The sequence below is a fragment of the Ostrinia nubilalis genome, chromosome 22, assembly GCF_963855985.1.
Source record: "Ostrinia nubilalis chromosome 22, ilOstNubi1.1, whole genome shotgun sequence".
NCBI classification, from domain to species: Eukaryota; Metazoa; Arthropoda; class Insecta; order Lepidoptera; family Crambidae; genus Ostrinia; species Ostrinia nubilalis.
This window is the reverse complement of record NC_087109.1, coordinates 2,229,335-2,469,050: the sequence shown is the minus strand read 5'-3', so window position 1 is coordinate 2,469,050 and position 239,716 is coordinate 2,229,335. Positions and strand designations below refer to the sequence as shown.

The 239,716-nt window shown below is 37.6% G+C and overlaps 1 protein-coding gene across 1 annotated transcript; it reads left to right on the top strand.

The window, feature by feature from the left end:
• The first annotated feature begins 3,443 nt into the window (after window positions 1-3,443).
• Window positions 3,444-184,506, top strand: LOC135082873 (orexin/Hypocretin receptor type 1-like). Its single transcript, XM_063977637.1, has 8 exons — window positions 3,444-3,738; window positions 127,536-128,287; window positions 147,363-147,510; window positions 162,333-162,474; window positions 165,593-165,714; window positions 167,018-167,171; window positions 170,772-170,884; window positions 183,799-184,506. The coding sequence occupies exons 2-8, from the start codon at window positions 127,655-127,657 to the stop codon at window positions 184,134-184,136; spliced, it is 1,650 nt and encodes a 549-aa protein (XP_063833707.1). The 5' UTR covers window positions 3,444-3,738; window positions 127,536-127,654; the 3' UTR covers window positions 184,137-184,506.
• Window positions 184,507-239,716: the final 55,210 nt, after the last annotated feature.

Genomic DNA, 239,716 nt, shown 5'->3' with positions numbered 1-239,716 from the left:
AAAAGCGTATTTTTAAAGAGATGCAAACTCATTCTTTGACTTATCTAAATTTATGGTAATTAAAAGACGGCAAGTGTGTGTTACATCGTGTGTTGAGAGTTCCGTACTTTTTAGTATTGCGAAATAAAAAATCATTTTTATTATGGGCTTTTAACCTTTAACCGACGACGTGCGGTCTCACAGACCGCTCCGGTTTTTGAAATTTCTGGATTGCAATGTTCTACTTACTCCCGTGTCCCGAGCATCTCAGTACCTTCGAGTTTAGTTGCCCAAACGCCATTACAGGTAGTGGTTACATTGATGAGGGCAGTTTTAATAAGATAATTCGATTTAAAGTTCAACAGCGGTCTGTGGGACCGCACGTCGCAGACTACGTGACTTTTTTGTACCATACTAAGACTTGCGTTTTTGTTTTAGACGACTCATTTTTCGTAAAAATGATGGATCCTGGGCCACCAAAACCTAGGAAAAGACATTTCCTAATGTTATATTGATATTAGGACATACAATTTTGTAAAAGATGGTAGTCTGTAAAAAAATACCACGAAACGGGTGGTAAAGCAAACAGTGACCTGTATTCTAGGCTCTGATATGCCAAATCAGCCTGATTTCATTGCACCAGCTGCAAAAAAGACGCACATTTTAGTCCACCTAAATTGAAAACGAAATTATCTTACAGGTGTTACCTATGCATACCGAAAATGCTTGACATGCGGTAAAAAAAATGTCCTGATTTTGCCTAATGTTTACCCTACGTCAAAATTTTTTTTGTGCATGTAATGTACGTGTCATTTATTTTTATTTTATTCATTACGTTCACTAAATTTAGGAAGGAGTATAGTTTTTCTTCTTTTGATTAAAATTTACAAGTTATATAGGTATTATTGAACTCTAGTGTAATTTCAATGAAAATAAGGGTCAAAAAAGTTTTAGCCATATTTAAATAAATAATATACATTGATTCTTCACAAATTATACGTATCTTTATTTGTAATACTATAATGTTCTCAAAAAATATAAAATCAGTATACTTTTATACAAAAGATGATTACTTTTTGAGTAAACGGTATAGCGGTCCCACAGACCGCACGTCGCAGACGGCGTGACAAAAAAATCACGTCGTCGGTTAAAGGTTAATATATCGCTGGTAGGGCCCAAAAGATAAGGAGACATGTAAAGTTCCCCCTAAGGGCTACTTTTTTTTTAGCCTCTCCGGCTTCGAGGGAACCCCCAATCCCCTCCTCCAGTTGTTTTTTATAGAGGTTTTCTCCTCGCGACCCTGGTACAACAGGACCCCCAGCCCGCTGTAGCGGGTTACGGTCTGCTCCATGCCGCTGCTCAGTCAGCTCTGCTGATCAGAGAAGTACCGAGAGCGGCCCTCCAAAGAATGGGCCCGGATAAACGCCCCGCCGGCCGCCTGTGGGGGTTTTTAAAGATGTCCCCTGTATCGTGGTCCGAGCAAAAGCCTCGACGGCCCCCGGCCCACTCAATTGTGGGTTACGGGTTGCCCGACAGGCCCGCCGAGTTGACGAGACCTGCCGCGCAGGTGAGAAGTTAGCCGCCCGGGTGAACAGACCACGCGGACGTTGCCCAGGGTGCACCACGAGGAGGTCCCTCACCATCGCACCACATATTTTGTCTCCCTAGTGTAGACCGCATCCTCCATTTGCCTCTCATTCTACTCTAATGAGTAGATGTCATGCAGTCGAGACTAAATACCATGATTTAAGTTTTCGTTTTTCCAAAACTTGTACGGAACCCTAGATAGGGTTTCGCCTGTCTTAATTTATCATTTCTGAAATACACTCCGGCAGAAAATAAAAACTATTAGCGTTCAGTTAAACAAATAGCTTGAATATTCCAGGGCATGCCTTTGAATAAATTAACTTTGCATAAATAATGCGATGGCAAGATTTAATTTTGGTCAAGTGACGTCATTACTAGTTTTGTTGTAAAATAGAACCTATTGTGACTACACAAGATCCTTTACTTGATAAGCTAGGTACTTAGCAACCTTATCAAGCCGTGAAAAGAAATTTTTGTGTCATTCCAAAATTAGTACCCATTTTTGATACCCACTAAGTTTAAATGACGACGAAATGAAGGGAGACGGCGTATGTGACTGCACTAGACAGTATGCAATCATCATCATCATCATCTCAGCCATAGGACGTCCACTGCTGAACATAGGCCTACCCCAATGCTTTCCATGTTGCCCGGTTGGTAGCGGCCGGCGTCCAGCGCCTTCCTGCTACCTTTATGATGTCGTCGGTCCACCTTGTGGGTGGACATCCCGACGTGAAGAAGACAGTATGCAAACAGTATAATAATAACTCAAGAGATGGCGGGAGATCGTGCGGAGAGTTGTATCCGCCTCTACAACCGATGTGAACTACCTTTAGGACACCCTAAGACCATCGATTTTTCGTCGGCCGATAGTTTAGTCGGACAGTTGATCAGTATGGGCATGTATGGAAGTGCGCACATTACACCGAAATGATTTGGCCAATTCTTCCTACAAATTAAAATCGGGCCCAACTATCGGCCAACTAAAAATCGGTAGTCTGCACCTAGTCCTTACCGCTCTAAATAGGCTGAGTTGCACCACCTAACTTTGACCGTAACTATGACGATAACCGGTACTTTTTGTATGGAGTTGGACAGATTCTTGACGTTTGTCAAGGTTAAAGTAAGATAGTGCAACCCAGCCTTAGAGTTCAAATTCTAATCTTGCTCAGATGGTCCATGAATATTATAGAGTAACATTCGTGAATGGTTTAATTTCAAAATCACTTTTCGGGGCTCTCCATGCAAAAAACGAAAAGTTACGCGATTTTGGATTTTCACTGTCACCTTTGTTATTTTCTAAGGTTCGATTCCCGATTGGATTTTTTTCCTAATGAGCTCGTATAGAGATTGCCTCTAGCAAAAAGTGCCTTTACTTGTATTTTGTATGTAAACATGAGAACTTGTTTTCTAGCTCATATTATTTATTTTATAGTCTGCTCATTATATCCGCTACGGTTCTGTCACGTTTCTTTTCACGCTACTTAAGATTTTATTACCAATACATACTTTCAATGATAATCAGTAATTAGGTTTCACGTTTTAGACTTTTGAATAATTTCTTTTATACTTCAAGTATCAGTAAGTAGGTAATTAAACTTCACAATTCTGTGTAATTATTATCTTAAAATATTTTTTTGCTAAGACACAGTACCTTTTAGTGTACATTTACGTATTTAAGTAAAAAAACATAATTCAAAAATGTAAAAACATTCTAATCAAAACTCCTTTTACCTATTTCGATATTATTTCAAAACGTTCTGATTTCAAAACTGTGATAAAACATTTGAAATGCAGGCAAAGGAATCCACGCTGATAAATCTTATTCAGTATCGCACGTACGCTTCGCTCGGCGCGGCGAGCGCGGACTTAGTCGAACTACGTACACCGTCGCGGCGGCAAGTGTGCGTTGTATGCCTCGCGCGTTGTCGTTCGAATTTCGAAAAAGTAGGAAAAAGTTAACAAAACTGGCCAGTGATTCATTTTTAAATCTGTGTTTTGGTGAAATTTATTCTTAATTTGAATTTTAGAATACTTTGACGTGTGTTTATTTTGAAATTAGATTAGTGGCGGGAAAAACATCGAGTGTAAAAGTTGAAAAAAGTTTTTACTGTGAGTGAATTTTTGAAAAAAGTTGTTGGTTTGAAACTGTTGTTTCTTGTGAATTCTAATGTAAGTATACTTTATTTTACGTTCATAGCGAATCGATTTGTACGGGCTTTATTTACGGAACAAAACAGTACTTACGGCGCACAAATTTATACTGTTTCATAAGTGTTTGATAACATTTTGTTCTTGAAATATATTTTGGTAGGTAACTTGATTTTAAGAAGTGAACATTTTAATCACAAAAAATTAAATCCAAATAAATAAATATTTTAGTCATTATAAAAATAGGCCTAAAACTTATTTTTACATAAAAAAAAATGTAACCAAAATTACTGTAAAGATTTTCCTCATCATAATTTAATTTACATAGCACATCAACCGATGGCATCTAAAAACCAAACAAAGACTTTTTAGTTTAAAAAAAAATGTATACGTAATTCAAAATTTCAAAAAGTTTTTTTTTAATCTAGCCAGTGCGCTGCGCGGATTGTGCGTAGTTATCAAGTTAATGTTCTTTTGTTCTTATTTTCACATAAGAATTTCGAAAAAGAAACAGAAAAAAGTTTTTATTCAAACATGCAGCTGTCAATTTTACAAAGGTAAAGATTTTAAAAACAAGCGTAGTACTCACTTAAACCAACTTTATACTCACGTAAAGTTCTTCAAAGAAAGACTTTCGCACCTTCTTCGGGAAAGATGTGGACGGAATAAAACATGACTTTACAGCAGTTTTGTATAAAAGAAATGTGTTAAATTTTACACGCTTTAAATTACTGAAAATAAAGAAAAGAAATCATCAGAAATACTGGCTGTCCACACAGTTTTTCTTTATAGTTAAAATAAATCTTACAAAACAATAAAATCATACTTTATAGTTAAAATAAATCTTACAAAACAATAAAATTATCTTTTTATACCATAACAATTTTAATTGGTAAACGTGCTGAAGTTTTTCACTGCGTTTATGTCTTGAAAATTAATATTATAACGGAAGTTATTTCAAACAAAACAATAATTTTTAGTTTTAAAATGCTGAACATCATCAATTCATCATCACCAACCGGGCGTTGTGGAAATTATTGGGGGAGGCCTATGTTCAGCAGTGGACGTCCTATGGCTGAAATGAAGTTGATGAAAGAGTTATAAAGCCTGGAAAAGCATACGATTTTTATTTAGGTATTTGGTGTTTCGTAATGAAATAGTAGTGGCTCTGATTTCATAATATTTATAAAACTTGACCTCACGAACAACTTTTAATAAGATATCAAAACTTTAATGCTAATAAAATTGTAGTTATTGTATTGTCTGTAGTTTAATCTAAGATAGATACTTTTGATCTTCTTTTCTCAATTACATTTTTGACGTTAGGTAGGTATTACGCAACCACTCGAAACGACAAAAATCATAACTTCGTGACTCACTTCAGTAAGCACTGAAATTACTAAAAGTTGAATCTGAATAATTCGCTCACCTGCTTAGAAAACATCAATTTATAGTTAGCTTGGATGTAAATCTGCTGTTTAATTAGGATTATACTTGAAGAAACATTAGAATCCAAATCTTAAGTTCGCGCACGAAAATCTTGGGATTAATTAATTACCTACCTATATAAAATTTGTTAATTTCTCATATAAATGACACTTACCATCAGGTGAGATACAGGCCAAGAGCTTCCTCGTTGTGGATAAAAAAATGTTCTATAAAATTGCTGATATTTTTTCACGTATAAGAAAAATAATAATTTAAAACAATTACATAGTTCCCTTGGTAAGTAGGTATGTGCCTTTTGAACTGGCAAGAAATTCTAAAAAAAAACTAGATCAATCGTTGTAGAATTTCACAAAAAAGTGTTATTTTATTTCTTTCGTATGCTATTCAAATTCTATTGCTTCAACGACCATCTAATTTATGAAAATACGTTTGAAAAAAAAAACTTCAGTCAACTGAGAGAAAAAATAATTTCGCTCTAAAAACAACGGCATAAAATAATAATTTACACAACTCCGATGGAAATTATGCAAAGTGACGTCACAAGTCTTATCGCATTTCGAAACAATATTTATTTGTGAGCTTGCAAAACATAAATATAACAATTTTCTATCTATTAATTGATATTTATTGTCCGTGGTGCATAATCTTTTCTTATAGGTTTTAAACCTTTGTTTGTCACCCGTCATCCGCTTTGCAATGGAGGGAAGTCGAACCTTAATTTCGAACTCCTCCTATGTTCTTCTGATTAATTTCGTTGCGGGTCCAATGACAGTTCAACTTTCCCCCGGGACAAACTTGACCTTCATTGGTTGGGTTTTTATGGCGGTCAAGCTGTAGATCCTGGCTACACAGGAGTTGCCGTGGTGGGAACGAGAGGTGGGAATATCTATTATGTACCTTCCATTATAAACAGTCGGCAGCATTTTTTGATGCAAATTCGCCCTAATCATAACTACGTAAGATGACACATTATTTTCCTGATGAGCTCCCTAAACCAATGGTACGGTCAGCGTCAAATAATTCGTGACTCCCAAAGTAGCCAATAAGTTCGAAACACGTCTTTGTTACAATGGAATAAGGTTGTGTTACTATTGGGCCACTTTTGGTGTCACGAACTATTTGACGCTGACTGTATCTACCTAAATCGAACGCTATTTGCCAATGGAACTTCTTAGCAAAATATAAAATATACGGTTTTTTTGTTCGGACAAAAAATCTCAGCAGCCTAAACTACCTGTCTCCTTACAGCCCACCAAAATAAAGCAAAATTCCCTGTTTATCGGGTATTTACCAACAAATCTAGAACACGAAGGAAATTGTAAACAACAAACCGTAAGCGGATTCAGTTGTGTGTTCAAAATCTACTACTAATGGCGATCACAGTGAACTGTATTTTCACGTGCCTAACTGTATAGAGAAATGAAAACAGCCTACTCACTGTATTAAACGTCATTAAAGGGAATAATGACCTAGTGACCTAATAAGTATTTCACCATCTTATCATCATCATTTAGTCCTCATTGCAGGAATTCACTTACCGCCGCTACCATCCGGGTAACATGGACAGCATTGGGGGAGGCCTATGTCCAGCAGTGGACGTCCTATGGCTGAGATGATGATGATGATGATGGCAGGAACTCAACCATCTCTCTCCCTCTCTAATTTACCAGAGTCAAATGGAGAAATCATAATCATCAAAAGCAGGAAGGTGTGGAATGCAGACCGCTACCAACCGATCAATCTAGAATCATTGAGGATGGCTTACGTTCAGCAGTGAACGTCCTGTGGCTTTATGATGATGATGAAATGGAGAAATTGACATAAACTTCCCATGCTGGCCAAGACAGGTTACGGAGGTCAGATGATAGAACTTTCTAATAATGATAACCAAATTTGAAAGTCAAACAAATTCTAGAAAAACTGGCTGTTACTACCTTTATTGAGTTAAGGTGTTTTGTCATAAAGTCATGATGTCATACATGATATCGCGCCCTGCATTCCCAAACAACTGTACGCAGGAAGATTTAAAGAAGGCTACTGACAACGCCACTCTTGTGGCGGAGTTTTGGGCTGACACTGTGTAGGTTTGTTGTCGACACGAACGACACGCTCACTAGTGAGCGCGTTTAAAAATGTATGAAAATTTTAGTTTTTGAACGTTTCCCGCTAGGGGCGCTGTACAATCCGTCATACATTAAATGTCATTTTTTGACGCGCTCACTAGTCCGCGCGTTTGATGAAAACTCACACTCAGCCCTCAGATCATAAAGGACTTACAGAACGGACTGGGGATCGACATTTGAGCCAACCGCTCTCGTTTTGCTTGTAAGAGGCTTATTCTTGCATTGTGTGTAGAGGCTTACGCTATCTGAAAATAAGCTGTATTTACCGATATTTTGGTGTTGCTCAGATTGAGTTCCGAATTATATTCTACTAGCTATCCGCCCGCGTCTTCGCCCGCGTGAAATTTTGTCTGTGACAGAAAAACTTCATCGCGCGCGTCCCTGTTTCAAAAACCGGTAAAAAACTATCTTATATCCTTTCCCGGGACTCAAACTATTTCTATGGCAAATTCATCAAAGCTTCAGTGGTGGACACAGACAGACAGAGTTACTTTCGCATTTACAATGTTAGTATAGATTACAGATTCTTCCTGAGTTTTCACACGAGTGAATAATCAGTCTGCGGCTGTGGCGAGTTTATTTAGCAATTTGATAGCTTTCAAATTTTGAAACCACAAATCTTGGAGAACCTGAGCCTGAGTTATTTTGTAATTACATCAGCTGCCAATTTTAAGCCAATTTAAATTTAAGTGCTTTGGAGAGTCGCCAAAAAAATAGATAGACAATTTTTCAATCATCAATAAATCATAATAGTTTTTTTTTATCCACAACGAGGAAGCTCTTGGCCTGATGGTAAGTGATGATCAGGCCAAAGGTGGAAGCGAGTTTCACCCGGAATCCTTAACCACGGAGGTGAACTGGCTATCTTACCTCTAACTTGACCTTCATTGGTTGGGTTTTTGTGGCGGTCAAGTTGTAGATCCTGGCTACACAGGATTTGCAGTGGTGGGAGCGAGAGGTGGGAATAGTCCTGTATCTTACCTCTAACTGCCGGAACACAGTTACCAAATAATTACCAAAGAATATATCTTTTTTTTTTCAAGTCTTTTTTCCATATTAAATCTTTATATTTATTAAAAAAACGTGAATATCTCTTCTATGATAGTGGAAATCACACAACCATAATAAATGCTGTATAAAGGAATTTTCTAAGAAGTGATCAAAAAGCCATTATACAATCCTGGAATTCGCAGCAATCTTGCAATGCATTCAACGGGACCCTTCGAGTGGAAAAAACTAATAATAAAGTGGTTAAGTGCGAGTCGGACTTAACCACTTTATTATTCGTCAATAAAGGGTTCAGTACCAGTTTCAGGCTATTGTCTAAAAACCTTCAACTCACTCGTTTGCCAACTCTCTGTAGGGCACTACATAGGTACTGAAAATTGTCATAGGTTTTCGATCTTATCTATAATATTATATAACCTATGTCTATAAAAATGAAAGGTCACTGATTGACTGACTCACTCATCATGAAATCTCAGAAACTATAAGTGCTAGGAGTTTCAAATTCTGCATAGGGATACCTTTTAGAACGTAGGTGCTCACTAAGACAAGATTTTACAAAATTCAACCCCTAAGGGGGTAAAAGGGGATCCACGCGTACGAAGTCGCGGGCGGCCGCTAGTAATATTGTAAAAGGAAAGATTTGATTGATTGTATTGAATAGGCTCCAAAACTATTTGAAAAATTCTTTCACCATTAGTATCCTAAATGTATGAACACTCAGGCGGTACGATGTTCGCCGGGTCAGCTAGGGATTAATAAATAAGTGGCCCAAGGGACAGAGCCCTGTAAGTAAAGGGTTAAAGATATGAACCATCTGGAGACTTTTATTAGCCTCACACTCCGTTATTTTTGGTTGCTGCTAAATTATGACTGAAACGGTGGATTGCTTCATGAATGCTTTAAAATATGGCATGCTTGGAATTGAAATTACATTTATGACAGACATATGACATAGCCCGACGGAATAGCAAGCTGAAGTGGCAATGGGCATGGTACATAGTACGCAGAACTAACAGCCGATGGGCAGCAAGGTTCTGAAGTAGAGGCCACGTACCGTAAAACGCAGCGTCTACCCACAAGGTGGACCGACGACCTCAAGGTAGCAGGAAGGCGCTGAATGCAGGCATCTACCAACAGAACTGACAGCCGATAGGGAAGCAAGGTTCTGGAGTAGAGGCCACGTACCGTAAAACGCAGCGTCTACCCACAAGGTGGACCGACGACCTCAATGTAGCAGGAAGGCGCTGAATGCAGGCATCTACCAACAGAACTGACAGCCGATAGGGAAGCAAGGTTCTGAAGTAGAGGCCACGTACCGTAAAACGCAGCGTCTACCCACAAGGTGGACCGACGACCTCAAGGTAGCAGGAAGGCGCTGAATGCAGGCCGCTACCAAATGAGCAATGTGGAATTCATTGGGGGAGGTCTATGTTCAGTGACGTCCACTGCTGGACAAAGGCCTCCCCCAAGGATTTCCATAACGATCGGTCCTGGGCTGCCCGCATCCAGGTACTTCCCGCGACCTCCACCAGATCGTCGGTTCACCAAGTTTGTGGCCTGCCCACAATCTTTCAATTTATTGTGATTGTTACCTGAAAATAATTGGATGTCAATCAACCACGTACCTATTTATTTACTTTGATGACATTAACAATGTTTACGTACATTTGAAACCAAGCTATTGGTTTTCTGTTGTTTCAGTCATAATTGCCTGTTAACGGATTCCATAGGAACTTGATACCGTACAATAACAAACTGAATAATACCTACCATAATACAACATAGAATAGTAGTACCATCCTACTAATATTATAAATGCGAAAGTTTGTGTGGATGTCTGGATGTATGTTACTCTTTCACGCAAAAACTACTGAACGGAATTTGATGAAACTTTACAGTATTATTGTTTACAACCCAGATTAACATATCTAAATATATAAAAGGAGAAACTGACTGACTGACATATCAACGCACAGCCTAAACGGCTAAACGTAGACACTTGAAATTTGGAAGGGACGTAGCTTAGGTACCGTAGAGGTGCACTAAGAAAGGAATTCCCGAAATTCCCACGGGAACGGGCCCCTAAGGGGGTAAAACGGGATCCACGCGTACGAAGTCGCGGGCGGCCGCTAGTAGGCTATCATTTATGCCGATCTGTGACACTAAATTTCACGCGGGTGAAGCCGCGGGCAATAAGTAATACTTCCAAGTTAAATAAAAACTTCAGTGTGCTTAGTTATACGAGTTTACACCAAAGGTCTTCACTAGTGAGCGCGTTAAAAATTTAAATGAAATTTTAGTACTTGAACGTTTTCGCTAGGGGCGCTGTACAATCCGTCATACATTATTGTCACTCTTTTACGTGCTCATTAGTGAGTACGTTCGATGTACTTATTATACTTATTACTCGATGTTATTATTTATTATTATTTATTTATTTCAGATTGCAAAGCGCCCCTAGCGGCTACTTCCAAGAACTAAAGTCTTCATAGATCAAAAATCAAATCAAAATCAAAAATGTTTTATTCGTTAACAAACCAACTTTTACAAAAATTGTGGTGACAAACCTAGTAAGTAAAAGTATACCTGTATCAGGTAGTCACCGCCCATTCAGACAGTGCTAGTTTTGGGTAAGTTTAACAAACAAAAAAAAAAGAACAAAATGGTTATTAAGAAGGTATAGAAAATTAGAAAATATGGTGTGTGTGTGTGTGTGTGTGTGTGTGTGTGTGTGTGTGTTTGTGTGTGTGTATAGATTTGTTTGACGTACTCGCTAGCGAGCACACTTATCGTAAACTCATGGTAAGCAAACAGTGTGCTTACTACGAGTTTACATCAAACGTCAACGAGCGACTGCGTAAAAAATTACATGAAATGTATGATTTTAAAGTGCCCTAGCGGATACTTTCAAGATCTGTAATCTTCATAGAATTTTTTGACGTACTCGCTATGGACGACGTTCAATGCAAATTCGCACTAAGTGCATTTCGATTCATTAAATTTAAGAAAAGCTACTTTTTTAGGTTTTCGATGTCGTTCGATGAAGAGAAGATTTTGCATTGACAGACAACAGACGAACTAACGTTATTAGGAGAGATGACAGGATGACTGTGATTCATTTACTTTAAATTTAGATTTTATAACTATTAATATCTTATTATAACTTTTAACAGTTAAGTGTTAATCTCTAACCGGCCCTACTTATCCTTTTTATCTAAGTATAGTAGTTATCTCATGAAAACACGTGTAAATTAAATTATTTAGTGCGATGGCCAAGTCAATAATTTATGTAAAACGTTAAAGATTTCCTGGCCTGGACTTGGTATTACATGGATCTCACAACTTTTTACCGTAAAACAACTGAGTTGCGAGACTTGGTTTTTTTGACAAGTATTGTTTTTGATGGGTCGATACTACTGGAATGGACAGAGAAATTATCAATAATAGGAATTCTAAAATAACTTCGTAGTTAAACAGTAGCTTACACACTCACACACACAATACCTATTATTTTGCTTTTTGATGTCTTTTATGCCGCCAAAGTTGATGTGTCTTTTATACGACCAAAAACAATTTTGTAAATCTGATATCGTTCATTCACGATAATTTTATTTTGATTTAGTATTTTGACTTATATTAATTACTCACTAAAGGTACGACATCGATACTTACAAATACGATTTATAATACGACAAATAAAAATGTTGATAAAACTAATTTTCTAAACTGTACAGAGTCAAAGAACAATAACAATATTATTCTAATAAACCTTAACTAGCACTTTACTTGCGTGTTTATTACTAAACCTTAAATATTGCTTAATTACAGTCGTTTCCACGCGAATAATTACTAACAAGTGATTTATAACTTGTCAGTTTTCATGCGTTCAAAATTAAATTTACAACTGAAGTTTCAGCATTACTGCCCATTATTAAGCCGCAGATATTGCATGAAACGTGCATGAGTTGGGAACGACTAAATCGTACATCTATACTAAATCGTATATTTATGTATAGGTTCTATTCATAAATCGAAATGAATTTTAATTTCTGCCACGAGTCTGGGTGTTACTATGTTAGATAATTATGTATAGTATTAAAAAAGTATATAAGTAGTATATCCGTTAGCTAGCACCCATAACACAAGCATATAGCGCTGTGTGAAATTGTCCAAAGATTTATTATTATTTACATACAAAAATCTCAAAGCATTGTATTTCAATATTACTGTTTATTTTATAGTAAAGCATTTGATTTCTGTATTCTAATTTAAGCTGCTATTTACGAGTATGCTACCAAAATATGGTTCCTGAGGGAAACTTGCATGGAACGCTTTCCTGCGACCAACTGACTTCCAGAAGGAAATGCAGTTATTTGTAGACGTGTGCATTTGGTTGTATTGTGATATTCCTAGAATTTTGTCCTTTGACTTTAGTAAATTGATGTCAGCACGTATCTTAGCGAAAAGCGAAAGGTCACTGACTGACTCACTCTACATGAAATCTCAGAAACTACCAGTGCAAGAAGTTTCAAATTGTGCATGGAGATTCCTTTTAGAACGCAGGTGCTCATGCTAAGACATGTCAAATCTACTAATATTATAAATGTGAAAGTTTGCAAAGATGTCATAGATGTTTGTTACTCTTTCACGTAAAAACTTCTAAACGGATTTTGATGAAACTTTACCGTGATACTGTTTATACATCACAATAAATTAGGATGGGTATTCCATAATTTATTCAGATCTGTGACAAACTGAATTTCACGCGGCTGAAGAAAATGCACAAAACGCAAGTAGTTTGTAGCTTAAAGTGACTAAAGTTAGTGTATAAAGAAACAACGACGTAACTAAATGTTAACAAAGCTTTAATAAGCCAAGAAAGCTTTGTTCTGAAGTCTTTGTGAAAATGAATAAAAAAAACAATACTCCTTTATCTTTCGGGTTGAAAGAGCCTTAACATTTTGCAAGTTCATCACTATTTTGGCGTAGGTAAACGACCGAACTGATCGATAGTACCAATCTGAGATACATAAAGCAGTTCAATACTCTCTAGGACTATATCAGCACATAGTCAAAGAGATTGTGTGCCGATGCGTGAATGCGTACGCTTTGACAAGCTCAAACAGTTGAGAACTTGAGACTCCTGGTCTCAAATTTTGCATGGGGGTTCCTTTTAGAACGTAGGTGCCTCGGCCACATCAAACAGAGAACGGGCAGCAGCGCTCTCTGAAAACACATAAATCTTTTAAACTGCGATCTCCAACCCGCCTGCCAAGCGTGGGGATTATGGCAAAACCCTCAACTATAGTGGAGGAGGCTCATAGTCCAGCAGTGGGCTGCTTACAGGGCTGTTGATGATGACGGCCGACCTGCGTCCGAAGTCTCTCATTTATGTATTAATCGATAGACCAATTCGAGATACTTCAAACAGTTCAATACTACCTAGGAGTAGATAGTCAAAGGGCGAGATTGTGTAGCGACGCGTAAATGAGTACGCTTTGACAAGCTCAAACATGTGAATTGCGACCACATAGCCACAGTCGGGTAAGAAATAATGTGCTATTAAATGCGATTATTTACCTGGTGATATAAAGGCCGAAAACAACCGTGCGATGTGGAAGTCATTGGGGAGGCCTATGTTCAGCAGTGGACGTCCTATGGCTGAAATGATGATGATGATGAATTAAAAGAAATGTATAAGCTGAAGAGTAAGTTTGTTTACTTGAACGTGCCAATCTCAGGAACTACTGGTCCGATTTGAAAAATTATTTTGTGTTGGATAGCCTATTTATCGAGGAAAGCTTTAGGCTATAACATCACCCTACAGCCAATTGGGCGGAGCATTAAAGAAAAATGTTTCAAAAACGGGAAATATTATTTTCACGCGTACGAAGTTCACGCTCAGCTAGTTCTATTTATTAAAAGCGATGCTTTAAAACCCTGTTTACAAAAGTTAAAACCAGACTTATTTCGGCTTCGCTAAACCATAGCCTTAACCCTATTTAAATATTATAAGTCAAGTGTTCTCAAACTAGCCCAACAATCGTTTTGAAACTAAATTCAATCTTAGTCTCGACCAAGTTTGATAAACAAGCTGGTATCCGTGACAACACTTAAGCTGAGTTCAGGATACAATGGAGAACTAAACTTAGGTCCGTTAAGTGCCAGTCCGACTGGTTCGCAAAAGGTTCCGTAAATTTTTATAAATAAATATAGTAAGGTTGGTTATGGTATGGCTATGGTTCGGGAAGTTTCGCGATATTCTCACGTCCGAAATACCGCAGTATTTCAAAACAAAAGTCTTTGACCAGTGTGGGTTGCCAGTGATGGTATACGGATCTGAGACGTGGTCGCTTACTATGGGCCTCATAAGAGGGCTCAAGGTCACCCAAAGGGCGATGGAGCGTGCTATGCTCGTAGTTTCCCTGCGTGATCGAAGGCCTGCGGGCAGGCCTCACACTAGGTGGACTGACGATCTGGTGAAGGTCGCGGGAGGTGCCTGGATGCGAGTAACGCAGGACCGGTCTTTGTGGAAATCCTTGGGGGTGGCCTTTGTCCAGCAGTGGACGTCTTTCAGCTGAAACGAACGAACGAAATATAGTAAACTAGCGGGCGCCCGGCGTCCGTTTCACCGCCATAGGGGTGGAGTTTCACAAAATCCGTTCTTGGTGGAAGGCTACACCCTATAAGAAACTTACCTGCCAAATTTAGTTCATAGGTATTTACATAGTTTCTGAGATTTTGTGATTAATCAGGGAATGGTATTTCGCTGAAAAAAAAATGAGCTGGTACTTACATACATGTAATGATTAAAAGAAAAAAAAGCAAGAGAAAAAGAAATAAAAATACATCTAGTTTGCTGACAGACGGAAACATTAATAATAGGGTCCCGGTAACCCTTTTTGCCTACCCTTAGGGAACCCTAAAATGTAAATCTAGTTTCAACGAGCGAGCAGAATATGAAATGTAAATTGTGCCGTGATAGTTTACGGCTATTGTTGTTAGGGTTACCACGGTTGTTTTTAACTGAAAATAGGGGTTTTCTAATCCAGTGATTGATGGTGTGTGGTCCAGTAACCCCCAGAGATCAATCGGGATGTTTCCTGGGTAAAAAAGCAAGAGTCTGTTAGTCCGTCGGTCAACTTATCAAAAAATACTCGCTAAGTATTTCTTACTTTTCCAAACTAATGAAAATCGAAAAAGATCGCAAGGTTCAAAAGACCTCTTCTTGACCGTGACGTCATGCGTGCTTAAAATTGTGGCACTTTGTGTCGTCACACGGAACTTCAACGCATCATAACTTCGTAACTATTGTTTGATTGCCAAATAAAATTACTTGTACGTTTCCAATATTTTTTGATAATTTAATTGACTGACTAAAATTGTTTTTTTGCGATCTCCGAGAAGTCAACTGAATCAATTCAAACTGCTGACGAATAAATATTTATTAGTTACTAGCTTGATATGGCCTCACCCGTGTAAATCTCTGTTACAGAATGATACTGAAACCTTCGTATAAATTATCAGATCTTTTTTTGGTGAAAACCACATGAAAATTTTATTCGTCCACCTAGTTTTTGATTTTATTGCGAACAGACAGACACGGCGGAGGACTCTATTTTATGTAGTGATTTATTACGTTTTCTGTTTGTAGCCTAAACATTGTGTTTCTTATGTATGTTCTTGCAACTCACGAAGGCGAGTGAGCTTTACTTGTGTATGTAGGTACATGTACTACATGCACATTACAATAGTGTAATGTCTATCAAAACTTTTGAAAAACGAACAGTACCGAGCCACTACACATGTAAGCTCGCTTTCGTGAATAAGGGCTATCGTTTTTATACTTAACAGTTGGCACCCCTGGCGATTGACAGGACCTTACTCTACAGTGGCGCCGTCTTGATGAGTGCAAATACGATAGTCCTCCTACAACTTTAGCGCTCACAAGTTGGCGCCACTGTCTTCGCTACTAGCAAGTGACAGGACCTTACTCTACAGTGGCGCTAACTGGTGAGCGCTAAAACGATAGCCCTCATTGCAACAACTAGGTAGGTATAAGTTTTATTACCAACGTCCACTAGTTTTCAATGAGTATCAAGCGTCCATCCATCCTCAAAAACTTACTCGTCTATAATATCACTATACATTTTCTATCTGGCAACCCTGTCACCAGCCATATTAAATTTCAAACGCTATATATCTCACAGGGTCATGCCACATATTTTGATAAATGGCAAGACTTGTCAACTCTCCGTAAAAACGGCAATTTCTTATTTTACAGGATGCCCGTTGAAGTTTATTGTTGTCGTGTGAATAATGACGGTAGCTGAATAAAATTTATGTAGCTTGTAAGTTGTGTCATGATGTCAATGTCAAATTTTCTGGAAAGTCAGTTACATTTCCACGGATCGTTTATATTAGGTAACTAGCGGCCGCCCGCGACTTCGTACACGTGGATCCCGTTTTACCCCCGTAGGGGTTGAATTTTGCAAAATCCCGTCTTAGTGAGCACCTACGTTCTAAAAGAAACTCCCATGCAAAATTTAAGACTTCTAGCACTTGTAGCTTCTGAGATTTCGTGATGAGTCAGTGAGTCAGTCAATCAGTGACCTTTCGCTTTTATGGATATAGCATCACGCTAAGCCCATGCCTTTTCTCAACCATAATAAAAAAATATTTTAACAACTAAATCTTTGTTGGAGTGTAAAAATAATTGTTTGAAGAATACAAATTCTTTGCCTTCAAGTTTCTACAAACTTACGTAATGAAGTGGAAATTCGAGACGACAGTCGTAAGAAATTTGGAAGATAACTTTTAGTAATATTTTATTATATTCTATTACAATTCGGGCCTGTTTAATACCAGACATAATAATTTGTCATGTTTCGAGCCCTTCGTAAAGAAGAGGTTTTAACCATTAAATTAATGTTTTCGTACTTTGTATTTATAATAATATCATTAAATTGAAGCTACAGTGATTTGGTAGATAATAAAAAAAATATGTGTGTGTAGTTACCTACTGTCTTCTCACGGACATTGCCCGCGGGCGGCGTGACCGGAGCATTCTGGGACTGGGTAGTCAATGCGAAAAAACGCTCAACGGTTGGAATGTGCAGGTGTCAAAATGTCCATACGGACCGGCTGTTAGTGTGGCAAAAAGTATGAACGTCGAAATGAGCAATGGTTAAAATGATCTGAAGTTAAAATGTCTTCGGGTTTATTTGAACAAGCGTCTTATTGTATAATAGCTAACGTGAACACGTGTTTAAATGCATCAAGGTAAAAATGTCCAAAAAAACTTTATTGACTAGACTACAAGAACATTGATCATTTTGACATTTAATTTTATTAATTTATTCATGAGCACAATATATCAGTTGATCATTTTATCTATCACACCTTTTGTTGTACTTGTATTTTGTGATGTGTACCTACCATTTGTCACTAAACCATTGTAACCATGGTAACAATGTACATTTTGGCACTGGGGCTTTTTGACGTTCATACTTTCTGCCACACTAACAACCGGTCCGTATGGACATTTTGACACCTGCACATTCCAACCGTTGAGCGTTTTTTCGCATTGACTACCCACTCCCTGAATGGACCGGAGGGAGCGGCGAGCGTTCGGCGAACGAACGAGCAATGTTCGGTTCGCGAGCGAACATCGAAGGAGACGATCCTGACGCACTCTCTTCAACGAAACGGTCTCGATAATATTGTAAATTTATACCGAATAGACAATTAATTTCATACAGTCCACTATTTTCATTTATAAACTTCCACTACACACACTATCGAAGTAACACCTACCTATAGCATTTCGTTTTACTTACAGGATGAAATTTAAATCATTATCCTTTTAATAGAAGACTACGCATGATCATATTAATTTGGGAAATATATACTTTGTCAGTATCATGAGTAGAGTCTAGAGTCTTATTTCAAAAGAATACCAACGATTTAAACATCCTGTATATTAAGTGGTCTAAACCTAGATATCCAGAATATCTGTAAAAAACAGTTGACTGTAAAAACCAGGATTTTTTCGTGGGAACAAGCCCTATAGAGTGAAATGATGTTGATGATGATCCCCAAGGGGCCAGCTGTTGCAAACTTTGGGAACCACTGTAAGGAAACGCTGATAATATGGTTCATCATCCATCATCATCATCATTTCAGCCACAGGACGTCCACTGCTGAACATAGGTCTCCCCCAATGATTTCCACAATGGCCGGTTGATGGCGGCCTGCATCCAACGCTAATAATATGGTTGCGCTCTAATAATAACTCAATTATGGACACCAATATCAAGACCTCCCCATTGATCTACAATTCTACATTATGTTGGTGCATTAGCATGATAAAAGCTTTATTATGCTGTTCGCCTTCGTTTTGAATACTAAACGCCTATTTATTAATAGTTATAAGAAGTATAATAGAGTCATTTAGACTATAACAGGTAGAGTTTTAGGTTTTAGTTTATGTGAACTTTTTTCTCTTCTCTTTTACTGAAAACATTGTAAAAAGTAAAAAAAAAATCTTAAATAAACAAATCAAACTCATTTGTACCTAAATAGATACGTTTTTGTCAGAGCACTTAGCCTAGGCGCAGACCAACAACTTTTAGTCGGCAGATAGGTTGGCCCGATTCTATTTTGTATGGAGAATTGGCCGATCCCAAATCGATGTAATGTGCGCATTTCTTTCCAAATGCCCATACTGATTAATATCCCGACCCAACTATCGGTCAACTAAAAGTCGAAGGTCTGCGCCTAGGTTACACATTGGAAAACCTTGCCTTACCACCATCACTTCGGGACAACTAGTGCTGAAATGGGAAGAAGTGGCAAAATGCCCCTGCGTACTAAAATGGCACCAACTGAAAATCAGTGTCTTGGCAGACTGGCCAAGACGATACTGAGTGGGTGTCCTTTTTGATAACATTTTTTTTCTTTCTCCATTTGATGTAATTTTTGTAATTTATTTCAATGATGCGAATGTATTTATGTTGTCAAATAAAGATTTTTCTTTCTTTCAAAATAATAAACAAAGAACGAAAGAATAATATTGCACACCGTTACGTGACCACGTTTGCTCACAAAAAGAAAATCCAATTCTAGAACGTAATACGCCTATTTCACGGCAAGAATAAAAAATAAATAACTATTCATTCCCTCAAATAGGTGAGATATCGCACAACAAATGGCGTGTAAAACATTATTACCAGAATAGTGTGAAATAATACCGTTATTAGGGTTGGTTTCCCATGAGGGCGGTTTATCTTCGAGCTCACGAATGAATGCTAAATGAACATGTCTTGCTAGATTTAGGTCTCTGGTTGGAAGAACCATTTGTTTTGACCGGCTTCTGACTTGAGATTTTCAGCTTGGGTATACAGGGTGGAAACGAATAAGTAATCTCACTTGATTATTTCTTAACTATACAATATATCAATAAACTAGTTACTGATCCTGAAAGTGCTTCATGGGCTCTATCAAACGGTATTAATAATAGGTTACAGAATAAACTGGATCTATCCGAAATTCCAATCTTCATTAAGAGTTTATTATTAAATAAAAAAAATTACACTTCTAATATTGTGTGTCTGGCATACATTTAGTATGGAAAATGGGAACATTGAATTTTCAGATAGATCCAGTTTATTCTGTAACCTATTATTGGTACCGTTGGAAAGAGCTCATGAAGCACTTTTAGGATCAGTAACCAGTTTTTCAATATCTTGTATAGTTTAGAAATAATCGAGTGAGATCACTTAACGTTTCCATCTTGTATTTTTTTTTTGCTATTTAGCTATGAAGTTATAATCTAAAGTTAATAAGTAGAGGGAAGTCGAACCTTAACTTCGAATGCCTCCTATATTCTTCTGATTGATTTCGTTCGGTTCAATGATAGTTTAACTTTCCGCCGGAACAAACTTGACCTTCACTGGTTGTGTTTTTATTGGCGGACAAGCTGTAGATCTTGGCTACACAGGAATTGCAGCCGTGGGAACGAGAGGTGGGAATAGTCCCGTACCTAAATTTAATGCTCGAGTAGAGAATGAGCAAAGCTCAAACTAAAATCTCAAATTCAGAAACTGGGCGTAAGTGAGATAAATCTTACTTCTTTGTGGTCTAGTGGTGAAGAAGATCTCTTTCAAATACTAAAGGTCACTTTAGGTACACAAGTAAATCCAATAGACTGCGTGATATTTTATAGACAAAGGGAAAAACATAGAAAAGGTTTTAGCCTGGTTTTAAAAAGGAAAAACGTGTGCAATGAAGTCTTACTGTGACAGATTGAAAAAGGGATGTTTCCTGGGTTAAGAAAAAACAAAAGTTTGAATTAGTCCGTCAAAAAATACTCGACACGTATTTTTTACATTTTCAAACTAATGAAAATTGAAAGAGATAAAGCGCCTCAAAGTTCAATAGAAGAGGCCCGTGACGTCAAGGCGTGCTTAAAAGTGTAGCACTTTGTGACGTCACGCGGAACTTCAACGTATCATAACTACGTACCTAATTACTTGTTTAATTGACAAATAAAAATATTACGTGTTCAATATTTTTTGATAATGTAATTGACGGACTAAAAAGTTTTTTTTTAGCACGCAAAACCGCGTGCCAAATACTGTATTTTTTCGCTTACCCTCGGGCTCCACCCTAAACCGATTCTACCGTCAGATATTCGTTCGTTTCGCATTTATCTTGAGATATAACTGTTTATTGCCTTAGATTATTTCCCGCCGTTAACATGCCGCGATAAAGAACGTATGAAGGCTTTATTGTGCCTTTGATTTATAGGGGCCATGGTGGAATGGGGTATAAAGCAGGCATGAGGCAGGGTTAACTGACCAAGTTGTAGAGAAAATTTAAACTTTTGTTGAGGTTATTGTAGGAAAATTAGGAGAATTATTAGAGTTTTTCTTCTCAAAACTATATTATGTAGGTATCAAAATATACACTAAAAGGTACTGCATAAAATTCCAAGATTTTTTTATTTTATTCAGAACAACAAACAATTACATAGTTATTGAAAATGTGTACAAGTAATTTACAAACTTAAAAACTATTTATTAAAAAATACAATAATAAAGTTCTTAACTTGATGTGCCATTGGGCTTAAAAAATAATAATAAAATAATTTGAGAGTAAGCTCTGTAAACTTTATTTTATGATGGTATTAAACTAACTCTAATTATTAATTACGACACTGTCTTGTCTTTGTACATTACATAAAATTAATTATGTTATGAACATTTTGGTTAGTTTTTTTGTAAATATTCCATTAAAAATAAGCACTATTGACTTCTGAACATCAAAAATACATATTATTCAGGAACACTTTTAACCGGCTGAAAACCGACTCCGTTAAAGTAAACAGAAGAAAATGACATGCTTTTAAGGAAGCTAAGTGTGTGAGCAGAGCTAAGTGGGGGCGGGCCTGCATTTTACACATGACCGCCTGTCTATTCCACTGGATCTCAAACTTTTAGAGTAGGCGCACACCGTTGATTTTTCGTCGGCCGATAGTTTAGTCAGGCAGTTGATCAGTATGGGCATGTATAGGAGTGCGCACACTACGCCGATTCGATTTGGCCGATTCTTCATACAATTTAAAATCGGGCACAACTATCGGCCAACTAAAAATCAACGGTGTGCGCCTACTATTAGTTTGGCAATATTTACCCAGTAAAGTACTAAGTAAATTGAAAGACTGGGTTGATTAAGACGAATCTAACGACACCTCTTACGCTAAAATCAGCCAAGCCGTTTAGGCTGTAGGGCATGCCAAAGAAATAATATACATACATACACTTGAAAAACATAACCCTCCTTCTGGCGCATATTCAAGTTCTGAATTTGATTATTGATGAATAATAAAATAAATCCTACTAGCTCGATTGATGGTTTCATTTAATTTATTTAAACCAGGTTACCTATAATAATATTTTTTCGTTAATTTATGAAAATATCAAATTAGCCCGTGATCCTGAATCCTGATACATAAAGTTAGCCTATTAATTTAACACAGGTACGACTGTACTCAGTGTTGCACTATCAAAATATGCAATTGACGCGCCTCTATGCCAGGGTTTTTATGTTCCTGGTCAGGCTATACCTAGGTTAGGTATTACAAAAGATAGAGCCACCAAACTTAGTAAATAAAGATGAACTAAAATGTCTGTCCTTTTTAACGAGTAGGTATCTATTTGCTTCAAAAACAGTCATATTGCATAACCAAGGAATGCAGTCACAATTTGTTAATTACTTATACCCCTTAGTCACATACGAGGTGAAAGCTGTTTGTTTTCTGAATAAAACAAGACAATAATTGACACCTACCCGTATTTATTACTGTGCATAGTTACAATTTTGTGTTAAATAAGGTATCTTATCTTCTTTTGAGATTATTGTGATCCTGCAAAAAATAACGGGTTTCAATTAACAGTTTGACAATCGCTGATGGTTCTAACGTTTCAGATTTATGTGCTGTCGTTTTAGACGTCGTCGGAAGCATCATTTTTCAAAATAGCACAAAAAAACTATCGCTACAGATAGATGTAGGAACGTTACGAGTATGGTAACTAGAAATTTTAACTTCATGGTAATATTAGCCTTCCATTGCATTATTTGGAGACTATGCCTATACTGAGACTGAGTTGAACCACCTAACTTTAACGGTAACTATAACGATAACCGGTGCTTTTTGTATGGAGTTTGACAGATTTTTGACGTTTGTCAAAGTTAAAGTAAGATGGTGCAACCCAGCCTAAATAAGTTAACAGTTTTAGCATGTTACAAACTTAGATTAATAAAGCTTAGATGTATAGTCTTTATACAAACGATTCGTCAAAAGTGAGGCTAAAATCTTATGTCATTATTGTCAAATCTTACGTCATTACTGTCAAATCTTACGTCATTACTGTAAAAACGTTGTTAAAAAAGTTTAAAATAAGGCGATTTTTCAAAGTGAGATATTTTTATGCACATTTATCGTAACAAAATATTATTATTTTGTTTTTAAAAAATGATTAAATAAGACATTTATTTAAAAGAAAAAGTTTCCTCACTTTTCGTGCGCTTACTATCTATGTAGGCTTTATTAAATGGTTACAACCAGTTCCACATCACGCTGCCACAAAATTACATTTAACTTTGATTAGGTATGACCCATATTTCATAGACCAGCACATAATCATCCCCAAGAAATACAGACCTTATTAATAATCAGAAGATAAGACGAACGTTATTAATTTACTAATTAACGAGCTTATACTTCGTTTGTTTATCTTAATTAATCTAGCTTCCAGATATTAATGAGCAATGAGCATCTCATTGTTACGAACCCCTTTGTCAGCGAACATTCAAGGACTTACTAATTGTAAGTCATACAGATTGTCCCAAAATTAGCACGTCACACTGATACAAAAAAGTTTGTAATTATGAAACTTTTCTTTGGCTTTTTGATGTTTTTAGGCCCATCTGCCTCCCACATCAGAATAACATAACTCTTACTGAAATTACTGGAAAACTCGTGATCCAAGGAACGCGGGTTCGATCCCACCGCCGCTTGACTATTATGGTGAACCCACTCGAACACAAGCATATTTAGGAGGTTATACAAAATACTAATAATCCCGTTAACCTCTCGTGGGTTTTTATTAGAAAGAAAGAAAGAAAGATACATTTATTACAATGGACATCACACAAATACAGGCAATTAAGTACATAGACATGACAGTGGCACATAATAATGGAAGAAGAAAAAATAAAAACAAGAGTAAACTGAGCAGTGCCACCCATTCACCAACAAGATGCCCACTGCAACGGGATATTATAATTTGCTAATATTTAAAAAAAAAACACCAGCCTCCCTAGACAACACCCTGTCACGTTATGCCACTTGTCTAGGGCCTACCCAATATAGGTACCTAACGACTGTAAATATAAAAGTGTCTATATAATAATGGCGTTTTTTCACACTTCGAGTGGTTTTTTCTATTATAAAATTACTACTAATTCCATTGAGTTGTGAACCCATATAGCGACTAGCGTTCTCCGAATCTTGAGTTACCCAGTCCGACAACATCACCGTTGAACTATTGTCGTCTCAAACTTAACCAGTAAATGCCAAGTTTGTCCTCAGAACTCACAGTGAAGTCTATAGGCACAGATAGCCTATATCCACCACTAGTGAACTGCATCAAAGTGTCGAAGTTCGAACTTAATAACCAATAAGGTGTCAATTTAAGTTTAACCCTTTACCTACGGGCCCTTGGAAACCCAAAGTCGCCTCTCAATACGGGGTATTTTAACCTATAAAATTGTTTGCTCCACTTTACATCAAGATATTTTAAAAAGTATGAGACTTACGGTATTGAAATTTAGAATATTATATTCTGCAACTAATGTAGTTTCATAATTACAAGCGCATTTTACACTTAATTTGCAATTTTATTGTTTTTTTGTCGTAAACCGTGATTTAGTATTGGCTTTGCCAAAATAACAATAGATGCCACCCGTATTGAGAAGTGACTTTTGACTTGGCATTTGGCAACTATAGGTGCCTCCCGTAGGTAAGAGGTTAACCGAGATATCTAACGTCCACCGAAGTTTAGTTATTAACATAACATGTTATCAGTCGCTTGGACATGTAAGTTCGATTTATCGAACTTGTCGAACTTCGATGGCTGAAGTAAGATAGAGTCGCATCAACCATAGAGTAGGAAAGCGCAGTTGGTCACAAATTTAAATCATAAGTGCCACCAGTGGTCAAAATTGAATAAAAATCTTTTTGACTTATAGCGGCCAACCGCGACTTCGTACGCGTGGATCCCGCTTTACCCCCTTAGGGGTGGAGTTTCGTAAAATCCTTTCTTAGCGGATGCCTACGTCATAACATCTATTCATAATTTCAGCCCGATCAGTGGTTTGGGCTGTGCGTTGATAGATCACTATGTCAGTCAGTCACCTTTGAGTTATGTATAATTATTTAGATTTAGATTTTTGATTTTGAACCAACATATTTAGTTCATACGAGCACAATCCGATCGAGTTAATTGCGCACCTGGCAGCCGTGACGTCACATAGACATGACTCTGGTCAGGCCTGGCTCACTCCGCGCGGTACATCCGATAATTACCTACAGCGAAGCGCCCCGCCGGCGGGTATTATATCAGTCGAGTGTCATGCGCGCGCCCGTCAGGACGCTGGCGTGCGTTGTAGTATGATTATAATTCTATGATCGAAGTATTATTTAAAAATGGACATAAAGAGAAAGAAATATTGTGCGGTGTTCGGGTGTTTAAATTAGAAAAGAAATCTACCGGATTTATCTTTTTTTTTCGCTTCCCAAAGATGCTGAAAGGTATGTTGGCCATGTAGGTAATCAATAACTCTTAGGATAGTATAGGAACCTAACCTACTATGACTACTGCTCAGAATGCGTTCGTTCGTTTCAGCCAAATGACGTCCACTGCTGGACAAAGGCCTCTCCCAAGGTTTTCCTTAATGAATGCATACTTACCTACATACGTACCTCATTACAAATAAGTAGATTAATTATTTTTTCACTAGACAGCAACCCTAACAGCGTAAGAAGAGTTCAGAGGCACGCGATAGAAAGAGACAAAACTTGTAGGTGAATAAAATTGTAGGTACGTAGTGCTGTGCGAGCTGAATTCCACTGTATCGCGTCGTAGCAAGACTCGCATTTATTTAAATCGTCTTGCGGAGTAATCCTTCTGTACCTGTACTATTACTTATTCTGTGCTCTGGTACGGACGGGGCGAATGCGAGGAGGTGTGCGGGTGAGTGCGAGGGAGAGTCGCTTTCCAGCTAGGTGCGCAGTCAGCTCGATTGGGTTGTACACCTGTATTGGTAGTTTATAATAATATGTAGTTGACTTTGCAGACTATGAATTTTGCGTATAAGATTCATCATCATCATCATCATCATCTCACTCAGCCATTCCTATGGTGGACGTCCTCGTCCACTGCTGAACATAGGCCTCCCCCAACGTTTTCCATGTTGCCCGGTTGGTAGCGGCCTGATTCCAGCGCCTTCCTACAACCTGTATGATGTCGTCGGTCCACCTTGTGGGTGGACGTCACACGCTGCGTTTTCCGGTACGCGGCCTCCACTCCAGAACCTTGCTGCCCCATATAAGATGCGTATAAGATTAATAAACACAAAATATTAGTAGTAGATTTAAGTGAACTTTTACTGAAACTTATGATTAAAAGTGAGAGAAGGCGGTGTAATTTTTTTCTACTGGCTTAGTACAATATAATAGCACGTATCTATTACAAATACATAAGGTAGGTACTTTGAAATGCCATCGTCCGTACTACTGTACCTACTTCGGTTGTGGTTTGACAATGGGTTAATCCAAGATGGCGTCGTTGCAGCCGACATACCACTTTGTTACTTGATAGTTGCAATTTGTATTTCAACGAAACTTATCCCAGCTTAACAGGAATTTAGCTCATTATCATTCTGGAGTAAATGAGGCGCAAAATTAAATGCTTGGGTCCAGCGTTAAGTAATTGAGATACCTCTATTTATTATACCTACACTTATTTTCTCTTCTGAGAGAAGTTTAGTTTACTTTACAGGATACTTCCAAGGGCTCTTTTAGACTTCTTAAAGTCTGACGTTATTAACACCATCGTCATTTCATTGGTTTCCGCTGTAGGCATAGAGATATAGAGAGATTCCAACTAATGCGCTGAGTTCGAAACTCAGTGTCGCATTAGAAATTCACACACAAAGTAATCAATGTGCTCATTATCTACCAGTACTCAACGTTCGAATAATCTTTAGTACTACGCAAGCAATGTAAACTGTTTACATTATGACGACGCAGTTGTAATCATTGCTGTCACGAACAATGTGTTCTGTTTTTGGGCATATTGCTGCGACACCGGCCCCGCCCCCTTTTTAACCGACTTCAAAAAAGGAGGAGGTTATATGTTCGACTGTATGTATGTTTTTTTTTTTTCTATGTATGTTCACCGATTACTCCGTCAATTGTGGACCGATTTTCAAAATTCTTTTTTTGTTCGATAGGGTACACTTCTGAGGTGGTCCCATTGTCACCAAGTCAGGATCTGTTGATGGGATCCTAGGGAAATCGAGGGCAACCCTCAAATTTTATAGGCACGTATATCGTTTTTCAAACTTTTTCTTAATTTATTCAAGTATTTGCTCCTGGAAATCATCATCTCATATTGATGAGCTGATGATAGAAGGTACAACTCCCTAATGCTTGGGAGTTGGAGGATAATTCTTTTAATTTTATAGATAACTATAGTTTCTAAATTTATTCAAGTGTTTGCATCAGATAGTCATCATCTCATCATGATGAACTGGTCATGGTAGGTACAACTCCTTAACGCTTAGGAGTTGGAGGATAATTTTTTAAATATTATAGGTACAATTAGACCCACAGTGGTATTATTTCATGTTTTTACGGTGCTGACGGTTTAAGGTCTTTTAAGGTTGCCGATATGATAACCTGTATTTTGTAGGGAATATTATTTTACACTTGACATGAAGAATATAGTCTCAATGTACTGCCTACCTTCAGTGGTAACATCAAGGTAATAATTAGTTAGCTAAAAAGCAAGAAATAAGTTAATTTTTATTAAAAAAAATAAAACCGACTCCAAAAAACTAACACTAAAAAGTAGAAAAATAATTACCTACTAATTACTTATTTATTAGGACGAATTAATATTTATGTTATACCATGATTGATACTTTTGGAGTCGGTGCAGGCAAACTTCACACGTTTCATAATCTTGGCACAGACTCCAGAAGTATCAATCATGGTATAACATAAATATTAATTCGTCCTAATAAATAAGTAATTAGTAGGTAATTATTTTTCTACTTTTTAGTGTTAGTTTTTCACATCTCCCTTTAGCTTCTGTGATCTGTGGCTGTAGGAAACCATCTGGCCAACGTAGACCAAACAGGTTGGAGAGGCCTGATGTTCAATGAAAAAAATATCGTTTAGTTACATTTCAGTATTCCCACATAAAGTTGTCTCTCTAAGCGAATCTAAACGTGGTCGCTAGCTCCTCTACGTACGTAAATGCTAAAAAGTCATGATATTATTTCATCCCTGAAATAATTTACTGCTGAAGAAAAAATAATCGGTAATTCCTATACAAACAGGCAGATGGTGTAATTATTATGGAGACCCATAAAAAGCTATGGCCTAGTAAGTCAAAGCATAGTAAAATTTGACTCAGTATGTTAGCTTCTAACAAAAAAAAATACTTAGCCGAGGAACGCGGGTTCCATTCCGCCGCCGGACTATCGTGATGACTTGTAAAACAAGCATATTTAGCTTAGAACGAGGGGCTTTAAAAAAATCAGGACAATGAAAATGTCTCATGTTTTTCAATTTCTACGTTTTAAAGTTCAGATAGATTTAGTGGTTGGCACGAAGTACGTTATTATTCTTTAGTATGGCTCTGTAGCTCAGTAGTTAGAATTTACTGTTGATAATTTAAAAGAATGAATAATGTAGATCGTATTATTAACTTTTTTTTTTGTGTATTAAGTACCTAATAAGACTGCTACGCAGTTTATGAATAGCGAAAACAAGTTTGACAAAGTTTGTTCATTGATTAGAAGTTACGAGTATTTCTTATTCTTGTTAAATGTGAAGGCAATTTAGTTATTTTGTCAATATCATAAAATTGTGTATACCAAGTAAAATTTTACTGTGACACAAGTTGAAGCCAAAAATACTTGCGAATTTTGCAGAAACAGAACAAATTGAGTACAATAAAATGTCGTGCTTTTTTCGACGCACTTGTAAAAACGTTTCTTTCTCAATGGTCAGAAATAATACTGCTTATAAAAGGAATATTTTTAGCCGGTATTCGAAAATGATAGAAATATAAAGTTTTAAATAAGCAAAAGTTAAATGAAGTGGTTTGTTTGTCTATTTTTCTAGTCTATTTTTTCTGGTGAAAGTAATTCAAAGTTTTTCTCTAAGTAAAAATTATCTGTATCTGAGAGAGCGATTTTGCACTAAACCCGATTTGAATCCGTCAAAATACGGATCTAGGAAACTAACTAGAGAAATTAGATGAGGGAAATTTTATCTAGTGCGTAAAACATACATAGCTCTTAGGTCTTCCAGCCACGAGTGAATAGGCGAAAGTCACGCCATCTTAAATTGCATAGCTGTATCCTCCGAGTGAGACTGGATTATTATTCGCACCGCTGCAACTCCTGTGCAGTCAGGATCTACAGATTGACCGCCAACAAAAACCCAACCAGTGAAGGTCAAGTTTGTCCCGGGGAAAGTTAAATTGTCATTGGAGTGAGACTGGTAGTAATATTAAAAGGAAGCCCAAAAGATGCCTTTTGACATTCTGTTCTATCTACTATAATATCTATATTTATAGGTACTATTAGAGGCCGGTAGATACTCATAAATAAAACACTGAATACTTAGCTTTCACATTTGAATGCCTTATTTTTAAATACAATTCATCACTTAGCACAAACGCCCGGGGAGTCGTTCCCGCGCGTCCCTGTATTCTAACGTTTGCTCGTGTGACATTGACATAATGTCAATGTCACTATGACAACAGCTCATTGGCTATAACAATAACGTTATTTTAACGTTATAGATTTTTCACAATTAACAATACCTATCTATGTTGTACCAGGTGTAAGCGCCTTGTCACCCTCTCTAGTCGTATTTTGGAAGCACTCGAATTCCATTTGCATACGCATTTGCGATAATCGTAAAGGGATCTGTTGAAGATTTGTGCAATTGCGTATGCGAATAGGAATTCGCACGATTCAAACATACATAACTCTGGGTAATGACTCTACCAAACTATTTGACTATACGGTTTAGGGTTGGTTTTTCAATCATTAGTTAACTTTTAACTGAAGAATGTCAATATGCCAAACTTATTCTTCTGTTTAAAACACTATTATATTATTATTATTTACTATTTTATTTTTAGTGAATTTTGTGATTGCTGGCGGCGTTAAATATTGTGGCACGCGTGCCATTGGTTTGCCACCCCTGAAAAGTTATCCGACGATTGAAAAATTAGCCCTTACCTGGGTGAATATCAACAAACTCGTTTTTTTGCCTAATTCCGGTGGCGAATTTTAATTTCCACTTTCCAAAACTTTTTTGTGGCAGAAATAATAGTAAATAACTTGTATTATTCAATGATATGGTAGAGATCAAAATATTATTAATACTTCTCGAGATATGTTAATTTGAAATTATCAAGAGCCACCGAAATTGTATTTGAGCCACCGGAATTAAGAATCAATGCACCAAAATTTATTTATACAGCGGATATCGGAATGTTATGGATGATTGTCTCAAATTACTTATTTATTTGTAATTAATTAAGTATTATTATCCAGTAAAGATGTTTATAATTAAAAACAATATTCAGGTCTATGTTGTGACCCTAAAAAAGCATCAGATCTTCCCATATGAGTCGTAAGAGCCGACTAAGCAATCAAAATACTGGAGGGTGGGCTGCAGCATCTTTCCAGGTATTATACTACCATACTGGAACTACCAACCAGCCTGCTAAGCATGGTGATAACGGCAAAATCCCTCCATAGAGAACAAATCCAAAACTTTTTGGCTCTAGCCGCCAACAGCCCCGTTATTATAGACTCATCACAAAGACATCATACATGACCCTCAAACCCAGAAACCAAGTCTAGTCCCGGGAGGGCGACCAACTGCCCCAGGTTGGTGTTAGGTTTATCTTCTATAAGTAAAAATATTGGTCCAGGCTAGCCAAGTTTTCATGATGGTATCATACCAATCCTACACTCAGAATTACGCAACTAATTATTCGCTAAAGACCATGCGAACTGGAGATTAAGTATGAAGATATTTCTAGATCTATACCAGCTACTGAACTAACACATTACATATTTGTGACAGGGTAATTTAACGGAAAACTATGCGAACCTAGCGACAATGAGCTAAATGAAAGTAGTACAATTAAGAAACGGAGGACTAAATCCAGCCAGCCTCATAGAGAGAAGGCCTAGCAATGTAAAAGCCAGAACTGTAAAAGCGTACTGAGCTGCACCCTAATAGTACTGCAAAAATCAAAATGTAGTAATCATTTTTAGACGAACAGGAAATTTAATCACATGTGCATTCTCCGATCACCACACAGCTTATGACCGCAGTCTGTGGAGGAACACTATCTGCGGTCGCGATCCTCATCAGTGAAGGACCGAGGAAGAAGAAGAAGTGATCACCGAAATAGAAGAATGCCGAATAAAAGATGCTCAAAAGATGTTGACTGATGAAGCCTAAGCCACGACCAGTGCCAATCCAGCTCCAAAACCCCACGAATTTTCAACTCGAGTGGCAGAATAGATTGCAACCTACGAGACTAGGGAAATTTTAGCTGTTTCAGAACTATTCTCATCTATTTTTAAGATTCTGCTTAGTATCGATGTATAAATAGCTATCCAAGTCCTCATGCTGATACAAAGTGTATTATAGAGACGATTTTTTGTAATAAATCGAAAGTATGTATTTGCGAGGACCAAATTGAATATACCAACATGAATAACGAGGATAGCAGAACCATTTTGGTAAATGCCTAATCTGCTAGGGGAGATTAAGAAGCACTACTAGTAATTAGGCTGAAGATCGAGATTATTCCGACACTTTAGCGAAGATATCCTAGAATGCCCTATTAAAAACAACAAGGTATGTACCAGGAGATAATGAAATCACAACTGAGCTTATGAAATCAGATGGAATGCTAGTACTAAAGTTCCCTTAAATACCACTATGTTTATTGGCCGATAAACCAAAAAATAAGACATGGTGGTGGTGGTAGAGACTGGAATGGAATGGACGTTGGCGATGGTCCAGAGTCAGGTGAGGCCTCCTGCTTCGGGCTTTACCGCTTTTTCCTGAAACATGACACTCTCGCTATCCAACATCCAGTCTCCCAGACAACCTCATTTTCGAAAAGACGTTCGTAATACTACGTACATATTTAATGCTGCGTTAAATTATGCAGAAGACTGAGGACTATAATCAGTCATTATTATTGGCCTTTTTGTACCTTCTTCGATTCGGTCAAGACCTGGGCTGTGCTACAGTCTCTTTAATGGCGTCAAATTGACTGTCGATACATGCAACTTCTGAAGTATTTGTATGAAAACTTCATCATATCAGCCCTCCCCCAAGATCAGAACTCGAAACTTATCTGATTGCTGCGAGGGTTCAGAGTTGGAGACACCATAATCTCTTAAAGTCTTCACTACCTCCCACTTAGAGGTTTTCAAGCTTCAGAGCTAGACCGAGCTCAGTATCAAGATACGGCGAGTACATCACACAACTTCGATTAACTGACGATATTGTAGATATGACTGAGTACCTAGGTCTACTAAGGTAGTAGACCTAGGTACAATGCTCCAGAGCCAATAAGACCAATTCTTGCAATAGATTCGCCACCGGAGCCACCGAAATTGCGCCACCGGAATTAAAAAACTGTAACAAAATTCAAATTATAAAGAAAACTATAATTCTGATCAATAATTTCTGTATGCAGATACAACAAAATACCAAACTTTAATCATGTTAAAGAATCGTTTAGCATCTAAGTAAGTAGCTTTCAATCATACACTTGTCACCGAAATTGATACATTTTGTATTCCTGTGCCGCTGATACAAACATTTACGGGTCTGCTGGAAAAACAATACCACAAGTCGCAAGTCTTTATAGCCCGATCAGGAGGACACAGCTGAGTGATGCAGGGAAGAAGAACTCTACGTCTCTCAAAGCTTCTTTGGAGAAGTAAGAGAGTGTCGAAATTGAGCCACTGTAATTGCTTTTTTTCGTGAGACAGTTTTGAAAGGCTATTTAAAACTCTTAAAATATCAAATATCACATTTATTTCATATCATTTGGAAGTATTATTTAATGTATTTTATGGCTATACTATTCTTAAATTACTAGAATCCCCGAGAAAGAAGGAATAACACAATTTATGAGTAGAAATAGAGTTAGGACGCGCCACCGCTATTAGATTTTGGGTCTTTGAAAATTTTTTAGCACATAAAATAACTAGCTATTGTCCTGAAGACTTTGCTATCGTGTAAAACGCTGTTTAAACTATACATATACAGAAAAAAAATCATCGCTCTAGTTACATTTCTCCCATCGATTCTCAGCTCCGCCGCGTAAAAAACGTGTTTGGGATATTCACCCACCTAAGTAAAAACAAAAAAGATGATACAGTAACGACACTTTATTACTTAAATATTATATCGTATAATGTACCTTGATTTTTTTAAAATACATGAGGTGTTGAGTAGGTACACTTAATTTTTTAAGCAGATAGGAGTGTTTTTTGGTTACAATTCATGTATTTTTGTCCAGCGTAACTAACTTTTAACCACCATAATAATAACTACTAAAAGCGCCCTTTTAAACTTTTAACTAGCTGATTACGAGTAGAACTCACTTGAGACTCAAAAAGTTTAGCAATCAAATTATGTTGTGGTAAACAATCTAATTGCTAGAACGTTTGGAAAGCCGTAATTATAGAGTGATCGAAACAGAGCGATAGCAAAACATATTATTATACACAACAAGCTCCCCCGACAATCTCCGTAGGTACCTACCGAAAATAAAATCTTAACTCTATTATAGCCTAAGTACATCAGATATAATTTGAGATTCTTGGTGAAAGAATTTTTCGAATCGGTGCAGCAGTTTCGGAACTTTTTCAATACAAATAAACAATCAAAATTAGTGAACTCATAGATTAGTGAACGAGCAAACAAAGTCTTGATTCTATTGCTCAAATGAAACAATGTCATCATCATCACTATCACAGCCACATGACGTCCACTGCTGAACATAGGCCTCAATGACTTCCACATCGCACGGTTGGTAGTGGCCTGCATCCAGCGCCTTCTTGCTACCTTAATCAGGTCGTCGGTCCACCTTGTGGGCGGACGTCCCACTCTGCGTTTTCCGGTAAACAATGTATTCTTCAGGAATTTATTCCGCAGAAGAACCAAAGTGACCGACATTATCTGGCAGAATTGCTAAAATCAAGTGGCAGTGGGCGGGGTACATAGCTCGTAGAGACGATGGCCGTTGGGGCAGAATAGTTCTTGATTGGCGACCACGGGCCGGAAGACGTAGCGTGGGCAGGCCTCCCACTAGGTGGACGATCTGGTGAAGGTTGCGGGAAGAGCCTGGATGCGGGCAGCGCAGGAACGGTTGATGGAAATCCTTGGGGGAGGCCTTTGTCCAGCAGTGGACGTCATTTGGCTGACGGACGAACGATTCTTCAGGAACAATATCGAAATTCTTAAAAAACAATAGGGATGATGATTGGGTAATGAAATCGAAATTCTATTTAGTCCGTCAGACAGATAATAAAAAAAATTTGGACACATATTTTTAATTTTTTGTCATAATCGAATAATTGCAGTATTATATTGAGTTGAAATGTCGCGTGACTCACTTTTGAGTAAAAAATCTACTCAAGCGTGACGTAACGCGCCATTTCAACTCGATGGTGCACTGTTATTATCTAATTATGAAAGAAAATAAATTACATGAGTCTAATATTTTCTAATTATCTGTCTGACGGACAAATAATTGAAATTTTGTCATCTAGCCTATTGACGTCCTCATGAAAAGCTTTGCGTGTGGACCCCCATTATGCTAAATACTCCAGACAGTCAACAAAAAGCAACGAGAATAGAATACCAAGGTCAGACATTATCGTAGCGACTACGGATGGATGCGCCGCCTCTCGTTACGAATGAAGCCTCTTTGACGTAATGTTTAATATTATTTGTCTAAAATTACATTTTCGTGAACACAAATAATAATTGATGTGACGGGAAGCTACTGTAAGGGTGTACGCACAGTAGAAGTTGATCGCTTCGCTATTTTTTCAAATACTTTTACGCTATTTTTTACAGGTATTTGACCGCAATCGCACCTGGTGATAAGTGAGATGCAGTCTAGGATGGTACATATCTGCCCTGTAAGTGCCTATTCACTCTCGCCTTGAAAAGGCCTGGATTATAGTGTTCAGGCCTGCAGTTTGCATTATAAAAGAGTCATATCTCTACATCCTTATTAGTTTTAAGTTTAACTACCACTTGACCTTCACTGGTTGGGTTTTTATTGGCGGACAAGCTGTAGATCCTGGCTACACAGGAGTTGCAGCGGTGGGACCGAGAGGTGGGAATAGTCCCGTATCGTTAATGACAGAAATTATTTGTTGGTTGATAAGAAAAAAATATGTTACCACTTTTGTTGGACTCTTTGGACTATTATTACCACTTTTTTGTTGCACTTTGGACTCAGTGGTTCAGTTGGTTTTTGCTTTTGCTAATGCTTTAGTTAGTTCTTTAAATTATTTATTTAGAATTTACATGCTTTAGAGGTTACTGATATTATTAGTATTAAACTTAAGGTTCGGTTGAACAGGGTCAGATTCCGATTGCGGCTTTTAAAGTCAGTCATCAAATACGATAGACATTATTTTACTTACTTCATCCTCAGTTGCACAACCTTAGCTTTAACCGTAACCGTAACTTTAACCGGTATTTTAGTTTGCTATAGCTAAAGTAAGATGGTGCTAAGTCACATAAGTTATAAACAAACACCTCACATACGATGCTTGCATATGTGAAGCAGCAAATCGAACGCACAGCGTTGAATAGAGCTCTGTAATTGGTTCGTGTGTGACCCTGTGCGTTCACGCGCACTGTGAGACCTCATAGTAATCTAAATATATTACAACTCAAAGGTGACTGACTGACTGACATAGTGATCTATCAACGCACAGCCCAAACCACTGGACGGATCGGGCTGAAATTTGGCACGCAGGTTGATGTTATGACGTAGGCATCCGTTAAGAAAGGATTTTACGAAACTCCACCTCTAAGGGGTTAAAACGGGATCCACGCGTACGAAGTCGCGGGCGGCTGCTAGTGTTTGTATATTATGTGTAAATCGCCTCGCTCTCATAACAGCAAAGCCTATTTCAAAGGTCTTAAAGGTCTCATGTTAAAGGGCCTCAGAAACAATTAAAGGCCGAAAGCAATTAGAAGCTTACCCTTATATCAAATTTAGTCTTGCAAGAAAGGATTTTTTCCTGGCGGCTTGGTGACTGGAATTGAACCGCCACCGGTGCAGACGGAGAAGATGGTGAGTTGTCTGCACGTGAAAAAGAGGTTGTCCGGCTTGCAGAAATTTATAAAAGTTACCGTTCCTTGTATGAAATTAAAAAAATGTAAATAAAACAGCTCCCTCCCAATTGACACAATTTATTTTTATCTCGTATGCTCGTATATAGTTAACAATTACGATATTATAATAACTACTGTAATAGTGCCAATCTCAAGGGATTCAGGGTCGTTAGTTAGGTTCGGTTTGGTGAATATTATTGCCACTACAAATTTCTTAAAACTCAGCCTAAATATTAAAAGACTCTAATAGTTAAGATAACTGCACGATGTCAGGTCGGAAAGACTCCTACTTGAAGGATGGAAAAGTGGGTACCTTGGAAGCCATGCGGTTATAAGCCGTTACCCTGAACGTTCCTCTCTCTTCCGGGGTCCAACGAGTCTCGCACACTTTTAAGCTCCAAGCAGCGTCCTCCACGGCCTCAAGCGCGCAGTGCCAGATGAAGCTCTTGCATCTCTTCGACAGGTAAGCGTTCAAACTCTTGCAGAGACAGAGGTTTGATGACAAGGAGGAAATGCGAAGAGATCAGCAGTTTAGTAAGGACAAATATTTCATACGAAATGAAGAGAAATTAAAATATATGAAATATCAAAATGTAAAATATGAAATTGTAAAATTGTTTAAACTACAAAATCCCGCATGAAAACTGTTCGCTAATTTGAAATTCACTCGCAGTCTTCAGCAACCCACCCTCATCCGAACAGGATTTAGGGAATTTCTCATGTGTGAATATTTTTAAATTATATTAATAAATTATCGTGGATGCATTCCGCATCACACGATTTGAAACATAGGGGATTACATCCCCGAAAATAATAAAATTGCGGTTGCGCACGATCGACCAAAATTCCAAGTGATTTGACAGCTCAACTGACAGTCCTAGTCATAGACATCGCGATACGTTTCGTTTCGCCGCTTGAAAAAGTAAATACTGTACTAATAAAACCATGATGAAAACAATTTCCAGAACACTGAAAATATTCTATTTGAAAAATAGAATAATCAATATAAAAACACTGGGAAATGTTTCATCAAAATATATTTCAATTAACTGAGCAAAAAGCGCCATCTATTGCAAATTAGTTCTGAATCACGCCAATAGATGTCGCTAGTGGTATCCAAAATCAGAATATCGAGAAAGAAAATCAATTTGTGAAAAACAGCCAAAACTGCAACGCTACAGTCTCTAAGCGCATTTTACTGGCACTTTGGAGTTTGGACTAAATTCCAGGACATTTACTATCTTAATTATTATACGTCAGCCTATAGATCCTTTACAAAATAGACTGAATTCATGACTGTTAATTTTGAACCCTTATTAAGAGAGGACAGTCAAGAGTGAATCTACAATTTAAGAATCCAAAGTATTGAGACTCGAGTAATTACTGGCGGATCTATTCTTAAAATAGTCTCGATGATTGCTTACTTTTAATCATATTTCAATAACGTCGACGGACTAGAGACAATGTTTAATTACATAATACTAAAGGTCGTAGCAGACTATCAACGAGTCTCGCCTTTTTTTTTTAGGTGGTAAAAATGCATTGAGTTGCATACCCGCCGCTGTGGTAAGGCGACGGGTTATGTGGGGCTCTCCCCTCCAGAAGGAGGAGGAAGGAAGAAGAGGGGCCTACCCACTAAAAATCCACCAATCTCCGTCTTATTGAGCAGAGGCAGGAGCCGGTGTAGCTGAGCCTTATCCCGACCTATCCAACCAATGCTCATGTAGTCCGCTTAAGTGTGCAGACTCCGTCTTTACCACATCCTTCTTTTAACAGTGGCGGCTTGCTGATCCGCCACCGACCACTCGGAGAATCAACGAGTCTCGCCTGTCTCAAGCTGTCATCGCCTTTCGCGCGCTGTCAACCCAATGTGTCAACCTTGCGCGCGAGTCACGTGTGCGTTGCAGTATGGAGTTTCATACAAAGAAAACTGACCGCTTCGAGTTGTTACGGTTACGGTTACGATCCTATTGCAGTGGCGCGGTGCGTAGCGGAGTAGTGGAAATAATGAAATCTGACTGATTAGCAAGCTGAACTGGCAATGGGCAGGGCACATAGTACGCAGAACTGACGGCCGATGGGACAGAAAGGTTCTGGAATGGAGGCCGGGTACCGGAAAACGCAGCGTGGGACGTCCACATACAAGGTGGACCGACGACATCGTAAAGGTAGCAGGGAAGCGCTGGACGCAGGCCGCTACCAATCGATCAACATGGAAAGCATTGGGGGAGGCCTATGTTCAGCAGTGGACGTCCTGTGGCTGAGATGATGATGATGATGATGATGATGACTGATTATTCCAAACACTGCTCCGTTCCGCTTGGCTTCGCTTTGGTAGAAACCTGGCCTTACGTCTGATGTAATCAATCATAATAAGACTCCCCAAAAACTAACTTTATTTAGTTGACCTCTAGTTTAGACGGCTTCTAATTGTACGAGGAATCGGCAGATACCATATCGGTGTCATTTGCGTAGTTCCATACCTACTCATACGCAGTGGCGTAGCTAGGTAACCAAGGTCCCTGGGGCAAATGAAAAAATGGGGCCCCACTGCAATCTAAACTAGGGTTGGGTTTTATCAAATTTATTGACAATAAGCTTACTTACTTACACTTGATACAGCATTTTTTTTAACCGTTCTCTTCTCTTCTCTTCACAATAAAACGCACATCGATGATTAATAAAACGCATTAAACGCACGCTATCCTTACAACACTGCCAACCCACAGAAAGAATTTAGTCCAATTCCCTAAGTATAACTTTCGAATTTCTCTCTATTTATTTTGAAAATGGGAGAAAATTTTAAAAGTTCAGTTCAATTGAGATTTTCTGATAAGGATTCGGGGGCCCCCTAAGCTTGAGGGCCCCGGGGCGCTGCCCCACCTTGCCCCTGCTCATACGTCATGTTTATTGATTAACAGTCCGACAAAAGTAAGGGTTGCCAAAAATACTGAAAAGTTATTTATTCATTTATAATTTTTTTTTTTGGTTGTTGCTTACATAAAAATAGTGACTTCCGAACTAAGTGTTATTAACCTTATACCTTAGCTTATTATCTATTTTATTTTTATTCTGTACTAGCTTTCCGCCCGCGGCTTCGCCCGCGTGGAATTTTGTCTGTCACAGAAAAACTTTATCGCGCGCGTCCCTGTTTCAAAAACCGGGATAAAAACTATCCTATGTTCTTTCCCGGGTCTCAAACTATCTCTATGCCAAATTTCATCAAAATCAGTTGCGAGGTTTAAGCGGGAAAGCGTAACAGACAGACAGACAGACAGACAGACAGACAGACAGACAGACAGAGTTACTTTCGCATTTATAATATTAGTTGGGATATTCGTACATTATGTATATTCCGTACGGAGATGACTGTATGAAAGTGCGCGCATGACACCGATTTGGTATCGGCCGATTCTTCATACAAATTAGAATCGGGTACAACTATCGGCCAACTAAAAATCGGTGGTCTGCGCCTAGCTTTATACATACATCAGTATCATCAGTAGGTAGCATTCTGTAGTGACGAGCACGAAGTCTTCATAAGTCGCAAGTCGGTCGCAAGTTCAAGATCGGCCGTTTGGTGTAGTGGCACAGAATAATAATAAGTACGTAGTGGTTCAGAATGGACTACTATTGATAGTATTATTAATTTATTACCGTGCTACTATGCCGAGAGGTCCCGTGTTCGTTTCCCGGGCGGGCAGAAATTGATTTTTTTTATTTTAATTTCTGTGACGAGTCTGGGTGTTTTCTATGTTGTTTTTAATATCCGTTGTCTAGTACCAATAGTACAAGCTTTGCTCAGTTTGGGGCTAGCTGCGCAGTGTAAAATGTCCAAGGTATTAAAAAAAGAAAAAAAGTGTTATCCTTAAAAAATCTATTCCCACTTACCATTCGATTTCTTTAAGCCGGGACAGACTAAAGATTTTCCCGGGACAAGGAACAGCACTATGCCGACATCCGGCTACCCACCGGTAATCCTGTGGGAGATATTGATATTACTTGGGTGCTTCTTTACACAGGTAGTGGGAAATTATTAGCCACTATATTCTGGATCTTATTCTGCTTTTACACAGGTAGTGGGAAATTATTTACCACCATATCTTGAAGCTCATTTTCTTTGTTGGACGTCTAATAAGGTATTTATTAGAAAACAACGCTTTAAGATTTTGTTTTTGTATTCAATCAAGTTTTTTTTATTTAAAAAAAATAATAAATGTATTAGTAATTTGTGTTTCTCCGGTTAACCCCTCGTAGCGAGCTAAATATGTTTGTATTACGAGTGGTAACACCACAATATTATAATGATTTTCCGCTTCATTCTGTAATACAGATGATCTAAAATAAGACCAAAAAGCAGAAGTCTATAAAGAGGTTTCTGAATAAGTAAACAAACAAAAAGTAAGAACATGGCTCTGTTATTAATTATGTAATGAAAACAAATCAACAATGTTGTTTTTTTTTTCTTTCAGACGTTGTCAATTTACTATATTAATTGGGAATTGCGTTGTGTAAATAAAATCAGTCCAGCGCGGCGTGAGAAATTTAGGTCAAATCCTCTATTTTCTTCTGGTAAATTAAAGAAGGATTTCCTCTTGCAATGGCCATAAAAATTACCTGATCATGATGATGAGCTTAGAGCTAGTAGTATGAATGAGAAAATCGAGTTATTGGACTTTGTGGTAAGAGGAGGGAGCTTAGGTTTGTTCGTTCGTTCGTTTCAGCCGAAAGACAAAGGCAAAAAATTTTTTTTCTCAAAACCTATCGAGTACCTAACCTATGTATGTATGCTATTTAACTAAAAAAATACAATAAAATAATTATTGGATAAACAAAAAACCCAACTGCGTAATTTCCATCATTTTTGTGTAAGATGGTTGTATTTTCTTCACAATAAATTAATTACTTGCAACTTGAGTTTCGCTGTATGGACCTCAATATTATGCATCCAGTACCGTCAAATTATAGGACACGAACCTACTACCTTTCGCTTGCCGAGTACCTAACTGCTCTCCAACCTACCTGTAAAAATTGTCGAGTGTATCATTATGGTGTGACCCAGCGTCTTTTAGCAATCAATCAATGTCGTTTTTAAGCGAAAAATCGTGTTTTAAAAAGATTTCGCATTATAAACGTAAAACTCTCAAAATAATGTATTATTTTGATTGATGTCTTAAGGTACGCAAATCTGTTATTTTGTTTTATGGAGGGAAATAACAAAGGCAAAGTATATTTTTTGTATTCGGACGTTGTGACTTATTTATTTAGGTACTAGCTTTCCGCCCGCGGCTTCGCCCGCGTGGAATATTGTCAGTGGCAGAAAAACTTTATCGCGCGCGTCCCTGTTTCAAAACCCGGGATAAAAACTATCCTATGTCTGTATGTATATCCCGGAACTCAAACTATCTCTATGCCAAATTTATTCAAAATCAGTTTAGTGGTTTAGGCGTGAAAGCGACACAGACAGATAGACAGAGTTACTTTCGCATTTATAATATTAGTAGGGATAATGATAATGGTAATGAACTTTTGTATTCGGACGTTTGTGACTTATTTATTTTTTTAGGTATTTCAAATAAGCGCTACTTATATCCAAGCTTTACTCAACATTTTGTTAGGACATTTTGTTAATAACAATTATGTATACTCTCAAGTAAATTTTTTGTGTGTTTTTTCAGGTAAGCCATCAGTTGCTGAATTTCTAGAAGTGTACGTATAATAAGTAATAGGTTTTTTATCTTCTTTCAACATATTTTTATGAAACACTGTAGCTCTTACTCTAAATAAAACAAAAAATATAAGTTTACAAACGTAAATAATTATATAATAAGTAGGTAATAACGAAATTATCAAAAAGTGTCACAGTATAAAAAACGAAGTTCATTATGATAGCAATTTTATTAGTTGTCTATCGCCCGTAGTCACAAACATTACTATGAGACCTCACAGTGCGCGTGCACTCACAGGGTGACACACGAACCAATCACAGAGCTCTATTCAACGCTGTGCGTTCGATTTGCTGCTTCACATAAGCAAGCATCGTTTGTGAATACAAGCCCTCAGATGTTTATAAATTTAAACGAATAATGTTGAAAGAAATTTTGTGTCTTTCTCATTACATTTCGTAATACTTAAAACCACTTAGAACAAAGCCTACGTGTATTGGCGCGTGTATAATTAAGCCCTTGTGCCTAATTAAAAGTTACAAACGCTTTAAATTACATACCTACTCGTACCTATGACCCGTACCATTATGTACTCTACTCTAAGACATTTGCTTTGCAGTACCTATAGTATACTTTCCAAATGAAAAGGACTAGAAAAATATATTAATTACATTACTTCTAGTTTCAAAGAAAGCTGATAAAATTTGTTATAAAAGGTTTATTTTAATCCTCTAACTTCTAAAGTTTAGAAAAAAAATCAAATATGTAGTTACTTAATTTTTCAGGCTAGTTGTACGATAAATTGTTATTTGTTGCTACGAGCTTCATCCAGAGATATTTCTTAGTAAAATAAAATAATAATAAGGCCTTTCTAAGACCAGAGAGAATAGGCACTTCCAGGGTAGGTATGTATCATCCTAGACTGCGTCTCACGTAACATCAAGAGCGATTGCGGACAAATACCTGATTTGTTTTGCATAAAAAATAAAACATACTGTATGTATCTACACTGTGCCCCAATAATCTGGTTTTCCCGTGCCTTAGCTATGCTCGAACGAGCTTAAAGTCAATCAAGCTTAAAAGCTCACGAAGCTTAGACGGTGTTTTTGAGTCCCGAGGGATGGAATTTGGATGTTACTTTATACTTTATAATATCGGGAAACTTCTATTCTGTCATAAAGATGTAACCAAATATAATTTATTTTCTAAACTTTTTATCTGAATTTAAATAATCCACACTCTGCTCTGCTTAGTAGTTTACTGGACTAATTTGAAAACTTTAGAGCTCTACATTATTTCAGATGAACATAGGCGGTACGAAGTTCGCCGGGTCAGGTAGTCAAATTATAAAGGCGATGTAGGTGAGATAGTCCAAAAGTGTTGGCGTCTGACTGGCCGTTTCTAGATCCAAGGAACGCGGGTTCGATGCCTTTCAACCGGTGGACTATTAAGGTGAACCCACTCGTACGTAACACAAGCATGAAGGGTTAACGGGATTTTTAGTAAGTGATTGGTGCAATACATTTTTTTTTTTAAATAACAGGTATCATCAGTGTGTATACAAGATGTTTTTTTAATCATCGTGTAAAACCCAAAGTAGCCAAAAAGTTCGCAACACGTCTTTGTTACAATGAGGGCTATCGTTTTAACGCTCACCAGTTAGCGCCACTGTAGAGTAAGGTCCTGTCACTTGCTAGTAGCGAAGACAGTGGCGCCAACTTGTGAGCGCTAAAGTGGTAGGAGGACTATCGTATTTGCACTCATCAAGATGACGCCACTGTAGAGTAAGGTCCTGTCAATCGCCAGGGGTGCCAACTGTTAAGTATAAAAACGATAGCCCTCATTGGAATAAGGTTGTGTTATCAACTTTTTGGTCACTTTGTGTTCGTTCGTTCGTTTCAGCCGAAAGACGTCCACTGCTGGACAAAGACCTCCCCCAAGGATTTCCACAAAGACCGGTCCTGCGCCGCTTGCATCCAGGTACTTCCCGCGACCTTCACCAGATCGTCGGTCCACCTAGTGGGAGGCCTGCCCACGCTACGCCTTCCAGCTCGTGGTCGCCACTCAAGAACTTTCCTGCCCCAGCGGCCATCAGCTCTTCGAGCTATGTGCCCCGCCCACTGCCACTTGATTTTAGCGATTCTGCGTCACTTTGTGTGTCACAAACTATTTGGCGCTGACTGTACCTATAGTACAAGACGTTTAGTTTAGTTTGGGACTAGATGGTGCAGTTTAAAATGTTAGTTTATTAGTAATCTTCAAGACATTAAGGCAAATTGCAAGAAAAATACCATAGGGATTACCAGAAAATGTATCTCTACCAACAGTTAAGTAAATGTGAGTATGTATAGATCCGTATCATAAAGCTCGGAATGTTTTTGTTTTATTCCAATCATGCCCGGCTCTCATAACAGGAAAACCGGTTCTTGTTACCAGCCCTTCCGGGTCAAAACTGTATCCGGTGCAAATGAGCAAAAGCTTCGCGTGGACTTCCGGGAGGCCGACGGAAGTTCACACGAGCTCTTTTTAGCAATAATATTAATATTTTTTCAAAGAAAGGCTTTTAATTAAATTCGTTTTGAAACCCACGCGTGATTATTAAAATTCATGGAAGTCACAGAAACGTTATTTTTTTCGGTTTACAAGTTTCCACGAATGCGAAAATATTGTTATTTTTCTGTGAGTTTTGGAGAATGCTAATTTATTTGACATTTAACATAAATAAGAGAGAATTTAAAACTTTTTTCGTGCGTTTCAGCCACATGACGTCCACTAATGGACAAAGACCTCCCCCAAGGCTTTTTAACATCAATGGTATCTGGGGGCACGGCAGTGCCCCCACCAAGTCGAGCAAAAAAGCGGCACGGCCGTACCATCCTTTTCTCGAAGCAATTCAGGCCATTTTCGACCGCCTGTAACTTCGTTGTGGATAAAACTGGAAGGCTGAATTTTCATTAGCTATGCAGGCATTGTAAAGACACGGTATATTTAAAATTTCATTCAATTTGAACTAGTAGTTTAAGAATTATAACGGGTCAAAGTTACTTAATTTTGTCACTCACTGACTGACTCACTGACTGACTCACCGATCATCAAAATTCTAAGGCACTTCTAGCAGACCTAGAAGCTTCAAATTTGGAATATAAGTAGTGTTTGGTGTATGAATCAAGGAAAAACTAAAATATTTGGGGGCACGGTAGTGCAACCGCCAAGTCGAGTAAAAGTTTTCAATTTCGGTCCAGTTTTGTAGATACATAACTGCTGTCTACAAAATACAAAAAGAAATGAGATTTGGGGGCACGGTAGTGCAACCGCCAAGTCGAGTAAAATTTTTCAATTTCGGTCCAGTTTTCTAGATACATAACTGCTGTCTACAAAATACAAAAAGAAATGAGATTTGGGGGCACGGTAGTGCAACCGCCAAGTCGAGTAAAATTTTTCAATTTCGGTCCAGTTTTCTAGATACATAACTGCTGTCTACAAAATACAAAAAGAAATGAGATCCCATCAAAAACAATACTTGTCAAAAAAACCAAGTCTCGCAACTCAGTTGTTCTACGGTAAAAAGTTGTGAGATCCATGTAATACCAAGTCCAGGCCAGGAAATCTTTAACGTTTTACATAAATTATTGACTTGGCCATCGCATGAAAACACGTGTAAATTAAATTATTTAGTGCGATGGCCAAGTCAATATATTTATGTAAAACGTTAAAGATTTCCTGGCCTGGACTTGGTATTACATGGATCTCACAACTTTTTACCGTAGAACAACTGAGTTGCGAGACTTGGTTTTTTTGACAAGTATTGTTTTTGATGGGATTTAATATTCTTGAATTCTCACTATATGAACTGGGCACAGGCCAAATCAAAAATCACAAAATATTCAAAATAAATAAAAACCAAACAACTTAGCACAAATTTTAATTGTCAATACATACAGTTAAAATACTATTAGGTACTAAGGGTAGCTATCCAGCTAGAAATTATAGCCAGTATCATTATCTCAGAATACAGAACAAACCATCACCGATACCTTTACTTTTTAAGGTTTTGAGAAAGTATCTACTTCATATTTTAAATTCACACATTTTTTCTTTAAAATAACATTCAGTTTTGACTTTATCTGTTTTTGCAACGCATGTTGTAAAACTCACAAACACTGGATCATGAATAAGTGAACAATACCTCACAATAGACTCGAGTGCGATCTATTTCGCTTTCTCTTAACCTCCAGCACACATTACCATTGATATGATCTTGACGCAAATCTACTCGTATACTTATAATAAATCTGTAGAGAGGTCAATTCTGTACATGAAATATATTTTCAAAATAACTATCAGGGGTGATTAGTGATCGATACTGATGCCAAAAATGCAATCAGTAAAATTTTTGTCTGTCTGTCTGTCTGTCTGTCTGTCTGTATGTTCCTTATAGAAACAAAAACTACTTGACGGATTTTAACGAAACTTGGTACAATTATTCTTCGTACTCCTGGGCAGGTTATAGGATACTTAGGAATTCCCACGGGCACGGGAATTAGCGGGAAAATCCTTTTGTATTAAAAATTTTAACTGCTTAAGTTAGACGCTTAAAATTAGGCATGCAGGTACCTTAGTAAACTCAAAGCTTAGTTACAACAGGATATTGCAAAATTCCCACGGGAACGGGAGTTAGCGGGAAAAAACTTTTGTATGAAAAAATCTAAACCGCGTAAGATAGATGAAGGGGGTAAACGGGATCCACGCGTACGAAGTCGCGGGCGGCCGCTAGTATATCATAAGTGTATTGAGATTATGTCGGTCTTCAAAGGGCTTTACTGTTACGAAATCGAGTTAAAAGAGAATACATTATCTTAACAAACAATAAAGCGCTCGGAATAGCGCTATATGAGTTGTATTAAACAATAAACGATGAGAATGGTGCTATAGAAGCTGTATTGTAGCGTTAACAACACTATTAAGGGCCACAATAACACTTAATGTAGACTCTAATACAGTTACATCTCTAGATTAGGCCCCAAATAGAGCTAACCCTTTAGAATAACTCAGAATAATTTCCATACAATTAAAGCCTAAATAAAACACCCAATAGCTATATATCAGACGCTAGAGAAAACGTAGAGTTGTCGTAACAATAATAATTACCGCAATAAATCTGCTAGACTGAGTTATTGATAGCGCCACAGTAGCTGTTATGACTCTTGAAATGCCGTTGTAAATCAATGAATTTGTCTTACTACTACTACCTATACTATTGTATCGTCGATAATCTGCCAAAACTTTGTATAAGTACCTACTTAAATGTATAGCTAGCGTACAATATAAACATTCGATTCAAAATACTTAACGCTCGTTTTACTATCTTCTTCCTGCTAATCGCTAAAAGATAGGCCCCTTAATTGATATTTATTATTGTCCGTGGTGCACAATCTTTTTTTAGATGTTTAAAACCTCTTTTTTGCAATGGAGGAAAGTCGAACCTTAATTTCGAACTCCTCCTATGTTCTTCTGATTAATTTCGTTGCGGGTCCAATGACAGTTTAACTTTCCCCCGGGACAAACTTGACCTTTATTGGTTGGGTTTTTATGGCGGTCAAGCTGTAGATCCTGGCTACACAGGAGTTGCAGTGGTGGGAACGAGAGGTGGGTATTTTATCTTCTTCCTAATTATATTAATACTAGGTGCAAGTTTGTAAGGAACTTTGGATGTAGGTACAATTGGATGGATCGATGTTTGTAACTCGTACACGAAAAAAGTAGTAACAGTATCATGAACGTAGGCTAGGTACATTAAAACATTTTTACTTATAGCATATTTGAATAATAATGTATGTAACTATGTATATTGTATAGTGATAATGATGTAGGTCTTTGGTCAAAGTCAGTGAATATAACGCGGGCAAAGCCACATCAAAATGCATATTATAATGTTATTCATATAGTCAAAATCTTTGCAATGTTAATATTGTAGGTCGACAGGTACAAACCCATAACTCAAGTCCAAAAAGATTAAGCTTAATAGCTTTACTAATTTCCCTTACCATAAAATGTGATTAATAATAATTCCTATCTTGAAAGCCGTATAAAAATTCCATAGGCCAGGCGCTGGAGAAAACATTTACAACTTTTGAAATCTGAAATTATGTAAACTTATGAATCACTTGTCTTATTGATTTTTTAATATTTTTCGAACAAAATGTAGCTTTGGTCTAGTTGGGTTTATCGTTTGTTTTCATATTTTTTTACTTTTTCCAAAGGAGAACAGATATTTACTCGTTACAGCTGCATTATATTACTTGTGCTGTAAGTCAAAAATATTTTAAGTTCTCGAAGATTACACTTTGTTACTTCAATAGTGACATCATAATGATGACACTTGTAACACTTTTCTAGCTACATCAATTAATTTCATAGGCGTTACTTCATTCCAGTTTCAAAACAATATCTCATAGTTACGCCAAGCTTATTCGGTGTATACCTTATCCGTTAATAATGGATTTAGTTCCGCAGCGCCCCGCCTACAATCAAATTGCGTTCGCATGTTAAGCCTTATTAGACGTCACGACAGCTTAATTAATCACACTGACCTGAAACTTCAGTAAGCTCCTGAGTAACCCGAAGTTCTTCGTGTGCAATTAATATGAGTTGTCTATGGATATAATAGTTTAATAACTATTCTATTTTGCGGTCAATTGTGTGTTTTGGTTACTTACCTGTCGTATAAGCTAACTTCGTACGCGTGAATCCCGTTTTACCCCCTTAGGGGTGGAGTTTCGTAAAATCCTTTCTTAGCGGATGCCTACGTCATAACATCTACCTGCATGCCTTTCAGCCCGATCCGTCCAGTGGTTTGGGCTGTACGTTAATAGATCACTATGTCAGTCAGTCAGTCAGTCACAACAACGACCACGGGCCGGAAGACGTAGTGTGGGCAGGCCCCCCACTAGGTGGACTGACGATTGTTAGCGGAAGGTGCCTGGATGGTCTGCTGACTGGTCGTTGTGGAAATCCTTGGGGAGGCCTTTGTCGCTTGTTATGGGTTTATTCCGTCACTTCTCAGCACCAGTTGATATGTTATCCTGAAGAGCATGGGGATATGACTTACTTGACTTAAGGTCCTATGTCCCCTAGATGGGGCAGAGGGCGTCCACAACAGTCCTCCATCGCGTTCGGTCTTGAGCTTCGCGCGTGATCTCGCTCCAGGTCTTGCCGATTTTTTTGCATGGGGATAATGGCAAGCATTATTTGGGACGTGTATAGGTGCCCTGAAAAGGGGCTACATATTAAAGAATTTTAATTTGTGCGTGCGCGTTTGTTTATGTATACTTACGAGCAAAAGTATGGAATCACCCCCTTGTGTTTTGTACCGAGCGATCTTAAGAACTGAATGACCATGTATGTATCTGTGGTATCAATTTAAAGTTTATAATATTGCCTTTAAACGGTACCATTTTTATTTGCCTTCTATTAGTCATTTAGCTTTTGTGATCGCTTAAAACAAATAGGGTGATTTTTGCTCGCGAGTAAAGAAAACACGTACGCATACGCACCGAGTAAAACCGCGCCATCAAAGCGGCAGCACAAGTTGTTTCACGCGGCGCGTATAAACAGTGCAAAGGCGCGACGACGGCGCGGCGGCGGCGCGGTAGCGGCGTCGTGTGCAGGAGCGCTAAGAATGGCAAAAAATACATTTTTCTCTTCAGGTTATAAAGCAACTTTTACTAAATTAACTCTCATCTAAAGTTGCTGGGATGCTGTAAGACGCTCTCGGCATTAATTCGTTGTAACCTTGAACTGTAACTGTAACACTTTAGCGCAAATAATGAAAATTGTATCTTATCTGGCACATACTTATTTCTTACCATCTTGTGTTTACTGCTTTTTTCAGAAACAGAAATCCTCTAGAACACGTCTGATATTTTTCTTTCAAACCCTTTAATATTCGTGACAGGTTGATTTAGCAGAGTAAAATAGATTAAGGACTCTTTCAATGTCAATGACTAAATACCTACTTGAATAGGGAAAACGTCTTCTCTCTCCACGCGATATTAAATCCCCTATTTCACACACAAGTTTTTATACATTCCAGTTCAATATACCAAAAAATATCAAATTGGTTAAGTTAACAGACATCACAGACGAATTAACATTAGTATTTTACTGGACTTATAGGTCAAAATTTGAGAAACAGACGAAGATGGGAGGAGTTTCACTTCTTGACTAAAGAATACGGGTATGCATGTTTTATCAGCATTATTCATTAACTTACAGTAGCTGTAAATTGTGCCAGTTTATTGTACAGACAATTTTACTGGTGACAGAAAAAATATAATAATAATAAATCAGTCTGCTTGTGACCACGGCTGCAGCATAGCAGCCGAAACGTCAAGCCGTGAGTACATAATGTAACTCATTAATAAACGTCGCGTTAAGACCCGTGTCTTACTATTTTAATAGAAAAAATAGTCTTGAATTTTCGAAATGTAAGAGCTGCCTAACGAAAATATATTATCAATTTGTATAACCTCTAAACGATAGTACTGAATACAAACGGTACACACTTCGCAAATGGGTTCGCGCATTAACCCAAACGCGTCCCCATTGTGATAGGTATGGATGGCCCTTAACCATTACTTAGAGTTAGGCTTAATCTAGCTAATACTGCGGTTGGACCTGAATTAGATTCTACGCATACAGGATGTCCCAAAATAGACAAGCAACTAACGCAAACTTAACGCTAAACAAAGAAAAAATAAAACTTATTGATTACACAAAAATAAAAGCGTGTCAGCGAGGCAAAGAGGTGAGGATGCTGGCTGCATAGCAATACTAAGGGCTATATTTCACCGGGACACCATGGCGGCGCAACCAGTCGCCGGCTACCAACAAAATGTATACAGCTCTATAGAAGGTTACTCACCTGGTGTCCGTTTGGTTGCGCAAAGCTGTATACATTTTGTTGGTAGCGGCGACTGGTTGCGCCGCCATGGTGTCCCGGTGAAATATAGCCCTAAGTCATTGTGCAAGGAAAGAGCCAGCATTAAAATTACCCGAAATTTTTTTAGTAGAAGTAATGGTCCGAAACAGTAATTTTGCATTGGGTCCCCCAGGGTCCGAAGGTCTCGACACCAAAAGGCGCAAATATGTAATCATTAGCAAGTGAATCATTTTGCGAGGCACGATATCCGAACGGTGAAGGCGTCGGACTGGGCGATCCGACATCCGAGGAACGCGGTTCGAACCCCGCTGCCGCTCGACTATGTGGTGAGCCCACTCGTAACACAAGCTTATTTAGCTTAGTACGAGGGGACTATAAATTACTAATATTCTTAAAAAAAAAAGAAGAAAAAAACAGCGTATAGGTCGCGCAACGAGAGTTGAGATCATCAAGTTAAGCAAAAAATTGTATCCGTGTGCGCTGCCTGCGCTGACGACTTTCGTAGTCGAACTTACAAGTGCTTTCTGTGTTGCTTGTGGACATTTAACAAGAGCGTGGTAGCTAGTGTATTCGATATTTGAACGATTGAGTTATTTATTTTCTGTATTTTTAATATTACGTGTTCGCCTCAACTTTCATGCTGTAGGCAGACTGAAACTGATACAATTTTGTAGCAAAACCGCATCAATTCTGATTCAATTACAAGTCTATAAAAGTCACAATTGATGTGCCGGCGTCTGTGCGTTCTATGCATGATTTGCGTCATATAAGTCGAAAAAAATACGTAAGTAAATTTTATTTTTTCAACTGCTATGACGTTCTCAGCTAAAACTACCTTCGTAAATAACTAAAATTAATGAGTTTTCTTTATGAATATGAAAATTTATTAATGTTTTTGCATTCGTTTTCATAATGGTTACACACGCACGAGTTTAAAAAATAATGAAATACACCGTAAAACTGGTGGAATTGCAAAAAAGCCATGAATGAATACACTCATTTAATGAATTCCTTTATGAGGGTTATTTATTTAGATAGCTAAAGGGATGCTCTATCTTATAAATCCCTCTCACTCCTTTCTGAGACACCCTGTATACGAGTACACATTATCACCAACGCGCCTGTGACAAAGGTTATGCGGGACAGGCGGCTGGGCTTTTGTTATTATTATCATCTGCCCAACTTGCTTCCAGGTCTGTGGAGTGCTGATTATTTTACTGGATGTTTTCCTTACAGAGATATCTTTATAGTGAAGAGAAAATTATCTATTAGGGCACACATGTTAAGCTTCAACCACACGAACGCGTGCAGATCGCTATCGCCGCCGGCGCGATCATAGGCCAATGACAGGTCGCGTGACCGATGACAGTTCACGCCTTTTCACCTGTCTGTCTTTTAACAATAGCAATTGGCGACTTTCCTATAGCTGAGATGATGATGAATTCATCATCATCATCATCATCATCTCAGCCAATTATTGGCGACTTTGTGACTGTACCGATCAGCTTCGCGATTTCATGACTTCATAACGTTAGGACGCGGTATCGAAATCACGCGTTTTGGCGACTGCTGTAGCCGCGTTTAACGTTTTTAAAGTGTGTGTGTTGTGCGGTGAATGTGTGGTCGCTGCATTCAGCTTCAGCTAAAAAGTAGCATGTGTATTGTGTACTGTGTCTCTTACGGAAAATAAGCTTATGTAGAGTCGTGTGATTCCAGCACAGTATAATTTCCGTGGATGTCGTAAAAAGGAACCTAAGGACAATATACGACTATCAGTCCTTCCCAAGTGTCTGGCCAACGTGGGAAGTGTAGATCAAATCCTCTATTAGCCTCTAGTAATTTAGAGAGGGTCGTGCTCTGAGACTAAATAATTTAATGATGATGAATCAGTAAGGGATATTTGTATATGTTATAGTCAAACCTCGAAGTTCCGGCACTCCTAGGTTTGACTAGTCAATCCTCAGGTCTGACTATAAGTCTTAGTCAAAGCCCAAACATTTCGGCCTTTGACTAAATAATGTTAGTCAAACCTAGGAGTAACTAATTTGGTCAGGCAAAGGTCGAAACTCAATTTAATGAAATCGGGGTTTGACTAGTCAAACCTCAATTAAGACTTTAAACTAAACTATACCTCATTCTGATCTCGAACTTATGCATAGGCGTTACGGTCGGTTATGACGTGCACGCGCAGCTATCTCTTTAGGTGAAGGTACGAGTAACTAAACTTATTTACTGAGGTTGTTTGTCAGTGTTTCTAGATCGATCTTGAAATTACTAATTTGTAGGGTTCTGTTATCTTAAATTAAAGGATAAAGAGTTAAAACGGGACCCTATTACTATGACTTCGCTAAAGGTTGTCTGTCACCAGCCTCGTATCTCATGAATCATTCTCAAAATATTTAGTTTTTTATTCACTTTAAAAGTAAATAATTCAATAAAATACTTAAATACTTAAGGGGGGTTCCCATACAGCAAACGGGACTTGTTGCAGTTTTCTACTCGATATTAAAACGTAAACAGGTGAACCATTGAAATGTTCACATAATATTTAGTTGCATATCTATTTGAAAAATAAATCATAAAATTAAAATAAAATAAATTTTATTGGATATAAAAAAACAACTCCCAACTCCCATACAACAACAGAGTCTCACGGAACCCTTCGTGAGCGAATCCGACTCGCACTTGGCCGGTTTTCTATTTGCCGTCTACTTTTGTCCGAGTCTGCTAGTCGTTTCTAGGATTGACTAGGCAAAGCCCGAAACAGATTATTTTAGTTTCGACGTTTGACTGAACCGTTTAGGCACTTCTAGGTTTGACTTAGTCAAAGGCCGAAATAAGAATTCACTTCGGGGTTTGCCTGAAGGCCTTGGTCAAACCTAGGATAGACCAGTCATTCCGCGAAGAGACTGCATATCGACCTTTGACTATGACATATATAACCCTGTGTTTGGTAGAGAATAAGGAAAGATACGAGAACTTACATAACAGTTTATGCTAATAATTTTAAATTCTAATTCTAGTGACGATTCACTACACTAAAGGTAGTGCAGTTGCCATAAAGTAAGGTCTTTAACCGTAACTTTAACCATAATCAATGTTTTTTGTATGGAGTTCGACAAAGTTTTAACTTTTGATAAAAGTTGTGGTAAGATTATGTAACCCAGCTGATGTTTCTTAGGCCCGATTCGACTAAACTTTTATCCGAGAATAACTCCTGGTATAACTGGCACATTGACAGTTCCAGTATGGGAAATATGTCAAAACTGACGATTTATTCTGAGATTAATATAATTTACTCTTGTTTGGACGAATCCACCCTTAAAACAAAGTGCAGTTTCAATTTTATAAAAGAACTGGAATTATGTTAATTTGAAAATTATAAATAACTTGAAAAAATTCCCAGTTCAATTCCCGCCTTAGGCAGTTCGATTTTTTCAAGTTATTTTATAATTTTCAAATTAGTTTGAGATGCGACTCTTAACGCTAAAAATTAGCCAAGTGTAAGGTTCCGTAGTTGTCCATCGTTAACACAATTATACACTCAACATCAAATAAATCGCACCTTCCGTGACGCGAACTTAACGCGAACGAAAGCCCAATTATTCTTAAAGAAAAATACCTACATTTAATTTCTTAATAAATGATAAACTTAAACTATAAATTAATGTGACTTGAATTTATTTTTAATTTTTTTTAGAGTGGGGGGGACGCCCTACTAGAACAAAAATTGGCAGATTCTCAAATGGATAAATAAATAGTCTTAGAAACCCCTAAGACATTTTAAAAGACCTACCCAACAATACCCCACACGATGGGGCAGAAGATGAAAAAAAATTCATCCCCACTTTACATGTAGGGGACCTACCCAAAAAAAATTTTTTGCAAAATTTTATTTTACCATTTTGTCGGCGAGCTTAATACCTCATACATACCTACATACCTCCACAAAATTACAGCTCTCTAGTGCAAACAGTTTCCAAGCCTCGTGCAAACAGTGTCCTCGGACAGACAGACAGACAGACATATCGAAATTATAAGGGTTCCTTGTCAGGACTACGGAACCATAAAAATGGGCAATTCTAAGCACTTGACTTTTTTGCGTACTTGCTACGCTACAATAACATGACTGTCTACAATAAGTAGCAGTAGTTCATTTTACCAATATGAATTACTTTACGAGTAAAATTAGAGACAAGGTAATGGTAAGTTCTATTTTGTTTTGAGTACCTATAGTTTAAGTAATAACTAATGGAACATAGTAATTACACATATGAATTCACATAAAATGTTAGTATCTAAGTACCATCATTTTCGTAACAGCTTTCAAAATAGATCAATGCAATCAATCATTAACTTCTTACTGTACAGTACAGACGTGTCGTGTATTTTAACGATGAGGCCATACATAAAAAGAATACCTCTAAACTATATTGACGAAGAAGTTTTAAAAATATTTCAGCCTCTTCATGCTTTGCAAAACTTATATTTGTTACCAAAATTTAGAATCAGTGACAATTTTGTGACTCCAAATAGTAAAATTGCAAAAGTACTGTTCGCTGCTTGTTCGATCACAACCATTTCATTTTACATAACTGCAGTTCTACAAAAAGTTTCTAACTACAAGATCCATATAACTTTTGGACATATACTAGATTTAATATTAACCATTATTGGTATAACCATCAGTTTCAAAGAAAATGTCTTAAACTCCCCTAAAAATGTGCAGTTGATGGTCAAAACTTACAGAATTTCAGCTAATTGGCAATCATATTATTGTGGTGGTTTGAAAAAAGTAAAAATATTCAACTGGATTTATACATCTATCGTGGCGTTACTTCATGTGATTATAATAATCAGTGCGCATGACAAAATCGGGATATTCGGCATATTTATAATGAATTCATTGGATTTAAATATAGTGTATCCAACTATAATTATAAAAACATTAAGATACAATTTGGAGTTGTATTCCAAAACAATGTCAGTAACTGGACTGCGACCTTACTGGGCAAAATATAGGCATAAGAGATACGTGGATATTATGGAAACCATCGAAATGATTAAAGAAGGATTCAAGAAGCAGGTGAAACTACTTATTTAAATACTTACTCCTTGTGGTGGGTTCATCACAAACTGTCCTGCGGCGATGGGTTACCATTACCTACATCGGGGAGCGTTGGTGGTTGTATTGGCCGTTATATTGATGATGACGATTATAACGATGATAATATGATGATGATGATGATAGTGAAAATTATGATGAAGCACTTTCATTTTGTAACTTTATTTTTAGGTCCTGGTGTATGTTGTTTCGGCCTTATTGCAATCATTGTTCTACGTCAACCGGGGAGCAGCCTTATATAACTTGAGTATAACTAATATGGACGACGTAAGTCGCAATCTTGATAAAGTAAAAAAAAATCACTATCAGTGCTAAGTCCAAGTCGATGATATGTCTCCATCATAAAACAGAAAAGGGAAGTGTTGAATAGTCCCGTTTATCTGTAAAAGTTCGACCAAACCAATGGGTGCAGTCGGCGTGCACGATGGCGGTAGCGATGGTGATTAGAGTTAAATGCATTGATCGATCGCAGACTCAACGGGTTGGTTTGGCCGAACCTTAAGTTTGTCAAAGCCTTTGCAAATTATTTCCGTGTCAACATTAACGTACATTTAAACCTCTGGCCAGATCGGTCTATCAAGCTTTTAATTATTTTTATTATTACTTTTATTACTACATACAAAACATTTTTTACAGTTACCACCAGATGTCGAGTCAGTTTTTATAATAATTGTTTTAACATCAATATGGATGTTAAAAAATATAATATTAATAACAGTTCTTTGTATAGAATGTGAGAATCTGTACATAGCAATCGAAAAAGTCCAGGTGGTTTCAGTGATGAATACTATTTCAGGAGTTTCAAGTACGTATTTAACATCATAATCATCATCAGATCATTTAGTTTTCACTGTAGGAGGATAAACCTCTCATATTTTACAGAATACTTGAACGTACTTGCTTATTTTTTTATTTTAGCAAGCTGAAATGGTAATGTCAAAAAAACCAAGTCTCGCAACTCAGTTGTTCTACGGTAAAAAGTTGTGAGATCCATGTAATACCAAGTCCAGGCCAGGAAATCTTTAACGTTTTACATAAATTATTGACTTGGCCATCGCACTAAATAATTTAATTTACACGTGTTTTCATGCGATGACCAAGTCAATAATTTATGTAAAACGTTAAAGATTTCCTGGCCTGGACTTGGTATTACATGGATCTCACAACTTTTTACCGTAGAACAACTGAGTTGCGAGACTTGGTTTTTTTGACAAGTATTGTTTTTGATGGGATCTCATTTCTTTTTGTAATTTGTACACAGCAGTTATGTATCTAGAAAACTGGACCGAAATTGAAAAATTTTACTCGACTTGGCGGTTGCACTACCGTGCCCCCAAATATTTTAGTTTTTCCTTGATTCATACACCAAACACTACTTATATTCCAAATTTGAAGCTTCTTAGGTCTGCTAGAAGTGCCTTAGAGTTTTGATGATCGGTGAGTCAGTGAGTGACAAAATTAAGAAACTTTGACCCGTTATAATTCTTAAACTACTGGTTCAAATTGAATGAAATTTGAAATATACCGTGTCTTTACAATGCCTGCATGGTTACTGAAAATTCAGTCTTCTAGTTTTATCCACAACGAAGTTACAGGGGGTCGAAAATGGCCTGAATTGCTTCGAGAAAAGGATGGTACGGCCGTGCCGCTTTTTTGCTCGACTTGGTGGGGGCACTGCCGTGCCCCCAGATAGTAGAGTAAATAAAAATGAGTAGGTCATCTTCATAGAAACGCACCGAGCGCGGTTTGTATGTGAGCGCGCCAATACGTATGCGGCGCGCACGCACGCACTGACAAAATTTAGCGTAGATTAGCGGGGTGTTGCGCCGAATTTTATCAGTGTGTGCGTGCGCACCGCATACGTATTGGCGCGCTCACATACAAACTGCGCTCGGTGCGTTTCTATGAAGATTACCTACTCATTTGTATTTACTCTGGTACTAGGCAGGGCACAATGTACGCAAAACTGACGGCCGATGGGACAGAAAGGTTCTGGAGTGGAGGCCACGTACCGGAAAGCGCAGCGTAGGAGCGACCACCTTTAAAGGTAGCAGGAACACGCTGGCTGCAGACCGCTACTAACCGGCCATTATGGAAATCATTGGGGCAGGCCTATGTTCTGCAGTGGACGATGATGATGATGATGATTAAGAATAAACTTAATTTATAGTTGTAATGTCTGACTAGGCTTAATAGTGTCATCATCATCATCAACAGCCCTTTACAGTCCACTGCTGGACTATGAGCCTCCGCCACTATAGTGGAGGGTTTTGCCATGATCCCCACGCTTGGCAGGCGGGTAGGAGATCGCAGTTTAAAAGATTGATGTTATTCAGAGAGCGCTGCTGCCCGTTTTCTGTTTGATGTGTAGTCCCTAAGTCGCCTCTTACGACACCCGCGGGAAGAGTAGGGGTTGGTGACAAATGTATTCTACTCTGCCGTCACCACACGGCTTCGCTTAATAGTGTGGGATCATTGTATTCTTCTCCCTGACAAAATAAAAAAAACATCTACTACCTACTTAAACATTCTTCATGAATTGTTGGTAATGAAAACCGCATAAAAATTCGTTCAGAATTTTTTGAGTTTATCACAGACAGCATAGCAGACTTATTAACTCGGAAAGAGATTAACACCAACTATAGTCTGGTCTGTGAGCACGTAGAATTTTGTCCAATGACCCCAAGCTACCCATCCTTATCGCTCGCGCGTAATTATGTTGCTGTCGCGCTCGCACACTCACTGCGGGCGCCCGTCGCACAGTCGCGACAGCAAAATAATTACGCGCGAGCGATAAGGATGGGTAGCTTGGGGTCATTGGACAAAATTCTACGTGCTGACAGACCGGGCTTTAACAGGAGAAGCCTTTCGCGAGCTGTCATCGCAAGGCGAGCCGTTTACGTTACGGTGCGGATGAAGTGTGTGATACAGTATGGAGGTTCATCTATACTAATATTATAAATGCGAAAGTACTCTGTCTGTCTGTCTCTCTTTCACGCCAAAACCACTGAACCGATTTTGATGATATTTGGCATAGAGATAGATTGAGTCCCGGGAAAGGACATAGGATAGTTTTTATCCCGGTTTTTGAAACAGGGACGCGCGCGATAAAGTTTTTCTGTGACAGACAAAATTCCACGCGGGCGAAACCGCGGGCGGAAAGCTAGTTATGTATAAAGGATACTGACTGCCTCGAGTTGATACGGTTACGTTCCCTTTCCGGATTGATTTAATGTGCTACATCCTTTATTTTTATAAAATGTAGTGATGTATCTTCTTTTTTGTCGGCCGTTTGGTGTAGTGGTTCGAAACGGGCTACTATTCCGGAGGTAGCGGGTTCGCGCACAGTACAAACATTTGTGTGCATGAACATATTTGTTTGTATTGGACTGCATGGACCTATAAAAAAAGGCGGACGGAACTCGCGCTACAACAAAACTGTGACGCAAAATTTTGGCGTTTGTCTATTGTGTGAGTGAATTTAGGGATGCCATGTTAGCCAAAACATTTTACCCATTTATTTTAAGAAAAACATAGATCGGCAGATGGTACTTGGAAATGTAGACAGAATTATTCCGGGCCATTTTAAAAGGATGAAAGGTGACTGCGTTGAGGAAGGCGCGAAATTTTCAATGTTCAAATTTTCTTACTTTGTTTGCAAGTCAGTGTGTCAGGGTATGTACATAATGTTGATCAAAAATGATTCACGCAGTTACAAATTACGAATCTTGTGTACATTATAATCATAATCTTATGCATCATCAATATATTATTATATTATCTCTGATAGATTTTTTTTAACATACAACCTGACACTGACTTGCAATCAATGTAAGAAAATTTGAATTTCGCAGTTTCACATTTTTGGGAAGGATCAAATTTGCCTATGAAAATATATCCCAATAAAACACAATTATTATGATAAATTATTTTATTTCCATAGTATGCGTAATAAATAACTAAAAAGTCCTAAAATTATTATTAATTTCCCATATTTCGGGTAATTTTCCCACGTAAATAACTGAGAACACTGGTCTTTAACGTATTATTTTTTCGAGTGAATGACGTTTGATTTCAATTAATTTCAATATTTTAATGTCGGGAAATAAGTGATTGGATTATTATTTTGCCTGTGAAATGTGATTCCTTAATTTTTGTTTGTTCGAACAGAACGGTTTTTACACAATTTCATCACACAAGACATGTCGTATTCGTGTTGTTTTTTCGCTGCTTAAATGTGTCAACCGTGTGAAGTTTGCACTCGAAGTGGTGTATCAGGGTGTGAATGTGTGCGTGCCAGCCTGTACGTACAGGCAAGCTGGTGTATCCTAATGTCACAGTATTTTGTTGATGAGAATCCGTCCGACTTTTTTTATAGGTCCATGTTGGACTGGGTGTTTTCTATGTATAATAAGTATGTATTTACAAAAAAAAAGTATTTAAGTATGTTTATATCCGTTGTCTAGTACCCATAGTACAAGCTTTGCTTAGTTTGGAACTAGAAGCGCAGTGTAAAATGTCTAAGGATATTTATTTATTTATTATTATTATTATTTTTGTTTCTTCGACAGCCTATTATGAGAAGATCGTGAACAAACAAGTACAACATATCAACAAACGAGAGTTCAAGAAGTTCAGCGCGTGCGGCTGGTTCGATATAGATGCAACAACGCCCTTGCAGTTGATTTCATTGCACTTTCAGTATATATTTGTGATATTTCAGTTTTATTTCTTGTGAGCATTAAATGATTTAAAAATATATATTAAATTTAATTAGCAATAACTAAGTTTGCTAAATGAAAATTTGAAAACCTTTTGTCATTCTTAATTGGCCAAGTGCGTGTCGTGCCATGTGTAGGGTTCCGTAGTTGTCCGTCGTTAACACAATATATTTCAGAAGCAAGCAATTACTTCATCTAAAGTCACTTTTAATACTTTCTTCTAAGGAATTTTCACTAGTTAAGAAATTTTATAATACATGAGTTAAATGACTTTTCCTTTTCAACTAACTGATGTATCTTAACCGCTATAGTTTTCCTTGAAAGTTCATGAAAAGCAGTATCATTATGTTTTTTTCCACATTTTTAAAGCCAACAGTTTAGTTTTTAGAGGAGGGGGTGACGTTTATTAATTGTTAAAAGTTGGGATTAATTGCTATCCATCTGTTAAAGAGGACACGTGAGATCATTATTTGGTTTTATAACCATAAAAATTGGTCTAATTGATCCCAGAGGTGAGCCCAAAGTGAGGTCTATTTTCAAGTCACATTTATTGTATATCTATGTTAATCGTGTAAGTCGTTTATTAAGAAATTAAATGTGTTTTTCTTTAAGCATATTTATTGGGCTTTCAAATAACACCAATATTGTTGGGGCACCATGATTGTGTCAGTAGAAACGAGTTTTCCTGTAAAACGTAGGTTTTTGTGATGACCAGTATAGTTATAAAACACAAAAAGCAAAATGATTGTACGAGTAAAAGTTCTTTAAAAGATATTAAAAACGATATCACTCAGTTGAAATTGGCAACCTAGTCCTAAAATCCGGCCTTTGAGCTCTGACTTCGAATCACGAGTTATCTTTAAGGATTTATCAGCTGTGCTCCATCTGGAACAACGTTGTACGTCATCCAGACCGCGATTCTACTGCAGTGACGTGGACAGAGTTTAAGCCTGGAAGTGACATTTATTAACTGTGAGTAATAACGTTATTCATCCAATAGTTTTTTTCTTGATCATCAGTTGGAAAAGCTGGTTCTAAAATGTATTGTTATTTATTTAATAGAATGTCATTCAAATTAACAGAATTTCCCATTTTCATAAAGCTATTCCAATATAGCTATCAACTATCAACTACCAACTTTTTACTCAACTACTCAACCAACTGGTACTTCTAATGGTTGAACTTCATTATTGACTGAGGTTCTGGAGTGGAGGCCGCGTACCGGAAAACGCAGCGTAAGACGTCCACTCACAAGGTGGACCGACGACATCATAAAGGTAGCAGGAAAGCGCTGGACGGGTAAACATGGAAAGCATTGGGGGAGGCCTATGTTCAGCAGTGGACGTCCTATGGCTGAGATGATGATGATGATGATAATTGACTGAGGTGTAGTTTGGCCATTTGTAACCATGAGAGGTCGTATCAGCCCCATACACTTAGATGTTAATTTAATATAGATATAGTTTGAGACCCAAGAAAAAACATAGGACAATTTTATCACGGTTTTTACCAAATATATAGACCAAATTAATACGGGCAAAGTCGCAGGCAAAAGCTAGTCTTAAGTTTTTCCAAATAACTTGACACTCAAAAGTCACTTGACACGTTACCGTATTTAAGTTGTACTCATAAATTTTGTTAAGAGGCATCTTTGAGGAAAACCACCCACTTGAATGGAGGTCTGTTTTTTTAAACGACCTTCAAGGAAAAGATTATCCTTGATTTTAATAGAACAACAAGTAGAGACAGTAAACAATAATTGTTTACTGTCTCTACTTTAAAGATTAATTACAAAAACAACCAACGAAATTAGATATTTTCAAACGATTACTTTAAAGATTACTCAAGGTTTAACTAACTTAAGTTTCCAGCCTGAGAGACGTTTAGATTAGGAAGAAGTTGGATTGTTTGTTGATCTTTCACAAATTTCCTCTAAGGGAAATTGATGGTAGTTATAAAAGTAATATTTTATTTAATTACAAAACTTGTAAGTACTTATGAGTAAATCTAATAATAAAAGAACGGACACTGATTCACAAAAAACACAAAAAAGATATTTTAGATAAGATTAAATATTATTTCATTTGAAGTCAATAATAAACTGGTCAGTTAAGTAACTTTGAAAACAAGACCTATAAGTAACCGTCAATTAACACTCGTTTTTTATGAAAAAACATAATTTTGTAATTTTATAAAAAACATTTAAATTGACTGGTGTGGTGTATATCAGTGATACCCAAAGAAGTTTATATACTTTTTTAACCCGGGTCGATTACTATTTTCAAGGAGTCTATGCAAAAATAAAATAAGGTCTTTGGTTTTCAATAAGTCTTATAGATCGTTTCATCCACGAAGACGCGCCCCACCATTCTTCCGTTAATGTTTGAGTGCTATCGGTACACGCTATATCATCCATAAGTGCACACGCACACTACAATAATGCTGCTCGGATTGCTCGGATCAAACACCTCACACCCCGCGCTTCCCTCGACCAAATATTTGTGGAGCGCGTCTTCGTGAATGAAACTCTAGAATGTTATCTGAATATTATCTAGATTCGATGCCACATCCATTAACTCTAGATCTTAAGTCCAACAATCTGTCCAGTGCAATACGTAAGCGGAAGGTGGCAATTTTCATTGGGTATCTACATTTCGACCATAACCGTATCACCGAAGCTTAAAGTTCATTTTAGCGTAGCTTAATGTTGGTGGGGTCAGTGTATGCAGATTAACAGATAACGACCAATCGTTCCAATTTGAACGTATTGTTTGGGCTCTAGTTAACAGAAATAGTTCTGTACAGGGTGTTACGTAATTTCTAAAGAAGATTATTTAATGTAGAGTCCAAAACACGTCATAGTAAACATTTATAATGCAAAATCTCACTTATCACAAACAACGGACTATTCCCACCGCTGCAACTCCTGTGTAGCCAGGATCTACAGCTTGACCGACAATAAAAACCGAACCAGTGAAGGTCAAGTTAGTCCCGGGGGAAAGTTAAACTGTCATTGGACCCGCGACGAATTTAATCAAGAGAACATAAGGAGGAGTTCGAAGGTAATGTTATTACAACTACATTAAGCTGTAAACGTATATATTTTGGAATGTCATGTCAGTTCATGATCATCAACATCATTAATTCAGCCACAGGACGTCCACTGCTGAACCTAGGCCTCCCCAATGATTCCCACATCGTCCAGTTGGTAGCGGCCTGCAGCCAGCGCCTTCCTGCTACCTTTATGAGGTTATTGGTCCACCTTGTGGGTGGACGTCTCACGCTACGTTTTTCGCCACTCCAGAACCTTGCTGCCCCATTGGCCGTCAGTTCTGCGTACTATGTGCCCTGCCCATTGCCACTTCAGCTTGCTAGTCCGTCGGGCTATGTCAACGACTTTAGTTCGTTTACGTATCTCCTCATTTCTGATTCGATCTCGTAAAGAAACATCGAGACCACATAGACCTCCCTCCACATAGCACGCTGTGCAATATTGAGCTCCTTTATAAGGCTTAAAGTCACAACTAGAGCACCAATCATTTCTAACACGATTTCAACTGAAGAAAGCGCTGACTATTTTTTGTTCACCAAAACCCATCGGACCATAATTCGGACTGAAAATTAAGTATGTCTGCAAACTCCGCTTTGATTCGAATCGGAGGGCAATGCCGACTTTGTACGGTGTTGATTGACGCGAAAATGTACACATGGGTTGTACGATGACGTCATAATGTTTTAGATTAGTAAAGGACAAAAGAAGCTCGTTACAATGACTTCGTGAAGGATTTTATGTTCTGCAGAAGTTTCAAATATTTTTAAAATTTTGCACACACAAATCACTTAGCCCCTCGTACTAAGCTAAATATGCTTGTGTCGAGTGGGCTCACCGGAATAGTCGAGTGGCGGCGGAGTTCGCACCCGCGTTCTCTGGTTCACGAGTCGGCTATCGTGGCTTAACCGTGGCTGTATGGAGGTGACAAAAAAGTTTCTATCACTGTCACATACTATTTGAACTCCTCCTATGTTCTTCTGATTAATTTCGTTGCGGGTCTAATGACAGTTTAACTTTCCCCCGGGACAAACTTCACCTTCATTGGTTGGGTTTTTGTGGCGGTCACGCTGTAGATCCTGGCTACACAGGAGTTGCAGTGGTGGGAACGAGAGGTGGGAATAGTCCCGTGTTACATACCTATATTGTTATCTTCAAATGAATTTGGTATGATTTTCGGCCAATTTCTTCCATAACCCTTATCTTTTATTATCACTTTCTTCGTAAATCGACCGCCAACGTCCCTCATTTCGCAAACTTTGGCCATAGACGCGACCAACTCCATAAAACGGTGATAACTCTACCGTTTACTTATTACACAAATCCTTACTATCCCTACTTATATCATAAATGCGAAAATAACTTTGTCTGTCTGTTACTTTTTCACTTTTTTTTTTATTTGGTATAGAGATGGATAGTATTTTTTTTACTTCTTCTCAGCACCAGCCCATTATTGTCCCTAAAGTAAGGTAGCACGCTATATTTTGGACGTGAAAGCACCCTGGAAAGGGCCTGAGTACTGAAAAAAAGCTTTTTCAAGATTTTTCAAACACAGCGGCGTGTCTAGCCAAATTCAAAGAAAAAGGAACTGGCGACACTGCAGCCGTGTGTTACTTACTTGAATCATTTCGATACATTTGGCCCCGTTTTGAGTATTTAGTATTCACCCAGCCTTACTTTTCTAAAATTTGGTTTGTTGGTTAAAAACTAGCCAAGTCAAATTCTGAGCTTGTCACCTTCAGTCTCATTTCTTTTGTCAGCGAAGCGAATGAACTTTGCCAGCAAAATGACTACAACTTGACTCTTACTTCACAATTAAGTTTCTGATAGGATAAAGTATGGCTAACCGAATTCCACGCAGACAAAGCTGCAAGCAAAAGCTAGTAATCCCATAAACCCACTAAAGCCCCATTGTAACTCAGCCATGCCACGCCAACCCCAAGGGTGTAATATGGCGATGTACGAGAATGATGGCTTCAACTGAGCACTGAATACTTGATTAAGATATAACTCCTTGGGGAATTTATGCGGCGCTCAGCACCAGAATGGGAAATATAACTTTTTAACGCGCTAATATAACGGTCGGTAACCAGCACCCACTATTTTTAAAAGTGAACCTGAAACAATCACATCGCAATTATTTAGTTTTATTAGACAAAGCGAGATCCACATCACGAGAGCAAATTATAACTCTAATCATTAATGTAATACAAATTCACTATTATTAGTAACCCTCGTTTCTACTGTTACTGGCTGACTAAATGATTATGAGTTGAATCAAAAAGTTCTGTAAATTCAAAGGCAACGCGCGAAAAGTTTGTAATATTTATTTTATTTTTGCAATGTCATCATAAAAATACATCTCAATTCATAATAGTAACTTTTATTTGAAAAGTTACTCGAGATTTGCAAGAGCAATACAATACGTACTAACTACCCTGATGGAAAAAACAGTGAAAAAAGAATCAACAGAAAACGTATTTCATTACCTACCAGACTTATAGACTAATCGAATTCGAGTTCCATACATTTTTGCCTACCCATTACACCTAATACTCGTAAAGCATTCTCTCAGGAACCACATTCTTCAACCTACTACACCTTTGCCCTAGAGCATTGGTTCCCAAACTTATGAGACGCGCCCCCTTTCGATCATACAAAAAATTCCGCGCCCTCCCATCCTCCAATCAAGATTATTTATTGGTCGTATCGAGCAGTCTGGAATGTATTCTCTCAGCGGTCACAGGTTTTTTATACTTAAGTACACAGATGGCCCACGCCTAGGGTTGCCAGGCGTCCGGCTTTTTACGGTCTTGTCCGTCCTGTCCGGCTTTTGTTAGGCTTTTTATTTGGCCTGCTGCGCCAGGCGAAAGTCGAGCCACAGGGATAATATGAAGCGCACGCATCAGGATGTCATGTTCGGCAACCGATGATACGATGACAGTACTCACTCGTGAGCTATGACACTACCCACGCCCCCCTTTGAAGGTCTTTGCGCCTCCCCTGGCCTTGACTTTGGGAAACAATGTCCTAGAGTCTAGGGTTTTTTCAAAGGGTAGAGCGTCGTGACAAAATACTAAATAATAAATAAATAAATAAAATAAAAAGTATTTATTTCAGATAACAGGGATCCATAATGTTAGTAAAAACTTAGGCTATGTAAGTATCTTATTTCCGTACCGCGCGGGAATAACTTGACATGTCATTTTTGCGTACTTTTCAGGGGAGCGATTTTAAAGTTTAGAGTTCCCTGGTAAATCGGAATTAATGATAATTGATATTTTTATGATTGAAATAAGCTAATTTGATGCATATCTTTCGATTGGCGTAAGAATTTGATTAAATTATCTTCTTAATCTATTAAAAAAAAGACTTGTCAAGTTGTGTACCGACGACTTGTCAAGTTATTCACCAAAGAAAAACTAATATTTAAGGTGTAAAAATTGGATTTAAGTTAATTATTTTGAATGAAGTTAAAGTAAGAAAACAAAACATAAAAATAGAACATATTTTTATCAGTTTTGCAATGAAATAGTAGCAAATTTATTAGAAAAATCAAATATAATCGCAGATTATGATCGCTTTTGATCAGGTAATTGTATGTTTACTTAAAATTTAAAAAAAGACAAACAAAAAGAACAAAAGCCATGCTTCAGAACAAGCACAATTAATTTTAATTATTTTAAGCTTACCATTAAGCTTAAAATGATTAAAATTAGCTAGATACATTTTTGCGTAAGGTCGACACGCCCTTTCGCGTCCACCGTCCAGTTCACGTCCAAATGACGGATCACTCTAGAACGAAAGCTATTGCTATGATTCCCTGAATGTATGACACGTAAACCCACATTAAAAAAATCTTATAGCATGCTACCGTTTTGCCAAAAATAAATCCCACATGAGCAGGTGCGCGTTTCAAGGTAAGTTTTTAATATATTTAGGTATAGTTTGGGATTTACCGCAGTCTATAGGCCTTAACCATTAACCATACAATACGGATAATGATATCGGTGATTGTACTTTATTAAATGACACTTAAAATAAGGTAGATGCGAATTTACTACAATGCAATTTCCACTTTGCGTCAGAAGTGATCGCGGTCTGGTCTAACTGGGTCTAAGATATTAAAATATACAAAACAATGCATGTTTTATATCATGTAAAACGTTATTTACATGACGTATCGAACACAAAGATTTTTTTCAGTACTTGTGCCTTTTCCTGGACGCTAATACACGCTCTTAATGTAGCTTACCCTTGTGATAGCCAATTTGCGTCCACATTATCACGACTATTTTCTAAATACAGACGTTGTAAATAATATTAAAAAGCAAACTGTACCTAGAGAGGATACCAATATACCATATTGCAAATTGAGCCATACTATTGAAATTTCAAAAAATGAAATAAACTAAAATATATGAAGACCACACGGGAAAAACAATGAATGTCACCTTTTTTGTGAAACTTACTTTTTACTTTTTAATGTTAGCTTTTTAGGGAAACATTCTATTTCAAAAATCAGAATTGGGTAAAATCGTCGTGGTCAATTGTAATAGTTCAATTTGTGTTTGTTTGTCCATGGCAAGAAACGGTTATATTATGGACCATAACTTAAAACTTATTTAAACAAATCGAGTTTTAGAAGTACAGGCCAAGCATATGTTAACACAGTAATAAGTTGTTTCAATATCTCACATAAAATATTCTAAAATGAAAGAAATATAGATTTTAAAACTACCTTTAAAAACTGTTTTCTCTTAATTGTAGTTTTTTGACATTCTTTGTGTTTTTCCCGTGTGGTCTTCATATGTCTGTTTATAATTATTAAGTGTGATACCTAAATATTTTGAATACCAATTAGTAAGATTTTATTTATATTTTTTTTATTTCCATGCTGTTATTAATTATTAGTGATTTTTAATGCATTTTTTCTATATTCTATTAATATTACAAAGATAATATTAAAACTTCGAATGGTTTAGAGCAAGTTTAATACTATACTTATAAAGACTAAAGGGAGCATAATGACAACAATTTTTCGTTCAAAATGATTACAAAAATTGTATATTATTTTTATTCCTCAAATCTACCAACTCACTAAATGGACGAGATCTGGCGTATTGACACTACTTACTTTTTACCTCATCATTATTCCTAAATAATGTCATTGAAGTCAAATAGACTATAAAAATAAAATTATCCGGAACTTAAAATTGACCTTAAAGTTTATTATTCGATTTTTTACTTAAATTCTGTTGTCAAACGAAATATTAGTCTGTTATGAAAAAACATTAGTAGATAGTACCTACCTATTGACTAGACTTATCCTTCTTCTTTCAACTTGCTATTTAAACGTTAATTTGGTTTTAAACTATTGAAAATAGTAATAAAAGTAATAATTAACGCTTAAATATATTAAAAAATATTTTCAGGGGTTGGTAAGTAAAAAATATTTAAAGACGCTCGAAATCCTGACAATGTTATATTTTAACAACTGCTAATGACAAATATAAAAATATGATTATACGAAGGTAATAGCTGGATAACTCCAAATATCCAAACTCTTGACTGCGTGCATAACAAGACAACTGCACATATCATGGATGTGTTTAGTACTCAGATGGGATCATAACTTGATAACTGTTTTTGTCAAATTAAAAACGAAAATCCATAAATGTATAAGTCGAGATATTAATAAATACATGTTCTGACATACATTGATAAATCGAAATATAAATGTTTGTAAGAATAATATTAATTGGATATATCGTTATGTCAAATATTTATTGCCTAAATTAGAGATATTTACTTATGAACAAGAGCTGTATTTCAAGTATTTTTGGGTATTTCGAGTTGAGTTTTTTATACCAGTAGGGTATAAGGTAGAGGAAGCGCTTAAGCTAATAAAAAAAAAAAGTGCAGGTCGAGATGTCAAGTTATTCCCGCGCGGTACGGATTTCTAAAACAGACTTCGTCCTGCTGAGCATGTAGCCGATCAGTGGACAATCCCCACTATCAGCTCTCTCCTTCAGTACGCTGCGGCAGCTGCCGCGCACACTAAAGTAAGTGCGCCGCGGGATGAAAAAGATTAGGAACCCCTGCCCTAGAGGCTATAGCTCAGGTATTGTTTAGCACTTTAGGGCTTGCTATGGGATTATAGATCATAAATTATGATGAAACTTAAAAGGAAACTAAGGTATGCTCGAGGGTTCAGGCATTTTTACGTTGCTACTAGGCGAGATGGTAACGTTACATACAACGATTGTGCTTTACATGAAATGAAGTAATTTAGTGTGACGTATGTAATCTAAAACGTGTGACGTATGTAATAAGTGTATCTTTTTCTCTTTCTTTCTAATCTTGCTAACGCTCAAAACGTCTAATTTGAAAAATCTAATCTATACACCAAGCCTCTCTTTAATTATCAACGCGCCGCATCAGGTTGGGTGTGTGATACCACATGCACTTTAAAAGCATGTAACTCATTTGGCAGTCGCCACAGGACTGATTTAGCAACGCTGATCGAAGCAGCAACGTCATAATTATAGCTACTGAGAATTTCAAATTAAGCACTTGCATTTTTTTTAAATTATGGCGATTTTTAAAGGACTGGCGTGTGTCAGACCCCACCTGGTACAGCGAGGGTTAAGTAAGCAAAGCAAAAAAAAACTTCTAACGAAAACATAACTTTATGTGCAAGCTATAATTAGTATCTCAAAAGTATGTATCAAGGTAACGTGCATTGAGCAAATATGTGTAATACTTACTATAATTTTATACACGCGCACAACGCACTTTATCGCGAGCGAGAAATTCGTATTAGGGATGTTTCCTGGGTCAAAAAGCAAAAGTTTTAATTAGTCCGTCAGTTAACTTCTCAAAAAATACTCTACACGTATTTTTCACTTTTTCAAACTAATGAAAATTTAAAGAGATAAAGCGCGCCAAAGTTCATAAGAAGAGGCCCGTGACGTCAATGCGTGCATAAAAGTGCCGCACGTTGTGACGTCGTGCGGAACTTCAACGCACCATAACTATGTAATTATTTGTTAGATTGACAAATAAAAATATATATTGTGTCCAATATTTTTTGATATTAAACATGACGGACTAAAAAAATTTCTTTAGGAAACTAGCCTAATAGCAATCATAATTATAACAACAATGTTAACTTATTATTCTTATTTAATTTTAACGTTGTAATTAATGTAATAGCAAAAATCATTTGCTTTATTTTGTTCAGTTGTTTAAGTGCTTTTTGTCCATGTAACGCAATTCACGCCAACAGAGGCATAATTTTCAGAAAAAAAAAAATAGAAGAATATATTTATTAGTACTTTGTATTTACTCCACCGAGTAAATTTTCGCTAGTAATGCAAGTCAGGGTCTGTTTACCCAACGTGTCTTATCTGTATAATGCGGTATCATTGGCCAAAATCTCTGGAATTAATTATTTTTTGCTTCAGTAATGAGAAGCTTTATTTTTTAGGGTAAAATAAACTCTAGGATTAGGTTTTCAGGTTATACCTGTAAAAATCAATTTTTGTTACAAAATACGTATCATTAATTACCCACATTAGACACAACAGCATGATATTATATTTCACGAGTAAACAACTGAACGGAATTAGAGTAAGTTGGTTAATTAACGAATTAGTTTGACTACTTACGACTACCAGAGAAAACCATGGGCCATTTCTATCCCAACTTTGAAAAAGAGGCTACGGGCGAGACAAAGCAGAGATAAACACGTTTCCGTCATAATTCTCTACCGGAAAACGCAGCCTATGAACCACCCACAAGATACGGGACTAATCCCACTTCTTTTTCCCACCGCTGCAACTCCTGTGTAGCCAGGATCTGTAGATCCTTGACCGCCAATAAAAACCCAACCAGTGAAGGTCAAGTTTGTCCTGGGATAGACGTGAGGTGAGGTCCACAAGGTAGACAGACGACCTCATAAAGGTAGCAGGAAGGATTTCCAGGGCAATCTGGAAATCATTGGAGGTGGCCTATGCTCAGCAGTGGATGTCCTGTGGCTGAAATGATGATGAATTTCGTTTTATAGAAACCTCTCCAATCAAGTTATTTCCAAATTAGACTCAATGAAAACAATAAAATTTGTTACTCATTATACGTTATCAGTTCCTCAAGTTACCTAACAATCCTCGCAGCACGTCGGAATGTGATCGAGCACGTGCGCACGCGCGTGCTTCGCCCTTTGTGAGATTATTTGAGACCTGACGCATTGATTTAGGTATTAATTATTACAAATACGCATAATTCTGCGTGATCGAATCAGAAATGAGGAGATCCGTAGGAGAACCAGAGTGACTGACATAGCCCGCCGAATCGCTAAAATCAAGTGGCAGTGGGCAGGGCACATAGCTCGTAGAGCTGACGGCCCCCGGGGCAGGAAAGTTCTTGAGTGGCGACCACGAGCCGGAAGACGTAGCGTGGGCAGGCCTTCCACTAGGTGGACTGACGATCTGGTGAAGGTCGCGGCAGGCACCTGGATGCGAGCGGCGCAGGACGGGTCTTTGTGGAAATCTTTTTTGTTGGCAAATAAAATACACTTTACTTTTTTTTTACATACATTCTGCGAAAATGAAAACTGTCTGCCTATTCCGGCTTATGAGATACACGCCGTTGACAGACAGCGGAGGCATACTAATAGGATCACTTTTTGTGCCTTTTGGGTAAGGGACTTTAATAAAACGTAGGTAGGTAGCTACAACAAACGCTTAATAATAATGTTGTACACCATAAAACGGTATATTACATTATTTTTTGGAGAGATTTGAAGGAAGTTTAGATTCAGCAGTGATATGGACGTCCATATTATAATAACATATTTTATGACATAATTTCAAGTGTAGTAATAGAAAATCTCCCAAGTAATTCTGTTTACATAATGCACTGTTGACAGCACATTAACTTATCCCAAAATGTCAGCCAATTGAATCCGAACCTTACACTTAAGGAATAAAGTTCAAAGTTCGTAATTCGTCATAATATGACGTCATTATACTACAGGGAATTCACCTTACACTAAACCTCCATTAAACCTGTAAGTTTCAGCAAAATGATGATTGTACAAATGACAGCACATCAAGTAAGGCATCTTATATAGTTGGGATAGGGTCTAATTTGCAATAAAAATACAAATTATAGTCTTAGGGCCTGTTCCTACAGAGACGTCGTTTATTTCAGGAACTGTTTTTGCAGAATCCCGTTGAGTAGTATACGTACTATACGTTTTTTAATCATATTTTAACGTTCACACAAACATCCCGTTTGCAGTGTCCCGCAAAAAACCGATCGGTCCGAATTTGGAATTCAAATTTCCAACACATACTAGCACACGTCTGTGACCTCATAAAGGTAGCAGGAAGGCGCTGGATGCAGGCCGCCACCAACCGGCCATTGTGAAAATCGTTGGGGGAGGCCTATGTTCAACAGTGGACCTCCTATGGCTGAAATGATGATGATGATGATGATGATATCACACGACAGTCCAGTTAGGATCCTGCATTACTGAGTCCCGCAAAACTGTATTGGCGCACACTAGTATATTCTTACCACAGTGTAGTTTTATTGCTCTAGAAAGGGTTCTAATACTTTCTCTCAAATACTACTTGCACGTTGCTTGAGTAATAATTCATTGCAATACACTCACGAGGTGCCTGATAAGTCCTTGATAAGCCATTCGTTCCGCAGATAAGGTTACTTCCTTGCCATATTTATGAGATTGTGCTGCGAGTAGGAAATAGTTCAATCGGATGATGTGAATGAATACATACGAGTTTTTTTTTTTTTTTTATGTGACAGGAGGCAAACGAGCAGACGGATCACCTGATGGTAAGTGATTACCGTCGCCCATAGACACCCGCAGACCCAGGGGCGTTATAATACTAACTAACTACCTACTAACTATAGAGTACTCTATAATACTAACTGTACGCGCGACTTTGTACGCATGAAAACGACTTGTCACTTCGTTAGTTCGTTTCAACCGAACGACGTCAACTGCTGGACAAAGGCCTCGCCCAAGGATTTCCACAAAGACCGGTCCTGCGCCGCTCGCATCCAGGCGCTTCACCAGATCGTCGGTCCATCTCGTTGGGGGCCTGCCGACACTACTTCCGGCTCGTGGTCGCCACTCGAGAACTTTTCTGCCCCAGCGGTCACTTGTCACTATGAAAAAAAGTTTAGGTACGTCTTATTCTCAGACCTACTTACTATCCGTTTGCGATAAGTTTGCCGCTGGCGATATGACGTCACTCGAAGGAAAGTGTCTATAAGTATAGCAAACTATATTGAAAATATTTTTTATTTATTAATAATGATAAATTTTGTGTATTTGCGTAAAATAAGACACTAATTAATTGCGTTTAATCACTAACTAATTGCGTTTAATCGCTGTTGGGGGAGGGGACGCGCATTCCACGGACCGGCAAACTTAGCGCGAACGGGTAGTACTGAATATTCACAACCTTTCATAGGAATCGGTCAAGCCGTAACATAGGAGTTTTGTTACAAACAAGTGACATTATAACTCAAGAACGGCTAGACCGATTTTAATTATCTAAATGGTATTGTGTAATTCCTGTGCGCTACGAATAGCAGAATAACTATTATACGAGTAAATATGCAAATTTTTGGTGATGACAGGCGGTCAATTTATGACTTTTTATGATTTCATTCAATGCATTAGTGAGAAATTAATTATTGCTATTTCGTTTTCAGAATAGATGAAAAATGATGGATCTAGGGATGGGAAAGGGAAAACGAGTTCCTTAAAGTAAAAGGAATGCAAAATATTCGTCCTGTTAACTATCAAATAATTCTGAATACTTACAGTTAATTTTAGAACGAAATAAACGGAATTCTTATAGTTAGAGTTAATTTTATGCGCCAATTCGAGTCGTTTAAACTGCAGGTTAAGTCTTGTGGTTAAATGGCTACAGTTGCCGTAATTAAATTATGGTTTGAAGTACTTTCCTTTCTTTGCATTTCATCCTTTTTTCCTGGATTAAAATTTGTGTTTTACTCGTAGGTGTCTTAAAAACATTGATAACATTTAATTGAAAACTAAGTACGATTACTCAACGTGACCACGGCCGTTCTGCCAAGAGCAAAACGAATAAGAAGAAGATAAAGTACGATTTTAGGTTTAATAAAAAAATAAAAATAAAAAAAATATTTTCAGACATTAACAGTCCATATTTTGTTATTTTGTCAGTCAGTTTTGCTTTTTGAAGATTTTTAAAAGATCAAATCCACGAAAAGAAACAATCCGCAGGAATAATCTAGTATTCATATAAGTCTACTAGCGGCCGCCCCAGACTTCGTACGCGTATCCCATTTTACCCCTTAGGGGAAAGAAAGTTATAAATATGAACAAAATAAACACAAAATATTTTTGTTTTCCTACTACTGAATACGACAGAGAAAAAAGATAATACTGAAATCTTCAGCAAATACAGACAATATTTATAAACTTGAAGAATAAGCGGTGAAAATAAAGAGAAGATGGGCCAGACAAATTTATTCGCGGGTCTACCACAAACTTATTTTGAAGTAATGGCGTTTTCTCTCAGCTGTAACAAAACAGTAAATAAACACGGATTCTTGTTGTTATTTTCATTTCTGTAAACACCTTTCTTTTATTGCTGTATTTTACTTTGTTTTTTGTTTGTGTTAGGTCGTTCTTGTTCAATGATGTCCTTGCATAAAGTTTCTATCTATTGTGATCAAATATTTATGTTCAGATTAAGCACTATTTAATACATTGACGTTTATTATAATCGTAAATATTAGTTCTTATATCGTTACTTGTGTATTTTACAATTTAAGACTTAAATACCTATGGGCATTGTCTATAGATTACTCAGCTAAATAGGTACTATGACCAACTATCTTTTACAGTGCAGATACAGAACAAATTGCAATCAGTAAACCAAACGTGTGTATTTCCATATAAACTAAATATAAGTTTTAAAATCTATGAACCTACGCTATTTACCTTGATCTTTCGTCGTCTGTACCTAAACTGAAGTTTCAGATCCCCTAATAGGTACTTACTTATGAACTAAAGGCCAAAAAACTCAGCCACAAGGCCGGAAACTGTCATTTGTCTGTCACACAAATACTACTATATCCTAAATCAAACACAGCGTCAACGCAAAGCCCGTGTTTTCCCACTGTTAGTTCCAAAACACCCGATAAACCCCTTTCACACTAACCCCACTTCATTAACCAAAAACTGCTAAAGGCGAGGTAATTTGAGATGGGACACCGAATGGGCGTACCTCATTTGTAGGGTTGCCAAGTGTCCGGATTTAGCCGGACATGTTTGGCTTTTACGGACTTGTCCGGCCAAATATCCCTTACCCATGTGACATGCAATAAAATAATTTTAATTTGATTTTTTTTCTAAATTAGACCTGTGCACTGTGTTTTGTTCTTAAGGGAAATAAAATTCTATGTTATTTACATTGGATTACCTACACAGACTAAATATTTACAAATAAAAAATACGTCCTCAATCCACATGGATTGGACATCCAAATAACGTGACATGGTGCCCAAAATGCTGGCTGAATTTCAGCCAATTTTCCGCGCTGAATGGCCAAACTGATTCGTTGGCCAAGAAATGCGCCAGCTCTTTGAATTTGAGATTGAATATTCTCTTCTCGCCAGGCGAAAGTCGAGCCACAGAATTATTAAGCGCACGTATCAGGATGTTGGGCAACCGATGATGATGACTCACTCGAGCTATGACACTAGCTTGCTGCAAAGTGACACATCCGGCTTTTAGGGTAAAATGTCCGGCCAAATGGAAGCACAGAGTTCGGCATTTGTGTTTATGACATGGCAACCCTACCCAGGGCTCCATTAGGCGTATGCAAACCGGCCACAAGGGACACCCCATTGCGGGACAAAAACTTTGGGAACCGTTTGAAAGTCACAATAGGGACGTCCCAAGTTTTAGGGCTGTGGCTTCATTTGCAGCAAATTGAAATACAACCTTTGGAGGAAGTTTCACCATTGTTTTGTTTTTAGTTGGTATAACATGGACAGCGGATGCTTTGGTTTGTTGATCCTTTTTAATGGATCCTGAAATTATCTCATTTGGACGGATTTTAATAGGTCTTTTAGCTTACGAATACTTCTTTATGCTCAGCATACTCTTAAAATGTATGTAATGGTCTGTCTTTGTTTATACAATAATAATAATAATGTAATTGTATAATTTTATAATATTTAATTTTATAATTTTAATGTTTATCTAATTCTATAATTGTAATGTTTATTTAATTTTATAATTTTAATGTTTATTTAATTTTATCTTAGTTTGAAAAATAATTCTCTATTTTAATGTTATTTTTAAGTTTTTGCAACGCCTTCACTGGGCGTCACATGTACAATATTATGTTCTTGTCAACCCTTACCCATGTGACATGCAATAAATAATTTGAATTTGAATTTGAATTTGAAAATTTTAGTGAAACAAAAACAAAGGTATCTGGTTTACGGTCCATATTAGGTTGCATAAAAAATATTGTCATAATTTAAGAGTGCATAAAGTTTTTTGGCATACTCATCATTTCGCATAACGTTCATACAGAATAATTCATAAGGCATATTTTTTTTGCCATAACCACTTTTATTATAATAATATTTTAGTATATATTTTTTCTGTATACTCGTTTTTTTAATAACGATTTCTAGGCATAACATTTATTGGCATCTAAACCAATGCCATAAATATATCATTCATAATATACAAAATACCATAATTTTAACAAATATGAAATATAAAAATGTTATAAGTTAACAAATATAAATAGACAAGCAAGCATGCAAACAAGCATGCAAGCAAGCAGCAAGCATGCAATCAAACAGCAAGCATGCAAGCAAGCTGCAAGGAAGCATGTAAGCATGCATGCAAGCAAGAATGCAAACAAGCAAGCCTGCAAGCAAGCAGCAAGCAAGCAGCAAGCAAGCAGCAAGCAAGCATGCAAGCAAGCAGCAAGCAGCAAGCACGCAAACATGCAAGCAAGCAGCAAGCAAGCATGCAAGCAAGCAGCAAGGAAGCATGCATGCAAGCATGCAAGCAAGCAAGCATGCAAGCAAGCATTAGGATTGCCTTATCTCCGGCGCTGCGGGAAGTGCGGTCCTTCCGCTCTGGCGTAACATATACCCGGCATGCCATGCTCGCTTCCGCAGCTTCGGCTTGCTGGTCGCCTTCGGCGACCAGCCTCAGCCGCTCCAGCTCGCACGGCTGCCGGATATATGTTACAGCGAGCGAGGGCCGCACTCCCTCCGCGCCTCCGGCTTTTAAATTACACTCTAGTATAGGGCAGACTAGTACCACGTGGAAGAGACCACGGCCAGTCGGGATCAACATAATTTCAGACCAGGCAAGCTTAATGTTATAAAAGAAATGTGGACTGTATAATATGTGCGTTATAATAGAATAAGAGGGATTCAAGATCAAACAGAATGTAGTTTCACGAGCTTAAGTTTTCTAAGAAACAGGTCAAAAATTAAGAACAAAAATGACAATGATACAGAGAATTTAGTTTTTGCAAATCTATAGGCCGAAAGAGTTTAAAGGTGGAAGGAGGATCGTTCGCAACATCACAAATACATAATTATTTACTCTTCAATGTTGGTTGCTCTTATAGACAATATTTATGACTTTAAATGTTATAAATAATTAAATTATGTTTATAGTATTTTATTAAAAACAAACTTTATGTATATAAAAATTATGTTCTTTACATTTATGATTATTTAAATTATGGTATTGAAAATTAGAGAAAGTTATTATTATGCCTAAGAAACCATTATGCATTTAGAAAACTATGCATATCAAAGTTTATGCGAAAAAACTTTATGCAAATACTGTTATACCAAACTAAATTATGATGAAAAATGTTATGCGTCTAAGAGGGCACCCTCTGGTTTATTGTAACTTATTATTCGAAGAAAACCTTTAAACAGAGCAGAGGCACTAAGAAGGCTGAGTTGCAACACTTTAACTTTGACCGTTACGGTAAAACCTGTGTTTTTTATATTGAGTTTGACAGATTTTTGACGTTTGTCAAAGTTAAAGTAAGATGATGCAACCCAGATTATGTTTTCAAATATCCAAATTCCAAATGGCAGAATAATCAAATTTCTGCGGAGCCCACTTTTTTATTAAAACAGAGAAATGATAATATTCAAACGTAATGAATAACCCACTATCACGGGCTGGAAGACGAAGCGTCGGCAGGCCTCCTACTAGGTAGACCGACGATCTGGTAAAGGTCGCGGGAAGAGCCTGGATGCGGGCAGCGCAGGACCGTGCATTGTGGAAAGCCTTGGAGGAGGCCTTTGTCCAGCAGTTCAGTTTGTCAACTTCGTTTCAGCCAAATGACGTCATTTGGCTGAAACGAACGAATGAACGAACGAATAACCCAACATTTTGATTATTAAATTCTAATAAGGCTGAGTTGCACCATCTAACTTACCTTTAACAAACATTAAAAGTCTGTCAAACTCCATACAAAAAGCACCGATTAATGTTATTGTTACGGTTAAAATAAGGTCGTGCAACTCAGCTTAGCGTTCATAATACCGCTTAAAGTGGAAACACGCCTCCAACTCTACAGGGTGTTAGGTAAATGGGTATATGAGCCGACACTAGCCCATGTTAGCATGGGCATATAAAAATGGTATGGTGAAGTCAGAAAATTTATATCTTCATTTTAATTATTTTAATTTTCATACAAATCGGATTTTATAAAATTTATTTTGTATGAAACTAAAAAAATAAAGTGATGATATCAAATTTCTGACTTCGCCATACCATTTATATGCCCATGTTAACATGGGCTAGTGTCGGCTCATATACCCATTTACCTAACACCCTGTATAATGGCTACCACGAAACATCTGGCGATGTGAACATAACTCATCGACAGTGTAGTAACTTGTACACATACATGGTATCACAGGCAGCAGGCTACACTTCATAATAAGGCTATACAGGGTGGAATTTTGTAATGCCACCTGGAGGGAAAGTACTCTTAATATTGTAGATAGAAATAAATTCTCAAAGAAAACATTTCTTTATTTTTGAAAAGAAATAGAACTGCATTCAAAGATTTCCAAAAATTTGCTTGCCACACCCGGGAATCGAATCTGTTAAAAATTACACCCTGTAATTTTATTGCATCGATCGTTAGGGTCAAGTATAAGGATGAAATCTCTCTAACAAACTTGATAAATCAAATGAAAGGAAATCCATAAAATCTTAAATTATTTTAGTCATCTACAGAAAATTGTATGGTATGGTAGTGAATTTTCGAAAATTTTTCGAAAATCTATGAATGCAGTTCTCTTTCTTTTCAAAAATAAAGAAATGTTTTCTTTCAGTAAAATTTTCTATCTGCAGTATTAAGAGCACTTTCCCTCCAGGTGGCATTTCAAAATTCCACCCCTTTAAACATATTATAGTTACTGCCAAGACAACACTTCGTCATTTACAAACTGTAACCTACTTCAAAATCATCATCATTTCAGCCATAGGACGTCCACTGCTGAACATAGGCCTCCCCCAATGTTTCCACAATGGCCGGTTGACTTCAGAATCCGTTCGTTCGTTTCAGCCAAATGACGTCCACTGCTGGACAAAGCCTCCCCCAAGGTTTTCCACAATGAACGGTCCCGCAGGGAAAGAACGGACTTAAGAATAAATACGTAAAATAGACCTTGAATATTTTAAAATACGAGTATTTCAATGGCAAGTAATTTGAAAATTGACCGATGGAAAATAGTTTTTACATCAATTAGGATGGTCTCAAATCGACGGTCCCTACGTATAGTTCAGTATCTACCAGTTCCGTGATTTGCTGTTTTTGTTTGCAAAACCTTCAGAGCACCCAACAGTTTCGGCTCAGTTAAAAAAACATACAGTTTTTATTCAAATTGAACCTTAAAACGTCAAAAAACAAATCCCGCAACTACAAAATTAGAACGATTTCCGCAGTAAAATTGCATTAGTGGGAGTTAAGAAATTTTACGTTGGACCGCACGCCTTAATCCGCGCGCCCAGCCCCGCAACTGCCACTTTCATCCGCGCAGATCGAGTAAATTGATACGTAATTTATGAAGGAAATAGGTATTATTATGATTTCTGACCTAATTTATTTCAGTCAACATTAAACCAACGGTAAATTAATCAGTTAACTGTAGGCATAACGTAGTTGCGTTGTTTTACTCGGGAAAATTGAAGTTACTATTATAAGTAGGTGGCACTTACTTATTTTTACGTCGGAAAATTCAAGAATCTTCTAGCCGTAACTGCCACTATAAATGTTTTACTTTGGAAAAGTTTGTTTTTTGTCTATAAGTTAGTGCCAGTAACGGTGTTTTACGCTGAGAAATTGTATTTTGGCAATATTTGGTGGACACAAAAGTGAAGACAAAACAATATAAAATATGATATACAACACGACTGAAGTATCTAGGGTCATTTATTAGACTCAACGCAACCAAGTTCTTCTCCTATGCTACTTTATAATACATGATATAAGTAAAAAATCGTAAAATTTATTTTATTTATTTATTAAGCATATTAAGGCATTCAGAAATAAAGATAAGCAGGTAACACTTACAAACAAAAGTTTAAATTAACTGCATTTAGAATCTACTATTACATGATAATGCTTACATGATATTGCAAACATATACCCGTCAGAAGGATGAGATATACCCACTAAAAATACCCTGGTGCCCTGTCACTCTCTATAAGTGCTAACTTTGAGATTCCGGACAAAGATCTCCCACCTACACGGCGACAGTTGGGACGAGAGCAACTGGAAGTCAGCAGACGGTGGTGGTGGCCTATCTATGCAATGCCTTCCGTGCGGCCTCACGCCCCCGTTACGCTGGCCATTACCGAGGAAGGAAGATAGGAGGCAATCATACTGTCACCTTCCCTGGAGCGAATTAAAATGCACCCGCACTTGGTTCGTAGTCGCGCTATCGTACTGCAGCTTCTTGTGGCACCTTGTCTTCTCAGATAGATGTGCTTCATTACCACCCAACTTTTGTTACCGTCCACATAGCTTTGACTATGCTATCCCGCAAGAATATGGTGTGTCGTATGCTCCTAGCCACCGCAATACAGGTAGGGCTCGAAGGATTCGTGCCCAGTCATGGTGCGATCGCTAGAGCAACCTTAAACTTCAGCACGAGTGCGAATAAGGTTCGGCGACCCAACTTAGCCACGGCCCACGGCGAGGTGGTTTATCAACTATTAGACTACAGCACAGTCTAGCGAGTCTCACGTCAAACGGCCTCTCTGTCCTCCTATGGCGAAGCTTTCACCTCGTTCTTCACGCTGCGTTAAAGACGACGATGTAGCCCTGTAGACTTTCTGGGCCTGTTAAGGTCTTAGAAGATGGGCAACGTTACCCTTTCCTATGAGGGTGATGCCTTAGATGGGACAGAATCATGCTTTTGAGGGTACCAGTATAGATAGCGTATCTCCATAGCCTTCCGACATGAGAGTTTTCGGACCTCCAAATTAGGGAAGCAGCCATGAAAAAGCAAGCTGTCTTCCATTCGCACGGCGACGGATTGGAAAAAGTGCGAGCTGCCACTGGTTATATACATAAGGTCACCGTATTTGCGCTCACTATTTGGCGCCACTGGTGATTAACAGGATAACTCTTAGATATTTTATCTGGGCCTTAGTTTTGACAGTGGTGTGGGCGTCAAGTGAAGGTGTCAGGGATGCCTTTAAATATATGTGGTCCCTGGCCTAGGGCGACCATAATGCTGTCTGTGGCGCCCAGGCAAGCTGCCTCGCTGTGAAAGTTATTTATTTATTTATGAGGATATTTTTGTAATGATGAAACTATCTGCATGACAGATACCTTGAAATATCCATGCCTTGAAAAGGGTTCCATTTAGTACCCAGTTGTATTCAATGTTCCACAAGATCGAACTCAAAAAAGAGCCATGTGGATCTTCGTACTCGATGCCATGCTGTCAAACTTGGCCGGCACTATTGATAAAGAAAATTTACCGGTTCTACAAGTATTCTTCAGTCAAAAGACCCCTTAGATAAGGAAGAATCTTAAGGTATTGAGTGCCTCCAAAATGCAACTATCTGGGAAACGAGGCGGGACGCTGTTATGCCTCGTCGAGCAGGACTATGGGCCTAGAGTGAGAGTGTAAGATGTGGTGTCAAAGTAAGACTGATGTCAAGATGTCAGACAACTACGCCGTATCAACCGCTGATGGGATTTATTGAAAGACGTGTATTAGCTGCCGAATGCTTTATTGCACTGATTATAAAAATGTTAGAACTACCAAAGTCCCAAATGTAGGTCAGGCGTAGCTGGCCAAAGTGCATGAATAAAATGCAAGTTAACAATAAATTTATTAGTAATAAAAATGTGCGATTTGACTCGTACAGAGAGTTACTGTCAATAGTAGCTGAACTTTGTTCCCGTGTACAACTACTTATGTGGCAGTTAATAATTTTAACAAATATATTACTCCGACGTAAAAGTTAGTAAGTACCACTTACGTAATTTGTAATTAGAAACTTTCCGTTGTATAAGTGAGTAAATGACAAATAATACACTTATTGTGATTATTTTTTGATAATTCTTCATGTTTTATAAAATATACCTCATATAAAACTATCATACCAAATTTCATCAATGTATGATAAATAGAACGCGAGCTACACATGTTTAAACCTTCAAACCGCTCTCCTGTAAAATTGACCGTTTTCAGATACGTTTTTATACGTAGGGACCGTCGAAATGTTAGCCACAACACAACGGAAATAACGCCCGTATTAACAAACATTACATTATGAGGTCTCACAGTGCGCGTGGACGCACAGGGTGACACATGAACCAATCACAGCGCTCTATTCAACGCTGTGCGTTCCATTTGCTGCTTCTCTTAAGCAAGCATCGTTTGTGAATACGGGCGTTATTATTACTGAAACCACAGATAATATAATACTGAAACTGTAGGTACAAATAAACACAGACGCTTTACTATGTAAAGTTTCTATATTTATTCAACTTGATACTATGTATAATATTAAGTAGTCTGCGCATAAATATATTTAGAAAACAACAAAACCGCTATCCAAACTAACTCTGTAAGTCTATCCCCGAAAATGTTAGTTTGATGAACACACAGCCACGTATGATGGATGTTTAAACTTTGCTCTCAATAAACCGCAAAACTACGTCACAACAGAAAAACATATAGTAGGTTTGGCTTACGTAAGTTCGTAATAAAAGACTGCGAATGAGGGTAGACCGATTTGTCTGCCATAACCAGAGTAAATATACCAATACGTATGCGTCGCGCACGCACACACTGACATAATTTTGCGTTGATTAGCGGGGATTTGCGCCGAATTTTGTCAGTGTGTGCATGCGCGCCGCATACGTATTGGCGCGCGCTAACATACAAACCGCGCTCAGTGCGTTTCTATGAAGATGACCTACTCATTTGTATTTACTCTGCCATAACGTCTCACCCGCCAGTTTCCTCAGTTACTCCGTGATTATGGCGCTTGCAACAGTGGCGAAAATTAAGGTACATGGTAGCAATCCCGTCAATAATAATTATTACGTAAGTTCTATGCTCGGAGTTTCCCTGTGTGATATAAGATTATAGACATTATTTTATGAATGCGTTAGATTACATTATGTACTCACGGCACGGCTTGATGTTTCGCCTGCTATGCTGCAGCCGTGGTCACAAGCAGACTGGCTTCCCTGAGTAACCAAATCAGAAATAAGGAGATCCATAAGAAAACCAAAGAAACCGACATAGCCCCCACAATGCCTAACTTAAGTGGCAGCGAGCAGGCACATAGATCGTAGAGCTGATGGCCGCTGGGGCAGAAAAGTTCTCAAATGGCGACCACGGGCCGGAAGACGTAGTGTGGGCAGGCCTCCTACTAGATGGGCTGACGTTCTAGTGAAAGTCGCAGGAAGTACTTGAATGAGGGCAGCGCAGGACGAGCTGTTGTGGAAATTCTTGGGGGAGATCTTTGTCCAGCAGTGGACGTCATTAGCTGAAACGAACGATCGAACGAACTAAAGTATTGTCTCAGAATGTACTTAGAACCGGCAGACAGTGGTGAGTCACCAAACTCAGTCACCACTGGTGACTGAGTTTGTTGCGGCGCTTCTTCTCAGCACTTGCCAAATGTTGGTCTCGAAGCGCTGGTAGGGTAAAAAGATTATGAGATTATGTGAAGGCTCCATATGAGCAAAACTTGTATTTTTAATTAGTTTTTTGTTTTAATATTTGACGATTTGTAAGCACTATTTATAATAGCAAATAAGGGAATTTTGATTGTGACTTTGACTTTGAAGTTTAATATCTATGCAGCTTGTTTTGTATATTTGGTGACACGCGAAAAATAAACCTACCCACCACTTTTAAGTTGTTCAGCAGGGGATCAAATTTGGCTGTTAGGATTCTATTTCCGCACGGGGTATTATTTTAAATTCACATTATTGGAACTTTTTCATGGAAATAACGCCGAATTTTGAAATAACAACCGTTACGTAAGTCCATTATTCGTATTGTTTAATTATCCTATGACTCTAGGTAAAAAACCTTTCAAATCATTTTACGTCATACGATATATTTCATTTCTAATTTAGGTTATATGCTAAAAACATAACCCTCCTTCTGGCGCAGTCGGGTAAAAAGCATAGTATTAGCTAAGCATCGAACGATTTGTTACACGATCTCTCGTTTTTTATCCAGCTAGATTCTTGAGTTCATCGGTCCATCAAGCAGAAACCTTTGATGAGACATAAAAAAACCATACAGAATATAATATTGGTTGATAATAACCACCCCCACTATTTTTTTGGTTATCAAGAGACAAAATTAAATATGCAAGTATCAGTCCTCCGCAATCCTGAAGGCTAATCTGAGGTAGATCCTCCATTTTCCTCTGGTTTTAAATTAGATAAAGTACCCATACTTACGCAGTGGAGACAAAATAACCTGAAAATGACCAACCCGTCTTGCCAGCGTGAGGAGCGTAGGCCAAATCCTCCATTTCATCATCATCATCATCATCATCATCTCAGCCATAGGACGTCCACTGCTGAACATAGGCCTCCCCCAATGCTTTCCATGGTTCCCGGTTGGTAGCGGCCTGCGTCCAGCGCCTTCCTGCTACCTTTATGATGTTGTCGGTCTACCTTGTTGGTGGACGTCCCACGCTGCGTTTTCCGGTACGCGGCCTCCACTCCAGAACCTTGCTGCCCCATCAGCCGTCAGTTCTGCATACTATGTGCCCTGCCCATTGCCACTTCAGCTTGCTAATCCGTCGGGCTATGTCAGCGACTTTAGAATCCTCCATTTAGCTATAGTAAATTAAAGAAATTCGTGCCTCTAAAATGGAGAGCAAATAACCTGAAAAATTGTCATACTCGAGTGTGTGTCAATTCTATAGCGATACTCAATCAACATTTTCTAAAACTCATTATCGTTGTATTACAAAGTACAAACAAACCCGACCCGTGTAAACCCACAAACATGTCAACCAGTACAGAAGTTTCGCTCAGCTTCCGCGGAGGCGATAACCGCTCGCTTCGCTCGAAGTAGGCCGCTTCCGCTCCAATATTGAATATATTAATGTAAGCTGTATTGTGTTTGTCTTTATACGGAAAGTTGGCTGAAGTGGGGCAAAGTTTTTACGAATGTTAGGCTTGTACCCAGCGTTGATATAGGTTTGACAAATAGCCTGGGGTTAGTAGTAGTTTCGCACGAAATTCTGTCACCTTTCAATAATAACATTTTTTTAGTAGTTTCGCCCGGATGTATTACTAGTTCTCGAAGGAGTCGATTCGCACGCGATTTTAATACTTTTAATACATCCGGGCGAAACGCCTACAAAAAAATATTTTTATTGAAAGGGGACTTTTCGCACATTCGTGCGAACTACTACTAACCCATAGTCTGAAGTTGAATCTATTCTGAAATACCTACTTAAAATTACCTAAAGCTGAGATATGAATTTACTTTTAGAGAAAATATTGGTTAATTGTAATATCCTTTTAAATGTTTTTATGAAATGAAGGTTCAATTATTGATTTGAATATTACAATAAATTTCTTCATAATAATGGACATTACCAGAGGCAGGCCTGGCTCACTCCGCGCGGTACATCCGATAATTACCTACAGCGAAGCGCCCCGCCGGCGGGTATTATATCAGTCGAGTGTCACGCGCGCGCCCGTCAGGACGCTGCTGGCGTGAGTTGTAGTACCTAATTCTATGATCGAAGTATTATTTAAAAATGGACATAAAGAGAAAGAAATATTGTGCGGCGTTCGGGTGTTTAAATTCGAAAAGAAATCTACCGGATTTATCTTTTTTTTCGCTTCCCAAAGATGCTGAAAGGTATGTTGGCCATGTAGGTAATCAATAATAAAATTCTTAGGATAGTATAGGATTCTTCTTTTTTCTGTAATAGTATGTTTAATTTATCTGTCTTATGTTAAAATAGGTATGAATGAAGACATTGTAATAAAATAAGTTTTTTTTAATCCTAATTAGGTATATTTGAAATGTTATTTTTACAAAGGTAAAATAACAGTAATACTTACCTACATACGTACCTCATTACAAATAAGTAGATTAATTATTTTTTCACTAGACAGCAACCCTAACAGCGTAAGAAGAGTTCAGAGGCACGCGATAGAAAGAGACAAAACTTGTAGGTGAATAAAATTGTAGGTACGTAGTGCTGTGCGAGCTGAATTCCACTGTATCGCGTCGTAGCAAGACTCGCATTTATTTAAATCGTCTTGCGGAGTAATCCTTCTGTACCTGTACTATTACTTATTCTGTGCCAGAGGCAAATCGAGGATTGACACAGTTACGTACTCGTAATAATATAATTTACTACAGCGGCTGGGATTTAATAGAATAGAATAGAATAGAATAGAATAATTATGTTGTTAATTAATAATTAATCAGTTTTTTTTTTATCCACAACGAGGAAGCTCTTGGCCTGTATCTCACCTGATGGTAAGTGATGATCTGGCCGAAGGTGGAAGCGAGCTTCACCCGGAATCCTCAACCACGGAGGAACTGGCTATCTTACCTCTAACTGCCGGAACACAACAATGCTGTTGTTGTTGTAAACATTAATTAGCAACCAAAAATAACAGATTCAATCGTTAAAAGATTATTAAGGTAGATAACCAACAATAGAAATAAACGTGAAATAACTACTTGCAATTCTAGTTAATCATAATTATTACAGAAGCATCTCCAACCATTGAGCAGCAGAACCGACTATTTAGTATTAAATCCAATATCGAACAAGGAAATAAAATCAGTGCTAAGCGGAAAATCTTTCGTTAAGGTGCTCTTTCACTGAAGCATTTGCAGTTTCGCAGACATAAGGCGTTAACTTTTGACATTTTATCAAAATTTATAAAAAGTACAAGACGTCGACATGTTTCTTTTTTCAAGCCGCCGACACTAACCTTATTTAAACCGTAACAATAACCGGTGCTTTTTGTATGGAGTTTACCAAAGTTAAAGTAAGATTGTGCAACTCAGCCTTAATGATCAAAGTTGCATCTGAAATGTTACGTTACAGGCGAATGCTCAGGTGAGCGAGCACCTTAAGGTATTATTGTCAATCGCTGAAGATTTAACGCGAGCAAACTTCCTAATGAAAAATCTTCGGCCAAACGAAGCTCTTGGATATTAATTTTATTATCCAGCCTTTGAATTGGTTCAGTAAGTATTGGAGATTTGAAAACTTTGGATTGCCGGCTCATCGGGATAAATTGAGCCGTGAACTGTCGGTTAAAACTCACAGATCCCGTGAATCTTACGAGCTTTTGGTTCTTTGGTAATTGGCTTTTGGGGCGTATTTCAAAAACTTATAATTCTGGCGTAAACAAACTTTTTAAATTTAAAAAATTCAAATTTTTCAACGTTGTTAAAAAATACGGAATCAATATTTATTATAAATATGTTTTGTTCTATGTTTTAATTTTGAATAAAGCTTTTAGTCCTTTTTATAGTATTGTATATACGAGTATGTATTTTTTTGACACTGCTAATTAAAGCAAAAAAAGAAATTAAAAATGCAAGGGAACTGTTTTTACGTATTTTATTTTTTTAAATAATAATATTATGGGGAAATTGAGTCTTCTTCTCTCTTTAGGTGTTACACTAGAAAATCTTTTGCTAACGTAGGCACTATTCTCGCGGCCATTTTGTACAGATACCACGTCAAGCTAAGAACTGGAGCATCTTATGTAGTGGCAATAGGGGGAATTTTGCAACAGAATTTTATTTTGTGTCATCTGTACAGTGCAGGCGAGGTAAATATCAGGTCAGACGGATATTTTCGATGGCATTTTCGTAGGGATATCCAAAACGGATTTAGATTTCAATTTTCTGGTACCCATCCGATATCCGACCTTTTAGTGTAATTTAAAATCAGTTGCTATTGCTTTCAAGGGATGGCAATTTCGATGTCATTGAAAATTTTTATTAGTGGGGTTTAAAGGTAATCCATATCCATGCCGTTATTCCCAGTTTGACTTTAAGGTTAACTGGAGGGAATGTCAAGTAGCATTAAGTTCACTTGTGTTATAAACAAGTTTTACAATTTGTAGTTACTCAGTCTTTCTGTTATTATCGTGTCTAAACAAAAAAATCAATCTTAAAAATAATAAAAAACTGAAAAAGACAAAAATGTGTTCTAGAACTACTTTGCCGAAAATAAAAACAATATTTAATCACAAAGAAAAATTGTGAACACAGTTTCAGGGGAATCTTTTTTTTATTTTATGTAATTCAGTCTGCCATTCCGACCTACGGAATTTTTCCCACCTTTCGTTCCCTAGCAGTAAAAAGCCTACTTAAACCCAGGGGAAGCTTACTGTCATTGGAACCGCAACGAAATTAACTTAATCAAACGATCTAACCTTTTTTTCATGGTGTTATTTGACTTTTCTTTTGAACTTAGGTACTGTCAGGCAAAAATTTTCTTTGCCTTTTAACCCCTGGAGATATTAAATTTTCCGAATTTCATGAAACTTGGCAGATTCCTTTATAATAGTTCCTATTAAAATGACGGGAAAAAATATTTTGTTAGTAGGTTTTCTAGATGTCCTACCTGTAGAACATTTTCGGGGTCAATTAGTTTTAGTTAACCTATCTTCTATTATAAATGAAAGCGAAAGGTCACTGACTCATTCATCACGAAATCTTTGAAACTTTGACACCTACAAACTTTAAATTTAGCAGCTCATAGGGTGCAGACATCCGCTAAGAACGGATTTTACGAAACTGTGTGGAGTTTCTTAAGGGGCTAAAACGGGGTCCACGCGTACGAAGCTGCGGCCGACCGCTGTAATACGACCACATAGCTAAAGATATGACATAGCATATGTCCGGTGGTCCGCGGAACCCTGGGGTTCCGTGGAAAGGCCGCAACTCGCAAGGGTTCCGTAAAAAATATTATCCCGTTTCGTGACCGACGTTGTTCGCTCGCACCGACTTGTTTACGCACAAGGGAGGAGCAGGGCGTGCGGGCGGAGTAGTACGGGGGTTCCGCTAGGAAAAGTATAATCAATTAGGGTTCCTTGGCAAAAAAAAATTGGGAAACCCTGACATAGACCATAGATAAAAAATCGTAAATCTCTATCAAATCGAAACGGAATCGTATGGCGATCAAATTACGGAATAGGTGCTGGTAGTTCGGTAGCTTGTTAAACTCGTTCCTTGATTGGCGGTAGTCTTTTTGGAAGGAAAGTTTCCAGCGATATCCGCATTTTATGGCTTTCCGTTACACGGTTAAACTGTTCTAGAAATGTTTATCTAAGAATTTATAATATTTAGTAGGATAATCTAAAAAAACATAACCGTCCTTCAGCCTCAGTCGGGTAATTTTTTTTTATACACAACTAGGAAGGTCTTGGCATGTATCCAGATATTGTAACCAGATGGTAAGTGATGATCATTCCGAAGGTGGAAGCGAGCTTCACTCGGATTTGCCAATTAATATCAAGAAAATTACTTTCTAAAGAGAACTCAGTTCTGCGGTTGACGAGGTTTGAACTGAGATCCTTTAAAAGCAAATGTCATGGCGTCGTTTGGGCTAATTTTGACTAAGGATGTCCCGGACATCCAAAGTGGCCAAGAACTTGACAACGCAACCTTATTCCAATTGTAACAAAGACGTGTTGCGAACTTTTTGGCTACTTGTGGTGTCACGAACTCTTGATCAGAGTAAATACAAATGAGTAGGTCATCTTCATAGAAACGCCCGAGGGCGGTTTGTATGTGAGCGCGCCAATACATATGCGGCGCTCACGCACACACTGACAAAATAATTTAGCGTTGATTAGCGGTGAGGTGCGCTGAATTTTGTCAGTGTGTGCAATTGTCATACAATCCGCGCTCGGTGCGTTTCTATGAAGATGACCTACTCATTTGTATTTACTCTGTCTTGATGCTGACTATAATATGAAAGACCAAAATAACGGTGGGTATAGTAATGCTCCTGCCTAACCACCCGTAACAATTAAATTACTGTCGAAATCAAGAACCTTTTTACAAAGAAGCTTTTTCCCCAAAGTCCTAATATACCAAGATAATTCCCAATACATCTTCGCATTATCAATCCCCAAAGATAATATCAAGCCGATGGGATTCCAGATCCAAGGGAACGTCCAAATAGATTTATTCTTTAACTTCTGTGTCGCGTTCTCGCCCAATCCCAGTTAAACCATCGGATGATACAGGGTGTCCCTGTAAGTATAAATCAAGGATTGATTCCACGGCTCAAACGCAACAACTTTTCCTAAGAGTTAGAGAGGAATTATTCAAATCTTCCAAAAAATACTTTTTTTTTTGGGACAGAAGGCATAATTATGAGCAAAATGATCACCTGGTGGTAAATGATTATGCCAATGCAATGAATTGTATTATCGTTCAAGAACTTCCTTTGTAAAATGATAAAAAAATGTCGTCAGTAATTAATTAGGAAAATAGTATGAGACGAATTTTTTAGATAATTTTATTAGTTTTATAATAATTGTTCCTGTAGGAAAAGAAAAGGAAGTTGTTGCATTTGCATAGTAGAATCAATGCTTTTTATTTGATCTATTTACATGGACACTCTGTGTAAAAAGGACCGAGGGTAGGATAAAAAAGGTTATGCATTCAAATGAAGATGCTATCGATCTTCCCTTTGGAAGGAAACCCAAAGGGTTAGCATCGGTTTTGTTATCTAAGATATGAAAAAGAGGTTAGAAACCATATTGGATAACTTTTGTTGTGTTCTGGGTATGTATGGTCAGTAGAACACATTTCATAATAGCTTTTTTAGAAATTAGGTAATAAGTAGATAATGTACACATTGCAAATCTGAGTTTTCATTTGAAAAAAATTACTTCCTCAGGTGATAAAAAATCTATACTAATCTATACTAATATTATAAATGCGAAAATAACTGTCTGTCTGTCTGTCTCGCTTTCACGCCTAAACCACTGAACCGATTTTGATGAAATTTGGCATAGAGATAGTTTGAGTCCCGGGAAAGGACAAAGGATAATTTTTATCCCGGTTTTTGAAAAAGGGACGCTCGCATTATAGTTTTTCTGTGACAGACAAAATTCCACGCGGGCGAAGCCGCGGGCGGAAAGCTAGTAAATTCATAAACCATAATTTTATGGCAGTTACAGATGGTTTTGGTCATTGTTCTATAGAGGCATTGGTAGATCCTAATACCTGGTGCACACTAATCAATTACCTTAATGCATTTCATGCCTTTGTGTTCATTATCAATACCGACACTTTTTTCACTTAGAATGTTGTACTCTTCGTATCTTTTGTTTCATTTATATCAATTTTATCACCTTATTGTTCGAATTTTAGGAAAAAAAAATACAGTTTGAATACTGATAATTATTAACAAACAATTGAATACCTATTGAAGGTATTATAACCAAAACGGGCTTTGTCTATTTTTTTTTTATAAATCGTTCCAACAACATTTTTTCGTCTACGCAAAATTGTGTCAACACTCATTGTTCAGCTTTATGAATATTCAGCGAATATTAGGACTGATAAAAAAGGTCAACAATGAATACCTTCAATAGGAACACAATAAAATTACATAGTACAACGTTGCTCAATCTATCTACTACCGTTTCTGTTTATTTAAAACGAGCAGACAGTGGTGACTGAGTTTGTTGCGGCGCTTCTTCTCAGTACTTGCCAAATATTGGTCTCGAAGCGCTGGTAGGGCAAAAAGATTATGTGACATGTGAAGGTTCCTTATGGACAAAACTGTATTTTTTAATTAGGCTGGGTTACACCATCTTACTTTCACTTTAACAAAAGTCTGTCAAACTCCATACAAAAAACACCGGTAATGGTTATAGCCACAGTTAAATTATGGTGGTGCAACTCAGCCCTTAGTCTTGCAAACCTTGGGGGAGGCCTTTGTCCAGCAGTGGACGTTTGGCTGAAACGAACCAATAAACGAACTGAGAAGTTTAAGCTTTTACCCAAAAGGATTTGTTTTAAATCCTTCACTAACTACTTACCCTATACAGGGTGGAAAGGTTATTTCTGTAACCTATTTTATTGATACCATTAGATTGGATAGTACTTGTGAAGCACTTTTAAAATCAGTAATCAGTTTAACGATATCATGTGTAGTTTTTAAAATAATGTGACTTTACCAAATGTATGGATGCTGGAAACATTGAATTTTCGGATGGATCCAGTTTATTCTGTAACCTATTATTAATACCGTTTGATAGAGCTTATGAAGCACTCTCAGGATCAGTAACTAGTTTATTAATATCTTGTATAGTTCAGAAATCATCGAGTGAGATCACTTATCGTTTCCACCCTGTATTAACTGGGATTAAATCAAATCAGGCCCAGGCGGCTTTTAGTGCTTCCTCAAATAAAAAATAATTATTGAGAAAAGAAATTACGATCGAAATCTATAATGACATTTAATTCGCTCAACTAATTTAAGTTTCGTTTTGGATTACCATAATAGCTCTTTTTAATTAAACTACGTTTCGTTCTTATTTGATTGTAATCGCAATCACAATCCACTGCTTCATGCTATTTTTGTCGCCCGTTTGGTGTAGTGGTTGGTAATGAACAATGCCAAAGAGCGCGGGTTCTATTTCCACATAGTACCTACAAACATTGCTTAATTTTGTACTAGATGGCGCAGTGACGAGTGAGTAATCGGTAAGCAATCGTGAAGACCTTTACTGAAAGTCATATCTCTTTCATAATGCGAACAGCTAGGGACTGGAATTTTGCTGCCTGCTGCTGTCTTTCCCGAACATTATAATCTTTCAAGGCGAGAGTGAATAGGCACTTACAGGGCAGATATGTACCATCCTAGACTACATCTCACTTAACACCAGGTGCGATTGCGATCAAATACCTGCCTTTTTGCATAAAAAAAATTCAAAAGGGTTTGTTTGATTTCAAATAACCAGAAACAACAAATAACCCGAAACATACGCCTTCACTGTTAAAATAAGGCTTCCAGTTATTCGATCAAGGCCCTTTATCACAACACTGTGTAGGATCGTGACTTTCAAGTTATTGTCTGAAAGGTTCACGTTACTCACTTATCATAGTGCTGTTCGATGTTTTAAAAGTATCGATATCTTCCAATATTACACATATGCCCATTTTCACTATCAATCCTTAATTTTAAGTGACCCCTATGAAAACAAAATTCCTGTTATGTGTTACCATAGGGGTCACTTAAAAATTAGGGATTGATGGTGAAAACGGGAACTAGACACCTATAAGGTATAATATCAATTGAAACTTGCTGCGCCACTACTACCTACTTGAGACTAGGTATTGAATTTTTAGTTAAATTTAAGCTCAAAAGTTAAGACATAGTTTAGCTTCTTGATGCCTTCGATTAGTTAAAAAAAAAATAACTTAAAAATATCCTATTATTAGGCTAATTCTAATTCGTAGGTTTTGAATCAACGGTAGAGTTCGAATCGAGTGGTGAGCATCGGTTAAGAATTCGAGTCTATAAAGGTCAGTATCGAATTTTATCGATATAAACAACTAGCGGCCGCCCGCGACTTCGTACGCGTGGATCCCGTTTTACCCCCTTCATCTATCTTACGCGGTTTAGATTTTTCATATAAATCTTTTTTCCCGCTAACTCCCGTTCCCGTGGGAATTTTGCAATATCCTGTTGTAACTAAGCTTTAAGTTTACAAGGTACCTGCATGCCAAATTTCAAGCGTCTAACTTAAGCGGTTTAGATTTTTCATACAAAAGGATTTTCCCGCTAATTCCCGTCCCCGTGGGATACTCCTAAGTATAATATAACCTGCCCAGGAGTATGAAGAATAATTATACCAAGTTTCGTATAAATCCGTCGAGTAGTTTTGTTTCTATAAGGAACATACAGACAGACAGACAGTCAAAAATTTTACTGATTGCATTTTTGGCATCAGTATCGATCACTAATCACCCCCTGATAGTTATTTTGAAAATATATTTCATGTACAGAATTGACCTCTCTACAGATTTATTATAAGTATACAAGATATATCGATAGAGTACATACTCGTACACGACTCTAGTCACTTGACAGGTGATGTTTGTCTCTACACTGTAAAAAGTCCTTGTTTTTACGAGCGAGGCTCCAGTTAATTGAGTCATAAAAATTTAACCACCCCGCGTACTCGATTGAAAATAACCTCTTTTACCTGCCGTAACATAAACAGGACCAGTAGACATAATGAGACGAAATGATGTTGTCATTTGTTTAAGCTTAAAATATTTCATTGTTTTGCTTTTAGGATAATTCATAAAATAGGTTTAAAGTATGGTGGCTACTGTATTGCCATTACGCGTGCAATGTCATGATCATCATCATTACGTCTATGTCGCAGGAGTACGTTCTATAAATATTTACCAGAGGGCCTAGTGTGAGTTTTCATCAAACGCGCTCACTAGTGTCTAGCGCGTCAAAAATGACATTAAATGTATGACGGATTGTACAGCGCCCCCTAGCGGGAAACGTAGTGCTCACTAGTGAGCGCGTTTGATGTAAACTCACACTCAACCCACTGATAATTTAGCCTACACTCCCCACGCACGTCAATCGGGTTGGATACCTGATTTTCGGATATTTTGTCTCTCCATCCTCTTTTACCATCCACGGGCAGTAGACGTGTAGAAGTGGTTCTATTCCATTTCACCGTAAACTCAGTGGACTCTATCCACTAAACCCATCCAACCCATTAAAACTATAGCTAGTTATAACTAATCGTATACAGTAACAGCAGTTGTAGGAATAACATGTTAGAACAGATACAGTTAGCACGAAAAACTTTCGAATTCGAATCGTTTACGTATTCGACAAAATTCGATACTCAATCTTCAAACTAAACGTTATCGTGACAATTTTGTTTGTATTGGACTGGGTGTTTACTATATATGTTACGGTCAAAGTGATAAATGTGAAAATTATGAATAATCGCCGGTTATTATGAATAATTACCGCATGATTTGGTAAATGTGATTAATATGAGGTCATTTATGTGTGTATAAAACTAAATAGGCGGCTTAGGGGTGGCCCAAGGGCCACCCCCGCCGCACCTTAACCTATTTTTCACATTAAATCAAAACATTATGTTATAGGCATCATAGAAAAGTAATATTTTGCAAGAAACATTCCAAACTCATTATGCCAAATTATATTAATATATGATATCAAAACGTTCAAAAGTTTGGCTGTACACGAGCACGTACACAAGATGTTGTTCTCTTTTATGAAATTTGTTAGTACAAAGGTCGAATTATTAAATAATCACTGTTAAATGTGATTAATTTATCACTTTCACCGCGACTGTCGGTGATTATTCATAATAACCGGTTATTATTAATAATTTTCAATTTATCACATTAACCATTATAATATGTATGTATTTACAAAAAAAAAAGTATTTAAGTATGTTTATATCTGTTGTCTAGTACCCATAGTACTTTGCTTAGTTTGGGACTAGAAGCGCAGTGCAAAATGTCCAAGGATACATAATTTTGATTCTCAAAATAAGTTTCGTGCAACCATTTCTCATACCAAGTTCACTTTACGACACGGTGGTAGTTTTCGTACTAAATATTTTGATGGCGATTCGAATACGCAAACGATTCGAACTCGAAAGTTTTTCGTGCTACAGTTCCGTATGCAGAAACAATAAAGCATTTATTTCAGCAGAGCAACTGAACGCTTTCCATTTATGGATTCTGTTTGGTAATCAACTCGACTGACTCATTAATATTGGAATCGAGCTTGCTTTGTTTAAAAGCACCTGCCACATTGTTAGGTGATTTTAGCAACATACTAAAATCCCTTCCAAACAATAAATATTCTGTTTTGTGAGCTACCCGTTCAATGGGCTTTATTTATACTGTTTTACGCTAAGCTATTAATTTTGAACTTAAGATAATATACAGATTGAATTTGAAATCAGTGTCCAAATTTTTAGGAGCGACTCAGAATCAGTAACTTAATCGATTTACGTTAAAGAAAACTAAATTTTTTCATGATTTAATTATTTTTATCCGCTGCGCGCAGTTTCAAAATTGGCACACGTGGATCCTTTCATAGAAAAATAGGTACACACAAGTTACTGTAAAGTTTAATAGACATAATGATGTGCGAAAAAAAGCCTTAACCTTTAAGTTAAGACATTTTTGGGAATAAAATACCACCATTAAAAATAATTAAGATAAAGTAGTATCGTTAAATATTAGAGCTTATTAAAAAAAATATTGTTTACAAAATCTCCCTGTATTATTTAGTATTTCATATTATTATAAGTTTCATCATCCCAAGGGAATTTGAATGGGAATTAATAATGAATATTAATGTTCTGCAGTAAATAATTATCAACATAGTGTGTCTTTGAGAATGTGTGTAATGCAATCAGAACTTCGATAATCTCAGTAAGAATTCGCGATCAAACTATGCTGGAAGAAGTTTCGAACTTTCTCTAATTCGTATTTCTCTGGTATTCCAGTAACGGTATTTCAGTTGCGTACCTATGCCTGATTTAATCCAATTTTGTATAATTTTGTAAGTTCCATAACTATTTATAATGACTTATTTATTAATAATAACTTATTCACAGTATGCTCGCAATAAACAATTAAATTGAAAGTAAATTCGATGCGAGAGTTCACGACATTAATTTATTGAAGTGTGACGAATCTTAACATTATTTTTCTTGAGACTAGTCCACTCTGCGGCAAATCAACAATAACCCTATACAGGATGACACGGGACTATTTCCACCTCTCGTTCCCACAGCTGCAACTCCTGTGTAGCCACACACTTGACCGATAATAAAAATACAACTAGTGAAGGTCAATTTTGTCCCCGGGGGAAAGTCAAACTGTCATTGGACCCGCAACGAAATTAGGTTAAAGCGGATGACAGGTGACAAACAAATGATGACAATAAGCATTTCATTAAAAAGGGCCACCGAACGTTTAGCATTGAAAAAATGAGTTGTTCCTTTGCTCAATCAACTTTTTTTACCCACAACTGTAAACATATGAAAATAATCATTAAATAATTAAAAGCTTTTCGAGAAAAACAATAATAATAATTTATTTTTAAATAGCTTTCCGAATACAATCAAGTAGGCAATTTTATCCTTATACTTAATTTTCGCTCATCTTTTAATCTCCATTTAATGAATACAATATTCCTAGAGCCATTTATGAGTTACGAATTTGTGTGCTGGCACTGCCACGTATGGACGAAATTTAATATTGTTGCTTAATAAATAGGTCTTTTCTGTTCAATATTTATGAGCTTAATAATTCTTTATTTATAGCTAAAGTTTCATTTCAAGAATACTTGTTTATTCAGATAGAATTTAATTGTAAAAGAAAGCTGAACATTGTCTCAATCTACAACCCAATCAAGTTAACTGCGCACCTCGCTCACCACTCACCCGCATATTATCGCGTTCGCCCAATTCGTACCAGAGCGACGATGTGACGTCACGGCCGTCAGGTGCGCAGTTAACTCAACCGGATTGTACAAACAATTTTACAGTAAAAATTCTATTGTTCTACTGAAGACACATGTACATGTAACTTGATAGTCGGACGTCTCGACATTAACAATGACTTCACGTTCGTAAAATAGTTTTTTCAGCAAACCCTTTGAAAACAAAGCTAAAAATATGTAGAATTTTTCCGATGTTACATTTTTTCTCACGTACAGTCGACAGAAACTCAACCTAAACAATATCATCTTAAAGTTGTGATTATGAGCGATATTGTAACAAAAAAGTAAAGTCTTACTAGCTGTGCCCGTGACTTCGTACGCGTGACAATATTTTGAATAATATTTCCCGTTATTGCAACATTTTTGTTTGTAGCTCCGCCACTACTGGCTTTAGGGTGATGTTATACATATAACCTAAAGCCTTCCTCGATTAACGGACCATCCAACACAAAAATATTTTTTCAAATCGCATCAGAGTTCCTGAGATTATCGCGTTCAATCAAACAAACAAACTCTTCAGCTTTATAATATTACTAGCGGCCGCCCGCGACTTCATACGCGTGGATCCCGTTTTAGCCCCTTAGGGGTTGAATTTTGCAAAATCCCACCTTAGTCAGCACCTACGTTCTAAAAGGAACCCCATGCAAAATTTGAAACTCCTAGCACTTGTAGTTTCTGAGATTTTATGATGAGTGAGTCAGTCAGTGACTTTTCGCTTTTATAGAATTGGATAGGAGCGATTTTGCAGCAAAAAATTATAATCTTACTAGTTTTCTGCCCACGGCTTCGCCCGCGTGGAATTTTGTCTGTCACAGAAAAATCGCGTGCGTCCCTGTTTCAAAAAGCGGGATAAAAACTATCCTATGACCTTTCCCGGGACTCAAACTATCTCTATGCCAAATTTCATCAAAATCGGTTCAGTGGTTTAGCCCTGAAAGCAAGACAGACAGACAGAGTTACTTTCGCATTTATAATATTAGTATAGTAAGTACTAGCTTTCCGCCCGCGGCTTCGCCCGCGTGGAATTTTGTCTGTCACAGAAAAACTTTATCGCGCGCGTCCCTGTTTCAAAAACCGGGATAAAAACTATCCTATGTTCTTTCCCGGGACTCAAACTATCTCTATGCCAAATTTCATCAAAATCGGTTGCGAGGTTTAAGCGGGAAAGCGTAACAGACAGACAGACAGACAGACAGACAGAGTTACTTTCGCATTTATAATATTAGTTGGGATAGTATTCAAGTATTAATCTTTTATGCTGTCTGTACATACTGAAGTACTGAAATAACGCAGATATCCGGTGTAGAGGTGGGCGCCACGCCGGCGCGCCGCCGCCGCCGCGAATTTTTTCACGCCGCCGCCGCCGACGACCAGCTGTCGGCGCGCCGATACTGATATTGTACCAACTTTTTGCAATTTATTCCTCTCCTATACTGTACTTTCTGGATTTCTGTTTCGAACGCAGAAGAACTAACTATAATATTTATTCTTTAATGCCATATAAATGAGGGTTTTCGCGATTGAAAAATCCGCCAGATGGCGGGACGTGGATGTAGGGTCTGACTGCTGCGTGATTGGTGGATTTTGACATATCTGTCAATGTCATGTCAAAAATAACCAATCATGCAGCATTTGGACCTCGCGTCTACGTATTGCCATCTGGCGGATTTTTCAATCGCGAAAACCCTCATTGGTACACAACACAAGGCGATCTTAATGCCGTTGGTATACTAATAAATTGGTTGAATAACTTAATACTAACTATTTTAACAGTTGCTGCTTGGTCTAGTAAATAATTGATCACGAGAGGCGACGCTCCCTCTTGCTGTCAAGAAAAAAATCGCCGCCTTCGTCTGGCAGACAACCTACACTATTGGACTATACTTAAAGAGAATCACTCACACAGAGATTGGCAAATGTGTCTCTGAATGCAAATGGGAACCACAAACTCTGGAGGGCAACAAAGTATATTCCTTAAAGTGTTCTCCGCCTATTAGGTTCGGTAATACATGAGTGCGAACTGACAAGAAAAATCTCAGGCCTTTGCTACATGACAAGTCGGTTTATTTAAACCCAACGACACGGATAATCCAAAAAAATCCACAATTCAATTCATAAAATAAGATCAAGTATTGAACTTGATCCGAGACTTGCAGCTATGCCTGCCTTTGATTCCCACTGATAATGATGATTCTTTCGACCGATTTCGGTCATGGTGACCACTTCGACTTAGCTGTCTGGGCGGCGCTGGTGCGCCCGAAGATAGCTTACATAGCCGATCTTCGCGGCAAACTCCAACCGCCGCCAACATAATTATAGTGAATGGCGGCAGATGGACGAGATTTGCGAGTTCAGGTGTGCGCAGCACTTTGAACTCGCGGACTCGCCTCTTTACAATCTCCCGCCATTCTAGGCGCTATGCTCCCAAACATTTCCATTGTGATTTGAGAGGGCCTATTTTGCATCTCATATGCTGCTTCTGGACATCTTTGTACCTATCTGAGGAGTTGACCGCCATGTTTTCGCTTACCCAACTCAAGTTAAAAGTAGAAGATTGATTCCTATTACGCTAAGAGAGGACGAAAGACGCAGGAGGACCAAAGTGACTGACATAGCCCGCAGAATCGCTAAAATCGCTAAAAGTGGACGGGGCACATAGCTCGTAAAGCTGATTTCCACTGGGGCAGGAAAGTTCTTGAGTGGCAACCACGAGCCGGAAGACGTAGCGTGGGCAGGCCTCCCACTAGGTGGACCGACCTAGTGAAGATTTGGTGAAGGTCGCGGGAGGTACCTGGATGCGAGCGGCGCAGGACCCGTCTTTGGGGGAGGCCTTTGTCCAGCAGTGGACGTCTTTCGGTTGAAACGAATGAACAAACGCTAAGAGAGTTGGCTAAGCTAAAGAAATAGCCAATATGGACCCTCGTAAAACACCTTCATTTGATCTGATCACCATTCAGTCCATGGTCTTGACAATTGTCATTGACATGGTCGTCACAAGTCGCCTTACGAAATCTCCTCCTATCGCTCAATTAATCTGACATTTGTATTGTTAAAATTATGGGAAAGGAAATTTTGGCAGAAACCATACCAACCATAATCAGTACAATGTTTGAAAAAGAAAGAAGCGGCTTCAGCTGGATTTAACATAAAGGACTACTCTATGAAATTAAACAGTACCTTCCAGCACACTTCTACTAGGTACCTACTGATGGAGTCTTATCTCAGTGACAGACAGTTTTAAATCAAACTCTGTTATTTAAGCTAGAACATTATGGCGTATCAGGCAAGGCCTTAAGCCTATTACACTCTTACCTCTCAGACAGATTACAAAAAGTAAATATTCACGGAACTAACTCTTCGGGCGCCCCCCTAAAAATGGGAGTGCCCCAAGGCTCAATACTGGGACCATTGCTCTTTCTGATTTATATAAATGATCTACCTTTTTATTCAAAGGACCTTTGTGAGATAGTATTATTTGCTGATGACACTTCTTTAATTTTTAAAACTGACAGGCGTCAGGAAATATTTGACGACGTGAATAATGCTCTTTCCAAAGTATTAGACTGGTTTACAACTAATAATTTGCTATTAAACGCAAAAAAAACTAAATGTTTAAAATTCACTATGCCTAATGTCAAACAAGTTAATACTAATATTACAGTAAATAATGAACGCATTGAACTGATAAACTCTACTGTCTTTCTAGGTATTACCCTAGACTGTAAATTACAATGGGGCCCCCATATTGCTGCCTTGGCGGGAAGACTTAGTTCAGCTGCCTTTGCGGTGAGAAAGATCAGAAACTTGACTGATGTTGAAACAGCAAGGCTTGTATATTTTAGTTATTTTCATAGTATTATGTCTTATGGTCTTTTACTGTGGGGCTCAGCAGCAGACATAGAATCAATTTTCATTTTACAGAAAAGAGCTGTTCGGGCAATATACGGTCTTAAGCCACGTGACTCGCTTAGAGAAGTTTTTAAAGAAATCAATATATTGACTGTGGCTTCGCAATACATATTTGATAACATTATGTATGTCCGTAAACATATACATTTATTTACTAAGAAAAGTGACGTCCACTCATTTAACACGAGACATAAGAATAAACTTGCTGTTCCATCATTCAGGTTGCATAAGATAGGTAATTCATTCTTGGGGAAATGTATTACCATATTTAACAAATTACCACACAACCTTGTCGAATTGCCAATAAACAAATTTAAGATACATATAAAAAATACCCTTATGTCCAAAGGGTACTACAAGGTTCGAGACTATATTGATGACAAGGATGCGTGGTCAGTTCAGTCTGCACATATTTGATGTACTTAAATTTGACTATTCTTACCGTTAGATAATTCCTGGCAATAAGTGGTGACTGAGTTTGTTCCGGCGTTTCTTCTCAGCACTTGCCATATGTTTGTCTCGAAGCGCTGGTAGGGCCCAAAAGATAAGGAGACATGTAAAGTGCCCCATAAGGGCTACCTTTTCTTTTTTTTTATTATTTTCTATTGACGTTCATAAGTGCCACTTGTGGTCTAAACTGAATAAATATTTTTTGATTTTGATTTTTGATTTTTGTGACAAAATCTTCTCTTTTTAGCTGCAGAGCTGGAGTATCCCAGGTCTCTGTACTTGGTCCGGTACTCTATAACATTTACTAGTAAAGTAGCCCAGACACCAGAAAGCTGCGGCTTTCCTCAAAAATGTAACTGTGATCTTAAAGCGACTAGACTGTTGCAAAGTAAGCTAAATGCCAATAATGCTTGACTGACCAAGTGGCGCATGTAAGCAAGCCCCGAAGTCTCACCATATTATCATTTAAGACAGTGTTTTTCAACCTTTTTCACCCCTCTATAGAGGTTTCGCGACCCCCCAGGGGTTCCCGAGCCACAGGTTGAAAAACACTGATTTAAGACATCGTCAACTTATCTTCCGGCCAATCTCAAATCAAATCTCAAATCTCTCTCGACACATTGCTGCAATCAACCTGCATTAAAAACCTGGACCGTAGGATGACATGGAAAGACCATAAATGTAAATAAAACAGATCTGAACATAATATTATGGCATCTAATTTTGGTCGACCGTGTGTTTGTGTGCTTAACTGTGTGCCTCCAAAGAGCTCAAAATGTTAAGGGCACATTGGTACGCTCGCCTTTAGGAAATACACGAAAACCTGATCTCAGCCAAACCTGCTATCCAAATATCAAAGTATCTATGATCAAGAGAGCTACTTTACTACGGTAAACCACTGCTCTAGTAGCTCTACCGTGTCAAATCCCAACCAACTGCAAATCACCTGATTAGTCTTGACGACACATACTAAAAAAGCAGATTTAAAAAAAAAACCTAATGAATAAAGGTCAAACAAGGTCACGCCGCCGACGCCGCCGCCGCCGAAGTCAAAAAGTCGGCGCGCCGCCGCCGGCCAATTATATATCGGCGCCCACCTCTAATCCGGTGTAGGTTTGACGCTAATGGTTCGTCTGAAACAATGACTTTTGTTTCCATTGACCGCCTTCAGTGTGATTGGCACATCCCATTTACCATCGGCATAGCAGAGCTAAAACAGCCAAGACAAAAAAATTATTTTTGAAGATACGCCAAAAGTAACTGTACAGTTTATGTATTGAAGTCAAGTATAAGAAAAGAATATAGTTCACAATTGCCAAAACTTTCATACATACTCGTAGATGGAAATAATATAACATTTTCTACCGAGACTCTATATTTTGAAGTTCCAATTTTATTATTTAACTTTGTAGCGCGCATACGAGGTGTATTCCGTTAGGTTGGCTAAACGCCCGCGGGTCGGTGAAATTATGTTGCCTGGACCGACACGGCCACGGCCAATAGGAGCGCTTCCCGCCTACGCCTCGGCATTGGACCGCGCTCTGCGCGCCCTCTCTCGCGACGCTCCCATTGTTAGTTTTTGTTAGAGACAGTAAGTCGTACGACGCCGCCACGTATAGACTGATTTTTAGGCTAACATTGCCATATTATAAAACTTGTGCCATTTTGTGAAATAATTTGTGTTTTCTGTAGTAACGAACGTTACAACTTAACCCAAATACTTGCCAGATAAAATAATGTACAAATAACTTATTTATGTTACAAAAAAATATTGTTTTGTAAAATAGAGAAACGCTCGTATTCACAAACGATGCTTGCTTAAGTGAAGCAGCAAATCGAACGCACAGCGCTCTATTATTGTTCGTGTCACCCTGTGCGTCCACGCGCACTATGAGACCTCATAGTAATGTTTGTGAATACGGGCGTAAGTCGCAGGCAAAAGCAAAATACATATTTCCACCAAAATCCCAGCTAAAAGGCGATTCTAGATCCCATTCTCTCCAGCTGTTCTCTCTACGCTGTGTGCTCACAACGTACGCGTTACAGTAAATTAATATTTTTTATCTGTTCCAATTTAGAGGGACCCGATCACGTGACCGCTGAAATAATGGATACCGCCTGAAAAGGTTTATTTGTAGCCATTGTGCGATCTAATGGCGATAGATTTTTTTTATGTGCGAATCTGAATTTCAATGGATTTTTGGAATAAAAATGTAAAGGAGATTTGACATTTTGAAACAATGGACTGGCCGTTGTTTAAAAATTTAAATTGTGCTTTATAGCATTTGATTAAGACCTACTTTCTAGAATAATTTGCTAAGTAATATTCAGGAAATAAAATTAACTATCATTATTAACTTCTTTGTACTTACCTGTGTCGCTTCATAAATAAAATAGTGTAGCGTTCAATAGTCCGTGGAAAGGTCAATATTTTTCCCCAGTGAGTAAAAAAATAACAAATATTAATCGTATTTTTTATTATACGAATATTTAATAAACGTAGATTCCTTTTGAACATACTCAAGCTGATTTTAAAGTCGGTTTCGATCAATGTCGGGCGATTAATTACCTGCGAGACCGAAAGTGATAAATTAATAATCGGCCAGAATCATTAAAATTTGGCCAGCCGAAACTTCATCCAATTAAGTCAATATTCGACTGGGAAATACCCTGGTATTTTGGTTCATCACACGTCGGGATACGTCAAAGCAGGGGTTCCCAACCTTTTCTGGACCAGGGACCTCTTTAATATCAATGTGATTTTTGAGCTTGCGTTCTTCTATACTTACAAGTTCGGTCCTATGACTAATATTATTAGTTAACTAGTATTTAAAGCAGTGACTTGGCCCGTGGACCAAGCTAAAATTGGGCTAAGTCACTGAAAGACTCTTGCGGACCATATTTTGAGTCTTACTTAAACTCTAATGCACGCACAAGTCGATCTAAATCTACTCTAGAATCTTAGAGGTGGGTCCAGTCACTGGAAGAAATACTATTTAAAATTTTTGATCAGTGACTTGGCCCGTGGACCAAGCTAAAAGTGGGCCAAGTCACTGAAAGACTTGCGGACCATAATTTGAGCCTAATTTAAACTCTAATGACACGCACATGACAAGTGTATCTAAATCTACTCTAGAATATTAGAGGTGGGCCCAGTTACTGGAAGAAATCATCATCATCATCATCATAATCATTTCAGCCATAGGACGTCCACTGCGGCCTCCCCCAATAATTTTTCCAAAATATCCGGTTGGTGGCGGCCTGCATCCAGCGCCTTCCCGCTACCTTTATGAGGTCGTCGTACCACCTTGAGGGTGGACGACTGGGAGAAATACTATTTAAAAAATTCAAACCAGTGACTTGGCCCGTGTACCACTGCTTGGGAACCCCTGCGTTAGAGTAACGAGGTCCAGTGCTATCCGGTGCCCATATTTTCGAGGCTATCTAGTGACTCGGGTCATCGATATGAGAGGGGATGGACAGATTCGAATTTACATGTTCGACGTTGTAAGTACATTGATGTTAAACCTGTTTGTAAACTTGCAAGATAAACCATGCATTTATTTGAAAATGGTTATTAAGATTATTTTTTCATATCTACTAAGTAGTAAGTACCTATCTCGCTGGTGGGCTAAAAAATTATGCTATTGGCTCATGATAATTATGTCTGATTGCCTTATTTGGATTAGACTAAATAATTTTAAAATACAGGCGAAAAAATATTTTGTTCCCTTTCTGGAACATTCGGTCACAATGAAAGGTCATGTTTCAAAAATTTCAGGACGCTGTGACATTGTTGCAATTTGTTCCAAAAAAAGGACGCCAGGTCTCACGAGGTTAATGTTGGAGGTAATCCTAAAGCTTTCAATATAGACTTCATGGATGAACTATAGCTTTTTCAGGCTGAAAATTAATGTATATCTAAGCGAAATTTCACTATGTTATAGATTCATTCAGGAAAATGATTGGCTTAATGTCACTCATAAAAATAATTATTACAGACTTGAATTTATTCAAAAGATTAGATTAATAGTTGAGTTTATTTCAAAATACGGACTAAAACCAAGTACCTACACCATCGTAAAACATATTGAAAAACGTCACTGACACTATACTAAGTTACATCCCGATTTCACCCGGGTCATAACGCGTTTCATCCATTGCATACTCGTAATGCAGTACGAGTTATGCCCGGATCGTTTTCGACCCATTACGCTTCAGTATTGTGCTTTAGTGGTTAGCATACATTACAACTCAGTACGGGCAGTGTGGACATTGTATTGTGATTTAAGCATTGTTTCAACCCAATAATGTAAGCAAAATTGATTTTGATTATGTATCGAAGCAAAATGACACACTGCGTAGGTATGTTAAGCACTTTATACTGAAGCCCAAAAGTTTAAATTAAATTTTCATATCGTTAACATAATGAAATTACGAATGGGGATTTCCTATCCCTACATTTGAATTCCCTATTTCATCCCTTTAAGTTTAATTTAAAAGCTAGCCTTATATATTCGAAATTCACCCAAATTCTTTGAACTGTTAGGCGTGAAAATCAAACAGACAATTAATTTTGCATTGGAAATATTGAATTGATACTCACCTTTATAATTTGAAACGAAATTAACCCGTTCAATGTCCACAAACTGCCAAAAATACAACATAAACAAAAGACCGCCAAATATCCAATCTAGAAATGATTGGGGGAGGCCTATGTTTCAGCAGACCTCCTGTGGCTAAAATGATGACGATCACAAACACCTAACTGCAAAACAATAGGACGTAAACTGACTGACTGATCTTGTATACAACTCGTTTTGAATTTATACAAAATGTATAAACTGCAAAAGTTTCCTTGTTTTCGTCCCTTATAATTTGTTTGTTCCTTTTCTTTTGTTAGTGAAATAGGCTCGTTGAGATAACGCAAATGATGGCCGAAGAATACCGACTCGCTCAGAAACGAGTTAATATTTCATGAAACAAAATACGAGTAATTTTGAAGATTTCTGAAGTTATTTACGGAACTGACGAGTTGCGGCTTTCTCGCGATTAGAATTCAAGTATTAAACATTTATTTTCTACAAATATTATACTTTTAAAAAGCACTTTTCGTTTTTTTTATGCTAGACAAGGCAGGTATTTGACCGCAATCGCACCTGATTACAACCGCAGAATGGACTATGTTAATTACAACCAAAATTTGAAACGGATAATCTTTAAGAAATAATTGTCAAGAAACGTTCTTTTGTACAGCAATAATAATTACCCAATAAATTAGTTTTCATCACATTTTTTGTAGATTTGAAAAAAGTACCTCCAAATTAATCACCCTATAGAAGCTGGATGTTAACAAATAATGACAATAGACACCGACTTGTATAATGTTTCTACATAATTATAATAGTGGTTTAAGTACCTACCTTTGCTTACAATATATTGCTGCTATTCAGAATACTGCTGAGACGGTTAAATTTGAGTTGATTTTTATCATATTTTTTACTATGCACTACTAAACTGATAGTGTCACGTCATGCTGAATTTCAACAAACACAGTATCTTTAATCTTTTCCATGAAATTAAACCGTCTATTCGCTGGGGACAAAGTTTTCGTGTACTGTCACTGTCACATGGCGCAGTCACGCGACGTCACTTCTCAACACGAACAACCAGACAATAAGGCTGGGTTGCACCATCTTACTTTTACTTTGACAAACGTCAAATTATTTGTCAAACTCCACACAAAAAAATCGGTTATCGTTGTACAGGGTGGCCCAGAAAGAAATGTACTTTTGAAAATTCAAGGAAACAAGAACTGCACATTTTTGTAGAACCTTTAACAATTGCAATTGAAAGAAAATTTAATGCAATTTATTTTTAAATTTACTTTTTTCCTTTTTTAATCCTACATGTGATTCCCTTGACATTTACAACATTCGATTAACATACATCAAAATTTTGGAAAACTTTCGTTAAACTTTCGGTAAAAAGCACCAGAGTGTTAACATCAAGTATTATTTTGCAATAAAACTTATCGCGGGATTAACCCACAATACAATTTTGTAACACAAACGTATACAGCTGACCCACTGCCATTTTTCGGAACCCAACAATGGGGTTATGGAATAATATCAAAGCAGTAATGTAATAAGATTACGTGATTCTTACATTGAATTGGGGGCGAAATAAAATTATCGTGATAGAAAATATAACAGGCACAAAAGCGACATTCTGTCCTTTCACCTTTTATTGGTGTACAAAGGGCTTAAGTGACCCAAAACGATGTATGGTGCATTAAGGGCTTAAGGGTGACCCAAAAAAGAAGTAGGTTGTAAGGTGCTAATAATAATATAATAATTGATATTGTATAAGTGTTTGATGTGAGTTTTCCTCAATTTTGTTGTAAATAATTAAAATATAATTCTGGAGCATTTTTGTAGAGTCAATTTGTGAAACCAAAAGCTACTAAAAGTCTTCCAGTGACTTGGCCCACTTTCAGCTTGGCCTACGGGCCAGGTGGCTGGATTTAATTTATAAATACTGTTTCTTCCAGTAACTGGGCCCACCTTCAATGTTTTCTACACTAATAATATTATAAAGAGGCAAACTTTGTTTGTTTGGTTGTAATGAATAAGCTCAAAAACTACTGGACCTTTTTAAAAAATTCTTTCACCATTCAAACTACATTATCCACGAGTAACATAGGCTAAATTTTATTTTGGAAAAAAATAGGGTTCCGTAAAATATGTAGATAATGTAGTCCATGCGCGCGAAGCCGCGGGCGGAAAGCTAGTCATTAATAAATTAAAATATCAAATCATCAAAAATCTACTCTAGCATCTGTTACTGGAAGAAAAAGTATTAAAATATTCAATCCAGCGACTTGGCCCGTGGACCAAGCTAAAAGTGGGCCAAGTCACTGAAAGACTCGTTACTAAAGTTAAGTAACCGGTAAACCAGAGTTTTAATATGGAGATTAATCATTGCTTTTAAATCTAATGCAAAAGCTCATCATTGTAGATTTTGATCAATAGCCGTTCAGTAATTTTTGCACGAAGAAGTTGGTTCATCATCATCATCATTTCAGCCATAGGACGTCCACAGCTGAACATACGCCACCCCCAATGATTTCCAAAATGGCTGGTTGGTGGCGGCCTGCATCCAGCGCCTTCCTGAGGCTACCTTTATGAGGTCGTCGGTCCACCTTGTGGGAAGAAGTTGATTATAGCCATTTATTTCATCCTCTAATATTTTACTCGTATTTATACTTAAAATGTAAAAATAACTGATAATATTTACATTTTAGCTAAACAAGATATGAAAGTATAATTTTTATATGTTTTTAAATTGCAACCAACGTAATAGCGTGTGTCACGCGAGTGCTTCTTAATAAATTCATTCTCGCCTTCATATCATTAATATTAATTTGGAAATTTCCTTTTATGTGCCTACCGTCAAATCACGACCATCGCCCACGGGGTAACACGCGACGTGTGAATTTAAATGACCTACCCTCAATTCGATTAGATGACAAAATAGAATTACATATTTGTCAAGATATTTTGGTTCCGCAAACAAGTGAAAAAGTGAAGTGAAAAATGACAGTGGATCGTGAAACGTATTTTTTTTTAGAAAAGGTTGATAAGTAAAGGTTGATTTACACGTATTAAGTTGTCTAAATCCTAATTTAATTTTAAGTAAGTAATTAAATTGCATGTTGCAAACACATATTGTAATTATTTAAAAGTTGTAAACAACATGTAAAAACATTTAATTAATCACTTAAAATTAGTTCATTTAACGGGTCCAAAATTAACTTTGGTTCGACTTTCAGTCTATATATTTGTGAAAATGTTTGTTTTTCAAATGAAACCCACTGGGATCTTCCCAAATCGTGGGTAGTCATTAATTTGACCAAAATTTTCGCGTGTGTCATTAGGAACATAATATTTTGTGCTTACATAAATAAATTACAGCTTTATTCTCACACGGGTATTACGCTAAAGGGCCAGTCATTTCGAAAAATAAATTAGGTAGGTACGTTGTTACTTTTATTTTTGATTGAATTTACGTAACCTTATTTAGATGGAGTCCTTACAAATTATAAATAATACCGACCTAAAAAACCTATTTTGATCCGATATAATTCCAAATGCTAAATTGCAGCAGCTTCGTCCAAGTAAATTGTTGCCTGTTACTTTAAAATCTTTTTTTAATGCATAACAAGGCAGGTATTTGACCACAATCGCACCTGGTGTTAAGTGGGATGCAGTCTAGGATGGTACTATCTACCCTGTAAGTGCCTATTCACTGTCGCCTTGAAAAGGCCCGAATTGTAGTCTTCGGGAAAGACAGCAGCAGGCAAATAATTCCAGTCCCTAGCTGTTCGCATTATAAAAGAGTCATCGAAATGCTTAGTGTGAGCTGGTGGAATATCAGCATAGGGATGTTACGCTATCCTGCGTCTGGTTCCCCGGTCATCATCATCATCATCACATTTCAGTCTTAGGACGTCCACTGCTGAACATAGGCCTCCCCCAATGATGTTCTTAACGACCGATTGGTACTTGGTAGAGGCTTGCAGCCAGCGCCTTCCTGCTACCTTTATGAGGTCGTCGGTTCACCTTGTGGTGACGAACGCCTTACGTTAACATGCGACTACTTATTTAATAAGGTACTTATTTAAAATACAATTTGTACAGAGTAAAGGGCAACGTAGGTAACCTATACTTCTTTTTGGTGATAATTAAAATAAGCCCAGCCACTAATACACTTCGTTCTAGTGTGGTGACAGTAGTGTGGACTCTTGCGACCGTTTTATCATTTTCAATCTTTTTTTCGATATTTATTGTGGAGCAGGAATACTCAATATTATATCGCACACATAAAAGCCTTGATTAATGCATTATGCGTTAGGCTTACAACTGAATTAATTCTACAATTACTTTATCAATTTATTGCTATTATAACGTAAGAGTACGAGATTATTAAATAAATAAAACTATTTATGCAACTTAAAAATTCATTATGAGCTGGCTTCTCGCACTTTTCTTCGTGTTTTTTTACAATATTTAGTTAAAAAGTGAAATGATGAAATAGGTAGAATAGCTTTTGAAAGCCTAATTGTTGAAAATAAAATAGGTAATTTTTATGTGTTTTTATAATATTTAGGCATGCGACACGTTCTAATCAAACTAAAGGCAAATGACTTTTACTAAGTCCACTTGGTCTATAAATCCTTCACAAAACAATAAATTGGTCCTTTGAATTATTGTTTTGTGAAAGATTGAAATAGTTTTAAAAATGATTTGTGAGTATTATCGACCGATTTAATTTTTAACTGATAGTTTAATCGACTCAGCCCATTGATCGATAGTTATTTTCGACTAAGCCCATCACTAATCCAGTCCATAATTAATTTTGTGAGCTGACTCCTTAATAGGGTTAGCTGTCGAAAGGGAAATTAAACTAACAAAGAATTAAAACTGCGATAAATTACCTACGCTGAACATAAACCAATTTCAGAGAACAAAGCATTCGTGTTCAATTAATAAAGCTATGAATTCGTAATAAGTCTTGAAAAGTTTTTGAACGCACTAAATAAATTGTGGTGGTCATGATATTCAATCTTTATTATAAAGTTTAAGTTGTCTTCCAGTGACTTGACCCACTTTTAGCTTGGTCCACGGGCCAAGCCGCTGCTTTGAATTTTGAAATAGTTTTTCTTCCAGTGACTACCACCTCTAAGATTCTAGAGTAGATTTTTGTGGATTTGGTGTTTATTTTATTAATTAAACATTGAAAGTGGGAGACTGCACGCATCACGCACTGGAAGAAAACCTATTTAAAAATTCAAACCAGCGACTTGGCCCATGGACCAAATTAAAAGTGGGCCAAGTTACTGAAAGACTCTTATAAATAATTGGTGTTGGACACCTATAGGCGAACCGACCTTATTTGTCCTTGAGTTGTTGTCTGTTAGCACATTTTGCGAAATAAAGTAATATTTCTCATAACAAGTTTATTTTCAGTTGTAAAAGTGTTATTTTCTGTAATTAAGTAAATAGAGTCCAAGCGGACTATTTCGTTCGTTCGTTTCAGCCAAATGACGTCCACTGCTGGACAAAGGCCTCCCCCAAGGTTTTCCACAATGAACGGTCCTGCGCTGCCCGTGTCCAGGCTCTTCCCGCGACCTTAACCAGATCGTCGGTCCACCTAGTAGGAGGCCTGCCACGCACGCGGGCTGGAAGACGTAGTATCAGACGATAATTTGGTCGACTTCTATTTTTTACGAGGAATCAGCCGATATCAAATCGATGTACGCCCGTATTTACAAACTATGAGGTCTCACAGTGCGCGTGGACGCACGGAGTGACACACGAACCAACCACAGAGCTATATTCAAAGCTGTGCGCTCGATTTGCTGCTTCACTTAAGCAAGCAACGTTTGTGAATACGGGCGTTAGGGTGAGTGACACCATAGTGCAACCTCATTTTAACCGTGACTATAAGCATAACCCGTGTTTTTGTATGAACAGATTTTTGACGTTTGTTAGAGTTAAAGTAAGATGGTGCTACCCAGTCATTAACAACTCCTTTCAAAAACTTCAAAATTTTGCATTATAGTTCAAAATAGTCTTGAATTACGTTCAACAACATTATACGTCCACTTTGAGGTATTCCCTAGAACTGCTTATATAAAATTAAACATCCAAGTTCTCTGAGATAAACATAACGGACAGTTTTCGATTGCTCTGCAAACAATAATGACTACCAACAAAAATCCCCAATGTTTTGCTGCTATTTGGCAAATATTTGATAACAAGAGCTCTAGCTTTAAAATATTATATTTACTGAGCCAGTCAAGCGTTACAGGCACTTCCTGCCAGTGGCGCGACCACAAATATTAGTCCAAGTTTTGGTCCAACTTGGCTTAAAATAAATAACCCATAGACCGTATTAATTTACTTATTTCTATGTGAGTTTTTTCAACAGTTTTGTGTTTTTAAAGTAGTAGGTACTTTTACGCAAGAAAATTAAATTTTAAATGTTGATTTACAATCTAAAATGTTGATTTTAAACAAAACTCAATTAAACGTATTGTTGGTGTTGGCTACTGCAAGACGTCAGGTTAACTTCCTAGCTACTGCAAGACGTCAGGTTTAAAAATAGCAAACAGGAGTGTATCAACCTATATTAGTGCCACGAATTTTTCTTAGTGTAAAGATAGGGCGTTCAGCAGAGGGCTAGACTAGACAAACAAGCTTTGGTGGACTTCGATAATAAGTAACGTAATTAAAATATTTTCGAACAAGATAGCTTATCCTCCAAATTATGTTATAAGCTATGAAATATTCTAAGCTCCAACATTTTTAGCTAAGCAGAAACCAACATCCATCCACACAACTTATCCACACTTTTCTTTAAGGTTTAATAAACCTTTGTTTATCACCTCTCATCCGCTTTGGAATGGAGGGAAGTCGAACCTTAATTTCAAACTCCTCCTATGTTCTTCTGAATTATTTCGTTGCGGGACCGATGACAGTTAACTTTCCCCCGGGACAAACTTGACCAAAATAAGTCGGGTTTTCCTCCCTGACGCTATAACTCCAGAACGCACGAACCGATTTCCACGGTTTTACATTCGTTGGAAAGGTCTCGGGCTCCGTGAGGTTTATAGCAAAGAAAATTCAGGAAAAATTTCAACAGAAAAGCGGGAAGGGGGTAAAACGGGATCCACGCGTACGAAGTCGCGGGCGGCCGCTAGTATTAGTATAGATCTGATCGCAGATTCATCGAAACGCCTAACTGTGTCAATATTAAGCATTCGATTTGTAATCAGTGACCAAGACTCGTTAAATATTGGACGAATTGGCGAATTAGTTCAAACCATAAATAGGTGTAATTAAAGTATAATAGAAATGGATAGAGAAAGCGCTCTACATAAAACTAAACTAAAAAGAAAATATACAAACTTTAATGGAAATTGCGGCGGCCTCCTATCAGTGAGGAAACTTTATATCCTAAACCTAATCTTAAAACGACAAAAATTACTACCATACGACCACAAATCACAACAAAAGCGCAGAAAGGACATTGTTGCCACCTCCACCCCTACACGCACTGCGTTTGCTAGAAGACAATTTGATAGTCAATCAACTTACGTTTACAATAATATTAATCGTATACTCAAAATCTACCCTATGCAACTATTTACATGTAAAAAAACGGTAACTGGGTGGTTAAAAACTTTATCATACGCAGAGACTGAAAGTTTACTAACTAGAATAACCTAACACACACACACACACACACACACACACACACACACACACACACACACACACACACACACACACACACACACACACACAAACACACACACACACGCGCGCGCGCACACTCATACACACACACTTGCATGCATTTCATAATTACAACACTCACTCTTTTGTACCTCTACAAATTGTATTTTGCATAAAGCTATGTAATTTTGTTTACCGTTTGGAAAGATGCAAGACATTCCCAACACAAGTATCTCCGATTACTTACTGGGAAGAATCCGCTATTAATCCCAACTAATATTATAAATGCGAAAGTAACTCTGTCTGTCTGTCTGTCTGTTACGCTTTCCCGCTTAAACCTCGCAACCGATTTTGATGAAATTTGGCATAGAGATAGTTTGAGTCCCGGGAAAGAACATAGGATAGTTTTTATCCCAACTAATATTATAAATGCGAAAGTAACTCTGTCTGTCTGTCTGTCTGTCTGTCTGTTACGCTTTCCCGCTTAAACCTCGCAACCGATTTTGATGAAATTTGGCATAGAGATAGTTTGAGTCCCGGGAAAGAACATAGGATAGTTTTTATCCCGGTTTTTGAAACAGGGACGCGCGCGATAAAGTTTTTCTGTGACAGACAAAATTCCACGCGGGCGAAGCCGCGGGCGGAAAGCTAGTATTGTATAAAACTTTTTGTCAATAAAGAATTTTTTTTTTTTTTAATGGAAATCAAAATATTAATTAGGTAATGTAGGATTGGTTACGTACGTAGTTTGTCACAGAAGTGATTCATCAGAAAGAAAAGTATTTTGTTTTTTTTTTTACGTTAAGAGTTGCATCTCAGAATAATTTAAAAATTATAAATAACTTGAAAAAATCGAACTGCACCCACGACCTTTCGCGTGCCAGGCTACTGCTCTTCCATGCATGTGTTAGATTTTTGGACCTTAGTCATTCGTAATTTAGGAAATATTAATGTATTAAAGCAGATTCTTTAATTAATAAAGTTACCACAAAAAGAAGAATAAAATTAAGCAAAATCTAGCATAAAATACTTTACGTTATATTCCTATCATATCGTATTATATCGTGGAAATATATAGGACTATAATACTGTAGTTTAATAAATAAGCAAGTTCCAAATTAAAAATCCAATTATAAATTCAAATGGTTTATTCAGTATAAAGCCCTTTTCCGGGGCACTTATACACGTCCCAAATATAGCTTGCCCTACCACCACTTCGGGACAACTTGGGCTGGTGCTGAGAAGAAGTGGCGGAAGAAACTCAGTCACCTTTGTCAGCCTCTTTTCCAACCAGTTATAACTTATATAAAAATGAGTAATCTAGCAGTAATTACGTCTTATTTATTATTAACATTTTGACGGTATTTTGTATAACCAGTATTTATAATCAAATACACAGAACACAAGTAAGTTAGGTTACGTTAAGACTTAGATTTAGGTTAGGTTAAGAGTTAGGTTTAGGTTAGGTTACGACTTAGGTTTTATACCATAACATAACCGGCAACTATAAGCATTGTCCTTCTTTATACTGGTCATCAAACTACCGACCCGGCCCCGTGGAATGTCACCATCAATTGGCCAGGTGTCAATATAATAGGCCTGGCGCAGCCACATAGCCAGGTGTTAATACAATATCACAATAATACAATACAATTACACAACAAGCATAATAATAGTACCAAATAACAATGTATACTTAACTTTGGTCAGCAATCAGCATCACCTCAAAGATCCGTTCAGACTACTTCTCCATGAGAAATTCCATCTATTTATACCCACATTCCCCCTCTTTTTACTCAACTCCGATTGGTCGGCTTTAAACGACCAATCAGAACAGTCTACCAATCAGAGCACAGGATTTTATAACTATTTTTATTCGGAAGCGGAAGTTGGAGTTTCTCATTTTACAATATATCATAAACAGGATTTTAATACTTTTCATATTTAGAATCCGAGATCTAAATTAAATTCTGAATTATTAAGAAACCAGAAACCTTACAATAAATTCTAATTTACGAATTACATAAATCTAAATTTTAATGTCTCTCAAGATGGCGGCTGTGCAATGTTTTGTGTGTGTAGTGTTTAACAAGTTAAAAAGTGTACCAATTATACATATTTACCATGGAATATTAATATAAATCAGGTATGTAGATATACATATTCTAACACGGCCATACTGACATGTACTTCGTTCTCGAAGTACTTTTCGATTTTATAAAAACAATACAGTGTTTACATTATAATTATTCAAATGTGAATTAGCCTGATGTATAACTACAGGAATAGCCACAGGCATTAAGCCATAAATATTTAGTCGTAGTTACTTAGCCACAGGCACAGCCATAGGCATAGTCATAAGTATTAAGCCAGTCATTTAGCCACAGGCACAGCCACCAGGCACAGCCACAGTCATAAGTATTTAGCCACAGGCACAAGTATTTAGCCACAGGCACAAGTATTTAGCCACAGGCACAGCCACAGCCACAGGCACAGCCACGGGCACAGCCACAGGCACAGCCACAGGCACAGCCACAGGCACAGCCACGGGCACAGCCACAGGCACAGTTTCTTATTGAACATTATATTTGCGTTTGGCACATACATAATAATTACTAATTATAAAATACCACAATCGCTCTGTCAGCCCTGACATCTATCAATCACTTCCTTGGGCCAATACCGCTAATTTTCTTATGAAACTATAATTAACACTAATTTTCATTCCTATCAGAGCAAAAAAATAAGGTATATTATAAATATTGACTATGCAATATTATTACTGGAATTAAAAATAAAATAAGGTCCTTTGAATTTTAAGATACCTAAAACTTCTTTCACCAATGGTTTTGGGACACGTAAGTATACCAAATCACCTATTTGCAATGTTAATATTGTCTCGAAAAGCCTTGTAAAGGAAACTGAAACCATTTCATACAAAATTGGACCCCTGTCTAAGGAGACAAAAATGATATCGAATAATATCTTAAAATTACCAGACCCTTACTAAAAATTGTGCCGAATTTAGCAATAATAATATGTATGCCGAGTTATTTAAAAGTTTTGAAAAAGTGACTACTAAACTAGTAGCCTGATCATAATGTGAAAAAATGTTTCCTGTTTAATAATATCATGTTTTTTTTTTTTCATTTCTATTCTAGCTACTAACAAGGAAGAGATTGTCCAAGAACAATACGAAATGCAATAACATCAGCTATCATCGACAGCTATCAGGGCACTGACAAAAAGATATTTTTTACACGATTGTTTTGCGTTTAGTCATTAAATGTCATTTAAGTAGCTTACATTTAAAATGGTTTGAATATAATTACATTTTGTTTTAATCGATTGTACTTGTCCATCAAAAATATTCTTATTTCTCCTTTCCCAGAAAGAAAGTTGAACTGTTTTTATTTTGGTTATTTATTTGAGATGATTAAAAAAGATGCGAGATGGTATATTTGTTGATAATAACTAAAGAAAATTGTACTAGTGACAAATCCTCATGAGGTTAAATGAAGTGAAATTGTACCAGTGAGAAATCCTCTCATGAATTAAATTATAGTATCAACACAAGTACCGATAAAATCGCCGAGGTAATTCAACTGGATACTAATAATACACACATTTCCTTCATTATTAAACCAATGCCTTAAAAGGTACAACTACACCGACTCCAAGGTATAATTTTTTTTTTCGTCAAAATGAGCGTTGTAGTCTCATCAAAATAAAGAAAATTGAAACGCTTTTCTTTATGCGGTATATTCAATAACAAGTACTACAGATGGTGAAAAAAAAAATAGTGGCCTTATTTATATTATCATTAGGGCCGTTTAAATAAGTGAATCGACAGAACAGATTATCTACGACTTGCATTTTGGCAGTATAACAACTAGCATGATTTTCATTATTCAAATATTTATCTAAGGTAGGTTGTTTTCAAAGATATATTACATATTTGTGTTAATGTGGGAACAAAGTTGTGGAATACACAAATATTAAGAGAACATAATTAATGATTATGGTATAATCGTGTATACTTAGTAGTGTTTGTTTATTTATTGCTATTCGTTTCTAATGCATCAATGTATAATAATTATCGAATAGGTCCATCATTAAACGGTTATTGTATGTAATGGTTATTTAATTTTGTCTCAATGCTTTTTAGCAAACAAGGTTGTAAAAAACCTATAGACTTAGAAATAGTATTGTTATTTTATTGTTAAATTTTTCATAATACGTTCGGCCAATCTGACATTTAATTCAAAAAAATCAAAAATATTTTTATTGAGCCATCCATTATTCATACTAACTAATCAACAAAAACATAACTTATCAGTATGTGTACATTGTTTGTTTACACAATATAGTTTTACATAAATTATATTAATAGTAAAAAGTACTACTGAATAAGCAATAATGAGGGTGGCAAAATGTATCAGATTCCGTCCCCTACCCGCCGCTAAATAAAAACTGTTGCGACTGGTAGTGTTCGTCATCGTCCAACCGGGCAACGTTTGGCCGGTACACATCTTCCAACGTTGCGGTTTACAATTATTGTGTTGGATATGTGTCAGAGACAGTACAAATACTACGCTCCACTTGATGGATGTACCGGTAGTAATCATGTAATGAACCACGTGTTTTTAATAGTAGAAGTAAACTAAATTTAGAAAAACCATTAACCAAAATTAGGATTATGTCTACAACCTTCCGTGGATTTTATGAGTCGGAACGGCATGAAAAGTTAACACAGCAGACTACAGAAGAGAAAGGAAAAAACGCCAAGAGACTAGAAGAAAAGACTTATCGAATAGAATACAAAAAAAGGAAAAACTAATAAGAAAGAATACCTAGGGGCGGTGAGATGTTCTTACGGAAAAAAAGAAGAAAAAAAATATAGCGTAGTGGATCATGCTAATATTTTTGTTGAGTTGAATTTGAAATTTAACTTTACTAGCCTATTTCATCAGATATAATATATTTTTTCAAATGTATTGTAATATTGCAATAGAATTAAAATTTAAATTGTATTTATTTAAGTAACCATGTGAAAAATTTATATGAAAACTATTTTTTTTTATGTTTTCTTACACAATGTATTTTGATTATTGGAATAAATGTCTTATGCATTGTCTTTTCAATCCGACGAAATAGCCCTCCCATTTAGGACCATGGTGACCTTCCATGCAAGTTAAACAACACTGTCATACTCTACACTGCTAACTAGACTTCTATTAAAAAGATTTACTACTAGTATAATTTTGCTCTGAGAGACGTATCTTAGGTTTGATATAACTCGCTGTGAACTACAATGATATCAATTCAGAGAGGTGTTACAGGTTCTCGACTTAATATACATAATATACTAAAGAAAAGCCCTAAAGGGCCTTACCGGCCTTCGCGATGGTCGCCAAGCTGCTTCATCAAAATTCCATCGATCGTTCTTCGATGTTCATCACCTTTCTACACCGTTGTCGCTGGTTGTTGACTCGATGACTTGTAGCGCCGCGTTTTCATCAGGTCTTCGATTCGGGAAAACAGCATCTTATTCGGTTTTGTGGTGTTTCCGGAAGCTGGTGCCATTCTGAAACTTAGACAAGGAAGTATTAGCAAAAACGCTCGAATCCCACTTCTGATGTTAGATTTTTGGACCTTAGTCATTCGTAATTTAGGAAATATTAATGTATTAAAGCAGATTCTTTAATTAATAAAGTTACCACAAAAAGAAGAATAAAATTAAGCAAAATCTAGCATAAAATACTTTACGTTATATTCCTATCATATCGTATTATATCGTGGAAATATATAGGACTATAATACTGTAGTTTAATAAATAAGCAAGTTCCAAATTAAAAATCCAATTATAAATTCAAATGGTTTATTCAGTATAAAGCCCTTTTCCGGGGCACTTATACACGTCCCAAATATAGCTTGCCCTACCACCACTTCGGGACAACTTGGGCTGGTGCTGAGAAGAAGTGGCGGAAGAAACTCAGTCACCTTTGTCAGCCTCTTTTCCAACCAGTTATAACTTATATAAAAATGAGTAATCTAGCAGTAATTACGTCTTATTTATTATTAACATTTTGACGGTATTTTGTATAACCAGTATTTATAATCAAATACACAGAACACAAGTAAGTTAGGTTACGTTAAGACTTAGATTTAGGTTAGGTTAAGAGTTAGGTTTAGGTTAGGTTACGACTTAGGTTTTATACCATAACATAACCGGCAACTATAAGCATTGTCCTTCTTTATACTGGTCATCAAACTACCGACCCGGCCCCGTGGAATGTCACCATCAATTGGCCAGGTGTCAATATAATAGGCCTGGCGCAGCCACATAGCCAGGTGTTAATACAATATCACAATAATACAATACAATTACACAACAAGCATAATAATAGTACCAAATAACAATGTATACTTAACTTTGGTCAGCAATCAGCATCACCTCAAAGATCCGTTCAGACTACTTCTCCATGAGAAATTCCATCTATTTATACCCACATTCCCCCTCTTTTTACTCAACTCCGATTGGTCGGCTTTAAACGACCAATCAGAACAGTCTACCAATCAGAGCACAGGATTTTATAACTATTTTTATTCGGAAGCGGAAGTTGGAGTTTCTCATTTTACAATATATCATAAACAGGATTTTAATACTTTTCATATTTAGAATCCGAGATCTAAATTAAATTCTGAATTATTAAGAAACCAGAAACCTTACAATAAATTCTAATTTACGAATTACATAAATCTAAATTTTAATGTCTCTCAAGATGGCGGCTGTGCAATGTTTTGTGTGTGTAGTGTTTAACAAGTTAAAAAGTGTACCAATTATACATATTTACCATGGAATATTAATATAAATCAGGTATGTAGATATACATATTCTAACACATGCATGAGGTAAAGATTTCTCAACACACATTTTAATGGCTACTGAATCTATTTCTATTATTATCGACATGCGATCACCACAAACATATCGTATTCTATTTGTTTTACACGAAACCCTAACTAAAATGCAATTAATCAGATCTGTATGCGGAGTCAACATCATCAATTAGCGCGCCATAGTAAAGAGACACCGACATATTGGTCATTGATTAAACATCACTGTTTGAATTTCAAGTAGTCTGCTCCAATGGAGTTCGGTAATTGGATACCTAAATAAGTTAAGATATCTATACTTCTATACTATCTATACTAATATTATATACTAATATTATAAAGCTGAAGTTGTGGAACATGACGCTCAACCACCATAAGGAAGCTATGGTGTTAGTGCATCTAATTTTCACAATCTTGGTTTGTCTATATATACTGGGCAGGGTAAAAAACTTCGTCACCGCGATGCAGGATTGTATGCGCGGTGGAGTTTGCCATAGTAAGATCGTAACAGCGCCATCTGTTGGTACGGTTTGTAGTGGCGCAATTTATTAATCACAGTTTGTTTATTTGGTTGAACGCGCTAATCTCAGGAACTACTGGACCAATTTGAAAAATTCTTTTTGTGTTGGATAGTCCGTTAATCCCTGAAGGCTTTAGGCTATATATCATCACGCTAAGACCACTAGGAGCGGAGCACCAATGAAGAATGTTTCAAATCAGTGATTTTTTTCCTTTTGAGAGCTGACGCTGCGTAAACGGTTAAAGTTTCGCATAAATTATGTATGATAGGATTTTCCCCTTTAAAAGTTCTACAAAAAAGTCCGCGACAGCATATGTCTATCTTTTATGGTTGGCTCACTGTAACCTTTTTGTCTGGATGTCTGGATGTTTGTTCCTCTTTCACGCAAAAACTAATAAACGGATTTTGTTGAAACTTTACAGTATTATTATTTATAACCCAGGCTAACATATAGGCTACAATTTATGACGATATGTGACAAACTAAATTTCAATAAATAGTTAAGAGGTGAGAAATATCTTTAAAAACGCCATCTATCGACGTGCTTTTGACGGACGTAAACATTCATGAGAGCGAAGCCGTGAAACGTATCATTAGTCCTAATTAGGAACTAAATATTACATTTATAGAACTGTTCATAATATTTAAAATTTAGTCAATAAAGATATTTTATGTAATTGAATAATTCACTGTGTTTAAACGAGCAAATCAAAGTCTAAATTAGTGACCGCCATCTATCGACGTGCTTTTGACGGTCGTTAACATTCATGAGAGCGAAGCCGTGAAAAGTATCATTAAAAATTTATGTAATTGAATCATTCACTGTGTTTAAACGATCAAATAGTATTCAAACATTTAGATAATAACGTTACGTAACCATTTAAAAATCCTATGAGAACTTTTTCGACTTCTACACGGACAAAGTCGCGGGCAAAAGCTATTTGTAAAATCATCATCATCATCATCATTTCAGCCATAGGACGTCCACTGCTGAATATAGGCCTTTGTAAAATAATTAGACTAAATTATTAACCCGGCGCCAATGACGTGAAAATAATTGCAAAGACGATGACCCCGGGTCATATTGACCCATACTTCATCGATCATTTTTCAGGAAATTGAACAAGTAATCTTAATTTTAATTACCTGTCTATGTTTATAGGGTTCTTTACTGAGCTAATAAAACAAAAATAATACTAATACATAATATAAATCAATTTTTTATAAATTTTTAAACAAAACATGAAAAAATCATGTTTTAAACACAATGAGTCTATATTTTTTGTTTTTGGTAAAGATTTTTAGTATTTATAGAAATCAACAATGTTATATAGTGAAAAATAGATAAAATCAACTTCTTATATGCAGATACAATGAGATCAGTCTTCTACTTCATCATTCAGAGTCATGGAACTGCTGCAACTGGTGCAGTATGTAATCAAATGGTCTGGGCATGTAAAAGTGGCATGACGCACTTGCCGACGTCGTACTAATGCAAGGTCGAGATTTTCCGAAGACTGAGTCCACATTACTTGCGTCTTTTTCACATTCGTTGCCATTTCTAAGTTTTGGCTATAACAGCCTGAAATTCTTCACTTTCGGAATCCGACTCTTCTAGCAGCGCTTCATTCTTGCTGGGTCATTTAACAAAGTCATTTTGACTAAAACTTAAAAAAGAACAACATAAGCTAGCACTAAACACAAAATAAGCGAATAAAAGTAAGCCACAAAATCACCGCGCCACCGATGACGCCGGGTCATAATGACCCGTTTTAATTTGAAGCCTGTGTATCTTGCTACGCAAGTGGAGTCACAATGAGTTAACTAACGGAATGGACTTAGGGAGGTTGTATCTCCAGCTATACGAACGATCGAACCACAAAATGGACTCAAAAAAAAATTATGAACGTTTGAAAATGCCTCGGGTCAATATGACCCAGCGTCATTGACGCCGGGTTAAAAGTGCCTACCCAAAGTCATTAGTCCACGCGGACGAAGTCGCGGGCACAGCTATATGTAGATAACTAGCTTTCCGCCCGCAGCTTCGCCCGCGTGGAATTTTGTCTGTCACAGAAAAACTTTATCGCGCGCGTCCCCGTTTCAAAAACCGGAATAAAAACTATCCTATGTCCTTTCCCGGGACTTAAACTATCTCTATACCAAATTTAATCAAAATCGGTTCAGTGGTTTAGGCGTGAAAGTGAGACAGACAGACAGACAGACAGAGTTACTTTCGCATTTATAATATTAGTATAGAAGTACAGATGCTTTGAGAATAAGAGAAGTATCTTGAAAATCACTTTTACTTGTATAACTAGCTCGTGGCCGCGGCTTTGCCCGCGTTAATTTCGGTCTGCCACAGAATGTTTTTATCCATCACCATGACTTCAACTGTGACCGGCGTTTTTTGTATGAAGTTTTTCAGACTTTTGACGTTAAAGTACGATAGTGCAACCCAGAATTAATCTACGAGTAGGTACCTATACCTTATATTTATCAGCAATAACGTTGAATTCTAATGGTAAAAGAGTTTTTTAAATCGGTCTAGTAGTTTCGTAAGTTATTCAACACACAATCAAATCTTTCCTTTTTAGAAATAGTAGATTAAAATCTAAACGAAATCTCTATACATAAAACTCAAAGGTGACTGACTGACTGACTGACTGACATAATGATCTATCAAAGCACAGCCCAAACTACTGGACGGATCGGGCTGAAATTTGGCATGCAGGTAGATGTTATGACGTAGGCATCCGCTATGAAAGGATTTGACGAAACTCCACCCCTAAGGGGGTAAAACGGGATCCACGCGTACGAAGTCGCGGGCGGCTAGTTTTAAATAATACATGGTAAGAGAGAATGAGTGAATGAGAATAATCACCTCTATAGATCATAAAAAGTTAAGATTTTAAAGCTTACCATGACAACATAGCGTTTAAATTCGTCATTCTGTGGTAGGTTGCTGTGCTCTCAAAGTTATTAAGTAGGTACTACTGTACCACCAAGTGTTTTAATAAACTAACTTTATGAGCGTAAAGTTTGCAAGTGTTCTCGTTTTAGTATTATTTATATTAACCGGCAGACAGTGGTGACTGAGTTTGTTGCGGCGCTTCTTCTCAGCACTTGCCAAATGTTGGTCTCGAAGCGCTGGTAGGGTAAAAAGATTATGAGACATGTAGAGGCTCCTTAAGAGCAAAATGACGTTTTGTAAGAACTATTTATTAGTGTAAACAAATAAAGAAATTTTGACTTTGACTTTGACTTTAGTTTTCAGTGAGAGGCAGATTTCTTCATTGCTACACACATTTACATAATAAGGTTACAATATTTATTCATTTACATTTTCATAATATTTCTGTTAATTTCGTTGCGGGTCCAATGACAGTTAACTTTCCCCCGAGACTTTGACCTTCACTGGTTGGGTTATTGGCGGTCAAGCTGTAGATCCTGGCTACACAGGAGTTGTAACAGTAACTTGACGTGAGAATAGTCCCGTTAATACACTGGCTGTATATCCATACAAGGTTCATAAAACCACATAATTAACGTACAGTTTTTCCACGCTACGAAAATGTTATAGAACTAAGCGGATTACCTTTAACGTTACTAAATCCAATTATCACTGAATTTGTTCCTAAGCTAAAAACTAACTAACAAACTAATGACTGTCGATTCACCAGGGTTAAGTTGGAATAATAATTGCTGTGTTAAATTAAATACGAACCTAAACCTTGAATTAGCTGGGCTTTTAGACGAAAACTACCAAGTAACTGAAGTAATTTACTTTGATTGGACTAATTATGATTGGTTCGGATGATTAAAGATATGAATGAAATAAATTGCTTTTATCTTTATTAACTAACCCGAAACTAAGCTCTCTAACTAATTTTATGTTCTCGCAAACTCAAGAAAATATGCCTGTTAGTAAAAGAATACTTTATTTCCAGTTTATTTTCACTTCTACTCAAATTAATATGAACAACACTGATCCAAGCAAGCAAGTTCAACCTACAACTTGAAATTTCCAAAATATGTAACAGTACCCTAATTTGCAAAATTCTATAAAAGAATGGTAGGGCTAGCTATATTGGGACGTGTTTAAGAACCCTACAAATGGCCTATTTACTGAATAAACTACTTCTTTTCATTTGAATTTGAAAAACTGTAAAAATAACGAACCAAACAAAGTTTTCTCATCACCACTTTCCTTTCCAGATGGCGCGCTAGTCTGCGATCAGAAGACCCGAGACCACACAATAATGACCGTTAACGGAATACAAATAAAACCTCTTCAAGATCTTCAAGGCATGTACACGTAGATACCAGAAGAGAACATGGGTATACCACGATTGCATGTCACAACCTTAACCATGGTTCTTTTATGGAACTTTTGTCTTTGCACAAACGTAGTTAGGAATAGGAGAAAGAGCGAGCTGACAAATTACCCAGTAGATAGATACATTAATTTAGACCTAGATGTATACAATCTAAGAGTTAAGAGATCTGACAATGTTACGAAAGATTCAACAGAATCTGAATTTATTCTTGTTAATAAATCTAAGGAAAATAAATCGGAAGACATTGATAAAGAAGTTAAGGATACAACAGATTACGAAATGTTCAATTACACAGAAGAGCCGTGTGTGGGTGATCCAGAATATTGCAATATGACGGAAGAAGCGTACATGGAGATGCTAAATGAATACATATTCCCACACCCATACGAGTGGGTTTTGATTGGGACTCACGCGATTGTGTTTGTGATAGGCTTGATAGGGAACGCGCTAGTGTGCATAGCAGTGTATAGGAACCACAGTATGAGGACGGTGACGAACTATTTCATAGTGAACCTGGCAGTGGCAGACTTTATGGTGATCCTGATATGCCTGCCCCCGACTGTGCTGTGGGACGTGACTGAAACGTGGTTCTTCGGGACGGCGATGTGCAGAATTGTGTTGTATTTTCAGGTGAGTTTTTTGGCAATATTTTACATTTCCTCTTATTTTGTAGAAAAACGTCTGTTAGCAATGTAAAAGGCCTTTGGATGCAATACATAGCTGTAAAACGTATTAAAATGTGTAAAATATAATAAAAAATAATATATTACCTTTTACACATCCTAGAATTGTTCTAAGAATTTGTTGGAACTAGTGAAAGTCGAAGAAAGCACCTGAATGCGTACACAGAAAAAAAAAGGACCGATCGTAATGGAAATCCTTGAGGGAGGCCTTAGTCCACCAGTGGACTTTGTTTGGTTTAGATAGACAATCATACTCCATGCTTTATTTTTCCCCCTACACAGAAACTTTCATAATTATGTTATCATAATTGTGTAAAATATTTTATTTAGGTACTATCAGAAGAGAGGGGTCTACCCTCTCTGTCTTCTGATTAATTTCGTCGCGGGTCCAATGACTTATCTTACCCCCGGGACTTCACTAGTTGGATTTTTATTCGACAGTCAAACTGTAGATACTGGCTACATATGAGTTGCAGTGGTGGGATGAGTCCCGATTTAACTTACCCCTTTATTTGATAAGTTTCGTTATAAAAAAGCACCACAAAAGAAACTTTTTAACCGCATAAAATTGTAAAAAAAATTTCACGACAACTCTTTGATGTTGCTTCTGAAACACGCCACGACGTGAAATTTTAATTTAGGTTTACATTAGACCTGCGGTATTTTAAGCAAGGAAAGAGTCCTAAACTTTATAAAAAAGAAAAACATGATTGTTTATTTTTATTAATAGGCTTTGGAGCTATTAGAATAATTTAAAAAAAAGTCACTATTAGAATTCTATCGCAGCGTGGGACGTCTACCCACAAGGTGGACCGACGACATCATAAGGTAGCAGGAAAGCGCTGGACGCAGGCCGCTACCAACCGGGCAACATAGAAAGCATTGGGGAGGCCTATGTTCAGCAGTGGACGTCCTATGGCTGAGATGATGATGATGATGAGAATCCTAACTACATTATTTCTGATAAATATAGGAGATACGAAATTCGCCCGGTCAGCTAGTCTTCTAAATATACAATAAGTACTTATAACTCAAAGGTGACTGACTGACACAGTGATCTATCAACGCCCAGCCCAAACCACTGGACGGATCGGGCTGAAAGGCATGTAGGTAGATGTTATGACGTAAGCATCCGCTAAGAAAGGATTTTGCGAAACTCCACCTCTAAGGAGGTAAAACAGGATCCACGCGTACGAAGTCGCGAGCGGCCGCTAGTCTTTACACAAGATACCCCAGTATTTACCTCGATGTGCTGTCGTGTTGTTTACTTATTAATAATACTAAAACTATTTGTATGTACTGGTAAACTATTACAAACTATTAATAGTTTTCAAACTCGTGTTAATTAAATTGATTCAAAGCATGAAGTTAACGAGACACGTGGATTCCTTCAAAGTCACCGCACGTAAGTTAAATAGATGTTACGAAGAATAAATTAATGTTATATTAATTAATTCTTATAATAAGTAACACCAACTCAAACAAAGCCCCTACTACGCCGTTTAAATACGCGTTAACTTTAGATAATTTAAGCTCATAATTTCTTAATATTATTATGATTTTATGAGCTTAAATACAGGCAGTGGGTGGCACATAGCTCAGTTCGAGTAATCAAAAAAAAAAATAAAAAATCAAAAATATTTATTCAGTTTAGACCACAAGTGGCACTTATGAACGTCAACGTCAAAAGTAGTATCCCAGCGACTTGGCCCACTTTATCTTGGTCCACGGGCCTAGTCGTTTTTTTTTTTCATTTATTTAAAAACTAAAAAAGACAGTTACATTGGGACATTTAAATTTAGATAGCTTTGAAAAACCACTAAGGTTTGATATAAAGCTAACGAGTTCACAGTACAATATAATAAATAATTTTTCATCCAGCAACTGGCCCCACTTTTATGTAGGTACATATATTAATAAATTGAACACCAAATCAACAAAAATCTACCAGAATACTCTAGAATTTTAAAGTTGACCCAGTTGTTGGAAGAAAAAATCTTTAAAAATTAAATCCCGCGACTTGGCCCGTGGACCAAGCTTAAAGTGGGCCAAGTCGCTGGAAGACTCCATAATTCGTAAAGATAATGGCCACTGGGGCAGAAAAGTTCTTGAGTGGCGACCACGGGCCGGAAGACGTAGTGTGGTCACTTAGGTGGACCGACGATCTGGTGAGGGTCGCGGGAAATACCTGGATGCGGGCAGCACGGTACCGGTCGTTGTGGAAATCCTTCATCATCATCATCATCATCATCATCATCTCAGCCATAGGACGTCCACTGCTGAACATAGGCCTCCCCCAATGCTTCCATGTTACCCGGTTGGTAGCGGCCTGCGTCCAGCGCTTTCCTGCTACCTTTATGATGTCGTCGGTCCACCTTGTGGGTGGACGTCGCACGCTGCGTTTTCTGGTACCCAGCCTCCACTCCAGAACCTTGCTACCCCATCGGCGGTGGAAATCCTTGGGGGAGGCCTTTATCCAGCCGTGAACGTCATTTAATTTTGGCTGAAACTAACGTACGAAACTTAATATGCTGATCACACCAAGCTGTGACAATTAGTCGCAATTATTATAATTGATTAATGATTCAATTAATTGCGTCTCTAGCTCATCCAGGTGTGATATGAAAGCTAAATTAGATTTCAACTTAGTACTTACGCTGCGTATTTTGTGTTTAAATTGAAGGGCAAAAATGTAGTAGAATCCCTCTCTAATTAATTATTTATAGTAAACTAGCTTTACGCCCGCGGCTTCGCCCGCGTGGAATTTTGTCTGTCACAGAAAAACTTTATCGCGCGCGTCTCTGTTTCAAAAACCGGGACTCAAACTATCTCTATTCCAAATTTCATCAAAATCGGTTAATTGGTTTAGGCGTGAAAGCAAGACAGGCAGACAGACAGACAGAGTTACTTTCGCATTTATAATATTAGTATAAACACTTACGAGAGGTTAGGACCTGTTAAAGCTAATAAATACCTATCAAGGTATTTTTTAATTCAAAATTATTAATGCCTGGCTCTTTTTCGTTGCCTCAAATACATATTACGAGCTATTCTTTTCTATTTTTTATTCAATATATGAAATAGCCACAAAAAATGTAATATCAATCTTTCTCGGCGATAGGTAAGCGATGGTTTTCGCAATTTCGATTATAATATTTTTTTCATTACACTTAGGAATATTAGTATAAAACTTGCCGACGTTAGAAATGTATTCCTAAGGCTTTATTTACAGCTTTGTGGTAACAGCTGTTTTGTTTGTAATCACTATGAGTTACACATACAAGATTTTATTGTAAACTGGTGGTGTTATTTAAACATAATACAGGGTGATTTTTCAGTCAGTATCCAAATTTTTGTGGTGCCGTGTGGGGACGGCCGTAAAAGAATACTTTTCCCCACCGCCCACAGGAGGCGTGTCGTAAGAGGCGACAAACTCCTGTAGCACCAGACGGGCAGCAGCGTCTGCGTGCGAAACCAAGTAAAAAACTGCGATCGCCAACCCGCCTGCCAAGCGTGGCGATTAGGGCAAAACCCTCCAAATGGTGGCAAAAACAAAAAAACGGCCCCTAGTCCCCGGCGGCCCCACTATCCCGGACCACGGTAGCGGTCACGGTAACGGTGGGGCAAGGGGTGCGAAGAATCCCCGGGGGATGCCAGGCTACCAACACCGACGACCTCTGGCCCTGGCAACCTATAACGCTCGCACACTGCGTACAGACGTGAAGCTAATGGAACTCGAGGAAGAATTGAGCAGGTTACGGTGGGATATCGTAGGATTATGTGAAGTCCGAAGAGAGGGAGAGGACACCATAATTCTCAAATCCGGAAACCTGCTCTATTTCCGGGAGGGCGACCAGCAGTCCCAGGGTGGTGTCGGGTTTATCGTCCACAAGTCCCTTGTCAACAACGTGGTCCAGATCGAGAGTGTTTCGGCGAGGGGGGCGTACCTGATACTCAGAATCACCAAACGGTATTCGCTGAAGGTCATACAGGTATACGCACCGACCACGGAACACCCCGACGACGAAGTGGAGACTATGTATGAGGATATTTCCAGAGCCATACATAGCTCCCGGTCCCATTTTACCGTTGTGATGGGGGACTTCAACGCGAAGCTAGGTAAACGAAGCGATAATGAGCCGAAAGTGGGGCAATTTGGGTATGGAGAGAGGAACGCACGTGGCCAACTGCTGGCTGGCTTTATGGAGAAGGAGGGCCTCTAGATGATGAACTCCTTCTTCAGAAAGCGAAAACAGCGAAAGTGGACATGGCTGCATCCCAATGGCGCTACAAAAAATGAGATAGACTTCATCTTGTCGACGAAGAAGCATATATTCAATGATGTCTCTGTGATCAATTCGGTCAAAACAGGAAGCGATCACCGAATGGTAAGAGGCACATTGAATATCAGACCCAAGCTCGAGAGATGTCGACTGATGAAGTCTACGCTCCGTCCAGCGCCCATCCAACTCCAAAACCCCGAAAGCTTTCAGCTCGAGTTGCAAAATCGTTTCGAATGCCTAGGAGACTGCGAAAATGTGGACGAATACAATGACAGGTTCGTGGAAATTGTCCAAACGACTGGGTCTAAGTTCTTTAAAACCCGTCGTTCAAAATGGAACCAAAAAGATCTCTGACCTCACCAATCAACTCATGGAAGAGAGACGGAACTTGGTTTTGCAGTCCTCTGAAGATGCTGCTCAGTATCGGCGCCTTAACAGACAGATCTCCAAGTCTTTGACTCGCGACCTACGCCAATTTAATACAGACCGTATTAAAGAGGCGATTGAGCGAAACAAAGGCTCTAAAGTGTTCGCAAGAGATCTGTCTGTTGGCCAAAGTCAACTGACCAAGCTGAAGACAGAGGATGGCAGAGCCATTTCGTCGGGGCCGGAGATATTGGAAGAGGTTGAGAAGTTCTACGGACAATTATACACGAGTGTACGCGCACCTGTCACAAATCTAGCCGAAGACCCAAGAGCTAGACTGACCCGACACTATACCGAAGATATCCCGGACGTCAGTCTGTACGAGATTAGAATGGCTCTCAAACAGCTGAAGAACAACAAGGCACCGGGTGATGATGGAATCACGGCTGAGCTTTTGAAGGCAGGCGGAACGCCGGTACTAATGGCTCTTCAGAAGCTGTTCAATTCCGTCATCCTCGAAGGAAAAACGCCTACGACATGGCACAGAAGTGTGGTGGTACTCTTCTTCAAAAAAGGTGACAAAACCTTGTTGAAGAATTATAGACCCATCTCACTTCTGAGCCATGTCTACAAGCTGTTTTCGAGAGTCATTACGAATCGTCTCGCTCGCAGGCTCGACGACTTCCAGCCTCCCGAACAAGCCGGTTTCCGAAAAGGCTTTAGTACCATAGACCACATACATACGCTAAGGCAGATTATACAGAAGACCGAGGAGTATAATCAACCACTTTGCCTGGCGTTCGTGGATTATGAAAAAGCCTTCGATTCGGTCGAGACCTGGGCAGTGCTACAGTCTCTCCAAAGGTGCCAAATTGACTATCGATATATCGAAGTGTTGAGGGGTTTGTACAAAAACGCCACAATGTCGGTCCGCCTCCAGGATCGGGACTCGAAACCTATCCAGTTGCAGCGAGGGGTAAGACAGGGAGACGTCATATCTCCAAAACTGTTTACCACCGCCCTGGAAGATGTCTTCAAGCTTCTGGACTGGAACGGATTTGGCATAAATATCAACGGCGAGTACATCACCCACCTTCGATTCGCGGACGATATCGTAGTCATGGCTGAGACCTTGGAGGATCTAGGCACAATGCTCGATGGCCTCAGTAGAGCCTCTCAACAAGTGGGCCTCAGAATGAACATGGACAAGACAAAAATCATGTCTAATGTCCGTGTTGCACCCACTCCTCTGAAGGTTGGAGACTCTACACTCGAAGTTGTTGACAATTATGTATACCTGGGACAAACAGTCCAGTTAGGTAGGTCCAACTTCGAGAAAGAGGTCAATCGTCGAATCCAACTCGGATGGGCAGCGTTCGGGAAGCTTCGCCATATACTCATGTCCGAAATACCGCAGTGTCTTAAGTCGAAAGTATTTGACCAATGCGTGTTGCCAGTGATGGTATACGGATCTGAGACGTGGTCGCTTACTATGGGCCTCATAAGAAGGCTCAAGGTCACCCAAAGAGCGATGGAGCGGGCTATGCTCGGAGTTTCCCTGCGTGATCGAATCAGAAATGAGGAGATCCGCAGGAGAACCAAAGTAACCGACATAGCTCGCAGAATTGCTAAAATCAAGTGGCAGTGGGCGGGGCACATAGCTCGTAGAGACGATGGCCGTTGGGGCAGGAAAGTTCTCGAGTGGCGACCACGGGCTGGAAGACGTAGCGTGGGCAGGCCTCCTACTAGGTGGACCGACGATCTGGTAAAGGTCGCGGGAAGAGCCTGGATGCGGGCAGCGCAGGACCGTTCATTGTGGAAAACCTTGGGGGAGGCCTTTGTCCAGCAGTGGACGTCATTTGGCTGAAAAGAAGAAGAAGAAGAAGATCCAAATTTTTAGGAGCGACTCAGAATCAGAAATTTACGTAAAGAAAACATTTTTTTTCATATCTAAATATTTTTATCCGCTGCGCGGAGTTAAAAATAATTAAGATAAAATTGTATTTTTAGATTGTAAAATCAGTATTCAAAAATTTTAAAAAAGCTCTACAATTAGGTATACAGGGTGACTGTAAAGTTTTTTGTAAATTGTCGATTCACGTGGCTTTCACGCACGCACACCACATTCAAACGCCGTTAAAAAACTTGAAAACTTCAACAGGGACTTGGTAAAGTTACTTCGCAAGTTTTTAAGTGAAAAGCCATGTTCTGAAAATTCAGGTGCTCCAAAAAATATCGATTTTAAGTTAATTTAGTTAATACTAGCGGCCGCCCGCGACTTCGTATGCGTGGATCCCGTTTTACCCCCTTCATCTATCTTACACGGTTAAGATTTTTTCATACAAATGTTTTTTCCCGCTAACTCCCGTTCCCGTGGGAATTTCTAAATCTACTATAACCTGCACAGGAGTATGAAGAATAATTGTACCAAGTTTCGTTAAAATCCAAACAGACAGACAGACAAAAATTTTACTGATTGCATTTTTGGCATCAGTATCGATCACTAATCACCCCCTGATAGTTATTTTGAAAATATATTTCAAGTACAGAATTGACCTCTCTACAGATTTATTATAAGTATAGAAGATTGGCTTTTGTGTTAATATTGACTTCAGTAGGCACAGTCAGCGTCAAATCGTTCGTAACACCCAAAGTTGCCAATAAGTTCGCAATAAGTCTTTATTGCAATGTTAATAAGGTTGTGTTGGCAACTTTTTGACCACTTTGGATGTCACGAACCATTTGATCCTGACTGTAAGTATGTCACAGAAAGTTCGACTTATGACACTAGTTGTTGTGATTTGGACAAATTACTCAATGTCGTTTTAATCATAGCCTGGTTCACCAAAATCCGTTCAGTAGTTTCTGAGTGTAAACGTAACAAATTAACATTCATCCATTTAAAATTATTGACACATTTACGAGTATAACATACGCAGTATAATATTCACAAACATTACTATGCGGTCTTACAGTGTGCCTGGACGCACATGGTGACACACGAACCAATCACACAGGTCTATTCAATGTTGTGCATTCGATTTGCTGTTTCACTTAAGCAAGCATCGTTTGTGAATACGGGCGTTAGTATAGGAAGCAGGAAGTAATAATAACTTGGATAACATTTTTTAAACTGTTTGATTACTAATTTAATAGACTGACCGCATCAAGCGTTGCAAACAAACCTCAGTCGTTTATGCCAATGCATTTAATTGTAATACGTTTAAGAACTTCCTTTGTAAAATGATAACAAATGAAAAAAAAAATGTAAAAAATCTACGTTTCGTCTATTAATAATATTAATAGACGAAACGTAGATTTTTTTATTATTATCTTTATGATTATGGGCTGTTTTGTACTCCACAAAGGCCATGCCAATTAAAGATACCCCATAGAAATAGGATACTCCATCAAATGGGGCAATAAAGACGAACAAATCTTCTGCCGTTCATGCTCGCTGCAATCGGACAATAGCGCGCCCATGCGAATTTAATGAATGGGCGGGGAACACAGACTAGGGGATAGATAGACGCCATCATTCATAACAATAAGTCACAAAGAGAGAGAGAGAGAAAAAAGAAAGACCAAGAGCCAAAGCACACGATGCATTGCGGCGCCGCACCGCAAAGATTTCGCAATATCGCGCGATGTGCCCGCCACAGATATTTCTATGTTAGACGACGCAGCGACACCGCTCCGGCGTCGCACCGCCGCTGCAACGCATCGTGTGCTTTCTGTTTTACATTAAGCGAAGCTGGCTTTTCCAATCATGAACTGTCATTTATTTCTATCTCAAACGTCTTACTTGTGGAGATCCAATACTTTCATGTCCTTTTGGGCATTTGTCATCCAGATGGTTTGAAGTCTTTCCCTTTCTTAGGCGATGGATAGGATCGTCTGGTCTTCTCACGCTAATATTACCAGTGCAGTTAGTAATTTGTTTTTACACAAATTACTTTAGCCCCTCGCTCGTACTAAGCTAAATGCTTGTGTAACGAGTGGGCTCACCACAATAGTCAAGCGTCAGGGGGCTTCGAATCCGCGTTCCTCAGATAACGAGTTGGCCAGTCCGACTTCACCGTTCGGCTATCGTGGCTTCAAGATATATTTATTACTGTCACCATCACATGTGAGTCTACAGAGTCTTTCAGTGACTTGGCCCACTTTTAGCGTGGCCCACGGGCCAAGTCACGAGATTAAATTGTCAAATATTTGTTCTTCCAGTAACTGGGCCCACCTTCAATGTTTTTATTAATAAATTAAACGTCGAATCAATAAAAATCTAAGCTAGAATCTTAGAGTGGGTCCAGTTGCTGTTAGAAAAAAAAATTTAAAAATCAATCCAGCTACTTGGCCCGTGGGCCAAGATAAAAGTGGGTCAAGTGACTGGAAAATTCAGTCTACAGTCGTAAGTAGTCTACAGCGGCACGAAGATGGCCGTCCAAAGAAGGAATTGAATGGGAATTTCCTACATTTCTGAGAAACTCTTTCGGAGTCAACCTCGCTGTTCGATGTTGTTTTTCACCTAGTCAAGGACTGATAAATAAATTGTTGCTTGTCAATAGAACGCTTTTCCTGCATTCTATTCCTAGATAGATAGGATAATAGATACTCTTTACAGTGACATATTAAAGAAATTTAAACTTTTAAACGCTGCAATAAACACGATCTTTTGTTAGGATACGATTTCTTTCAGATATCTCAAACTTTTCTACATTATAAGAGGAAAGATTTGATGATAAAATTGTTTGTTTGTATTGAATATGCTCGGAAAATACTGGACCGATTTTCAAATTCTTTAAATTTTAGAATTCTACATTATTTCTGTTGAAACTCGGCTAATGTTAGAGCAACTTTTATGGCTTATTAAAATGCCATAGAGCATTTTTCGTTTAATTATAAATGTTATGGAAAAAATCTCAACTAGAGGTAAGTACTTATTTCTGTTTATTTCTGTGCGGATTCTCAGTTGGTGTAAAAACACAATGATTCAAATAAGGTTAAAGGTCGCAACATTTTCGCCAGACATTGTTCAAGGAAAAAACACCAAGCAAAATAGCTCTTCCGAAAACAGCTGTTTCCGGGAAATCTATTTTGCATAAATCTAACTCGCCAATCAATTTAATTTTACCTCGAAATTACAATAAGAAGAGTATAGAGGTCAATTATTGACAAGTAAACTAGATAAAAATATGCCCGTGGTGAAAATTATTTGAAAAATATTTCCCGTCATGGCAACATTGTTTTTTCAGTTCGATAATATCAAACTGAAAAAAAAATATTTACTTTTTTTTGTGTCTGTGTTGTGTGGTGTATTCTATGTTAATACATAGTAGTGTTAAGCTTAATGTGCAAATGCAGGCTTTGAACAACTTGAAGGAGTTTGTATGAAGCACGTCGACGCATTTCTGTCAGGTAACTATAATTACATGATGCAATAATAGAGTGGTACCTATTGTTCAGTACTTAAGATACGCGACTCAAAACAAAGGCCCCAGTTATGTAACTGACGTTTAATTTATTTAGTTTCATGCAACGACCCCCTCGTTTGTCGTCAGTTGAGTGATGGGACTTGTGTAGATGAGATATCGAGTGCTAGGGATGGGGTTCTATTTGAAGGACACATTATCGCAGTAAAAAAATCGATGTTTATTTTTAAACAGAAAAGTGAGTGAAGATTTTTGTTAGTCCTTCGCGCAAAAACTATAGGACGGACTTGGATCATAAATAATATGTCCATGAAGTTATTTAAGATGACTAGTTAGACACCAATGCTCTGCCAACAACAAAATTGACCAGAAATGTTGTCTCCACTGTTGTCCCAAGACCTCGATGGATCTATAACATACTTAAATTCAAATTCAAATATTTGTTTCCATAATTTTGGGTTAACATAATGGTATTAAAACTAGTATAAATGTTATTTAGCTATAAACATGAAGTCACTTGACTATCATACTTCTCGAAGTCTCATAAAATTTAACAACAATGCGAATAGAATTGTAAAGAATGAAAGTTTTCCACATTTCTATACAAATTACTACCGCTCTACCGCGTACTTACCGCGGCGATGGTACGAGATATCAGACTTTTTGGCATTGATTCAACAAAAAGCAATTTTAATAGACATAGCTCGTGAAATTGACAAAAAGTGGTATTGCAGAACTGAAGGCGTAGGAGCATAATATCCGTTCTCACCATCAATCCCTAATTTTTAAGTGACCCCTATGAAAACAAAATTCATGTTTTGTGTAACCATAGGGGTGACTTAAAAATACGGATTGATGGTGAAAACGGGCATGACCACGGGCTATAGTGTAGGCAGGCTTCCCACTTGGTGAACCGACGAGCTCATGCGTAACCCGTAAGGCCCAGTTTCCACAAAGGCGAAGTAAAGCGGAGCGGAGCGAAGAAGTGTTTTGAATAACCAATCAGACTTCATTATTTCCACTTCTTTTTACTGCTCCATACAGTTCCGCTCATATGTTAAGCGGGCATTTAACTCTATTAATCCGATTGCCTATTATTATTAACTAGCTGTGCCCGCCACTTCGTACGCGTGAAAACCCGTTTTCGCAACATTTTTCGTTTTTGCTCTGCACCTATTACTCGTAGCGTATGGTAGGTATATAGCCTATAGCCTTCCTCGATAAATGGGCTATCTAACACTAAAAGAATTTTTCAAATCGAACCGGTAGTTCCTGAGATTAGCGCGTTCAAGTAAACAAACAAACTCTTCAGCTTTATAATATTAGTATAGATAAATTATATTATTTACCCCCGATCTTATAAAACAGGAATCTCTCTTAGATTAGGGTATATGGTGTCAAATCACTGGCCATAATTCAAATGAAATGTTTAGATCCTTAATCAACGTCTCGGTCAATTAATTAGAATCCATCAGACGTCGAAATAAGCTTTACGCTCATTCAATAAGGTCGGGTTTTGTAAATCATGTTATGGCTTGTTAATTTAGCATAGTTTTGTTCCACGGTTAAGGCTTGGGCCAACTTTTGGGTGTGGGTCATGTCAATAGCACAATTTATGGGGGTTTTCTGAGTTGTTTCCTTTGTTTTCTTTTTTCTACTAGTTTGTGTTTTTCAACAAATAAGGTGACTTTAGCAGTTCTACTAATCCTATTCGCTCTAGGTAAATATCTATTTACCTAACTAATAGGCAGATACCTATCTACGACGGGAGCTTGGTGACTATGATACAGGTTTTAACCATCTTACAAATTAATCAAACCGGAAAAGAATCGTAATCGTATCAACTTGAGGCGGTCAGTATTCTTTGTATTTTTTTTTTTTTTTTTTTTTTTTTTTTTTATGTGATAGGAGGCAAACGAGCAAACGGATCACCTGATGGTAAGTGATTACCGTCGCCCATAGACACCCGCAGACCCAGGGGCGTTACAGGTGCGTTGCCGGCCTTTAAGGTAAAGATACGCTCTCCTCTTGAAAGCTTGCAGGTTGTATCCGTCCGGAAACACCGCAGACGACAGTCCATTCCACAGTTTGGTTGTACGGGGCAGAAAGTTTCTAGAGAAACGTACTGTTGTGGACTGCCAACCATCTAAGTGATGGGGGTGGAAGTGCTGTCGGGTAGATCGGTGGCGAAAAGTGGCGGCAGGAATAAGTCCGGATAATTCTTCGGAGCACTCCCCGTGATACATGCGATAGAATATGCACAGTGAGGATACATCTCTACGCAGCGCCAAGGGGGGGTTGTATCCAACAGCAACTCACACCTATCCGCACCGTAACGTAAACGCCTCGCCTCGCGGTTGACAGCGCGCGAAAAGCGATGACAGCTCGCGAATGGCGATACGGTGTTGATCTTTTTCCGAGTTGATAAGTCTACTATGACTTTAAAGCCTTGTAAAGATGTGTCGTTATGGGTTTTTGAAATAACGAAACGCGACGGTTTTCGAGTCACGAATAACGTTTTCAAAACTAGTTTTTTTTAAACGAAGTTATTTCCACAACGCTCAAGCAAGAGTGATAATAATAACGTTAGGTGTTTGGTTAGCTGCAAGGCCTTTAGGAACTTATGACCTTCAAAATAAGACTCAAATTCGATTGAATATCTAACGTACGACGAAGATTATACCTATTTCATCCACACTTATGTTAACGTCCTATGGCTTTCTCACTCGCACACGCACTCGATTCGTTGCGATCCTTATTACAAACACCATACATTACTCGCTTTACTCCTTTAGGTTACAAAAAATATGTTTAAGAATCGTCAATGTACGACGTTGTCCTCAAAACTGTCATAACGAAGCAGGAAACACGTTATTTTTTGTGTCAACCAAACATCTACCTTATGTTGTTTGCTTAAGAGTGAATTCAGTTTAGCTTTAGAGCGTTGTGGAAACAATCGTGTTGAATAACGAAGAGATTCTAACGTTGTATGACGTTAAGAAAAAAACTAGTTTAGGCGTTTTTGGATAACGAGTGATCACTGGTCAGGCTAATCACTCGTTTAATAACCAGTGATAACGAATAACGCCCATCGCTAAAGCCTTGGGCAGACCAAACGCGGGGCAGTAGCAGCGCAGTTTGAATGCGGGCCCGCGCAAGTTGTAATACAAGAAACTCTTTGAAGTATGTCACACCAAATTTGAACGCGGGCCCGCGCTCCAACCGCGCCGCACTGCAACTGCCGAAATACAAAGGAGGCGGCGCGGGTGGAAGCGGCGCGAACGCGTGCCAGCGCTGTTGTATTACTATGGCGGCCATATTAGCGGTTTTCAAATATTTAAATTTTTGACAACCGCCCGCGTTGCAACTGCTTTGAAACTGCGCTGCTTTCGGTGTGCCTCAGCCGCGCTGCAATTGACCCGCACTGCTTCTGACCTGCGTTTGGTCTGTGGAAGCCTTTACACTTGTTGGAGGTAATAAGTATAGCATTTTTCCTGATTGGTGGCTGAGGATTCCGGCTGACTTACTTCACCTTCACTTTCCATCAAGTGAGATGCAGGCCAAGAGCTTCCACTTGTGGTTCAAAAGATACCGATTCTTAATCAAACTTTCAGTACACTTTATCTTTGTATTAGCCAGATTATATTTAGATAGAAGGTTCATTAGTCCGTTTGATACTTCAATCTAAGCATCCATGATCGCAGTATTCAACTTTGTATTTACAAACCGAGCCTCGACTTACGCAAATTAAAAGGCATTTCTAATCTCCGCTTCGCGAAACCTTAAATATATTTTCCATTTCCCTTGGGGGAAATATTAATTGTGAATATTTTATGTCATCTCAACAAAAATGCTATTTATAATTTGGAATTCTGACCTGAGGAGGAGGGAAGAGCGCCTTATCGCCACACCATACCTGAAAATAAAAAAATATTGTTATTTGCTGAAACAAGGCATTTCAGTACAGTATCTAGGTCTACTTTAAATGAAAATGGTGTAAATGTTACGGTTAATGTGATAAATTGAAAATTATTAATAATAACCGGTTATTATGAATAATTACCGACAGTCGCGGTAAAAGTGATAAATTAATCACATTTAACAGTGATTATTTAATAATTCAACCTTAGTACTAACAAATTTCATAAAAGAGAACAACATCTTGTGTACGTGCTCGTGTACAGCCAAACTTTTGAACGTTTTGATATCATATATTAATATAATTTGGCATAATGAGTTTGGAATTTTTCTTGCATAATATTACTTTTCCATGATGCCTATAACATAATGTTTTGATTAAAAGTGAAAAATAGGTTGAGGTGCGGCGGGGGTGGCCCTTGGGCCACCCCTAAGCCGCCTATTTAGTTTTATACACACATAAATGACCTCATATTAATCACATTTACCAAATCATGCGGTAATTATTCATAATAACCGGCGATTATTCATAATTTTCACATTTATCACTTTGACCGTAACATAAAATTCACTCACGATCTCTCTCATTTCGTTCGTTTCAGACGAAAGACGTCCACTGCTGGACAAAGGACTTTCTTAATTACCAAAGGCAAAATGAAGGATCAGGCATTGGCTTGGCACGCATTTGTGACCCATACTGAAATAGGGATGAAAACTACATATTATTATTATCCTGTAAGTCCTTTACCGGGACTCAAACTACACTGGTCATCATAAAAATCGACCCTCCCGCGACAAGCACTTTCAAACGTATGCATCCCCACTTCCCACCAATATTACTATACTATATTACCTTTAAAAGCCTAGTTCTAAACTTCATTTCATTAAAGGAAAGGTTTTTACCCCAAAAATGTGTCTGTAGAAGAATCCAGAGTCACTTCTTCAAAAAATAGGTAGTTACGCTTGAGCCAACTTTTATGGCTATAAAACTGTTAAGTTGGGATTAATCGCTATCCATCTGTTAACCGATTGAGTCCCAGACGGCATTAATTAATGTCATAACAATTGATTATCTATCTATTGTGTCTAGATTCGCGGAGCTTGAAGGATTAAAGAGGACACGTGAGATCATTATTTGGTTTTATAACCATAAAAATTGGTCTAATTGATCCCAGAGGTGAGCCCAAAGTGAGGTCTTTTTTCAAGTTTTTCCAGTCACATTTATTGTATTATTATGTTAATCGTTTATTAGGAAATTAATTAAATGTGTTTTTCTTTAAGGATATTTATTGGGCTTTCAAATAACACCAATATTGTTGGAGCACCATGATTGTGTCAGTAGAAACGAGTTTTCCTGTAAAACGTAGGTGGGCCGATTTTTGTGATGACCATATATCTTTACCAAGTTCATCAAAATTGGTTCTGTGGCAGCAGCAAAATGAACGCACATCGTTGAATAGAGCTCTGTGATTGGTTCGTGTGTGACCCTGTGCGTCCACGACCACTGTGAGACCTCATAGCTATGTTTGTGACTAAGAGCGTAAGTGTGAAAGTGTAACAAACAGACAGAGTTACCTACTTTCACAATTAAGGCCCGATTCGACCAAACTTTTATGCGAGAATGAAGTAGATTTATTATGAGATAATGATTATTGTTTGGTCGAATCCACCCTAAGTATAATAAGAATAGGGATACACTCGTATATTGCGTAGAAACTAATTTAGAAAGTAGGTTATATACCCATCAGCTCACTAAGCCCTAAATCAATCGCAATAAAGGATTTATAGCCTACAGAAGAAACTTACAGAATCCCTCTTTAATTTTGTTGCCTAACTGGCTACTATAAATCATCTAGAACTCACCCTTGTCAATAACCAATCAGACTTATTCAATTACGTAAACAGTGGGTAGCTGATCAACCTTCCAAAAATGACCACTTTCTTACGGGATTTGCAGCTTTATTTCTTTAGTGCTAAATCCCAGAATTGTGGACGTTGGAGTGAATGTGTTGACTATGGAACATGTGGTTTCATTTTCTTACCCTTTCGATAAAAGGATATACCTAAATCATAGGAAAAAGGTCGACTTTCTTAAGAAGTTCGAAAGAGATGTATTCACCATCACGTCCAGAATAAGCATTTGTGTTGAAAAATCGAATACTAAGTACTTCATACATCATCATAATTTCAGTCACAGGACGTCCACTGCTGAACTATCCCACCCCCAATATTTTCAAAAAACAAATAAATCCGGGTCGAGAATGTAGACCATATTGTTCTTGAACCTCTAGGAAAAAATCCCAGTACTTAGTCCTATCATGGAACTACTCCACTGGGAATACACGTTGGCTGGTTCGATTTTCCCGGAAATTAGTCTGGGAAAATCACCGATGTTATCGCTTTACTATTGTACTCCCAGCCTCTACCCATACACCCTGTATACTTACCCTGAAGCTTACAAAATAAGGCTCTTATCTTATAGGATCTCGGAAAATTGAATAGTTCCCGAAGAGATTAAAGTGGACTATTAAGTTTATTACAAAAACATCATAAACTGCGTTACGACGAAATCTAATTTATGACTAGATTTTGCCCGCGGTTTCGCCCGCGTGAAATTTTGTCTGTTACAGAAAAACTTTATCGCGCTTGTCCCTGTTTCAAAATCCGAGACAAAAACTATCCTATGTCCTTTCCCGGGACTCAAACTATCTGAGATAAATTGAATTTTAAAAGCTACCAAAATCTGCAGTTTTGAAACTTACGGACGAACGAAGTGATACCACAAAGGTTCCTACGATCGTGCTATACGATCCTTTTCCGGAACCCCAATAAAATGGACTCACAAACGTTTCTGTGAGCTGCCTTTTTAATGGCTTCCAAGACTGCATTGTTCCGAAAGCGACGGAATATAACGCGAAAAAAGAAGGTAAAAATATTTGTATTTTCGGTATAAAAAGTCGGTAACACTGCGTCTTGCTGATGATGTAACATAATTTATTTTTTCCATTTAGTATTTTTTAGAAGAGGTCAATTGTTGAATCCGACACCCTGGGCACATAACATTATTTTCATTCAAAATACCTCCTTGTCTAAAGACGAAAGTCTACAATCAGTGTGTGTTATAAGAATTTAAACTTTCGCGTTTCATTTCAACTAAAATAGAGAAACACGTGTCTCAACGCTTCGTCGCGTCAACAAGCTGAAACTTTAAGCTGTTAGTACTTAAGTATTAACTCATATAAAAAATGTCGAGTTGAGACCCTTGTTTCTCTATTCAGTGTGTGTTACCTACCATTGATGAAATTGTCTTCTAAGGCCCAGAACAAATGGTGAAACGCAACTGCAACGAAACTGCAATTGCTAGTTACTTTTGAGTTGCATTTAAGTTTCTGCCATAGCGTCCGTTGAGAGACCACACATGACGCGACTAGTTTGAAACTTTCAGTTTCAGTTTCATTCATCAGAATCATCAGAAAGTTACAGTTTCGTTGCAGTTGCGTTTCACCGTCTGTTCTGGGCCTATGGTTCTAATTAAATCTTTGCATTCAAAAATTTACAATTGCGGCCCAGCGTACCTGGAGAGATTCTCTTAAAGCAAACCATAGAACATGTCAGAGATTCATGATTGTTTATGTTCTCCCTAGGGCCTTAACTTTTTCTTAAACAAAACTAGAGGAATGTTGACTTTGACACATCGCCTCATTTACATTCCACGCATGCGTCTCGTCGAGCTTAATTTATACGTCTCCCATAAATCAAGCTCTTCCTTATTATGGAACCACTTTAAGGTGAAAAAATAAGGTACCTAAAGAGTATTTTATGGTGTTTTCCTATTTATTTGTATACCTTAACAGTGACGTGGTCATATTACTAGATGACTAGCTTTTGCCTTGTGTGGTCATGTTACTAGATTAAGTCATTGAACGCCGAGACGCTAGACACAATGGAAATTGTATTGTTCGAGGCTCACCGGTGAGCCGCGTGGCGTCCAACGTGTTAGGTTAATCGTTTCATCAAAATCCGTCCACTCTTCCATCCTCATAAACTTTCACACGACTGCACAACTCGGATCTAATTTAATCTTTATCTTTTTTTTTCATCTATAAAAGCGAAAGGTCACTGACTGACTGACTGACTCACTCACTCATCACGAAATCTCAGAAACTACTAGTGCATCGGGGTTCCTTTTGGAACGTAGGTGTTCACTAAGACGGGATTTTGCAAAATTCAATCCAAGGGCGTAAAAAGGGGGTTGGAATTTTGTATGAAAGTTCTCTGTTTTTGATGTAAGAGACTTGCAATTTAAAATGCATGCTCTCTAGATGCTAAGATCGGATTTTACGAACCTCCAATCTGAGGGTCTTCCGCCAATACAAGCTATTGCTATTCTGCGACGGTATTTCCGTGTTAAGTGTGGCAAAGGCCTAAGGGGGTAAATTGGGATCCACGCGTACGAAGTCGCGGGCGGGACGCTAGTCTCATCATAATTTCAACTTCAGGACGTCCACTGCTAAACATAAATTCCCCAAAGATTTCCAATGACCGGGCTTGCGCTGCCCGTATCCAAATGCTTCCCGCGACCTTCACCAGATTGTTAGTTCACCTATTAGTAGGCCCGCCTACATAATAGGCTAGATGACAAAATTTCAATTATTTGTCCGTCAGACAGATAATTAGAAAATATTAGTCTCATATTTTTTATTTTCTTTCATAATTAAATAATAACAGTGCTACATCGAGTTGAAATGGCGCGATACGTCACGCTTGAGTAGAATTTTTACTCAAAAGTGACACACGCGACATTTCAACTCAATATAATACCTACTGTAATTATTCGATTACGGAAAAAAATAAAAAATATGCGTCTAATATTTTCTAATTATCTGTCTGACGGACTAAATAGAATTTCGATTTCATTACCCAGTCATCATCCCTCCGGTCCGTGTTCGCCTCTTGAGAACTTAATTTTACCAACTTTTTACCAGCGAACATTTCAGTTTAATTTACATGAATGTTTTGTCGGCAGTCGGTGTCGGTGACGGTGTCGGTGCTGACGCTGACGTTCATCAGCGTGGACCGCTGGTACGCCATCTGCTTCCCGCTCAAGTTCAAGTCCACCACCGGCCGCGCCAAGACCGCCATACTTATCATCTGGCTGCTGTCTTTGCTGTTCAGTAAGTATCATCATTATTACGTTATTTAGTCTCCACTAGTACGACCACTACAACTATAGTCTGGTCGCCGAGCACGTGGAATTTTGTCCAATGACCCCAAGCTACCCATCCTTATCGCTCGCGCGTAATTATATTGCTGTCGCGCTCGCACACTCACTGCTGCCGCCCGTCGCACAGTGGCGACAGCAATATACGCGCGAGCGATAAGGATAGGTAGCTTGGGGTCATTGGACAAAATTCTACGTGCTCGGCGACCAGACTTTACGAGTGCATTGGACCTCTTCAAAGTGACAGGCATTTACAGGACAGGTATGACTGTCATCCTAGACTGCATCGTACTTATCATCAGGTATGATTGCAGTCAAATATCTGCCTTGTTCTGCATAAAAAACCATGTCTATTAAACCTGAGGTGGAATTCTGATTCAGAATTTGGCCTCCCCAAGATAGTTTAGAGAATTCATGTTTGCATATTTGCCATTAGTCGCCTTTTACAACATTTATGGAATTGGGAAGAGTTCAAAAGTGTATTTAACATTACTCCTCCTACTACTTCGGGACAAAAATGTGGGCCATTGCTGTAGTAAGTCATTGATTAGAATATATTGGGCTCAGTCTGTTAATTTCCATGGTTCAGTGCTGGTCTAGTGAGATTAATAAGAGCTAAGTCAGTCTTACAAATAATTTCGTTCAATTTGGCATGAGTACATGACTGCGTGATCCAACTACGTGCGATTAAATCCACTATTTTCTTCACAGAAGAAAGCAATTTCATTTGTTTTGACTTGCCATGACACCCGTTAACCCAATAAACACGTCCAAAGCTAAAACTCACTCGCTCAAACAACTCTATTCTCGGAATGGGAGCGCAATGACGGAGTAAGTACAGAGTAAATACAAATGAGTAGGTCATCTTCATAGAAACGTACCGAGCGCGGTTTGTATGTAAGCGCGCCAATACGTGTGCGGCGCGCACGCACACACTGACAAAATTCAGCGCACTTCACCGCTAATCCACGCTAAATTTTGTCAGTGTGTGCGTGCGCGCCGCATACGTATTGGCGCGCTCACATAGAAACCGCGCTCGGGCGTTTCTATGAAGATGACCTACTCATTTGTATTTACTCTGGTAGGTACGAGTACTCGCTCCGAAGGAATACGAAATGTGAGCGATTCTGAAATCGCCGCAGGATATTAAGACCGGTCTACACAATGACGATGGTTTTTAGAATAGAAAAGAAAACTCTTTATTTGACAGAAGGCAAGCAAAAATAGGTACTCATACATGGAAAAAAAACGAACAATACACTAACAATTGCTTAGGTGCCCCCTCGGACAAAAATGCATTTGTCTTTCTACTTACTATCATTTTTGAATGCAATCCAATGGAATGCGTATTGACACTTAATTCCTGGTTTTTAGTGGTTTTCATTTTCGTCATTTAGCTATCTTTACCTCCAGAAATGTCTTGGGAACGTGACATTTTAGGGTACCTACAATATCACTTGACATTCTTGTTTGTACCACTTCTAGTGTGTGCAAACGTAAAAAAAGATGGCGGGCACGTGGATAGGTGCCACAGTTTCTATCCCTTTAACTTCTTAGCTTAGTATCGTAATAATTTTACCATAAAAGCACGTATTAAACCATTTTAAAACAGTGCAATGACGGAGTACTCGATCGTAGAAATCCCAAATGCGACGGTTTCGAAATCGCCGTTGGGGCAACGGATATTAAGTCCGGTCTACACGATAATGTATCATTTTCCGTGTCCGAACGTATCACGTACATTCCAAACGGCACGAGGCTAAACTTTAACTGGTTCGGAATTTATGGATGGATTTTAAACGTATAAAGACCATGAAAATGACGAAACGTTTTATCTACTTTCCAATATACATAGTTTATGTCTTTACAATGCAAATAGGTGAAGAATACGCGCGCGTGCGTCAATGCTCGCTCGTGATCGTCCTGTCGATTAGATATCCTAGAAGGTGTCGTCGCGCGTATTTTGTTTTCCATGCAAACTAGCGGAGATGAACAGGCCTGCCTAAAGGTCAAGTGATGCGTTACGAACCATTACAGGGCTTGTAAGTGGGTACATGGCTGTGTCTTGACGCGAGAAGTTATAACAATGCAAATTCCCTTCTCCCAATTTTCCGCACAAATCAAAATCAATTCTGAATAATTTGCCTATAACCTATCTTCTTCTTCTTGTCGTGTCGACAACAAACCTACACAGCGTCAGCCCAAAACTCCACCACAAGAGTGGCGTTGTCAGTAGCCTTCATGAAATCTTCCTGCGTGCAGTTGTTTGGGCACGCAGGGCACGACATCATATGCTTCGTCGACTGGGGAACAAAACCACACTTGCACTCCAAGTTTGAGCCATTCAAGAATCCTACTGGTCTACCTACAATCTAAAAATAGCAAGTGGTTCACGAGATAGCTGTTGCCATTTTAGTAGGGGGTCTACCCACAATCTAAAATAGAAACTAGACGCAAACGTTTGCAAACCTTAGCGGTATCATAACGATACATTAAGTGGATGTAGACCCGGCTTAAAGCTAAGCGGATTGCGGCACTAATGTGCCATACGCGGGACTCTTGCACAAACAGCACTTTGAGTGGATAACCATAAATATAACAGTACTAGTCAGTAGTGTTAGTACAGTTAAGCTGAGTTGCACCACCTATCTTTAACCGGGTTATTCCGTATTCGACCCACGACAACTCAACCCACTCATTATTTTTTCCTTACTCAACCCAATTTTGTTCCTCACTCTACCCACAACAAATTTTTAATTTTATGTTCCTTATTCACCCCAAAAACATTCCTAGCTCAACCCATTTTAAAATCACTTCAAAAATATAAGATTTTTATGCACGGTCAGAATAAAAATATATTTAGAAATTTAAGCTCAGTTAACTTTTGTGTTAAGATCGTTCTATTAAATAAAACTGCAGGAGTTCTGATACAATAATATATTTGAAAAACGTTTTTCACAAAAGGACACAAATCAAATAATGACTAATTAAATCCACTATAAATCAAACGACTGTGATTTTTTATTAAATCAGTATAACCAAGCTATGGCGTATAATTTTTTCCCCAGACACTTGTTCATGAATGTCCAAAAATATAAATAATACAATGTATTTTTTTTTTCAAGCGGTATGAGATGACAAAAGAAAAATAATAAAAGTATTCATGTGGACAGCTAATCCCGCGGTATAAGTTTTGAGCCTCTTAATTTGTTTATGTATTTACCTTAAAATAAAATAAAATCTTTGATATATTTTAGTTAATCAACATACTCATATCTATCATTTTTTCATGTAGGTGATGTTTTGTATTTTTTTTATTTAATTATAAATAAATGTACATACTAGTACATATGTATTTATCATTATTAAATTTCTGAAAAAACAGTAAACGTTGTTTTGCTATCCATACTTATTTTTGGTATATTTACTTTGGGTTGAGTAAGGAATGCATTTGGGTAGAATAACGAATTATGTAATGGGTAGAGCTATGAATACTAATTTGGGATGAGTGAAGAAATGGGTTGAGTTGTCGTGGGTCGAATACGGAATAACCCCTTTAACCATAATTATAACGATAACCGGTGTTTTTAGTATGGAGTTTGACAGTTTTTTGACGTTTGTTAAAGTTAAAGTAATGGTGCAACCGTTCCTTAAACCGAACGTCCACCGCCGGCTAAGCTAAGTTAATTTAGCTTAGCTCGCATAGTTGAGCCAGTTTTTCATACATGTGCGTCCACCGCAAACTATGCCACATGTATGAAAAACTGGCTCAACTATGCGAGCTAAGCTAAACTAATTAAAGGCTTTAGTTTGCTATGGAACAGATGAAATAAAGTATTATTTAAGGAGAAGGAGGTAAATTATGTTTATGTCAAGAGTGAAATGAGGGATTTCGAGATTGAAAAATCCGCCAATACGTAGACGCGAGGTCCAAATTCTGCATGATTGGTTATTTTTGACATGACATTGACAGATATGTCAAAATCCACCAATCATGCAGCATTTGGTATTGCCATCTGGCGGATTTTTCAATCGCATAAACCCTCATTACTACAATACCTTTCAATGAGCTACAGTCGCCCGAGTGCGGTAGAAACATTTATTTATTTACACTTTTGCACATACAACTGTACAGTGGCGGACTTAATGCCAGGTGGCATTATCTGCCAGTCAACCACAGGTCGAGTAGAGAGACTAAGGCGGTGCAATAAACATGCTGCAAATTATAAATTCTTGTCGTCTAAGTAGTTTAACAATTTCCACTTTTAAGAGCCATTTTACATTTTCGTGCGAATTTCTAAGATTTTGGAAGCATGAATTACTATCTTAAGCAACACCCAGAGATTATTTAATAACTGCGAAAGATAGGTCAATCCTTGGTGTTGACCATTAATGAAACGGATTTACTAAAACTCTTTTGCTTAATTTACAGTGCCCCATCTCCCACAACCATTTTACGGAAAAATTGCCGCAGACTCATTTTCAAAGTCCTGTATCTATTATTTATGCTCATATAATAAGCTTAAAAATATATAGTAATCATCGGACATATATTCTTGTAGTCCATTAATGAAATAGATTCTTGAATTTCATTACCATTATTGAGTAAAATCTAAAAATAATTTGGCAAATTTGAAGATTAACGTCACATTTTGATCGTGGTTTTTGGTTTAAAAACAGCAATAACTGCAATAAAAGTATCCCAAAATAAAGAATATTCATTGTAGAATTGATTTCTACAGTTATTGTTTAAATATTAGTAACCACTTTGTCAAAATATTGATGTGAATATCAGTATAAATTACAATGCGCAAGCCGACATCGATTAGTATGGCGCGAGCGCCCGTCAAGGCAGGACCTGTGTCATTTTTCCCGCCGTGACGTTTACGTGCGTTCGTGTCGTAAAGCGGTGATTTGTACGGCGACCAAATACATTAGATACTATGCCGAGAGGCTGTTTCGAATCGGCCGGCCGAGCAGAAATTGAAATGATGAATTTTAATTTCTTTGACGGATCTGGGTGTAAATATGTAGGTACCATGTATTTAATTTAATAAATAAATTATAAAAAAGGATATCCATTATGCTAGCACCCTTAACACAAGCATATTGGTGGCCTACTTTTGGACTAGATGGCGCTGTGAAATTGTTCAAAGATTTGTTTATTTATTTATCTGCTTTGAGTTTTCTTTCGTAAAGAAGAAAAAGAAGCGTTTTGTTTCGAGAGGGAAGCTTTGTTGTTAAATCTATACTAATAAAAGAGGAAAGATTTGTAGGGGCCTCGACCGGGAATTGATGAAATGAGAACGTAGTGGACTGTATTACAGGTTTATTGAAAGAAACTACGTTAATGACAGTTTGGTTGGCAATTATAAACAAGGGAGCGCGCGCGGTGTCTCCGGTGGCGTGAGGTGAAGTGAGCGGCCGATCGCCGCGGGTGCTGCGCGCCCGCGCCTCTGGGCCGAGAGCAGCCGAGGGCAGCCGAAGGTGCTCGAACATCCTCCCCGGGTTGACCTCTTCGGGAAGTAGGGAAGTGGTCAAAAGTCCTCTTCTTGGTCCGTGAAGTCGTCCATCCAGTCGCTGAAGAAAGCAAGTTACTCATGAGTGAGATCGATTCCAGAAGTGCTGCCTGATGCGTTGAACTCGTTGAAGCGCTGCATTCGAGTCACGTAGACGTCAGTCACCTGTGGATGTGGAATTGACATGAGTGGTCGTCCAATTAGAAGATGGGAAAGAGCAAGGCGTAATAATTGAATGGACCAGAGGAATAGGAGAATGACGTATAAAGAGAAAATTGTATTGCCTCTGTACTATCAAAGTTAAATGAATGATTTAAAATGAAATGAAGTTAATTAAGGTTATAATGTAAGTACAAAATTTAGACAATGGCTAGACCATGGAAGGGACAAAGTAAATCTGATGCCTTGACAAGAAAGCTAATTAGTTATGCAATATGGGTTTCTAGTAAGAAGTTACATAGCTTGTTATTAGAACCGACAAAATTGATGCTGTAGTTGTACAGAATGCTCTTGGGTTTGCCCTGAAGAGCCACGACTCGGTTTAGAAACAGCAGTGCAACGAACTCGGCGTGCACGGTTTTAACTGCAAAACAGACAAAGGTACACAATTAAAACTTTATAAGCTTACATATTTACCTTTCGATAGGTATGAATACTGGCCTAGCATGAAGTAAAAGATAATCGATTTTACTAATTATATTATAGGCGTTGTAAAACTAAATTAAGAAGTAATAATAATGCACTGATACAAAGTCGTGCGGAGGGAGACCGAGCCTTCCGCCTACACGGATGACAACGTCATCATTTACATTGCCTGAGAGACTAGCCAACTCAAAAATAATTGTAAGTTGTAAATAAGTTAGTATTTAAGTTGAATGTATAATAAATATTTTAAGTGTATCTAAATCTTGCTATAAATAAATTAATTGTAATTATTTTGATATGTTGAAATTAAATGTTACAAATTGTGAATACTATGGAAATGGGAATATTATGCAATGTTTCACGTTATTCTCGGGCATTTTTGAATACGAGTGTTAGGCCGTGAGCACATAGAACACTCGCTGATAAGGTCAGCCTGCAGCCCGCGAGAAAAATGATCAGCTGGATTGCTCATAGACGGTGTGTAGGTCCACCGTGTGCTTGGAGGTGCTTTTCTATGTTTCAAAGCTCGTTCCTCCTGCGATGAAAAATTAGAATATGATTTAGATTGCGACAACAAACAAAGGTGAAAATTAGATTCAATTGTGGAAAAATTACAAAAATGTGAAGGCTTTGAGGACGATGGACGTGATTGAAGAGCCACAACAGGGCCTGACACGATCCACCCTAGCTTTGTGTCATAAAACTTGGGCTGATTTTTGCCTAGGTCAATAGAAGCGTGACCTATGACGCTCCAAAATATTTCAGCGCCAACTAAGATGTCGATGGCTGACGGAATATGAAAGGAAGGGTCAGCTAGATGTATATTTGATGGAATTTGGATTTTAGTTGTATCAATTACTGATAACGGCAATGGTTTTGTGATCTGAGGCAGTATGAAACAGTCGATCTCTGCTTTGTAGTCGCCGTTATTTGACTCGATGACTAAGTTACAGGACTGTGTGCTAGTGGAACTCTGACTATTTATACCTGTCACCGTGGAGCTCGCACTACGTCTAGGCAATCGCAGTCTGTCACAAAATGAACTCGTAATAAAGTTGGCTGTGCTACCGTTATCCAGCAGTATTCTTGCGTCGACCTTCTTGCCCTCGCTGACCACTTTCACCAACGCTGTGGAAAGCAAAATATGCGAAGATGTAGTATGATGTACAGTAGAAGTGTCACTAGCTAAGACTACATTATCTGGCGTGCAAGTAGGTAAAGAGGCACCTCCAGAAATGCTAGTTGGTAAGGCAACACTACTAGTCATGGGGTCTTGGTAAGAAGTAGGTTTAGGCTTGTCAACATGCAAAAGCGTATTATGTTTGCCTTTACAGTATTTGCAATGCGACAATCTACATCGATTAGTTAAGTGACCCGGACGTAAACAATTAAAACAAAGATTGAATTCTTTTACTTTAGTAATTCGTGTATCAATAGGCAAGTTACGAAAATTTTCACATGTATATAAAAGATGATTTTTAGCACATAAAGGACATTTTATTTTTTCTATTTGATTTTGTGAATTAATTTGTGAATTTTGATTTAGATTGTCGCTGTTATAATTATTAGTTGCAACTATAAAGCATTTAGGTTTTGATTCTAAGTTAGTTTGATTAAGTTTTTCTTCAATAGTCTCCAGTAAATCGGCTTTATTACTAATGAAGTTACAAAATTGAGACAAAGATGGGGATTTAGGTAAGGTGCTACGATATTCCTCCCAATTTCGACTAGTTACAATATCTAATTTGTTCGACATCATGTAAACAATAAGCGTGTCCCAATACTCCGTGGGCTCGTTCAATGTTTTTAGCGCTCTGATGTTTTTATTAATTGTATCAATGAGATGACGCAAAGAAGCACTCGACTCTTTCGAGACGTTGCCAACATTGAACAATGCCTGCACGTGATTATTCACTAAAAGCCTACTGTTGTTATAGCGCTCACACAGTAAATTCCACGCCATTTTATAATTATCACTATTAAAATCGATGTTCTTTATAATTTCGAGTGCATTCCCCTGCAGGGATGCACGTAGATAGTGGAATTTACTAATGTTGTCAATACTACTGCTATTGTGAATTAGTGACAAAAACGTATCTCTATACTCAAGCCAGCACTGATAACTACCATTGAAATTAGGCAAATCAATTTTAGGTAAGCGAATAAAATTATTGTGTAACGATGCACCTGATTTGCTCGCCGAACTCGTCACTGACTCGCTGTCCCCGGAGCCCGCGCTGGCCAGCAAGCTGCGTGCCTGCGCAGCCAGCGCGTGGTACCGCTCCTCAAACTGGGCGCGTTCTTCGTACTCGGAGTCCGGAGCATCCGACTGCACCTCGATGTCGAGCTGTAATGCGTCAAAGTCAGCGTATAAGGCATCAAATTTACTAAATCGGCCCTCTAAATCTATACGCTGCATATCGGACAGTTTTTTAGTGCTTCCTAAACTGTTTAAGTGATTATAGAAATGAGTAAGCTTTGCTTTCATAGCACTGCGTTTTTTAATTAGGATGGGTAAGCTATCAGTGGCCATTGTGATTGTAAAATTTAAATTCAACGGTTAAAAATTGCAAACTAAAATGTGTAGAATCTGCACGCTAAAAATAGCAATAATAGATAAGGAATGAATGAATAGACGCGTGACCTTGAATGCAATGTAAATAATGGGTCGAGCGCACAGCTGATGCGACCGTTATATAAAGTATGTATATCGATAGCTGCGCGAAAGCAGAAAGAAAAGGGAAGAAATTAAAGCGTGCAGATAGATGTAAACAAATGATTGAAGCTTGATTTAACTCAGTTATTTAGAGGCAATGAAGAAAGACAGAAAAGCTAGATGAAAACAACCGTTAAATTTTGAAATTTAACGTACGAAATTTGGTTTTGAAAAGGATATAGACGGAAAAATTGGAACGAACTCACAAATATCATTATCCTTATCCACAAGGCGACCTGATTCCCACGATGAAGCGATGACACGGCGCTTTTCGACCTCCAGGTCGAAATTACAACGGTCAAATCTGGACTTCTGGAATCTTGAAGAGTCTTGATGTGTGCGTTCTGTGCTTTTCTTCTTGTAGAAGACCTCGACGATGAGCTGCGACTTCCACCTGCAGTTCCAGTAGGCGATGACACGGCGCTGTCCACGTAGGGGCCAAAGTCCACGAACCGTCCCACGTAGTCTGTAGTTGCTGGATCTTTTCGCGGCGAGTAAAGGACCAAAATGTAGGGGCCTCGACCGGGAATTGATGAAATGAGAACGTAGTGGACTGTATTACAGGTTTATTGAAAGAAACTACGTTAATGACAGTTTGGTTGGCAATTATAAACAAGGGAGCGCGCGCGGTGTCTCCGGTGGCGTGAGGTGAAGTGAGCGGCCGATCGCCGCGGGTGCTGCGCGCCCGCGCCTCTGGGCCGAGAGCAGCCGAGGGCAGCCGAAGGTGCTCGAACAGATTTAATTGTTTGTTTGTTTGTTTGGAGGCAATAGGCTCTGAAAAAAAATTCTCTCACGATTTAGAATCCTAATTTTTTTCTATGTAGGCTATAAAATATTTTCAAAAACTTTAGTACAAAATCTTTGATAAAATTCGACGTTTAATAAATAAATTAGATAACATGTTAATACTTTTTTTTCAGTACGATTTTAATACTTGTTTTTCAGAAATTCTACGATTTAACTAAACTTCTAGTGTTTATATTTTATGCATAATTTGTTAATTTCTAAAATATACATATATCCTATTGATAGATGACGTGCTTCGTATTTTATTAAAATTATTACCTGACTATGTTAAAAAGGTGTGGAATGTTATTTTGGAGATAACTTGGTTCCATAGAAATATAGAGAGATGCTAAGTAATGCGCTGAGTTCGAAACTCAGTGTCGTATTAGAAATTCACACACACAAAGAAATCAAATTATGTGCTCATTATCCACTGCGGTATCAGTATTCAACGTTCGAATAATCTTTAGTACTATGCAAGCAATATAAACTGTTTACATAATGACGTCGCTACTGTCATCATTGTTTTCACAAGCAATATGTTCCAATTTGTCCCTTGTCACATTTCCATTTAGTTTCTGTGATCTGTGCTTGTTTCTAAGTTGATATCAATGAAATTTTCCTTAGTACTTTTGATTTAAATTATTTTTTTTATTTTGACACGTGTTTGAAAAATCAAGGTCAGATTACAATAAAATAACAAGTGAAAACGTAACATTGCATTGCAACTCGCAATTTCGCAATATTGATGAGGATATTCCATTAAAAAGTCTGTATTCATTCCTAGGATTCCCCTAACACCATCAAATTCAAGAGAATTCAAGAGAGTGCAGTTTCCCATCTCATGCTTAGGGACCACGGTTTAAAATAGTGTGGTTGCATAGAGCCTGCAACGGGCAACCGCGTGCGCAGCTGCTCATACTAATTTTCGATAAAAAGCAAGTGTTGGCGCCCTCACGAGTTTTAGCGGAGTTCCATATGGTAGCGGGAGTAGACTTAATGGAAATCTATGCTTCATCGACGACCAGTTGTATGTGGAATACTCCAGAGTATGCGCACACAATAGCCTGGTGATTTTAGCACCTGAAGGAAAAACAAAAAAACATTGTTTACAAAGAAATCTGCGGCAGGTGTAGTGTTTTAATTTTGTTTTAGAAAGATCTCATAATTTTGTAAGTATTCAAATATTTAAACATAATAATTTGTAGATTTTATATCAAAAAATATAATCATTTATTTTAACAAAATTAATTTTCTTAGAATATTTTAATTCTATTAGAACCATTTTCCACTTCATCGCAGAAGAAGTCGCGGGCAAAAAGCTAGTATGAAATATGTAGTATTGCCCGCGGTTTCACCCGCTTGAAATTTAGTTTGTCACAGATCGTCATAAATCATAGCCTATACATTGTTATTCTGGTCGACGCCAGGGATGGATGAGCGTCGCTGTCGCTGGCGACAGGGTCTTCTGGTTCAGGGTTCATGGCGTAGGTCTCAGGCAAAATGAAATCCACTCGTAGAAATTAATAAACTCAGTGTATTCACGAAAATAATTACACACAGCACTAGAGTCGTATCGGAACTGAGTGAACCAAAGGTCTTGCGATAGGAACTTCCGACCCGAGTGATTATTGAACACAGACAGAGAGAAATTTAGTGTCACAGATCGGCATAAATTATAGCCCTTATGATAATCTGGGTTACAAACAATAATACTTTAAAGTTTCATCAAAATCTGTTCAGTAGTTTTTGCGTGAAAGTGTAACAAACATCCAGACATCCACACAAACTTTCGTATTTATAATATTAGTAAGACTAGTAAGAAGTAAGATAGTAAGATGAATTATTTTAGTTATTTGTTTACTTATAATAATATTTATTTATTTATTTCTTAGCTCTGTCTGATAATGGATCTGGAGGAGATGCAATAGCCACCTCTGTAACAAAACAATAGAACCCTATGGAGTTTGGGCTTGTGTGATTCGCCTTGACTTGTAAGGGGGCAGATTTTTTTTTCACTATGTGACTGTCTTTATTTTGTACTTAATATATATTTTACATATTATACCTATTCGTGTTTCATTATGAGTCGAAATATAAAAGACTTATTAAACTCTATTAAAAATTTAAATTAATTGATCAAGTTTGAATACCTCATTCTACCTTAAAATTAATAACTTAAATCAAGTCTTAATATAGTCACGGCTCAAGATTTTTTTGTCCATTTCAGCGTTCCTTTTACTCTTTTGACGTTGCGTTGACAGCTTTTACCTAAATTCGCGCGGAATATTTTTGTGAAATGGCTCTTAAGTTAGAGTTCACATAAATAGAAAATATAGCTCCTGAGTGACCTTGTTACAAACACTACATACCTAAACAAGTAGTGTTTCCACAATTATTGTAGCCACTTAAGTTCATATTGTTTCCGTTCCTTAATTTTTGAGTGCGACACGGTCCATTTGGACGTCCATATTTGACAGCTGTCATCTATAAGTTAACAGCCACAAAACACCGTCTTGTCTTGTGTCTAAAGAGATTTGAGTGCCGTTATACAACAGAAAAAGAGGTAGATACCGTCCATAGATCACAGAAACTAAAGGGAGATGCGACAAGGGGGCGGGGCCGGTGTCGCAGCATTATGACCAAAAACTGAACACATTGCTCGTGACAGCAATGATGAGAGCGACGTCATAATGTAAACAGTTTACATTGCTTACGTAGTACTAAAGATTATTCGAACGTTTAGTTCTGATACCGTAGTGGATGATGAGCACCTAATTTGATTACTTTGTGTGTGTGAATCTCTAATGCTACATTGAGTTTCGAACTCAGCGCATTAGTTGGCATCTCTTTACCTTTTTGTCGTTTTTGTAAGTTATTCTTGTGAACGCTACAATGTAACCTTGTTGGTGATCAAATAAATACCGTCTTTTATCTGTATAATTTTTTTTAACTTACCTACACTTTACACCCACATCCTTCGATAGGTAGTTACTCTGTACGATCGATCTTGAGACACGGTCTCTCTAATTCTATCACGTGCCTCCCTGGCATGTGCATTACCATATCATTATGAACGTAAGGCATAACTCACGATCAACGTCCCGTAGCGTAGAGGTATAAATAATTCTAGACATCCGGGCGAAAATCCGACCTATTCGATATCTTTTTGGTATTCTTTGTAAGAATAAGCTTTGTATAAATCTTGTGAACTGATAAACAAATTGAAATTAAATATATTTCAGCTGAATTATATTGTTGCTTACTTTTTTCTTGTTGTACCTACAGCAACACAAAATGACGTATTCTTTTAGAATTACAACTTATAATGTGTGATTTAATGTCTACCAGTCAAAAGTTTAACGCCCGTATTCACAAACGATACTTGCATAAGTAAAGCAGCAAATCGAACGCACAGCGTTGAATAGAGCTCTGTGATTGGTTCGTGTGTCATCCTGTGCGTCCACGCGCACTGTGAGACCTCATAGTAATGTTTGTGAATACGGACGTAAGTAAACTAAAGCCCGGTCTGTGAGCACTTAAAATTTTGTCCAATGACCCCAAGCTACCCATCCTTATCGCTCGCGCGTAATTATATTGCTGTCGCGACTGTGCGACGGGCGCCCGCAGTGAGTGCAGTGAATAAACACGCGAGCGATAAGGATGGGTAGCTTGGGGTCATTGGACAAAATTCTACGTGCTCACAGAACTTACTTACCAAAAGACCTTGTGAAAGATATTTAGGTATTTATCTTCTCCACTGAAGTATTTGGCCTAACAAGACTCGTAATGCCTGTCGCATGATAAATACTAATAAATATTCCAGACAACCATGCCAATTAATTTCCATAATCTCGGAATAAAGGAAGGCGGAAGAAATAAAATAATAAAGGACAGCATTTTTCAGGACGCGCCCGTCGTGTTTACTAAGGAAAATAAATAATTTTGCTCTGTTTTTTAAACTAGCGTTTGATGTTTTGTTCATGTCGGTTATGTCATGTGGGTCGTCGTTTCAGCCGACAGACGTCCAAAGGCTTTCCACAAAGACCGGTCCTGCGCCACCTGCATCCAGGCACCTCCCGCGACCTTCACCAGATCGTTGGTCCACCTAGTGGGAGGCCTGCCCACACTACGTCTTCCGGCTCGTGGTTGCCATTTGAGATCTTTTCTGCCCCAGCGACCATCAGCTCTACGAACTATGTGCCCCGCCCACTGCCACTTGATTTTAGCTATTCTGTGGGCTATGTCATCAGCGGGTATTATAAATACCTAAATACCTAACCTTGGACATTTTATACTACGCTTCTAGTCCCAAACTAAGCAAAGCTTGTACTATGGGCACTAGACAACGGATATAAACATACTTAAATACTTTTTTTTGTAAATACATACATATTATACATAGTAACACCCAGACCCGTCACAGAAATTAAAATTCATCATTTCAATTTCTGCCCGGCCGGGAATCGAACCCGGGACCTCTCGGCATAGTAGTCCGTTCTGAACCACTACACCAAACGGCCGACGAAATAATATTTTATCTAATAACATTAGAAGCAATAATAGCCCAATGGTGTCGATGTCGGATTGGACGAATCAAGATTCGAGGATCGTGTATTCGAACCCTATTATGGTGAATCCACTCGTAACACAAGCATAATTATATTGCTTACCACGAAGGAACGAACCTTTGTCACCTGTCATCCCCTTTGCAATGGAGGGAAGTCGAACCTTAACTTTGAACTCCTATGTTCTTCTGATTAATTTCTTTGCGGGTCCAATGACAGTGTAACTTTCCCCCGGGACAAACTTGACCTACTCTGGTTGGGTTTTATTGGCGGTCAAGTTGCAGCTGTCTTAGCTATACAGGAGTTGCAGCGATGGGAACGAGAGGTGAGAATAGTCCCGTTACCACGAAGGGACGTACCTATACGTGTAAAAACTAGGGTGGGTGCACAAGTGTAGTATCTTTGTCTCCTGCTGTTTTGTTACTTTTGTTTTGTTGCCACTATACATAGTGTAGTTTAAAACTGTATATCTATCTAACTCCACCAGTCAACCATTATTATTGCCATAAACAAAACTCTACATGATTCTCTTTGTTCACAGACATACCAGAGTTCGTGATGCTTCAAGTACAACGGAAGATGCAACTTCGTTTCAACGCGCAGTACTTTATGCAGTGCGCATCCACCTGGTCAGACGACAGTGACCTCAAGTGGCATATCATAAAGGCGATCTTCCTTTACACGTAAGTTTTGATTAGTTCATCATCATCATCATTTCAGCCACAGGACGTCCACTGCTGAACATAGGCCTCCCCCAATAACTTCCACATCACACGGTTGGTAGCGGCCTGCATCCAGCGCCTTCCTGCTACCTTTATCAGGTCGTCGGTCCACCTTGTGGGTGGACGTCCCACGCTGCGTTTTCCGGTTTGATTAGTTACTTTGCAAAAATCTATGCTTTAGTTGTTAGTAAAAAAAGTTCCTGCAGTCGACAGCACTTCGAACTAAGTTAGGTTTACATTTTGTGTCAAAAAACACTGCTTAAGATGCGCATAGGCCAATGACAGGACGCTAACCCTGTATGCGTAGTGATCGCCATCGTATACACACTTTTTGTATAGTGGCGAGTCGCGGACACTACAGTAGCGATTGATCGCCACCGGATACACGTGTGCGACGCGCCTATCCTACTAATATTATAAATGAGATAGTTTGGATGTCTGGATGTCTGGACTCTGGATGTTTGTTACTCTTTCACGCAAAAACTACTGAACGGATTTTGTTGAAACTTTAAAGTATTATTGTTTGTAACCCAGATTATCATATTATAGGCTATAATTTATGCCGATCTGTGACACTAAATTTCACGCGGGTGAAGCCGCGGGCAAAAGCTAGTACAAAATATATTAAAAAGTGTGTTAAGTCGCCGTCGTTGGCCACCGGTGGCTGTGGTCGGTGGCCCATTTGCGCCGACACTAAAAGGTGTTTGCAATAGAAGTGACCTGACCTCACTACACAAGCTGCCTATTACAGAACGATCTCAAAATTCGATTTCCAAGCACATCGTGTTTTGTTAAAACTTTGAACTGTTAAATTAAGTTACAACACGGACTTAACACACTCTCCTAACAATAGTCGTTAAATTGTAGCCATTTAAACAGTCAATGGTCCACTCCACGAGTGCACAAGAAAGGCTGCAGTGCGGGAGGAATGGCGACGGATTGTGAGACTTGCCACCGGAACTGGTGTGACGACCACGACCACTCTGGCAAGAGTGTAGCGACGAAGAAGAAGAAACAGTACTTGTAACCGTATTCTTAGTACTAGTATGTACAGTGTTTCTAGATTTTCAATCTATAAATACGGGCTCAATTTAAACGAGTGGTCCTTCAACCACTCGAGTTCATCCGAAATACCGGATCCAAACTATGCTATTGTCTTACAACTGACAACTCAATTTAGAATTACTCCAAAACGCTAAAATGTTTTTATAGTATAGATACGTTATACCCGCTCAAGAATGGCAATGCAAAAGAGATACAATTGGACCTCTTGCATTCAGTCGGACATGATCGGTTGCCGCGAACAGCCACGAATGCACTTCCCGATTGCCTTCCTGATTGATTGATAATATGCCTTCGTGTGTTTTTAGTTGATGTACAAATTACACTGCCACTATTATGAACCAGAAAAATGTGTCATTTCATTCGTAAATACAGTTTAATTAGTAAAAAAATAAATTTTTATTTTTATTCAATTTCACAAGGGTTGACGGTTGAATTTGACATGTGAGCTAAAATCTAGAGACCACTGCCAGGGGAAGTTGGGGCGAATATCTATCACTTAAGAACTCTGCATTTAACTCACGGAATTGTTTTTCTCTAGAAAAGAATATTATTATAATTATGTATTCCTGTGTTGACACGTATTCATCCGAAATCGATAAAATCAATGCTATGGCTATTATTACTGTATGATTATAATGATTTATGATCAAACGAAAAAGACTTACTCGAGGAACAAAATTATAGCAGAAACGAATAATAATAATTATTTATTATTGTTATTTATCCTTGGACATTTTTACAATACGCTTCTAGTCCCAAACAAATTTGATGTAGGTACCTGTATAAGTTTACAGTCTGCTAAATCAAAACTGTGGTTAATCTGAAAAATATGGGCGGACTATGTTTTCCTATCGAGGATTATATTTCAAAGCCTACAGTCAGAAATGCTACTTCCCGATCCCAAAAAGATTGCAATTTGTATAAATAATCGAATTTTAATGTCTTTTTAGGGTTCCGTAGCCAAATTGCAAAAACGGAACCCTTGAAGGTTCGTCATGTCTGTCTGTCTGTCTGTAGCTAGCTAGAGAATATTCCACTTTTAATCTCAGGGTACAACCTCATAAATTTTGCACATAAAAATAATCCGGATTTGAAAACTCATTATAAAAGACAAAAAAGGCTTTTGTTTAAATATTAGTTTGATAGTTCATTCGAAAATACAATTTAGGTTCTCTATATATCTGTGAGGTTCACTCTACCCCATTCTCCTTTTCTGTGCAAAATGTCAAAATGAATAGCTGTTATAAAATAGGACTACTTGCGCCATTTTAAAATACCTACAATAATGTAGGCGCATAACGTGTCTATTTATATGATATGTCATTGCCAAAACGCAGGAAAACGTTTGTAGTGAATTTCATACTGAGACTTCTCAATATGACATCTGTATTTAGATTTAGAAAAGGAGGTAAGAATATAAAATGAATCTACGAGCAGACCAATTTGAACAACACTTTATCGTTAATTTATTTAAAGGCGCAAGGCACAACATAAAATGTAGCTTAACCTATTCAACAAAATTAATTGAGTAACCTTATACGCTCCAATGAAGATTTTTTAATTAAAGTAAAATTCTTAATCCCTTGACAAGCTTTTAAGTTTTATTTTTCTTGGCCGAAGAAATAAAACAAAAAATAAAGATATTAATGGTTTATTTATTTTAAATACTCGTACATAATAATATTTTATAAGAGGCATAAAAAATTAAATAACATTAAAACTAAACTGCTAAAGTTATATTCAGATTTTTCGGTAATTTTCGTTCTGATCTTTTTTTAGAATTTACATGAAATTGTTAGATATATAGAAAACCGATAGAAAGACACAGACTTTTTCGTATATTCACTTAAGCTTTAACCACACCAACGCGTCGAAAGATCGCGCGACCCATGACAGTCCGCGCGACCTGTCATTGGCTTATGATCGCGCCGGCGATGGCGATCTGCACGCGTTGGTATGGTTGAAGCATTAGTCATTCCAAACAAAGCATGCTAACCATTGATTCTCTCCCCAGATTCCCGCTGTTCCTGATGATGATAGCGTACTGCCAGATTGTCAGGGTACTCTGGCGGTCAGACAACATCCCGGGGCACACGGAGTCCCACAAGTTGTGCACGCAGTCTGGACAAAATAACTGTGAGTAGCTAGACTTAATACCATACCCTACTATTCCTACTTCCTTCCCTACTTCCCTAATTCACTACTTCCCTACTATCCCTACTTCCCTAATTCACTACTTCTCTAATATCCCTACTTCTTTAATTCACTACTTCCCTACTATCCCTAATTCACTACTTCTCTACTATCCCTACTTCCCTAATTCACTACTTCGCTACTATCCCCACTATCAGTACTATCCTTACTATCCCCACTCATTCCCCACTTAATTTAAATACGGAAGTGACTCTGTTACGCTTTCACACCTAACGCACAGAATCTATTTTGATGAAATTTTGTATAGAGATAGTTTGAGTCCCGAGAAAGGACATAGGATAATTTTTATTCCAGTTTTTGAAACAGGGACGCGCACGATAAAGTTTTTCTGTGACAGACAAAATTGCACGTGGGCGAAGCCGCGTGTATGAAGCACTCTATCACAAGATTCAGTTGAATTGAATTTAAAATAGCATGACAATGCTACAAGAGAGACATAATTATATGCGTTGGAGCGCGACGCCAATAAAAATCCTAACTTTTTCAGCATTTTTAAGAAATATTTTGAGCATTTCAGAATTGCAAGAGCTTCATACTGGCTTTGAATTTTTCAAGGATCTAAATCGAATCAAGGATTGAAATGACTTGCTGCATTACGTATTCAACGAATGTCCTGTTCTTCATCATGCTTTCAACTTTTTTACACTATCGGGTGTAATGAAGTCTGCAATGTCCTAATCAGAATAGTGTTGTGTACTGAATCGATGTTAAGGCTAAAAAATTCTTGTCAACAGTATCGATACACGTTAATTTCGTTTATATTACGTTCTTTTGTAAGGTCTAAAAGACTAATGCCCGTTATCATCATATCAACCCTTTATCATAGGGGTCACTTAAAATTAGGAATTGATGGTGAAAACGAGCATAAGGCTGAGTTGCACCACCAAACTTATAAGTTGCTTACTTTGGGGCTTACTTGTGAATAATTGATTAAATATTTATTTATTTATTAACTTTAGCAATAGTAACTATAACGATAACCGGTACTTTTTGTGTGGATTTTGAAAGATTTTGACGTCTGTTAAAGTAAAAGTAAGATGGTGCAACCCAGCTTATGAAAGAGATTTCTTACTACAAAAAATATTTCCCCAAACACAAAGTTTTAGTTCGAGCAAAAATTATACTTGAGAAACCTCAAAAGTTTTTTGGTCACTGATAAAGACACAGATTTAGATAAATATCTTGTTTAGTGGTAGATTGTCTCATTCTTTTTTCTTCTTCCTAGGGCTAGCAAACCGCCGTACAGCGCCATCTATCCACGCAAACGCGTCAACGGAAGGCCAGCTCAGGTCCAGAAGGAAGGCAGCCAAGATGCTGGTGGCTGTGGTGGTGATGTTCGCCGTATGCTACTTCCCGGTACATCTGCTCTCTGTACTGAGGTGAATATTCTTCTCAATCGTATAGTGGTTATTTTGAAAATCGTAACTAAAAAATGATGGACTGAATAAAAGACTAAAATTCAATGGTATGACATGGTATAAAATAATGGTAATGGTAAAATAGATCCCACCAAAAACATTCTGTAAAAAACTAGCCAAGTCTCGATGGAGCTGCTTGTTTATCTCTAAAAAGTAATGAAATCTAGACAAAGTCGTGCCAAGTCTATGGTTCCTTACTGCGATTTCTTTATTATTATAGTTAATGTTGTGTGACTTGGCCGTTGAACAATCTTTATTAAGATAATCATACAATAAGTATTATTGAAATACGCAGCTTTATTAAGCCTACAATTGACTGGTTATTGAATCAACGTTTTCCAAGTGGCAATTTTCCATCGCCAATGGGTAGCGGTTCTGGCGACAGATTGGTGCAATGGTGTCATGGATTACATGGTTTTGTACCCTTCAACGGCCAAGTCACACAACATTAACTATAATAATAAAGAAATCGCAGTAAGGAACCATAGACTTGGCACGACTTTGTCTAGATTTCATTACTTTTTAGAGATAAACAAGCAGCTCCATCGAGACTTTGCTAGTTTTTTACAGAATGTTTTTGGTGGGATTTCACTTCTTTTTGTAGAAAGTGGCAAAATTATTTAACGTCGTCGTTTTATCGACATTTTTAACGATATTAAACACAAATAAACTCAACGACTAGGGCATGAATATCGGAATCTCGGAATCTCGTAATATCGGAATCTCGGACTGCGAGATCCGATATTTCAATTCCGATATTGAGCGACCCAATATCGTAATATCGGAATCAGATAAAAGTTTTAATTGAGATTTTAAACAAAGCGTTTAAACTCGCCACAACCTGCCACAAAGCCCAAAGTACATGATTGGCAAAGACCAATGATTTTCTCATGTCTCTCACCATCACTTCTTGTTCCACTGCAAATATTTTAATATCTTTACTATTTATGGTTAATTTAACTTGTTCTAAATCAATTTTAGCATTTGCCATAGGTACTTGGTCAATAAAGAACGACATCTCAACTCCCTTTCAAACATTAATTATACTGGACTATGGACCGTCAGTTCTGCGTACTAACTACTATGTGTCCTGCCCATTGCCACTTCAGCTTGCTAATCCGTCAGGCTATGTCAGCGACCTTAGTTAGTTTACGGAGCTCCTCATTTCTGATTAGATCTCGTAAAGAAACACCAAGCTTATCCCTCTCCATAGCACGTTGTGTCCTATATTCAAAGGCCACGTTTTCGAGCCGTATATCATCTGGTAACACACACTAATTGAAGACTTTCGTCTTCGTATTCGACGATTTACCTCTTTCTCGAAATTGCATCTAACTACCTAGCTGATCGTTTGTCCGAGATAGACATATACTTACTTGTCAACAATCTCGAGAATCGAGCTCCTAACCGAAACTGGGTAAGGAGCAACATGGACATTCGACATAAGCTTCGTTTTTTCCATATTCATCCGAAGGCCTACCTGTTGGGAAACTCGATTAAGGTCTTCGAGCATTGTGATAAGGTCTTCTAACGGTTCTGCCTTAGTACGCAAAACAGACGGACGATGAGGCAGCAAGGTTCTGAAGTGGAGGCCACGTACCGGAAAGCGCAGCGTAGGACTCATAACCACAAGGTGGACCGACGACCTCATAAAGGTAGCAGGAAGGCGCTGGATGCAGGCCGCCACCAACCGGCCATTGTGAAAATCATTATCGGAGCCTGTGTTCAGCAGTGGACGTCCTATGGTTGACATGATGATGATGATGGCCCGTGGTTTTGTGAGTTGTACATCGATAATCAAAAAGGAACAAATTACAAGCATATTCAAGTTTTTTACCACTCTCTACAATTTTTGTAGCACGTGATTTGAATGACTCTAAAATTCGTTCCGCCAACATAAAACAGGGTAATATAATGAAGGAGTAAAAGTTTGTTTGATACCTGTGATTTTACAAAAACACTTTAATTATTTGCTATAGTCCATATAAGCTCATTATCAGGTGATCCGTCTGCTCGTTTGCCTCTTGTCACATAAAAAACCAAATGAAATGGATACCCATAACGTAAAAATGGTTTTAAAACTTCAATTTTATGAAGTGCTGTAATCAAAATCTTTAATTTGGTACAAACCAAATTAAAGATTTTGATTACAATCATTATTTTATTGTAAACAATCCAGAATTCTTACGAATATAACCAAATATTAATTTTATAGCACATGAACTCAATTCCGATATTAATATCGGAATTCCGATATTGAGATCTAATATCGGAATTCAATATCGGAATCGAAAACCTTCCGATATTACATGCCCTATCAACGACCTTTAAAATGGACATCGAATCAGAATTGTTTTAATAACATAACCTTAGCGAACCTTACAATATAATAAACGAAATCAACGAAATGCAAATTACACAACATTCAACTTAATCGACGGGGGGCTCTAGAAAGGAAAAAAAATCTGGACACCGCTTGCTAGTGCTAGCGCCATCTAGCGGTGAGCGATACAGGCGAATACCACGGTGCCGGAGTAGTACTTATATTATGAATGTGGTGTTACTCCAGATCTTCGATTTTCCTAGTTTTTATAGTTTTCCCTTTATGTGGCCATTTTAAACCCTAACTCTGTACCAAATTTCAGCTCTCTGAGTTTATGGGAAGTACTAGTTCTATTTTGATGATTATCAGTGAGTGAGTGTCGTAAATGCGAAACTTTGCTTTCGCTTAACTTCGGAACTAAATGACCAACAGACTTGAAATTTTGGATTTTAAGTACGTGATTATAGCTTACTAGATGACGAAAATTTCTGCGTTCTGGTCTTATCCAGAGGTTCGCAAATAGGGGCCTGAAAATGCGGCGAAATGGTTCCAGTAAAGGATGGTACAGCAGTGTTTGCTTCGCGCTCGACTTGGCGGGGGCACTGCCGTGCCCCCAGATTTACGTCCGTATTCACAAATATTATTATGACATCTCACTGTGCGCGTGGACGCACAGGGTGACACACGAACTAATCACAGAGCTCTATTCAACACTGTGCGTTCGATTTGTTGCTTCACTTAAGCAAGTATCGTTTGTGAATACGGGCGTTAATGAAGGCTGCTGACAATGCCACTATTGTGGCGGAGTTTTGGGCTGACACTGTGTAGGTTGGTTGTCGACATGACAAAAAGAAGAAAAATGGTATGACAGAACGATATAGTGCGATACAGAGTCAAATAATACGACACAACGTAGTACGAAAAACTTTCTATGACATAACATGCTACGAAAGAACTTACTACGACAGAACATACTACGACAAATCATACTACGACAGACCTTAATGAGACAGAATTATACTACGACGGAAATTAAGCTCAATTTAGTACTGGCATCTCTGATTTCGACTTTCAACACTACGCGCACGGTCTAGTGTTGAAAATCAAAAATCAGCTACTCTATCGATAATAATCGTACTCCATAGGTTTTCAGAGATAAATTGTTCGTCTGTTATCGATATTCGACTTTATTTGTTAGAGAACTTTGTGAACTACAACTATCCCTTCTATCCATCCAGGGTGGCCTACGACGTACAACAAAGCGACGTGATGACGTGCATCGCTCTCATCTCGCACGTGATGTGCTACGCCAACTCCGCCGTCAACCCGCTCATCTACAACTTCATGAGCGGTAAGTGCTTTTGTATCGATAGTTAAATCCATCACTATAAGACATTTAGTACCTTATTCATCGTTATAATTAGCCATTGTATTAGTTTTAATCATTACATTAAGGCATTGATGCCCGTTTTCACCATCAATCCCTAATTTTTAAGCGACCCCTATGGTGACATATAACAGGAATTTTGTTTTCTTAGGGGTCACTCAAAAATTACGGATTGATGGTGAAAATGGGAATTAGTATCTTATTCATCATTAAAATTAGCCATTGTATTAGTAAGGGATTTAGCATCATTAGGATCTTTAAGTGCAATTATATCGACAGTTTCGTTCATCACTTCAAGATATTTGGTATCATTTTCATTTAAATTAGGTACTTTATCAATTTAGTTCATCACTTGAAAATATTTAGCATCATCAGCATCGTTAAGTGATTTTTTGTACATAGTTTTATTCATCATTTTAGGATATTTAGCATCTTGTTCACCGACATAATTAGACATTTTATTAGTTTTGTTCACCAAATTAAAATATTTAGTGTAATTAGCATCATTTTTGAAACCATTAAGTATTTTATCATCAATACTTTCTAATTCTTTCCCATGCGTTTTCAATGTTTGTAAAATCATATTAACTTGATCTGACAAATTTTGTTCACCACTTCAAGAGATTCAGTACCATTATTATCTTTTTCTTCATCAGAATCAGGTGTTTTATCGTAGCTATTTTCTAACTCTATAATATTAGTAGAAAGTTTGCAATTATTTAGCAGTTTCTATATCTATTGATGAGTAGTTACTCCTTTTATATCGTTAGTGTCTTTTGTAAATCTTTCATAAATATTGTGTAATTACGCCATCACCAATTCATGAATCATCTTTGTGTTTTTTATCTTTTTTTGTCTCTATCAAGTTCATACCAAACTCTTCATCTATTTTTTTTATTTGCCTTATACGTCATGGTCATCAATTTCGTCTGATTAAAATATCAAATCAATCAATCCTCAAAAGTTGTGTAAAGTACCAGTTTATAAACTGAAAAAATAATTTAACAGCTCTACCATTATTTGATTTGCCGAAAAAACACAGGAACGAATCAATTCCAAAGTGAACAATAAACATTAAAACTGGTATTATAATGTTAATTTGATAATATTTAAGTAAGAAATAATAATTTACATTCGTTTAAATATTTTACGAAATATCGAACAAAATAATTAAAATCAATTTACTGGAATTGGCGGAGGAAATGAACAGCTGCATTTATTTATGAATACTGTATTTATTTATCCAATAAACATGTTCAGAAACCAGTTAAAATAGAGCAATATTAATAAAACACTGACGCAATCGCCGCTCTTTATGTCCGTTCAAAGGAATTTATCATTTAATTAAATTAGCAATGTTGCAATTTGTTAAATTAAATTAACATTAGAAACGCTCTTTATTAAGGCTGGGTTGCACCATCATAGGGTGGAGTTGCTCAAATTGTACCGGTTCGTAAATTGTACCACTTCAAAATCTACCAAACCGTAATGTTTAGTTTTAAATTGACAATACTAAAATCTAAGGCTGCCAATATGACGCAATCGCTGCCATTTTGGATTCGATGTCACAACAGAGTGAAGTGTAGTAAATAAAAATAATTATTACGGCGACCTGTTCTTATTTTATGGTTGTTTACCTAAGGATTTCTTGTGGCAACGATAAGTACACTGCAACTGTTATACAGGGTGACTGGAACTGAACCCGCCATAGCTAATACGCGTATAGAGGAGGTCATTTGCTAATTATTGAACCCTACTTTCTATGGCTAAAGTTTTATAGTTTAGGAGATATGTCAATTTTTAAACTTTTTTTAGATTTTTCCGAAATTTGACCTAAAAACTGCTTCAATTTTTTTTCTCGCATGATTTTAACCGATTTTTTTATTTGATACTAATATCGAATAAACCTTTAGTCAAATAAAATAAATTTCAGATCTAGATAATGATTCAATAACTAGTTACGAGCCGTCAAAGTTCAACAAAAGTACAAACCACGATAAAAAATCAAGTTCGAATTCGATTTAAAAAAAAAACTCATGGTGATAATGGATTGCCAATGATCTTAAAAATATCTCTAGCTTCTCTTCTTTCCAATGATATATCACACGTAGTAATTAGATATTGAAATTGATTAAAAATTCAAAGTTTTTATGGAAGAAAATGGAGTAATAATACGATAATTATCCATACAAAGTTTCTTCAAACATCTCATATTTTCTGCTATACTCCTTTTCATAACTATTTTTGTGTTTTTTGAAAAATGAATTTAAAAACAATAATCAAATTATGATGAAAAGAGTTTAAAAAAATTCAAAGTAAACTTTGTATGGATAATTTTTGTATTATTACTCCATTTTCTTCCATAAACTTTGAATTTTTGACAAATTTTAATATCTAATTACAACGTGTGATATATCATTGGAAAGAAGAGAAGCTAGAGATATTTTTAAGATCATTGGCAATCCATTATTACCATTAGTTTTTGTTTCAATCGAATTCGAAGTAGAATTATTTATAGTGGTTTGTACTTTTGTTAGACTTTGGCGGCTCGTAACTAGCTATTCAATCATTAGGTATTTGGATCAGAAATTTATTTTGTTTGAATAAAGACATATTCGATATTAATATCACATAAAAAAAACTGTTGAAATCACGCGAGAAAAAAAATTGAAGCAGTTTTTAGGTCAAATTTCGGAAAAATCTGAAAAAAGTATAAAAATTGACATATCTCCTAAACTATAAAACTTTAGTTATAGAAAGTAAGGTTCAATAATTAACAAATGACCTCCTCTATACGCGTATTAGCTATGGCGGGTTCAGTTCCAGTCACCCTGTATATGTTTTTGGAAAGTAGGCATATTAGTGTACTTTTCAGAGAATATAGTTTTGATATTTAGCATCTTGAAGTTATGGCACCTGCTCACATAAAAATAAAACTTAGGGTTGCCTAATTTGTACCAGGTAGGGTACGCCTAATATGTACCGGTACAATTTAGGTGTATGGTGGTTCTTCAACTCGATTGTTAACTATATTGAAATGTTTTCAGACGTCTGGAAGGGATAAAAAATATTATAAATGGACGCAAGATGACTTAGAAAAAGCCTTAAAGCATTTGCCTGTTTGGAAAAGAAATCCATGGGAATTAACGAGTGTTCACGTATTTTCAACGTACCTAAACCCACCTTAAAAAGACATTTATTGAATTCAAACAAATATGCAAAAAACCTAACCAAGGGCAGGCCAACTGTTAAGATTTTATTAAGACTGATTAAGATTCAAGTAGAATAAGAGAACCCTTTAACAGTTTTATATAAAAGTTCTATTACACAGTGTTTTGTTGTTGATTAGATTATTTTGATTAGTTACATTATTAATATTCAACCCGTTAAAAATAATATTTTTATAAAGATATTAGTAAGACTGATTTCAGTGTACTCGTATAAAGGGCACTTGAACCTCATTTCGGTCATGAAGTACAATTTAGGATACCTATGGTACAATTAAGGAAACCGGTTTCCTAAATTGTACTTTTTCAGACTTTTTTAAAAACTTTAATTATTGTTTTTCATATTACATTTTCTCATTTTCTTGTAATAAAAAATGAACACCAATAGAACAACCTTTTGATTTCTAGTAATATAATGCTCATAAGTTACATAGTTTTTGTGACAGCTTGTAAAGTTCGTTAACTGGTACAATATAGGCAACTTTACCCTACTTTAACTTTGACAAACGTCAAAAATCTGTCAAACTCCATACAAAATACACCGGTTATCGTTGTTGTTACAGTCAAAGTTAGGTGGTGCAACTCACCCTAAGAGTGGAATATTAATTTCTTTTAAGGATGAGAAACATTGTAACTTACTTTTACTGAAAAAAAAAAACCATGTACAGTCAGCGACAAATAGTTCGTGACACCTTAAGTGACCAAAAAGTTGATTCGCAACTTAAGAGCGTTTACGCCGTTTGGCGCAAAAACAGTACTTTTTCAACTCGTTACAATCATTAACCAGTAATACTACAAATATGTTATAGGCATAAATAGTTAGGCAATTTCGTCGTCTAAATAGTTAATTGAGAAAATATTGCGATTAGTTTAGTATTTAAGAATTCTATCAAGTCCACACAGGTTTTGTAAATTTCCACTTTAGCGTCAGTTTACAAGCTGAAATTTTTATAAAAATACTGTGAAAACGATTTAACAAACATTTATATCCTATAGCATAGATCCTTGGGCAAATAGTTATCTGAGAAAATTTTTAGATTTAAGCATTTTACAATAAGAAATCACAAATTAAAGAACGTGAAATACCCAAAAATCAAAGTGATTTTTTCACCAATTTTCTTCCTTTATTCAACATAAAAATAGCTTAATATAATAAAACAACATCTTCTTTAAAATATTTACTTTGAAACGATATTTAATTAATTGTTATTGTTTTGCTATAAACATTTGAAAACTATTAAAAAACGCCGCGCGCGAATCATTTCCAATGATGCCCCTTGAAACGCCGCGCTTCGCGTAAACGCTCTTAATTCCAATCGTAACAAAGACGTGTTGCGAACTTTTTGACTACTTTGGGTGTCACGAACAATTTGACGCTGACTGTTCAATCGACAGCACATCAAGCCATACATTTTTGTAGCAAAATAGCTTGTATCACAATGAGATAAGAAGCCACTGTGTTTAACTTGGTGTACTATCGTCCATACTGTCCAAAAAGGACGCTCTAGTGTTCAAATAAAACTTACCTTCAGTAAAATCGCCATGATGTAGGTACCTGAAAGAAAATAAAATTAACATTATAATCAAGAAAGCTTTATAAACTAGGATGTTCTCAGATAATTCCAGCAAAAAGTTTCATCGTTTATTTAATTAACACCAAAATTAGGGCCTAAAGCAGGAAAAAATTATAATCTGACAGGAAATTAATCAAAGAAAACTTAAATTATGTTCCGTAAAATAAATGAGGGTACTCGAAGTTTTGGGGAAGCCTCAAATAGTTCTGAGCGGTATTTTGTCTTATTACTTGTTTTAACTTCATTATTTATTGGCATTTGCGACTTCCTTAGGGCTGGTTCACGGCAACCCAGTTTTTAGGCATCCAGTAATGCAGGATGCAGTAAAACTGTACAGTCGTGTGAACACACATTTTAAGGTTTTCCGAACATCCCGTTTGTCCCGCCCAAAACCGACAGTTCAGTTTTAAGGATGCTGCATTCTGTGGTCTAGTGGTAAGACCACCCGCTTTAGATGCAGAGGTCCCGGGTTCGATTCCCAGTGGGGGCAGATTTTTCTGTTCGATTTGGTTGGTTGGTAGGGCTTGTTCTGAGTCCGCCTAGCTAGCTACCACCATCTTACCTAAGTCTGTCGCCATAACAACAATGTTAACAGCATTAACTCGTGATTGAGGATTCCCGGTAAAGCTCCCTTCCACCTTCGGCCTGATCATCACTTACCATCAGGTGAGAAACAGGCCAAGAGCTTCCCCGTTGGGGATAAAAAAAATGAATGGACCCCACAAAACCGGATTGCAGCGGAAAAGAGACCCTTGTGTGTTTGAAATTCGAAAAAAAAGCAGTCACCATGGGAGCAAGCCTTTACTTGAGAGCAAAACACTTGGCCAGTAATTTGTACATGCTATTTTTAAAATACCAAAGAGGACAAAAGGTCAAAAGGACAAACTCTCAGGCGATACTCGAGTAGGTAAGGAAGGGTTATTGTATTTTTTCTCAAATTCAAATTAAAATTATTTATTCTCACCATTTGGCTCCGCTAGCGAACTGATGACGCGAAATATACAATACCATGTTTTTTACCAAGATTGTCTGAAAGATATCGTTTCCTAGCTAAAAAAACTGCATAAATGGTAACTTGATTTAAGAAAGCATTATTTTGAAAGCTATAGTGAATTTTCCTATAAACATACCTAGGCTGACAATAGTGACTGTGTTTCTTGCGCTGCTTGTTCTTAGCACTGGCCCATTTATTGTCACGAAGCAGTGGTAGGGTTTATACTGGGACGTGTAAAAGTGCTTTTTAAAAGCCTATTTGAAAAACTAAATGAGTTTTATGAGTTTTTGTTTCATGACAAACTAGTTTCTAATTCATAGTAAGTAAATCAATAGTAGTATCTAATTTAACCAAAGGACTTGCAACTTTATCTTAAGACTTTTAAGAATGAAAAATAGAGACCCACCGGACCGACAAATAGCTCAACTTGCCCTTAGATTTGCCCTATCAATAAAACGTCGAGAGCCAAAGGGCACACTATTAGTTCTCTCTCACACGATATGTGGGGGAAATAAGTTTTGATTTCTTGAAATGTACGCTATTTGTACCAAGTGGCACTATAATGAGGTTTACTTTAGTTGAGTGCCACATAACTGGAGAAAAAAGAGATGCTTCCACAGTTTTCTTTAACATTGATTTATCCGGCTCGAAGGACCAATAAAAAATTAAAGTTTATACAACAAGAACACTTAAAGCATCTTTTGCAATTATTAATTTCGTTAAAACTGTATTAAATTGTAGGATAATCCAGCTATCTTTTATAGGTCGTCCGTCCATAGAACAGTCAGTGGGTCTGAGGAAGTCTTTACAGCTTTCAATAGTTTTATGATATACAACTAGCCCATATTTCAGCGTGTTACATGTATAGTGTATATTAATTGTTATGTTTTTTGTAAGGTCTTCTACCTGGACTTCAATTTAGAACCTCTCGCTATACCCAGTCACAAATCATAGTTAAAGAAGTTTAAAATTGACTCAACTAAAAATCTAACTCCTTCTTCTTCGTTCCAAGACGTTTCACCACTGCTCCAGCAGACCGTCGAAATGATGAATTCTGCATACTTGCAGCTACAAAAATCTGTCTCCGCCATGTGTTTCAAAGAAAGCCTTCAGCCGTCCATCGTGGAACAAAGGCCTTTGTTCGGCCTCGAATGCCGTGACCCTCGCCTAGTGAAGATGGAAGTAGTAGGTTCAGAATTTGAGAACTTGTCTTTCTTTCTAGGAACTATGAACACTAGGAACTAGTAAGAAGTGCAGAGTGCTGATGGAACTAAGATTATTAAAAGATTTTTTTTTTTTTTTTTCAAAATTTTATTTTACCGTTTTGTCGGCGTGATTAATATACATACCTCCACAAAATTACAGCTCTCTAGTGCCAATAGTTTTCAAGCAAAACCTCGGACGGACAGACAGACATAACGAAACTATAAGGGTTCCTTGTCAGGACTACGGAACCCTAAAAAAGGAGAGAGAGATGAGGGAACGACTGAGTATTTTTGTAGAGTGACAGATAAACATAAACAGCTCAGTGTATGAAAGTCACATTCAAATACAGCTATAAAAATTTGGAAAGTACATTATTATGTACAGCCAGTTCTGGTTACTAACAAAAGCAGGTGTTTACCTTCCTGAACACTACAATCCGGGCTTTTTCAAGGCGAGAATGAATGCACTTACAGGGCAGATTATGTTACCATCCTAGACTGCATTTTACTTAACACCAGGTGCGATTGCGGTCAAATATCTATCATGTCTTGAATCAAAAGAAACTGGATCCTAAGTTGCCGTTTCATAGCTGACTCCATTGATTTTCAAACTATTGCCAGATTATCATCTTAGATGACATTTTGAAAGCATCGTTAGCGTATAGTAGAGACTTTCTCGGTCGAGTTAACTGTTCTGGCAATCGAGACGTCACATCAACGCTCTGGTACGGTGGAAGATGACTGAAAGAAGGATGGAAGATGTGTGAGTAAGTACGACAGTAGTGACTGAGTTTCTTGCGCTGCTTCTTCTCAGCACTTGCCCCTTTATTGTCCCGAAGCAATGGTAGGGTTAATATTGGGTCGTGTAAAAGTGCTTTTTAAAAGCCTATTTGCGATAAATAAATAAATAATAATAAGTAATATTCATAGATAAATAAATGAGTTTTTATGAGTTTTTTTAGAGAGTGTCATTCAAGCGAGGTGCGCAATTAGCTGGATCGGTTTGTAGTGGATGCTTGAAATAAGTTCCACCTGAGGGCCTAGTGTGAGTTTACATCAAACGCGCTCACTAGTGAGCACGTAAAAAAGACATTAAATGTATGACGGATTGTACAGCGCCCCTAGCGGAAACATTCAAGTTACACATTTATCGCACTCACTATTGAGGACGTTTGATATAAACTCACACTCAGCCCACTGATGCCTTACAAAGATTCTTCTCCTTTTTCAATTAATTTTAAAATTGTGACGTTACTGCATCCAACTTCTGTTGGTCTCAAGAACGGCGAGCATCTAAATAATTCCTTTGGCTATTAAGTTTAGGCCCAAAACTTAGTGTGAATAGACCCAAGTGACACTACTAAGTTATGTCCAAATGATGAATTGAAGCGGCAATAGCCCAATGGTGTTGACGAACCAGCCGAATCAAAATCCGAGCAACGCAGGTTCGAACCCCGCCACTGGAACGTTCATCTCCGCGAGTTTGCATCGAAAACAAAACACGCGCGACGACCCCTCCTGAGATAACTAATCGACAGGACAATCACGAGCGAGCATTGACACACGCACGTGTATTCTTCACCCTATTGCATTGTAAAAACAATAAAGTATGTATGTAAAAACGGTGGTGTAATAATACTGTGCTGTATTTTAACTGCCTGAATAATAATAGAAACACAAATGTAATTCATGCTTATTCATGTATTTGCTCCGCCATTTTCCGCAGTTTGGCATCTCACGTCACACATCATTTTACCGAAGTCAGCCCTATGGCTTCCGTACCGATCAGTGACGTTTGTCAACAAAATGGTGTTCGACTCTTGAGACAATCTAAATTACACCATATTGTTAACGATATTGAGCATAATTTTTTTAAATACCTTCGCGAAGAAAACCTTCTGTACGTAGTACTTATTATTATTCTGTGCTATGGTGGTGAACCCACTCGAAGAACAAGCATTTATTTTTAATTAGTTTTATTGAATTCCACAATAAATAAGAAACTACTCCAGTCTACTACCAGGGTTCTGACTTTAGTTAGGGCTCGTACAAATAGGCTGGACTGCACCATCGTACTTTAACAGTAGGTAAACATTAACCGGTGTTTTTGTATAGAATTTGACAGATTTTTGACGTTTGTTAAAGTCAAAGTAAGATGGCGCAACTCAGCCATAAAATGCGATATGTCGCTTGCTCGTCGTAGATTCCCACGATATGACATCGTCGTGAAACAGTGCTTCATCGTAGCACGATGCGACGTCGTATCGTGTTTACGAGCCATTTTCACAATCTACGATGAAAAAAGGACTATAACAAATATTTTTAATAACAGACACCATCCATCTTTTAGTTCTATAATCTGCTCTTTCTGAAACAATCTTTCATCTTACTTTTTCAACTCTGTTATTATTGTCTTGCTTGTTATTTCCTTTATCGACCATTTACATAAATGCTTTACTTTTAGATAAATAAGTCATTTAATTATTTTGATTGCAGGATTCCCCGGGTTTTCAGGTCAGTCGGTATCTAAGGGTGTGTGCAGACGATGGACTTTATTTGCAGCGGATAGCGATGTTAGAGTATCGATAGTCGACTTTGAAAACTAGTGCGATTGATATTATTGTCGATAATTTAGTACGTCTTAATACCAAAGTTATAGTTTTTCACTAAGCAAAAAAGTATAACCTAACTAATGAATAATAATAGAGTTTTATCACATTGGTTTAGTTTACTATCGGCCACAGTGTTAAATATTCATTTCCGTTTTTGCTCTCGCTCTCATCAAATGGTGATTCTTTGCGATAGAACGAAACGACATTACCGGCAATGGATAAGTAGTTAACACTGTTGCTGATTTCGTTAAATTTATTTTTATTTAATGTAAAATGTATCGTTAGTCGACTATCGATACTAGTAGAGGACTTGAATCTAGTGGGTGTTGTGACAGCCGGGTCAAACTAGCACATACTTTCTAATTATTCAAAACATAATTAGATTTTTTTTTCCAAATTTTATATTATTCGTTTTAATTTCGTTAGAACTTATTATTCAGGCCCAGTGATTGTATTCAACAACCTACTAAATTCTTGTCTAACTTAAACATAAATTCAAAAGCTGTCCCTCGTGTACACCCACCCTAAAGTTTGCCACACAAAACGAATTCGCACTAAAATTTTGAAAGCTCTCATTTTTTACGCGTTCCGCACTACGTATTTGCGGGAGTGAAAACGCTAAAACGCTTAAATTCGTTTTTACGAATTCTATTTTTAGTTTTGCCCCGACAGCGAAACGGACAATTTAGTGCACTTTTTAAAACGCGCACAAAAGGTAGTAAAGTTTGTCTGTTTGCAATTTTCTAAGTGTTTTTCTATGCATAGCAACATTTATAGAGATACCTTTAGTACGGGAGAGGAATTATTTGTAATCGTTGTTATGTATGATACATGAAACATTTTGATCAAATCTTTTTGCTCAGTACCTCCAATCAGTTGGACAACACCTACGGCTCTATTCCCATCTCTCGTCCCCACCGTAGCCAGAAACTACAGCTTGACCGCCAATACAAACTTGGGTTTTAACATTGATTGGTTGGCCAATCAAGGTTAAGTTTGGATTTAACACCTAGAACTATACTATACACAATTACCTAGTTCAAACAAAACAATAATTTTGCTTATCTGTATAAGCATAAAGAACCTATAAAGTCTAACATCAAGTTTGTGACTCCAGTTGTTACAACCCCAATTTCAGAAGAAGAAAACAGTACAGACGACGGCACAACACCAAACACTGTAGCATCTTTAGTTGTTGTAATAGAGTTGATTTTGGCAGAAAAATGTATATTCTGATGTGCTCTCTTTACGACACATGAAGAAGGCACTCATCGACGTCATAACTTTATTAGCGATAGGCAAATGTTTTTCGAAGAACCCAATTCTTCAGCATGAGAATTCAATCATCTGGAACAGCATTCCAATATTTCCAATGGTATTCCCTTACGTTTCATAAGAATTGGATTACTTATTGAGGTGAAATCGATCTTCAAATATGGAGTTCCTGGAATTAAATTAAGATGAAATAATACTCATGCGTATGCATGAGCAATAAACGAATTCGGAGAGCGAAAATTCTTATTTCAATTTTAACTCGCAATAAAATTGGCACTTATAATAAACGAAGGTGACATTATTAATTTTATAAAATTAGTCAAACGATTCTGAAATGTCAAGTGGCAAAAATCGGAACAGAGAACCCAGTATTGATAGTAAGGTCCTCTTTAAATGTCATAATTATATGGTTGTCAAAGGTGTCAAAATCGGAACTATAATCCAGTATTGATAGAAGTGCCCTCCTGGCAATGTCATATCTGAGGCGTGACGGTTGAGTGTTGGACAACTATACGAATAATTGGGATTATTCCCACCTCTCGTTCCCACCGCTGCAACTCCTGTGTAGCCAGGATCTGCAGCTTGACCGCCATAAAAACCCAACCAGTAAAGGTCAAGTTTGTCCCGGGGGAAAGTTAAACTGTCATTGGCCCCGCAACGAAATTAATCAGAAGAACATAGGAGGAGTTCGAAATTAAGGTATATACGAATAAGTAGGTAATGTCTGAGAAATTTTGGCGTAAAGTAATTTGGAAAATAATGTTTACATAGTATCCAAATCTTTACGCTTAAATACTACCCTTCTACAAAAAACTAAATTACTAAGCTTGATAATTTCAAGCTTAATAATTTAGTTTTTTGGGCTTTAGTTACGAGCTAATTTTAAAATTCTGTCTATTTAATCTAGAACTTCAAAAGCGGTCAATTTAATTAGAACCTCAAGTTAATAAATCTAGTAGGTATTCTGGAAATTTTCCTAGATTTACTCCAAGTAATTACAAGACTCTATCTCATAAGTCTAGAAAATTGTGAAGCTCCAAAAAATAGAATTTTTGAGAAGTTAAAAAGTAGTTTAGGTATAATTGTTGCAACTCACGAAGGCGAGTGAGCTTTACATGTGTAGAGGCTCGCTACTGTTCGTTTTTCAAAAGTTTTGACAGACATTACACTATCGTTATGTGCATGTAGTACACGTACACACGCAAGTAAAGCTCACTCGCCTTCTTGAGTTGCAAAAACTATAACGTCTCAAAATATTTAAAGGCACTAACTTTTACTAATTAAAACTTAGTAGTTTCCAATCGTCTTGTCTGTAAGTCTGTAACCTTTGTTACGAGCTTTACAAAGAAGCGAGGCTCTACAAAATTTGTAAAAAGTTGAATCAATTTGAAGTAGCAAGGAACGCCTTTACGCCTGGAGTTGAAAACCTGCTTAGTATAGTCAAGTAATGTGTAGGATACCTATTCAATACTAGTTTTTGCACGCGTCACAATTCAGACTCTTCCAAAAAGTGTGCGCCATACAAAAGTTGCACCCACGTTTTATCCTTTTAGCAAAATATTATTTATTTTTGATTCTTGAAATTCTTTTTGAGTGGCAAGCTAATAATTGTACGCATGCAAAATAAATAGTACTGCATTTAGTACAGTCGATGGTACATCAAGCTTTTACAAAATACCGAATTTTCTCAGAATTCGTTATTTTATGGGACTTGATGTGCTAGAGACTGACAAATGCGTCGTAATTTGCACCGTGTTTGATTTTTAGAATCCCACGTCAGTTTAATGTTTTACTTTATTTTGCATGACCACTTTTTCAAACATAAGATCGCACCGTGGTATTTTTAAATACACAACTTTTAAGTTTGTCCACTTTAACACAGTATCATTACTTAATGCACCCTGAAAAATCACTTAAAAGTACCTTTTTAAATTATATCCCATGTACAGTATTCTTAGAAAATCTCCCCAACAGCCTTTCTATTGTTCCAGGCAAATTCCGTAGGGAGTTCCACAGGTCGTACTTCAAGTGTTTCTGCTGCTGCCTCAACCAGTCTGCCCCTGACCAGAACGGGACCTCCTTCGCTCCCGTCGGGAGCTCCCGAGCTGGTACCACCAGGACTGTCGTCAGGAGGAACGACTCTTGCGTCAGCTACCGCCTCACCCACCTCTCCCCTTCCAACCACAACAGCATCCATCGAGACTACGTCAGGAACACCAACACTTCTTTCATCGAACAAATCAATGGCCGCCGCCCCAAAGTCAGAGATGATTCCATCAGCGAGTCCGCGACCAGATTCACTCTCACGACCGACGTCGGTAAAGATTGACAGTTGGGCAAGGACTTATACTACGGCAACATTCGGAACAGATCTGACGGCATCGTCACTTACATAGCCAAAAGCACCAACAGCATCGATTGTAAACCTTACTACGATTGCTTTAAAGGCCCCGGCACTAGCTGCAACGAGAAACACATCATGGACGAAAGGTACAGCGACACTTGCACCGATTATAGAGAAAACGACAAAGATTCTAAGGAACTTTTCACACTGAACGACGAAACCAAAAACGGGTTTAAATTTAAATTTAACCGTAGTCTTAATAGTTGTCAGATTAAGAATAAGAGGAAAGTTAATACTGTATGTTAAATAATAAGTTTTGGTTTTATATTTGTGTTTGTAGATGATTATTGTTGTATTTTTTTTAATTCTTGTAAATAACATTATGAATACATCGTTAAACTAAAGTATTTTAAATATTGTTGTGTATTAATTTAGATGTGATTTGAAGTTTTCTAAAAAATCTCTGTAGACAAATTGAATTTGATCAAAACTTACTTTATAGTTTATGAATCTTTTGAATACATAAAAAAATTTCAAAGGAAAAATTTATCGTGTATTTATTGCAGTCGCATTTGTGTGATTGAGTAAGATTTATGGCGTTCTTTGATAAATGTTAGCAAAAAGGCATCTTCTTTTTCACTGTCCCGCTAAATTACTTTTGTTTTCGAGCTCGTTATATCTCTCCAATTAGCAGAGATTTAATACCTCACAGTATTATTATCCTAATTAATCTGTGACAAGGACCGCTAAGCAGTTGGTAGTGTGTAATAATGATTTTCTAGTATTTTGGATTTAAGATGTGAACTGCCATATTAATTTTATGATTGTACTTGTAATTTTTATAGCCGACCACAAGGTTGACATAATATGTAGATTGTAGAGTGTACAGCAAAAATTAATCACCTTTTCAAAAGCTAAATAAATAAAATAAAAATAAATAAATAAATAAAAAATCGTTGAATCTTGCAGTAAAAATTAACACAGACAAGCTTTGTACATAGACCACACTTTATAAGTGATCAAATTTTAAGTACCTAGTTTTTAAAATGTCACTAAAATCACCCCACAAGCCTGCCAATATTGGTTAACTGAGTTGTGAGTCCGTTCATAGCGGCTTATACAGGGTGGAAACGATAAGTGATCTCACTCGATTATTTCTAAATTATACAAGATATCGAAAAACTGGTCACCGATCCTGAAAGTGCTTGACAAGCTCTTTCAAACGGTACCAATATTGAATTTTCGGATAGATCCAGTTTATTCTTTAACCTATTATTAGTACCGTTTGATAGAGCTCATGAAGCACTTTCAGGATCAGTAACTAGTTTTTTGATATCTTGTATAGCTTAGAAATAATCGAGTGAGATCACTTATCGTTTCCACCTTGTAGAGTCAAAAACTAGTCTCAGAACATAAAAAAACATTTTTTTAGATACTATTTCACATTAGTTGACTACGTTAAAAGTACATATTTTTCGTGTTCTGTTTAGGATCTTTCTATTTTGAAAAATATTTTTTAAAACCACAATCCGCATAACGATTGAGTGACCAAAATAATTGCTGTTACGTTATATTTTGTTTATAAACACGGCGGCAGGAAACGGCATGTTTTGGAAAACATGGCGGTCTATCTTTAGAAGATTGAGCTGTGAATTGTTTTTGAAACAATGTTCGGAATTCCTTTTAACCAGTCATTGGTTTGCCATTTGCAAAAATAGTTATGCCATGGTTCAGTGAACTTGGATCTTAGGTTCGTATAAATTGCTATCATGTACACACCCATACATCGTTTCATCCACGAAGCGCACAACCATTCTTCCGCTAATGTTTGAGTGTTATTGGTACTCGCAAAATTATCAATGAGTGCACACGCACACTACAATAATGAATCTCGGATTGCTCGGATCAAACTCCCCGCACCCCGCGCTTGCCTCGACCAAAAATTGGTGGGGAGCGTCTTCGTGGATGAAACGATCTATACACTTAAACATAGATAGAAACTTGTGTGGCCTAATCACAGGCTAATCAAATTATAACGTAGGGGAATGTATTTATACGTGAGATATTTTTGTTTTGTACATAAATTAATATATTAATTATAATGCTAGCAGGACTTCGATCTGAAGATAATCTATTGCAATCTATGTTAAGGTCAAGTCTCTGCCTCTTTGTTTTTATTTTATGTCTATTATTATGTCCAAACAAGTAATTGGCAATTTTCATTGAACTAAGAGAACTTGAACGTGAAACGGCTAAAAAGTTTATATGTGTTTTTAACTAAGCTTTTTTAATAATATTATTATAGACCAAAATTATATGCGAGCTGTAAATAAAATATAATTTAAATAGTGTGTGCTTTGACACTAATAAGTAGTAATTTATGAAGTTCTTAAAGCACAAAGTGTTCAATCTCTCTTTTAATTTCTTAAGTAGAGAAAATAACAAACATTTTAAAACTGTGTATACTTTTGCATTTACCTACTTAATGTATTTACATAAGATTTAGATCCTCTAATCAACTGTACATAGTATTTTCCACAATCCTATTTTTGTAAACTGTACATATTAATAATAATAATATTGAGCAGTATCTTATAATATTTAATGTAATTATCTTTAATATAATATTTAATGTAAATGTTAAACAATACTTCCAGAGCTTTTCTATGATGTAAGAACACTAGTCATGACAGTTTATTTTGACAAATAATTATGTTGACATATTTACTATGACACAACCCTGGTGATGCTATTGAAAATTTATCCTAATCTCCAGAAGATACGATATAAAATTAAATATGTTATTGTAAACTAAAGTTTCCAAATACTAATCTTTAATTGTTCTAAGAGATAAATTACTTAAATGGATCTAAAAGTAATTATTTTGTAATTAATGGGTCTATCTATAGTATTACAAAGTTGTGAAAATCTAGTGTTAAAATAATCAATTATGTATGTTTATATACCTATAAATAAACGGCCCCCACACCATTTTCCAATAGTGAATTATATGTCTAGCCCGAAAAATATTCACAAATGTACAAATAAATTATGTGAGAGAATTGAATAATTTGGTTTTATTTAGCAACGTAGAATTAATGTTATGTGAAATTAACACAGACCACTCATGTGAATAGACGCTACACTAAAATTTTTCAGTGATGTTTCAAATTCTTATATTTTGAAAATTGATAGTCGATCGATGGGTCGTTATGGAAATTTTCGAGGGAGACCTATGTTCAGCTGTGGACGTCATTTTGCTGAAACGCAAGCACGAACATTGAACGATGATAAAACTACAAACTTCAGTTCAACAACTGTGTAACAAAACTCTTTAATTAAATCAAACAATTTATTCTCAAAGATAAATTCAAGCCTAAATGTTTAAATATTGAAATGTTTAGACATCTTCAGCTTATGTCGAGTTTTATGTTATGATTGATGAATAAATTAAATTGTCCCTACTCTTATTATAGCTGTTTAGTTTTTAAATAGATGCAAAATAAGTGTTCTTAGCTGGTTTCTTTATAGCATTTAGGTGATCAATCATAGTTTGATTTACAACATGTAATACGTAATCATATTATTTCAGTAATTAATAGTAAAATTACGAGTATAACGTAGATTTTTTAAATAGGGCTTCTATCACCAGATCGTCGGTCCACCTAGTGGGAGGCCTGCCCAAACTACGTCTCCGGTCAGGTCGCCTGGATGCGGGCAGCGCAAGACCGGTCTTTATGGAAATCCTTGAGAGAGGACTTTGTCTAGCAGTAAACGTCATTTGGCTGATACGAACGATCGGCGTCTATCGTGCAAAGTATTCTGAGGAGCCGTGATCAATGCGAATGGTCGAGCCGAAATAAATAGGCATAATATATCTCGAAATAAAATGCGAAAGAACAAGCTAACTGTTTGCAAAACAAATTAGAGAGATAAGAGATTTGCATATTACAGCGTTCTGGGAAAAATATTTAGAGAGGGGTCAAAATGGGAGTGATATATGCAGAGTAGCGATTTTTTATTAACTAAAATAAGTACTCAAATTCTGGACACTTCGGGTCTGATCCCAGGACCATACAAAGGAAATTTTGGGACTAGAAGAATCGGAGGGAGATGAAAGTATAGTAAGTATAAAACATGTGCATATTATAAGAAATTGTCGGTATCGCCAGTGTGACACTAAAATCAACCGATTTATTTCAATAAAAATATGTATACAATGTGTTAATAAAAAAGCGCAAAACCTGAAACTAGTTTGTTCGGATAAAAAATTAGGATCAAATTTTAACCAAAAAAACCCTCATAGAAATGTTTGTGAATACGAAAGACTGCTTGATGTTTTATTTGAAGTCATTCTACAAAATGAACGTACTTCTACACTGGAGTGACACAATTTAAATTCTCATTCCTATTCAAGTTTAAATGAATGGATACAGATCATTATCTTGGCTCCAGGAAATAACACTGATTGCCGCAATATCTCTTCTAGAAGGTGATTCAAAACGCCGTCAAATCCGAAGTGACAGCGAAAAATTGGCCCGAAATTACATTAATTGCAACTCCTTCCAATTTCACCCTTTGTTATTCTTGCCACAGCTAGTACTGATGCAGTAGAATCGCAATTATGTTGTTTTGTTTTATGTCTCTTCTTTGTACCCAGTGGTAGTAGATCCATGTGCTGCTGTTGAGAATGGATGATGACCACTTAGGCTGGGTTGCACCATCTTACTTTACCTAACTGTAACAAACGTCAAAAATCTGTCAAACTCCACACAAAAAACATCGACTATCGTTATAGTTACGGTTAAAGTTAGGTGGTGCAACTCAGCCTAACTCTATTCTCTGGTCTCTCAGTTGAAGAGATAGGTAAGATCACTGAACTCATAAGTCCTGGGTTTGATGACCAGGTGGAAGACATAAAGGATATTCACAGAGAAATAACGGTATTGTTTTCTTGTGCATTCGGTCGGGATTTCGTGCAATTGGTCAGTTGTGTTGGTCTGGTTGTGGTTGTTGTTATGAAACTGCTGGTGACCCCAGGATCGAGAGAATCCGGCTCTCTCTCACCTCCAGACCACGAGGTACGTAAAATGCTATGAATGTTACAGGTGCAACAAATCTTATAATACAATCGAATTTGAAATAGATTATCCAAAGTATTTTATCAGTACCTAAAAGTTCTCCTTCGTGATCAAATAAGTCGTTAAGCTCCACAAATCTGCGTTACCTCTCTGTTTTATTAGATAAATAGGCCAACTTCTAAAACCTGCTATCACTTAATTTCTGGCATTACAAGTTCGGGGGCATTTGTCTTTGTTAGTAAAGTTTTACTTGGCCAGCGAAAGGGATTTATTGAACTTTAGAATTAGAATATTGCAGACAGAAAATATGGATTCGTTAATTCAGTGAGATTTAAATTATTATTAGGCTATGTTTTGAAGTTGAGTAAGGACATGATTGAATGGTTTTCCATAACCTGGACTATGGGAATTGAAATTTCTTTCAATGTAATTCTTCTGAATCATCGATACTACTTAAACAGGCTGGAGGATTTTAGGCTTATTTTTCTTGGAGTTGTCGAGTTTACGACTGTGTGTGACGAATTGAGTCGCATTCACGAAGGTACCTTTTCAAAATGTAATAACTTCTCGATTTTTGATTCAAATCTCAATCAGGATGTTCCTGACGATACAGTTTTATCATGATAGGGTTTTTATACATTTACTTACTTAGCTAGATACACGGTTTATGAACTAGAAACCAAATTTAATCGATTCCCAATCTTCACTCTATAACGAAAGGGTTAAATTTAAAACCGTACCGTTAAAAGCACTTTGTTCCACTTTATAATGACCACTTTAGAACTTTAGGCTATCGGCGCTTTATTGGGAGCCTTAAAAGGTTTCCTCAAAGGGTTCCCAAAGTTATGATCCATTATAATGGCTTTTATAGTAACAAATCTGACAGTGTTTCGTTTTGTGAGCAAAGATTTTAACATTAACTGAATGTTTGGCTTCTATGACAAGTAAGGCGTGACAAATTGCCACTCACAATTTGGAAGACCAAAGTTTAAATGCCAGGAAGGGTACACAACCGTTAAGTTCGTTTTTTTCAGCCAAATGACGTGCACTGCTGGACAAAGGCCTCCCCCAAGGTTTTCCACAATGAACGGTCCTGTGCTGCTCGCATCCAGGTTCTTCCCGCGACCTTTACCAGATAGTCGGTCCACCTAGTAGGCCTGCCCATGCTACGTTTTCCTGCCCGTGGTCGCCACTCTAGAACCGGTAAGTACCTACCTATAATACTCGTAATGTAAGAAAAGAAAGATGACTTACTTATCACGGAATGTAAGGTTTTCAGGTAAAAAATACTGTGCCGTTCCTAAGCAGGTGCAGACAAATTTTTCGTTTCTTAATTTGATAACTCTGGCCTTTTCTGGCCAGAAGAAATAAAGAGTAGAACCAGGAAAGAAGAGAAAGAATGGCCATGGCGCAATTTTGAGTTAACTCAGGCTCAGTCAATTGCGCCAGAAGCTTCAACTACACCAAAACGCGAGCAGATCGCCATTGCCGGCGCGATCAAAGGCCAATGACAGGTCGCGCGACCCATGACAGTTCACGCGACCTGTCATGATGATTTCATTTCCTATGATCGCGCCGTGATCGCGCCGTGATCGCGCCGGCGCGCCGATGGCGATCTGCACGCGTTGGTGTGGTTGAAGCATTACTGGCGCAAAAATCTTTGAAGACCCATCAAGAACCCCAGTTATCAGAATTTGAACTCGAACAAACAACCGCATAGGTTTTAATATCCATTGTATGTCTTTGTTTGGCATACAAACACCGCGATTCATACACCAGTATGGATGTCAGACAAATCGATGCTCGCATTGTCGCCGAACACTCGGATATGAAGCTTCACACTAATCTATGCTCCATAGAGCTAAGAATGTACTAGAAAGAAGAATTCGACAAAAAAAAACACATGTATAACTGAAAACGGGTTTAACTGTCATAATATTATTATAATACACTCTAGCAGCCGCCAGCGACTTCGTATGGGTTGAATTTTGCAAAATCCCGTCTTAGTGAGCACCTACGTTCTAAAAAGAACCCCCATGGAATTTGAGACTCCTAGCACTAGTAGTTTCTGAGATTTCGTAATGAGTCAGTGAGTCAGTCAGTCAGTGACCTTTCACTTTTATAGATATAGATTTACTAGCTTTCCGCCCGCGGCTTCGCCCGCGTGGAATTTTGTCTGTCACAGAAAAACAATATCGCGCGCGTATTTACTCACCGTTTAGACCTACCCTGGACTACGACAAACATTTTAAAACCAAAATCAGCTCAATCCGCCCAGCCGTTCTCGAGTTATAATCAGACTAACGAACATCAATTCATTTTTATTTATATAGATAGATAGATAGATAGATAGATGATAGCTAGCGGCCGCCCGCGACTTCGTACGCGTGGATCCCGTTTTACCCCCTTCATCTATCTTAAGCGGTTTAGATTTTTTTCATACAAATGTTTTTTCCCGCTAACTCCCGTTCCCGTAGGAATTTTGCAATATCCTGTTGTAACTAAGCTTTAAGTTTACTAAGGTACCTGCATGCCAAATTTCAAGCGTCTATCTTACGCAGTTTAGATTTTTTCATACACATGTTTTTTCCCGCTAACTCCCGTTCCCGTGGAAATTTTGCGGTATCCTGTTGTACCTAAGCTTTAAGTTTACTAAGGTACCTGCATACCAAATTTCAAGCGTCTAACTTAAGCGGTTTAGATTTTTTATACAAAAGGATTTTCCAGCTAATTCCCGTTCCCGTGGGAATTTCGGGAATTCCTTTCTTAGTGCACCTCTACGGTACCTAAACTACGTCCCTTCCAAATTTCAAGTGCCTACGTTTAGCCATTTAGGCTGTGCGTTGATCTGTCAGTCAGTCAGTCAGTTTCTCCTTTTATATATTTAGAAGAAGATAAAACATCATACAAAAATTGATACCAAAAAGGTCACTCCCACTTAGTATCATCTTGACAGTATAGCAACCAAGAAATATAATGTTCAGTGGGTTTTTTTACCTTCCGAGGGGTTGAAGACATAAGTGTGAATATTAATTTTTTCATGATACCTCGACGCGTTCCTAGGCGATTGCCATCACAGGCAGAGCACAAAATCCTCTTGGGTTCTCGTATTTTTCTTTTAAAACACGAAACTTTAAAAAGGGTTTGCCATAAACCGAAAGCTTCACAGTCCGAAAGCAGTCGTTATCAAGGTAAACAATCTTACGTAGTTGGAACAAGAGCTATTATGCCACAAAATGTACAATCTGTTATGCTGTCGACAGTCCAAGGTGCCAATGGTACGGAAACGACCGCCCTTCGGCCATTAAAGCGTTTATAGCGAGAGGGCATTAGAAGTGAATGAACGTGAATAAAGATCACTCCGGCCTCGTACAACTAAAGCTAAAATGATTTGACGATACATCTTGATTCTTGACTTTTTGAGTATGCAAATGGTGCGTGAAATGGTTTTCGTCTGTGTTTTTAAAGACCTACAACTTTGGTCTGATAAAACTATTACAGTACCTAGGTTCTTTGTTTTTTCTTTTAATTTTAAGTATTTGTAAAGTTACGTTATTTCAAGCACAAAAATCGTTGAATTAATTCTTGTGAACTATTCAAGACCATATAAGGGTCTTGAATAGGATCTTTTCAAGGCGAGAGTGAATAGGCACTTATAGGGCAGATAAATGTACCATCCTTGACTGTATCCCACTTAACATCAGGTGCGATTGTGGTCAAATACCTGCCTTGTTATTCATAAAAAAAAGCCACTGAAAAATGCCATAAAACGTACTTTGGTGATATTTTTCATGTAGTTATTTCACAACAAAGACCTTCCCAAAGGATTTCTATCACGGTCCTGCGTCATAAGTATGTAAATATTAAATCCTGACTTCAAGATATTAACCTACAACCAACCTTCTCCATAACGATGAAGGTTAATACCCAGCTACGTAATAAAATTGCTGGGGTAGAAAAGTTCTCGAGTGACGATTACGGGCCAGAAGACAGTTCCCAGTAGCTCAAACTTGAAGGTATAGTCTGGTCTGTGAGCACGTAGAATTTTGTCCAATGACCCCAAGCTACCCATCCTTATCGCTCGCGCGTAATTATGTTGCTATCGCGCTCGCACACTCACTGCGGGTGCCAGTCTCACAGTCGCGACAGCAATATAATTACGCGCATGCGATAAGGATGGGTAGGTACCTCGATCGGGCCCACTAGAGTGAGCCCGCCGTAGGCTGGACTTTGGTCCAACACCGCGTTGGGCAACCCTCTAGTTGGGTTCGCCACTGATCGGGCGCCTTATGCGCTCGATACGGCCCGATCGCGAACGTCGGTCTGCGACCGACGCGGACGAGCCTGGGCTTCGCTTCGCGAATCCCACACTCGGCCTCGTCGGCACGCGCACCGACGATCGCCAAACGGCTAGAGTACCTTCTGTACTCGCCACTCTGCCCGGTGAAGCTGGAAAAGCTCCTCAAGCTAACAGCGCGCGTCCCTTCAAAAAAAAAAAGGATGGGTAGCTAGAAGTCATTGGAAAAACATCTACGTGCTCACAGACCGGGCTTTAGCGGGAAGCACCTGGATGCGGGCAGCGCAGGACCGGTCTTTGTGAAAATCCTTGGGGGAGGCCTTTGTCCAGCAGTGGACGTCATTTGACTGAAACGACTTTCATACATTAACCTACAACCAACCTTACTTCCATAACTGTGCAGGTTAATACCGTAATAAAAAATTAACACTAACGGCCCGCATTGCGTATCTTTATGAAGTTCAGTCACGTTTCAGAGTTAGCTAAATAATGGATTGTTTTCTCAATTACTTTGAAGCAATTTGCGTTTCTCGTTGAAAGTTTTTAATAGGCCGAATTATGGTGTCAAATTAGCAATGAAAATGGAAACTAATAATTATTATTATAGGTATTGTTTGTTCGAAAAGTAATTGTAGTAATAAGGTATTAAAGCTAGTATTGTGACTAAACTAAACATAATTATTTTCTTTTGTGATTTTTTAAATGATTTAGTTTATCATTTAATACTTATTTATATTTTTTATTTACTTGCTAGGTACTAGCCAATACCATCAGTTAAAATCAGTTTCCATAGTTATATGTAGATCGTTTCATCCACGAAGACGCGCCCCACCAATTTTTGGTCGAGGTCGCCCGGGGTGCGGGGAGTTTGATCCGAGCAATTCGAGCGTCATTGTTGTAGTGTGCGTGGGCACTTATGCGTGTACTGATAATACTCAAACATTAGCGGAAGAATGGTGGGGCGCGTCTTCGTGGATGAAACGATCTATATTGAAAGTTTTGTACTTATTTTTAGCACCTAAAATAAAATTTGATTGCATTCTGACGTTTGTTAGTTAAAACTATTGGTTAATTTGTAAAACAAAACTATCATTTACTAACCGCCAACTTCGTAATGAATATTCCAAAAATGTTTACTTGTATTGTAATTAATGATACTACAACAACAAACTCCAAACTTCAGTAACAAGGTACTCAACTAAATTCAGTTTGAAAACGCTTTCAATCAACATTATCGTGTTGACTTACGATTCTAGTTGGAAACTTCTGTTTTACCTCAATATTGTGATAATAACCGAATTGATAGTACTATACTTGTTGAACCATTTCATGCTTGTTTATCAACAGTCAATTCTCAAGACTTGAGATCCCCTGGCTTACCTGGAAGTCTTTAAATAGACTTCGGACGCAGGTCGTCCGTAGTAAGGACAATCTGTTCAAGTGGGGTTCATGGATGGCTCAAACTTGGAGTGTAAGTGTGGTTTTGTTCCCCAGTTGACGAAGCACACGATATCGTGCCCTGCGTGCTCAAGCAACTGCACGCAGGAAGATTTAATTAAGGCTACTGACAACGCCATTCTTGTGGCGAAGTTTTTGGCTGACACTGTGTAGGTTTGTTGTCGACACGACAAGAAGAAGAACAATCAATTGATTTCTAATTATAACTTAACACACTAGCTTTTCCCGCGGCTAAGTCTGTGTTGTAAATGTCAAAAAATATCATATTCACTAATAACATTTACGCACAAAAATACCAAGGGCCTTGCAGTCCTACAGTCTTTAATAGCCTCAGAAACTTGTCTGCCAAAAACTTTAATAATACCCATCAGTAAGAGTTATAGGTTTTTATTTATCTATTATTTGGTTGATTCAGAAGTCAAGGGAATTCTGATTTAACCAGGAATCAATCTGCAAGTAAATTGACCGAAATTATGTTGTTTAAAGGTTAGATTGGCGAACTAAAGGTTCAACCAAACCAACGCTATCAGCCGGCGTGCAGCGATGGCGAACAGACTTAAAAGCATTGATCGCGATGGCTAAATCTTTACTGCGCCAGTCGCCATCCCATACCTATGTAATGTAACTTTATCGTTAAGAACCACTCGACACCAGCAATCGAAAAACAAAATCAAAATGGCGCCTCTAGTAGACATTCGCTCTATATCCCCCGTTATGAAAGCACAGTTGTACAAAAGTCCCGTGCCTTTTTACAAAACAATGGCCTAAAAGCAAATTTCCTTGGACCTACATTTCTTTCCAGGTGGAAACGAAAATATTACCTTTATTTACGAGCACCTTAACAAAAGATTTTTCAAGCTAATGAATTTTTAGTTTGAAGAAAATAGTGTCTGTTTTGTTCGGTTTGTTTATTGGTTAACTTAGCAGCTTTTATTGGGGTGTCCAGAAAAACTTAGGAAACAACAGGATTTCTAAGTTTGACCACATTAGGCCTTTATAAAAATGTGTCATCGATTTTACAAAAAGGAAGAAGAAAGTAAGTTCCAATCACCATGTTGCCACAGTAGAGTAGAGGTAAGAAGAAAGAACTACTTATTTTAGTAAAAGAATACACTCTGTTAGTAATGTATTCTTGCAGTAAACTTTAAAAAGCTCTTTTACATAGTCGTAATAAACTTAAACTGCTTTGGTCTTATATGAAGTAGGCGCAAGGCATAACGTTTCTATAGACTGTCGGTCTTCTTACCCAACTGCGTAATGCAAAAGGAGGGTAATGTATTTTCAAGTAAACAATATGTATTGGTGCGAGGAAGATGTTTTTCACATTCGATTATTTTAAATTTTGTCGTAATAATAATTCTTTACGTAATGTATATTTAGTCAGAAAGCGCACTTAATGCCGTAATTCAGTCACTTCCAGTAAACTTTGTTTCAACAGGAGAAAAGCGGCCCTTTCTCAACAATGTTCAGTAAGCGTAACTTAAATTTTGTTTAATTTTCCTAGACAGGCCTACTAAAATATTTAAACGTATGACAATAACAAAGCTTCGGAAACCTATCGCTGCTCACAAACAGTACTCAAAAACCTTTTGACAGATATAACGCGGTTTCCCTTAAAAGCACTCACTCGCTGATTCGACGGGAATAATATAATAATAGCGCTTCTGTCGGCCCAAAAATGGTTCCCTAACGAGAACAGGGTTGACACTCGGCAAAAAACAATAAATGAAGTAAAGTGGTAAGGGCAAAAAAAGAATATAAAGTAGGTAGGTATACCTAAATGGGACTAATCCCTCTTCCCCACCACTACAACTTTTTTAGGTATAACCGGGGTCTATAGTTTGACCTCCAATTAGAATAGAGGTTTTGCATTGGTTTACTGTTAACAATTTATTGTTAAATTCAAACTAAACTAAGTGCATTAAATTTACCTTACCTAATGTGAGGCAGGTTCCCACACAATTGATGGTGAAGAATGAACCATTAAATAGCATAAGTTCCACAACATTCTTGGGAATCACTTTAGACTCACTTCAGTGGGGTCCTCATATTGAAACCTTGTCAGCAAGGCTCAGTTCAGCTGCTTTTGCAGTGAGAAAGATAAGGCAATTAACTGACATTGAAACGGCAAGGCTAGTTTATTTTAGCTATTTTCATAGTATAATGTCATACGGCATATTGTTGTGGGGCTCAGCTGCGGACATTGAAACTGTGTTCGTTCTGCAGAAGAGAGCAGTGCGGGCCATTTATAACCTTGGACCCCGATTTTCCTTGAGAGAATTCTTTAAGGAGATTAATATACTGACAGTAGCTTCACAGTTCATTTATGAAAACCTTTTATATGTTCGCAAAAATATAGAGCAATTTACTAGAAAGAGTGATTTACACAAGTTCAATACAAGAAACAAAAATAAACTTGCCGTTCCAAATTTCAGACTGCACAAGATTGGTAATTCATTTATGGGGAAATGTATTAAACTTTTCAATAAATTACCACAAACTGTTGTAGAATTGCCCATTCATAAATTTAAAGCACATATCAAAAGCACCTTAATGAAAAAGGGCTACTATAAAGTTGATGATTATATAAAGGATAAAAATGTTTGGAATGTTTAACTACCTAGCTCGCATTAATACTTATGACTATAATTTGTATATTTTAAAGACTGTAAAACCTTGAAAAGGAGGCTGACAATAGTGACTGAGTTTCTTGCGCTGCTTCTTCTCAGCACTGGCCCATTTATTGTCCCGAAGCAGTGGTAGGGTTAATATTGGGACGTGTAAAAGCGCTTTTTTAAAGCCTATTTGCAAAAATAAATGAATTTTATGAATTTTAATTTTATTAAAACCAAGAACAAGGACGCACATAAAATATATTTAACCGCCTCTGTGGTCTAGTGGTAAGACCACCTGCTTCAGATGCAGAGGTCCCGGGTTCGATTCCCAGTGGGGGCAGATTTTTCTGTTCGGTTTGGTTGGTGGTAGGGCTTGTTCTAAGTCCGCCTGGCTAGCTACCACCATCTTACCTAAGTCTGTCGCCATAACAACAATGTTAACAGCATTGTTGTGTTCCGTCCGGCAGTTAGAGGTAAGAAGCCAGTTCCTCCGTGGTTGAGGATTCCGGGTGAAGCTCGCTTCCACCATCGGCCTGATCATCACTTACCATCAGGTGAGATACAGGCCAAGAGCTTCCTCGTTGCGGATAAAAAAAAATATTATGGTATAAATTCGATTAATGAAGCAAAGTGGTTGGGAGAGGTCGTATACTCGCGACACCCCCACTCGGGCGATGACGGAACGCCGCGGAGGTTTTAGTAGGTATATCCCATCCTTTCAGGTCGGAGCAGCGCCCTTTTCAGGGCGCCGGGAGTCCCACACACCACCCTGTCCCCCGGCAATGGTGACGGCGCGCAAAGCATTTCCTCCGCGACAAATACTTAAAGCTATGTTCAGCAGTAGACGCAATCTGGTCTTAACCCTTTATAGGACGGCCCATACAAAGTGGCCAATAAACTGGACAGTCACTTTACGGCCGATAATTCAATGATTTTTGTAACAATGTCGAACCTTATGATCATAAACGATAGCCAATAAAGCACGCTGGCCTAGAAACGAGCCAGCGCTCAAGGACGTCGCACGCAATCAAAAATTCGCGCTCTTTTTTAAGGTGGCCTGTCAACTGGCCACTGCACACCCGTACTAGTATTTGCTGCCATTGCAAGCAGACGATACATATTTCCGAGTGTAGTTCAATGTAAAAACATATCTTCGTAAAGAAGATGAGTAAAATAATAATGTTATAGTATATACTTTATCATCACGTGAAAATATAATCGAAAACCGTAAAATAAACATGTTATTTTTGCAATTAAAAACAGACTAGTGTGTTGAAAAAGCCTTGTGTTGAAATTACACATGTGAATTTGAGGTGGTCTCATATTTAGATGTTTTGATTTTTACACACAAATTATATCGTTTTATACTGAGTATATTATTAATTTTTATAATACAATAACATAATAAGCCCAAATATACGGGTTCGGTAGTTATACCCCATTATTATAACTGTTTAGGTATTTTTTCATACAAAATTATGTATATTTGTGGATAATGTATCTAATAATCCTGGGTTTATTGAGTTTTCATTCACGTTTTTTTATTTTATAACATAATATTGTCTCTAAATTATTATATAATGTTTACTTTAGTTGACAAAACTTTTAATTTTGTTTTTTTTTTTCATGTTATTTTTGGCTCAGAAGAAGAAATACAATCATTTTATTTGATACTTTGTTGAATATTATGTTTTTAGCCTAATTAAAGATTGATAACTAAATACGCAATTATTTTATTTAGTTTAATATGTAATTTACATAAAAATAACCGGTTTTTTTATAAGTGTCCAGTTTACTGGCCAGTGATTTCACATGAATATTGGTGATTTTAGTGATGCAGAACGGTCAATGGTCAGTATACTGACCACTAGTTTTTTTTGTATTTTCTCGTAAAATATCTAGTTTCTGATAATTTTATTAATACATGTTGTTATAAATAACGCTATAGAATATACAGGGTGACAGGTAAAGCGATACATTCCTTGAAAGGGGTTAAAGTAGAGCTTATTTGCAGTCATTTAAGTCATATGACACCATGTCCGAAACTTGTTCATTTCCAAGTTATTCGAGATTTAAGTATTTTTTTAAAAATCTCCAGTTTTTATGTTAAAATGTACCCTTGCAATGAAGAATACGGAATAATGTTAACTTTTTTGTTGTATTCGTATAGCTAAATAATAAGATTGACATTTTAAATTAAAATTTGCAAGAAATTATCATCATTACTCAAGTAAAAGCTAAAAAACCATGTATTATTTTGCAAAAAAAATATGTTTTAGGTAATTAAACGAAGAATTTCCAAAAAAAAATGTATGGAATGTTGTGTACAAATTACAGAATTTAGTTCCTTGATTCATTAGCTATTCAAAAAGGTACAGGTGTTTAACAAACAATACATAATTATTTTTTTATTTGAATTTAAACGTCTAGTAAGATACTTTCATAAAAAAAAAAAAAAAAAAGTCACACTAACAACTGTTCTTGGGTCTCAATGAATGAAAACTTAGTATTTTAATAATAATTGTATCACCTAATTTTATCTAGGTACATTATTTTAAGTCCTGCTCAAACTGTGAGCCCCGTCTTCTAATACAAGCTTGTAGTCTGTTTCTCACTTCTGTTTTTGTGACTCTTGTTGTCAAACTTTGCTGAATATCTTGAGCTGCCCTCTGAATGCGTTCACGAAGCTTTCACACACACAGCACACTTTCGGCTCAGTGTACGCCAATGGATGGATCAACAATATCCACTTCGTTGGATTGGGCACGGTGGACCCATTCCTTGGCCAGCCAGAAGTCCGGATCTGACCCCTTGCGATTTTTATTTATAACGTAAACAACGAGCAAAAGCTTCGTGAGCGCATTCAGAGGGCAGCTCAAGATATTCAGCAGTTTGACAACAAGAGTCACAAAAACAAAAGTGAGAAACAGACTACGAGCTTGTATTAGAAGACGGGGCTCACAGTTTGAGCAGGACTTAAAATAATGTACCTAGATAAAATTAGGTGATACAATTATTATTAAAATACTAAGTTTTCATTCATTGAGACCCAAGAACAGTTGTTAGTGTGACTTTTTTATTTATTTATTTTTTTATGAAAGTATCTTACTAGACGTTTAAATTCAAATAAAAAAATAATTATGTAGTGTTTGTTAAACACCTGTACCTTTTTGAATAGCTAATGAATCAAGGAACTAAATTCTGTAATTTGTACACAACATTCCATACATTTTTTCTTGGAAATTCTTCGTTTAATTACCTAAAACATATTTTTTTTGCAAAATAATACATGGTTTTTTAGCTTTTACTTGAGTAATGATGATTCTTTCTTGCAAATTTTAATTTAAAATGTCAATCTTATTATTTAGCTATACGAATACAACAAAAAAGTTAACATTATTCCGTATTCTTCATTGCAAGGGTACATTTTAACATAAAAACTGGAGATTTTTTAAAAAATACTTAAATCTCGAATAACTTGGAAATGAACAAGTTTCGGACATGGTGTCATATGACTTAAATGACTGCAAATAAGCTCTACTTTAACCCCTTTCAAGGAATGTATCGCTTTACCTGTCACCCTGTATATCCACTTAGAAATATAGCGAATTCAAAAAAAAGTTAGGGTGTGCGTTAAAGGGTTAAGTGAGGTCTGCCCTGTAAATGCCTATTCACTCTCGCCTTAAAAAGGCCCGGATAGTGTTCGAGAAAGACAGAAGCAGGCAGCGAATTTGTTATTAGACTAAAGACGTAAATCCCAACCAGCATGATGTTTGATTTATTTATTTATTTATTTGTAATAGGTATACAAACAGTTTACAGTCTAGGCTTCATCGTAAAGAAAAAGTGTTAATTACATACTGGACCGTAAGCCAAAATTAGTATACACAGCATGATAAAATAAATTACAAGTACTATCTAAAAATAAATTCATTATTATTGATGACTTATTATTAAGGCCGGGTAGCAGAGAAAATGGCGAAAATGAGGTTTTCATTTTTCATTTTTGAGGTACTAAACAGTAAAATTAAAGGCTAAGATTTTTATTGGACATAGTTGAGGATATTTTCTAGGGCTATTAACGGATGGAAACACGATTTGATGAAGTTGACTCGATAGAATAAATTCCCAAAGTTACCTCTATTCGTTTTCTATTTATGGTTTTATTTTTAAAATAAGCGATTTGAGATTCTAAATCTTTTACTAAACTAAAGTTCAGAAATAACTTGAGGGCTTTTAACGGATGAAATTTTTATATTGCGTCTTATTTAGTTACTATGTTAAAAAATGTGGAAAAAATCGTCCATGACGGCTTGGACAATCTCAATCAGTCGCGCGGTGGCGCTTACGGAGGACGGACGCGTGTCAGTTTTTTGGCCGTGACAGTTCGCGATTTGTCTTTGATGAGTCACAGTATAATAATATCAGTGTTACTGGAGAAAGCTTAAATTTTTGATAATTAAAAATTATCAATTTTGTCTACCTATTGAAATTTAAATCGTTCGCATCCTTTACTCATGACACATAGTACATTCCTCAAATATGAGACAAAACCAATGAGTTAAAATTACATTTTAATAGTACCTACATACAATCGTCTTACACTCTTTAGAAGAGCACACTGACACAAATAAATAATAAAAAATACTGTCTAAGGTCTGTAGCTAAAGGTCTAAGCTGTAAGATAGAAGAATCTTCTAGCCAAAAAGATGGCAGATGCAGCAGATGTCAACGGATTTAAAACTGGAGTTCATATGACTCCTTGTAGACTTGAGTCTCTAGAGCGTCTCTTCCTCCACCATGCGTAAGAATTTTCACAAAAATACTGTCTAAGGTCTGTAGCTAAAGGTCTAAGCTGCAAGATAGAAGAATCTTCTAGCCAAAAAGATGGCAGATGCAGCAGATGTCAACGGATTTAAAACTGGAGTTCATGTGACTCCTTGTAGACTTGAGTGTCTAGAGCGTCCCTTCCTCCACCATGCGTAAGAATTTTCACAAAAATACTGTCTAAGGTCCGTAGCTAAAGGTCTACGCTGCAAGATGGAAGAATCTTCTAACCAAAAAGATGGCAGATGCAGCAGATGTCAACGGATTTAAAACTGGAGTTCATATGACTCCTTGTAGACTTGAGTCTCTAGAGCGTCCCTTCCTCCACCATGCGTAAGAATGTTTCAAAAATACTGTCTAAGGTCTGTAGCTAAAGGTCTAAGCTGCAAGATAGAAGAATCTTCTAGCCAAAAAGATGGCAGATGCAGCAGATGCCAACGGATTTAAAACTTGGAGTTCATGTGACTCCTTCTAGACTTGAGTCTCTAGAGCGTCCCTTCCTCCACCATGCGTAAAAGTTTTCCAAAAATACTGTCTGAGGTCTGTAATAAAAGTCTAAACTGCAAGATAGAAGAATCTTTTAGCCAAAAACATGGCAGATGCAGCATATATCAACGGATTTAAGACTGGACTGGCAATGGTAATGTAAATTATTTTTAAAATGTATTTAAAAAATAAAATGTTCGTTTTATTATTTTAATAATCTGACCTCTCAACTCGATGGGTGCCTGGAACAAAGCCGCAATAGCCATAGCAGCAGTTTTCCGATTAATTGATTTTAGTAAACTGCGGGTCCCTATACACCTATTGAATTTTTTTCAGAATTTTATCTTTGAAACTGCCTGATTTACCAAAAGCACTATGGATATTGAATCGTTATTCTCATTCATCATTTAAAATTTGTTGACCGGAATAATCGTGCCATATACAATGTTAAAACTTTTATTTAAATCTTCTACAAGCAAACGGCTATTACTGTATCCTTCAGATCAGCGCCCGAGGCTGCAATACACTATTGCTGTTTGATTAATTGCACACTTTTTACCGGAATAAAACCACTCATGGACTCTTACGGAACCGACTTTCAATGTATGAAGCGGCAACATGTATTTCTACCTTTTTAAAGTATATTCTAAGCACTATAACCTTATGCACATTAAATGTTACTCCAGAAAAAATAACGCATCCTTTGATATACAAACCGTTTTGATACGCCTCGTAGTTTAGAATTATTCAAAATTGACACTAAATCTCTTCTCCTGTAAAATGTGTTTTGTCGATTGTGGCTTTATTCCCGGCACCCATCGAACTCAACTACACTACACAAACACCTTTGTTCGCAACTGTACTGACGAAACCTCGATATTATACCGTTCATTTAAGATGGCAAGCTTTTTGCTGCGGTAATGCACTCCAGGTAACCGTGTGTGATGCTTATTGCTCATAGTGATTTTCGATACAGAGCCCCGTACATACGTTATACCACAGAATAATAATAAGTACTACGTACAGAAGTTTTACTTCGCAAAGGTAATTACAAAAATGTATGCTCAATGTCATTAACAATATGGTGTAATTTAGCCTGTCTGAAGAGTCAAGCACCATTTTGTTGACAAACGTCAGTGATCGGCACTGCGCCGAAGCTATAGGGCTGACTTCGGTAAAATGATGTGACGTGAGGTGCCAAACTGCGGAAAATGGCGGAGGAAATACATGATTTAGCATGAATTATCATGAATAATATTAACTACTTATTTACCTCTCAGTGTCTTGAGGCAACTTAAAAAAGTACATTCTGTGTTTTTATTATTATTTAGGCAGTTAAATACTGCACAGTATTTAGCACACCATTTTCTTTATTTTCTTCCATCATACACAAGAATACGCGTGCGTGAGTCAATGTTCGCTCGTATGTGAGGCCTTGTCGAATAGTATCCTGTAGGTGGGCCATCGTGCGTGTTTTGTTTTCGATGTAAACTCGCGGAGATGAACAGGCCTGGTTATACATAAATTATGGAAAGAGGTTATACATAAATTATGGAAAGAAAACACCCAGACCAATACAAACAAATATGTATGCAATTTTAGTATGTAATTTTTATTTATTAATAAACAAAAAGACTGAACAAAATTGATGCGTGTACTGATTAATGTAATTAACGACATGCAAAGCTTTGTGAATTGCAACAACTATAATTTATTATCCAAGCTCTAAATAATCGCTACTACGAGTAACTGATCATAAAATGTTTTTCCAATCGCTCAAGCTCCCGAGGATCTACCGATAGGTCGGGTGACGTAATCTTGAAATTCTTTTAGCCGGCGCGGAACTTCCGGAAGGTCGGGTGACGCCACGCCTCTTTGAACCGTGTTTACTTTGGCAGTTATATTCTATATTTATTCGATTCTAAAATATATTCCCAAAAATTTTTAAAGTTGTTTTAATTTGTATCACTTGGATATGATTTGTATTAGAAAGTGCTGTGAGTGTGACGCTTGAACGGAAGGAAGTCAACCTAACCTAACCAACTGCGTATTTCCAAACTGCGTATTTCTATACTGTGTAGCCGCGAGAGCTCTTTGGCGCGCTGTCTTCGGCGAAGTATTGCGCGCGCAGATTTTGACAGCGCGAAATACCTACTTTAGCAGAAATACCAAGCCTTAACTAGCCGCCCGCGACTTCGTACGCGTGGATCCCGTTTTACGTAGGTGTATTGGTACGTGGAGTTTCGTAAAATCCTTTCTTAGCGTATGCCTACGTCATAACATATACCTGCATGCCAAATTTCAGCCCGATCTGTCCAGTGGTTTGAGCTGTGCGTTGATAGATCACTATGTCAGTCAGTCAGTCACCTTTGAGTTATATATGTCAACGTGAAATTGTGAACTCTGTCAGTTTATAATATAACGCGTTAGATTGTAAACTAACAGTGGGTTAGGTTAGGTTAGATTGTAATTTAACTACGTCAGATAATAATCTGACGGAATTCACAATTTCACGGTGACATATATATTTCGATGATAAGAACTGAATAATCTTGAAGTTTTGTCTGCTATAGTGTTATGCAAATATTTACACCCAATTTCACAGCCCGCTAGACATTTCTGTTGCGAAATCATACCTTCATCACTACACAAGATGACTGCCTTGTTTTCTTACTTCTTAATTACCAGCTGTACTACGAGGTGTTTAACAAAGCAATATTCTATTCTCTTTGTCTGAAATTAATCCCAACTCACGAACGCTCAACACATTCTCGAGGTACACTTTGATTAATATCTCAGACGAGGCTGTATTGTGAACTTTATTCTAATTGAAATACTTAAGACAAAATTGTTAATAAGACTAGGTACCTCAAAACTCAAGGTACTTAAGCCTATGACTAAACAAAATTAAATGTCTTTATTATATCCTTACCTACTGAACAAAAGGACTTTTGTATGTGTATTTAAAACTGCTTTTTAAAAGCCTACTAACAAAAATAAATGAGTTTTACTAACCTCCGTGACCTAATAAAAAACAGTGAACAATTTCTTCAAATTAGCACAAAAAGTTTTATGTTACTTGATAGATACGACTGGCCATAATATATTATTATAAGACGTGTCAACCGCACGAGGCAGCATTCGTTCGTTCGTTCGTTTCAGCCGAAATACGTCCACAGCTGGACAAAGGCCTCCCCCAAGGATTTCCACAAAGACTGGTCCTGCGCCGCTCGCATCCAGGCACCTCCCGCGACCTTCACCAGATCGTCGGTCCGCCTAGTGGGAGGCCTGCCTACGCTACGTCTTCTGGCTCGTGGTCGCCACTCAGAGGCAGCATTATGGAAAAAAATCTCCTAGGCGATTTTTCGAAGCACTTATTTAAACGTGGTCCCAAATCAAACTCATTTATTGCCAACCCTGACCAAGTATTAAACATAAACCTGAATAACCAAGAAAACGGCTCAGGAATATATCAAATTATCGTAGAATCTACAAAACATACGTATGTACCTTTCTGCTAAGTAATAGAAATGACACACACAGGCACCCTACATTTGCGAGGTACAATTCTTTAAAAACACTTCATTTAGTTGTAATTTAGTAAAGTAATAACCAGACAACCTTTTTTCACTGCCAGCTGCTCTAACGGATCCGACGTAGATACACGGAAAATTCTAGCTTAGGTAACCAGAATAATTCCCTGCGTGATCGAATCAGAAATGAATGAAGAGATCCGTAGGAGAACCAGAGTGACTGACATAGCCCGCAGAGTCGCTAAAATCAAGTGGCAGTGGGCGGGGCACATAGCTCGTAGAGCTGATGGCCGCTGGGGCAGGAAAGTTCTTGAGTGGCGACCACGAGCCGGAAGACGTAGCGTGGGCAGGCCTCCCACTAGGTGGACCGACGATCTGGTGAAGTTCGCGGGAGGTGCCTGGATGCGAGCGGCGCAGGACCGGTCTTTGTGGAAATCCTTGGGGGAGGCCTTTGTCCAGCAGTGGACGTCTTTCGGCTGAAACGAACGAACCAGAATAAAGACTACTTATTTTTAAACCGGCAGACAGTGGTGACTGAGTTTGTTGCGGCGCTTCTTCTCAGCACTTGCCAAATGTTTGTCTCGAAGCGCTGGTAGGATAAAAAAAGAATGAGACATGTATAGGCTTGACGACTTGTAAGTAGCAATTTAATTAGTTTATACAAATAAAGATAATTTTGATTTTGAAGTTAAATTGACTAAATTGTCATGCAATAAGTAGGTACGACAGCTAACTATTTTGTAGAGTTTATAAAAAAAACTGGTTATATCTTACAAGAACATCTAAATAGTATTTAATAGTGTTGTGATAGGTAACACTACCCTCCACAGCACTACACACTGCTAGCGTTGCAATTCACGAAAGCGAGTGAGCTTTACATGTGTGGTGGCTTGCTACTGTTAGCTTTTAAAACTCATAAAAAACTAATAAAACTCATTTATCTTTGCAAATAGGCTTTTAAAAAGCACTTTTACACGTCCCAGTATAAACCCTACACTGCTTTAGGACAATAAATGGGCCAGTGTTGAGAAGCAGCGCAAGAAACTCAGTCACTATTATTTTCAAAAGTTTTGATAGACATTGCACTATCGTGATGTGCATGTACTCATACACAAGTAAAGCCTTCGTGAGTTGCAAGTACTTACATCAGGCAGGAAGGAATGCCACAGTACTTACCGTTAAGTACCACTATCGAACACACTACGATTTACAATAACTACCTTCTAACTAATTGTGTTCCAAACTAATTGTGTTCTAACTTCTTAACTGATTGTGTTCCAAATTTTTGAAATAAACTCTATAGAACAAATTAAAAATACAACTTTATCATAATTATTTTTAATCGCGGTATTTTTCGCGAAAAAACAATATTACATATCTAATTCGCGGGTGCCGATATTTTAACTTTTAAAGTTTAAGTTTCTAGTCTATTAAGCTTTGTAGTTAACTGTGTGTGTGTACGTATTTTCCTATGAACGAAGCAAATTATCCACGTGAGCCAATTTTGAAAATAATGAAATTTAAAAAAAAAATCTTTACGTAAATCGATTAAGTTACTAATTCTGATAACCGTCTTAAAAATTTGGATACTGATAACAAAATCACCCTGTATACCATTGAGAAACGTATAGTTGACTAAAATAAACAAATAACACGAATTCTATCGAAGCAATTATCTGAAGTGTGAATCGTTCACTCGCATATGCCTGAAACTAGCTGTGCCCGCGACTTCGTACGCGTGAAAATAGTTTGAATAATATTTCCCGTTTTTGCGTCATTTTTCTTTACTGTTCCGCCCATATTGGCTGTAGGGTGATGTTATATTATTATAGCCTAAAACCTTCCACGATAAATGGACTATCCAACACAAACATATATTTTTTCAAATCAGAACAATAGTTCCTGAGAGCGTGTGCCAACAAACAAACTCTTCAGATTTTTAATATTAAGTATAGATTTCTTATAAAAACAAATATTTTAAAGATTGCTCCGCTGAAGCAGATGTGAGTTTGACGTTTCGACAGTTTTTTATTGTCTTAAATAATAGCTGAAATAAAGTTATTTATTTATTAGAATAAATTAGTCTATCAATTTAAATTTTTATTATATTCAAAACGTTGTTCTATTAAAATTGCTATTCGGTAAAATAATGTGAATAAAGGCTTTCGTTACATTTTTATTTTTATTGAAATAAAACTAGTTTTTTTGAGTAGAGTCCTCTTATAAATCACTTACGAAATATTTTTAGTTATGGCACATAAATACCATAAAGAACAACCAAAGGCCATTAAAATAGCTTAAAGCACGAAAGCCGACACGGTGTTGTTCCCTTTCCGAGTTGATGAGTCTGATAATGAGCTTTATTAAAAATTTAACACAAAAGGTGATTTACTAGCTAAAGCCTGGTCCGTGAGCACGTAGAATTTTGTCCAATGACCCCAAGCTACCCATCCTTATCGCTCGCGCGTAATTATATTGCTGTCGCCACTGCCACTGTTCGACGCGCGCCCGCAGTGAGTGTGCGACAAAATTCTACGTGCTCACGGACCAGGCTTTACACACATTATTTTGAAACCGAAAAAAAGTGAAAGTGAATTGAGCGAATAAATAATAAAAATACAATGATTGATTATGATCGTAATATTACCAATTTCTCCCTTGTACCCCTTAATATTATACTCCAGCTGTGCGCGTATAATGTTTTAGTCGTAACATAAGTTTGAAAACCTATTCAATCTTGCTATCTTTCATACAAAGCTGATTGAATTGATTATCCCTAGACAAAATGACATTTGTGACGGATTGTGTTTCTAAATCGCTTCGCTAAAGAAAAACGATTTCGAATTGTTACTATCACGTAATGTTGCTTTTCCGGGCTAACTCACCCACTCCTGTGTGATAGATCTAGAAAAGCTATAAGATTTTAAGCTTTTGAGTTACATTTCGAGTAAAATAGGACATAGGTCATAACGAGACATTTATCAATGAGTTCGTATATTGGACAGACGAAGCGCACCATCGCAAACGCGTCAAAGAACACATCGCAGCTATTAAAAATCGACAGACGGGCAAATCCGCCGTGGCTGAAGAACACCTGCTGGAAACAGGAGTTAATCACTAGATGGAGCTAGACAGTCCAAAAATCGTCTCCACTGTCGGCATTATCACACTAGGATAGTTCGAGAAGCGATTGAAATTAAGAAACAAAAATTTCAATCGGGCGGACGGGTTTAAATTCTGAAAATCATCATCATCATCATTTCAGCTATAGGACATCCACTGCTGAACATAGGCCTCCCCCAATGCTTTCCATGTTGATCGATTGGTAGCGGCCTGCGTCCAGCGCTTCCCTGCTACCTTTAAGATGTCGTCGGTCCACCTTGTAGGTAGACGTCCCACGCTGCGTTTTCCGGTACGCGGCATCCACTCCAGAACCTTGCTGCCCCATCGGCCGTCAGTTCTGCGTACTATGTGTCCTGCCCATTGCCACTTCAGCTTGCTAATCCGTCTAAATTTAAATTCTCACCTGTGTGGAATCCGGTGATTAATAAATGTAAACCGCGAGTATTGCCGTCAAGTACGAATACGGATACTGTGAGTGTTGTGTGTCGTGGTAACATCATTAGTGGTGTAACAAAATTAAATGACAATGAGAGGGTAGTTGAAAATTTTGATGAAACGTCAAGCCGTGAGTACATAAAATAACTCATTCATAAATGTCGCGTTAAGACTTGATATTTTAGTCTAGAAAAGCTCTTTACAAGTATCTAGAAAATATCAAATTATCATAAAGGATGTCCCATTAATATCCTAAAATGAGGACAGGGTCATAGACCTATGAGGGAACGAAAAGTGTAGGCGTAAGGAGGTTGGTTGATTGTTTCTGTATGATTTACGACTCATTTACTTGCCCCAGTTTATACAGAGCTACTGATAAGTTATGATCCAATAAAAGTACCTACTATAGAAACTATATTCCCGTAAATATGAGTTATAAAACACTAGCTTTCCGCCCGCGGCTTCGCCCGCGTAGATAGGCCCCCTTAATTTAATTTATTGTCCGTGGTGCATAATCTTTTCTTAAAGGTTTTAAACCTTTGTTTGTCACCTGTCATCCGCTTTGCAATGGAGGGAAGTCGAACCTTAATTTCGAACTCCTATGTTCTTCTGATTAATTTCGTTGCGGATCCAATGACAGTTTAACTTTCCCCCGGGACAAACTTGACCTTCATTGGTTGGGTTTTTGTGGCGGTCAAGCTGTAGATCCTGGCTACACAGGAGTCGCAGTGGTGGGAACGAGAGGTGGGAATAGTCCCGTAGCTTTCCGCCCGCGGCTTCGCCCGCGTGGATTTTGTCTGTCACAGAAAACCTTTATCGCGCGCGTCCTTGTTTCAAAAACCGGGATAAAAACTATCCTAACTATGTCCTTTCTCGGGACTCAAACTATCTCTATGCCAAATTTCATTGTCGATTTTTTTAATGACTATGCCAGTTTTTTTTTTAATCTCTCGTAAGTATCTTTTGGTTTTACGTAAATGAGCATTTAATATACAAAAGTGTTTGGAGCAGCTTAAAAACATTAAAATTGTTTAAGATATAGCACATAAGTTCTTATAAAGTAAATACTTAATGTTATGAAAATAAGGTACTTGATACAAATAAGGCCTACGTTCTAATAAGGCCTATACATCAGAAAACACAGATAAATAAATTCAACCGGGATAATACTTCAAGGACACGTACTCATATGCCCTATAACCCAGTAGAGTGCAAGAGCGACTCGATCCACGATCCCGGTACCAATTGGCACGCGTTCTTCTAAGGTGGTGGGTGATTTCGTGCTGTCTTATAAAAATCTGGCGATTTCATCTTAAATTTTCGGTAAAATGATGCTGTTTTAGATTAAGCTTTTCTTGGTAATCGTTTCTAAATATTTCTTACTAGCTAATAATTACCTTAATTTATACTACTGGCTATAGATGCATTATTTGTAAATTTTTAAAGACAACAAGAGCGAGATGTCTAATAAGGCCTAGGCCTTATTTCAGCATGGTAGGCCATATTAGATACTTATGTTAACACCTGATTACGAACAAATTCATTAAACTAAATGAGTAAAAGAGTAACTAAATATTTATTTAATAAGAATGTTACTAACTGCACAGAAAAGAAAAAGAAAACAGAGTCGAAAAAATTACAAACGCTGTAAAAAAAATACAAAACCAATAAAAAATAAGAAAAAAAGCCGTATGTATAATTCTAAAGGAAAAAAGAATAAAAGCTGGTATTATCATGCCTGTCTCGAAAACAAAGTAGCAGATATGCGACCATAAAGGACTGCTTTTGGTGGTATCACAAAGATTGTGAAGGAGTTCGTAAAGATGATTCAGAAGCCTTTTTATGCACTGGTTCTAATAAAAATAGAGATCTCATTTTGTTTACAAAAATTCGAGACTAAATGATATTCCTAATGTGATTTATTTAAAAGGTTTTATGTGTAGGCCTTATTCGAACACGGTGTTTTAATAAGCCCTATACAAAAAAATGATATTGTTTGTTTTTGATATTTTTTTTGATAATATATGTAAGGAATCATTACCTTGTTACTATGAATATTTAATTTTATCTATAATTTATGTATAATTCTTAATAAGTGGAATTTAAGTTTATCTAAAGATATACAGTATATTTCTGTTGAATTGGTATGTAAAATTATGATAACGCAAACAAATCGACGTGTTTAATGTTATAAGACCGCATTTTGTTTAATACAACCTCAATTTTAAGGTCTAGAGGCATTTGAATCATACAGGCCTTATTCCGTCCGTGTAGGTGATTTAATAAAGCCAAAATCAGTGGTTTCGTAATTTGCTTATTTTGAAGAGATTTAGTTAAAAATTATGTTATTTTTTGTAATATTGCTAAAATTAAAGGATGGAAGAAGTTAATTAACCTTGTTTTTGTTGATTGGCGTTATTATTTCACCCATTTGCGACGACACTGTGACATCTCGAGATATACGATTTTTTGTTTTACCGAAATTCTGAACCGCGATCTTGCGTTCTATTATCTCCAAAAACAGGGTATTTGTTACTCCAAAAACAACAATACTATGAGAGAAAGAGACAAAATATTACGTTATAGCGCTGGCTCGTTCGGCGATCTAGTTGGCTTCGACACTGTGACAGTTCAGTTGCCACCTGCGCTTTGAGATGTGAGGTGCTCTTCGTTTTTAAGAAAAACGTGACATCTCGAGGATACCGCGGTATTGATGACAAAGGTAAGTTTTTAAAATATTTTTATTTTATTCGACAATGTGGCACGTCATACTTATCACAATGTTCTTCTAAAACAAAAAGCAAAGTAAAAGAGTAATTATTTATAGGTCACGTTATTCTTGTAAGAAAATCGAAGTATCATCGGGACATCTTAACTAGTAACGTTGTAGATGATGAAAATTTTTCCTATATTGGAAATATGTTGTAGGTCATTTGTTGATGTTCTGTTCTGTTATTGCAGAATGCATGTTATTGAAATTGAATGGTATATCTACTTGTCACGTTGTATATGCTAAACAGTAATACTCTACTCCAGATATCATTACAGATGGGGACTAGCAATGCAAAAAAGCAAAGGTTAACATTTGTGGCGATGCACTGCCTGAAGGAATTCCACAACCTAATCCGACAACATGACTAACAGTGCTATGCGAGCGCTGTGAAAGGGTCTCTTTGAGCTACAATAACGTCGGAACTAATACGAGTAGATGTAGACTGATAAACATACATTCGTTTTGACGAATAGTTCAAATACTAGTAATACAGTGCAAATAAAACATACTTATACGACTGTCTGTTTTTACAGACACAACAAGCAAAATATTTTATATTATCATACGATAGCCTTAGATTAGCTTAATCTAAGACGATAGCTCACAAAATTATCTATTAGTAGAAGTATGTTAGAATAGCAATGCGTTGGATGACCCCAGATATTTATTTATATATTATTATGTAATTATTCAATGTTACTTAGCTGTATTGGCTGTGTTTTGCTTTCTGCAAAAAAGGTATTTTCAACCGACTTCAAAAAAGGAGGAGGTTCTCAATTCGACCCGTATGTTTTTTTTTTTTTTTTTTTCTATGTTTGTTACGCGATAACTCCGCCAATTATGAACCGATTTGAACAAATCTTTTTTCGGCGTATAGGTAATACCTCAAGGGTGGTCCCATTTAAATTTAATAATAGAAAAAACAACCCCCAAGGGTGGAAAATTGGGGATGAACTTTTTTATACGCAATATCTCCGCCGATTATTAATCAATTTGAACGATTATTTTTTTGTTGAATAGGTATTATCAAAAGGGTGGTTTCATGCGAATTTGAAGAAAATATTTCACCCCCAAGGGTGGAAAATTGGGGATGAACTTTTTTATACGCAATATTTTTAATTTTTAGTTTTTTTTTGTGTTCACGCATTTGAAGTCGGTTTTATTTTTTTTAAAAGTTAATTATAATGTTTTAATATAATTACAGATCATCAGCAATTGACTGAATTTTATCGCTTATTGCCCAAATATACTTTGGCGGGCGCAACATTGTTTTGTATAATAATATTGCAATATAACTATTTCAGAAAAACTACGCCAATAAAATGGCTACACTATTTATAAATAGTGGTTGTTATTTTTCTCTATTAATACATTATTTAAATATTGTCTTTTATAAATTTAATTTTAAATAAGTATAAAAAATTAAAACACCCTAAAAGGTACCAAAATGTCGCTTTTTTGCCATTTTATTCGCCGGGGACGGCGATTTTTGCGTTGATTATTTTAGGATTAAATTGTCATAACTAGTCTGTTAAAAAATATCTATTTACTAACCTAGTACCTACAATTTTTTCTTCTGCATACATACATACCTACTTAGTACAGTTTCTCTTACTGTGTTTTTTTTTGTAGTAGTTTACGAGATTTTACTTTTGAGATTTTTTCGTTTATTTTGATAAGCATTAGTTTTTAGAATAAGAAAACTTAATGTGAGCTTAAATATTGTATGTATAGGTACAACTGTCTGTCTACTTAGATAATATTTTTATAAGTGCAATTTAACATAGCAAAGCAAAATATTCGCCTGTTCCAATAATTACCTCATTTTTACTGATTGTAATGTTATTAAAATAAAATAAAAATTTTCAAGATCAACGTTTTATCTAAATAATGACTTATTTTTACATCATCTTCAACGTGACAACTGAACTTACCATCTTCAAAATATTATTTTTTTACTAGAACAACGTGATAAGTTGTCTCTTTTTTTTTTCAATCGCTATAATTTCATCAATTTAGACGCAAATTTATGTCTTACTATAAATATTTAAATTCATTAATAGTTAACCTTCAAACGTTTCATACACAATTAGGTAATCCTAACCTTCTTTTAAGAGTTATGGTCATTCAAAAGTTAAAAAGTCGTTTTCTGGAAAACCACTGTTTTTGATATATCACAGTGTCGTCGCAAATGGACGATTTATTAAACGATAAGCATTTAAAGTTAGGTAGGCCTTATTTGTATCAAGTACCTTATTAATTATATTTCTGAATAAATAATATTGTGTGAGAGACAAATTACACTTTGATATGGTAACTAACAAAAAAATGGCATGACATCTATTTTTTTTAAAAGCTTTTCTTCTAAAAGAGGATGTCAACAGCTTTTCTTCCGAAACTTTTTTAATTAGTGCTTTTACAAACACCACGATGACGACCTGTTTTGTTCACACAATGCTCGGATTTTGCATTTAAAAACAGTTTGAAAACTTTCAGAGGGATTAATAAATAGTTTGTTGGACGGACAAAGTTGATGATATTGTAGTGGGAAATAAAAGAAGTACAGATCAAATTAAAGTTTTCTATGAGGCATCGTAGTTGTAATAGAGTGCCTAGTTTTGAAATAAAAATGTAAAGTATATCGGGTTAGAATGCGTTTATCACGTCGTGATAAAGTCCTATCGATGACTAGCTTTTGCCCGCGGCTTCACCCGCGTGAAATTTAGTTTGTCACAGATTGTCATAAATTATAGCCTAGGTATATGTTATTCTAGGTTATAAACAATAATACTGTAAAGTTTCATCAAAATCCATTCAATAGTTTTTTGCGTGAAAGAGTAACAAACATCCAGACATAACAGACATCCAGACATCCAAACTTACGCATTTATAATATTAGTAAGATTTTTAGACGACAAAAGTATGGGCTTATCGCGTAAAATCGATAAAATGGCGCGATAGAAGCTTAACGCGGCACGCATCCTAGGCAAACAGAAGTGTTGTGAACTGTATTACTTTTGGCACAAAGAACTATAACTTCTTTCTTCAATTATTTAATTGTAATCCAAATAATAATGAGAAAATCATGATTACTAGGTATGGTGTTACATAGCACAACTAAAAAAAGTACTTTGAAATAAAATAAAGAGTTTTAAAATGCGAAAGTCTACGGAGATAGAGGGATCGGTAAAATGTTTCACTCTTTCCCAAAAAGCAACTACCTGCTGTAGATTATGATTAAAATATAAAGTATCAAGTGAATTTCTATTTTCATACAAATGACAGTCTTAAAAAATCTGTTCTTTGATACGGGTCTAATTCTACCCTCAACAGTCATTCCTCTTAAAATTACACTAGAAAAAAATACAAAAGAGGAAAGTACAGAAAACACACTTAGCATGTTTGAGCACCATAAGGCAGCAAAGAGGTTACACAATGCCGGCATTGTCTGGCCTAACGGACGCGTATTAGCGAAGTACACTAGTACGTTCTGACCTTCAGACTAATCAGAAGTCAGACTTTGGTATATCGTCGCTGTTAGTTCAAAAGTATGTATGTTATACCCTACTGGTATAACATACGTCCTTTTCAACTGACAGCGACGATATTATGGGATATCATATGTAGTGGATGGATATAAAGTGGGAAGATGTGCGAATGCTATTAAAGATGTATTTATGTGCCCAAAACTTATTTTTTTACTAACCCATCGTACGTTCGTTCATTTCAGCCGAAAGACGTCCAATGCTGGACAATGGCCTTCCCCAAGGATTTCCACAAAGACCGGTCCTGCGCCGCTCGCATCCAGATGCCTCCCGCGACCTTCACCAGATCGTCGGTCCATCTAGTAGGAGGCCTGCCCCGGAAGACTAAACCATACCTCAATTTAATAGAGTCCAGCCTTTAGGAGAAAATAATTTGAATTTACCCACAAGGTGAATAGCTATGACCTCATAAAGGTTGCAGGCCAACCGGCCAGTCTGGAAATCATTGGGGGAGGCCTATGTTTAGCAGTGGACGTCGAAATGATTATGATGAATTAGAATTTGATATTAATTAACCATTATGAATGTGTTTAATAATGATTATGGCTGAAACAGACTGGACGATATGTAAACGTGCTCTAAGCGAAATTGCCCAAAAATTACTTACACTTAGATACTCGTACTAAAGACCTTAAGATTTTTAAGAAATCGGGAACTTCGAACTTTTACTATTTTCAAATCCAGCAGTAAAGTAGATTTTTTTAATTTATTTGCTTTATTTATGAAAATAAATGGGCCCTCTAACGATGTACGAATAGCAAGCATTTGCTTACCAACGGGTGTATTTTGAGAATACGCCACATTGACCCGGCTCCCGCTCTCGGAGGGAACAACTCCATTGATTACTCACAGCCTCCGGATTGGGACTCGGATTAGTCCTCTAGAAGAGGCAATACTGATGTAAGAAGTTTATTTGTTCGTCAGAGGTAATCCCTGGAATCCTTTCTGAAGAATTAAGCTTTATTAGAATGTTACCAATGGCTTATTAATTCATGAAATATGCATATTATCCGAATAAATACGCAAGAATTTAAAATTTTATTGGTGACTAACTAACATGGGCGGAAGTATAATTTTTTTTTTTCAGTTTTTGTAACCTTTTCTTCCACGTTTAAGCTGGTTTAAGCTGAAAGCACGTGAATCATTTTGTAGATTCTGGAACACTAGTGCGTCATAGTGTAGGACACTCCTTGACAGACATCTCATGAAGATACCAAGGTTTAGTATAAGTCCACTTGATCAATGAAAAAAGTCGCATCTGTTCTCTTGGGTGAATTAATTCCTAGGTGAACAAAAGCGCCTGCTTTAGTCTACTCAATTCACCTGGGTGACACCTGGGTGACACCTGAGTGACACCTGGGTGAAATGAGGACACTGAAAAATCTACTTCGATCATCTAGGTAATATCACCTAGGTGAACAAAGTGGAATAAACCGATATCAAACGGTGGGTGGGTGATTGAAAGGAAAAGCGGGAAACTTCACTATGCTATGCTTACGTCCAGCAGTGGACGGAGGAGTGAGTATTTATCTGCCAATATGAACTGATATGTATTGTGAAAAATCTGAACGTTAAAATATCGGTATCGCTAAAGTCAATGAGCTGCTATCAGGGTGACATTGACGTAAGTAATGACAATGTCACCCTAGAAACGTCAGACAGAGGGACGCGCACGGATATCTCCATGCGCTTTTAAGATTGGTGAATAATTTTATTGTATTTAAAATGAGGCAATATTATGTGCATGTTAAATATCCAGTGTTTTATTTATGAGAATAGACCTACCGGCCTTTAGCAGAGAAATACAAAAAGATCCCGTGCTTTATGATATTCCTTAGGCTTTGGTGTGCTCACCATAGACTTTTTACAGATTAACACCCCATCTACGTTACGTTTTCAATTAAACTACCAATTTTGTCGCATCCATTCGCCCGACATCATTCGCAATAACCCTCATTCATAGCTGAGTCGGACCCAGGTCATTAGGGCCCTCTTTGACTCCGAACTAATGAACTGACTGAGGAACTCTATTAATCCAAGCTATCATCACTGGAAGCTGAATTTAAATTTAGAACTTCATATGGGTATCAGTTATACAGGGTGTAAAAAAAACTTCAAAAGACGTATTAAGTACTAAATTATAGGGACTAAGGCTAAGTTGCACCATCTTACTTTAACTTTGACAAACGTCAAAAATCTGTCAAAATCCATACAAATAGCACCGGTTACCGTCAAAGTTACGTTCAAAGTTAGGTGGTGCAACTCAGCCTAAAGGACACAATATTTTTAACAATAGTACGAGCACTCTAAAAACAAAATGAAATTACTAAAACCTACTTCAAGAGCTATTTTTATAGTAGGTAGGCAGTAACCACGTTTGAATCTACAGTTTACTTAAGTAAAGAAAAATGAAACCTTTTTATACCTCAATTTGCCAATTTACTAGCATACTTTTCGTGGAAATACATTAAGAAATTAATTTCTCACAATATTACACCGTATTAATCCCCTACAGCATTTTATCACAAAGTGCTACTAAAATTCTTAAAAATATCGTTATGTCTAAATAATAATAGCACAATTTTGAGTAAGTACCCATTTCGAATAAAACAATACCAGGTCCCCGGGATACATTATTAATATTGAAGTGAGTACAAAGAACTTAAGTTAAAGCGTCTCAATTACCCATAAGGGCTCGATTCTAATATTTCACATTGCTCACGCACTGATGAGCCAGGTTAAGGCCTGGTTTCCATCGAAGCGGAGCGGAGCAGAGCGGAGAAGTGTTTGACCGTCAAATTTTTCTCTTCGTCACAGCCAAATGACGTCCACTGCTGGACAAAGGCCTCCCCCAAGGTTTTCCACAATCAACGGTCCTGCGCTGCCCGCATCCAGGCTCTTCCAGCGACCTTTAACCAGATCGTCGGTCTACCTAGTAGGAGGCCTGCCCACGCTACGTCTTCCAGCCCGTGGTCGCCACTCGAGAACTTTCCTGCCCCAACGGCCATCGTCTCTACGAGCTATGTGCCCCGCCCACTGCCACTTGATTTTAGCAATTCTGCGAGCTATAAGCTATAATTTTTCTCTAAAATCTCTAAAAATGTGATTGGTTATTAACACAGAGTTCCGCAAAGGGCACACTAGTGTACCGTGGTCATTCGGAAAAATAAAGTTATCTTATAAACTTATTTTCAGTAAGTAAGGGTAATTACTTAAAAATTTGTGGTGTACCTCCAAAAAATTTCGTTTTTCTAGATGTACATGAACACAAAAAGTTTTAGGAACACTGATTTAACACACTCCTTTGCACTCCGCTCTGCTTTGGTGAAAAATGGCCTAAGTTAAGGCTTAAGTAAGGGAATTGACGGCTAAAGAATTATTTCATTTAAAATTGTCAAGAAACATTTTATCTCAGTAACTAATTGAAAACTTAAACAATATGAAGTGTCGTGATTTCCATTACGAGTAATTTCTTATTTAATAATTTATTATAATATTATAATGAATAAACTCAAAAAGTACTGGAATAGTTAAAAAAATATATATATGCAGGCTATAGCATGCCGAAATTCACGAGGAAAGTCGCAAGAAAAAGATAGTTTCAAATATTTCAGTAAGAATGATTATTTTATATTGTTTTCCAATGATATCATAAAAAAACTCATAAAACTAATTTTGTTTTTGGAAGTAGGCTTTTAAAAATTTTACACGTCCCCGTAGGGTTAAAATCACTGGTAAAAGTTCCTAAATTAACACCAAAATATTCACCGTTCTTTTAAGCCCATCTAAAGCCGATATAAAACCGCAAGTTTCCATGATACAGGGTGTCGCTAAAAACCTCTCCCCTCGGATGGCCTATGAATATGTATTAGTAATTATCTGGCTTACCCGCACCGATGGGACCTTGGCCCCCACTCGAAGGGGTGATAGGTACTCCATAAAACCGAAAATAGAACCTTTCTTCTTTATAAAGTATGACGATGACGATGAACTTTAACATTTTAATTTATTAGGTTTTTCGAGAATAGCCTGTCTGAAAAACCGGAGGTTGTGTTTGATCTCTACACAATACAAATGTGTGCATGAACCTAACCAGTTGGTACCTATTGTCCTGGGTGTTTTTAAATTACGGGGTGTAAAATGACCAAGGATTTCTTTTATTAAATTAGCTATATTTAGATGTCTTATGCTCGTTTACACCATCAATCCCTAATTTTTAAGTGACTCCCGTGGTAACACTTATCAGGAATTTTGTTTTCATAGGGGTCACTTAAGAATTAGGGATTGGTGGTGAAAACGGGCATTAATCTTATAAATTCCAAATCAATTTTTCCTCAATTTTCATAAAAAATATTTGAAGGGGCACGGGTTATATTTATTTAAAAAAAAAACATATATTTAAAATTTCCTCTTCAATCATTTTTCCAAGAACTGAAGATCTTCCCAGACAATCCAAATTATTTAAATGGCAATATTTTGCTGAAAAAAGATATTAAGCGTTCAAGGAAAAAAAAAACAAGCTGTACATCAAAAAACATCTGGATTTTTGAGTTTATAGGCCATTCTATGGACAACAGCATAAATACTGTACCTTATATTATAAGGTACAATCAAGCTATACAAACACTGATATAATGCAGTATTTCAAAGAAAATAGGCAGCACCATTTCATTTTATCCGTGACTATAACCACAACCGGTGTTTTTGAATGGAGTTTGATAGACTTTTGAATCTTGTTACAGTCAAAGTAAGATGGTACAACCCAGCCTTATAGACTGATAATAATTTTATTATAATAGTCCAATATATTTTCAATTCCCTAACACCCTGTATTAAAAAATATTAAAAATGTTAAAAAGTATTTCCAATCAGCATCGGCAATAAGGAAAATGGCGTCAATTCACCTGAAACCGAAATATTTATGGACGCACTGAAACGAGCAATCTCCAGGGTATTATACAAAAATAAATTGACACGTGAATTTGAACGCTCAAGAATTGGGGTGACCGAACTCGAAAAATGGCTTTCATAAACAATACCTATAAGTAAAAATATATGCGAAAATTCAGGATCATAATCATCATCAAGTCATTCTACCCTGCAGGAGCACAATTTCTCTGAGGGAAATGGAGTAGGTATGCAATCCCCACGCTGATCAGTGGGCTGTGTTAGTGAGTGCGTTTATAAAATGAATGAAAGTCTTTTGCGAGACTGTTATGTCGGCAAAGGAGGAAGCCGAGCGAGCCAGAGAGGTAGATCCCCTCGCTGACCCTGCTCGGCGGAGAAGGTTGGGCCGGAGGCGACGTGCTTTTGCGCGTCGTCTCTGACACCTAGTCAAATACTAGTCATAGCGTAAGGTCCATTATGAGTGCCGGCGGATAGACCTTTTACACCTACCCGCTGGCCTCCATTGTATATTATGTAAATATAGATAAGCACTTTGTACATTTGTATACATATATCATTTGTATATAGTAGTTGTATATCTCCGAGTGGTCAGTTGCAGTACAACAAACTGTAACTATAAAAATCAAAGATGGCGTGGTCGAAGTTGGAGTCTGCACGCATAGCAGACGGTCTGCGCATAGGTGGAACATGTCGGGAAAGGCCTCGCTACACCGGCTCCCACCTGTGCTCAGCGAGACGGAGATGGTGGATTTTTAGTGGGTAGGCCCCTCCCTTCTGGAGGGGAGAGCCCCACATAACCCGCCGCCTGACCACAGTGGCGGGTATGCAACTCAATGCATTTTTACCACCGAAAAAAAAAAAAAAAAAAGGCCCTCAGACGGGTTGTGGATCAAATACGGGGTAAACAATAAACATGGTTGAACCAAAAATGTCTGAAATTCAGCATCAGTCATGACAGATTGTTTCACGACTCTGATTATCAGCAGGTAACTTTTATGACACTGGGTATTTTAAAGAGCTTAAAACTTTTCATCATAAAATAAAATAATGTGATCGTCTAAATTATCGTTTCCCAATGAATGAACGTCTGAAGACAGACATCGTCACAATGGACGATCTTGAAGAAGAAGCAAACGTTTACCTTTTGTATCAGATTTTTTTCTGAATCTAGGGGACCCTTTGCCCATACTTGACAGTGGCTAAAAAAGTTGGATGACAAAGCGCAACCCTCCCCATTGACCGCCATAAAGCAAGATGTTTTTTATCCAACTACTGCCAGACATCTTGGACATCAGTCCATCGAATACAGAAACATTATATTAATTTGATGTTATATCGAGATGTGATCTCCCGTCTACGCTTCTATTCGTCAGTTTTTTTTTCTTAAAAAAGATTATTAGTAATTTGTTATTGCACAATAATTACTAATACTCCCGTTAGCCCCATAAACTAACGGGAGTACTCGGACACTTTTTTTTCTCCTTTCTTCTTATTCTTTGGCAATGGACTCTGCAACACAAAGATAGTATTGTGTCGCGACGATTGGATTGGACTTATGGTCATGGCCACCCTGATTTGTCTTGTTGATTTGTTGTTTTGTTTTTATTATTGTTTATTTGATTTTTGTGTTTGTTTTTATGGGTAAATAATTTTGCCGCCCCCCTTATTGCGTGTTCCCGCCGACGGACAGGCACTTTACGGAGTGCTTCTCCTTCGGCGGTAGGGTGCAGCGACGTCAAGGGACCCGCTGAAAATCGGTGTCGAGGCATGCCCACGGCATGCCCCGATTAATGCTGAGCGGACCGAACCCGCGTTCCCCGGATCTCGAGTCGGCCAGTCCGACCCTTTCACCGTTCGGCTATCGTCACTTCAACCTTTTGATCATGACCAGTTGACAACAAGCATGACCAAAATGTTTTATAAACATGGTTTTCCTAATTAATTTTACTTGAAAATTACGGACAACGTGTGGCCGTGCCCTATTCATTTGGATTTTTAGGGGACAATAGGTATAATCACGGGAGTAGCTCGTGGAGGGCACGACAGATGACAGGTGTGCTTAATCTCCATCTTGAACTCTGTTGTCAGGGGCAGTCCAAGTGTCAAGAAATGGCGTATTAATACCGCTGATAAAAAACTTGGGGTTTCCTCGAAGCGCACTCATTTTGAGGCGCACCTAATGAAGCGCACCTAATGAAGTGCACCTAATACTTAACGCGACCCATGACAGTCCGCGCAACCTGTCATTGGCCTATGATCGCGCCGGCGATGGCGATCCGCACGCGTTGGTGTGGTTGAAGCTTAAACTATTTCTTGAAGCGCACAGTTTCCACAAAAATCCTTACTTCACGACGGTATCATCACTATAATCTGTCATCACATCACTGTCGGCCGTTTGGTGTAGTGGTTCAGAACGGACTACTATGCCGAAAGGTCCCGGGTTCGATTCCCGGCCGGGCAGAAATTGAAATGATGAATTTTAATTTCTGTGACGGGTCTGGGTGTGACTATGTATTTTTAGGAACCAGAAGCGGGTAGCATTAAAAAAAAACAACAAATAACAAACTAAAATAACATTTACTCAAAATAATGATTTTACAAAGAAATTGGAATCAAATCAAACAGCCACTAATTTACACAAAAATAATCACCACCAAAAATAATGAAAAGATACGACTTACTGCAAATCGGGCCGATCACCAATCCAACAACCTCACCGCTCGGAGTCGCTCGGGCAAATGAGTGTCCCATGCGCCGAGTGCCTCTTTTATAGGCGTTGGCGGTGATACCACTCGATTTGAAATAAATCGTAACGGACTATCCTAATACGGCCTCTCCTGAACGTGCGCCGTCCCCGGCCGCATCTTCAAGAAGAGTTCCTCGAAGAGCTGGTGAAAGTCGGTGACACAGCCTCAGCCGGGTCATCGTCATCACTCAGCGCGAGATCCGCCCGAAGTATGTCCTCAGGCGTGTCTTGCGTGGAGTCTCCTGAAGAGCCGGTGAAAGTTGGTGACACGGCTGCAGCCGGGTCATCGTCATCACTCAGCGCGAGATCTGCCCGAAGTATCTCCTCAGGCGTATCTTGTGTACCCTCGGAGTCAGCATGGGATGCCGAAGGGCCAGCCTCAACATCGTCATCATCACCCTCATAGCCTGTAGATGTAAAATAAATTATGACTTACAAAGCAGTCTCACAACATGTGCCTATTCATTCATTCCTCACACATACAAGGCCCTCTTTCAGTAATACACACAAGCTTAGCTATTTCGTCAACTGCACTAACGCTTCATACTTCCAAAGAATTCCATACACACGTGTCACTCATTCTCATACTCCTATCTGTACGTACAGACCCCATAATAACCACAAAGACTGCAAGGCAGTCTACGTACTGAAAAGTACGTCTGCAAGGCCGAAGCCCCTACGCACTGAAAAGTACGTCTGCAAGGCCGAAGCCCCTACGCACTAAAAAGTACGTCTGCAAGGCCGAAGCCCCTACGCACTGAAAAGTACGTCTGCAAGGCCGAAGCCCCTACGCACTGAAAAGTACGTCTGCAAGGCCGAAGCCCCTACGCACTAAAAAGTACGTCTGCAAGGCCGAAGCCCCTACGCACTAAAAAGTACGTCTGCAAGGCCGAAGCCCCTACGCACTAAAAAGTACGTCTGCAAGGCAGCATCTCTGATGCATGCCCCATGGCACTGGCTGATGAACCCTCTCAGCCCGGTGCGCAAAGCGTGATCATTCGCCTCACACACGCTCACACTCGGCCATACAAAGCAAGCTGAAACATAGGAGTGTTAGACAGTCTCACAACTTACTTTCGAAAAAGGCAGCGCAACTCTCAGGGCACCACTCTCCTTTCCAAGGCACCATATATTGGGCCGCTGCTTGGGTGGTCTTGCCACGCGCGCCGCTTAAAAGCTTTAACTCGTATCGCCCGCTTGGTAAGACCTTGACCACGCGGTAAGGGCCTCGCATGCCCGAGTCAAGCTTTCCAACTGATTGGGAGTATTTAATTACAAAGACCTGATCGTCCAGTCTGAATACTCTTGGAGGGTTCCGATGACGATTAACAAGAGAGTCCTGCTGATCTTTGTTTTTCTTAAGCAGGTCCTTGGCTCGGCTCCTACTGATCTCCCTCATTGCCTGATGATTGGGGCTGTTGTTTTCAACAGCAACATCACGGATCAGCGCACGAATGACAGGAGTGGTAGTATCAGTTCCGATTAACAAAAACAATGCTGAAACTTGAGTGGTTTTCTGTTTAGTTATGTTAAGAACTAACTGAATTTTTCGCAAAGCCTCGGACCAGGCTGAGTCTTTGTTATAACTTTCAACACGAATCAGGTTGAGGACGGTCCGTACATAACGCTCAGCTTGACCATTTGCATGGTGCATCTCTGGCGTTATGTAGTGGATGTCACATCCTAATTCGGATATCCAGTTAGTAAAGCTAGACGCTTCAAACATACGCCCTCGGTCACAAACTAACAATTTTGGTGTACCAAACAATGAGATTGCATCATTTAGGACGCGTTTCAGTTCATTTGTATCTTGTCGATACATTGGGAAAAGCATACAAAACTTTGTGAATGCGTCAACTAGTATTAGGACAAACTTGTAGCCATTCGATTCCGGCAACGGCCCTAGCGCATCAACATGAACAGTATTGAAGGGGACATCTGACTTTTCCCAGGAAGTAATGGGTTGATGAGGAGCTCGTGGAACTCGTTTTTTTGAAATGCAGATAAGGCAATGTGAGGTGTACTTTTGAACAAAGGGCCTAAGGCCCGGAAACCAAAAGTGTTTCAGTATGAGATCCAAAGTCTTGTCCGCTCCAATATGTTCATGTTCATCATGAAAAATGCGTAACAAGCTCAGGCGATGTCCTTTAGGGACGAAACATAATAAGCGTGACTCTTCACCTACGGGTGAATAACGGTAGTACAAGAGATCGTTTTGACACACATATCGGCGTGAATCAAGGAGCCCATCTCTAAGCTTTTGAATTAAATCCTGGGTCTCATTGTCGGCGTTTTGGGCCATTTGTGCCCAATTCAAAGGTCGATCAATATGATTGACTTGCATCGCTGGTAGATTTCTGCTCAAATAATCTGCATGGCCCATCATGGAGCCTTTTCTATATTCGATGGTGAAGTTAAAATCTTGCAGATAAATCCACCAGCGAGCAACCCGCGGAAGCAGATCCTTCTTACGTTCGGTGGCTTTCAGGGCATTGCAGTCGGTTACGATTTTGAATGTTACGCCGATCAGATAATGCCGAAAATGCTGCAATGCTCTGACAACCGCCAACGTCTCGAGCTCGTACGAGTGGTATCTGCTTTCTGCGCCTTGGGTAACTTTGCTGAAATAAGCTACCACGCGTTTGTTACCATCAGAGTGTACCTGCATTAGTACAGCCCCATATCCGGCACTACTCGCGTCGGTGTGCAGCTCGACCGGTAAGTTAGGATCAAAAATTGCAAGTATTGGCTCACTCGTCAACTGCGTTATAAGATATTGGCGGACTTCCTCCTGTTCAGGTCCCCAAGTGAATTTGACGTCTTTTTTCGTAAGGCGTGAGATACTTGCAGTTTTTGTCGCATAGTCTTTGATGTAGCGCCGAAAATACCCAGCCAGACCCAAAAATTGACGCACTTGTTTAACATTCGTCGGAGTAGGTGCATTTACAAGCGCTTCAATCTTTCGGGGGCTCGGCCTAACCTGACCATGGCTAATAACGCGACCTAGGTACTCTACTTCGCTGCTCAGAAAGGAACACTTTTGAAGGTTAATCGAAAATCCAGCATCGGTAAGAGTAGTTAACACTTCCCGCAACAAAGCTAAGCCGTCACTAACTGTCATGCTTGGAATAAGTACATCATCAATGTATACTAAGACGTGCCCTGATTCGATCAACTTTCGAAGCGTGTTGTTGATAATTCGTTGGTAAACTGTTGGTGAATTACATAGTCCGAATGGCATTTTGACGTACTCATAATGTGACTCCGGAGTAACAAACCCAGTCTTGTGTATTGAGTCTTCATCTACTGGTATCTGATGAAAACCTGACGCCATGTCCAGGCTGGTGAAGAATTTCGAGCATCCAAGGCGGTCAATGTGATCCTCGATCAATGGAAGTGGATATCTGTCTTTTATTGTAATGCGATTGAGTGCTCGAAAGTCCACACACATCCTGTCTGTGCCATCCTTCTTTTTAACCAGAATGATTGGGCTTGCATACTCGGAGTCAGATTCCCTGATTATGTTCTTATCCAATAAATCCTTCACAATATCGCGAACCTTAAGTTTCTCCTGATATGACAAACGGTAGGGGTGATAGGCTACTGGAAACTCACTCGTTAAGTTTATTTTCATTTTGCCTGTTTTTACCGTAGTAGTAGCCGTGCCAGTTATCAAAAACGAAGAGAAATCGTTTATTACGGTCATCAAAGAATCCAGTTCTTCGCCTTGAAGAGGCGTGTTGACCTTATTAGGCTCTTTGATATTAACAGAGTTAACGTTTAAGATAGTATTGAATGAATGCGTCAAGTATTGCTGATCTTTCGTCCTCACAAAAGTTACACCATCCCTATTTAGGACGTCGGTTCCGATAATGATTGGCGTATTCATGCAAGAGGCAGGTACTACCACAAAATCTATATCCAGAGCAATATTGCTGAACTCAACTGTGAGTGTGACATATTCGTGAGCAATAATCTCATTATCACTTATTCCCTTAAGAACGCAGTGAATTTGTTTCTTTGAACAAGAAAAGTGTTTAAGAACCGCCGAAGATATTAACGAAACGTTCAAAGCCCCGCTATCTATCAAAACGTCTACCGGTATACCCTGTATCACTGCTGTACACACGTCATTATTTTTAGTCGACTTAGAAAGTTCTTTGCATAAGTTGACTTTGCGTTGATTATTATTTTGGCCTTCAGATCGAGCTTTGGCGAAACAATCACTCTCCCTATGTCCTAGCTTCTTGCAGAAACTACACGTTATTTTTGGCTGAGTTTCAGGAATCTTACGCTTTTTAGGGCAGTTTGAGTTTATATGTCCAGTCTGGCCGCAGTTAAAACATTTATTTTCACTACGGTTGGTATTTCGTTTTCTAAAAACATTATGAGAAGGTCGATTGTCTTTGCTACAGCCAGGCTTGACATAAATAGCTAAAAACGAGACTAAGTTTTCTGTCGTGAGGTTGGCGTTCGCAGCCGCAGCCCTCACTTGCGCATCGTTAATACCGCGTATCACTATTTGAACCATAAGTTCCTCACTAATACCTTTAACTATGCGCAGGCGCAATAGTGATCGTCGTGCGTATTCGGCGTAAGTAGAAAACTTGTCAGAAGAAGTATTCATGACATCGAAAAGTGTTTGAGCGTAGTCTATTTTGGGAGGACAAAGCGACTTAAATTCTTTCACAAAATTAGACCAAGAGCGATCACTATTAGCCCATTCGTTTAGCCATAATTTGGCATCCCCTTTTAAACAATTAGCAACGCGCGACAGACACTCTGAATCTTCCCAGTGGTTAGCTAACCTAGCTCGCTCCACCTCATCGCACCACACCTCAAAATCATTAACGGCAGGATCAAAATTTGACACATAGTAATTTTGTGATTTTACTCGATTTATTGCAATAAGTGCGTCTGCCAGGGCTTGTGTGGCACTGGCTGACGAAGTGTCGTTATTATGTTGAGGTGTGCTGGCATGAGCAATTGGAAACTGGGTTTGAGACATGCTCGCGTTACTCTCCTCGATCGCATTCAATCGCGCAATTATCGAACCTAACGCCAGTTTCACCGAGTTATCGGGGGTACGCGATCGAGATCTAACATGACGGGACGCAGGACGACGCGACCGCGAGCGGTGTTTATGTCTATGGCCTCGGCGCGATTTGCTACGAGTGCGCCTGGCCTTACGACGCGACGTTTCACTGGAGTCCGATCTCTCACGCGAACGGGATGATCGTGGCATTATAACAAAAACAAATTAGTGGCTGTTCAAATTCCGCATAATTGACAAAGAAATCAAACGTACTTGTGGGCACAGGCCTATCCCACTTCTGATTTTAGGAACCAGAAGCGGGTAGCATTAAAAAAAAACAACAAATAACAAACTAAAATAACATTTACTCAAAATAATGATTTTACAAAGAAATTGGAATCAAATCAAACAGCCACTAATTTACACAAAAATAATCACCACCAAAAATAATGAAAAGATACGACTTACTGCAAATCGGGCCGATCACCAATCCAACAACCTCACCGCTCGGAGTCGCTCGGGCAAATGAGTGTCCCATGCGCCGAGTGCCTCTTTTATAGGCGTTGGCGGTGATACCACTCGATTTGAAATAAATCGTAACGGACTATCCTAATAGTATAATATTTATGTATTTAAAAAAAAAAGTTTATAAGTAGTATATCCGTTAAGCTAGCACCCATAACACAAGCATTAAGTTGCTTACTTTGGGGCTAGCTGGCGCTGTGTGAAATTATCCAAAGATTTATTTATTTATTATTTATAATCACATTCTATGTTAACTGAGATACAGCCGAGGATGCCTGCACTGTAACCTGTAAGTGCCTATTCACTCTCGCCTTAAAATAGCCCAGATTATAATCTGTTCGGGAAAGACAGGAAGCTAATTTTGATTACAACCCGATCAAGTTAACTGCGCACTTCACTGGAATGCGACTCTCCCTCGCAATTATCCGCACGCCTCGCGCCCAGTGTGTACCAGAGCGTCGATGTGACGTCACGGCCGCCAGGTGTGCAGTTGACCGGGTTGTAAACAAATGGTAGGAATGGCACCAATGGTATGAATGGTACCAATGGTATGAATGGTACCAATGGTGTAAATGGTACTCATATATGTAATGGTATTCATATTCATATATGGGCCACGGCATATGCTGAGTGGGGTCCCGTTGCAGTGGGCATCTTGTTGGTGGATGGGTGGCACTGCTCAGTTTACTCTTGTTTTTATTTATTTTTTTCTTCTTCCATTATTATGTGCCACTGTCATGTCTGTGTAATTGCCTGTATTTGTGTGATGTCCATTGTAATAAATGTATCTTTCTTTCTTTCTTTCTATTCATGGTACCAATGGTTTCATTCCCGCTAACGCTTGTGAATTAAAATCCGGCCTTATTTCTGAGGATGAAACCATTATAAATTGGGGTTACATAATTAGGGAAACGGAAGATGAAAAATTACGGCCTCGGAAGGAACGTCTTAATACCAATTTTCTTTCGTTCGCGTGCTATATAATTTATAAAGGGGTTTCTTATTGAAAAAATTAAGGATGTTTACAAAATTCGCGAAGATTGGGGGAGAAGTAAATAAATTTGCTTAACGGTGTTTTGTAAAAGCTTTATATTGTTCAGTGTTTAGGTAATCTTGGGGAAAAGCGGCGACTTTTATACAAATCATTAGAGGTGGTAGATTAAATTTCAAAGATAAAAGATTAGATACTGAGGGCCTAGTGTGAGTTTACATCAAACGCGCTCACTAGTGAGAGCGTCAAAAAATGACATTAAATGTATGACGGATTGTACAGCGGGAAACGATCAAAAACTAAAATTTTCATAAATTTTTTAAAAGCGCTCACTATAAAGTGAGCGCTTTTGATATAAACACAATCAGCCCACTGTGCTTCAATTATTTCCATAGTTATTTTACGACCAATAACAAGATTATTTTTAGATAACTCGCAGAATTGACAGTCTGTTGAGGAAGTCTATGGTTCTTGATCCATGGTCCAATCTTTTTCTTTTCAGCCGTTGAGTATAGACTAGTAGAGCATTTACTTTTAACAGACCAACGAGCCGCTCTATGATTCATGTTCTGTGAATTTCTGCCCCCCTAGACAAAACGCACTTTTTGATCGAATCGAAAATCGAATCCGTCAAAACTCCATACAAAAAAGGGGCTTTTCGACCACTTTTCGACTGGTTTGCGATTATAATTTGCACTTTGTCTAGACCCACTGTTTGTCACTCTTTTACGAAGCAAACGTCATACATGTTACCTGTATTGTAACATTCATAAGAATCTTACAATCTATAATGATCTATGCCATACTCACCTTTACGATGACTCGCCATATTATCAACTCAGCACCACTTAAGATTCAACCACACCAACGCGTGCAGATCGCCATCGCTGCGGCGCGATCATGATTCATGGCGCGATCATAGGCCAATGACAGGTCGCGCGGACTATCATGGGTCGCGCGATCTGTCATTGGCCTATGATCGCGCCGGCGATGGCGATCTGCACGCGTTGGTGTGTTATACTTGTATGAACCAATCTACCTAACTTTAAATAAAGAAAAAGAATAAGAAAAACTTTATTTGACACAAAAAAACATACACAAAGGCCCAAATTATCATCATCATCATCATTTCGCGACTGTGCGACGCGCGCCCGCAGTGAGTGTGCGAGCGCGACAGCAACATAATTACGTGCGAGGGACAAGGATGGGCAGCTTGGGGTCATTGGACGGGATTCTACGTGCTCACGGACCAGGCTTTACAGGACGTCCACTGCTGAACATAGGCCTCCCGCAATGACTTCCACGTCGCACAAGGTCCAATATACCTTTACGTTAAATCATAATTTTGTCAAAGGCTAACGAACAGACTGAGTTATTATTATATTACTCCAATATTATTGTACTGAAGTAGGGTTCATTCTTGATTGCCCCGTCAATTCTCGTTAATGAAAGGACATTGCAACTGTAGATAATTTTCCCAAATGCCTATTGAACCAATTTGCCTGTTAACTTTATTGTCCACGTGCAGAGGTGGGATTATTATCTAATTATAAGGGTTCCCAAATTTGATTACGGCACCCTAATAAACATTAAATGGAACCCAGTGTCCCAAAATTGTATTTAGGCACGCAGAAAATATGCTAAAGGGCAATAATAATATTGAGATTAATTTTTATGTGATAGTAGCCTTTATCTTAATGACCCGAAAGGCACTGAGCGTCATGATTTTACGCTTAACAGCATATAAATACATACAGGGTGTCCCAGAATGGGTGAATCAAACTGCTAGGGGAGGTAGCGCTACTAATGTAGGTACTATCCCTAAAAAATATGAAAAATAAATTTTGAGTTTGGATTTTTTTTAAATAAAGTGTTCTAAACTCGAAACCTAGTCATTATTTTCAAAAGTTTGTTTACGGAATAAACGAAGCGATCATGTACAATTAATATTAGTAATAAAAAAGTACAAATAAACTCCAAAAGCAGCAATTATAGCCAGATACTTCTGCAAAGCTGATTTATTTTCACTTTTTAAAAAAAAATTTTTTTTTGTGTCCTTATGCGCTTTATTTTTTTTCATATTTTTTAGGGATAGTACATTAGTAGAGCTACCTCCCCTAGCAGTTTGATTCACCCATTCTGGGACACCCTGTATTTTGTTACAAAATGAGACCTATCACAACTACTTATGGTTTATATTAATGTGCTGTCGTTCGTAATACCAGGGGTATGCGGTCATATCTAGGGTATAGTGTGGCGAATGGTGGATTTAAATATGAAAGTCACTATTTTGATGATCTTGTCAACCAAAAGGGATCGTAAGCGTATCAACTTGAGGCCGTCAGTATTTTAATACTGCAACGCACGCTTATCCGCACCGTAACGTAAACGCCTCGCATCGCGATTGACAGCGCGCGAAAGGCGATGACAGCTCGCAAAAGGCAATACGGTGTTGATCCCTTTCCGAGTTGATAAGTCTGCTATGAGATTCAACCTGCTTTTTCACACCTGATTAATAACCAAACCCCGGTTTCTGAATTAAAGTGTTTAGCTTATGCGTGCTCATATTCTCCTTTAGTATGAACTTATTGGCCCAAAGTATCTAAGGAATAGCTTTTAATAAAATTGGCCAAAGAATTGTCAAAACCGTTGCAGTAGGTATTTCTATAGATTACTTCTTACAACCACACTCCTAAACTTGCAAAATTCTACAAACGTGCTCGATTCCATGATAAAAAATTTCTAATAAACTAAAATCCAAACGTGCAAACCCAGCCAGAAGTAATATTTTTATAATTATCATTACTGACGGGATTGCTACTATGTACCTTAATTTTGAGTTTCCCATATTTCTGCACTGTCGCAACCGCCATGGTCAGCAGTAGAAATCAGAAAGCAGGAGCAGTAGCAATCTTGTCAGTAATAATAATTATGTTAGTAACCATGAAAGTTTAAAACAATTTATAATAGTAATATTTATTTCTTAAACCTTAGAATAATTTTGTCGTAACGCATTCCAGAAAAAACATTTCAGGAATTAGGTCGCTAAAATGCCTCGTCTTTATTTAAAGACTGCCTCTCATAATTTAGCTTTCCCTTGTTTATTTTAAAAGGTTTTCTCTCAAATAAGAGTATTAAATAAGATTGGATGTTCTACGTTCTTGTTTGAAGATGTCTGTAACAGTATCATTAATCAATTCTCTTTTGAAAATAATATGTATTACTAGCGGCCACCCGCGACTTCGTACGCGTGGATCCCTTTTTACCCCCTTATGGGTGGAGTTTCATAAAATTCTTTCTTAGCGGATGCCTACGTCATAACATCTACCTGCATGCCAAATTTCAGCCCGATCCGTCCAGTGGTAATTATGGGCTGTGCGTTGATAGATCACAATGCCGGTCAGTCAGTCAGTCAGTCAGTATTTATATAATTTGGCTACAGCATTAGCTTCAAATCTCTCTTCTGCTATCGAGTTAGCCATCAAAATAAAATTGTAAAATATTGACTTTAAATTCTTCTGCTACCACCATCATCATCATCATCATCATCATCATTTTAGCCACAGGACGTCCACTGCTGAACATATGCCACATCGCCTGGTTCGTAGCGGCCTACATCCAGCGCTTTTATGAGGTCGTCGGTCCACCTGAATTTTGTGGCCTCCATTCCAGAACCTTGCTTCTGCAATTGTGTTAGTTCTATCAATTTGAATGTAGTAATAACGCTCTGCTTTCAGACTTCATGAGAAAAACATTTGACGATACTCACTTGAACTCTCTCAAAACCCCTAGAAGATTTTTTGTGTTCACCATAATTTATTTAACTAAGTAACTTCCCGCGAGAAAAAAGTTTATGCTAACATTTTTAGATACATTTTCTTAGATACATAATTTACTTTCTTTATTAAACTGCACTTTGGTTTGTTCACTGATTTACGACTAGTTTCTGTGCATGCAATCTGTATACGCTTTGTCAGTCATCATCATCATTATTTCAGCCACAAGACGTCCACTGCTGAACATGGGCCTGCCCCATATGAGGTCATCGGTCCACCTTGTGGCTAGGTATGTTCAAAATTTATTCAATTCAATATCCATTTTTAAAGGAGTAGCCCATCAAATCATCGTTGCATGTTTTAAGATTTGAAAGCCATATCCGTCAATAAAAAGAGTATTTTCGTATTCGACGACAATAAATTTCTAAGGATTATCACCCTGCTCCTAAAATAAGAGTAGGTTCATACAACAGAAAGTAACTTCAGTAAGCTCATTCTACCTCCAGCGGTTTCATTTATAGACTTAATAAAGATTCTGAATAAAACAAAATAAAATAAATAAAGATATAAACTGAGGATTTCTTAAATTTTAGCTCCAATTTGATTCCAAAGGATCCAAATAAGAGACTGGCAGCGCTAATCGAAACTAACAATCTAGGAAAGTGATAAAACAAGAATAAACTCCAATAGAATAGAACTGGGAAATGCTTAATTGTAATTAAAAATAATTTTAGTCAAATCACTTCTTTTAGATTTGTAAAGAGTATACATTCCTTTAAATGTCTAAGTTTTTTGTGTCAAAACGATGCCAAAATCGTGGCTACTTGGCCCAAACGTAAAAACATTGGAACTCATGGGGAAATTGTCAGCCCTTGCTAACTTATCCCAAAAAATCATATGATTAAACAAATCACTGGCTCGAATATTTTTTTAAAGCAGTTTCATATACATATTTTAAGCGTCATTTCAGTTTCCAGCCTAAGTTTACTGCTCCTCCCTACAGTGTTGCCAATATAAATCCAATCTTGAAATGCTGAGTTTTCAAATCTGGCCATAAACAGGGGATAACGCGGTGATACTGCGGAACACTAAAAACGTGATAAAACGGGAATTATCTACGGAACCGACTGTTATCGTTTGTTTTAGAGATTTTGTTTGAGGCACTAACGTTTCTCTAAAGGACAATAAAATGATCTGTGCTTATGAAATTGCCGTTTGTGTAAGTACCTATTTGCTGACTTCATCGAGATCTCATAGTAATGTACCTACTACTGCTATTTTTATTTATTTATTTATATTAACTGGCAGACAGTGGTGACTGAGTTTGTTGCGGCGTTCTCAGCACTTGTCAAATTTTGGTCTCGAAGCGCTGGTAGGATAAAAGATTATGAGACATGTAGAGGCTCCTTAAGAGCAAAATGACGATTTGTAAGTACTATTTATTAGTCTAAACAAATAAAGTTTTGACTTTGACTTTGACTTTGAATCTTTGTGAATACGGGCGACAGATTCAATCCCTCCTGAGGCAGTCAAATTTTCTACCTATAAATCACGTGTCACCTACATGTTAATACAGATACTCAATAACACCTTTCGGGCGATAGGGTTTTGTTTATCCCAAAACCAAAGGGTCGATATTTGGATAGGCACCGGAGCGAAGGCGATTCCTTGAGGAAGGGCTGGTCACTTGGAATAGGATCCGTAAGCGTTGCGGACAAGTGATCCGGAATGAGCGATGAGAAGCATAGCATGGGGAGAAAAGCCAGGAGATAATAATAATCAAGTAATTTAATCTGCTAATCAGGAGAACGACCCTTTCCAATTTCATCATCATCATCAGATCATTTAGTCCCAGTTCTAGTTGCAGGAACACGACACTCCAATTTACCAGAGGCAAATGGAGGATATAGACTACACTCTCCACGCTGGCCAGGCGGTTCGAGGATACCTGATGAACGAAATACGTCACCGACATTACGAGGGATATTTATTAATTGAAAGGCTTTGTGGTGAAAAATAAAATTATATTGTTAATATAAAATAAAGTTACATGTTTAGTTCGAAGTAGAAAAGTCAAGAGAAGAGAAAAAAGTGACAATCGAAAAAGAACACGAAAAATAAAAAGAAGTTTCTCGCCAGCCAGGCGAGCGGCCAAGGAGTTTGGTCGTACATTTGAGACCTCTACCATTTTACCTAGGCTGTCATTAGACAGACCTGTACACCTGATCTTCACAAAGGACATTGTCAGAAACCGCCTTAGATTCCTGGGCACAGCAGTAAAGTATCAAAATTAATCTCTTACTTTTTGAATACTTAAATATTAATTAGATTGTAACGGACACTTGAGGATTAGAAAATGAAATAATAAAAGTCTTTTATATGTATTCCATAATACTATGACGACATCCGGACATTTTAGGGCGTGGCCTGCTCCATATCCTATGAAGTTCCATAATTTGTGTCGATAAAATCTATGTAAAATCGGCACAAGGCAATGCCGTACTTCATTGTTAGGAATCCATGTAATAGTGATGTTGACTGCGGTCATCATAGACAATAAGATACCGATCTTGTAAATAAAATAAATCGTCCAAATTGCTACAGTATAACTAGATTTTAATTAAAAGTTAAAAATATGTATATTGCACGATACTACAAGAAGCTATCTAATGTGTCCAACTGGTCGAAGGTCATGAATAAAATAAAAAGAATTGTGATCATAACACTGATATAGACAATGACAACAATATGGGATCATCTTTAATATATCTGTAACAGTTTCAAAATCCGATGAAAAATCCAATGCCGCTTAAAGTGAGAGAAATGTCTAAAGTTCTAATAGAATTGAAAGTTTTATTCGCTCAAAATGCTTATAACATTAATTGGTAATACATTTCAAATATTAAGTACCTTTATAATGTATCGATAGAACCAAAATGATGTCCTCTCAGCTTGGAAAGGGAAAACCCAGGATTGGGGGAGCGCTCCAGGCAATTTTCAGAACATTTCATAGGTAGTAGTAAATAATATTTATTTTATTATTAAAATTAAATATTTTGATATTGATAAAATTGAATATATCATTCGATTCAGATTCCGAATATTTTTCAATCGATAATAATTATCGAGAATTATTAATAATATTCAATTAAAAGTTGTTCAATCCCTAGTCATGCATAGACTAAGACGGTAACCATGGAGATAGTTAGTTTGGTAAGTCACGTGTTAAATGTCAAGAGTGGAAAGTAAACATAGGATTCATGTTATTTATTTACGTGCAAAATGTAAGTAAGTAAATCATAAAAGTGGAACGCCGAGCTATTTCCAAAACCCGTCCAATATTATAATACAATTTGGCTGCGACAACTACAATACAGAACATCTCCCAAATCGATGTGCATAAAATAATATAATACAATACTAGTAAGTAAGAGGTTATGATAACAATATTGCTATTAATAAGTTTATAGAATTGGTCCGCCAGGAATAATTGTTCTTACATAAAGATTTGTGTCATTTAGAACCTAGAAAGTATTTTTTCGGCACTGTTGATCTAACGGCGAACAATGTATGGAGAACGAACATTGTCCTTTCACTTAGTCGCCTCTCACGACATCCGCGTTGTGTGCATACTAAAAAACCAAAGGGTCGATATTTGGATAGGCATCGAAGGCGATTCCTTGAGGAAGGGCTGGTCACTTGGAATAGGATCCGTAAGCGTTGCGGACAAGTGATCCGGAATGAGCGATGAGAAGCATAGGATAAGGAGAACAGCCAGGAGTCAATAACAAAATCCTATCCTCCATTGCAGGGCATCGATTCCCTCCAATTTTATCATCATCAGGTCTTCTAATTCCACGCTAGAATAAAGACTGTCTCTAATATTCCAGAAGCAAATGAAGGATTTATCTTTGTGGAAACCCTTGGAGGAGGCCTTTGTCCAGCAGTGGACGTCTTTCGGCTGAAACGACGATGACGAAGTGAAGGATTTGGCCCATTCTCCCCACGCGCTGGCCAGATGGATAGAGATTCGGGGACGCTCGATGTTCGCATATTTCTCCCTTAGGCGCCTCTTATGTCATCCATGGGAAGGGAAAACGCAGATGGATGGAGAAGAAATTTCTTGAGAGCCAAGGGCTGCTCACTTGGAATAGGATTCGTAAGCGTTGCGGACAAGTGACGCGGAATCAGCGATGTGATGGCTTGGGGAAAACTGCCATGGCTTGATTATAAAAGCCTTCATCATCAGTTCCTGCAGGAGAAAGATCTCTCTAATTTCATCACCATTAGGTCATAATTTAGTCTCCACTGTATAAACACGACCGTCTCTAATTTACCACGGGAAATATTAGGATTAGGGATGCGCAGCTGTGAATTTGAACGCACCTGAACGTCCTTTAAAAGTTGATATGTTTCACAACTATTAGACTACCTAGTGTGAAATATAACCTTCAGATATTAAAATGAGTTGGCCGTTTCGTACAGGCTATTGAAAGGGAGCCGCCATTGTACTGACTTTTAAAATATGACCCACTTTTATGAAGAAGCGCTAGTTTTTGTTTAGGAAAAATTCTAGCATTATCAAGCGACTGTACACTGTAAAACAACCAAACCGTGGGACTATTATCGTCTTAGTTCATGTAACATTAGTTCGCGATTTGTTTTGCTGCTTCTGATAATCACACTGACACCAAAGGTAAATAAGCTTAAGACGCATCTAACAAGTTTTAAATCCATTTTTAAAAATAATTCATATGAGTCATATTTTCAAAACTCATCAAACTTTTTTATGAAAACGAACAAATAAAATGGTTATATCTTAAAACTTATGAAACTTTTCTGTGGACATATAAAGCTTGTTCGATGCGTCTTAGACTCAGCTACCTCCAGTATCAGTGTGACGTGCTTATTTTGGGACACCCTGTATGAATTCCTGTTGTGGTAAAGTGACAACAGTATTCCTTGTCGTCTATAGAAATACAAGATGAACATTTTTGGCATCTAATTTAGTTGCATTAGAAGCTATTTTGCAACAAAATTGAATAGTCCGATGAGCGACTGTCCAATAGGCAATCAACGCGCATCTGGCCGTCTGTCTCATTTAAAAATGCTGATTTAATGAAAGAGAGCCACTTTCTTGTCGATTTCCTATCTTCATTTAATCTGGTTCTGATTCAATTTGGGTTTTATTGGGTCAAGCTGTAGATCCTGGCTACACAGGAGTTGCAGCGGTGGGAACGAGAGGTGGGAATTGTACCGAATAATCGGCTTCTGAAAGTAATAATTCTGAATTCATAAATTTGAGTTTTTTGATCCTATATTTATGTAGTAGGTTCCTAAGCTTATATTACAGGTTGACTCTTATCCTAAAGATAATACGAGTATAATCTAAGTACAATGTATTTTTACTC

Excerpts from the sequence above, each read along its gene's own strand:
- LOC135082873 (XM_063977637.1), top strand. The coding sequence starts at position 127,655 with ATGGGTATACCACGATTGCATGTCACAACCTTAACCATGGTTCTTTTA. Across the intron at positions 128,288-147,362 it reads GAATTGTGTTGTATTTTCAG|TCGGTGTCGGTGACGGTGTC; the intron begins GTGAGTTTTTTG and ends TTTTGTCGGCAG. Across the intron at positions 162,475-165,592 it reads AAGGCGATCTTCCTTTACAC|ATTCCCGCTGTTCCTGATGA; the intron begins GTAAGTTTTGAT and ends TTCTCTCCCCAG.